At 38.6% G+C, this 288358-nt stretch overlaps 1 protein-coding gene across 9 annotated transcripts; it reads right to left on the bottom strand.

Annotated features, from left to right (window-relative positions):
• Positions 1-89717: 89717 nt before the first annotated feature.
• GULP1 (GULP PTB domain containing engulfment adaptor 1) lies at positions 89718-234703 on the bottom strand. Of its 9 annotated transcripts, none has more exons than XM_036386599.2 (14): positions 234598-234694; positions 215313-215370; positions 166462-166548; positions 153919-153980; positions 130689-130760; positions 121501-121599; positions 119223-119360; positions 117754-117870; positions 117310-117402; positions 107787-108011; positions 104935-105073; positions 98248-98342; positions 96467-96502; positions 89718-91736 (listed from the first exon to the last, which is right to left on the bottom strand). In XM_036386599.2, the coding sequence occupies exons 3-14, from the start codon at positions 166487-166489 to the stop codon at positions 91665-91667; spliced, it is 1176 nt and encodes a 391-aa protein (XP_036242492.1). In that variant the 5' UTR covers positions 166490-166548; positions 215313-215370; positions 234598-234694; the 3' UTR covers positions 89718-91664. The 9 variants fall into 9 exon arrangements, with proteins under 9 accessions (XP_036242492.1, XP_036242496.1, XP_054371386.1 ...); XM_036386603.2 differs by having other exon boundaries at positions 96492-96502; positions 234598-234693; XM_054515411.1 differs by having other exon boundaries at positions 215356-215370; positions 234598-234669.
• Between the last annotated feature and the right edge of the window lie 53655 nt (positions 234704-288358).

The raw sequence follows: 288358 nt of genomic DNA, 5'->3' as shown, positions 1-288358 counted from the left end.
GTCAATTGGCTTTTACTTTGTTGATATTCATTAGTTAAGCTGCTTAATCCTCAGAGAATTCCCTTTCAGAGGATGGGATAAGAAGAGAATGGTAAGTGACAGGCAATAACATGGAGCACTTGTAAAAGGCAATAACAAAGCACTTGGTAAGAACCTCAGCTGCTCAGCTGAGCGTTTGCCCAGAGTTTATGGGTATTCTATAGTAATCTGGGAAGTCTTGCTAAAACCATAAAATTTAGTGGTTTTTACTTCAATTTTGGCAGAAGATGCAGAAAGTTCCCCTTTGAATTCAGCATACTGGACTATTCACAGTCAGAGGTGGGTAGAGGAGTTCATTCAGTTGTGTGTATTTTTTGAATAGATTATCTTTTGAGTGGTTTCTCACTTCTGTGAATGAAAATAAAGGCAGGTGCCAGCTCAGGTCATACCACTCAGTGCTCACTTGCCTGCTAATTCTGGAAGGACATGTGGCTCAACTTGCTCTAGAAGTCATTAAGTTTTGAGTGAGGGTTCAGTTGAATATTCACCCATTCTGGTGGGTTGCTTGTCTTGCAAGAATGCATTCTGCTGGCATTGTTTGGATTATTAATTTCCACTTTTAAAATGTGTCATTTGAAAGTTAGCAAGAATTTCCTGTAGAAAACAGCGATCTCTCTTTATTTCCAGATCATTTAGAATGTGCTGGCATGTGTTATTTGGCAGTGAAAGCAGGCAATATGGGGCAGGAGGGGAAAACAATTTTCATTTTTAGTAAAACTGCTGATTTTGACAGATTTTAATTTCTCCTTTCTTGGGCAGGAAATATTTAATGAAAGCAAGAAAAATCGCACTGAGGCATTTGCTGTCTAGAAATAATATTTTTTGTTCTACCCTATCATCTTTGCTTACTTTGGATTGTTTTTTTTCTCACTGATTGGATTTTGTAAACAAGAAAGTTCCATAAGTAAGATAGGAGATGAGAGAATAACACAACTCCTCCTTCCCTCTGAAACTTTTATTTTATTCAATTTTTCTCTCTCACATCTAGTTTGCTATGATGGGAAACCTTTTTTATTTTTGAAGGGTGGATGCAGGGCAAAAATCAGTATTTGGTTGATAACACAGCTTTTCACACCTAAAGAATTCTGTGTTGTCAAAAGGACAAGGAAACTACCATCCTTCCACAGAATATTGGAAGACATTCAGTTTGAAATTGTATGGGATGATCAGAGATTAAAACCCCAAACTTTGGGACAAGGGAATGGGGAAGGGAGCAGTGTTCCACTGATCACACACCTTGTTTGTTCTAGACTACAGTTACCTTATTCTATTAACGCATTACTGCAGCAACTGAGGGGACACAGACAGCATTAGAAACAGGAACCAATGGAGAAGACTCTGGCACCTAGAAATTACTACTACTGCAAATAGAAAATTTGAAATAAGACCTAACTGCTTATGAAGGTTTTCACAGAACACCTCCAACTGTGTTGCAAGGTAAGGGCAGTTCAGCCACAGAAATACAGATCTTTTGCTATCTATTCATTCATTCATTTTCATTAACTAATTTCCATTTATTCATTGGCCCTGAATAGCAGAATCTGCTGAAGCATGAAGCTCCAAAAAATATTTCATGTTGGTTTTTCCCCCACCCTGGAGAAATGCCATCCTCTTCTCCAGCAAAGCAGACCAAAGTGTGAAAACTGTACTTTTTCCATACCTAAATGCACATGGATATTTTTCCTGCTGTGAAATAGCATCAGAAGAGCAATACAATATTTCATATCCTGCAAATATTCAATATTAAAGAGGATATGAAATGGATTTCTGGATTTGTATGAAGGAGGAAGCATAACTGTGGAACATACCACAGCATCAGTCAGAAAGATTTCTGTCTTCAGGGGATAATAAACTCAGTGAGGTAGTGAAATAATCAAGTACTGGTTAAGTGGGAAATTAATGCACATAGACCTCCTTCCCCCATCATTGCCTTTAGTGAAAAGATGAGACAGTTTAGCTGAAATACATAGAAAATTAACTTCTGGTGGTGCAATGAAGCACATCCATGCCATCCTTATCCTAATACCCAAATATACCTAACAAGATTATGTACAGTTCAATATCTATTAGTAAGCCAGATAAAAATTGATTTCTATGAGCCTGCTAAGAGTACAATAATTACAGGCTTCTCCTACAATGCTCCTTCTCTCTCTTATATACTGTAGAGAGCATTCACACTCTTTCCTGTATGTTCTGTATATTTTGTACTATAGATTCAGTATTGTCTTTTGGTCAGAACATACCCATGGCAACCCTGCTCTTCTGACCATCCCATAAATTTGTTCAGAAATGGTCAAAGCTTTGTCAGGGCAAGAATTTAGTTTTCGGAAAAAGCTCAGTATTAGGCCAGTATTTGTCAAAAAGAAATAAGATTAAAAAAAGAAAAAAATTGGCTTCAGAAAGATGTACTAAGTTTCCTGAGCTGCTGATTCATCTTGGTGGAGCTCCACGCATGTGTTTTGAGCTCCAAAAACATCTTCCCTGTGTATACAAGCCCTGGCCAAAGGCATTACAGAATCCAAATTTCAGCTGACAGCATCCAGAAATGTTTTGCAAGCTTGAAACCCTGCACTGAAGAAACAGCACTGCAAACTTGACACAGACTCTGTGCTGTGCTCACAATGCAAAGAGCAGTCTATGCTGTGAAAACATAGGAAGGACTTTGTCTCGCACAGTTTTGCGCCACTTTGGGGCATCAAGACCCCCTGCTCTAACAAGATTTTCCTGAAGCTGCCTCTGGAAAATTCCTGCAATGTACCAGAGTTATGCCACAACCCCAGGGGCAAAGAAAGGCTTAGTATGGTGTGTTCAGACTGTCTGAAACAACCAGATGGTTTTTGGAGAATGTTCACTGTTATACATGCTAGAGCTAACCCAAAGTTTTATCAATGTATGTGAAAGTAAAAGCAAGACCTCAGCTAGGCCCAGCTCTAGGAACTGGCAGTGACTCCTTAAAGTTTCCTCTCCAATTTTCTCTGGAATAACCAGGTATTTACTGCTGCCAAGATCTCAATCCTAGTACCTCCTTTTCAACTGCTTTTTCAGTTCTGTAGGTTGAGGAGCAACCACACTTAAATACCAAATTGAATGAAACCTGGAGCATAGAAAACCAAAAAACCCTGCAACACTGACAATAAAGAGCACTTATGAAGAAAAAGTTACATACTGGAATTTTTTCACTTAGGGACCTTGCACAGCTTCACCTTACACTGCCTAATGCTACAGTAAGGACAAAAAAATTACATTTGTGTACCCGTGCCTCGGTGATGGAATGAGCAACTTTAGAAATGTCATGTATAGGAAATTACCCATAGCACACCCAGTTATGTATTTGAGAGACAGGTTAGGTCACTGCAGTATTTAATGCTGTAAAAATCTCGGATTAACCCCACATTTTAATGACAACATTAAGATGGAACATTTCTGCAGTAAAGTAGCTTGGCTGTGATTAAAATGAATACTTCCAAACAGCATAGGCCATTATCTATAGGCCTTTTATAAAATGTCACAATTTTCAGTGACTTTTTACTTGGTCAATAGATCTTTTGACTGTAAAAAAGGTTTGCAACTGGAAAACTAGTGTGTCTCATTCTTAGAAGCAAAAATCACTTATTCCATTATCTAGGCTACAGGCTGGGGCCAGACCCAGAAGATGTTTGCATTTGAATGACTGTACACATAAAAAGAGAGTTCCTGACAAGTCTGTCTGCCCAGCTCTCTTCCACAGCTAAGCCATGCATTGAGAACAGAGTTTTATAAGGGAAAACTAGGTACCAGCACTAAAAAGCAGCACAGCAAAAGAATGAAGTAAGGACCTTTTATTCCATTGCTTTCTGAATCATCCCAGCACCAGGCTGTGGATTTGGCATAGAGATGACTAAAGAGATGGAATATAAGAGGGCAGGGGAGGCTGGCTTTAAGAAATTATTCTTAAGAGTCATGGAGAATCAAGAGATACCTACTTATATATGTATATTCATGGCTGATTCAATTGGAATATTAGCATTTAATTATTTGATTAATTTTTAAAATCGTCAGTCTCTCCTCACATTCTACTTTTTCATCTTTTAACTGTACTTTTATTATTCAGAATGATTCAGTCAAATTACTCCCTGTTTCCACAACATCAAACCACATTCATGTGGAGTAGAGAACATTTTCACCTTAAAATTCAAGTGCCATATTCTAGCAGTCTCTCAGTTGAACCAAGGGCAGGGAAAGTTATGTCGGGATAACTACACTGCAGTGGAGAAAAGCTCGACTTTTTCCAGTTTAAAAAAGTGATTCAAAATAAACCCCCAAGCAACCAACTCCCCATTCCCCAAACAATGACAAAAAAGAAATGTGTGTTAAAGTTGTATTTTGTCCCAGTTCTTACATTTTACAAAAAGACCTCAAAGCAGTAAAATCCCTACTCCACACAACACATGGCAAATCCTGGAGATTTACTATTAAAGAGTTCAGTAGTCCCCTGTTTTCCTTCAATCTTTTACCAATCTCTTCCCACACCAGATGCACAAACTACTTTCCTTATATTCTGATGATTTGATATTTCAGGAATAGGACAGCACTACAACACCTTCTTTAGCTTATAGAACAATTCTGACTTTTGTTTGGATATAATTTGACTTTTTTTGCATAGTCTATAACTCTTATTCTCTTCCTCCAGAAATAAGATACGGCATTCCTGTTCACTGTTATCTTGCCTACATGATCAAGTCTAAAGAATTTCTCAGTCTAAAACAACACAGAGAGAGTATAAAGAAAAAAAATGCAATTTTAGTATGCCTTCCAGTTTTATCAGCAAACAAAAAAGTCAAACTTTTCTACTCTACATGTCACCCTTTTAGCAATCGAACTAAAGGGATAACCATATACAAGTAATTTTTGAATCTTACCTTTCAATGATATCAAAACTTCAGACCACTATTTTTGCCACAGATTAGCTGAAGTTTAGAAATCACTTTAGGGATATTAAAACAAAACAGGCATTTTTAGTCAAGTTTTTTCAAGTGATATATGCAATCTATGACTTAGTTTTGGCATTTTCATTTTCATGCAGCTAACTCAGCCAGAACGTTACGTGAACATAGTATTTTAAATTTAATTTCTCCCAGCTAAAGAAACTGCATCTTTTTTTTTTTTTGTACAAGTTCTTTTTTTTTTTTTTTGGCTACATTATTCTCACTATACCTAAGAATACTCCATTAGTTGGATTGCTGACATATAACCTTCTGTCCCTTGGCTATTTTCCTTGTTAGGAAATACCTTGCAAAGACATCTGTGCTCATGGCACTTGCTTTAGACATCTGATCCATAAGAATAAATTCAGATTTTGCAACTTCTTAGCGGATGATGGTAACAGTCTTATCTTTTTTTCTTTATTGCAGTGGACAGAATTATTATTCTTTTAGTGTTGCAACCAACAGACAGAAAAAAAAGCAGCTCCTGAAAGATGTGAATTTAGAGCTGATTTGATTGGAAAATAAGTCAACTTTTCACTCCTCTGCATTTTCTGTTGCTGTATTTCTGCTGTGTGGAGACTGGAAATCTTTCTTTGTACAGCAGAACAGAGTAACACTCCTTAAATTTACTGTGCCAGCAAGACAGTTCTCAGTGTGCTGTTTAACTTGTGCCTAAACATCAACAGATAAAACCAGTTTTTGCAAGAGTTTACCATGAGCTAGATGTAACCTATACCCTAAAGTGAGTTTTTCCCCTGCTGAAGAAACACAGGCAGGATATTGTTACACAGAGCAATTTCTTTAGCTAAAAGAAAATTTCTTTACCTAAAGAAAATCCCAAACCACACTGTATCCCACTCCCATGCTTTAAATTTGTTTTAATGTTTCAGGGAAAGAACAGAAATGCATAGAAAATGCTTTTAATTAATAGTGTTGTAGTTCCTGTTTTTCAAGTGATAGAAGGGTTTCACCAAAACGTGAACAGCAAATGACAGTGCATCTAGGTGTTGTTATGAAATATGACATAAGGAATTATGTAAAACAGACTTGGCATGATACACAAGAAAAAGATGTGTATTCATATATCACTGCTTATTGTATGCAATAAAGAAGAGGGAGATTTTAATTAAAAATAGGCATTACACTACTGCTGTCAAACAATTCACAGAAAATTTAAGTCTTATTAATTTAGTACTTTGCTACAAGAACATTGCAGGAAAATAAGTTAAAAACAAACATCCCAAACTCCTAGAGTATTTAATGCAAGATAATTCATGCAGCTGGACCAGTTCATATATTAATCTTATCTCATTTGGCCTAGAAATTGAATTACCTCACTTCTTGGAGATCCACAGCATACTGGAGGTCAAGGACAGGCAGGGTTTTTGACCTGGCTTGCTGCAAAGTTATGTAAAAGATTGACATTAGGTTTAGACTCCATTGAAAAAGTGTATTTACCAACAAAGTCTTCAAAACAGCCTGCAGCATGGTCATGTTGACAAGGTTGTGACTGGTAAGAGGTTGAGTCAATTATCTCAAAGGTATTTTCCAGCCTAGCTGGATCTGTGATACAGTGAGAAAAGTGGAATTTCCTAGGAATTAATTACCACATAAAGATCCTCCAAACTGCAATACGATTGTGTGACTTGGCAGATTTGCAGAAAGCTTGCTATAGAAGTGTCAGGCCAGAGGATTTGGCTGTGAAACTATATTTGTCTTTTGAACTCCTCATAAAATTTCAGAAGAGTATCTTTGAAAAGATGCTTCCATGGGCCTCTCTTTTTCCTATTAGGTTGGTTTTCTCTGGTATGCATTATATTTAAAACCCAAACAAATAATGTCTGGGAGGGAGCTGCTGCAGCAAAGTGGTTTTTAGCTGAGAGAGCAATAAATACCACTGTGTGGCCAAACACTGCTGTGATGAGGACACAAACAAACCCCTGGATTCAAAGGCTTCTGCAAGTGCATGCAATCTGCAGCATGTCCAGGGTGTGAACAAGGCAGCACTACGGCAGATCTGAGTGGGAAGCATATTCCTCTGACAGGGACCTTGGTGGACACTCCCATGGAAGGCCTGCTGGCAGTCATCTGGTTTTATACAGGAGGTCTTCCTTGGAATCAGAGAGCAGAGGGCCCTGTGCAAAGAGCAAACTGTGTAACAAAGAAAGCAGTGACTCAGATAGGCCAGAACTAAATCATTTATGGTTGACAGATGAAAATTAAATTGAATTCTCATTGCAAATACGGCAGACCATAGCAATCTACTCCCCCAAAGAACTTATGCCCAAATGACTTCTGAAAACGACTCTCATCAAAGATACAAATGGGATTATTTCCAGCACACCACATGATCCCAATGGTTGATGTGAGGAAACAGAAATCCACTAGATAGGAATTTCTAGGAACATCCCATCTGTATCTTCTCTGATTTGTGGGATAATTCTTTTTTAACCCTCTGCTATGCCAGTTTATTCTCTCCAGGGGTTTCCAAAACAAATAATGCATTTGTCTGAATCTGTGCTTCAAAGCATACTGATCAGTTGCCTTAATTTTTAAGTCTGTGTGAACAGAGCAGAAGTAGGTAAGCTCTGGAGAAATACATAAAATCTGGAAAAAAAAATTGCAAAGTCTTGAGGCATAAGTGCTAACATGAACAAAGATGACACAGACGGTATTTCCATGAAAACATGGCTCTAGCAAAGCTCTTCCAGTTTAGGCTCACAGATTAAAAGCAGGGTGTGAACCACTTCATGTTCCTGAATCTCCAAATTCCTTCCCTCCCTTCATAAACCTCCACATTTATCTGGAAGGCAGATATTTTTCAACAGATAGTGTCCCATGAAAAAAAAAGGAATCTGTGGCTGGAGTAAATACATACACTGTAAAGAGATTTTGGCAATCTTCCTCCTGTCTGGGTCTTGTTAAACTCCTACTGACAGTCATACTTGCATTGTACAAAGGAACAGAAAAGGTCAGGTGCATTCTTAAACAAAAGCAATGCCAAGGTTTCTTTCAGATAAATTTATGGTCAACAGTTTACACATATAATTCATTTGCTGAGCTTTTTCTCAGAATTGTTGAAATTAAATGTCACTTATATAATATGCAAAAACATTTTTTGTGTGTATACAGCAGAGGATTCAGACAAATAACGCTCAGTGCCGCAAAGGCATTCCTCAGACTCTGTATGCTGAAGATTTTAAAGGACAAGACTGTCTATATTCTCAACTCTGCTTTTTTAACAGGAGGATCCTACAAAATGCAGGGGTTTTTTAGTGTAAAAATTACCAGGTTTTATGCTTAGACTTCTAATATTCTCACTAGGATACTCCAAGCAGCTTTTAAAGCTTTCTTCCATTTTCCAGATTAAAACGACTTTGATCATACAATCAGAGAATTGTTTAGGTTAGAAAAGACCTCCAGAATCATCGACTCCAATTGATAAGGAAACACTGGTGAATCCATCACTTAACACAGCTGCATGTCTTTTAAATACCTCTACAGATGGTGACCCCACCACTGCCCTTGGTTACAGTGTTTGACAACCTTTTTGGTGAAGGAGTTTCACTTAATATCTACTCTAAACTCAGCCTGGCAAAACCTGAGACGATTTACTCTGGGCCTGTCACTTGTTACATGGGAGGAGAGACCGATCCTCACCTGCCTACATCCTGCTTTCCACAGGTTTTTCTGCCATCTTCACCAAGGGAAAAGCATCCTCTAACCAACAGCTGGCAACTGCAGAGACCTTCTCACAGAATGCTTTGGGTTGGAAAGGAGCTTAAAGACCCAAATCCCTGCCATGGGCACAGACACCTTATACTAAAAGTGGTGGCTCAGAGCCCTGTCCAGTCCTTGAACACTTACAGAGATAGAGCATCCACAGCTTCCCTGGTCAACCTGTGTGCAACCCTCACGGGGAAGAATTTGTTGAGTTCTCCATCTTCAACTTAGTAGCTGAAACAAACCAAGGACGTCGAGCCTCTCCCTTCCCCCCTGAACATCCTGACACATTTCCCTGCGTTAGCTGCACCTTTGTTTTATCTTTAATGTTTTTAAACGGTATTGGGGCACCAGGGTTCTAGGTCATTTTCAAAAGCGCTTCGTACAGCACCACTTTTGCTGCTCGGCCGAGCCCCGGCGGTCACCGCCTCCCTCACGGCGAGGCTGCGGAGCCGTGCCTGAGGCGCCGCAGGGGATGCTGCCGCTGCCGGGGGGAAGCGCAGCCTCCTCCTTCATTCCTTGTTTTTCCCCGGCTTCCCTTAGCTCCCCACGCTCCTCCGGGACAAGGACTGGCCCCTGTTTCCCCGAGAGGAGCCGCGCTCGGCCCGCGGGGTCCCGAACCGGGGCGGTCCCGGGGGGCGCAGGGCCCGGGCAGCGCCTGAGGGGAGACGCGAGCGGCCGCCTCCGCGGCGGGGAAATGGACATGTCGGAAATCTTTTCTGACCGAATTAATTGCGTGAAAAACGCGGCTCCTGAGGCAGGAGCCGCGACGGGACCCCAGCACAGTATCCCACCCCAGCAGGGAGAGGGATGCCTCCACTCTAGGGCTGAAGGTCACCGGGAAAGGAGACAAACATTACTGGAACTACACCTGCCTTCCCTGGATGGGTGTGTCAGGAAGACTGCGACAAGGGGATGATCAACCCATGCACATAAATCCATGGGAATTCATCCCAGGCTAGAGAAAGAGCAGGCCGGCATCATTGTGGACCCCTGTGCATTATTTTCAAAAGTCTTGGGGTTCTGAAGAAGTCCCGGCCGACTGGAAGCTGGCTAAGGTTATCCTGGTTTTCAATAAGGGTAAGAAGGATGTCCCTGTAACTACCAGGCCTGCCAGTCTCACTTCAGTGCCTGGTAAAATTATGGAGAAGGTTATTTTGAGAATGATTGAAAAACACTCGAATGTCATTGATCATAACACAAGTTCATGAGGGATAAGTCCTGTTTAACCAATTTAGTTTCCTTTTATGACAAGTTCACCCATTTAGCTGGCTGAAGGAAACCAGCAGATGTGGTGGGTTTGGGATTTTAGCACAGCTTTTGTTGCTGTCTCACAGCACCCTCTGGTTAACCCTTCCAGATGTCCACGGTGTATTTGCTGAGCACTGGCTGACATGAGGGGTGGAAAGGGGTCACATATTTAATGGGGTTATGTCAGGCTGGTCACTTGTGGGGCTCCATCCCACAGCCAGTGCTTTTTAATGCTTTTGTAAGTGATCTGGATACAGGTATCAAATGTGCATTAAGTACATTTGCTGATGCTACCAAACCAGGAGGAGCTGTGAATGTTCTCAGAGGTAGTGAGGTCTTACAGAGGGACCGGGATAGGCTAGAGAGCTAGGCAGCCAGTGACCACAGGAAATTTAACAAGAGCAAGTGCCAGGTTCTCCACCTGGGACAGATAATTCTGATTATAACTATACACTGGGGACAAGATGCTGGAGAACAGTCCTGTGGAAAGAGATCTAGGTGTTTGGATTAGTAAAAACTGAGCTCTGAATCGTGGCACTGAGGTCTATACATATTGTCTCAGCAGTTTAGTAGCAGCAAAGTATATGTGTGGAATCTTTTTCTCACTTCAATTTAGTGGAAGTTTCATTGCTGAGTTCAAGGAATCCATAGACTGCACCTTTATGCATGTATTCTGTCTAAAAGTCTACATTGGATCACAAACTCCATAAAAGCTTTTGAAATGGTAGGCACTCTGTACCACAAACCCAGCATCCTCTGGGTATTCCAAATCACCAGTGCCTGGCCTCATACAATCAACTCTTTTCTAAAAAGGAACACTTACAAATTTCAGGTGAACTGATAAGTGCTCAAGTTAAACAAGTGTGGCTTAAATCTATGCAGCTCCACTGTGGAGGCAGATCTGAAGTTATGCAGCCTCTAGTCTCTGTTAGCTGAAGGATCATGAGTTAGAGCACATTTAAGTCAGCATGTACTTTTAGTCACGGCCCCACATGTTTAGAAGTAAAGAAAGGCAAAAAGAAGTACTTGCTAAAAAAAAAAAAGAAATCAGACTCTTGGGATATCTGCTTAGCCCTAATTCAGAACAGATTCTTGATTGAACAGATCACCCTGAACAACCTAGCAAGACATTTGTTTCTCAAAAATAAAAATGTCAAATCTATTTCTGTAAAGAACCATATTTGGCTTTTTTTTTCTCCTACCAGAACAGAGGTGATTTAAATCAACTGCTTTAAAAACTAAAATGTGAGCAGAAGAAAAAAAAGGGGTTCTAGAGGAATTGATAGCTCTCCTTTTGCTATGACTAAGATCAAAATAAAATGCCAACTGGGATGGATTACTAAGATTACTAAATTTTGAATTTTAGCTTCTTGGTGGGACATTTCTGAAGTTTTTTTCAAATGATATGATATCTAAAATGATTGTAAATCAAAAATTTTCCTTTATTCTTAAGGTTTTCCTCCATTTGGAAAAACTGTTTTAGGTAGAATTTTGCTGATGTTCTGACTGTAAGGCCTAAAGCAGAAATAAGCAGGATTAAAACTTTTTTTTTGCTTCCCAAACTAATATAAAACTCAAAAAATACTCAAAAGTTTGAGCCAGTTCTTTCTCTGCAAATTGATGCCTCCAATTTCAAGTCTTGGACAGAAGAGGATGTCACAGGGGTGTTTTGGACATCTCCCTTGTGGAAAGCCAAGGCCAGTAAAGGTTTTGAGGACCTAAGTTACAGTAGAGGGATTTCATGTGAGCAAAAAATCTGACAGTCACATTTTGCATCCTGTGTAATAATTTCCAGGAGGTGTTTAAGAACAATGTTCCCTGTTTTGCATGCTTCACTTCTCCAAAGGAGGGAAGCTCACTACAGAGCCTGATGTAATGCTGCTTTGTAGGATATTTGTGTCTCTGATTTTTAATTTCAAGTACAGAGCTTATTCAGAGAAGAGGGGATGGGTGAAAAGGCAGTCTTTTAATGTTCTACAAAACCAGGTACACTTGTTCAAATATCCAGAAATTAAAGGGAATCAGACCTGAAATTTGAGGAGCAACTGTTCTATGTGTTCTCAGAACATTTTGGTGACAATGTTTTGGAGAACGTGAATGGATTGGCATCTTGGGAGATAATAGTCATGAGTTGCAAAGTTCAAAAGGGAAGAGAAAAGCAACAAAATAAATATGAACTCTAAGAGGCCAGCTTCTGTAGGGCCAGAGAACTGATGTGTGAGCACTCAGAAAAAGCAAATGCAAACACAGAAAGAAAGAAAATTGGCATTAATTGCTGGCTAGATAAGAAAAGATGAATTTGAGAAAACGAGAAGGCAAATAAACTGATAAAACACATCAGGAGTCAGCTACAGGCAGACCATATAAGCTTAGCCCAATGTTTCAACTCAACCTTCCATAAAAGGAAGAACATCCAGGTAGCTAAAAATGAATCCTGATGGTATGATGGTCCTATTTTGAGCTAAGCAGGGAATTAACAGCTTAAACAGTACTTAGTTGCAACAGATATTTTTAAAATGGAACTCTCACCTATGTAGAAAATCAGCACTTATCTCAAAGCCATTAACAATTATCTTTGAGAACAGGTAGAAATTAGATAAGACTGGAAAATGGCAAATGTAGTGCTAAACATTTAATATGGAAAATGGCAAATGTAGTGCTAAACATTTAATATTATACATGTGAGAACTCAGTTCCAGGAAAAACAGGGGAGCCTTTTAAGCCTATAAGAACAAAAGGATCTGGGTGAGATCTAGGTTGTATTTGTTGAGAACAAGTGGGGTATAACCACTGCAATATTTTGGGGGGACTGTATTGTAAGCATTGGGGATAATGGAGAAATCTTGATTTTAATAAGGCCTGCCTTTATTTCACATGACAGTCTGAAAACTGGGGAAAAAATCCTTGACAAAACTATTAAAAGCTATGTGGAAAACTCTGAGTTTCTATTATTGACCATCCATCACAATGAAAGCAGGGCTGGGTGTACAGAACACCAGGTTTTTCTGTCTGCTCTGGAGCCAGGCCTGCTCTGTATTCCAGTTAATGACCTAGATGAAAGAACTGAGACCAGATTCTCAGGAGCTCTTCTTGTAGGACAAGATAAGCATTAAAAAGCACTTGGAAAAATTGGAGATAGGGACTGGGAAAGCAGAATCCGATTAAACAGGAAGAAGAGCGTGTACTGCATCTAGGAAGTCACACTTGTTGCAGACGGTCACATGTGAGCTCTGTTTTTTGAAGAGGGCTATTTGGGTGTTATTTTGCATCTCAATCAATATGAGTCACTGGTGTCATACTGCTAAGAAAAGACAAGCATTAACTTGCAGAGAAATAAAAGGCTAGGTTATAAATCACTGTGAAAGAACTATTTCACCTAAGCCCAAGAGCATTTGAATTCTCAGAACTGTATTTCAAGAAATTTGTGGATCATTTGGAAAAAGTCAAAAAGGAGACAGCATAAATTATATGAAATAAATTTTTAATCAATGACTTAAGGGAACAGGACAGGAATTTCATTTCACTTCACACTTCTCATAATTTAGAAAATTAAACTGAAGAAATTGAGAGGTTTAAAGGAGAGATTGATTTAACAGGAAGGACATATAGAAACGGTCTTCAAATACATGAAGATAAGTAAAATATATTCTTAATTCTCTATGAATAGAGCAAGAAATGGTAGACCTGAAGTGGGAAATTGTGAGGGGGGGAAAATGTGGACTAGACAATAGTTCCTAAAAATAAAGTCATGAAACAGATGGCCTTGAAAGATGGTGCAGTGCAGAAATCTTCTCAAAGAGACTAAGGAGAACAAAACCAAAAGCCAGTTCTGTCCAATATTACATAGATGTGCTTTGGCTCAGCTAAATTAGGGGCCTTTCATTTCTTTTCCTGGGATTCTGAGATAGATGTGTTAGGAACTACCTAATTACACTTTATAAATTAGTTAAGTTGGATGAGAAAGTAAAGTTGTAATTAAAAAATAAACACTTCAGAATAAAATTTAAATTTTCCTATTGGATTTATTTAGCTACTAAGGCAAAGCCAACCAAAATATCACAACAATGACCAAATTTCAGTGTACTAAAAGCCAACAAACTTGCAAAGGTTTTCTTTTTCCCCTTTAAATGTGTTAAAATATTTATTGAGTGCTAACAAATTAGGGAGATTCTGAAAGCATAACACTAAATAAGGTACAATAAATTGCATTCACTCAACATACAGATAGACTTCTACCCTAACTCTACTTAGAGCCAGAGTCTTCCAGCCATAAATGGATCAGTCCTGAAGGGAATCAAGAGCTAAATATTTCCTGTAGTCTCTTCAACTCTGTTTGGAACTAGCTCTGTTCTGGAGAAAGGCACTGGAAAAAAATCTGGTTTAGTGAGGACCAGGGAACCTCCTTCCTACTCTTGGCTCTTCTAGCCAGTTTTCCTAAATTGTGCTGAAAGCTAAAAATACCACACTGACAACATTGAATGGCAAAATGAAATGAGGTGGTGAGATTTGGCTGCACTGAGAAAGAATTACCTATCACCAAAGGAGTTTAAGTGGATTCCAGAAGAGCAGAGAAGTCTCATAGCACTCCAGCAAAACAGGCCTTTTTTTAAAGTATTGTTCATCAAAAATACTTCTCTGGGATTAACAAAGGCTACATGCAATTCCATGAGTTTTTAAAAAAGAAGCTAGAACAAAACTCAGGCAGAATTTTAAATTTTGAAGTTGTGAGGCCTTTTGAAAATCATTAAATTATTATTTCTAAACCAGCTGTGGAGACTACTTAGCAATGACCTTTTTCTTTGATACCAGATGAAAGTTTTTTGGTCTATTTTTAGGCTCACTAATATTTATCAGGCTCAGTTCTATTATAAATATGGCAATATGTAATTTTATTATTAATGCCAATGATAAGGAGATAGGATTGCAAAAAACCTGTGTCCAATACCAGCAGGTCTGACCTCAGTTTGGAGGTACAGGTCATAGACCTGCTACACTTGGAAAGGACCTCCAAAATCCTTGAGTGCAATTGTTAACTAACACTGCCATGTTCACTACTAAACTGTGTCCCCAAAGACCACATCTACATAGTTTTTGGACACTTTTAGGCGTGGTGGCCCCTACTAATTCCCTGACCCAGGCCTTGTGGTCAAGGCCTGAGCACTCTTTCAGTGAAGGAATTTTTCCTAATATCCAATTTAAATGTCTCCTGGTGCAATCTGGGGCCATTCCCTCTTGTGCTGTTGCTTGTTACCTGGGAGAAGAGACCAACCCTGACTTGTTACAACCTTGAGCAACACCATATGAGTATCAGCATTGAGCTGCTGTTTTTTTTTCTTGAACAGAGATCTTCTTTGCTCAGGTTCCAGAAGAAAGTAGCAAAAAATTTCACCCCACACACAATTGGAAAAGTCAAAAACATTTTGACCTAAAAATGTGTATTTTTAAAATATAAACAGTGCAAAACATGTAGAAATATTTCATGAAAGCCTATGTCTGACAAAACTAATTATTTGCCTTTCTCTTCCTTCTATTACAGCCTATCAATCATTTGTACCCTGATGACAACGTTAAGAAAGACCCATGAGATTTTTGCAACACAAGTTGCACAAACATCCCAGTGCAGGTGCAATCTAATGGGAGAGAGGTAAGGAAAATCAATACCCCAAGACTGCAACTAATTTAAACCTCTGATGTCTCAAATTGCATTCTGGTGTTTTATCTCCTTGTAGCAGAAAGTACTTAAGCCTGTAATGTTAACCTCCCAGTGCTGCAACTGGTCCAAGTTAAGTGGAGAATCAAATCCTTAACCTGACATCACAGAAAAATAAAAAAAACCTCAATTTATTTTATTGTCAGCATTATGCAATGCTATTCTTTCATTATCCTGGAAGAGCAAAATAGTTGATTTTATATGCACTTCTAACTCCACTATGTGTGCTTTGGCTGCAGGAATAAACAAACTAGAAACATTCTAATTTTTGTTGTCAAAAGTTTCAGAACAAATAATTGATCTAACAGATAATTTAGCAGATTGCCACATCACAACTGTGAGAGTGAAAGAAAATGCTACATTACTCTTGTAGTTGACATACCATGACACAAATGAAACTTTTTCCCCCCCATTTATTTTTCTACTGGTGAATTGTTATGCAGACTATTTTATCTATATCCATATCCCCCTTGGAATCAAGTAAAGAATTTTTGTCTTGGTTCAAATTAAGGAATATTTTCTTTTAGTCATCTGACTGCACAAATGAAGTGTGATTTTCCCCTTTGGGATAATCCCCTTAGGTACACCGTCTGACTTCATTTAGGAATGCCCAGATATGTAACAAGATATATTCCAGATTTGATTAGTTCTGCCCTCCTATTTTGGTGTCTGATCCTCTATTGATAAGCAAATGTCAATTCACGGTTGACTCTGAGTAAGTCCTAATTCACACCAGGATGAATTGATGCCAGCTGCATGACTTGAAGATATATTCTTGCACTTGATAGTTGCTACGAAGTCAACTTCAACATCATCTACAATTTTCACATATTCTCAAATATTTGTGATGAATAAGTCTATGACTCTAGATAAGTCATTAACATCTTCCTTACTGATTAATAAAGCAAATTTCCTTGCTGCCACCCATCCCCATCAGGTTTTGAAACAAGCTGGGTTTGCAGTGTGGACTCAGCCCTCTATTTCCAGTCAAAAGTGTCAATTTGAGTGAGTCTGTCAATCAGACACTACTGAGTGTACAGAAAGAATGGGCTAGGATAAAACCAGAAGATATTTCTTTCATTGACATATGAAGTAATTAGCTTTTAATTGACTGAGAAATCCAATATTTTTTAAAGCCCTTTTACATTTTCTATGCAAGGGTCCTATTCATTATTTTTTTTTCTCATTGCATGAAGGGATCAAAGCTGTTAACAAGTAATACAATAACCATTGTGTTCACGGTTGCTGGCTTAAGGACTTCTCTGACAATATCATGGAAAAAAAAGAATAAACCCACAAAGCTGCTATAGTAAAATAATTCAGAAAACTATTAAAAAATTAATAACCCAAGGGGAAGCGCCATACGTGATTGATGGCAGTGTATTTTTCTGAGGAAACAGAAAGCTTGTTACTTTCCAGAGCTCACAGCCCTAAGTGCAAAGTTCATCAGTTTGCTTTTGATTTCATTCCCTCTACACTGATTCTCACTGATGACTGTCCCAGTGTTATGCTCAACAGATGAATAGTCATCCCAATGCCAAAATATTCCACTGAGATCGCTCTCATGCACACACACTCTCAGAATGTCTCCATCTCACATGCAGTGCTCTGGTTCAAACCACATCCTTCTGAGCATTAGCACAAAACAAAAACCTATAGAGACCACAGAGGTTTTACAGGATTCCTGTATGGCCAGAAGTAGGAAGAATAAATACAATTTTACAGCTACAGTTATGCTTCTTCTAAATCTTGTGTAATGGTTTGTTCATGGGGAAAACTCCCTAATGTAGTTTTTGATGGAAGACTGAGAAAGTTACAGAGTCCAGGCTATGCCAGAAACATCATGCTAAGGATTTGTGCATGCAATTTGTACATTAAAAAATTTTTGGAAGGACTCTGAATTCCACCTCTATCAAGCAGCAGAAGCCTAAAGGGAGAAGTGCCAGAGGAAGAAACGGTTTGTACCTTTTAATTTCTGTGAAAGCTGTGATGCGGAATAGCGTCAGTTCATGGCAAAGGTGAGATAACGTCTCATTTTATCTCACCTGAACATAACCTGTTCCCCAAGGGAAAACCTCTTAATCCAGAATACATGAACAGCAATTACACTGCCATGCATGAACAAACAGATCTTTTTTTTCACATGAGTATATTAAAAATGAAGGAAAATTATAAAAAATTGAATATTCTGTTACAAGAACCTGACTCTTCCAAGAAGACTATAAATTCTACCTTATAATTATCCTGGCAGAGCTAAACTCATTGCAGCTACATTGCTATAAATATTTCTACAAGATTCAAGATAATTGTACCTCCATTTCATTGAACAAAATTACGTCATTTTTTTTCCCTCTCAAGTTATCAAAAATAAAATATTCAATAAAAAATTAGGAATAATACAGATTCTGGAAATAAAGTAAAAAAAAAATTAAAAAAATAGGTGGCTTTGAATTACTTGAGAGGGGAGTAAATTAGATAACAAGAAATTTATTGGTTTTCATTCAGTTATCTTAGTTAAAGAGTATACTTGTACCAGCAACTATTCAATATATTTAAGCAAAGATAAAAGTATTATTACAACTACAAGATGTTTGGAGGCGTTTCTTCAAAAGTAAACTTGCCTCTTAACAAGGTAAAGCACAACAATTTATGAAATACAGCGCTTATCATTTGGGGTTATCCTGCTGTCAAGGTAGATGCCTTCACTAAAAGCACAGCAGAGCTGGATCTTTTGCTCTATAGCACAACTTCTTAATTTTCAGGAGTAAGTTCCTATACCTTGAGCAATGGTGAGTTTCATAAAGCAAATAAAGAAAACTCTTAATTTCAACTGTTCATTAGAGTTATTAATCAGACCTTATTCAGCACTTTCAGCTTGTTGCAGCTGTGAGAGGACCAAGATGAACAATAACACCAACAGCTAGAACCCTACCCAAGTGTAGAAGATCCTGTGCCCTGCTTTCTAGAGATTTGCCTACCTAAAATCCATCAAGTGCCATACACTGAACCCAAAGTTACACCACTGGAGATGACTTATGTTGGTGTCCCACCCATTTTGTAGCTTGCCATAACAAACCCCAGCAAGGCTGCCCTGAATCTGACTGAAAAAAAATGATGACAAAACACAAACCAAACCAAGAACTTCTGCTAGCCAAGCTAAGTTGCAGGCTTGCCTACAAGGGCAGAAAATCACCACTTTTTAGGAGCTTAATGACAGAAGAGTGAAGCTGCAGGATTTTAAACCTACAGAATCCAAAGGAAACCTTTAGCATTTGGGAGCTTATCTTCTCCAAGGGTAAACTGGTGACGTTTCAAACATCTTGCAGTCCAGACAGATATCCTTAAGCCCCAAATTTCAGCTCAGACTGGCCAGCCTCTCACTGACGTAGACCAGCTCTCAGCCTAGCACAAGCCTGCACATCATGCAACCTCATGTGTCTGCACAATGCAGACATTGCTTTGCATCCCAGCTTTTCTTAGCAATTATCATCTCTACTGTCACACAGGTAAATTTGAATCAAGACCACAGCAAAAACATATAGCAAGTTACAAAATTAATTACAAGAGAAACATTACCTCTAAGGGTGAGGAGCCTACTGAAAACCAGGGCCAAAAGCAACAGATTCAGCCTTACTTCATGCTTCCTGACCCCCAGCCCTCTCTTCCTGGGATCAAAGCCCCAGTTCCTTCTCTTCCCTTGGCAGAGGGCCCTGATTGCTTGATAGATCCCAGCTGCTTTGATCTCACCTCTTAACTCCCTCTTCCCCAGTACTCCAGCACTAATGAAGCAGCTGGGGATGGTTGTTACTCACACATATGATAAACCTGCCCCAAGTATCCTTTCAACAAACATAAATAAATAAACGTCATAGCAAAAGAAGGAATGAAAATAAATAAACGTCATAGCAAAAGAAGACATGAAAACTTTCAGAACATTTTTGTGTTCTCTAAGCTCTGAGATGACAACATCTCTGAGAAGCAGTATTTTACATAAATCTGGATAGAGGGTGCACATATTGGCTTAATCCAGCAGCCAGAAGTTTCTAGAGCAGCTATTTTCCCCAGTCCTCAGTTTATTATTAATAGCAGAGATGGCTTGTCTAGCCCTCTATTTACTTCACTGTCCTTCCTCTGGCAGTTGTGGGAGAGACACAGAGAGAGGCAGGAGGCAGGGGGAGGATTTTCTTGTTTCTGTTATCATGGCTTAATGGGTAGTTTGAGATTCATAGCAACATAAACAGGCAGAAAACCAAGAACAAATTACACACGCAAACTAACTTAGGCTCCAGAATTAAGAGTTGCTCAAGATGTGGCATGTGGAGAGGCAGAACACAGTGCAAGTTACCTTCCAGCTGACTGGCAGACACCACTGGATCATCTTTAGGGATGAATAAGTCTAGATCACATTTCCAATTTACTGCAGAACTATATGCTATAGTCTGTTACTGACTACAGTGGGGTTACACAGGGTTGAAAGACAGCAATTTGGGCACAAATGTGGTACTAATTACACCAGCTTTTGGAAGCTCTGGTCCTGCTACTGCCCAAGAAGAATGATTTCCACAAGCCTCACTGTTACATAAATCACTGAGTAGGTGCTTGGGGCTGGACAATCCGTGCAGAAGTACATGCTGGCTTTTCATCTCTCCAATTTTTCCTCTATGATACTTTTTTCCTTTAAAATTTGGAAGAATGGAAACTATTTTTGCAAATTCCTTTCCAAGTTAAAAGATTCAAGCATTCCATCATTTATTTTTTTACCATGAAATTTAATTTTCTTCTTAAAACCTGGATTTAAAGTGACAAGTATACTGAACTCATGAAAATCATACACTGTTGGGGAGATATTAAAAACCATATGTCACATTGCCTCTTAAATCCAGAATTCAAGTCATGGGAACCAGATCCTTCGTAAGACTTGAAATGTACACAACATATGCAGGGCTCAGCAGTAAGAAATATTTCCCATAGTCTGTTATGAGACTGGTATTGCACTTGTATCCTCCTGTGAGCTCTGAAATGGACTATTCAGGACAATGAATTTATCAGACCTGCCAGTGCACAAAAGTTACAACATTTTTTCAAGTTTTCTTCAGTTACTTTGAGAGATCTTGGAATATCATGGGGCTTTTGAAAGGACTAGAGGCCAGCTTAGAAGTACCCATGGGAATGGGTGAAAAGATGCAGTTTGTGAAAATTGAACTCACCTTGAATTTTGTCATCATTTCTGGCACAAGAAACAGTGAATTCCATAAACACTGGTATTACCAGTCTGTACTTGCACAGAAGATCTATCAACAGAACTCTCAGTAGGACCAGAGACAATACAGCAGTACATGCACTCCCATTTATTCCAAGTGTTTCTTTCTGGGGGCAGCTCCAGAGGGGTAATATTTCAGTGTAAATGATAGTTATCAGGAAACAGCAAGATTTTAAAGATGATAAATTTTGACCGTGACATCTCAAAGATCAGGTGCTTAGTAGCATAGTTCTAAAGTTCCCTCAACAGATGACACCTGAGCATTTGCACTTATGAAGAAGGAAGATTGGGTACATCAATTCTGCTCTTTAATATAATAAAATGTAGTTATGGACAGTTACTCTGCAGTAGGATAAGCTTAGAAACTCAATGGCCTCCTATGAAACAGTTAATTTAATTCTCTTGGATTTCTATTGACTTTCAGTACTGGCTTTTTCTCCTTAGAATGTCCTGATGTTGTTATCTACTGTTGTAGAAATTGGACTAGAAATATTTTTTTGCTATCAGAATCTTTCATTCTGATAGCAAGTTATGCAGGCATATGGAATCAAAAGGTCTCATTTCACCCTTACCCAAGGCCAGCAGGGTACCATTTTTTTCCAAATAGGAACTGCAAATACATTGTCTGCCATCTTGGCCCACATACAAGAGAGGCAACCAAGTTTCAGAGTCAGATTTCTTGGGGCAAGCTCTTGCAACATTATATTGTCATGAAATTCTTGTTAGCTTACTGCAGTAAGCCTTGGTGTCAGCTGAAAAGTGATGTCTGGAGGTTTAATTTGAACATAAGGAAATCTGCATGACAAGAAATTTATTTCCTACAGAATGAATTCTCAGAGAAAAAAAAGTTCAGCTATCACTGCAGAGTATAAACAAGTACAAGCAATGGGTGGAAAGAAAGACAGAGAACTTACTATACATGAAGTAATCTAAAATGACTTTCACACCTTACCAGTACAGAAGTCTGCTGGTTACTGGCAGGTCAACTCTTCCCCACCCAAACTTGAGTAATGACTGCTGCAAAAGTCTGTCCTCCCCGCAGCAGAGGGTCCTGCACACCTTGGTATTTGCTCCTCCATTGCACAGTAAGTGTTAAAGAATTCTGAAATACAAACCAAGATTAACTAAGGCTTGTAAGAACAGGACTCACATCAGCATCCTGTCCATGGAGCTACTTAAAATCAGCCACAGGAAGCACTAAATTTTTTAAATCCTACCCTTGTCACAAGTTCCTTCTTTCACTAAAGATTCACAGAGGAGTCCTATTGAGGGTGAGATCTAGTAGGTATTCTGTACAAAATGCTTGGAGAACTAGTCTCTCTCTCAAATTTAATTCTGCTTTTCCTCCTTACTGAATTAAATACAAAGCAAATGACTCATAAGTATATAATGTATTTCAGCAAAGTATGGTACTGGCTGCTGCTGAGTCTTTGGGAGAAAACATTAAAATGGGTGGGGTGTTTTAAGGTCAAATCTGTTCTGTAATTTTTGAAATACCCAAAATTGACTTATATTTGCTTTTATAACTTTAAGATTAACATGAATATGAAATAACATTATAGCAGAGGAAATGTTTAAAACCACTTTAGAATTGCAATTGGATTTTTCATAACAATTATAAGTGAAAATATATAGTCACACTAGGAGGTAATTTATAATTTACCATAAAACCACAAATGACAACTCCCAATGCAGAATATTCAGTCCACTGGATTACAGTTTAAAGCCTAAATAAAGGAAAATTATTAATTAATCAGATATATAAATAAGTATAACCAGTTTTAAATGGACTAATCTGTACATTATTATAAAATTACTGGATATAACTTTGTAAGCCAAATAAAACAATTACAGATAAGTGCAGAAAGTGCAGGGAGATGGCTAATATAGTAACTTCTTTTATATAAGACAATGCAGAATCTATCCAAATATCATGTTACTGGAAAAGTGCATCAGGGCAAACCCTAGAGATGAAGTAATAGGGTAAGTGAGCCAAGGTTTCTCTTTCCTAGCCTGCTGTAAGTGATGTTTTTGTCACAGATGTACCTAATGACACACACTATTGGAGTGAATGTGGAAAAATCTTCACACAAGAAATGTTATACTTTTATTTTCCTTGCCAGGCAGAAATTGATTCCATACAGTGTTATGACAGATCCTGTGAATACTCTGTTCTGTGCAGAAACATACTTTGGTGCCACAGATATTCTGTATTCTAGTTTTGCTAGTTTTATTCAATATTAAAACTACCCTTTGTTGCTTGAACTTTTATTAGAGGCATAAAATTTGTATGACTAAAGATGAACGCTTAGCTTGTACCACTATAAAAGCTTGAGAAAATCACTCAAAAGTAGAAAAGGAAAAATGCAACAAAACAACCAAACTTACTCTCCTTTCAGCAAAGCTCTTGTTCAAAGAAGGATTCAGCATAAGTGCATGTCAATTCTGTTTTAAAACAAAGATATTGAAATCAGGGTCAAAGGCTTAGACCTTGGTTGGTTTGTGTTTGGGTTGGTTTTTGTCACTAAGCTGAGCTAAAAGGCCTCCTTAGCTTTCCTGTGTGCTCAAAGGGCACTGCAAAGCTCTGCTTTTCCCCTTCCCTTTGCCTCCAGGTCCCATATAATTGATTCTGACCAAGTGTTAGCAGTTACATCCAGCTCCCAGAAGTTTTTCCTGAACTACAGTTATTCCTGGTGATTCATATGTCTGAGAATCTTTCTGAAAAATAAACTATTGGAACCTTTAAAATAATTAGCTTGGCTCTTCTAGCACACAGGATCTTTTGAAGAGATTGCAGGGGAGGGAGAAATGTGAAAGAAGTGGAGGGCTGGCCCTTGTGCTTGTGGAATCCTGGCATTGGGAAAGCAGTTGTCCTTATCTGCTTACACTGGGGACAGATGCAGAAAGCCAAGGGCAACTTACCTCCCAGATGCAGTGACTAATGGCATTTAAACATATCAAAGAGGTCTCCTCTTTTCCAATTAAACACAGTCCAACTTCATTTTTATTTCTTGAGAGTGAAGGGGAAATTTAAAATAAAACTAAAGGTACAGAAGGCTTGCACCCTTATCTAAACTGGTCAGTACCTTTCCAATAAATATGTTAAAGGAACTTTCCTTTGCCTCATTCAGTGGGCTCCCCACTGAGTAAGGTGTTAAGCAGGACAATAATCAATAAAAATTCAAAAGACCTGCTATTAAACTTGTTGCTGACTCATTCACAAAGGTTAGCAAGCTGTCTAATCTGTTCCTAGTTCTGTTTATTCACCTGGAAAATTTAGGAACAAGTCATAATTAGTGTTTATAAAGCACTCTGAAAAAACCCAAACATATAATTACTTCCTCATTAAAAGCCTGTAGGATTTGACTCTCTACACCACCAGTACCCTTGTGTGTCCTCCTGACTCAAGGATATCCTTCTAGTCAAATATTATCATTTCAGAAAGACTTACATGGTTTCTTTTCTGATCTCTTTTAGTTCTCTGCTTTTTCTGGGATTTGGTATTCTCCATGCTATATTGTCTGTTGGCCTTGAAAAACTGAAAGTAAAGCTGAGAACCTATTTATTCCCTCAAATGCTTATGTCTAAATATTGGGGTGTTCAGAGGATAAAAAGAGAATTTTCATTTGAGTCATGTGCATAGCAGAAATTTATCAAGCAGAAAAGAAACTTCTACTCCCTGAGGAGGGGCTTGCTTTCCCCAGGAAGGAACTGACAACTGATTTGAAGATTATTAACATGAATCAAGAGTTCTCAAGTTTCAGGAGAAGTCAAGTTTGGGAATAACAGGAAGAATAGAGTTCAGCGAATCCTTTACTGGGAATAACTTTTTCTTATCTCCTGATACAAACTCTGTTCTCTTTCACAAGCTTGTAGGGTTACCACTGGCTGGAATTGTGAGTCTGTTCTGTATAGGAGCCACTCCAACAGCCAAGTGCTTTCTCAATAATAGTTTTCAGCTCCTGCTTTTCCTGTAGCATGCACTAAAGGCAATGAATTCCCTGTTTCTTACAGTCATCAGAATTGTATGCCCTGTCCTAGATTTGCATTATCCAGGCTTGTTCTCCCTGCTCCCTGGAAGTTTGAGAAAATCTGCCCTGAGATCTCAGTATTTATAGGAGTACATATGGATTGAAGACAAAAGGAAATTAGATTAAAAAGTTTTGCCTTTCCTTAGTCAGCTGGAGAATATCTGTGTGCATTCAGATAGACAAATGTATAAAAACAAGACTAGCAACTACTCGTCTGCTCGTTTTGCCTCAATACTCCTGAGCCTTCTTTTGGCTGTGCTTGGGTTCTTGAACTGTTTGTGCATACTCTGAACTGAGATTCCTTCTCTGTCTTTCTGACCGTTTGGGTCAGTGCTCTTCCGCTCTCCTGGCCACTGTGTGCTCTCCCTCTGAGTCTTTATGTCCGAGCAATTAGACATCATGTCTTTGTTTCCCCACCAGGGAAATTCCATTGTTCCAACTCCTGGCGCTAGGGAGGATGGGGAAAGACTATTTCCTCTCTTTTCTTTTTTTTTTCCCTGTTTTATTTCCCCTTCTTTTTGTCTTCGGCACATTTATTCAGTGTTAAGAACTGACTGTTTCAGGGATGTGCCTGTAAATACTCTCCTGCTCTTTAACTCCTGAACACTTCGGGAATCTTCTTTATTATTTCTGTTTTGTTTCCATCTTAACAGACAATTCAATTACAAACAGTAATAACTAAACTAAACCACTTCTCTCGCCCATGCAGTGAGTCACCAGGATTTTCCACAATATTAAGATGAATAAGCACATTTTTTTGGCTTTTAATAGTCAACTGTGTTTCACAGAAAAAGGGAGCTTTGACACTACTTCTGGACCTAGAATCTTCTCCCCCTGCAAGCTTTTTGCCCTGTGGATGATAAAGGGGTTATGCACTTTTCCATCAAACTGGATGTTGTACATCTTGGTCTTATGAGTCAACACAGCTTTTTAACTAAGCTGCCTTGTAAGCAAGATAGCATCTGCAAGATGAAAATGAAAAACAGCTGTAACAGAGGACTAAATAGAACCTTGTTTAGGCACTGTGTGGAAATGCATATAGTTACCCAGGAGTATTCCAAAAACTACACCAGCCTCCTGAAAATTGAAGGCCACTATCATTTTTCATTAATTTTTATGCTGATTTGAAGCAAAATGTGGTACATGATCAAATTGATCCATCCATAGGATAGACACAGCATGCAGTGAAAGCTCACAGTGCTGTAGAAATACAGAAGTTCTCTCCCTCTGGCAGGACTTCACAGGGATTTCAGTGTATATTTAATATCACTGGAAAAAATGACAAGTGGAAATGTAAAGCTTGCTTAAAAAAAGGGTTTCTCTATGTAACTGTAGAACTCAATATATTTCTGCTTTTCATAATATGGTATTTCCCCCAAACTGTGAGATAATTGTACTTTGTACCCCAGTTCAAACACTTTAAACAAATGCAATTTCTGTAACAATCGGAAAAAAGAAATGGAATCCATCAATTTAACCACTTAAACCATATATGAGAAGTTGTTGTTTTATTATTTATACCAACATTCTGTAAATTAACAAGGAACCAGTAAAATTAAAAACCCAATGCAAATACTCTTCACTATCACGAGCAATGAGTGGTGTCATTGAGAGTGCAGCAGTCATGAGGGGAAACCATGTCACTGGGATAGAGAAACTGAAATTTCATATGGATTTGAGCGCCAGGCCTGCTCTCAAACCATTTCAATTTTGAAAACAAGCTCAAAGAATTACCAAAGTCCAGGGGAGGGAGGCAGAGCCCCCAGTAGAACTAATCGATGATGCTGCTGATTTCTAAGGGATGGAATGATTGCAAGACACCCTAGAAATACCTAAAGACTGGTCTTTTCATCAATGTCACCTCAGAATGTGGTAATTTAAAAATGCATGCACCAGTAGGCCACTTCAGGAGATAGCACAAAGTGCCTATCATTTTGTGCTCCTATTCCTATGTTTTACATTTATGGTGGGTTAGTCTGGGGCACACCAAATTTTCTGAGTTAATATCATTCATGCGCCTCATTGTTAAGATGCTGCTTAATTCCAGTTTCAGATAATGCATAAAGTTGTTAATGGAGGCACAATATTAACTGCTTTTGTTTCTGAGTATTCACTCTTAACTGCACATACACATTCTACTTTAGTCCTATTTATTGGTATTCCTCATCCTTGTGATTTTTATTATCCAGACAATTTAGACTGAGAGCAGAATTTTAAGAAGGTACAACATGAAATAGATTGCAAAATAATTTACTCTATAATGTATTCCATAGAGCTGTATTTTGCTTGTAATAAGCATAGATAAATTAAATTTGATGGATCATGCTTAGCACGGAGGTAAGTGGGCATGTAATTAACTCATTTATTTCATGTCTCTTCATCTAGTAATTCTGTAATTATTTTTCTTAGCAATCAAGTTATTACAGCACAATTCAATTTTAACCTAGTATATGATCTACTGTACCAGATCTTGTGATTCTGTGAAGGCAAAGAAATTTCTTCTACCTGCCCACTTCAGTCCCCCCAACATCTGCTCCATTCCAGCAGGTGAAATGAAGCTGCCTGACATGCCACTTTCAAAGACAGACTAAGCAAAGCCCTGGAAACATGCAGATGTATGATTAACCCTTTACTAGTGAGAGCGTGTGGGTGTATGAGTTGATTTAAAAGAGCTGTGCAATACCTTTTGGAACTCTAGCTTTAAACTGAGAAAGCAAAAGAAGCCTAGAACTAACTTTTTTGAGTTTTATCTTAAGTCTTTGCTCCGTACCAAATCTGCTTCTGAGAGTTCAGGTTTTCATCTGACAGGTAGAGTTGGTATTCTCCAAAGACATCTTGGAGATGTGCTGGATATGAAAATGGAACATAAAGCCAAACTACTGAAGCTTGCTACAGTCTCATTGGATGTTTTGGCTGGGTAGTTGTGTGACATATAAAATGACAAGCCTACCTTGAAGACCAGAGAGTCTTCAGAGTCACCTTGGCTGGATGCTTTTCTGTCCCCAAGGAATTTGGCTGATGCAGAAAATCCTGTCACATGTGTTTCTCAACATGTAAATTGAGTGCTTTCCCTTTAGAAATCTAAGCCATTGTGCCTGTGCACTTGGGGCAACTCTACTATGTCCTCAGGAGCATGAAGTTATGTGAAAGGACTCTTCCCTTACTGTGTGGCAGAGACCTTCAATCAAGAGGAACATAGCAGAAGTGTTTGATAGAACAGGACCAGTCAGTATCAATCTCACAAACACTTAAAATGCAAATAGCAAGAACGACTGCGGCTCATTCGCATTGTTTGAGAAAACACATCTTACCCTGCAAATGCTCTCTTTCTGCCTTGCAAACAAATGTCAATGTTATTTCAGTTGCTGCCTGCACAAATCAGTTTATTCTACAAAGCAGCTGAAAAACTGGTGTCAAAACTCGTCTTTGTAATCAAGGATGTCATTTTCTCTTGTGTCTTTGCAAAAACACATGAAAAAAAACCCTAGGACCCCTGTTTTGTTTGTATGTAAAAAGATGCTGGTGATGTTTCCTGTTTCATATCCCATTCCTGTAACAGCTTCTCAAGAATCCTTTCTTTTACTGTAAGAATTATAAAGGCTTCAGAATCCCACTTCAAGAGGTTAGAAAACTTGTAATTCGTGTGGCAGGCAGCAGCCTAGTTTTCATCCTTATATTGCTACGCAAAACTTTGATTCATATGGCACAGCTCACCCCCCACCCTGTGGACTCTTGCATCATTCTGTGTTCTGTGAAACCCATAAGGAAAATGTAATTTGTTTGTTTACACTTGCCTCACCCCTGGCAGCAACTGTATGGAATCAAGTGAATGAGGTATAAGATTACCTACCTCCTGGAAAGAAATAAACCAGAAAGGATGGTGTCAATCATGGCAACACAATTCCATCCTAAAAAATAATAAAAAACCCACTGCCACACAACGTACAGTGTCTGTGGCTGATCCTCTACTTATTCCAGGTGTCCAGTGAGGGCATGAGCACATCAGAGAATCATTTAGTCTGGAAAAGACCTTGAAGATCATCGAGTCCAAAATCAATCTGGAGAACTGCAGGCAAGACGCAGGAGAACTTTTTCATACTTTAAAAAGTGCAAATCTATGCTTTGAAAAATCTCTGCACTACCTGAGACAATGAACTGCTCTGATGTTGCACCATTTGGTTCATTTATGGAAGTCTGGGTAATAATGCTGTATTCTACTGACTTCATGGGAGGCAGTCCACAAATAAATTCATAATTCCGTATTTTAGGCAGCATCTAACAAGACCACAGTAATAAAGGTACAGGTCATCATAGGAAATTCCTTTTTAATGGGCAAGCTCAATCCTCCAAACAGAATGAAATAGTGATCAAATATATGATATTATAATGAAATGTATAAGAAAAAAGAACTAAATTAGAGTTGTAAAGGCAACTTCTTCGCCTCTGATTTAAACTCTTGACTTTGAAACCTTGCAAACACATTCCAACATACTTTTAAAATACAGTGTGATTTTAAAATTACTTTTTTTTCCTATCTGATACATCATTATTCTCTTGTAAAGAACAGGTATAGGTACAAAGTAGATGGCAAAATCCAAATAAACATTGTGATGCTCCTTCATTGTTCAACAAACTAATTGATTTGTTATGAAGTAATTATTGTACTTTTTTCCTTTTAGATGTGATAACCTCCATTTTCAGCTAATTGCACAGGAATGTATATAATAATGCTGCCTATTTGAGCAACACTCACTGTAGATTTAGAGCAGTACAAATTGATTCAGCAAATGAAGTCTTTTCCTGACTAAGATGATTCAGAAATGGGAATCACTGGCAACAGGACTGGAAATTCAGTCACAAGCTGGAAAATAGCTCTTCTCTCACTTTAAATAAAGGTGTGAGCAGCTTAGCTGGCTGCTACATAGAATGTTCCCTCTTTTCAAATGTCATCTTACAGTTACAAATGTGATTTCTTTAAAGTAGGGAAGAAAAACGACAGTGTAGTTGCCCAAAGTGCAACACTAAAAAACACCAGAGTATTTTGCTAGAAAGGTATTGTGAAAGTTTGCTTATCTCTTTAAGTCACATGCTTCCATAGATGAAAGCAGCAGGAAATATAGTCCATTTAGCTGGCCCCTGGGGGTTGTGACTACAGGCACAGTAGTAGAGAGAAAACACAGCATGCTTCATATACCTGCATAAGAGGAGCTGGCATTTTTCAGGCTGACAAAAAGTCCCTGCATGCCAGCCAACAGATGTGGCCAGATTTATGATGGAGAGTGTGCTAAAGTTAAGAGAGGGATGGAATAAATTACTCTGTTGTTCCGGCAACTGAGAAACAGCAAAAAGGTCATGTTTAAGTCACATTTTTCTCCTGGTGCTGCTCCCAAAATGATACGCTCTATAAACACTTCATTATTAAACTGATGAGCCTATCATTAATTCTGTTGCAGCTCATGTTCATGAATATTAACCTTTTCTGTATCCCAGAAAGGTATTTACATATTTTCTATCTTCTATAAAATAGGGGCTCTTTTTATGTCAAGAATATTATTTTTACACCAAAACTGCTCTGGTTCCTCTCCACATCTGCCAGATTACAGATTAAGTTTATCCAGAGGTTTAGTAATGCAAGAGATTTAAACAGGGACTTCCAATAAAAATGAACAAAGTATAGACCCTTTCCTTTTTCTACATCTATCATAAGTTACTGACAATATTTACTACTTGGCATACAGGTTATATTTTCTTTTGAGTGAGATTAACCAATATTTCCTAAAATAACTCAGCCTGGGATACCACATAGAGGTTTTGGCTTTATCAGGCAACAATTAACAGTTAATGAGATCTTTAAGCAGATTCCATCTTCCTTCTTCCTCTTGAGAATATGAAAATCAAAGCATAATCTTTTCCTATGGATACCTTCAACTTCAGATTATTTACTTCTGACATAGCTTCCTGCTTCAAGGGACTATGCGTTTTTGGAAAGGGAAATAAGGTTTTCCTTGATGCCATTGTTTCTAATCTTTGGGGCTGAGTGGACAGGTTTCCAACAAGTAAACACTTCTGTATCTTGTAGTAAAAAAGAAGAAAATGTATTCCTGGTTTCAGGAATTCTGCCCTCACAGTTTCGCAGGAGGGAAGCACATTGCGGTAGAGTGCTCCATCCCACACTGTGTTTCTGGCCTCTGTCACATAAACCCTCTATGCTCAGCACTCACCCATGTTAGAGGTTGGCCAGTTGTTCAAGGATTATACCCATTTTGTTCCAGGGGACAGCACCAGTCATCTTGGTAGGCCGAGTGCAGGTTTCTCAAAAATTCTCTGTGTATCCAGTTAAATGGATGTCACCCTGGGTTTTTTTTTCCTGGGAGGAGAAAACCAGCATTCAGGCATAAAGATTCTCTTCTTCTCTTCTGTAGGATATGACAGGCACAGATAAAGGACAAAGGCCATTTCATTTCTTTAAATATCATGGCATGGTCATTTCTCAGCTTCAAACTTAAATTTGTTACCTAACTTTTTCTCTAAATGAACATTATCTTTTTGCTGGTTCTCTTAAGCTTGAATTCTACTTTGAAATATCCTGTAGGACAGCCTGATTTTTACTTTTTACACCATGTCTGGGTCAAGTCTCAGTTGTCTCACTCTAGGGTAAAAGAGAATGATAAATTCCCAAATGGTTAGTCACAAAATGAGCAGTCCAAAGACTGTTTTTATCTAGTCAAAAATTAAAGTCTTGGCATCAAAAAAAGTGCAACTCTGCTGTCACCTACCTCTTCTACCAAGCTACTTGTCTGAATAAGGGCAACTTTTTGCTTTGGCCACAAGCTTACAACTAAATCTGATCTATACAGCAGATATAATCTGGTCTGATTGTTCTACATGGATCTCTAATTCTATAATAGATCCCTTAATGACTTGTTCATTCAGTATTTTTCCACATTTTGCAAAGCACTTGTAAACCTCTTCAATCTTCATTCTTATCTCATCTGCACATTGCAACTGATTTCACATTTTCTTTGAAATTGGGTAACATTGATGAAATTTCTTTTTTCCTTCAGATGTATGAGTATCATAAAGTTTATGACAATAAACATAAAGCAAATAAAAAAAAATCTCTGAGTTAGATAGCAATCACATGAGGAACACTGATGCCTTACTCAAAGTAAATAAAATATAAAATTCCTTCAGAGCAACTTGCATTGGACAGTCCTTTGCCCTACCTTGATTCTCTGAATTTAAGTTCCACACTGTAGAACTCATAGCCTCCAAACCACCCAAAATGTAAATTCTGTTACACTTGACTTCCCTTTCATCTTGTACCTGATTGTAAGCTATTCAAACTCTAATCCAGATCTGCCCACTCTCCAACTCAATTTAACATAAATTATGCAAAATGCCTGCAAAAAGGATGTACAATTGTTCCAGTTTCCCTGCTTTGAATATGCATTTAAATGAACATATTCTAGTAAAGTGTTACTACTGCTGTCTGTCCAAATATGTGTGACAAACTCTCTATTTTTAAAATTACTTCATGACAGAAAAATCTTTGAATTCTTTCCAGTTAGTTGAAGTCTTTGTCAATGCATGCCAGTTATTTGGCATAAATTAAGTTTTGCCTCATTTTAGGTGAATAAGGCAGACTGTACTTCAGCAGCAGGGAACAAAGCTTTCAAGGACATGCTAAAGAAATGCATGTAATTTGTAAAAAAAGGAGGCCTTTGTGAAAATTACTTTTCAGATACACTTGATAATGCATAAAATCTACAAGTTTTAAGTTGTGTCAGCAATTTTTGACTGACATTTCAGAGCAGATATTTTGACATATTTTGACATATTAACTCAGAACATTCTGATACAGTATGAAAAAAGAACATTTTCATCTGACTCTTTCAGAAAGCCTGAGCAATACGAACAACGAAAAAGTAAACATCACTCTTTTTTTCAGTTGCTGATGAAAAATGATATGTTAAATTAAAACTATCCATTGATGTTCCTTGAAATGTTTACACTTTTACTTTGTGTTCTCAAAAACCTGGCACGCTGAAAAGCTGCCAGTTTAGTTAAATGTAATACAGATTAAATATTTTCCAGGAGAAGTTTAAATCTAGGATTAGATGGATAAATTTCTCTTTTATTAGTGATTATGTATACACCCTGTCTCAAGTATAAAAAAGCAAATAAAGTCTGATTGGTTTATTGTAGACCAATATTATATAGATTCCAGTCATATCTCCTAAACTTAAAGTACCAATTTAAAAACCTGAAAAATATCACCAATTTCCATTCCTTGGGACTTTTTTCATAACTGAGGGCTTTATACTAGCCTAATCATAAAAATGGAGCTTAAAGTAATAAAAATTAGCTGCTAGTAAATTGAATATTAATATGAAGGATTTTATGCCTAATTTGACATCTAGACTTAAATGTGCTGAACAAAGTGCAGTGTGATTTAGGCTACTGAAAATTTAGCGATTGAGATTTCCTTGAAGTCTAGATCTGGGTATTTCTCATATATACCAAAATACAATCCATCCTTGGGGAAAAGTGGGGAAAAGGAACAAACATGGTATTGACCTGAGCACATAACTGTTGTTGCATCAGAAACTGTTCAGGGGAAGAAAGAATAGATACCAGTATTCTGTGGGAAAAGACTTTTTCCCCTTAGACCAAAGACATCAATCACTTGCACTTTGCTTTTGAAAACCACACCTATAAGTCTGTGACACACTCAAGCAGCATCAGAATCATCTCTGGCAACTAATTTTAGTCCAACAGCAGCTTGGATCTCTTTCCAGTTCTCTTTTGTGAGGAGTGCCCACCACACAGACTCCACATGGACCTCACTGAATCAGGGTGTTGGTGGGGGTGGGGAAAGGAGCAATGTTAAAATGTTATCATGTTCACCTGATGATCTCTATGCCACAACTGTAATGTAATTTAGACAGTTCAAAACCTGGGCCACATTCCAGCCCATGCAAGAGGATAATAAGTGCCACTCCAAACATCTGCAGTGGTGCAAAGTTTGAGTTCTCAGCATGTTCCTGCAGCCTTTATCCTTGGCTTCACTCTGTTGGTGGAGCCTAGAAGGGCTTCCCAAGGGAGCAGCCTGCAGCTGTCTTGCAGAGATCCTATGCCAAGGCAATTTTCCTTCAACAGGAAGCAGGCTTTGAGAATACCTTATACATCCTCAGCCCTCTACTCATTAGGAAGACACTGGGACAGACTTGGAAGTGTTTCTCAGCCACTCTAACTGCACTGTTTCCCTTAATACTGTACTAATGAACTGTGCTAACACTTTAGCACTGACTTGGAAAAGCGATTGATATTTATTGAATTGCTATTTCCTCTGCAGCTTTGTCTCTGAATGTCCTTTCCTGTCAGATTTGAAGGGATTATAGTCTTGAGTGTAGAGACTGATTATTATCCTGTATAAATGACTTCCAACATGCAGCACAACTATATATAACCACTAAATTACTGGAAAGTGCATGCTTTTTCTTAATTTCTGCTCTAACAATGGTTGTGTACAGAGTAATCATCAAGAAAGGACACAGTATAAATCACAGATTACTTGAACAACTTCCTTAATATCTATTTCCTTTTCTGAGTTAAGACAAAATACTGTAAAGAAAATCAATGATCAAGGGGCTTAAAAGTGCCAGTGATGGGCCTAGACTAGAGTGTGACGCTATGGGTGTACCTACAGTACTCAATGGAACATTGTATGGAGACCCCTGAACATGGACCACCAAGCTGGATGTGGCATTTCGTTACCTCACTGAAATATTAATGAACTTGCCAAGCAGAATATCTTTACAGGTGCAACTTTTTTTAAAATAGACCAATTATTGTTCTTGGCCCTCCAAAAAAACCTGTGGAATGACTGGCTTGGCCTTATCTTCTCTTGCACAACTTCAATTCCTGTTTTTTCCTGCTGCAGAGCCCAAGATCATTCTCTAGCTTCTTAAACTGCTACAGCTGAATCAAAGATATTATTAAAAAGCATACATCATTAATACATACTTAACTGAATATATTTACTGCTATTTAGGAAACAACAAAAGCAGGGGCACATTTTTATAAAGCAAAAAAAAAAGATATCAAAGCACTTCTTCGTGCTATTAGTGGTGACTAACAGTGACTTACCTATTATGAATTCCTGTGCAAGAAGTATTGGAGGCTGGACTTCAGCCTTTTCACCACATTAATAAATCACCACCTTTTCATTGGTTCTCAAAGACTCCTGTTCTGCTTTACTTCAACTGAGAACAGAATGAAATAGTTCCTCCAAAATCAAGATTCCAGAATGTTTCTCCAGGGCCTTGAACTTCTTTAGAAAATGAGCCATCCACACACTTCGTATCATACAGCAGTGTGAGAACACAGAACAAATGTCCATGTTTCAAGACAGCAGCAATGTACCTGAACATCCCCCAGCCCCACCATGGCCCTGAAGCCAGGTGTTTCCACTTGTATCTGAAGTACATAAAGCAAAGTCCACCAATTAATCTGAAACTAATAGTGCTCTTGTTCCATTTTAATCTAATGCTTATGAAAAACCTGCCCTTGTTCTAGTTTGAGATTAGTTTCAAGGAAAGATAATTTAGTAGCACTTCACTGTCTGAAATGAATACACTTGTGAGGGCTTCTGCATATCCCACTAATGAGGGCTCAGTGGCAGAAGCATTTCAGTGTATATACTTTGGAAGGTAGTTTCGCTCCATGTTGATTATCTGAGCGAAATATCAAAAAAGTTGTTAGGACTGATCTATTTTTTCCCCTCCTTGCCACCATTGTGGGTATTGTTAAAAAAAGTAAAAGCAAAATTCTGCTATGCAGTTTGTCCTGCACCTGCTTCCTATACTGTGTCCTTCCAAGGCAGGGAACATTATGAGTGCATGGCTTTGGCTTTGAGTCCAGCAGGAGATGTCATGATGCAACTTTTCTGGGAATCTGTTTGGGGCAGACTGAACAAGCTGGGCTAAAACCTGTTTGGAAATATGTTTTTCCTGTCTTGAGAAAATGAACCCAGCAGCTTCCTCCCAAATGCTGCATTTGGAGGCTAGAACTGTAAGTATTGAATGGTATTCAGTGTGTGTAAGAATATTTAGGCCTTCAGTGTATTTTTGGATATTGGTCCCTGGTAACAGGCTGGGAGCTCCCATTGATGCTGCAGGTTGCCAAGTTGCACTCTGCAATGGCACTAGGCTGTGATGGGTTTTGCATTACCCTTAAAAGCACTGCTGGAAGACACACCACACTGCTGGCTAGCAGCGTGATTTCTGCAAACACTGATTCAGAAACAGAGCAAGCCTCCAAGCATGCCAGCACTCCCCCTTCCTCCCTGAACTCCTATTCCATCTCCAATAACATGAGTATTGGAGTATACTCCCTTCACATGTCTGAATTTCTGCACTGTTTGTGTGCACCACTCATGGATGCCAAGAGATTCTAGGCACAGGCTCCTTCTACCCATTTTCAGGTCTCTTCCTTGTTTTACTCCATACAAACAAGCAAAAACAAAGTCACACAATTTCAGGAAAGATGGTTCCTGTGCTTTTGATGGAAGGCAATGCAGGTAGAAAAAAATTGGCTATGGCCTTGAGAGGAGTGCAGGAGCCAGTGCTGTGGCTACCTGCGTTCTTCCCTGTACTGCCTTACTTCCTCTTACTCAGGATAGTGAAACTATAAACTCACAAGGAAACAAGAGGATCCTGTTAATCTGTGGGCTGTAAGCAGCCCTTGCACCAGGCAGAAACAATAACAGAGCTGAAATTTAGAGGGTCATGAACAGAAGAACAGAATGCCCAGAGCACTCAAAGGCTTGGAACTGTCACCTCCTTTCAGCAGCAGGGATGCACACCTGGGAAGGCAGCTCACCAGCAGCAGGAACCACACTGCCGCCAGCTGGAGCCATTTCTGCTGTCAAGTCAAGCAGTGTCAATTTTTCAAGGGACTATGGCTTTTTGGAAGGGCAAATAAGGTTTTTCTTGTGGAAAAATGAATGCTGCTATTACTAGTCTTTGGAGTTAAGTGGATAGATTTCCAAACAATTAAAGACTTCTGCATCCAGTGATGAAAAAGGTTCCCTTTCAAAATGTGCTCTCAGTTTCGGGAATACTGAACTCACAGTTTCACAGAAGAAAAGCATAATGTGGTACAGCACAGGGCTTCTTCTCACACAGTGTTTTCAATATTTTCACTGTGTTAGAACTTCCTTTCCTTTATCTGTATGAATTCAGAGACATATATCAATCTCTGTAGTTAACTTTACATGTTTCTCAGCCATGCAGTTCAGCACAGTTGAAATGCTTAAAATCTTTACCTGATAGCTTGTGTGAAAGTTATTCCTTACCTCTGTCTTAATTTCTGAGGAATTTGGGATTCCTTCTCCAATAGTTAGTGACATCAAACGAGGAAGGGAATGAGAAATGAGAGTGAGAAAAATGTGTGTCTTCCAGGAAACATTCAGTATTTGAGATCAACACAGAAAGCTAAAACAAGTTCTGCAGATACTGGCACCAAAGCAGAGGTGTGGAGGAATGCCACAATAAAGAATTTATTACCTTGGGCTTCCACAGTGTATTTTCCTGTACTACAGCAATTTTTTGTGGTGAAGAGGAAGACAAAGAAACAGGGCAGAGCTAAACATAAGACAAGTTTTTATGATATAAAAAAGAGTATAAAAAGTTTCTGTTGACTGAACCTACATCCAAAGCTATCACCCTTTCTCCTTTCTGGAAGCCATGTACTGTCATGTGAAGAACACGTGGAGGGACAGGAAGAAGAGTTATAATGATGTCCAAAGCTTGGCTCAAAGACCACTGCAGTAAACAGAAAGAGGAAGATCCGCTGCCTCAGCAGGTATCTACTCAAAACAGGATCTGCAAATCCTCATTAGCTTAAAGTCAGATCCATGATGTAAATCCAAACAATAAATGCAGCTCAAAATTACATCTTCCAAACAATCACAAGAGCTAGATAGGTTATAAATGGTAGCGAGAAAAGAGAAATTATACAATCAAAAGGAGTGTTAGCATCAATAACGTCTTAGTTTTAGTCTGACTTGGGGGAGCTGCATAGAGTCTAAAACCAAACAACATTTAGTATTTTTTTCTATTCCAGGCTTAATTTAATATTATTTCTTTAAAGGAAGGGCAAAGCAAGTTTCTTTTAATCACTGATCCTCCATACAATAGAAGGGTGCATATTCACTAATAAAGCCTGGCACAATTATAACCCTATTTAGAAGTTTTATTAGGAATAAAAGTTTTAAGAAATTTTCTAACTGGGAATCCAAGAGCTCCTGGTCATACTGAAGTTATGTGGCCCACATTCCTTCAGCGCAGCAAAAGCCTGTCAGCCCATTTTAGAAATGGTATGGCAAATCCACTCTACTGTATTCAGAACAAAGTACACTGCTTTTGCCTTTTTTACTATTTTTTTTTGTTGTTCTACACCGTATGAATGCCAGATATATTGTCAGGAAGATTAATGTAACTGTACTTGGTTCATGTTATTATTCCTTCCTGTCGCTTTTGGACTGTGGCAGACATGAGTAAGCAAATAATTCTGCTTATGGAAAAATTATTTTTATGGTTATTTATAACTTACAGCCTCCAATACAGGGAGTCAAGTATTCAAAATGTGGTAACACAGTCTAACTGATCTGGTGCATGCTGTTCTGGGAGGAGCTCCTCATTTTTCCCTGTCTGTCCTGTCTCCTGTAGTGAAGAAGTCGTTAAGATGGACAGAAAATGACTGAATACATGGGTGGGCTACACTGTGAATTTAGGAATTGAGTCCTGTTGAATTTTTGTCCTTTCTCTTATGAAGTCTTTATTTATAAATGCAAGAACAGCATCAAAAGAAAGAAGAAAGAGTCTCCCAAACCACTCCCGAAACTCAAGGCCTGACACTAAGCCTCCCTACTGGGTAATAAGCAGCATAATTTCAAATCCCCATATTGGGAGGAATGTTTATAAATATGTTCATAAGATAGTTTCAAGATGAGAGAAAACCTTTTAGTTATTCAAACCAGATGAAATTCAAAGAATTTGCTCAACTGTAGCCACATAATTCATGCCAGTTTTTCTTACCCACGCAGACTAGAAAGGAGAAAGTGAATGCCAGTTATTTGTCACGTGTCTTGGATATTATAGAACTTGCTTCCATGTAACTTTAGAGCTGGTCAGGATGCCTGTTTGCCCTGACAAGCACTTGCTCTTTTCTGTCAGCAGAGCTACTAAAAGAATCTTTTTGAATTTACCACCTATGCAAACCTACCACAGATGTAGAACAACAACTGTACAAGAATATTTTTAGTGCTTCATTAGGTCCCCTGAGCCAAAAGGGTGTTCTTGATGTGAAATGGGAGAGTTCAACAAGAAAAGCCCCCTTGGAGGTCAGAAATGTGAATAGGAAAAGAGAATTGATGTGTGGGAGTAGAGCCCAGGTCTGCAGTGCCACACTGCATTTTATTTCAGCAATTGCTGAAAGCTGGGCAACATGGACTGAGGGAATAGCTATGGCATAACTTAATTGACTTCTGAATTCAATGAAAAAAATTTGACTCACATCCATTTACTTGCTTAATTTTGGAATTTTGGGCCAAATCCAGCCGAGATCTTGGCACATCACATCGTGCTGCTGGGATATAATAAATAAAAAGGATGCAAGTCCTGAGGAAAATAATTTCTCATCACGCATACATATCTGCATATGCACAAAAGCAGAACTGGGGGCCAAGCTTATGGCAGAAGTACAACTATCTTTTACTTCCAAACTCCTGCTTCCTTCTTCTCAACTTCAGAGAGCTCTGCTGAACTTTGAAACCTTTCTGTCAGGTTTTCCCTATTTCCTGGGTATTCCGAAGTTTCCTTTCTCCTTTTGCTCAGATTTGCCCCACACAGTACTGTGGGGATGTTCAAAACAAAGCTCAAGAAAGAAGAAATCATGTTATAAGAAGTTCTGGTTTTCAAAGAACTATATAGTTTAAAAGAATTGGAAAGATCCTGAACAGAATGTGACCCTGTGAGTGCATGAAACTAGATCATTTGACACCGATAGCCTGTGACTTTGCAAGTTCTAAGCATAACTCAAGCCATTAAACAGTGGTTAAATGTGGAAGATTGCTGTGAGTAATACAGTATTGCAGAGTATAATATTAAAAATAAAAAATAAAAAAAAAAAAAAAGAAAACCCAAAAAATTTTCCAGACCAAAAAAGGAATAGCATGAAAAATGGCATGTTGTAGACAGTGGGCCATAAAGCTCTCGTAAATATTTGCATAAAGCAAATAGGAATGCAAATACAGTCAAATAGGAATTATTTCCCTTTGTGGAAAGGACAGAGCTATCTAGCCACATATTATTTCATACTGAAAACTCCAGTCAGCTCCAACACTATCCTCACTAGGCAGCAGCAAGCCAGAGGGGCCTATAGAGATCAGCATGGCAAGTTTAGCATGTTAGAAAATACCCCTAGGAACTGTAACACAAACCTGCTAGAAAATCCTTAAAATCATCAGTCACTTTGTTAGGAAAAAAAAAAAAAAGAAAATGAAGTTGTAAAACCTCCTCAGTGACTTGTAGCATGGGGCTTGATAACAAAGTATTGCATTCATGAAAATATACTGGTCTTTAAACTCATGCCACAGATGTATTTCCACATTACACAGCTAAGTATCACCTCTTAATTTTAGGGTAAATAGGCATTTACGAGTTTCCTTTATGGGATTTTGATTGCCTCCACAGCCCATAACAATATTTATTCCTTCCAAACCAAAAACATTTGATTTGCATTGCCCTCAAGGCCCTTGGGTCTTTTCTAGAGGAAACATCACTTTTTGTTTTGGCTCATCTACAGATATTTGTTTTTTATTTTAGGGAAGAGGTTTTATTGGAGACACTGGAGATGGAAAGGACTTAATTAGTCACTTAGGACTGACTTAGTCACAAGCACAGTCTTTCAGTCCAGCCCATTATCAAGTGGCCTTGGTTCTTGCTGTATTTTCCCATATTGCTGTCTCCTGGCACTCCGAACAGGGAAGTTCCCCTGAGATTTACTGAGGAGTCTCCTTTCTCAGCTTTTTCATTCTGTCCTTTGTCATCGACCATTCGTCCCTTACTCTTGTGTGCATGGTTTCATCTCCAAAAACTGGTATTTTATGTATTCAGCTTAATTTCTGCTTAATTTCTGCTTTTTTGGATAGATGTGTTTATAGTGTGTCCCTTTCCTTGTGTGGGCAGATCTCTGGGAAGTAACATCAAACAGCCCTGCCTGAGAGACTCTACAGTGCAGTGAAGATACCTGTGAGGCCCCCTACATTAGGGACTGGGCAAGACTGAGGCTTGCACTACTGTATTTGAGACAAGAGGTTATAGCTGAATTGATTAGCTTTCTCTTCAATGCTCCACTGTTTAAACCAATCCCTGGTTTGTAAAATGTTTAGCATTACAAAGCCCCTTGAGCAAAGAATAAAAATGGTATCCAAACTAAAGACAACAGTTTCCACCTTTCCTTTTATTAGTGACCCTACCTATAATTTGGATCTCAGACTGAATTGAGGGTAGATTGTTTTGTTTTTGTGTTATGGATTACTTCTTTTCCATTAAGTTTTCAAGTATGGTGTGTGTTTAATTTGTTCTTCCCTTCGCATGTATGTTTTAAAAATCCCTACTATATTTTCTTTCCAAATGACATAATTACTTCATGATGTCTTTACTTCTCTCTTGTTATTTTTGCTGGAAACAGTGAAAATGTACTTAAACAGCTCTTTGGCAGACATATATATCATACTGACCCAATTTATAGCATCTGCCTTGCAACTTTGTGTACCATCATTTGCCAAACATTCTGTAACTGCAAAATAATAAGAAAATAATAGTGGAGTGTTCCTACCCTTTCATGCTCTGTTCTGCATCCCACATGTCCCACAGAGCCTACATAATGAAATGCTTGCTAGGTTGTTGGGTCAGCATGGAGGAACAGAGTAAAACCCATTCTGGAAGTACTCACTGACTTGGGCTCATGGCTCCCCAGGCCAAGGTTCCTGCTGTTAAACACACTGTGCTGCATCTGCTACTAAGAACAGCTAGAGAAGAGTGGCCATTAAAGCTTCAAAGTTTAGTGGCAGAACAGAATATCCCTCCACAAAAGTAAAAACTGAAAGGGCAACAGAAAACATTCGTAGAAAAGTGTACATAAACTATTTGGATTATGTTCAGCTTTGGGTTATGCATATGCTGTTTTTCTTTTGAATTTTAACATACTTGAATTAGCCCCGGGGTTTTTTTGGACTTCTAAACTTGTTATTTGTGAACAGCAAGGGTCCAATTCAGTTTAGTGAACTCAGATTACAATATAGGTGGCACTTCTTCTAAAGACTTACTGTGCATTTTGGATTATTAAGATAACAAATAGGAAAAATATTAACTGAACTTTAAAGTTACTTTTTTCTTTTTACCTCCAACTTTGGAAGGCTGCTGTAAAATGAATCAGTGCATTTCTTTCTGACAGCTGTAGATAGAACACTTTCTTTCATTCCTCTTCTACCTTCCCAGAGAGAGGTTGATTTTATACTGAAATATGCAGAAAAGAATTGAAGAATTACACCCCATTGGTTTCTGAGAACTGAATCCACTGAATCCTTCATGTCAGCTGTTAGATTTGTTTTGTGGGGTTTTTTCCTATAATATCTCCTCCTCAATGGTTTCTGTAACTTTTCCAGTACAAAACGTGTTAGCCAGATTCTTAAGAACTTCTTCATTTCCCCAGACATCGCGCAGCACGGCTATTTTTGCTGGGGCATGTTAAAAATAATGGTCTATGTGGCCTCAGACAGGAATGACCTAGTTGAAGCCTCTAATTCTTTGGAGGATATCACTTGTCCTTATTTTGAGTGATACACTCATTGCATAATTTATGAGAACCAGCTATCTGGAAGAAACAGAGAGATGCAAAAATGTGATAGATAGAAAAACTCAATAGCAGAAAACATGTTTTCAGATAGACAAGCCATAGGGTGTGCAAGCCTAATCATACCTTGACTTTCTTGTTTACTATCAATCTGTTTTTCAGAAGGTTGAGTTACAAGAGGCAAACCAAAGTACAGCATAAGCTTGTATAACCACGTAGGCATGAATGTTAGACCTACCATTTTCATTAGGATGTATCAGATTCCTTAGTGCCACAGCACACGTCACAGTCAAGAGGGTATTGTGTATTGTACTGTATCCACAATACACAGAACACCACTACACAATTTCAGAAAGCTTCAACCCAAACAGAGTAACACCTTACCACTTCAGAAGACAGCAAGTAGCTGCTCTTTCTTGTTCTTCAGCCCAAACTTTTATACCCCTCATGTTGATGCACTGCACCTGTGTGCCCTCTGTTCCCTGTGGTGGTTGGTCAGTGCCCCTGGGCACTCCATGGCTCGTTGCTGTCAGTGCTGCTCACAGCTGTAACCAACTGGGGATGAGGCTCAGCCCCACTCCCAACCACCACAAACTGTGTGCCTGCACAAAAGGATTTTATTTAACAGAAACTGTTTTGCTATCCAAACGGTATCAAAGTTTCACAGCACTTGTTTAGCAACTCAAACAGTCATATAGGATGTAAAATACTTGTAAAATTTTAACGGTTTTTATATTCTAAATTAGCTGAGTCATAACAGGTGTGGAGAGCTCAGAGCAGTGGGGCCATTAGATCAAAATGAAATAATCAGGTTTCCCCGAATACATAGAAAAGAAATAGCATTTTAAGTCATGGACCTGGGCCTAAATAAATGTACTTTTCTCTTTCTGCATGACTTGGATCTGTTTGTAACAGAAGCCAAGATAGGGTGGGAGAAGTTGGCATCTTGTAGCTCTCCCACACAGACTCCAAATCATCTCTGTCCCTAAATTGTCCTCTCAGAATAGTCTGGCATTTCCCACAAGCAGGAATTATGAAATGAAAAGGGACATGCATAATCCATTTTATTATCAGCATACTTTTACTCCTCTTCTTCAGATTTTGTTTCCATGCACAGTTGAGTCTGAGACATCCCAGCCCTGCACCAGATCAACTGCTTTCATGGGTGTTGCCTCGTGTCTCCTCAGTTCTTGGAGCACTCTGAGCAGATCAGTCAAGAATGGGTGAGAAGATGTAAAAAAATAAATGTTTCCCACCCACAGATACTTGGTCATGGACATTCAAAGATGCACCATCTGATAACTACTGAAGAAATGGATTTGTCATAGTGTAACAATCAGAATAGGAAAACTGATTTCTGCAGGGCTAAGGTTCTGAACCAGTTTTATTCCATTAAAATAACTGAGCATTTGAATCTATTGCTTAAGTAAAACTACCCTTCAAAAATCCCTGTGTACTAAGAGGAACATCACTGCTTGCTGAAGATGGATAAAATGAGCAGAATGTGTAACAACCCTTTGAAAATGGTTGTTACAAAACCAAACTGTTAAGAAGCAAAATACTGACTTTTTACTTATTCTGAATAACTTTCTAATTTTATCCTGTGAAAATGCTCTGCCCTGACACTAACACTTCTGAAAATGAAGAGAACACACAAATTGACATGAATATATCTTACAGCATATATTAAACTTTATAAAAGAAAAAAACAGTGAAAATTTCTGGGTAAAAGGAGTCACATTCTGCCTTAGTTGTGGTTTGGAATTAATGAGCACCCATAACAATTTGTGCCTTTGCCTTTGGAGCTGGAGACTGCCCACACTCACATTACATTTATTTCTGCTGTAACCTGAGGGCTGGGAGGCTGGAAGGGCCCCTAACACATCTCCATTTGTTCCAGAGTGCACTGCAGTTGCACTTAGAGCTGGTATCAGCCATGGAGCACTTAGACACTGCACAAACAGAAAGCACATTTTTGGATGCTTTTCTGTGAATACCTCACTGAGCTGTGAGAGTTTGTTTACAGAGTTGCTCAGCAGCTTCACTTTCCATTGACTTCAGTTGCTGGCTCCTCAGGTCCTCAGTTTACAAAGGGAGGAGGGATGGAACAGAAAGTATGGACACTGTTACAAGACCTATACTGCTAGATTTTTGTAATATTTAGATTTATTCAGAACAGGTGTTTCAGTTAATTTCTAAATATTTCACTTAAAAAGATTGATCTATTTACTTAGTAAAAGCAAAGAAAGTTTTAAGTCTCCTGGGATTTTCAAAGCAGCAGAGCCAGGTCTGTGTCCATCATCCACTGAAATTTATTAGGATTTGACTGTCTAATTTCCCTCAACTTTACTGAAAATACCAGCTTTGTGGGCAGCTATGGAAAAACGGAATCATTTACTACTAGCTACGCCATCATCTTCAAACACAATTAAAACATAAAAGGCATGCCAAATGCCACAAAATTGCTCAGAAAAGAAGGGAGGTCTGAATGTAGGGAGATTACATGGTTAGGAGTAAGGCAAGAAAAATTATGTCCTATAGAAAAGAGTATTTTAGCATCATCTGAACCTTTTGGCAGCAAAATGAGATATAGAAAATTGTGAACAGTTTGATTTTGAGGGACTAGCTTGTAATGGGACCTATTTTTTGTAATGAACACCTAATTGACTTTTGCAACATTACAGTTAATTATCAGCCACATTAATACTTTATGAACAAAATCTTTTACATTTGAGTATTTCCACTATTGTCAGCATGAGCACTATTCTTACATATGTCTAAAATCTTGTCACTTGCTTCTGCATTTCACTCTAAGTAACTTTTCTTTTTTTACCATAGTGTCATCAAAGTGATAACAATTATCCCTACATGAAACAGAATAAAATTATATTAACTCTGAGGTTACAGACGCTTAGGAGTAGTCTGGACATCCTTAGGGTTAGAAACTTGACAGTAGAAGTGAAGATTTAAGCTGCAGGACAAGTACAAAAACCTGATAATTCCTGTAATTTGGGCATTTTTCAGATAGTTTTTAGGGTGATTTTTAGACTGTGGAGGACTGCCTTGGGCATGTTCTTGTGGGAACCCATTGTATGTTTATTGGTGTGAATTTAACTGAAGAAACAAGATAACTCTGTTTATTGTGAGAAGGGATTATGGTGAGAACTCTTTGGCTGCTGCTTCTAAATTATCTTGTTTCTCGCTATCCCAAGAATAGGAAGAGGACATAAATCCCAACTTCTTCCTCAAAATTGCTTCCTGAACCCATCATTCTTCTTATAGGGAAGCATGAGGGTTGTACCCCATCACACATATGGCACAGTAATTCTAATGCATCCACATAGAGAAACGCAATACCCACACAGAGAACTTTTGTCTCAGGTTTACACTACAGAATGTAAATCTGCCCCTAATGCTCTCACTTAATAGAGTGCATCTACTCTTATAACTCATAAAAAAACGTAATACTAATAGCCATAAATTATTTTCTAATACCACAGAAATTTTCAAGATAATTCACATAAATGTGAAGAAATTTGTTATGTTTGAGTAGTATCTCTGCTTTGGGAAGGGAATATCACATATCCAAACCAGCGATATTTCTAGTGAAAACAAACTTTCTTCTAGATTCACTAAAGAAATTATAAAAGTTGGCTATGTGCATAAAATGGCAATTTTTGCAAGTCCTGTGTGACCCAAATACACTTGGCCCTCTCGGCGCTAGCTCCAAATCTGCATTTTCACTAAGACAACATTAGGCCATTGCCTAACCTTGGCACCCATCCTCCCCTTTACTCCAGATGAGATAGACTCAAGATACCAGAGCATTGTGACTCACAGAAACTCCTTCCTGCATCAAATCCCCAGCCTAGCATACAACATGGATTCAAAAGCCCTTCCAGGCCACGTGCCAGCACTACAGCTAGCCCTGAGCTTAAGATCTCTGCTCAGAGAGGAAAGCCAAGGAGCTATGAGTAAGCCAGTGTTAGGAACATCTTTTTCTATCACCCACGTCTAACCCCATAGCACCAGCCCTTGCTGACCCTGTCAACCCACACCCGTTAGCTCCTGGAAACTACAACATAATAGCTATTAGCTCATATTAGCTACAACACTGTGTTGCTAATTCAAAAGTTAATTCTTAGTTCTGCCAGCAAGTGAAATTGTGACCCCTAGTAGTTGTCCTGTATTTATCCATAAAGCAGTTACTCCGTCACGAGACCCGGCTTTGGCACTCACATCCACCTCCAGAGGCGTCCCAAGTGTTTCTCAATACTGGTTAGGTCCTTGCTGTCTTGAGTCTTTGACCATAGCACTGCAGATAAACTAGAGAGACTGGATTCAGACAAGAGGCCTGATTTATCCGTGTGGACAGCTTTTCCCTTTCATGGACTTCTAGTTCTGCAGCATGTGACTTGTCTGAATTTCTATCCAGCTAATTTCTATCCAGCAATATACTGATTTTCCTCTAATCTGAAATTCTTGGCAACTAAAAGAACCTAATTAGGGTGTTTCTGTTGGCATTTCTTCTTTTTCTGTGAGAGGGAAATATATTTCGGTTTTGTGCAGTTCAGACTCCTTAAACACCGCCAGTTAAAATACAAATTTGAACCTAACTTATCGTCCTCTCTGGGCAATGGAATTAGTTGTAAGTCCAACATTGTGACACAAAACTAGGCAAGCAGCTTCACATGGAGCTGTTCCTTGGCCCTGGACTGCATTGAAGTTAACCCTACTGCTAATCTTAGCCTTAACCTTAATCACGGGCCAGCAACTGCTACCACTACAGACAGAATAAATTCATTGAGTCCTAAATAAAACCTATAATCTCATTCTGGAAAAAAAAAATCTATCTATCATCTATCTATCTATCTATCTATCTATCTATCTATCTATCTATCTATCTATCTATCTATCTATCTATCTATCTATCTATCTATCTATCCTATCTATATCTAGTTTTGAGGCTCCTCTCAGTTCAAGCACTGACCCTGATGTGATCCCTAGCCCTAAGATGAAGCTTTATTTCACTAGCCCTCTACAGGACATAAACTAGAACTAGCCCTACTGTTGCCTGTTTCTAAACCTATATAATTTCCTTAGTTTATAATCTCCTGCCATCTGAATCCAAAACCTCACCAATGGAGGACAACATCCATTGAGCAATGTGTGTTAAACATCTTTACTCTTGGCACCTCATTAAAGCAGCTGAATAAATTGACTCAAATCAAAGAACTATGAATCTGCCTTTCAGACTCAAAATCACAAACAAACTAAGCAGAGGGAATGAAAGAGAACTTCCATTTATCTCACTTGTTTCCACCTCTGACAGAAGCTCACGGGTTGTGCAGCCTGCTGAGACCTCTGCATCCCCAAGCTGACAAGGCTCATTGCTCTGTGGGCTGAGCCAGCACTGGAAACCTCCAGATCTGCCTGGGAGACTTACAAAGAATGAGCCATATCAGCTGGCTGGGGTCAAAGAAGTGACTACTTGGCAACCTGTCTTGCCAAGGTGACTTTCTGGTTTCAGGTAATTTCTCACTGGGATTTTTTCTCTTACTTTTGGCAGCTTGAGTAGTGCTGATCAGACCAGCTGAGAGACACGTGGCTGTAATTTTTTTTAAGATATCAATGCAATTTAGTTCTTTATACAAAGTAAAAATTCAAGTTGAAAAAGGTCAGGTGAATGATCAAACAGATGGACCACAAAATATAATTATTATTCTTACAAACACATATCTTAGTATATCCAGTGCCCTTTTGGATCTTTAACAGGAAGATTTTAGGCATAAAATCTTCTAGTCAGTGACAGTCACTAAAGTAGAATTAACTGCAGAAAAGTATACAAACCCCTTGAAGTGTAAGATCACTTGAGTTCAAGAAGGAAAAAAATAATTTAAATAGTAACAGTCAAGCCAAGCCAATTTGAAATGCAGTGACAGGGAAGCAAAGCTGTACAGACTGGATTGCTGTATCTGGAGTAATGAGAGGCCTGGCAGAAAGTACAACAGTGCTCTTAACTACTCCACTCCCCACTATCCTAAGAGTCCATTCAGACATTGCAAGGTCCAGATGCATTTTGCTCTTTTTTACTCTAGAACATTTCTGGTGATTGACTACCTTGTGAACAGTTGCACTGTAGTGGGAAACCCCAGAGCTGATGGCATTGCAGGCTGCAGGCATGGCAGAACAGAGATGTCTAGACAGGGAAAGGATCAGTATCCTATTTGGTTAATAGATTGTCCTCTAATCTTTTCAGAGGTGGGATTGCTGCTTTCTGCATCTGATGCCCAGCTGTTTTCTGAGGTGTATCAGTTTTACTTTGGTAAACTGGTCATTAGTGCCGTATTTCTTTTGCTGTAGTTACTTTTCCTTCATTTGTAATTATTTCAGCCATTGGCTCACATGATATTAATCATTCCACAGAGAAAATGTTACACACGCCAGGTTCAGACTGTTCTAGTAAACCACAGGGAAATGGTTTATTGTGATAGAAATGCTAAGTTTACTTTGACCTGATGTCATTACTGAGTAATGCACAAGGACAAATTTCAGTACTATTGAAGACTATCCACAGAAAGGTGGTAGGCAGCAAAACCTGAAAGTTAAGACTTGGTGGAGTTTTAGGTCATTATGGACAGCAAATCTATTTAATGGGGAATGTCCTTTTTGGTATGTCTTTCATCTTGGAAACGGGAACACTTCCCATTGAGATCAAAGAGAAAATGTTACTGGCACTCATGATACAAAGCTAACATCATCAGAGCTTCAGGGTTTAATTAAAAGAAGAATTTTGTCCACAAGAAAAGCCAGTAGTCATGCAAACCATGGTGTGTTTCACAACTGGACTCTCTCAACAGATTCCCAGATACTGCTGAGATCAGTAGCCAAAGCCAAGTGCAATGCTTAGATAAATACCAGATGCCAGGTGCTTGGTGTCTTTGGGCTTAATATTCCCTCATACAGGGCTACTTTCCAGTTTGTGGTTTCTGCTGAAGAAGGTCTCATTTTGGCTTGCATTTGGCAATACACACATGCACTGCTCTTAATGAACAAATCCCATCTGGAAAACTGCCATCATAAAGCTCCGCTAAGAAGCCTCTCCCTTCAACTGAAAGCAAAAATTGTAGGGTAGGACAGTACCTATAGGGTGCCTATCAAACCAAACTCCAAGCACTGGATTCCCTCATGCAATAGTCTGTTCACAGCAATTGTTGTGACAGACCCTTTGGACAGGGAGGGTTCATCTCTCAGTTGCAGTGGTGCAATTTACGTGCATTCCAGTTCTAGGAGGCAACAGATATGCAAGGTTGTATTACTTGCTCAAGAATGCACTCAAAACTTTGCACCTTTCCAAAACTCTCTGAGTCACTTCTGACTTATTCCAACATGTTATTAATTACCATTCTGTTAGTGAAGTTCATGAAAGAGATTTTGCACATAATCAATTTTTCAAGAGAGATTATATAAAAGCACCTATAAATTAAGCAGATGGCAGAGCACAAGTCTTTGAGGGAAGAGATAACATGGAAAACAGAAGAAGAAATCATTTACAAAATATTGGAACAAATAGTTTCTAACTTCTTGAATTTCTTTCACCTTTGAAGAAGGAAACCTGGACAAGGAGTTCTGTGAGGAAAAGCAGATATGACAGGCACAGATTAGGAGGAAGATGGAAAAGCAGTTACAGAAGAGCAATCAGGAAGGGAGGAAATCATTTTCCTGGAAGAAAAAAATAGAGAGTGACAATTCACAGGAGTAATAGAAGATAAGAGAAACAGAAAACAGTGAAAGGCAGAAATAAGCAATCCTGACATATCCTAAAAATAAGAAATAACAGAGAGCAAACCAAACTCAAAAAATAAGGATTCAATACAACTCTGCTTATAAGATCCAAAAAGCCCTTTAAACTGTTAATGCTGTTCTTGGCCCCAGAGTTTCTGACTCCTGCTAGTACCAAAAGGAGTGGGAGGAAGAGGCATTTGACTGGCCCTTGGTCTGGAAGCCAGCCAGCAGCGCTGCAGAACTTCTCCTTTTTTTCTTTTTTAATTGTTTTTGCTAGTGATTACAAATATTTCTCATTATGTGCTTTCTAGGAGGAAATTTGGTGTAAATAACTCATTTTTTCTCTGTAAATTCTTCCTCTTACACTCCTTGTGTTTTGGGTTTCCTTCCACTGAATATTCTCAAACTATTCTCACTAATTCTGTCCATCTCTGAGGTACAAATTATTCCATGTCAGTAGACTGGACTTCAGTTGGGAATTTTGTATGTAGCAAACATTTAAAAATATTAATGCACTGTTTAAATCATGGGCTTGTACATTCACTTACCCTTGTCATATGAAGACTAGATTCTTCACTGACTTCTGTGGGTGGTTTTTATCATTTGGTTTATGACAGAAGTCTCCAAGTGGCCAATCTGTTTTTTTAACAATTTCTTTTTTTTTATCAGAGGTAGAATATGTCCTTAATTAGTTAACTTTCAGTCAAATTTTTCCTTCTTCCTGAGCATTTCTAACAAGTTGGTGAACCTCCAAAGTTCCACTAAAAGCTTTATGTGATTTTTATTCTTTTTGAAGCCCTCCCTTTTGAGGCCCAATGTGTAGTGAGAGTAATGAGTTTCATTTTCAAACACATCTTGCCCTGAAACTTTGGGATAATTTTAGTTTTTTCCTATTTCTCATTTGCAACAACAATGGAGCTCAGCAGGTCTGTGGGAAACTGAAATAAACTGGGACAGAGGCTGAGATGGAAATATTTCAGCTGAAAATCTGTTCTCAAAAATGAGAAATCGGTTGCAACCAAGTTGGAGAGAGAACCCTTTGTTAGTTTGGTATGATACCTGATATTATAAAAATCACAGCAAAGCAGATATACATTATCCAAGAGACTAGGTGCTGGGTTTTCTTGTTTCCAAAAGAACCTACCAAGACAGCACAAGGCATGGGGAAATATCAATTTCTTCTGTTTCTGGTAGAAGTTCTTCTGGCTATACCTGCTCCAGTAAATGAACTTGGCCTGAGACTGTTTTTGGGTCTAAATGAACTGGGATGGCCTGTGTCAGTGCTGAACAACTGCTTTCAGTCTCCAAAAGAAGAGGTTCCAGGAAGCCTGCCTGGAGGGAATGGCCACCACAGTCATTTAACAAAAAAGTACCCAGGAATTGTTTGGGTACAGCATTGATTTTGAAAAGATGAACTCGTGCCAGGCAAAGCTCTCTTCACCAGCACAGATGTTCTCAGCCCGGTGCTCAGAAATGTTTCCAGGCATGCTTGGATTTGGTCATACAGACACAGCCTGAAGGTGTAATAGTGTTTCAAGGGGCCCATGTGTTAGAGATGTGTTTTATGACCTTTATGTAATGTAGATCTTCTCTTGCTGGTGTCTTGAAATCTCCATGGGAACAAGTAAAGATATAAAGGTGTTATTCTGTCCTTGTGTAACACAAAGGGAGGGAACAAACAAACATGGGGTGTTGGGGCTTTTTAATAAATCCCTAGTTTGCATGAAGCATGTTCTGACTAAGCCACACAATGGGCAAATTAGAAATCTGCAAATTAAAATATATGTGATTGATAGTGGTCATTAAACAGGTCTTTTCAATCAATCAAGTACTAAGACTGTTCCTGCTCACCTTCAAAGCAGTTGTGAAATTTGTCATCCTAATACATGCAAAAGTTTCCTTCTGTGGATCCAGCAAATACTGCTAAGCCACCCACGCCACACACATGTTCACAGGCTCTATAAATTTTGAGATGGTGCAAGTTCAGATCCATTCCAATTGCCAGAAAAAAAACACTAAAAAAAGATCAGCAAATACAAACCAGAACAGAAACCTAAATAAAATACTTCAGAAGGTTCCCTTATCCCATTGTATTCCAGTAAATTATGTGTACTTTCCTGTGTGTTTTGGCACCAGAAAAAAATACAAATCTGTCTCTTAATTATGCAAACACAAGGAATATGTAAGTCCTTGAAAACAAATCTCTTGAGCTGTGCTATGAAACTTTTTAAGAGATTCATGTCACCCTGACACCCTGTCACTTCAAAGCAAGAACATAATATTTCATCACAGGAAAACTGGTTTGTTGAATTGGGCTTTACAAGTTATAACACAAGCAAAGTGCTGTACAGCATCTTTCAGGATTCACCTTGATTTTTTTTTTAGAAGTAGAAGCACTTCAGAGAAATGCTTTGGCAAAGCCTCCTTGGTGCAATCTGGAAATTTTCTGGAATGAATAAAGACATACATACACACGGTTTGTGCCTGAGTGTGGGACCAACAGGAAATGGCTGAAGAAGAAACAGGACTTACTTAATGGATTGTTAGACTTAAGATCATTAACAATCAAAATTAAATTATTTTCTACCTTCATCCTGGTTGATTTGAATGTTCTGCTAAATGGAATTGTCAGAACAACAGGTTAATTTTTGAAAAACAGGCTGCAATTGGTCTGGCTGCCATTCAAATGTATATAATTGCTTCAGAATGAGCAAAGAGCATGACAAGGCCATGTGAGGCCAGCAAGAGGAGAGAAGGGAAAGTTTGGATTAGAGGCTTCCTGTATGGAAAACAGCTGTACTGGAGCTGGAGAAGCTGCACTTTCACTGGAGCCTGGGTTACAGGGCTGAGGCAGCACCCACTGCTCACCCAACCTGTGCAGGCACATCACTTTGGGTGATCCAGATGCAAGAGCAAGCTCAGAATCTTGTCCCCTTCTCCAAAGGCAGTTACTCTATTTAGTGGTGGTTACTCAAAGCAAACTTTTGAAACAACTGTGTTTTGTCATCATATTAACTTCCCCCTGAAAATAAAATCTTGTAAATGATCCACTTTATATTTCATTCAGGACAGATACTTGAGACCTGAAGGTCTGCATTTACACAAAATATAATTATAAGCTGGAAAAGGAATATTTTTTTGCTACACATTGTAGCCAGTTCTAGTGGTCTGGGGAGAACAGTGTTATTAAATTAATATTTTTAAAAGCTTCTCACTTGTCTCTCACTCAAAGTGGTTAATCAAAAATCAACTCACCTAACTTGAACCAACAGCAATAGAGGCCATAAGAACCAAAGAAAGAGACATACAAATCCAACAGTTTTCCAAATTTCTCTTGAGAAGCTGTTAACTTATTTTGAATTTTCAGATTCCTTATCTTTTCCATTTCATTGACTACATATTTCTTTGCTGGTATAAACACTATTAGATAGTTTCTATCTCTCTATAAAAACAATTCTCACCCAAGTGCTCTCCCCTTTCACCTCAGCACCTCCTCCCCACTCCACACAGTCTATCAAAGTAACAGGAATAGAAGACAACTTTCTCAAAGTTATGTAGCACTTAATTTCTGGAAGACTGTCCCTCAATCCCATAATTAAGTAACAACAGGATAAGCAAGATGGATAAATGCAAAATAAGATCTACTAAGTGGCTTTTAAAACATTGAAAATAACTAAAATAGAATAAAAATTAGTAATATAATCAGCTATAAGAACAGGATTTTTTTTTTTTTTTGCATATGTTCAGGTCTTTGGAGATTTTCCAACAGGACTTGGGATCTCCTAGAGCTGATAAAGATGTAGCAGGAATCATGGACTTGCTACTAAGTGCTACTAAGCTCACTCAGAACAAGTTGCAAGCCAGAATTATCACGTTATTCACTTTTGACCTTATGCATAGGCAGTGAATCCCAAATAGCAAGATGCATTCTGTCCAACAAATGGACCATCTGAATATGAAAGAATGCCACACGTACAAAAGGATAAGGTCACATCCTGAAAAAGAGCATTAAGCAGGAGAGGCACTTCTTGCACTTCCTGCACTTCTCCCTTCCCAAGGCAGGCAGAGATGTGGCCAAGAGCAGGTGCCTATTGTGAGGAGGAATAACCACATGGTGAGGGGAAACTGAAGGAATCTAAACAAATTTCCCCCCAAAGCCACAAGGTCCCAGTGGAAGGAGCAGCTGGTTTCTCATCCCCAGGAAAGGTACCTGAGAGCCTCTCCTCCCTTTTTCCCATTGTGGTCAAGCGAGGCAGAAGCCTGTTCTGAGCCAGCTCCTTGTGGCCTGGAGTGACCCTAGGAGGGGAAGCTGATGAGAAGGAGCCTAGCTAGGCAGAGCTAGCCAGTGGGTGGAGCCACGGAGAAATTCCGTGTCTGACTGAGTCCTTGAGTGGCTGCCAGGGATCCGGCATGCCTGGACACCGCCTCAGACACGTATAGGGCTCAGAGCCTTCGGGTGGGGACAAACAAGATTGATGCAGCAAAGGATGCTATAGCTTTTTGCATCCAACTTGGTTTCAGTCCTCCACATCCAGCTTGATTTGCATAGAACAAATATTCCTCTGAGAACACTGTGAATTCTTTCTAGCTGAGGCAAACTATTTATATAAATTGTATTGTTCTGGAGAAATCCAGCTAATAAAACATATTTTATTCCCTTTATTATATATGACATTAACATACTGCACAACTTCTGATTGGTAACATGAATATAAAACCTAAGATTGATTTCTACTATAAATCTTTATTTCCATTTGCCATGTTAGGATCATCATTCTACAAAACTGATACACATGCTTTTAGGCTGGAAGCATTGTTTTTTAATATGGCATGAATTGTTTTTTTGAATCATAAAATCCTATGAGGAGACCTCAATTTCTGCTATAATTCTTTCCACTTTAAAAACCAGGTCATTGCCAATCACTGTGACTTTGATGAGTGACTTTGTTATTGCCTTGTAGAATGAAATAATACCTTGTGTGTTTGGTACACAAACAATTCAGATTAAAATAGAGGACAGCATCCTATTCCCCAAACACTGGATTACTGGAGACCAAACTGAAATCCCTTGACTTGAATTCTCTTTGCATTTGAATTCAAATTTATGTCCTTAGGAGGACACAGTAACAAAGAATGGAAAAACAGCATTGCATCTAATTTTTACTTAATTAAAAATCAATACACATTAGTCTCTATCTGGGATCTTAAGACCTTTCTTTACGTCTTCTATCACATTACTTCTACAAATTTGAAGATTTTGATTGCTCTTCTTCTGCATAGATTATAACTCTTGTCTTGGAAAAAACCTCAGAAGCAGAAGTAACAGCATTAGAGAGCTGCCTGCTGATTCAGTAAAATTTTTATTTGCTCTACACCTCCTCCACATGCAGCAAGTGTAACCATATGATTAATCTCCTCTTTTGTCAGTCTCAAAAATTGTAACCAAAAAGGAGCAGAAAGTTCTTTGACACCTGTACTCTGCAACATGGAATGTCACTACACAGATTTGATTTGCTCTGACTCTTCTTGACCACATCTGTCCGTCTTTGCTTGGGTGAAAAATATGATCCTGGAGAAAATATATTGCTAAAACTGGAATAGAATATCACATATGATATGTATGTTTCTGAATTTAATCATGGTGGGCTGAGAGCTTTAACTTCAGGACACTTAGAAAAGGCATTGTTTCCTTCATCAGACTGAGGAAGGCTTCAGAAGTTAGAGTGGACAAATTTTCATAAAGGCATAGTCTTTACCTTCACTATAGAGAGATGCAAATATTCTTTGTTCCTCCCTCTGATGAAAGAGGGTGGACAGCTTCTTTTTTGAAGCTTCTTTATTTACTGGCATCTCTTGTTTTCCATGGCAGATGTTTCCCTGTCTATTTTTCATGGAAACACTTATTTTCTGCAGCTTGTTCTGTTTTGAATGGAAGACTGTAGTGGAATTGTCTGTGACAGCAGACAGCAGCAGACCTTTTCTGCTTTCTCATGATCCATCTTGTAAGTCATTACACTTGCAGCCTAGGAGTGGGGAGACTGGAACAGAAGAAAATATGGATTAGGAGTTGAAAGAAAATATTGCACAACTTGGTCTTTAAATTCTTAAAGAAGCAACATCCTTAAAACCAGGGATGATAAAATTTCTGCAGAGATTATTAGGTTTATTCTACAAAATCAGTCATTAAAATGTATTATTATCTTGGTGAACCCTTGCTGCCTGAAGAAAAGGGCAATTTTTAAAATAAGGCAGGCAGAGTTATAAGTAACTGGGTAAGAAATGTAAGGTTTTGCAGTAGAAGTGCTCTAACTATACTGGCAGAGTGTATCAATCACTAGCAAGAACCTTCAGGGCTGGCAATTATTCTACATATGACTACATCACTTGCAGTTGTCCTTAAATAACAGCAGAGAACGAGTACTGGGACACAAAACACACAGGCAGTGCTTCCCACCTAATACTGCTCAGGAAAGTGATCTCAGCCTTCTTACAGTAAAGGTTTCAATGAAGCAAAGCAATTGGCTGCTCCTGTGCTGAGAGCAGACAGAGAACAAAGAAAGGCAAATGCAACAAATCAGCAAGATGTTGAAATAACCTTTCCAACGGGGAAAGAATGTGACACAGAACAAGTTAAAATGAGTAAAAGTATCTGTTGTGTGTTCTTTCTTGGTAGCAGGAGGTTCAAGCTAAAAGGCTAAAAGCATCCTCAACTCAAAAGTAGCTCAGCTTGTCAGCAAGCGATGAAAGTGCAAAAAGCTGCACAGCCCAGAAAAAGTCAAGCCATGAGTCCCACCTGAAGCCCAGCACAAGGCTCAGAGCCTCACAGCCTTAGATCAGCACATCCAACACTATGGCAGGATAACTGCCCCAGCTCAGAGCAGAAGCAGCACAGCTGGATTCCTGCAGGGCTGTGCCCAAGCCCTGCCTTCTGGCTGCCTGAGGACAGAGCTGTTCTTTGTCCTCCTGCACTTTGTTTCCTCGTCTGGAACCCCAATATGGGTCACAGTGCTCTGACTGAAGATGCATCCTAACTCTCTGAAGACCTCTGGAAAATGCTCTCTGTGTAAACACACTGAACATTAAGGGCCAGGATAGGTGACTGTCACAGGACAGTTGTTATGATCGAAGCACTTAGGAATGTTCTTCAGCATTCATTTGGGTTGATGTGGAAGCTTCTAAATCCTGTTATCACAGGAAGGTTTGGGAGGCAGGACACCATTATTACTGCAGGACTATGCTCCTCTTACTCTATTGCCTCACTTTCCTGTTTTGCATGTAGAACAATCCTTACATACCAAAACATATTGTTTTGTTTTGTTTTGGCTTTTTTTAATGTAAAAGAGATAAGAATAAGTATATCCATTAGAGTGTCATCTGTCTTTGTCTGGGTAGCACATCCCAAAAGTGAAAGAAGAATATTTACACTGTGTGTTTCACTATTTTTAGAAAAGGGACTATTGGAATTCACATCCTCTGTAGACTGTTGCAGGGAAAGATACCATGAAGTCCAAAACAAAGTACTATTCATGGTAAAAAGGGCTATTTTGCTTGTGCTCAGCACTTTTTTGTGTTTCTAGGGATGGCTGGATCACATTAGTTACTTAATAATATAAAGCTGAATTGGAATTTAACATGTCTGGAGGGATTTCTGGTTTCCTTGAAGTGCCAAGCATATTCACTCTTTAAAATTGAAAAAAAGAAGAATGACATTCATGATCCTATTGGGATCTGCCTTATTCAACACAATTTTTCTGATGGCAATCCACCTCTTAAGCTTGAGTTACTCTGTTGTCTGTAGTGATGCCTCATGCTCACTTGTCACTTCAAAGAGTCTGAACCATGTTTTAAGGCTGGGGAGAAGACAGGTGTAGTGCTCTTCTTTGGGAAGCGTGCCAGAGTGCAGGAGGTAACCCTGTGGGCTGGCACAGCAGCTGCTGGATCTGCTGAACATCATAATGGGATCTCTCTGCACTATGAGAGGCACATTATGGCTGTCCATCCATCCATCCATCCATCCATCCATCCATCCATCCATCCATCCATCCATCCATCCATCCATCCGTCCGTCCATCCATCCGTCCGTCCCAATACTTCTGCTGGGTGAGTGGATGGATGCAAGGCTTTTCCTGTGACCCAGCCACCCCATGGTTGTCACCTCTGCAGCAACATTAGAAGATTCTGTCTGTACTCTGTGACCATCCTCCATTGATTTGCTAATGTTAAACACGGAAAAGCTGTCCCTACCACACATAAAAAAATTAAGCCCACTTTCACTAAATTACAAGTAAATGTATAATCAGACCAGGGGAGACCCAAAAGCACAGCACAGACCCAAATGATGGGCCACTTAATGACTATCAGCTCTGTGACTGTTTCATTGATGGTTTCCAATAAATGCCTTTTTTCTTACTGAGTGAGCTCTCCCATTAATTAGGAAAAGGCTAATGAAATTGGTATCATGATTGAATGTCTCTCAAAATAGCATGTGCTTGATCAGTCACACATTGTTTCAACAAATTAAAAAAGATAATAAAGTCTACAACAGTTTCTCCATAAGCTACATTACATTGTTTTAATGCTCTCTTTAAAGACCATAAATTAATCTGGAAATGGTGGTACACATGTAGGGTGCCACAGTTTTTCATTCACAGCCCAGATGAGATAGCATTAGAGAAAACAGGATAACAGAGTACAGTTTTATGAATATGTACCAGTTGCTCATTCCCCACACTTTTGTATTTTTATTTTGTTAGCCTGATGTTTTGTCCCCTGGGAAATCTGTTTTATTATATTAATCGGGGAATGGTTGTCTTGGTCAAACAGAGAGGTGTGGAATGACTCTCTCCCATTTCTTTTTCAGTGGGGAGGAAAGGAAGCAAGCACACCCAAGTATGAAGTTTGTTTTCATTTCTTCTGACCCTTTTTCTGCTAGCTAACAGGTTTTGTTTTTATGTATGCATAAGGCAAGAGATAAGAAAGTCAAAGTCCTGAACTTTTCAGCCCTTGACTACAGAGAATTGGTGGAAAATATATTAAAGAAAAAGGAGCTTGGAGTTGCAGTATAACTCAAATCCTGTATGAGATATTTTTAGAATAGGGAAATAAATGAAGTACTAAGGAAAAAAAGACACACTTGATAAGAAAACACAAATATTTAAATTTATGATCTTTCAATGCAGCATTCAAAAACTCTTTACCAGGAATGACAAAATCTGTGCCACATCATTCAAAGTATGACCAGAGTTAGTAATTAATTCACCTAAGAAAAAAGTATTCTTTGACTTTACTTTTAAAGGGTGCTGGGAACTGCACTTCAGACATGGACCATTTTACTGGTTTAAATTAATTTATGAAATATGTCTTCAAAGATAATTTTTTTCTTAATACATAACAGGAAATGATTTATTACATATTTATGTATTATTATGGCAAGGTTCAAGCAAGGATTTTTGCAGACAGAGAATTTTACCTTATTGTGCTTTAGTGAAGGCAGGCTATTTAATGTACAGAGAGAGACATTCTCAGTAAAGCTGAGACAAGAGGGGAGCAGCAAATGTCCAAACCAGAAGGATATTTTATGTGCTATATCTATTATTGCAGTTCAAATGATAACTTCTTAACTTGGCAATTACTTCTTTTTGAACTCATGTTAAAAGCCTGTTTTACCCTTATTGATCCAGTTTTGCTCTTTAATCTTTCACCTTCCCATTCTATTATGCTAAAATGCACAGCTAAGGATACTCTTCCATGCTTTTTCTTCATCACTGACATATATACTTAGAAATTCTTGGGATTCACCCTGCTCAAAAGCAGATACTGTAAAATCTCTTTTATCACCACCTCAGCAAACTCTGCACCTGACTTCCCAAACAGGTTATCTGCACTGGACCCATGTAAATGTGGGTTCTCACCTCTACCAGTCAAAGCTGACACCTCTGAGGTTGTTGGGGCTTAAGTAGCTGAGTCTCTGAGGAGTTCTTTGCTTGCTAAAAGCAATCCAGACTAAAAAGTACTTTCTTCCTTGTTTGCATGACTAGAACTGCCTTGTGAATTGGAAGCTCCTGTGAAGGTACTTATAGATATATATTTTTATATATATATATATATATTTTTTTTTATATCTTTATATCTCCTGTGAAAGTATTTAAACCATATGCATGCTCTTCTACCAAAAAAACCACCCCAACCAACCAACCAACCAACCAACCAACTAACCAACCCCAAAAAACTCTCAAATCTTATCTTGTTACTACAGATATCCTCTTGGAAAGTCATGATAGATTGTAGAACATAGTACTACTGTTTTGGTTTATCAGGATTAATTATTCATCTCACAAAGTTGTGAGATAGATAAAATTGTTATTAAAAGGTTAAAATGGAGACTAGCTTTAACTCAGATGAGAGAATAGGAAGAGAAGGCAAGATGTAATCTAAGTGCCTGGAATTCTCTTTAGGTACCATAATTGCTTCAAATAGTTAACAAGAGGATTGAAAAGAAATCAGTAGGATAATTTGTTGTATGGGCATTATTGATCTCTGATCTCTAAGATCTCTGTTCATTTTGGGAGGATATTATAGACGGGATAACCCAAATATCTACTTTATGAAACGATTTTCTGCTGTGGTAGCAGAACAAATGACAGAGTGTTCCCTGATGTGTGGAAAGGTCACAGTGGGCAAAGAGGTCTCATCACCTACAGCCCCTACACTGAAGTGCGTTATTCTTTAAAGAGTCTTCAGTTTGCAGATTTAACACTTATAACTGTCAGCAAATCATATCTCTGACACTATTAGCTAATGAATTTTACTCTTAAAAAATGCTGCAAAACTTAGGAAAAAATCGTGTTTTAATCAAATTAGGACTCACCAGCAACAGGGGGATGGCTAGAGAAATTAAAATTGCAAATAAAGTACCATTTAGAGAAAAGCCTGTGAGAGTGATCTAACCAGCTGCACATAAAAATGTAAGATTTGGCCCTCCAAATGTTCTGGAAATAGGCAGCTATGTTCTGTGCTGATTACAGCGTTAGAGTTTACAGCATGATACTGATAAAACTATCAAAGATTTACACCAGAAGTGGAATGAAGCAATCCTGCCCATTTAATTAGGCAAGCAAATTGCAATGAGTACTTGGGAAATGTCTGTTGGTGGCTGTGATGGATGTTCCTGCTGTGTGATGATAATATTCCTGGGACAAGGAGCTCGCCGGCAGAAGTCACCCTGTGTTTTACCCCTAGCACTGCTGAGAGGGGGCTGCGTGAGAGGCATGGGCCAGCAACAGCACATTTCTGTCCCAAAATCCAAGAACAGCAACTGGTACAACAGCCATTATCTGCTACATCTTTTTAGTGCTCTGCAGAGGGCAGAGACCATTCCCATCCTAAACACTCTTTGCCATGTCTCCATAGCTCCTACCTGTGTGTCCGGTGGATAACTTCCCCATTTCTCTTGGCAGTCTGGCACAGAGCTCTTTGCCAGGTGCTTTCACACCTGTGGGAGGCTTCAAGTCAATAAATTCAGGGTGATGAAACTGCCTTCCATGTGGTCATCTTGTTTTAAGGAAAGCAAGGAACTCCCAGCTTCAGGACCTATTCAGTCATACAAGGCAACAGCGTGTGCTGATCCACGCTCATCTCTTTGGCTGCCAGGCACCTGGATAGAAACACAACTGCTGTGAAAAACTCCAGGATCATGCCAAATGTAGCTGTCCTGTGCATGTCTTTGAGCAAGATGCTACCCAAATGAATAATGGATCACCTTTTCAGTTAGCAGCCCTGTTGTGCAGGATGCTGAAGAGCTCGGATGAAGCACTGTTTTACCGAGGAGGCTCTTAAACCAGATTTGAAACAGTCTAATGTTGCTACATGTAGTAACTTAGAATTCAGTGGCTGAAATGGAAAAGCAGGACACAGAACAAGCTCAGGATCAGTGCAGTGATCAGTCCACCCCATGAGATGGCCAAGAAGACACATGAGGTTAAACTGGGCACTTTAAAACACCATCTCAAGCAGAAAATCATGCACAGGTTTCATAGGTGAGAGCAGGACAGCTGACTGCTAAACAGGGGATCTGCAAACACAAGCAACTCCAGTGTGACTCAGACTGGCAGGCACAGTGCTGCAAGCCAGAAAACTCAAGTGCCCCATGGAGTGAGCAGGTGAATAACCCACACTATGGTCTGTGGGCACCAGGAACAGATTCCCAGCCCTGGGGCACTGACAGGTCTGCGAGTCCAGGCTCCATCTCTCACACTGGCCAAAGCTGCCATCTGCATGACCTGCATGTGCTTCCAGCCTTTAAGGGATGTGTTCTTTCAAGCCTCAGTTTATAGCTCAGAAATATAAAATCTCTGTCACACACAACCGAGTCAGAAGTAGCAATAAGCCAAATTTCCTATAAACATGCCAGCTATTGTTCTTATACTATTGTTCATTAGGGTTGGCAAAGATTATCTGGGGAACTGGATGACTTTATCACACATTATTTATCCCACACCCAGCACTCAGCAACATGTTCACTGATATGGTCAGTGAATCCATATTCACCAATTCCCAGAAAGAAAACTCCCTCAGGTCAGCTTGTGATTCTCCCTGTAAAAAAATTGCCCATCAAGGTCCCCTCCTCTCTTTAAAGCTTTTGACCAACTATAAGCCATGTATTATTCCATAGTCATACCAAGCTGTGTCAACAGATCCATCTTTCCTAATATCTTTTTCTGTCTTATTTTTGGATTTTGCTGCTGCATGTCACCAGTCTGTGACAGGATTTAGTCTGAAATGGGGAAGGAAAAAATGCCCTGTTCTCTCACCGTAGCGTTTGAGCAGGTCCTACAAGTGCCCTCAATGGTCCAGCTGTCACTTGCTGTGTGTGATGCCTCTTCATCTCTTCTTGAATGGAACAGTCTGGGGAGCCCAGTAACTGTGTTTGCACATACCAGTGTTTTGCAGTTTGTTTTAAACACAAGTAATGCACAGAATTTAAGAAATGTTATTTTTCATACCAAAGGCAAACAAATCCCAGTGTCCTGCTCTACCACCGGTGGCTTGATTATCCATTTTACATCTTTGCAGCTTGTCATTCATATGTCTTCGCACTCTGAGCAAAACAACAATGTGAAGGTATACATGTGGACTTTGCCATGAATGGAACATGAATTTGTAGTTTTTTATCCCTACTGAAATCCCCTACACATAAAAGAAAACAGCTAAAGAGGATCCTGATTAAGAGTTTTTAGTTATTAGCCAAGACTTCTCTCAGCTCTAAGACAAGGTTTAAACAAAAGAAGTATCTAATTGGCTTTTACTGCACTAAACTTCTTAAGTTGTATAAACAATAATAATCATCCCAGATGGTGGGTTTGGTGTTTTAGTTTTTGGGGTTCTTTTAGGTTTGGGGTTTTTTTTTTGGTTTTTCTTTTGTTTGTTTCAAATTAAAGAATAAAGCTGAAGTATACAGTTTGTTAGTAAAATTGTTAATAGAGTGTATTTTTATATTGATCGTTTTCAAAGCAATAACTATAAATGCAAATTAAATAAAGCACAAAAATGAGCGTAGATGAAAAAAGATTGAATTCACTGTTTCAAGATGTTTTGTAAAATGGATCTGTACATATCCTGAGCTTTCAATATGAGTATTTTCTAGGAGGTAGTCTGGGGTGAATTGTGTCCCTTAAAGCAATTTTAGTGGAACTTGCAATATATACAGGATTCTGATGCAGATGAGGAGGATTTTCTGCTTATCAGATGTCTGAGTTGGTCTCAGGAATCCAAGCTGACACAAAGTACCTCATCTTTCCCATTGCTGGGTCTGGCCTCCTACACAATCAGGACAATTATGGGGTTTGTTGGTTCAAATTCTTGCCCATTTTCCATAGGGTCTGACCCTCTTCTATGAGACTGAGATGTTTAGGGAGAAACTCCAAAAGAAACTTGCATGTTTATGCATATCTACTCATAAAAAGCTTTAGTGGCCAGAAGAGTGTTTTATATTTACTCCATTTGCCAGTTTTCTATAAAAGCCAAAAGGATCTGAAATTAAATGATCTGCCTTCAATACAAGCCAATAATGTATCCAAGCACTGTTGGATGTTGAAGCACAAAATAACAGCTTTGCTTGGTAATGATGTCTTTCAAAAAACAGACACCATATTTTACTTAGCTGTGGTTGACAGAAATAATTGCTATTGTGGATATATGCAACCTCTCACAAGTACATTTCTTTATGCTTTTATCATACTTTGAGCAAAAGATTTTCCTGATCAATAATGCTTATAGCTATAAGTCCTCATGTAGCTTAAACTGAAGTTAATTGAAGGTTTTAAGACAGTTCAGTTGAATCTACAGACTTAAGACCATGGAGTAACTATATTTAGCACGAGGATAAAATCCACAGTTCCCTTTTGTCACATAAAACCAATCTACAAAGGAGAAGTAGACCTTTTAAGATCCTTTACTCACGTGAGTAGCATGCATGCAAATGAACAGAGCTTTTGTTTATTTTAATCTGCAATGGAAACCACTGAAAACTTAACAATGTGCTTCCAAACTGACCCCTAGCCAAACCCATTTGCCTCAGTCCCATTTGCTGTTTTTTTCCTAGCAAACAGTGCTGGAGTGAGGTGAGTCAGTAATAAAGAACTGAGCAGGAGAAAAAGCTGTAAGTGGCTGCAGGTCACAACATGGGACACTACAGCTGAAGACAATAAACACTAACCTATTTTAAAAATCAGAACATGTCAATTCAGAAACCTTCTAGTTTTGTTAACAAAGGAACTAATTAAGCAGAAGGATTACTTCGGTTTACAGATTAGCAAAATAAAATACAGAAAAGGAAACCAGAGTTCAAACAAAACACACCTCAAGACAATAAACACGAGCCTATTTTACAAATAGGAACATGTAAATTAAAAAACCTTGTAATTTTGTCAGAAGGATTACTTCGGTTTACAGACTAGCAAACAAAAAACACAGGAAAGGAAACCAGGGTTCAAACAAAACACACCTCAAGGATGTGATGCCACATCAGGTTATAAAGCACAAAGAGATTTTTGAATTACCCTCTCTGAGTGATACATGTGACTTTTCAAAGTATGTACACCAGGTCTATCAACTTGCAAGAATGCATGTGTTTGAGATGGCCATGAGAGCTAAGGCTAAACAAAAGCACTCAGAACATACATCTCATGAATATTTTCCAGAATGTACAGCTGAGAGGAAAATCAAATAGATAAATAAATAAATAAACAGCCCAAATGAAATCCGACTGAGAAATAAAATGGAACAGGTTTATTACACATACTTCTTGATTTTTTTTCCTTAAACAATTTTCTACAGGCCAACAAATTATAAACATGCAAATTCTCATACTATCAGTGTATTTCTTTATAAACAATAGCCTAAATACCACTAAAATGACTGTGTACATTTATAGATAGCATTCTTTGGCCACATCAGCAATTGTCTACAGACAATTTTGACATCTGCACTTGTGTCCAAAGCAGAGCCAAGGCCCTGTATGGGTTTCCCATCTGCAAGCATAGAAATAGTGCAATGAGCAATCTTCAGTACAAACACTCTGACAAGCTGATTACTACAAATTTGGCTCAAACGTTTTTCTCTCCATTTTTGACAAACTAGAGCTGGTGACCATCTCCTCAAAGATGCCCAATCCCCACTTGAAATGCAACCACAAACTGAGCCAATTAGCGTTTAACTTTGTAAGTTGAAGATAAGGATGTTTTATTTCTGGTGTGGAAGTATAAAAATAAGACAGCATAAAAATATGGCAAGTTTTAAGAGCTTTACTCCTCATTACTCCTCCCTGGCCTTGGGACCACCTGCTGAGACATTTACCCTTTGGTTACCATGTGTAGTAAGACTCATTCCCCCCTTCCCCATTATGGTTCAGGCAGTGTTTAGTGTTCCCCTGACTGCAAGTCATGACTTTTCTGTCTCATTCCTTGGCTTTGCATCTCCTAGAAGAGTCTGGCTCTCTTCTCCCTGTAACATTCACCCCCAGGGAGCTGAAGGAAGCAAAGAGATGCTCTCTGCCTTCTGCTCTCTGTGCTGAGCAAGCCCATCCCTCTCAGCCCCTCTGTACATGAACATGGTCCCATCAAAACCATCTGGATGGAGCTCTGCTGGATCCCCACCACTTGTCAGCATCCTTCCTGTCCTGGCATGCCCCAAATGGGACACAATACTTATGATGTGACTCCACAAGTGCCACATGGAAAGGAGTAATGACTTCCCTCAACCATCTGGATATGTCTAGACTCCAAATAGTGTCTGTTTTAGACTCCTTGAGGATGTGGGACTCAGCCTGGGCTACAGTCCAGCCTCTGTGTTCTCAACTTTTCTTTCACTGTGTCTTCCAGCATTTTGTAAAAAAAGAGAAGCTTCTCCTTATCTGCCTCCTGCCTTGGGGTTCCTGTATTTCTTTTCTTCCTCCAGCCTGACCTCTAGCCTATCCCTTCTGGAGTCACTCCCCAATGACACTAATTTTCAGCTTTCATCTATCTGTTAGAGTCCCAGCCTCATCATATACTTTGTAGTCATGCTGTGTAGCCCAGAGATTGCAAATGACTGACATTCTTGCTTTATGGCCACGTCACATCTTTTCATGCTAAAGCATGGAAGAACTTTGTTCAAAACCCAGACATAATACAGGGGTTCCCGGTACAAAAAACATGTTTGTCAACAGTTTCCACACAGTCCCCTTGCATTAGAAACAGGAAATTTTGTGGTATCTCAACTATTGCCATATGGAAGACTTTTCTAAACTCTTAATTTTTAGTAGTCTTGGGTATTTACCAAGTTGCTATATTCATCTTGGCTCCAAACCACAGTAAATTCCTTTGTCTGATATGTGTGTTTTTGTATCAATATGGAGGACCTTAGGAAAGAGTCAGGGGAAAGAGGTACTGTGCTCATCTGTGGTGATATTGCTTCAGAAAACTCTTGCGACAGAAATGGATGAAAAGTATTCATGCATTACTTTGCACAAAATACATCTCTGTGGCTCAGTAACTGCAGAAAAATGCCGTCCTTTTGCAATGCATCCTTCCTATTGATACTGAGATCTGAACAAAATCTGTCCCTGCTTCACCAGCAAGTTTTTTCTTTACAAGCTATAACACACCTCTCCTAGATGCAGAAACAGAGCTGCGCAGGATAATTGTAGTTTTCTTGTTAACGTTAATGTGGCAAAAGCAATGCCCATACACTCAGTCCTGGGCTGTGGACAGAAGGGCCCAATAACTGGCAGAGCCTCATTTTGTTCTGCATGGGATGAACGTGCTTACAATTATGCTTATATAAACCTTGCACCCGATTTTGCAGGTTTCTTGGTACAGTGCTGGCACTGTAAAGTGCTGCTGATGTTACCTTAAGCCACCAGAGTTTTCACTTATTTAGAAAACAGACATGATTATTTATAATGCCTTTGGGGTAAATTCTAGTGCAGCCACGCTGGCCTCCTCCACAAGGTTTGCCATATTAAAGCTACCTTTGCCTATCTGTGATACCTGTGCTCTGCTTTGAACACTGTGAACATCCCCTTTGTACTGCCTGCTTTCCTGCTGTGCAGAAACAGAGATGTTCCCTCTTTTCCAGTGTTTCCTGTTCACAGCCATAAGTGGGCCATCACTTGGGCCCATGCAAATTGGAGCCATGCGTTTGGAGCAGAGGCCGCTCGTTCCTACGCGGGCGTTTGAGAAGCGCCTCTCTGCTCCACGCTCCTCCTGTTGTTTTGTAAAAGCAGCTGGCCAGGGAGAGGACCCAGGCACTTTGCTTCTCAGTAATGAAGCCCCAAGAGGTTCCATGACTCACGGCCTCCGTGTTCCTGCAGATGCTTTCCATCAGCAGCCATCAGGCTGGGATGTGCCTCCAGGAAGGCTCCCAAGCAGATGCTCCGCACAGGCTGTTTCTGCTGCTCCAGCACGTCCTTGCCTAGGAGGCTGCTTTGGGCTACACATGCCTGGAGGGGGAAGAAGGGCAGGGAGAGGCAGCTAGAACTCACCAAAGTCCCAAAAAACGTCTGTAAATCAACAGGCTGCAGATCTCACAGGCAAGGCAGAGGAAATCACAGGATGGCTCGGAGGGATTATTGGGCTGCTGGTTAGAATCAGACTTCCAGGGACTTGAGGACTGTCATGAGAAAACTGCAGAATAGTGAAAGATTTCTTCATTGCATTAGTCAGAGTCAGAATGCCTGTTCTGCAAATTTTATTGTCCTTAATTCCAAATCTGATTTTGGCTCAGTCAGAAACAATCTTCACTTGCTACATATTTGAGGCATGAATACACACACACATATACATACATATACATATATATACATATATACATACATATATATATATGTATATACATATATGTCAAAAAGTTTTTACAATATTTTTGTTTGAACTTGCTGCAAAATGAAGCTATAAAACATCAAAACTGCACCTCAAGCTGAATGTCTTGGAACAACCTAAACAACACACAAGCACAGATTAATGCAAGCTACAGTTCCTCCTAAGACAGTTTATATTTCTATTTTTTAAAGCTTGCCTGCTTGCTTAAGTTTAAATTTCCAAAATTGAAGTTTTTTTAGCAGTTTCATAACATGAATATGATGCTTAAGTAGTAGGAAAAATAATCACTTTGCATTTGTTTACTCTTTTTACCATTACACTTTAGGCTACTCTTGCTAATTAAGTTTCAATAGCAGCTGCACTTTTAAAAAAGATGATACATGATTTAAATACCAGTTGAAAGGAAATAAAAGTGTCAATATTACATTAGTTTTTATCCTTCCTTCTATGCATATTAATTTGCCTCCTGTTTTAACTAAGATTTACAACTTAAGTGATACAACAGCAAATATTTACCAACGCAAGTTTTTCCAGTAAGCAAGAACACTTCACTCAGTTTTCCCCAATGAGTTTACTAGATGATGCTTTTATGTTAGAATTGATAGCTCTAGCTTTAACCATCAGAAGGCAAAATCTGCTGCGTCTAAATATGAGTGCAAACAGTCAATTGACAAAATCTCATTGGTACTGAATGATGTAGGATCAGCCTCATTCCCACCTTCCTGTAGACATTTGACAGCCTTAAATGTCACAATATTGAGTAAGAATAGTTTCAAGATTTGTTTCCTTATGTGCTTTTTCCCCCCACAGGGACTCAAGAACTGATTTAAGCCTGAACAATTTGAAGGTTCCTACTTGCTGCATTTGATTTTGTCTGCAGTTTCCCTCTCTGCCTCATAAAATAAATTAGAAACCTTCTCATGTCCAACAAATTTATGGAAGGCCAGCTTACAGAAAGTTGCTATCTGCATGACACCACTGTCATAATCTGGTTTATTTGGCAGTGTTGCTCTGGACAAGCCCTGGATGAACTTGCCCTTTTTATGTAAAGCAACCTCTTTCTTCTAAGAGTTAAAGTTGAAAGACAGGTCAGTGTGGTCCAGACAACCTCTGTGTTATCACATGTCATTACTTATGCTTCATCCTTTATCTCCTGAGTGATACATTCATTAGGCCGAAGCATGCATTGCTTAATGAGACATTTTGACTTTATTATTCTTTCCCAACTGTTCAGGGAAATTTATATTTGTAAGTTTAAAGCACAGCCAAATTGACAGTGATAGACAGTTTGGCATTAGGCACTTTTTTCCAAGATTTAGTCCAACACTGTCTTATTGGATACAGCTGCAGAACTCAGATCTTACAGATGGTCACCACAAGTCTCAGAGACTAGAAAGCCAAGACATTGGTGCCAGCTTATGTAATGACCCTTAAAATACTGACATGTACAAGAAAATCCACGTGTCTTTACTGTGCCTTTTTCCCTAAGCAGGCATGGTTGAAAGGGGGACTTTAACTGTGCGATGTTCTCTGAAAGGCTGGTGTAACCCAGGATGGATGGGAGGGTCTCACTCTGGTCCTGTGCCTGGGAAGGAACAAAGCCAGACTGCTAATGACAGCTTCCCCATGGTGGTGGGAAAGAGGGACAGCAGACAGTCATTGCTGGATTTCTTTCCAGGTCGCATTGACCTTCTCATGGCAAATAATGGTAATTTTTTTGCAGCTGAACACATAAACACTGTTTTCATTTTCTGTGGGCTGTTCTGCAGGGAAAGAAAAAAAAAAAAAACAACTCCAAAAAAATCAAGTTGCAGTCAGTAAACTGTTTTTTTATTCCCCTCCTCTTTCTGCATGCATGGCTCCTTAGGGCTCGCCCATATTTTCATGGAAGACCCAAACATAGGCAGTAATCATTTGTGAAGACAAGAGGGGCAGCTCTTCCAAGGTTTCTCATTTTCCTTCCCTGCAGCTTGGAATCCATCTTCCAGTCCTAGTGGTCCTACTCCTCACCCAGCCACTGAGACCTTAATGTGCAGCTGATCACTGAGTTTGATGTCACAAAGGGACAAGAGTGACATTGAAAATAAAAATTGGAAAGGCACAAACTTACAGTAAAATAAGCAGATCCTATTTTTATACAAAAATAAGGGTTGCTGAACTTCCCCCTGACAAAATATAATGATCTAATTTTGCCTGATGCTTCTTTGAGGCATCAGCACCTCCCTGAGAAGGAGGAGGAAACTGCACAGTATTTTGGATGCAGATGATCCAGCAGGCAGTCTCCTAAAACCCCCATGTAATACTTTCTCTAGATTTTCACTAAGCAAATTAGTATGAGCAAAGATTTTATATCAATATGATAAAACAATATTCCTCTGTTTGCCCAGTTGCAAAGATCTTATTAAAAAATTCTGAGAACTGGATTTCCTGATGTGCTTTACATTAATTAGTTGTATGTGGTTTAAATATGATTGTGAAATAATATTTGGATTATTATTAAAATTCAATATTCTATTTTAATGACATTTTTGTTCTATCATCAAAAAATGATAGAATTAAAAATGACATGGTCTCACCTTATTCTAATTTGGTCTATTAACTGGAAAATATAGAATTATATCTCTATATATTTTTTTGCGAATAATGTTTTGAGAGCAGAAACAGGATGGAGAGCTAGATGCATAGCTAGATTTTGTTCAAAACTCAGCTGAATACAATCAAACCATGCCAATTTAAATCAGCTGCAAATCTGGCTTCTGACTATGTTGTTTCCCATTTGGACAGAGGGATGTGCAATGCATCAACCGGTCATATTAAAAATGATCCAAGGTTATTCAGCCAGAGAAATCATTAAGCTGTTTGATTTTGCACTGTGGGTGATCATACAATTTTTATTCCCAGACAGAAAATAAGAAAATTGGTCTAAATGCTACATCCTTCTTGTCTGCCCTATTTAAAAGAGGACAGCAGCATTAAAAAGTCACCCTTGAACTAAAAGTCGCTACCATGGTGCAAGGCTGAAGGCTTTGCAGAAATCACCAGAGCCTGGAGAGGTGGAGAAGGTTTGGAAGGTGAGGGAGGAAGGGGATATGACCATTTGGGACAAGAAGAGCCCAGGCAAGGGCAGAGGAGTTGGAAAGCTCTAAAAGAAATGAAGGAAGAAATTTGGATGCAGGGACAACACACCTTGTAGGTAACTAAAAATTAGACCTTAAAAGAATGTGCATTCAAGAAGTTTTCCAGAAGAATGTGCATTCAAGAAGCTTGCTTTCTGTCCTCATTGCCCTTCCCCTCAGCACCACTGAGCTCTCTGCACCTGCAGAGGTGAAACATCCACTTACCCTGCAGCCCCTTACCAGAGAGGCCTCCACCTGCTCCTTCCCAGTGCCATCCCAAAGGCCCAGATCCCAGCCAGCTGAGCTGCTTCTTGCCAAACATCACAGCAATATCTGGGTCACCAAAGTGTCACAGTTAGCACAGCCAGCAACCTAAATGCTCTCACACAGACTGCTCCTTATGAATGCCCTGCAGCATGAAACACTTGTGGATGCATCTCCACACCAGTGCTGGCAGACACAGATGAGGCACACGCTGTGGCCCCAGCACCCCACAGCTCCCTGTGCCTCTGGCTTCGCTCCAAACAGCCCCTCCAAAGGACACCTTTGTGTCCCAGCCCCAGGAGACCTTTGGAGTGGTGGCACCCTCACACCCTGAGCCCTCACACCCTGCTTCCCACCAGGCTGCCACAGATACAACTTTCATCAAATAGAAGCTCCTGGACCCCAGCCTCTTGTGTTTTCCTCTGCTGGATCTGTCTCTCTGCTGCACTCCCCAGGGATTGTGCAGAATATTTTAATTGTTCTGACACCATGGCTCAGTGCTGACCAAAATATTCAAGTTGCCTTGTTGCCTTTTTTTGGATTTTGGTAAGTAATTATTTGAACATCTTTTTCTTACCAACCTGCTAGATTGAAGGTAAAAATACTTAGAGTTTACCCCATGCTACACAGAAAACTGTCAAGTTGTTCACTAAACTGCTGCCATCTGCCAGACACTCATTTAAATACACTGCATATAGCAAAAGTGGATTTGATTAAACAAGGTCTTGAAAGTATATTCTTACTGTCTGAGATTAAGCCAAATACCTCTTTTTTTTTCCCCACCCCCAAGCCTAAGCTTTTCTGTACTTATTCCAAGGAATTGTACTGACATGGTCTCCTTAGAGATTTTTTTATAATCTTTGGCACAAGCAAAAACCTTAATAATTTCCTTGACGTTTGCTGTTTATTTAGGGCCAATGTAAGCCATCTATTATATATCCCAATCCTTAAATGACCCCTAAATGGCAATTTAATCACATTTTTCTCAGAATCAATAGTGTTGTTGGAAAAAAATCCATCTAGGACTGCTAAGGAATAATATTGTAGTCTAATGACTATGACTACTCTCATAAATTCAATCCATTTTACTGTCTTGTCCTTCACAGGGGTTCCAGAAATTGCAGTTTGGAGTCTAGACTAGACAGTCTATAGTTTTTGCATAAACTTGAGACATGTAGTTTCTCACTCCTCAAGTCAGTACATTTTTGCCACACACAAGGAAGAGCTTCAGCTATCAGATATCTCACATCCTTGTATTCAACTTGCAATTTCCACAACTGGGGCTAAAAAGCAATCTTTTTATGAGGTATTTTTTTTCTTTGCCAGATGCCCAGAGGTCACTTAGAGCCCCCAGTCCTTCTGTTCCAGTGTTCCAACCCCCCCTGGATCTGATGACTTTCTGATTCTTGTTCTCTTAATTTCATTGTCCCCAGCATCACCGACATCACTAAGGGTTGCAAACCTCTGTTCTGTTTAAAATCAAGAAACTTTCCATTTTCTACTGGAATAATATTTGCACCATGCTCTGGAGCTTGTGTCCATGGAGCCTTGCAGATGTCCTGGTCCCTCCAGAGGTGTGGAGCTGTGTGCATCCTGCTGGGCACCACAGAGAACCTTGGAGCGTGGGCTGAACAGAGGGTCAGCCCACAGCTGGGACAGGGCAGCAGGCAGGACACTGAGCCATGGCAAGGCCTCAGTGGGGACATCAAGAAGGTTTTTCTGCAAGGGAACTCTGTAAACAATCTCTTGCAATAGAAAGTTTCTTAACTGAGAGCAGGGAAAAGGCACACATGCTCTCTTCAAGGTCAAAGAAGGCTGGCAAAGGGTCTGTGTTCAGATCCTTTTATTTTTATCTCTGTCTTTTGAATTTCCTCTGTTTCATATGTGACCTTGTTCCAGATATTATACAAACAAATCTGATTTTCTGTTTTTGTCTGTTTGCTTTGAACAAGGGTGCAGACAGATCTCAAAATCTTGGCCAGCTTGGGTTCCTGTCACCCTTCCTAAACTACAAGTGCTCCTGTCACATGACTGCCAATGCACTGATCTCTCTCCTGGCCCTTCCAAACCACCATGTGCTTCCTCCAGAGGGTGACTGCTCTCCTGGTTTGTGTATGCTGTGACAAACATGACATGTGATATGCTCTGTGTTATGGCCTCAAATTTCTGCAACTGGACTGTTTTGGATTCTCTATCATCTCCTGGAGGTGAGAAGTTAATCTGCTTTCTACACATTCATCCTGAACTGCACCAACTGGCCAAACTCTAATTATTTTATCAGGGTTTTGTTCTGGTCCTGCAGTAGTATCCAACAAAACTTTGTCCTAGATCCCAGTTCCTGTCTTTTATTAGAATTTCAGCACCCTCTTTCCACATGGCCTTTAGAGATCTCTGCATTTTATAACTTTCTTCTTCTCCTTTCCCTCCCCTGATTGACATTACTTATTTGAACAACACACAGAAAACTGTTACTCAAAAAGAAAAATGGGCTTTGTTTATTTGTTTAGTAAGAAATTTTCTGGAAGAAGATAATTGTTTCATAAGAAATTAGCTTGATGACTTTCATGAAAAAAATTTAAGAGGCAAGAGAAAACTGGAAAGAAAACTATTTACATTGAACCATGAGATGAAAAAAAGAGAAACCATGACCCAGAAACTGCAGATTTTCTGCATAGCTGTCTAAAACTTCTCCAAGTATTCCATCTCTAAATGGAGATCTGGATGAAGATGAAAGGTTGTATAGGATGGCTATTATTATCTGTGGCAATCTCTGCAATGCTGTGGAGTTTTTCTACAACTGACTGTCTCTGGGAACTTTCTGTGGTTTTATTAAAAGAATAATAAGGTTCAACAGAAATGTATAAGAATCTAAAAAATTTAATTTAGATAATCCTAGAGGATTTAATTCTTGCATATTTTTACTGACATATTTGAATACACAATTATGCAGAGTTCCTGTTTTAGTTACAAGATACCTCAGAAAATAGATACAGCATAAGAAATACAGACTAGCTTTCTATTAAGCATGGAAATGTAAATGTTCTTATGTTCTTATGACTATATTTATTATCCCACTTGTGATTTTATATACTTACTGCACTTATTTACAGTGCTTAATTTGAAGCAGATGCAACTGTAAGACTGCAATCATTATATTTGCTTACCTTATTTTACATTATCTAGTTTTTGGTACTCTCTGGATGTTACTCATCACTGCACATGCTTTCTGCTGGGGTTTCTCCCAGTATTTGTTCTCTGGCTCACAGAGTCACTCACATGCAATATTACAGTGACAGCAACCTGAAAATGGATTAATGGGACAGTTCAGGTGAAGTATTCTGATTCAAACTGAGTGGGAAATGAGAGATGGAAAATAATGAAAGAACCTGAGCAAAATTATTATTAAATGGCTCTGTCAGGTACTAGCAGAACCATGGATGTCAGTGATATATTGATACCAAACAGTAGGACAGGTTCATTAAGACAAGGGTTTATACTGTGAGATTCACAATATATAGGGAAGACAGAATTCCTTGAAGCCTCTGATAATGATTACTTGAGAAAAGAAATTAGAAATTATTATGGGGGAGTTTTCTTCTACAGATCTCAAAATCAAGAAAACCCTGGTGAAGTATCTCTAAGCATAATTGTTTTATGTTGTGGACAGTCACAGCGGCAGTTTTATGATTACATTTTTAATTTTCAACTCCATGAGCTGTTGCCATTATTATTATTTTTTTTTAATTTCTTGTTTAATAGCAAGGTGGTCTTAATTATCTTCTTTACAGTTCTAGTGAGAGCTATAGGTGAATGGCATTGCTCATTTTTCAATTACACTTCAGTAATTTGATTTGTGGCATAATACTCCCTCTCTGCCTCACAACAGTGAAGAAATCCACTATGTACCAAAATAGATGGAAGAAGACACTTTCCTCAGCAGGGATTAAAAGCAAATAAATAAGTAACTAATACATCATTTGGTACTATCAGGAAAACCCAAAACTTGGCACCATGACACCCAGCAAGGCTGGGTTTTAGAAGACTCCTTACTGCAGATGCCTTGTTTTCTGAAGCTTTCCCTCAAAATCAAAAATCAGTGTCCAGTGTGCAGCTCTACCGACTTCCAACTGTATTCTTTACACAGGAACTCTTTATTTTTGTTTCCCTGTAGGAAAAGCATGATCAGATACAGAAGAGTTGACATCACCTCCAGCAGGTTTAGGGGAACCTACAAATCCTGAATCTTGAAAGCAACCCTGAAAGCTTTTTAAAGATCAAAGAATGCTGTTCAGGCATCAATTCCCTCTGTCCAGGAGTGGAAGAAGGTGGCCCAAACACCTCATTCTCCACTGCCCCACCTAAACTTAAGATACAATCTGGTATTTTCCACTGAATTTCTGTGGAATTTGTATACTGAATTCCCACTGAGTCCTGAGAAAACCACTGGAAGAACATAGTTAAAAAAAATCAATTTACACAGTAAGGATATCTGAGTGGGGTCACACCTTAAAGGGGTATCTTTTTATGCAGTATTGATGATGGTAAATTTTCAGAAGTCTCAGGTTTGTAACACAAGGACTCTTCCAGACAGAAAATTTTCAGTGAACCACATAATGGCACATTTAAAGAATAAAAACAGGAAGTTGCACTTTCTCTTAACAGATGGAAACAGCAGATGTGCCCAGATAATTTAATAATCTGTGACAATATTAGTTTTAGATCCAAAGCAGTCTGAGAAAAAACACATCAGATTTTCCCCAAGGACATCAATAAAAGAAAAATCAACTAACAGCCAAATAGAAGAGGCTAATCAGCACATCACTACATTTTTTGATGTGGTAGTTTGGTGCAGTGTCACCTTGACACAGAGTGCTGCTGCAGCAAAGGAAACCACACAACAAGGGACATCTGCATGAGATGGAACTCAAACTGACTGCCCCGTGGTTAGCATTTCACCAGGCAATTCTTTAGAAAGATTAGGCTGGGGGTCTGTAAATGTAATTGTTTAAGACTGTTTAAGATGTGCTTTACTGCAGAGATGTACAACAGTGGGATGAAATGGGCAATCCATCCAGAGAAACAGAAACAACCGGACTGAAGACCTTGGGTCAGTTTAGGATTTTAGCAAGCAGAACTGGTAACTGCTCCTTTCTCTGCTGTTCACAGCTGTGCAGCCTCTCACTGAGCCTGCAAGAGTGTTTCAGTGTCAAAATAAGCTGCACTCTGCTTACACATTACAGGGATTTTAAGGTAGTAGGACAAAGTGACCTACAGATATTTCAGTGCCTTGAAAGAACCAGAATTGCATATTGGACTCTTCTCATAGGAGTACTTCTAACTAAGTCCTGTTCAATCTGCAATAAAATAATGACAGGAAGCACAAGTATTTTAAACCAGCATAAAATCATAAGATATCTTATTAGGACATCTTTTTCTTTCATTTTTTTTTCCTAACTGTTGTCTTTAAAAGGGTTTTTTCTAAGTGCTGTTTTTAAAAGGCTGTTGTCTTTAAAAAGTTTAAATTTCCTCATTTAATAGCAAGTGGTTTGAATTATTTTGTTTACAGCTCTAGTGAGATCTGTAGATTAGAGGCAATGCTGTTTTTCTCAAAACTCTTCCTAGCTGTCTTCTCCAACTCTCATCTTTCTTCCTAGCTGTCCTTCCTTCCTGTAAGGGAAACATTTCTGCCCAGCTCTCCTCCCTTCAGACTGCTTCACTCCTAATCCCATGGGAAGTTCCTTTCCTTATCTGTTAAAACAAGAAAACCTTTCCCAAATGCCAAATCAACCCAGAAAAGAACCCCATCATTGCAGCTTTAGCACACCTGGATGAGAAGGGACATTGCTGCTTCCCTGAGGCACTCAGCTCAGTCCTGCTGAGCCACAGGATGTCACTGTCACTGCCCAGGGGACACACTCCATGCTGCCCTGCAAAGGTCAGGAGCCAGAAAAGCTGACATCTTTCCTCACCCCCCTGTGCCTCCCCTAAATTCCCCTGTGCCTTTGGGCACTGCTGCTGAGCTCTCCACTAGAACAAACACCCAGGTTTTGTGTCTTTGCCATGGCCAGGTCCTGCAGGGCCCCCCAGCCTGTCTCAGCCTGGCAGTGCCACAGGGAGGTGGGTGAGACAAGATTATTTCTGTTTGCAGCTATTGGAGGGCAGAGTCTGTGGCACCTGTGTGGTTTGGAAGGGTTTCTGTGGCTCTGCTTTCACATGGAGGTATCTCAGCCCTTTTCAGCCTCCTGCTGTGTGCTTAGATAGGATGGGACATCCCAAAAAAATAACAAATCACTGCTGTGGTGCCATGGCTGTAGAGTGAGTGATGACCAGTTCAGTATGAGCTTCTCTTTGTGCCAAAAGCTGCTAAAAGAGTGTAGAAACAGGACAGGCCTGATTTGACTCCCCTGGTGTGCCAAAAGCTTGGGCAGTGACTAAAATAATCTAGGATTTTGGTAAGTAAAATGAAGCAGATGCTTGTCAAGGTTATCCTAGCAGAGCAGCCTGAGATTTGCAAACTGCATGTTCTGACTTAGATCAAAACCACAGAGCATGTTGGAGTTTAGCTTGGATTTGAGTTTTCCCAGAAACAACGGAAACTTGGTATCACTTCAGATCACAGATGAAACAAAGAAGTAAAATCTTCATTGCAGAGTTCAGTCTGTGGTCATGTCATGTGAAAGGAGGTCAGATTACCAGTGACCACACTGAAAGCTTTACTCAGAGCTGGGTTCAGATATCATGAGAAGTAAAAAAGCACTCCAATATGTGACTAAAAAAACATTGCAGCCTAGATGCATTAATGAAATTAACTTAGGTTAAAGTTTGCTAAATAGATACCTAAAGACAGCTAAAACATCAACTCAGAGCAAAGTAATTCAGCTCAACAGAAAAAACCACCAAGGAATGCTTCCATTGCTTTTGATGGTTTAGGCTTTTTTGCCTTGAAAACACTGGCTGCAAATGACCTACATATTTTTGTGGCTGGATTAAATGTATAGTTAAAGGATAACATTAAAATTATGTTCATGCCATTAGATTATAAAAAAGCCTTCTGAGCATTTTTTAACTCTATTCTGGGTATATTTGAAGAAAGAATAACATCTTAATCATGTTATTTTCCTATTTCCCTAAAACACCCCTTCCCCCCTTTTCTTTGCTCCATTACTCTGCCCTTTCAGTGGCAGCCCTGTGTGAAGGAGAAAGAACAACCTTAGCTAAGAAGGTCTAGGGCTTACAGCACATTACATTTAGAAGCTGCTTCTGGAAAATTTACCAGTCAGTCACGCTGAGGAGAGTCCTCACTTCTCTGTGGCACACCCTGCTCAACCACAACACAGGCTCTTTGGAACACAAGACTCTTGGGATGATTTGAGTGAGAAAATTGGCAAATAACTCTTTCTAATGCTCACAATTTGTCTAATAAAACCTAAGTTCTAGGATGTACATATCTGAAACCAGATACAGGGAACAGAGAACATATCCTGCACATAGTTAGAGCTAGCTTTGCTGCTTGTAATGCACTGACTTGCCTTCCAACAAAACCTTTTGAAAATATGGTGTTTATTTTCACACAATTGCCCTTTCACTGTAACTCCCTGATGTGTAATATTTTTTTTTTATTTCTATGTAAGGCTGCATTAGCCAGTTCAGAATAACAGCATATGCCACACATCTTTCCCAACACGTCTCAACCGGTAGCAAGAACTTTGCATCCTTGATCCCATTCTCTCAAATTCCCCTTTTGTCTTCACTGAAAATGCTAGAGTAAATAAAAATATTTCAATTTTCTCCTACTCTGACCATATTCACAAAGCAAAGTTGGCATAAACTATATATCAAATGTATATAAGAAATGCATATAAGTGTCTATGTATACAAATCAAGTCATTAGGGTTTCTAAGCTGGTAGATTGCAGCATCACTCATGTGGCAGCAAGGAAGGCCACAGCTCTTACATCTATTTCATGTGGCTACCCACTCTGCTATTGTGGCCTTTTCCAAAACATTTCTGTGGGGTTTTTTGTTTGAAGGTACATACATAGACCTGTATATAAGCATCTCCATTTAAACAAATGCATATATAAATATTTGCATGATTAAAGGCAAGAGCTGGAGTCTACTGTGTTGATTAGCCAGTCTTGCCATATTAGAAAGGGAAAAGATTCTTTTTCTTTGGTTGATTTCACATAGGCAGAGATAATGATATAATTATGAAATGTATACTTATATTTTCTTTCTTTCAGAAAGGGAAAACAGGAACCAGCTAAATTTCCTGGAGATGGGATCAGAAACATGTTTTGCTAATTATTCCAGGGAGGAGCTGGCTGCCAAGCCTGGAGGAGCTAAGTTTCTACATTATCTGTCAAGTATCTAAGGGTACCTATGGGACAATCACAGGGAGAACCACTGTCACACTGAAATTTATTATACCCTGTCAATAAAGGTTAGTGTGAAACAATACCAATTAAATTAAATGCATAACAATCCATGAAAGGGTCACATAAAAACATACTGCCAATCATCACCATAAATCTGTGCCCCTCTGAGCAAGGGGTTCCTTGCAGATAAAATTGCCACGATTTGGATGCACAGAGTAAGTGGAGAAGGAATGCTTTCCCCACGCATTGCCCTTGCTCTAAACACATCAATCACTGGATATGAAATCAGGCAGCAAGAATTGGGAAGGCAGAGAGGATGGATGCCCCAGTGCCACAGAAGTCCAACATCCCTGTGCTGTGCACATATAACCTCACACAGAATGTGCTTCATTGCTCCTCTGGCAGCTGCTGAAAATGCTGACACAAGATGGAAAGTGATTGAACAACGGAATTGCACGGCTTTCCCTCCTGCCTTTCCCTGCTCTGTCCTCAGCTGCAAGTCTTTCCTGTGCCTCTCCCTTTTAATGACACTAACAGGCTGCTAACGTGAGAGCTTGTCATTTTTGTCCCCACCCCAACCTCCTCTCCACCTCTCTGTGCTTACACTGCCCAGCCACAGTGTCCAGACACCAGCTCCAGCCACAACTTCCTAGGGGAGCTGACAAAGCTGCTGGGAACTGACCTGGCCCAGCCCAAGGCCTGGCAGTCTGTGCATGGACAGGTGGCATCCCTGTGGCACACACTGCCCTCTTCTCCACAGAGACACCTCTGGCTTTACCCTCAGCAGAGGTCAGGAGAGCCCCTGGCCACAATGGCAAAGACTCAGAAGAAAAACTACTTATACCTAATGCAGCTGGAGAGGGAAGAAGATTGTGCAAAGGCCTGGACCACAAAAAACTTCTAAGAACTACTTGCATTGGATCCTGAGTGTCCTGGAGTTACCAGGAATTGAGACTGCTATGAAGGGGCAGCTGCCCATGAGGAAATTAATTCATCAATCAGTACTGGAGACAGAACTGGAAGCATCCAGGGCTTGGATGGGTGGCCTTACCCTGAGTTAAGACATAAATTTAGAGGTGGTACGGCTGTTGGTCTTTTTTCTGGAATTCCTAGGACATGGCACAGGGGCCTTCAGCAATCCACAAGAGGATCAAAGTATTAACAGGAATATTGGTCATGGAGAATTGTGTGGGTGGCAGAGTTGGGATGGTTAAGGCAGCCAAGTCTGTGGGGCAGTAATTCACTTTTCCATGTGCATTCCATCTGCCATAGCCACAGACTGGTCCTGAGACAGCCCTGTGGAAAGCAGGAGTACATTTGGCTTGGCCTCAAGCAGCATCTCCTCAGCAAATAAACTGCTGAGGACCACGATGGCAGCCACACAAAGAAAGTCCTTCCAGACAGATTTTAATGGGAAGCTGGGACTGATTCATCAGAAGTATCTAGTCTGCCTTTCATGAGGTTTAAATGTTCATGCTTCAAACAAGTCCTACAGCAGTGCTGCTTGGAAGCCTGGTTTCTCTCTCAGCAAACGCTCCACAGGAACCAATTTAAGCTTGAGGGGAAAAAAAAGCCCTACTAAGGCCTATCAAGTGAGATTCAGAACAGGATTTCTCTTCTGGAGCAGAACAGCAAGTCCTGTGTAAACTGTTCAGATTAATGAATGGCTGTGGCTATGTAAACATGATTCTGGTGTGGGCACAGAGACTGCTGGGGGAGGAAGAGGAGAGCTGAAAGAGAAGAGAGGAATCCAGGCTTGGTTAAGTTCAGAGTGGGGTTCAGACACCTCACCAGTTTATGCAAGGCACTGTAGCACATAAAGGTGTCAAGAGTCCTTGAACAAGGCTGGAATTTCTGGGCTTCCTCCTCTTCTTTCCCAGAGCTGGACACCCATGTGCTGAGCACCAGAGGGTCACCTGAACAGACAAATCCAGAGGCCATAGCTGCCCTCGAGGTGTGCACTGGGGTTCCAAAGCCCAGAGTGAGCCCCCTTGATGCTGGAACCTGCTGGAATTTGTCTCCACAGCAGAGGGCTTGGAATGCTCTAATCCTGTACTTCTGGCAGTTCAAAGGAACAACAATCACTGCAGTGGAACAATATAAAAAGATACAATTTATACATAAATCTTATTTGTGTCTAAATCTCAATATGAAGATAAAGGAATGGCCTGACATCCAGTGACACCAAGAGACTGAAAAAGATAATGGAAGCATTTTTCTGTATCTATCTCACCAAACCTACAGTGGTAAAAATACTGGGAAACATCCAAGATAGCAGTGCAACTGAAAGGTAAATTGTTTCCCCTAACAAAACAGCTTTGAAAAGGCAGTTTGTAGAAGGCAGTCCCAAAGCAGCACACAAGAATTCTGGTAAGAACTTATTTTTATAAAATAAAGCTATGGCACTGTTTATCTGCTTTCTAAATTTGGCAAGGTTTTTCTACCATATACTTATTCTGCACTGATGGGACAAAACCTGTAACACCAGAATAAAAACAATAGTCATTAGCTGGTTGGATAAAAAAAGTAGACTACAAGATTGTACCAACATTACCCTTAAAAAAGAGTTTGAGGCATTACCACATCTTGAATTTTCCCTGCCTTTGGTCAGGTCTCAGGATGCACAGAACTTGCTTCCCTTAGTGCCCACAGGAACGAACTCCCCACAAACTCCAGCTGTGTTCTCCTGGGAGTGTCCTCAAGTGCTGCTTTCCAGGAGTGTAACCTTAGACCAGCTCTAGGCAGAGCTCAAGTCGTGTGATGCTGTTGCATAAGGTGTGGGGAGGAAAAGCACAGCTCTAAGGAAACAGTGAGTTGTAGATCACAACTAACCCAGCATTCCTGGAAAACAGCAGGCTTCATGGGGCCAACCACAGGAGGTTTTTTCCAACTTTTCTTGGAGCACCAACATGCTTTGAAAACACCAACATGCAATCTGTGATTCCCAGGAAGAAGGCTGGATGTTAGGTTTTAAGAAAAAACAGCCTTGCCACTGTTTCTAAGCAGAAATGTCAGAATGTTGAGATATGCACCTACTACATATTTCACAGCCTTCCAGATAACTCTATAGGAAGACTGAAATTGTGGGAAAATGAAAATTAATTCATAAAACCAAAGCAGTAATGAGAAAAATAAGTAGTATTCAAACAAATAGAAGCTAGAATACTCTAGGGGCTTGCAAATTAGGGCTTGCATTTATAAAACACAGGGATGATACATTTTTTATATGTTTCATAATCTCTCTCCTGCTTATTGTTTTGCTGCTTTTTAATCAAATTTTGGGACTCAGAATGTGTCCCTATTTAATCTAAATTCTGCCAGAATGTACTTGAAGGTCCCTTTTCTCATGGGTTTCCCCTCAGGCTGAGAAAAGGCAAGTTTTAAATGTTCTCTGTTTTATAACAGCTGAGAGAGCGGCCACTGTCTGGAGCACCTTCAATGTCTGTCTGCCCCTATTTGCCTTGTGCTTGAACTCCTGATGGAGACTGACTTGACATTTCCACAAACCCTGTCAGCTCTGGTAATCTGTATTCCTGTTCAGCAGCTGCAGGGCTGGAGCACCTCCCCACTGAGCCCCCCCAAGCTGCCCCTCCTGACTCCAGAGGTACCTCTGAAGCATCAGCCTCTGAAGGAAAGCTTGCAGCACCCCTGTTTTGTATGTGTGCAGCATTCCCATTCCAGTGTGGACAGATCAATGAGCAATTATCATTTCAAATATTGTAAACAGTTTGTCCACAGGTTTTTCTGAAAAATTGAAAGCCATCTGCAACACAGTAGTTTTAGACTCTTGATAGATGCTGCTCAGTAGCATTTAGCTATACATTCACAGATACTCTGAATGTCTTCTCAGAGCAGTTAAGCACCATGTGAGTGTTTTCTGTGGGCTGTGGGGTCATGCAAACTCAGGATTTTCCTGCTTATAACCTAACACTAACTTTCTCATTTTATATCAGCTTTCTCACTGCTTCCCTGCATCTTTTCCCACAATAACAGTTTGCTTATGAGCACACACCAAGATTCAGGATGACCCCTGCACCAGAATAAAATATTGCTTAGAATATTGTGTGGGATTTTTTCCCTTTGGCATTCAACCTCCTAGCCAGGGAGGTCTGTGAGAGACTGAATCAGTGGTCCTGAGAAAACAAATTGCTGTTTTCCTAAGTTTCAAGTAAATTCATTGTGGCTCTATGACTCATGTGGCTTTAATGGCCTTACTGGTTTATTTATTAGAATGCCAAGAGGCAATTTATCTTGTTTACTTAGCTCTCCAGTCACATGCTTCAGACTTAAATAAGATTCCACTATTTTAAAATACCTACTTTGAAAAGGGCTATTAAATAGTGGAATCCTTTATGAGATTGTATTACTCCAAATTTCATCCATCAAGCCTTTGGCACGTTACCACAATGTGCAACTATGATGATACAGATCACAGCCTTGCTCAGTCTTTTTACATCAGATATTACACAATCCACAGGTTCTGTCAAAATACACACAGTGAGTGCTAAAAATCCTTAACACCCTCAGGGACAGCTTTGAGTGCAGACTCACTAAAAACTTTGAGATGTGAAAACAGATAAGCAACTTGTAAAGTCAATATTATCACTTTTCATCAGGAGACAATCTGACTCAAAATCTGGAAACAGCATCAAGGATTTAAATGTTTTTGTTAATTTTTTTTTCCTTTCAGCAGCAGTACAGCAGATCATCAGCTAAGCTACATAAATACAGCCTGACTCATGAGTGCAGCACAGCTGAGCCCAGTCACACAAGGAATACCACAGAGCATTTCATGCTCCTGTACAATTTCTCACTCATTTACCTTGAAAACTCTTACCTTTATTGCCAAGTGTAGTTGCTTATTTTGCATCCCAGGTTTATCAACCAGAGATGATATGTGATCGTGTCACTATTTTACAGGGTTGAGGTGTTTAAAAAACTTAGATTTATTCTGTCTTTTTCATAGTTTCCCTGTTACAAAACCAGGGGAACCCCATTTCTGCATTGCTTGCACTGTAGGTGACTTTGATCTGCCATTGTGGGGGCTCTCTTCCATCACAAAAACAATAGCAAAGTATGTACAGGAGTGATAATGTTCTAACATACTGTAAACATTAATGAAGAGGAGAAAAAAAATCTCAGATTTCTAATCTAGCCAGGCTCTTCAAATAAATTTTGTTGCTTTTTGCCCCCCCAATCAACCATATTATCTTTAGTCTTATTGCAGTGCACAAAAAGATTTTCTGTCTTTTCAGTGTCAAGGATTGCTTTATTTGAAAACAATGAAGTTCCTTTAAAAAAAACCCCAAAATACAAGAACACCAAAATATTTAAACTGCACAATAATTTTCCAAAGCCAACCAGTTCAGATCCCTAGAGAACTCATTCAGTTATTTTCAGTGAAACATGCTCAATATATTCAAATTCTAATATGGTGCAGAAGCTTCAAAAAGCATCTTGTTTTTACTGAATAAAATGCTTACGCAATACAATCATAAAAGAAGTAAAACTTGCCACAATTTAAATGTCACACATGGTAAAACCAGAGGTAGCTTTTAGAAGTACTCACGTTGAACAGAATTTCTGAGTTTCTTTTTGGTCAGAGAAGTTTTCGTGTAGCATGAATCTGCAAAGGAAACTGAACCAATGAGAATTTCAAAGGGTCTATCCTAAGACTCCTCTTTTGGGAAAATTCTTATAAGGAGATTAATTTTTATAAAGATTTTATCAACAGGCATTTAGAAAATATGGATGACTGTCATCTCTTCCAATCAGTATTAGAATAAAGGCAATTAGCTAAAGAACTTTTGTGATGGCTTAGTAGAGCTTCCTTCTGGAAGCCTTTGTCAGATATGCAACTTAGCCAGGTTTTTAATATGGTAAAACTACCTACAAGAAATTAGGATAAATGCACAGAAACTGGAGCTTGCAGCAAGCAGCATCATGGACAAGGCTCACTGTGGTTACCTACTCTGTGTGAGGCAATATTCCTTGCTTCTGGCACAGTCCAACAGCTCCAAGAGCAGTTCTTGGGGGCTGCAGACAAGGCAAATCTGCTTCTTGGCAGCCCTTGTGCAACCCTGAGATAGCACAAAAAGTGATGGGGCAGAACAAGAGAAGTTCTCGCATCAGTGAAGTCTCACAAAAAAATGCAGTGTGACTGAACTGCTTAATGTTGGCACAAGATGATAATTTGTTCCCTTTTGATTTTCTTCTATACTTCCTTCCTAATCTGTTTCTGTTCCTCCTTAATCTTTATTGCAAGCCATAAGCTCTGCTGAAATAAACAGTGGAAAATGTGAGGGAAAAAAAAAACAAGAAAAAAAGAGTCTAAAGGCTGAAATCTGCTGACTTTGGTTACTGTCATTCATATGAGACTTAAAATAAGTTCAGTCCATTCCAGAGTCCACTTTAGGAGACTTAACCTCAAGGCTTATTATCCCCAACTATATAGAAATTAGATTCTTGGGAAATTTCTTAAACACTAAAGTTAAATTACAAATTCATATGTTTGGAAAGCTTTACCCCATCACACACATGAACTACATATGCACTCCATTAATCCCACTGTGTCTTGTACTTCCAGAAAGTGCTTTGGTCTGATGAATAAATAAATAAATGTGCAGTTTCTTTAATCTATGCACCACCACTGGGTGCATGCTGAAGCGTTCCAGGAAGGCAGCACGTATTACAAAGGTCAGGCTTTCCCTCAGACAAAGCACTGCCTTGCCCTTCTGAAATAACAAACCCAGAGAGTTGAAATCCGGGTCTCTATTTCATTTATGACAACTGCTCACCAGCTTTTCACCAGCTCACAGTGCCTCAGTCTCTCATTAAGAATTTGTCTAAAAAGAAAAGGGGGAAAAGCAGGCTAATGAAGTACCAAGGCTCAATTGCTGCCTTTTGGCTGAAGCTCACCAAACACCTACCAGCAGGCATTTTCTGTTGCATCTTAAAACATATGGCCAGTTATTCTGAGGGGTTTTTTTTACATGTGACTTCTGCATCCTCTAATTTTAAAAAGTAACAACAAAACTCCAAAGTGTGAAAATAAGGAAACTGAGAGCTTGCCTGCAATTCTTCCCACATCTCCTCTCTTTAGAGGGTGTCCAAAAGGTGACAATCTCTAGTGACAAATGAGATACAGTGCAGACAGGGGCTCTGTGTGTTTAAGCAGAGTTTTCTCAGGCACTGACAGTCTCCTCCTTTGCAGAAGAGACTCTTTTTGTGAAGCAGAGTTGCTCAGTGAGAATGAGACCATGCTTAGTTCCACAAATTGAAAATTAATCATCGTAATGAAGTCTCAGAGCCAGCCCCACTCCTTGGCACATTCAATCACCTCTGGGATTACACGACCACACTTCTGCAAGTGTGAGAATTTCTCCTTTTTTTCCTTTTCATCTGTGAAGCCAGAATGGAATATAATTCCTTTCACCACATGAAAGATTTGGTCTTTACCAATTTGAGCCATTTGATCAATTTTATGTTTAGCACAAATCCCATCTATCACATGGAAGGGCAAGAGCCACTTGCAGACCCTTCGGAAGTAAAGATGAGTTAGGCCAAGAACATCCTGCACTGATGCTCAGTGATTTATCAAACGTTAGAAAAGAAAACACCAACTCACCATATTTCAGCTATTTGACTTCACAATTCTAACATAAGCAGCTCATTTACTCAGGTATACCGTGATAGCCAGGTAGGAAGAAAAAATTAGTTTTTTATCATAGAAAAACAAGGAAAGTAAAGAACCCTGCTTCTAGACGTTAATATAGCTTGGGATGACAGGCCAGGAGAGTTGCTGGACATTTGAGTGGAACCAAAATCTACTGTTCCAAGTCCAGAAGTGATACAGCCACAGTTAGCATGGTCAGCAGAGTGATCACAGTTTATAGAAGAAAAAAAAATAGAAATGGAAAGAAAAGGCATCAAAAGAAAGAAAAAAGTGTCAGCAAAACGGGCAGCATGAAGCTGAATAAAATACATGAAGTATTTTATTTTTGTTGCAATTTAAAAGTAAAAAAAAGTCTTGTTCCTGACTCATTAGCACTAATAGATGGTGTGTATGTCTCCCTCTGCAGCAAGACAACTTCCACAACCCACAGTGTGCTGTGAGCAGCAGCAGCATCCCTGCAGCATCCCCCTCCCTCTGGCCAGAGCAAGAGCAGTGGCCTGGGCTCCTCTGGCTGCCCCCAGCCAGGTATTTCAAAGCAGCAGTGAAAATGTGGCACAAGGTGCTGCTGCTCTGCCTGGGAGAGAACACTGACAGCAGCAGGGAGGGACAGCTCGTGCTCATAGCTCACAGGAGATGATGATGATGTGTGCTCCTTACCCGCCAGCACCCATTCCCATGGGTGTTCAAGCCCCATTCCCACAAACCCAAGGTGCTTAGATGGGTTTTGAGCATTAGCTTGAAGGGAAGTTTTACAAGGGAACAAGTTACCAGATGGTTTCAGATGACTTCTCTCAAAAGCACTGACACCATCTGCAGCAGCCTGTGCCATTAACACACCTGGATTATAGAGATTGTTTTGTAAAGCTCAGGAAAACTTCAATTATTATCCTTCCCTCCTTTAATAGTCAGCAGCCAAGTATATTGAGCAGAGCAGTATGGGGGAAGAAAAGGACAAAATGAAAAGTCAATTAAATCCAGGAAGCACTGCAGAGTTACTCCCTAATTGTCAGTATTATACAGCTGCATTTAGAACAAGATTTTTCTCTGCTGATTGCAGATTAGCCCAAATTCAGTAATAAAGTCATTCTGCCCTGAGATCAGATCCTTTCCAAAGGTGACTTTTAACCCACTCCAGCACTAAATCTTCTTTTGAGGCAGAGCCAGCCCAATATTTAAGCACCACCCCATCCTACCTTCCAGCTGGGCAGTTTAGTGAATGAACACTGTGTTCTAGGAGGCAATTTATTTAAAAACATTTATTTTAGGCAAAATTAAACAGACATTTGAGATTACATAGAAATACAGTTTCCAATTGGATCACATAAAAATTAAAAATGCACTGTTGTGTTGATTTAAGTATTTTTGTATGTATCGACCAGGTATATAAGATTTAACCATGCCATTTGCAGTCAACTATCATAAAAATCAGTAACGAAAAAGGTTTCTTAAAATGTGCAAATATTATCTTAGTGTTACCATTGATAATAAATGACCACTAAATAGATGCTTATTATGTAAAGCTTTTTAAAGTACAATAAAAATACAAATTCTATTTGTTAAAAAAGGCCATTGCTATGGCTACTAAACATCCTCATTATACAAATTCGAAAATACTATATGACAAACAAAATTATAAAGACTTTTCTTTATGAAACATATACTATTCTATTTGTTAGTGATTTCATATATTTTTCATATATATTTCTCTATAATACTCTATATGAATGATGAGCTCAGAATGAGAGAGAGGAAGACAAATGTAATGTAAGATGTTAAGGCCCCAATTCAGCAAGGTACCTGAGGATGTGTCAAACCCAGCAAAGGAATAATCCCATTCTTTTAGAGGACTCCAAAGGCACATGCACAAGTACTTTGTTGAACAAGGCAGAAAAATACTCGTGATGAAATTGAAAAATGTAGTTTTGGTGTAAACCGTGACTCTTAAGGACAAAACTGTAAGTGTCAGCAAAAAGCCTCTCATAAAAAAAAAATCTGAAAATTTTGGGGTAGGGGGGTTTCCATATTTGTACGTTTTGAGGGAAAATACTAGAGGTTGGAAAGTTTTTGAATTGAACTCATGATAATAATTTTCTGAGATAGATTTAAGATGGTGTTTTATTGCTTATGAGAAAGATTAATGAAGAGTATGCATAGACATGTCAGCATTCATCTCACCAGCAGCTGAGAATTTTGGTGTGCAGGTATTTCTGTAACATGAACACCCTGTGGGTACAAAGGACTTACTTATAGTTGTTTCTCTGCAGAAATTAAAGACATGGAACACTAAAGAAGAGAGTAAAAAAATTATACTCAACAGAGCCTAGCTGTAAACACTCAGGTGTTGAAAGTAATTACAGAACTGAGCCCAGTGCCTGCTTATACACAAAATTACACAAGGTCCTAATAAATGCAGGGCCATAATCTTCCTTTTAAGTTATGGCTAGCATGTAATGGATTCCGAGGTACATACTTTACACTTCAGCTATAAAATATCAAAACAAAGGGCAGTTGCTTTGCCATTCTGCAATTTAGCAGTTCTTCTAGGCTCATTAAGCACTAATTAGCAGACCAGCAACTTGTTAGTTTCTAAAACATGAATGAAGGACCTAAAATCTGGATTGTTTAAACCAATGACAACAGATATATAGGGCAGTAACCACACACGGTGAAGGAAATCAATCACACTGCATCCAGATTTACTTTTGAAGCATATAGTAATGGTTAGTATTTTATGCATTTTTCACTGCAAATTGAAATTTTTGTAGCAGATATTAATAATTTTACCGCTTGAATATTAAATAATACCTTAAAAGCATAATTTCAAAATGCTGCCAGGTAAAGTATTATGTAGAATTCATGCCTGCACATTTGCAGAAAGAGAGAGGTATGAGTGACCTTTCTGAAGAACTTCTCCAAGCTAATAGTCATAAAGCATAGTAAACTCGGGCCAAAATGTGACAGAAAGAAACACAACAGCGTAATTTCATCCATAATTCATAAACAAATACAACTTTTTACATTTGTACAGGGAAAGACTGGAAATAAGTTGAATTTTTACAGAAGCAAGCCTCACAAGAGTTTACATGTTGAAAAAAGCAATTTTTGGCACATGGACAGTATCTGTGAGTACGTGTTCAGAAATAAAAAAAAACCCACGGTGGAGGAAATTCACATTGACTTTCTTGGCATCAGCACCTGCTGTCTAGTGGGTCAAGACAAAATACTGTGCCTTCAAGAGTTAATCCCATTTTGAACCCCTCCTGCAATGAAACAAGACATCATTAGTAAAGAGCCAAGTGAGTTCTGGAAGATTACATTCTCATTGTAAAAACATTTAAATCCAAGCATATCTTTAGGCAGACAAACTGCAACGATACTTCAGCCTGAATTCACAAATATTTACATTATTTGGTCAGCCACTTTTTAGTAAGTCTTAGTGGTTAACTCATAAAACATGCACACCATACAACAGCATAGCTACAGTATGTACATAAAGTGAAGAAAATACTATAGAATAACAATATTGAATATTCTTGTAGATAGGTTGACAGAAAACCAAACAAGTTTGACTTGCACCATGTTGTTCCTGAGTAAAATTAAAGATTTATATTGAAAAATAGAGGTATGACATGGACATTGTAACTGATACAAGGTGTCTCCTATGTTCTGTGGTGCTGTAAGAGCAGCCCAACAAAAAGTGCTGACTACCCCACCTCAGAGGGCTGCTCTGAATTGCTCCCAGTGCAGTTAAATTGACATTTACTGCCAACTGCCATCTGAGCTTCATGAAAAAGGCAGATAAAACCATACTTGCTCATCTGCAAATGAAAAACTGTGCATTTTAAAGGCATGTAACTCAGTAAAACAAAACACAGTAGTATTCTGAAAATGCAGTGAGCTGCTTTAAAAGTTCAGACCAAAATTCCTAAGTTTGCTCATGTTCATTTTATTAATAGAAACACAAAAAAGATTATAAGCTGGATGCTACCAACTCCTCTATGGAAAAGAAATTCATTCTACAAATACTTTTTTTTTTTGGTGCTTTCATAGATGCTTGGCTTGCTAAAGATACTTCGTTCACACCAGTCCTAAAGTAACAACTGCACTTTTTAATACAGGAAAACCACTCTTATTTTCATTTCTCTTTTTGCATTAAAAGCTGAATAATTGTGGCTTGACCCTCAAAAGTCACCTTGGAGTCAATAAAATTTCAGTCTGTTGGGTGAAAGTGCTTTGAAGGTTTAAGCAATTGGAAACGGGGCTGTGACTAGAAACGCCATGAAAGCATCAAGTCCAGTGGCAGCTGTAGCAGTGCTCTGTTCAGTGAGAGTGCTGATTGTGTGCTATGAAATCAATAACAGCTCCTTTCATCAAGGAAATATCTTGTAAACAAGATAAATCTTTTTGTAAAACCATCTGTGTGGGGATCAGGCACAAACTCAAGTCTTTCCCTCACATGCACAGCAGTACCTCAAGACCATACCTTTGGGCTTAGAAGATAAATCCCAAGTCAAACTAGCTTAATTTCAAACAAATTCAAATCACAGCTAACACCTGAAAAGTGTATGAATATCTAATAACCCTGCCAGCTACTGCTATCAGGAGAATAATGTGGAAAAACAGAACAAACCTCCTGGCAATAGTTACTAAATGGTCTGAGAATTTCCAAGTAAAAGCTGCATTTTCCTAAAGGCAGATCCATACCATGAGATGCTGAGTAGGTAGCAGCACTGTGGTGTTAACATTCCTCAACTGTGCTACCCAGTTTTCTCTACCTGGGTGACACAGTGCTGCCAAGCCTCACTAGCGCATTTAAGATTTTTTTTTTTCCTCTGCATTTTCCAAAGGATTAAAAGGAAGAACATTCAATGCAGAAGATATTACAAGCGAACAGTAGGTGAAATTCCAAGTGAAACACATCCTGTTACAAACAGTCAGTGTTCATTTCCCCAAAGGGTAAATTCATTGATGTAACTGCAGTCAAAGGAGGACTGCTTACCCAGAAGGAGAATTCAGAGAATTAGCCCTAGGGTCTAATCTGCTACATTTTAAACCCTGCAGTTACAGTGTGCCTAGGATGCTCAACTTCTGAAGTATCTGAAGGCTGCTTCCAGTTTTGAGTTTGTAAAGAGAGCAACAAGGGACTGTTGGTGCTTCAACCTGAGGTTGCTTGATGTGCTCCAACAGCAGAAATCACCAACAACTGGTTTGACAAGGATAGAGACCTTCATCCTGAGCCAGCCAGAGCCTTCACTAAACATCCATCCCATTCCTGTCCTGCCCACTCTTATTTTTATCTTATTTTTACTCTTAAGCACAGTTTGCTGGTGTCTTAAGTGGCTTCACTCCAGTGTCCTCTTTCCAGCAAGCAAAGAGCAAATCAGACGATGCATTTTGGAAGTACACTCATCTCACTGCTCTTATGTTGAGCATGTCAAGTTTTTTCCACACAAACTGATATTTTGTCACTTAGCACTTTGCTTGTGTTTGCTATGACTTGACCTTGAACTATTGCCACTTTCTTGAAGAACTGTGGCCCCCTTGGCCTTTCCTTCTACAGCTTCACTCCAACCACTTCCTCCTACTCCTGTTTAGTCCTTCTCAAGCTGTGATATTTTGCATTTAAAACAATTACATTTCCACATATTTGCAATGTGATCAATGCTAATCTGTTCAGAGATTGCTGCTCTTTATAGATCATAATGAGTAAAAAAAGCTTTTTAACATTATTACCAAAATGAACTGTCTGTCCTGAAAGAAAGTAGTGCTGTGGTTGCCACGTGCTGTTCCTGAGAACAATGGCTCATGCACCTTCCTGTCTGTAACAGGGACATGGCATTTCCATGGTCACTTCTGAGCCACACCAAACCCATGACCATCAAGTCAGATTCTGCACTTCCAAGCAGCCTCAAACTTCCATGACAACCACAAGGCCAAAAAGCCCAACAGCATAGAGAGGACATCAAAGCAATCCAGGTGGCTAGCTGGGCATTCCTTTCATTAAAGGAATGTAAAATCTAGATTTTTTTTTTTTCTCTTGGCATTTAAGTGGAAGACATGAAGTGAATTTTCAGGGAATGCTGAAAAAGGCCACCCTGTGGCGCTGGCCAGGAGAGGGAACAAGAAGGGCTATGAAGTGTGCATCTATATTGTTCCTTGTTTTGCTGTGTTCATGTCCTCCTCAAGGAGCTTTTTTAATTTAGAGGCATTTTAACACAAGGACTGAGCAGTTTAGCTACCTACTAAGTAATGGTATTGTACTAAGGGATGTGATTGATGCCCTAAAGAGAGGAGCAAAGCTGGTTTCTACTCCAAACAGCTCAGAAACAATCCCTCTTCCAAAAGCAGCCTTTTTTCTGGAGTCGAGGATAAAAAGACGTGAGCTACTCTGGTTAAAACAAGTAAGCAGTACAAACCAAAGAACTTGCACTTTATCAGAAGATAAATTTGCCAGAATCAGCCTTATGGCTCAGAAGTTCACTCACTTATCACTTCACAGTGACTTCTCTCAATGAGCTTAAGTCAGCACAAACCCAATGAAGCAATGACAAATTTACATATCTCTGAGAAGAGCATTTAGAGGGCTAAGCATAACTTATTTAAGATGGAAAGATGTCAAGTCTACTGACTGCTTCAGGGCATGCAGGGAGAATGGCTTGCAGCTCCTGGAAGCTTTCTGATATTAACTACCTTGAGATTTTAATAAATTATAGCAGCTGCTGCTGGTGTGATTCATGATCCAGGCAAACTTCTCCTCACTGCAAGATTTCTGGGAAAGTAGACATTCATTTTATTAATGTCTGGACACAGTCAAAATAAAGATGAAAATATGTTTCAGCATAAGGGTGCAGGGAAACAGGAGGTTGGACAGCCATCAGAGAGAGGCCTGAGCTATAAAAGTCACATCTCAGCAAATGTTTGAATTTTAAGCTCTCCAAAAAGATCAGAGATTGGACTTAGAAATGGAATAGAAAGCTTAACTGTGAAATTTGGATCGTCACTGAAGTTCAAAAATAAGTGTTTCCCTAGAGGCCAGGGAACTTTATCTGATCTCATTGAGTTCAGAATGCAGGAGGCAAAGGAAAAGCACCCCCTATTCAAGAGTTGATTCGCCAGTGCCTCTTCTGTGCTGGGCTCTCCTGTCCCACTTTGTTCCCAAAAGCAGAAGGCCAGATCAGGGCAGCTTTTCTGCACACAGTGTGTATGTGCTGAGGCACCTCACACAATTCTCACAAGAAACAGGCTACGAGTGTCTGGACTGGGCTGCTCCAATCAGGCTGGCACATCCTCACTGCAGACTGAGCTGCATTCAACACCATGGTGCAGGAAGTTCATACCTGGAGCTATTTGCTAGGTGCCTGTAAAACACTTACCTTCACAGATCTAAGAATCCACAATTACTGAAACCCAGGCTGTGCTTCCATAATGCAAAGATGACAGATTCATTCACTTTGCATTTCAGACAATAAGAGAGGCCCACACTTCTCTTCCACATTTCTCATTGCTGGATTTCCAGAGCATGCTACATGTTCTGTGCTCTCACGTTCCTCAAAGGCTGTGTCTAACAGCTGTTGAGACTTAGCACAGCTGCTTCTGCTCCTTGAAAAGTTTTAAATCACTATGTCCAAACAAAGACGTGCTCTCAAACATGATTGTACTAACACAATCTCTGTACTAAAGGTTTTGCTTAAACCATTTCAGTAGTGACAATCTGATAATGACAACTGGAGATTTCACAAGTACACATGGAAAACAAACAGCAGTGAAAACAAAGGCTTAGTATTAGCACCTGGCAAGACAGAGTAAAGAAAACAACCATCAGCTGTGCCTAACTTAGAGATTGTAGGCCCCAAAAAATGAAAATGGCTCTGACTCAAGAGGTTTATACACAAAACATAAATATTGAAATTTTTCCACATAAACAAATATACATAAAAATAGAAACATAAGACAGACACGTGCACATTTCAATTGTAAATGCTTTAAATACCATTATTAAAATATGATATACCAACCATCGCTGACGCTGTGCGCCCAGGAAAGCACAAGAAGATAAAAGAGACATTAGGAAAAACATGTTTTGATCTGTATTTTGCACTAAACACACAGTAAAATAACTGTACACAGTCTTTGCTTTGGCTTAAGCTAGAATATGGGGGTTTTTCACACCCTTTCAGCCATACACTTCTTCTCAGCTGGATCATAAGTGTCAAGTTTTGTGCCTACATAAAGCCCACTAATTAATTCTTAGCGAATAGCTGATATGCTGGGGGGAGTGCCTTTCTTCACAACAGGACACAGTTACACCCTCATGCTTAGGGGTTTTGCTATTGATTAGTTGTCTCCTTTTTTTAGATCAAGAGAGTACAAACAATGATGGGAGATTTTAATTTCATGATTTCAAGCATCGTTGGTAAATACATTTACTATTCCATTCCCTGATGTTTTATGAGGTGACAGCACTCTGTAGTGTTATAGGCAAACAATTCCAAATATTGACAAAATATTACCTGTATAGGAACTCTTAATATGAGACATTTAAATATTGACATACCATTATTAGTGGTAACCACAGTTGCTACAATTTATTTTTCCCTAAAACAATGGAGATGTTGGTAATATATCAATGGGAGGTGCTGTAAGATTTGGAGTTTGTGTTCAAGGGCTTAGTAACATTATGGCATTCACAAAACACCAGCATGTTGTTGGAATTATGAAGAAGACAGCTTTGGCTTTTAGCTTCTCTTTGAAATTATACAGGGGACTAAGAAGCTAAATTTCTTGCTTCATTGTGAGTAGAATTTGTCAGCAGAACCATCCTGAACTGACAAAGAAAAGAAAATGTACTCAGGAAAATGAAATGGTATTTCAATCTTATTTAAGTCACTTTAAAAAGCCTCTGCTGCTCTTTAGGCAGGAGACAGGAACAGAAGGAGCCTGAAAGCAAATTCTCTTGGATTTTGTGGGCTCCTAAGAGACAAGAGGGCTGGAAACCCTGGGAACATGTTCTGCTGAGGAGCCAGGATCCTAGAAATTCGAATTTCCATTATTTCCAGCCTTGTCTTCTGCTGGCAGGCTGCTTAAAAAATACTAGAGATAAGCTGGCAAGGAACTAGAAGTTTTGAAAGTCTGACTGCAGAGCATCATTTGTTCCAAAACTCGAGGACTTTCTCCTAGAATTGTTTCACAATTGGGTCAATAACTGAATGGACAATGTTGAGTGTTTCAGAATCAACAAACATTTTCTGATAAAAACACAACAGTTCAGAATTCTTGAATCAATTCTCAGGAGTTTAATTGCTCCAGGGTGCCACAGAGCTGCTTTTAAAGGCAGCAAAAAATTGCCATGGCCTCAGAAGCACCTAAGTCTGCCCAATGCTGAGAGAAAACAAAGTGATGCTAACTGAGGGAAAAAGGAAGCTACACTGGGATGAGGGAGATTGCTGCAGTGAAGATCAAGGGATCTGGGGGGCTCAGCTCTCTTTTTCAGCTCTCTCAGTCCCCTTCCTAGGTAACAGTTCCCAAACCATTTTGGTTACACTGCTGAGAAACCCCTCATTAGTGTAGCTGACTCTATTGCTACCAGGTGGGGCTCTTGAGGCAAACCCAAACTCCAGCTCAAAGATCAGGAGATAAACTTACAGAAGGAATGGTCAGAAACAGGGGTTTGTCTGTGCATTGGTGTGTGCTTTGTGGAACACATTTTCAGAATAAGGTAAGCATGTATTTCAAGAATAGGCACCATCAAAACCCACATAAGACAGTAGTTACCTGCATCTCATCTAGTTTGGACTGAATGTCTGGAGGGAAATCTCCTGCTCCACAGCTAAAAGGGTCAAAAGGTTCTGCTCCAAAAAGGTCTCTCTCTGCAAAGACAGAAAAGTGAGTCACTGGGAGAACAGGTATGGGCTACAACAACAGTGCTCTGAAAAAGCCACCTTACATCTCCTCCTGAGCTGAGCAACAGCACCACCAGATATGCCACTCATTAACCACAACTTTTAACATCCCAGTGTGCAAGCCAGCTCTTGGGCAGTTTCCCAAACCTTAATACTCAAATATTTTTCCAAGAACACCACTGGACTTCTGTTAAAGCCTCTCTTTATCTTCCTTTAATGCTTGTGCCTTCTAGAGATCGGGTGAGAAGTTGCTGCTCCTGGAAGAGGGCACCAGGTACTGACATGTGCTCTGGAGTCTGTGTAGGAGTTTCAAAAATGAAGAGGAAACAACTGGACATTAGTTGCCAAATTTCATTTCTGCATTATGTCCACAGCAAATCACTAACCAATTAATCTTTGTGTCCCCTGTCTGCCACTCCTCAGGTTAAGGACGTTTTTGTGAGACAAGCAAATATTCTTCATTTGATACAGTTCCTCAGTGAACAATTAGCAGTAATTAAAACTAAAAATCATCAGAGTTTTAAAATCTTAGATCAGATCACATCAAGATAGAAAAAGTAATTTAAAAAAAAACCCAAAACCACAACAGGACCATGAATTGTCATGCTAAAATTCCACTAAATTTGGGTGCATAAATAGAATGATTGCAAATTTTCACTTTCTCAATAACAAAAGCTCCTCACTTTTTCTTAACTGCAGTTTGCATTCTATTGGTCAAAGGGAGGGTGTGTTTCTTATTTTTGTCTGGTTAAGAAGAAACACCTCCAATACAATTGTTCTTTTCTCATATTAGACTAGAATAGTTCTTTATATCTGCCTGCTCAAATATTTTTTTTGTTTTTCAGGTTTTGGGTGTTTTTTCCTCCTTCTTAGTAATGGATTTTTCTTTCCTACAGTTAAAGGCTCCATCTCTAGACACTTTTCACATCTCACATCGGATTAAACTACAGCAGTTAAAAAAAAAAACCAACTTGCTAACCAAACCCCACTGATTGCAGAATTTACGGAACCAAGTTCCTACAGCCTTGTCACTGGTGGAGAGAAAACCAGAACCATGAGGAGATATCTTCTCTCCAAACTTTCATGGCTGCCTAGCAAGAAACCTGGCAAGCCCTCTACCTGCCTCAATTTTAGTTTTAGAGTGTGACAGTAAAGGGGGCAATAGTAACCCTGAAGTGAATGGACAATTAAGCCGAAAATTCACCCTGATCTGGGTGACAATTAACTGCTGAACCCACTCCCCCCATTGCAGAATTCCCAGTCCTGCTATCAGTGGTGCAGCACCTGCCTACAGCTGCACAGCTGGTTTGGTTTTGGCATCCTTTCAGGCAGAATTTCACACCTGTGTTCTCTGGGCTCTTCAACAGTTATTGTGCATATCAGTCTGTCAGGGCTTTGCCCTTATCAATTAGGTGTTATCAGGCTGCACAGCAGGCATTTTAAATTACTGGCAACTACCATAATTTGCTCCCACAATAAAGTACAGAAATTCCCAGAATAAAGTACAGAAATTTGAGCAGAACTTGATTGATTACATATTTAAAAAACTGTGGCTAAGCAGCTACAAACTGTCACACGGGACCAGGAGATGGCCCAGATAAGAGAGCCTTATTCCAAGAGTCCACAAGAGCCAAGAAGAAATCCAGTCTTTCCTGGCAAAGGCAGACCACCTGCATGCAAGAGAGACTTGAACTCGGATAATCTAATGTAAAAATTAGGTTCTCCCTCATCCTTTGCCTCTTTCACAGCCAAAATGGGTCTGCTCCAGTATATCCAGTGTCCTGAAATGCTCTGATGCTCCCAGCAAATAACCTTCAGATGTGTAGCAGCTTTGAGTTGCAATCTAACCTCTACTGGGCAAAAAAGTGATTCTACTTTATAACCCTCAACAGTCTATGGTTCATTGTGTAGGTCCATTTTCTTTATTTTTACCTTTAAAAGGAGCTGACAGCTTTCTCTGTGGTCAGACAATTGAAAGCAGACAGTTCCAACACCAGGGCTTAGCAAACATTCTATTGAATGTATTTAGGAAAAAACGGTGAAGGACAAAACTCCTGCATGTAATTTGTACGGAATCATGACTTCTGACTATGTTTAAAAGTAAGTATTTTGTACACTATTATGGCTATTATCTCATTCATGCCTTATTATTGGGCTTTTATTAATGAAAGCCCTTTTGAGCTCATTAGCAGAACAGCAGAAGCTTTAACTCCTTTAATGTCACTCCTTCCTTAAATGTGAAAGATTTCTGAATTTATACAGTATACAAGGCAGAATTTAAAACCAACCAGAGTGCGACTTATTCCAAGTGAATAAGTCACGCTCTAGTAAACCTAGAGTAAATCTAGAGCCTAGTTAAACCTGCACAGAATCAAATTCAAAATAAAGAAGAATTACCTAGCTGGATTTCTGAGGAAAGCTATTACTTGGGGAATTATCTCTATCATAACTTGCTATCCATTCCAGCTAAAGAAGTTCACAGAACCTTTGCTGCATTTAGAGTGTTATAAGAGAGGCTGCACTGCTAAGAGTCAGGGAGGCACAAAGTTCCATGGAATATTTTCAGTAGCACTGTCATTATTTGCCTTGAGAGCAAAAGCTGAAGAACACGTGTAAAATGGAGAAATGTGAAGATTTCATCCCTGCAGGGCTGGGATATTCCTTGGGATATCCATAAGCTCATCCACCAGTGCTCATTCCACTCATGATGGAGGGGGGGCTCCTTTTTGGGATAAATTGGTAACTTTTCATTTCAGGCCAGAGTATTTGCATGAAAATTAGCTATAGCAAGAATATCTTGCCTGGCACACTCCCCAAAATTACTGTAGCATAGACAGGCATTTCTTTCTCCAATAAACAGCAACCAGGAAGCCTTTGAAAATTATCCTTTCAAACAGTACAAATAATTTCCTTTCCTTTTCTCATTCCTCTCTGGATGGAAATAAATTCACAGGCTGCAAAATTGACCCACAAATTCAAAAGCCATGAAATGTTGATGTTTTAGATGCTCAGCTCAAACCACAGGACAACATGAACAAGTGATAAATTCTGGGACCTGACATTCAGGAGAACAAACAAATACTGGAGAATAGCAACCTGCACTCTATGGTAAATTCGAAATTGGCAATTACTAAGGAAAATTGCAAATATTTGGTTTTTCTGCTGCACTTGACATCCCAATCTCTATCTCAGCTCTCATCCAGGCACACAGCTATGCTGATATATGCTTTGCCCAGATGGAGCAGCTGTGATGACAAAAATGAATCACATTTAGAGACAAGCACCCAAAGAAATATTTGGAATAAACTGAGACAGAGAAATGAAGAAAGCCTTTTTATTTAGCTGCAGGCTACTCCATATTTTTTTCTTTGGAAATTATTACAGCCATTATTCTGACAAAATGCTCTTAAATATCTGCAGAAAAAGAGCACCTCAGAGCAGATTTCTGCATCTGCCAGTTTTGACCTTGGATTGTTCATGATGCATTTGTGTGAAATAAATATTGAACAACTCAATAGAGAATAATCCTCTACAGTTGTTTTCTGAGATATGAAAATAATGCTGTGCCAACTGCCAACAAGAAACATAAGCTAATTCCTCCTTTAATGAAATAAAATTAATAAACTAATTCTGACCATTCAGATAACTTACAAGAACATTTTCAACCCCTTACTCCATGAGGAAGAAGCAGCATGCAATCTCTAGCATTGCATTTTTGGTTGCATTTCACTATGTTGCAAATATTACCTAAAGAGTCAGTGTGCATTTGACCAATCTGCAACCTCCTGTACAAAAATTATGCCACTTTCTCTTTTAAATAGGTAAACCCCATTTGTTTGCTATTGCTGATACAGCCAGTGGTGAGCAGTCATTTACTGAGTAGTCCTGTTGGAACACTGCTGAATATGAACTCAAAAATCTCAAGATTCAATTAATTTTTTTAAGCCTAAATGCTTTGGAAATAGCTGTCTTAAAAAAAAAAATAAACTTCACTTTTGCTCTAGTATTAAAAGGTGGGGTATCTTGAACTACATGCTGTGAGCTCAGCAAAGCCAGAGGTACCATTTATCACCCCACAATTTTTTTTTTTTTTTTCCTGTGAGATCACCAAGGGAAGAACTGGTAAGCAAAATTCTAACTCTGGGCATGTGTTGTTATGGGAAGCTGAACTGTCATCCTGGTGCCCGAAATCACCTATGGAACCATTCCTTGGAGGAATGCCAAGTGCTTGGTGTTTTTGCAGGTTTCCTACCAGTGCCCAGGCCTTTCCGGGGCACTGTTATTTTTGGCTGGTTTCTCAAAGTGGCCAGTGGATGAGTAAGATGAATTTTGGCTTTTAAAAGCACATTTTGCTTGAGCAGCACAAGTGCCCTCCCTGGGTAACAGGCTCCACTTAGGCAAAAGGAATAAAATGAGGTGATACTAACAAATAGATGGCAAACCCTCATCTTTCTCCTTCCTTACTACTGAATGGGAGAAAGGTGAAAGTTACAAAATTATAAAATCCAACAAAATCACCCTGTATTTTCACCAAATCAACTCTGCTTGAGAGCAGTGGCAAAGAAAATAGAGATAGGAAGAGGAAAAGATGATCTCAGAAAATGGAGACTCCAAACTTTGGCTCCTCTTGGTCGCCAGCCCTCTGACTTGTACTGGAGAAAGAAATGCCAGCTGGCTGGTTCTGGCAGCAGTGACACCACAAAGCAGAGCATTACTGCACATTGCTACAGTAAGGGGACATTGCACAGCCTGAACGAGCTCATGGGAGCTGAACTTTCTCATCTGGGACAGTAGAGCCCTTGTTTGATGATAAAATATTCCTCTCATGTTTCAATGATGCTCTGAAACATGCCAAAAAGCATTAACAGCTGATGAACACAGTAATTTTCAACACAGAAAGTATCGTGACACAGACTGAAAGTGCAGGGATCAAAAACATAAAGACCATGATGGGCTTTGTAACCTCTCTGTGAAGTGGCACCTCTGAACTGCATCATCTCAGCTGAAGGCAAATCAGTGAAGCACAGAAGCAGCAACTACTTTAAACAATAGATACCACTGTTAATAAGCAACTTTTTTTTTCCCCTTGTATTACAAATTCTATATAGCTGGAATTTTCAAGATCCCTCAAGATCCTTCAAGATCTGACTGCAGACTTCCACAAGATTTCTATGGAACTGAGCCACAATTTCAATGAAACTGAGGTAAGACAATAGGTAAAAAAATAAAATCTTGATCTATAATTCAATTCAAGTTAAGTTGCTATTCTTGAAGCTGTATATGCACATTTAGATCTATTTTATGGCATTGACAATAGTTTCAGAGAAGCAATCTTTCAATTATTTATTGTAAAGGCATGAAATTCTCTCAATAGAGCTGTTCTATTCTATTATTCTATTAGAATATTCCAATGTTCTTTTAAATTATATGAAAATAGTTAATACTGACTATACTTGATAGACATAAAACTCTGTTAGCATACCTTTTGGAGATCCCACAGAAGTTCATTAATTATATTAAATTGGTCTCTTTAAAAAAAACAAGGCTCTTTATTGAACTAAAAGTCTGAACATTTACTTTCTCTTTAGAAGGTGGCAGACATTCTGAGCAATGGAACCAAACAGTGCATTACATACGGGAGGGAAGACATTCACTGACTAAAGTTATAAAATGCATTTTTGTTTTTGTGCACAGCTCCCATTCACAGCTGAAAATTCTACATCCTAGAGGCATGCCCCAAAACAGCACAATCTCCTCAAACGTGTTCCATATGGTGGCTGGCAGTAACATTATTGTCCCTTATTCACTCTAAAATAGGCATCAGGAACAGAAGAACAAACACAGACCCATATTTCCACAGCCTCTAACATCACTTGTGCATGCCCCAATCTCCTCTCCCTCAAGGGATTTCCAAAGCTTTTAAAAAGACTTTCTGGACTCCAAAAATATTCCCAGTCAATTCAAGAACCTTACCCTAGATGCTTTCAAGCCTTTGCAAAATAAAATTGCTGTTGTTAATAACCTTCTGAAGACCTTTTAAGAGTGGTTGGAGATCTGGAGGGGTTGATCAACTACAGCTAAACAAAGCTGTGCATGACATGAAAAGCAGTGTTGAAAACAACATTCCAAGTCTCCTTGAGGGGTTTCTTCCACTCTCCCTTGAACATCACCATCACCATACTTACTCCACCTGCTGCCTTCCCCAGAAATGCAGGCTCTAGGTGCTAGAACCGCAGCTTGACAAGGAAAGAACTAACAGGAAGTTAAAATATTCCTTGAAGTACAGAAAAGAGACTGCAAAAGAAAAGCCAAGTTAAAATCCCCAACCCAACTCCTTCCAAGTGTATATGTCACAGTTTCACAGCAAGTTTGTTTATAAAGCAACTTGGCAGCAACATCAAGGACTTTGGGAAGATGGTATAAAGATGAAACGGCATTAGTGAACGTGATTTACAAAAACTGCATTTGGCTTTTCAGGCAAAACGTACGTAAACTTTAAAGATGCTTTATTAAAAAAAATAATGTAAGCAAAAAGTAGGTCAGTTGTTACAGAACTTACTGATCTCTGTAGATCTACTGGGCACTGGAGGAGGCTGTGTGCCATTGCGAGTAGGTGTTGATGACTGAGGGGATATGGGAGAAAAGGGAACCATATCAAAGATGTCAGTGGAGGGTGATTTAGGTGTCACACTGCCTGCCTACAATAAGGACAATAAATATTAGGGCAATGTTTCACATGAAAAAGATCACAATACTGAATTCTTCAGCATGCAGATAAGAGTCACATTTTGAAAAGTTAAAAACAACCATCAGCATGCAAACCCCAGCTCCTGACACCAAGCAAATGGCATTTGCAGTACAGACTCTGACACATGCTAACACTCCCCAGTACAAAAGCAGCATTGCAATTTTTCCATTTTCAGTTGAAAATGTATCCCAGTTACACCTGACAAAGCTGTGACAAGCAGCTCTCTTGCAGACACACGAGCACAGACACCTTCACGAGACCCAGCCGAGGTAATACGGCAACAACAATGTGCTCTGCTCTGGAGAGCACAGAACCAAGTTCAAAGATACAATCTCAGTATTTTTGGTTTACTAATTATTCTTTACATGATCTCTTGTTTGGCAGCTTAGAGAAACTGGTATGATCAAAACTTGAAATGTCTTTTTCCATAAGTAATAATCTAAACGTGATATACTGAATATTAATATCCAAAATAAACCTTTTGTCCTCGAAGGTAAAACTGAAGAGATTTCATTCAAAAGGCACAGGAATTTGAAAGGGTTCAAAAAAAAAAAAATACTGGGCAAGAAAGAAACCCCAAACCCACCAATTCTTATAGTTCTACAGCCATATTTGGTTTTGAATGGTTCATTCCTCCTGCCACCAGTCCACTACTTCAGGGCACAAGTGAGGCACAGTCAAGTTAAAATGTACTGAACACTGAAGACAGAGGATGAAATAGATTAAAACTGAGACTGACAAGCTGAAGGCAAAACTAGTTTGCATGTTTATGTTATTGCTGAGACGATACAGAAACCCCCTCACCCTGTGTATTAGAAAGGCCAGCCAGGCACAGCAGAAGCCTGCAGCTTTGAAACAAGATTCAGTTTGCACAAACTATCCACACAGAAATTTTGAAGCACAAGTTAAATTAGTCACATGGATCCTTTTATTCAGAATACACAAATATGATAACCTGGCAAGCAGGCATTCCTTAGCACTGCTTGTCCATGAGAGTCCCATGGAAAAACCCATATTTTGGAATGCTGCTTTCCTCAGTGCCTGTGCTGCAGACCTGCAGCTGCCCTGGGACAGCTCACATCACAGATCCCTAAGCCAAGTCTAGAGGTAGTTCTGAACCACACCTATATCTCTCTGGAGGTTCTCTGCACTGGCTGCTACAAAGCAATATTGATCCACAGCCTTCCTCTGAATGCACTGTTAAAAGAGGAAAAAACCACAGGGCTCTCAAGTCCTACATTTCCTATTTCTTCTTCCTATTTCTGTGATTCTTAGAAGTTTTGAATTCATATTTTAAATTTGGATTAATATTTTAAATTTGGATTAAGAGAGATTTATAACTGTTCAATATCCAAAAGAACCTGTGGTATTTCTTCACAGATATACAGAAACATAGCAAGAAAAAAATCTACATTGAACATGTAGCTTTTATATTTTTGCCTTTTTCAAAAAAAATTCTCTCAGTCATTGCTATTCCCAATCATGACCATAGGTGAGTCAACTTCATAAAAGAAGCAGTTTTCAAGATTTTAGCACATCCAGAACTTTTACTGTCCTCAACTTGAATTATTATTGGAATTTCAAAGATCATACGTTATGAAAAGATTTCAGTGCAGAGTTTAGACACCACAGGCTCCTGTTAGTGCCCCATGGACCTTGCACTAACCCTGCAGAGAACCGGGATAATCCAAGTCTGGCAGATGGCTGGATGTCATCTGCTCCCACTCAGTTTTAGGGCATAAATAAATGCATACATCAACCTCCATTTCCATCAACACCCATGGGCAAACCTAGAATGCTCTTGGTGATCATATGTACTAATGGAGAACCTTATTATTTGCTAAATGCTTATGGCTATCTAGAAGACAGATAAACAGCATTTACATTTAGTTATAAAATGTGCCTTTTAGGCAAAAAAAAAACCAACCAAACTTTAGACTCATTTCCCTTTTACATTCAATGTTGTTGAAGTCACTTACTGGTCATTTTGATTCTACTGATATGGTTTAATTAAAACAGTAATTGAATTAAGAAATGTGTATTTTGAATACATATGAGGACAAGAAGCATTTTTATTTAGTGAACACATGCAGAAAGCCAGGATGGTCGCTAAATAAAGCCAAATATTATTTGCAAATGGAAGAAAAGTTGAGAGTATAAGCACATGAATATGAAAAAGGAGGCAATATGCCCATTTCATATTTGAAAATAATTTTCAACCTTCATTTTGCACAGTTTTATAAAGTATTCTAAAAGTTATTTAATGGCTCATTGCTTTTCTATGCATTCCTGGGGGGAAGAAGCCCTTGCAGTTGGACCTTTAGAATTGTTTTAAATTGCTATTCTTCATATAAAAAAAAAATTAACAAAAGATTGACAAATAACAGAGGTCATTAAATAATGGACTAATTTAAACATGTTGGAAAAGTAAGAATTTATGTTTTGGGGATGGGAAAGAAAAAGCTCTGTAGAAATAAGAGTAATTCTTCACAAATTCCATATTTTAAGAATACCCCTACAGAACCTAAGATTCATCCTCCCTACTCTTTAGCCACTGTACAAAATGCACATTTTTAATACAAGTTAATACACAACAGAGAACAAAATAAAGCCAAAAAAAAAAACCAACTAAAACTGAAAAAGCTTTTGCACAGCAAGATTACACGAGGTCTTGGGCAGCTGTATTCACTGGCAGGCTTTGGAAGACCACTTTTTGAAGGTGGTGGTATTAACAATCCAGGTGGTAGTCTAGAGTCAGGAGAACTCCTAGGAGTAAGCGTAATGGAAGAGATATCTAAACAAGGAGGTGAATCCTCATTGTTACACCAGAAAAAAGTAGAGGGTCTTTGAAACATATGTTCATCATTATCACACTTTATGTGCAGCAGCTGAAAAGGAATCACAGAAAGAGAAAAAACACTCTGAGGAACAGAACATGGTAACGTCAGGGAAAGAAGAAAAAAAAAAGAAACACATTTCATATTTCAAAAAAGCTTGAGAGCGACTTGCTGTTCAGTGCTATACCTACAAGATACAGAACTTGAAAATATTTCAACAAAATATAAGGATATGCCACATTAGGAGGTAACCCAGTACCAACTGGAACAAAGACAGCTTGATCCTTGATCATGACACCAAATAAAAGGAATCAGGCACCTGTCCAATAGTGTGTGTGTGAGAGATGCTAAGAAATGTCTAAATCCAACAAGGTATCAGCAACCTCTCACATCTGCACCTGTAAATCAGCATTAGGCACAAGTCTGGGGAGAAGAGTTACTGTGCTGGTTAATGCACAGGTCAGACTTTTCTCTCACTGATTGAGGAAAGATCTACCATTTATATCCCACCAGTGTTGAAAGAGCAGCTCATTATTGAGCTAAAATCTTCAGAGGACAGATTAATCTCTGGATCTTAACAGGAGGGATTGCACACTTGTGCAGAAAGTTCTTCTAGGCCACAGCCAAGAGTTCCACACGGAGAAGGCAGGAATGGCACCTGGGCTGGAGGTGTCCTAAACCCTAAAACTTAAACCCTAAGTTGGGTATTTTAGGGTGTCTTAAAACCTGAACCCAGTCCTGCTTAAACTCCTATGACTGGCTCAGGCTGAGGCAGTGGCAGGTGAGTGCAGCAAGAATTCTGAAGCTTGCTTTTGCTCCCCTTGTAGTGTTACACAATGGATATGTCATGATTATTTCATCAGAAGTTTGCATAACTCAGTAGAGCAGGATTCAATTATTTTAAACTATTTTTTTTCAGTGTTATGTAGAAAACAAAACATTTCACATCCTTTTAAAATGAGTCTCAGCTTCTTTACAGATTAACCTGGCTAAGGGTACAGGTGACTAAATGTAGTAACAAATGCCATACTTGAGAATATCAAAACAACCCACAAAATTCCCTACTCAAAAGTTGCAATTTAGCATTAAAGAATAAAAAAAAATCTTTTGATCCCAAAACTTCAAAACTTTCCATACTGGAGTTGTGAAATGGAGGGTTTGGAATGGTAATCAATAAAAAGAAATTAAAAAAAACCTAAAGGAGAGAATTTTGATTATTATTTCAAGAGTATCACCAGACTACAGGTAGAAGAGTTGCAGTGCTACTGTGCATTACTGCCATGGAATCCTTGCTGTCATACATAACTATGGAAAAAAAACCAAAAAACCAACCAGCCCTCAGAATAATAATAACAATGCTTTAAAAGACTTAAAAACACAGTGTAATTAAGAAAGCCAAGTACTCTCCTGAAATGCAAAACAGCAAAGGATTTTTCAGAAGAAGGCATGGATGTCACATGAAAAATCACACAGAAAGCAGCAAAATGCACAAAGGACACCAAGCAGCAAAGCCATGAGGACGATGAACATATATCAAATCCAGGCAATGGAAAAATTCAATAGAAAACCAGAATATACAGCCCTGGTGTCATCTGAGCCCTGAACTGGAGCAGGCACAGCTCTCATCGTGACACTTAGGACACCCCATGCCCCATGGGGTGGCCAGCTTCCAACAGCAGTTTTGGAAATGCACCTGCTCAGAAAATGGATTTTCCCTGGGAATTGTTCATTTGCAGAGCAGCACAGATCCCATCAGGTGCTGGGAGTGCTGCTCTGTGGCTCATCCCAGAAGGATCTGCAAGGCTGATGGGCTTTCTGCTCACAGCCCTCTGGAGCCAAGCAGCCCACAGACACCACAGGGGCAGCAGGGAAGTGTTTTTGACTATGGAAAACAGGGAATGTCACCAGATGCACAAAGTGCAGCAGGAGAAAGGCAGAGACCCTTATTCTAAAGAATTCAACCTGAAAAGGGTGTAGCTCATGAAAATTAATACTCTTACACCAAATTATAAAGGAAGAAAATATAGTAAAAATAATTAAATTGTCATTTTATACAGCAACTGTGTTTTATCTGAGGTTTCCACTCAGACCTGCAGTAATGGGTGGCATTGATACAATGTGTTCCAATTTGGGCCTTGTTCCATTAACATAAGAAAACAACAAGAAATTTTACTTCATGATATAATCATACTAGTTCAGTGGACTCGGTCTCTTTTATGGTTAGATGTAACTATGTGCCAGCAAAGGATTCATTTCTGACTCATTCTGCTGAGAAGGGTGCTGAAGATGAGCTCTTGTGCTGCATCATACTAGAAAAAGTAACATGACTGAGGTTTTATTCATTAGGAAATCACTTCAAAATTGTTTCTTTTTACAAGGTGTCTCTAGACACTGATTGCAATCTCTGTGTCACAGCCACATAGCAATCACTTAAGTGTGAATTAGAATAAAATTAGGATATGGTTTTGCTCCTTAGGACATTGAAATTGGTAATACAGAACCACTACAGCAGGAAACTGCAGCTATATTCCAGGGAATGGTGAGCAAGCTTGAATTGAAAATTATGCATTTAGTCAAGAACCTGCTCATTTCCTGAGATTCAGGACTACTAAGAACACTCACTAATCTATAACTTACTTATTCATAAAATACTGTGTAAGCATTAGCAGTTCCATTAATTGACTGCTACACCTTCAATTCATTTAGTACTTTTTCAGTGACATGAAATATGCCACAGGAAATTTCAAATCCATTTTCTTTAACATTATAAATGCAACAAAATTTTATATTCTCACGAAGAACTGCTCAAACATCTGAACACAGAGTATTATAAATCTAAACAAGCTGAAGAAAGGAAAAAAAAAAACCATGTGCATTTTCCCACTTGGCAATCTTGGTGGAAACAGGAATCAAGTGATATGCATAAACACATTCCAAAATGGTTTTTGAAATCTGCATACAGTTCCAATGTCTATCTTGGGGTTTTCCCGTGAGTGTGGTAAAGCTTTCCAATGAGGGTCACAACAAAACCTTGGAGCAAAGGGTTAATCAATCAGTGTCTTTAATGCTCTGCTTAAAACTGGAGGGGTTTTGCACCACCTCCATGTAGGAGATGAAGGAGTATAAATTCCATACTGCTTCTTTAGTAGAATTTATGGTGCATGGAAGAACACGCATCCTTCTGGGGCTGCTTCTCCCAACAGTCTCCTCCTTCCTGCTGCCCTCCAGCTCTGCTTCTCCCACATTTCAGTGCTCTCAGGGAGCCCTGGCAGCTTTGGGCAGCACTGGCAGTGGGACCAGCAGCAAGTAAGACATGATGTGAGCCCACTGTGCCAGGGCGGTGCTGAGATCTGGAGGCTGCAGTTACATAGCAGCAGCATCCAAGGCCTCCTGGGGACACAAACTGCAGCAGTGTCCCCACTGGCAAACAACAGGATGAGAATCCAATGGTCCTCACATAATCAAGACCAAATGCAAAAAAGATCAGTGATTAAAGCATTGCCAAGTCACTGAAACAGATGAGAAGTAAACAACAGATACACAAGTCACAGAAACTTGAGCAGTGCGTGCAAAGGAGACAAAAGAAATGTTCCATGCCAGCATTTCCCATGGCACATGGAAGCACAGCTCCAGAGGCAAACTAAGGAAACTCTTAGTTTGGGATTGCATGTCCTCGACAGAGCCACTCAGGACACCAAAAAAAAAGTGATAGTTCCTGTTGCATAACACTTCTGTATTGGCAAACACACTCATCCATCTGAGGGACTAACTCCTCAAAGTTCGAGGAGGACTGCTCAAAACCATCGACCCAAATGCAGAAAACATGATCACTAAGCATTTTATTATTTACTGAATGTGCTGAGCAAATGTACATCTAATTAGCTACAATATCCTGAGAGAAAAAGCGTGAAGATTGATAATTTGATGTTCAACTTTCACAGTGTATTTTATGCAAAAGTATTTCATTATACAATCCAGTTTTCTCTCTTTCATTTCCAGCTATGATCTCATTGCCTTAATGGACTTTTTTATAGGTTCAGAAAGAAATTTTATTTTTCCCATAGAGTTTATGAACTGACAGAAAAAACACCTAAATTAGATTGATGTTGATTTGGCCATATGGCTAGATTTAGAGCAGCTACAGAAAAATTTTCCTAGTGGTACTAATAAGCAAGCAAGGAGAGAATCCTGATGGCAATTGTATCCCTGAAAAGCAGAACTCGATTGCTGTCAGTGCTTTTCACCCATTTACACAATGCAAAAATGCAAATGCATAATGAATTGCATTATTCATATTTTGCACCCATTTCACTCTGTCAGTATTATTTTAAAATATGTCCTCAAATAAACCTGTAGTTGGCTTGCAAAAAACTGCAATACATGCAAGAATCAACAGTAAGGGAGTTTTAGACTGAATTTCCATGTACATCCAAATCAAGTCTTTAACTTGCACTGCTTATAAACTGGACAGAAAAAAGTCATCCCTAAATTTTTTAATTATTACTACTTTCAATTTTTATTATGCAAGTGGGATTTTTTTTTAAATTTTTTTTTAACAGAGCAACTGAGGACTCACAATAAACTCCCTAATACTCCAATTCTATAATTACTTAAAATATAATTTAATTAAAACAATTAGTAACATATATTTCAGCTGGAAAGATGTTCTCTCTTATGAAATTATCAACTCAAAATATTTTTGATTCTGTGCTTAAAATGAAGAATGAAGCTTTAAGCTTACAATTCACTGCTTGCATTTTCTTCTCTTAGATCATGGATGGATTTTTGGATAGGTCATTAATTTGTACACATTTTGATGTGAAAGATCAGCAAATAAAGCTGTTTTAGTATTATGCTTTGCAAAGAAAGTGTTCAACACTATTACCCAAGAATTCAATATGTAAGCACAGGGCAAACTCCTTTTAGAGAAGTAAATCTGTCAACAAAGCCACACATTGCAGTCTAGCCTGGCATATCACATTTTGTCATAGTTTGTGAAACTACAGACAAATTGTTTTAGAAACATTTTGGAAGTAAAAGAGGATCTGAATTTTAAGTCTGCATAGGTTACATTTGATCCTGAGCAAATGGTTTTATTTTGTATTTAGCTACAAACCTATTTTCAGTGACAACAGGAAGTTAGAAAAGTTTATATCAAATGACAGCCTGGATGTATCTGTTTAGAACTGAAGCATGTTGAAACAATTTTTTTTTTAAATGTGCAGTGAACCAGATGCTTAAAACCATACATGTATTAAGTTATCCATCCACAGTTTAAAGGTGCTCTTACATTCTATTTTTTTTGATACTGAAGTGAAAACAGGAAATGTAATCTGGTCCTGCTCGTGGGAAAATGATCTGTGAATCAGAAGACTGAGGTGTCAAAGAGAGCAGAATTGGCTTGCTTTTTTAAAAAAGAAACAAACAAAAAAAAAAAACCCAAGCCACATAAATCAGTGATATAATACAAAAATAAAACACCTGCTGTACTTCAAATTTCCTGAAGTGTTTTCTCCCTCCTTCATTTCATTAAAAACTAACAGGAAGACTAATGTGTCCAGAATGATTAATCAGTGCACCTCAGAAGCAGGAATAAAGAAATTATAGACTGGCACTGCATGTAAACAGTACCATGGCTTCCCAGTGACTGCCAGGTGGGACAGGCACCCTGTCCTGGATCAGCACCTCACCAGAGAAAGCATGGCAGTGACATCATGTGCTGGCTGTCACAGCAGTGAGTGACACTACAGGCACAATAAACTCTAAAAACTCCTAAGTCTCCTCTCCTGGGGATGGAAATCACCCTCCTGATCATTGCCAGCCTGACCCTGTGCCTGTTTAGTCCCTCTGGCTTCACTGGGATGGGCTCTGGGGGAGCAGAGGACACAGCCCAGAGCGATGTCCATGTTTCTGTTGCCCTGTTTGTGCCCTGCCAGCATGGGCCTCTGCAGCACCTCCTGCTCTGGGAAGGGGATCCTTGTTTAATCCCAGTGTTTGTGGGGCTGCTGTGGCCAGGCACTGACCAGCAAGGGCTCAGCCACCAACCTGTGGGACAGGGGAGCCACTGGAGCACAGCTGCAAACGTTGGGAGAGCACAAACAGCATGCAGACAACCAGATACAACAAGGAAAGCACAAGCTGTGAAAATCCAAGGTACTGTTTAAGCACAAACAGAAGCAACTTTTAACCATCTCTATCTGCCTTCTGAAACTGAGGGTTCCTTTACAAACTGCTGTGATGCCACTTAAAGGCATGTGCTCTTTTATCACATAAGGTATCAAGGATCAAGGCTGAAATTTTCCTTTGACCACTGAACAATCCCTTCCCTAGACCTCAGCATGCAGAAGAGCTGGACTGCCAGATAAGGAGCTCCAGCCATAAAAGATTAAAAAAAAAGAAATAAATCAAAATGCTTATTTATGGCTAAGAAAAGCTTCAGAAAGCTGTTGTATGGCACTGGCATCCCTGCATGATTCAACAGTGTGATATGAAACATGCAAGAAAACTTAAAACTTATAGTTTTATAAATCTGTTCTAAATCACAAGGACAATTATCTTACTTTCACAGCATGTAATAGCAACATTATCTTCATGGAAGGAAGTTTTCCCCATCCACCCAAAAGTGCTCAGAAAGGGGCTCAAACAAGGTATTATTCTCCACATTGGATATTCAGCTTCAGCATATTCAGCTTCATTTAAGCTATTTTATTTCAGAAAATACTATCAGCAGATCTGAAAAGCTTACTCTGATAAAATAATCACAATATAGATCTGTTACTTGAATTTTGAAGACAGAGCAGCAGCAGTACAGATATTTTTAGTTTAAATTCAGAAAAAATCTGCAATTATTTAGTTTAAAACTAAAGTGACCTTTGTTCATTACAGAAATCATGTGGAAATAGGGTGAAAGAAATTGTTGCAACATTTCTTTTTTCTGATAGGAATTGAGACGTTGCAGAATCATACTTGCAATTATAGTTGATTTGAATGAGAAGTGAAAAACAATAATTGTAAACTATAACAGGAAATCAATTGTCTTATGAATTGTTTGTAATTTTGTTCCTTCATACATATTTGTTGCTCAGGTAGTAAAAAAGGAGATAAGTGTCATCACATTCACTGCTATTCCAGGCACATTGGCTGATAATCCTTTTAATGGACTCAAAATCTCCTAAAATATTATATATTTATATAAAATATAATTATTTAATCTTTAATAAATAATATATAACAAAATATATTAATTGCATTTATTAATTTGTATAAATGTAACATTTTTATCTTTTTCTCTGCACTGAAGTCAGTTGACAACCTCACCATCCCATTCCTTCATTCATTCTCAGCCTAACAGTTGCACTGCCATGGAGTTCCTCCGACACCAGCGCACTGAGAGCTCTGATTCACCATCTCCACAAGACCTGGTTTAAAAGGACCTGCTGAAAGCTGCCTCTTGTGAGTGCCAAAGTCTATAGGGCCTGGTGGGAACAGCTGTGGGCCTGGAGTTGAGAAAAACCTTTTCCTAAAAATGAGCTTGGTTTTGGTTGGTTGGTTTTATTTCATTTTAATTTTTGGCTGCACAACTGATGGAAGACTCCTGCTTGAAGCAGGATCCAATTTGCTGAGGCTGTTGAGGACCATGCTCAGGTCCAGCATCTCCATGATTACAGAGAGCTCCAACCTCCTGGGCATTCTGGTCCAATACTCATCCATTTATAGAAATATTTCATGTCAGAATGGATGCAGATGTTGAACAGGCTCTTAGGTGGCTCTTACTGCAATTTTAAACATTTGTGACATTAAATGTTTGGGGCTTTCATTTTCAAGATAAAGGAGTAAATAAAACAGTAAAATAAAAGCAAAAATTAATAGCCAACAGTGATTATTGAAATGAATTAATTAATATCAATCATTATCTATAGTTTTGTTGCAGCACAAGTGCTATTTAAGCAATATGCCTATTCACTGTACCAATAATAATTAACAATAAAACACCCTCTAGGGAGAGAGTTTACAAGTGGCTATCAAAGTAACAAGTTTAGATCTTAACTCTTTAATATGTAATGCAACACCATCGTCTTAAAAGACACCAAAAATCGCAAACTACTGCATATTTTTGGGGCATTATTTTTACTTTTCTTTCAATTTTTTGCTTAATGAAATGACCAAGTTCTTTAATTCAAATGAAAGAGAATAATTACTTGCAATGCATTTAAGAGCCTGTTTATTTGCATTCAAATATACATTTAGTTATTATATTCATAAATAAAAACAAACTGCCATCCCAATTGAGGAAAATAAAAGATGAAAGAATTGACTAACTTGATATTAAATTTAGCATTAAAATTGATTACCTATCACTGAATGCTTCATAAGTGAGAAGATATTAATAATTTAAAATGTTCACTGTGGTGGTTACACAGTATTTATAATTTATGGTGCTTTCTCCTCTAAGTAGATTTCAGTAAAATGAAATGTCAGTCCCTCATGGGAACCAGCATCTCATCAACATAAAGAGTGTACAGACACTGCTGAGAAACTGTCAGCACCACTGCAAGAATGTTTTTACACTGCCCACGTTTTTGAACATCCATTTAAGGGGAAATGGTGAAGATTCAAGGCAGGAACAAGGCAGTCCAAAATGCACAGCTGAAAAGCAGTTCCTCTTGTAAGATTTTGTCACACATACATTAAGAAATTGGATTTATTTTGCTAGCTGCCTAAAGCTGTACAGATGGAACACTCTTGTGAGAAGAGGGGAGCCATTAGGAGCAGTCTGCAGTGCAACCTGCATTGTTGGAGGCCCTGCCTAGGTGTCAGGAAGTGCCAGTCAGCAATTTTAACAAGCTTCTGTCCTGATCACCTACAGGAACTGCAGAGCTGTTGGGATTTCCAGCGAGGAACCCACCCTTGTGCTCCTCTTTCCCAACCACCCAGCATTAGCTCCCAAGACCCAAGGACCTCTTGGCAGGCAGGTTGTCAGCCACAGGTGACCATGTGCTTGTGACAAAGGTGTGAGGAACTCTCAGGCAGCATTTGGGCACCGGATCCTTTCAGTGCAGAACAGTTTTCACCCTCAGCTGGCACATTCAGCTCTCTACTCGAGTGAGCATTTATTGTCCTCAGGCAGCAACAAATAGGTATGGAAGAGCCACAGCTGGAGACACTGCAATTGCACTTCTGCTGGCTCGTCCCTCTGTCACTGTTAGTGACACTGCCCTTCAGCAGATGTGCTCTTTGATCACTGCATGCTAATGGCAATCTCTGGGAGCAGCAGGGATGCTCAGAATGATCATCAAGTGATTATAAATACAGAGTGACCCCAGACACAAGAGTTATGTCAGGTACTTACTGGAGATGCGTGAACTTGTGTTATTCTTAACTGGTTTTCCAGATCTTGAACTTTATTTTTCAGTTCTGCATTTTCAGTTTCTAATTCTTGAATCTACAAAGCAAGTGGTTATTCAACAGCTATTGGGATAGTCATGGATTTCAACAACAGCATCAACTGAACATAAGTTTCATCAGAGATCTGGTGATTTAGAATCAAGCTTTAACTCTTTATCTGACTATAGAACATTTTCAGTATCCTCTGTAATTCAAACTTTCTTTTTTGTGTCCTTAGAGGACAGCAAAACATGAAATTTTTTTAACAGATTTTTTTTCAGTCTTTTTTTTTTTACACGAGCAATCTGAGAATCATGCTGGAAATTATGCTTCCATAAAAGGCAGATAATACAAATACAGCAGCACGTACTTTTATCTCTTAGAAAGAACAAAATAGTTCAGAACTTACTCTTTTCTGTAAACCTGCAATTTGTTTCCTTGTTTCAACATCTTTTCCTCCGGATTCCAGAAATTTCCTGTAAGCTAAGTCAAATGCTTGACCAATTGTTAAAGTTATCTCTTCTGCCTTTACATAAAACATAAGACTGAAATTAGTAAATCAGGAAGATTTGCTGGAGATCCTTTCATTTCACAATATCACAAAATTTATACTGTGTATCAAATGCAAAGGCTTTGCCCCGTCCACCATGAAGCCAACGCTACAAAGGAGCATCACAAGCACCCTTCAGCAAAATACCTTGGCAAAATGCTATGAAAGCATTTTGACTGTAAAAATGTGTAAAATGAATGTAAAACTACTTTGGATAAGAAAGGAGACTGAACAGTATAAATTATGTCTTCAATTTCCATAAAAACGGACACCATACTGCACAATGGCTTTTCCTGATCATTTCTGAAGCATAACAGCCTGTACAATCATGAAATTAAGTCTTTTAGATTTAATGAAATAATGTTTTCATGCCAATGGATATTTTGACCCCTATTGATTTTACATCTGGATTTCAACACTTATTTTTGTGAGTACTATAAAAGCTCACTCAGGATACTGCAGACAAGTATTTAACTGCCCAATTATTTCCAACTACATATATCCAGAAAAAAAATCCACAGACATTGCATTTGTATGTGCAAAGTATAATAATTTACTAGTTCTATGCTGATTAATATCCTTTGTTATGATGTGTTTATACAGTCAGTGCAGAATATCTTTGTCAAAAATGATGGGGGTAAAATAAGCCTACAGGAAGCTGCTGAAGGACACCAAGGTTCAGAAGCAAGTGATTCCAAAGCAGGACCAATAAAAGGTGAACATATGGATACCCCATTTGCTTAGGACTTGAGCACAGAAAGTAAATAGACTCTCAGACACCAGAGAATGTCTGTTCTTAGTGCAGTGACTTGTCTGGGAGTGCTTTGTGGTATTAAACTTGAGAGATGTGGCAGGGAAAGGGGTGGACAAAGAAGGGAGAACCTTGCTGTGATAAAAATAATAAAAAATCCCAAAAAACAAACAACACACAAAAACCCCAACATTAAACCAGAGACTGACACATCAGCAGAAAAGCCTGCAAGGGTATCTCAGCCCCAGAGCTGCAGTAATCTTTGCAAACAGCTGTGCAAACATCTCAAGCCTGGTGGGATGGAGCCTGTTCTCCGAGAGCATTGCAGATGCTTCCGCCAGGATGGGGGAATGCTGGGCAGTCAGAGAAATTATCCTAGAAAACCAGCTCAGATCACTGAAGAAAGGGATTCTTGCTTAATTTAACGCATCTAAGTTGCAAGACACCATAGTGGCATGAAAAGCTGTGTCCCAGTTAAAAGGCAGGCTGTCTCCTGTTAACCATTACCCCTCACTCCAAGGCAGAGCCATGAGCAGCTCAGTGCCCTCCAGCCCCGCAGAGCCTCCCGTGTACTTACACACTTTTCACTGTCAAACACATAGCACAGGTGCTTATTGGATTCTGAGTCTTTGCAGATGAAAGTAAATATTCTCTTGTCAGTTTTGTCATCAGCACAAAAGGATATCCTGTGGAGCTGACAGTTGTGCTGGACCTCCTGCAAACAGACAGAATGGTAATTTTAAAGAAATTCCAGCACTCGATTAGGACCAAGATGCACAAAGGAAAGCTCTGGATTTCCTCATAAGAGCAGGCAAGCAGCAATAATGTTTTTGAATGCCTCTTATTGCACATGAGAGCACCCAAAAATGGACTTAATGCATAACAGAAGTTAGCAAACTCATCTAAAAACTGCTCCTGTTTTTACTGAATGTAAACAGGAAGTTTATTTGGACAGCATTTATTTGCAAGTGTTTATTTGGACAGTAATTTCTGTTCTAGAAAATTGAGTTTACTGTTGCTTTGCATCCCTCTGCAATTTATTTAGGGCCTGATTATGTAAAATAATCTGTTCTTTTTCCAGGTGCATAGGATCTTTAAATTTTATCATCTACCAAGATTTGTTAAAATGGATTAACTGAAATGAGGCCTTACTTTGCTACATTAAATACAGAAAGCAGAAATAAAATGACTTTGCTAACCAAGTAAAGAGAAAAAAATCTGACACACAAATATTTGTTTACTTGAGGTGCCATGTAAGCAGCTTTTAAGCATTATTATTGGTATATTTTTGCTACAGTATTTAATTTTCCATTAAAAAGCAATTTCCAGCCATTTAAAAACTTGCAATGGCACTGCTCTTCAGTTGCAAGAGCTTGATAAGACTGAAATAAATGATCTGAGCTAGTTTTTTTTTGTTGTTTTTGTTCAACAAGTCTCTTCTTGGTATTTTATTTTATTTGGCTTATTACATGGGAAAGCAGTATTTGCTTTAAAGGAAAATATGTCTTTCAGATGTGAACTATTGTCTATTAAAAAATGTGCAGCACTGGGGTTCCAGCTTGCTGTAGGCCCATAAACAAGGCTGTGCCCTCTTTGCAGACAGCCACATAGCCAAAAAATGCACCCTATGGGCATTTTCCCCTTGCCCCAAGTGAGTTCATTTTCCCAGCCTTTACAGCTGATCTGAGTATTCAATTTCTGCCATGTCCCAAATCCCTGTCCTGAGGTAGCTCTTTAACACACAGAAATAATAACCTGTGCTTTCCCCAGCACTATGAGGTTTACAGATCCATATAATTATTTTATATCATTGAAGGACAGAATCACTTTTCTATAATCCTTTTTTCGAGTGCTAAGTATAGAATCAGGTCCTGATATATGAGCTGGCCTCCTGTTCCTACTGCCATTAATAGTCACTATCTGACTAAAACCCAATATTCCTACTGAAGTGCTTTGTTTGAAAAACACACTGCAAAAAAGACTTTAGTTAGTGCTGATAACATGAAATTGAATTTCCTAAAGCATTTATAAACTGTGCAAAAGAAGAAAAACTCAATTGAAATTTACATGGAGCTACAAGAAACGAAGTGGGGGAGATAAAAAGACTGCTCACAGTTGATTACTACTTGAGTTGTAATAACAACATTGCTAAGAGATCAGAATGTTCCTACTCCCCCAGGAACATATATCCCACAGATTTCTGCTAATCTCTGCAGGAGGGCTAAGATCTTTTGGCATTTCAAACTGTTATTTTAGAACAGTTTTTGCCAGGATTTGGGGTTTTTCATTATGCCCTACTGCATAAGGAAGACAAAAAAACCTCAAATTAAACCTGACATGGATATTTCTTGTCCCCTCTGCTTATGGGTGAGCTGTTGAGTTCTGGTTGTGTGAAGAGTCTGAAGCAAAAATGGGTTGCAAGCTTTGAACTACAGCTACCATTTGAGAAAAGGCATTGCCACTGCCTGCATGCAGCAATTACTCCACAATAAAGAAGCAGGAACAAAACAATCTTCCAAATTCAATATTCAACATATATAGGGCAAGATTTTTATCATATGCAGTGTCAACATTTATTTAGCTCATTGTTTTCATCTTCCTCAAAGTTTAGAAGTCCTGCTGTAAAAGGATTAAAAAAATTGAATGCTACATTAGCTGCAGTTTGCCTTCATGTACCTTCCTGGGAAGATGTCACCCAGGTGTTGTAACAAAACATGGTGTTTTAGAAAATTTTTTCCATCAACAGAATGGCTTTTGTTATAATACTTTAAAAAATAAAAAACAATGAAAACCTTAAAACCAGTGAAACAAATATTTACTAGTTTAGCATGAAAATACCCATGTAAGTTTCTTACCTTTGTTTTTGGATCTAGAATTTTTACACCATAGATTGAGATTTGTAACTCAACTTTGGGCGTCTTTTGGCCTTCAGATTTCTTGATATGCCTTGCAAACTGAAACACAAAAAGCACAACAGCAATCACATTAATAGAAAGTTTATTTGTTTTTATTAATTCTCATTTTCTCTCAACTCCCTCCACCTGAAGTTGCCTCCTTCCTTCTTCAATAAGCTTCCCATAAACAACACCAACTATTCCAATACTCTCAGCTGGGCACAGAGCAGCATTTCTAACTGCACGCTACAGAATGCTCCTAAAATTCAGGGAGAATTATTTTAAAATTACTTAGCATGTTCACCTGAAACTTTTATCTGCTTTTTATACACTTAAATCAAGATTTTGCATCCTTCAAATACTCATCCCTCCCATACTTGTGCATAAAGGAGTATCTGGAAGTACCCTACAAGATATTCCATCAGTTGTTTTAAACAGGGTCAGTTTGAAAGCACTACAGCTGCCAACGCCTAAGAAGTACTTGATCTGTTTTATTCTCAGAATTTATCTGCCTGCAGCCCACTAGATGGTAGTTAGACAGCACTTTATATGACTGGGCTGGATAATAATTCCTATCCAATACACTTTCCATCCTTTTCCATCTTTACCTTCTCTTCTCTCATGAAAACTGCCTATAAAATCAGCACAGTATCTCAAATTTGCTCCTGCATGACAATTAAGAAGTGCCCTAAATTTGGGTATCTTTCTTAGCAAATATAAGTGATTGCTCCCTATTTTTCTCTGTTACCAGAGCAAAATGTTGCCCTTTTACTCCCAAGTCTTTGACAGCCTGGAATGGCATTTTCAAATGCATAAATAAGGGTGATGATCCACTAAAGGCCAGAAGTTGGAATCTCTGCTTCAGAGCTCTATGTTTATCCTCAACGTTCCCATTCCAGAATAAACTGGGTGTGTAATCCCCACCAGTACAAATGCTCTGTGTCAGAAGCCAGTGTGGACAATGGCTTTCAGTGCCATCAAGAATCCAGGGTGTCACCAAGGGTGCTGCCCCATCAGACTGGAAGACACAAACCTGAATTGCCTTGTGATTGTGAAGTGCTTGGCTGTAGCCAACTGACACCTCTCCCATAAATCCTTAAAAATTCTGATTATAATCATTCATTTAAATGATAGTTCAGGATTTCAGCTCTGATCCTTTTCCAACCAGTACTTGGAAAATTTTCCCATAAGACAACTGCTTTATACAACATGACTGTCAATCTCTCATTTCATTTTGCTTACAGGCAGCTTCATTCATGGCAAATTATTAACTAGTTTGCAGAACCACCCTAAAAGCACAAAACGAACCTGGTTTTCCCTCCTTCACAATTTTATTCCTCATTTCGAAGGCATACTTATTGAACTTTTGATAGCTAAACATTAATTTATAATTGATCCTATTAACTTCACACAGTAACAGGACTTACCCAGACAATTCATTACTGATTCATGCACCCCAGTAGCTGATAAGTATCACACACTTGGTAAAACAAACACCCTCCCACCTCAAAAACCCCAAACAACCATCCCCCATCTAAACCACTCTGTGCCATTCTCAAAGCCAACTCTTAAATATAAATACCTATTTTGTATTTTAACATCTAGAAATGCTACAGTCACTGGCCAAGTATTTTTTAAAATATAAGTATTCTATATTTCATACAGGATGACTTTTGAAAACCAATTAGTTGAGAGTCAATCAAATATAAGTTCTAGCTCTTGATGAATAAAAGTTTAATATAAGTTCTAGTTCATGATGCCTCTTCAGCATCGTGTATATGCCTCTTGCAACACATCCTTTTCCAATCAATTTAACTTCAAGCCCATGTGTTGCTACATACACTTTTAATACACATTAATCCCTGTATCTTCATTAAGGGGTACCATTCCATATGCATATTTTAATTTTTTAAAAATTAATTTTACAGAAAACAAAATTAAAAATTGTAACTGCTGGTTTACAGCATTTTGTTCAATGACATCTGTTGACTTTAAAGAACAAGTAAAATTCACTACAGAGAAAAAATATTTTTTATTTAATAAAAATCACTCATTAAACCACACAAAATCTGTCCTAAATTTTATATTGCAAATTTAGCCTTTACTCTGTGCTTAAAGAGGAAAAAGATAGGGCAACTATTGCTTTATTAGTATAGTTTTTTTTTCCCAAGATTAATACAAAACTTAAAGTGTCTTTAGATAATTTTCAGATCATTTATTCATTAGCTGCATCCACCAGATTTCCTCTCTGATTTGTAGTTTCCTGATGTCCCTTCAGTGGGTGGGACTTGGACATGAGTGATCCCTTTTCTCAGTACTCTGCAATTTGCCAGGTTAAATGGAATGACTACAAAAATCCAAAGATGACCCAGACAGTTTGGACACTTCAATTTCCAATGTACTCAATGGTGCCCAGGAAGACACCCATGGAACAGATAACCCTGGGGCACAACTCATCCTGAAACAGCCTGGAACTCGAGCAAATCCTGACCTTTTGGAAACGTCCCTTTGCAAACAAGTCATGCACAAGAATTTCTGGGCAGCAGTGAAGAAAAAGCACAAATACTGTTTGATTTTACTGTGTTAAACTCATGGTATATATTGAGAATGATGATGGAATGCTTGATTTTCCAACAGCAATCATCTCAGAGTCTCAAACAACAGCTACAACATGAAAAAGCTGTAGTTTTTAAAGTAATGCAGCTTTGAAGAAAAGGGTTTTAAAGTGATGTGAATAGCATGCACAAGTTTTAGAACAGCTGGCCAAAGCTTGCTCCAAGTAGTCAAGAAGACTTACAACACTGAGGAAGTTCCAGAAGGCAGTTCTGCGCCAATTCCAAAAAAAAGGGTGAACAAACTGACCCTACCACGCCTCCACTCTCAAAAAGCAGAAATCCAGCTCAAAAACTAGATAATTCAAGTGAGATTAAATTAGTGATGATCAATATTTTACAAAAAATGCAAGTAGACAAAGCATCTGCATTTTGTATTCCACTTATATTTAAGAAAGTGAAGCAACAGAAAGAAAGTATGAGTTAAGTTAGTTACATTAGTCTCCAGATGTAGTTATAAACAGGAAATTGTCATTGGGAAGATATGTTTCTAATGTATTCCAGCAGGGTTTATTTCTTAAGCATGACATTATTGAACAATGACCAGGAGAAAAAAAAATACTGATAAAATCTGCAAGCAGGAAAAATGAGAGGGGAAAGAAAGGGGAGAAAATGAACTAATGATCTGAAATCTAAAATTGCTGCAGAGGAAGCTTGCAGACCACAAAGGCTGATGAAGGGGCGAATAACAGAGAGAAGCCTCATCAAGCAGAAAGCACAGGCTGGTATCCCAACAGAGCCCCTTGTTTTCCTACAAGCAATCCTGCAAATCCATGGCAACAAACTCTGGTTCTTGGGACACTATCCTGTGAGGATGAAGAATGAAGTCTGATAACACGGTAGGACTTCCACTAACTGAGGACCTTCTCATGAAACCAAAACTGGGAAGGTGTTTCAAAGAGATCCTTAAGATGACAACAATGGCTGCACTGCATCAGCTGCTTGTGAGAAAACACTCAGATGTTATCTGCTGAGGGTTTCAAATGCAGAAGGATGCTGACAAAATGGAGGAAAAATTCACAGGATATTTAGCAAAGTTAGCAGAGGGCTGGAAAATCCACTTTAAGACACTCCATAAAATCAAAACCAGACCAATAGTGAAAGAAACCAAGCACAAGAGAATCCCCCCAAACAGACATCCAGACAAATGAGCTTTTTAATCAAAGGTTTACTGGGTGCAGTGAACACACAGAGATTAATTCAGAAAATGTGTGGCCGTTCCTTTCTTAGCATTTCCCTGCCCACTGTCCTGTGCAATAACAGACAGCACACAGATACAAATCAGCAATTTCTTTTATAGCTGACATTCTCCAGAATGCCACATTCAGCCACCTCCCAAACTTGTGAGGGGTTTGACCAGCACATCCCATCATTGAGTCAGGTATCAGGAATTTTTTCTTCTATTTATTTCTAGTCATTCCTTCTACCTAAGGAGGACCCCAAGGGACCTCTGGACCTGGGAGATGTACAACCATTATATTTTCCTATCAGCACACATTTGAAACCAAATAATATTTGTATCTTACACAGTAACAAGATTATTTAAGAGGGTAAAAATCTGCAGCCTCCCATTGGCATAAAAATGGAAAATTATATAAAATTATAATGAATCACAGCATGGCTTGGGAAGAGACACGATGGGCCAAATTCTTAAACTGTTAGTTTATACATATAATGCTCTCAGGCATGAACTCCAGTTTTGGTCCAGCTCAGTGGGATGGGCTAGCTTGTGTTCAACTGCTTCAGAATTAACATTATATTTTCATGGCATTTTAAGGGAATGCAACAGATACAAATGAACCTATTTTCTACAATTTAACTTAGCTTTAAAATAAAAGAAATTTTAAACCATTCATATATTTTGTAGTTTATCACAGCAGCACGGGAAAATGCATACTCTAAGAGTGTTATTAAAATTAAATTTGATGTGTTTAGGTATCAAGTCTAATCCAAGCTTAACCAACAAAAATGCCATGAGAAAAAAAAAATAATCATGTTCTCAAGACAGGCAGGAACTGGAGCTAAAGAATTAATTGTTAAGACTAATTACCTCTATAGATCTATAAATCAATTTAAGCCATGCAATCAAAACGATGTGCTTTGCTTTAATATTTACACCTCCCTGCACAACTCAAGACTTAATTAAAAAGAGTTGACACACCAACAGGGAGATGTTCCTGTGATTTGGGTGCTAATATTCATTCCAGGAAAGAGAGGTTCAACTCCTTCATTTAATGCAGGTGACCAGTGACAAATCAGACATTGCACTTCACACCTAAAAAGAGCCCTGGCTTAGGGCAGGATCTCTGGATAAAATGTGAAACAGCTTTATAACCTGTCTTGGAGAAAATGCTTTTCCTCCTTTTTATCATTACAATATTCATTATAAGGAAACATGTCTGAAAGAAACCCAAGAGGCCCCGTTTTTTTTTTTTTTTCCAGTGCCTTCATGTCATCTAATTGGTCATGTAATGGTCCAAACTCTCTTGGGCATTTGATGTGGGCATAGCGAAATTATAGCCTCTGAAAAATACCTGTCAAGAGGAGGAAAAGGGTGAAAAATGCAAAATTCAATCTCTCAATAATCATCTTTGCAGAGAAAAAGCCATCCAGAAGTGTATGTCTATGGAATAGGTTGTATTTTATTTTCCAGACACACACTGGACTGAGAGGAAGGCTATCCATCTATTATCCACAGTGTAGAAGACAGTACAGAGCAGTCTTTTTTCCATCTCTCACTCCCTGACAGATTTTTTGTGTTTTGTTTTATTTGGGGGTGGGCTGCTTTGTTGTTGCTGTTTTGAGATATTTTGGATATTTTGTTTGGTGGCTGTGGAGTTCTGGGGGGTTGTTGGGGTTTTTTTGTGGTAGTTTTTGATTTTTTTTTTTCCTGTTTGGTTTGTTGGCTTTGGTTGATTTTTTTTTTTTTACGGGGTGGGGGGGCAGGGCTTAATTTTAGTTTTTTTGAGAGGCAGGGTAAACAGGTATTTTCTTATTCAGCTTTTCTTGTCTGGCTTGCTTTGGTCTTCAGGATGTCCTTGACTGGTCCTGAACCAGAAATTGTGCTTTCTGCAGTACTTCAAAGGGAGCAGTCATGGCTGGAAGGCTTGGCTGCAAATCTCTTTATCCCAATATTAAAAGCTTCTCTGTACTCCACCCTCCTCCTCTGTCCTTTAAACAACAAATTAAATTGAGCTTTAAAATGGGAGGGAGCTCAGAACAATATCCACAGATGGTCCTTTAAGGGCAGCAGCAGGACAGCATCTCTGCATGGGTGGAAGTGTGTGAACCAGCACTCTTCACTCTGTGTATCCTCGGAGGTCAGGGACATGATGAAAAATATTTCAAGTGGTTTCAAAGTGATTCACTCTATTTGCATTTTGTCTGGTCATCTCCACTTACAGAAGAAAAGTGAAAAAAAAGCATAATGAATTGAAAGCTGGGTAAGCAAACAGCCTTAAGTTTGGCCCTCACAAAACATCCCTTGGAAGACTGTAGGAAGAAACAGCCCAAAACTCAGGTGTTTATTCTGGTTTCTCTTTAACACCCCTCCATGCAGCTTTCTTACCACTGCTCTGCTTATGCTGCTCCTTCCATCTGTCCTGCTGCTCTTTCTAGCTGTTTCCATTTCTGGCAACCCTTCCAACACTTTATAAGAAGGATCAAATTCATTCTTACAGTCTGATAGAGAAGTTACAAACTTCATTAATCAAGGAAAGTAATAATTTCATTTAATAAAATAAAGTGTGATTTTACTACACGTAGACTTTTGAGTACCATAGGCACGTTTAGATACAGCATCTGGGTGCCACATGCCTTAGCTTTTGTTTCATTCTAGAAACGAGTTTTGACTAGAAAACTTAAAGGAAAACATGTTTTGTAATAAGTTGTGATAATAGTTCACTCTATCTTACAAATAAATAAACACACACATTGTAAAACATTAGTGTTCAAGTTTCTTCTCTCTCCTGCAGTACAGCTCCAAGCACTTGGAAAACATGAAGGGAAATCCCACCTAGATAAAGCCACTGGAGAATCCTCTAGAAAAAATAAATATGGTTGCTTGAAAAAAAACAATCTTCTAATTGTTAACTGTCCCAGAAAAATTGTCAAGAAAATATAAAAGCTGTATTTGGGATAAAAGTACAATGAAGAATCAAGAAAAAGTTTGTCCAAGATACTTTATGTTTCTGTAGAACATCAGCTCCATCTGCTGGGAAAAATCAGTTTGTGGCATGGCAGCTGCAGTTTCTGTGCTGGGCAACCCAAGTTTTTGTGCTGAGTTAAGGGCTTTTAGCTGATTTAGAGAAGTACACAGTTGTATATCAAATCTTGACTCTGACAGTTTGGTGACATGAGGGCTTAAGAAAAATGCTTTCTGGTGGCTGGGTTTCATGGTCTGTATATCACTGGAGCATGTGACTTCAAAAGCTTATTAGAGTGATGCATGTCACTTGTAAAAATAGCTCTAAACATTAAGAAAGTGCCAGGTTTTTTTCTGCCAGCTATTCATTTTCATTAGAAACAAATTATGATTAATAACACTGCAATTAAAAGCAAATCCAGATAATTTCAGAATATAAATATGGCATCAGAAGCTACATGTCTTCTAAAAACTCTCCTACCCCCAAACCCCTTTATATTTCTTCAACATTTCTTCTAATATGACATTAGTTTTTCAAGTTGTTTTAATTGCTTAAAAATTTTTAATTAGCATTTTATAAAAACAAACTAGAGATATGTGCTTAATAAAGAAATTCACTACCTCTAGGCTTCTCTTCAAAAACTACAAATGCACAACATCATTCTTCAAATGAGTATTCAATTAATTGGGGATTGTTTCAAACAAAAAAGTGTTTTCATTGCTCTCTGAATTCTGTTCCAAGATTTTTCGAGTCCTTCCTAAAGTCATGTTTATTTACTTTGGAAGGTCTCTAACAAACTTATGATTATGTAAGATCACATGCAATACTAGATATCTAAACTACACAATTCCAAACTTGAAGAAGAAGAAAATAATGTAACTCTGGCTGCAGCTATTCAGACTTCCATCTCCAAGGTGGTTTATTTAGGGAATGTGTGTAGCAAATGAGAGTAGGTATCTGTACACTCCAGTGACACCATAAATGCACACACCACATTTCTGGCTTTGCCCACACGTCTGAGAGCAGTTATTTGAAATCCTTTTAGGACTCTCTCTCAGAGGAAACAATCTCCACGTGAGAAATCAGAGAATTGAACCCACCCAAAGCCTCCGGTGATCAGTGAGAGCCGAGGCCAGGCTGGGGTTCCACCAGTTGGACAGAGACACTCAGCATTTGGTTATTCAGGGGTCCAATAAAACACCTTTATAACACAAGCAAAGCTGCTCCATAGCAAGGTATCACTGTGACAGATTTCTGCACAGAACTGATTTTTCTGGGGGTATTGGAGTTTATAAAGATAAACTACACAAGGTGCACACAAATCCACTTTGTTTCCACTGATAGAATGCTGCAATGCTTAAAGGGTCAAACTTAGCCTAAAACACTTGAAAACAACTGGGTAATAATGACTCTATCTGCAGTACAAAAAAGTCTTTTTTGAATAAAACACTCCAAGAATAAGCTAAATGAATCTTTAAAGGCAGCTGTACTATCTTGGTAGAGTGAAAACAACAGCAAAGAATGTGTTCCAATACCTTAATAAGATTACTGATCCATCTTGTAAAGATGGCTTTCTCAAGGGAAAACTCAGCCTTAAAAGCTGAGCTACATGAGTAATCTCTTGTTTCCTTTCTGCATTTCTTTAGTATGGTAACAACACAATCAATTTTTTCAATATTGACTCCCCACGTTTCCTACCCATTTCCACGGAACCTGTTTAAATGAACAATGAAAAGCCTGCAAGAAAGTTATGAAAAATGCAGTAGTAGGGAGAAAGATTTTTTTACATCTAAGTAAACTGGAGGGCCAATAGCTCAGAGCAGCTAGGCATGAAGCAATTCCACAGAAACAAGGCAGTGGATTGGACTGGAACAATCAGCATTCCCTGCCCTAGCTCACAGTGCCTGCAGAGCTCTGAGCAGCCAAGGCAAAGCCATGTTCACTGAAAACAAACCTCAGCAAGTCATTGCACTCGGATATTTTTAGTTGTCCATCAAGTCCCTTGGTGCCCAAGCACACGTAGCCAAGAGGAAATTGCAAAAGCCTGATTTTCTCAGCCATAGGTGGGGATGGCAGCTAAAACAAATTCTTGCTACCTCAATTTGTATTAATGAAGCCCTAAACAAGCCTGAAGAAGAAGCATTAGCCATTGAAATACATTTACTTGATAAATATTTCTGAATTATTGTAAAATCTGTAGGACAACTAAATATTGTAGACAGCAGAACACCACACCATATAGACATAATAAGGAAGAACCTACACACTAAAGAGATTAGTAAAAGCAACTACTTCTAGAGCCAGTGAATTCACCTAGAAAACCTACACAGTGTCTTAGTTGTAAAAAGAGGTTAAGAGTACATTCCATTTATGTTTCATTAAAAATTCTTACCTTTAATTTTCTAACAGCATCTCTTACAACTTCTGTGCCTTTGGGCTGCTCCACTTCTGTACTGCCTAGAAACTGAAAAAATTGTAATTTGTGAGCAGTAAGTTATGCATTTGAAGGCATAATCAACTTGAGTAATCTTATTTTCCAATTATTTTTGAGCAGCATTTTGGAAAGGCAATTGTTTCAGTAGTTGATAAATAAAAAACCTTCACACAGCTATTTCTAATCAAGAAAATAACAAGAATTACATTCTATACTAATATTAGCATTATCAAAATTGACTTTAAAAAACATCCTAGACAAATCTCTAAATTAGAAGTTCAAGTACCTTTTTCCACAGGGAAATTACCACTTTGGTAATAACTCATCTAGAAAATAAAAAATGCATGCAAAATACAGATGGAAGATTCTTCCCATGAAAAAAACACGAGCCAATCCTTTGGATTCTGTCACTAAAACATTCACACAAGATGTAAGATAAATTAAAAGAACTGATTTTCCTCTCAAAGCTGCTTGGTATAGTAACATAGACTTACAGGAACTAGGCTCCAGCTTATGTAAAACAAGAGACATTTTCAAGTAGTTTTTCTATATCAATTCATATTTTTACCAAGTAAGTCTTTAATGAAAACCAAACACATGTGTTTTCATATAGAAAGCACAATACTGCAAAAGGACCTTATTTCTTTGTACACTGAAATGCTTTAGTTTTCTGTACAGTCACATTCACCTTCTACTGTGCTGTTACAAAATGTATGATAATCCTGCCTGAAAACCATCTGTGTGATACACTAATTGATTTTCTGTTGCCAAATTTTCACATTGAACTACAGTTAAGTCACATCATGTATGTGTATATGCTAAATTAACTCTAGGAAAAAAACCCCTCCCTTTTTTCCCAAAGTACAGGCTTCTGTGTACCGTGACACACACAGACATGTACAATTTTTAAGTCCTAGCCATTATGAAAGGGATTTAAATTTGCCAAGATACAGACAACTTAAACAGAGTAACTCTGGAGTTTTTAGTTCTATTAAACCTTCCAAACATGTTTAGTATGCTCCTGCAGGTACTCCTGCAAAGAAACTGTGCAGCTCCACCAACAGTGAAGCCTCATTAGATATTTGCTACTGACTCAGAAATATGACATGCCACCTTGAAAACAACAGTGTAAATCAAAACACCACACACATCTGCTGCCAATATTCTTTATGATTACTTCTCCAGCCAGGAGACCAAGGCTTTGGAAGAACAGAGCAGAAGGCTCTGCTATTGATTTGATGTCCTTCACACAACATCTCTGATGACTTTAGACCAAGGGGGTGATCTTGCCTGGAAAAGCGATGGCTGCACAAAATGCATGTAGAGAAGAAAGAATGATTCTTAGACATGATGGATACTGCACACAGCAGAGACAGAAAGGGAAAGATGAGTGAATATATGTGAGCAAAAAAAACCCCAAACCAGCAGGTAAGATCAGATGAGAGTCTAAGAAGAAGGCTGAAACACCAACAGTACCAGATACCTGCAGACAAGCAAACTTATATGCCACCACACCTGGCAGAACACAAAAGGCAGAAGTTTAATTGCTGTAAGTTTGTGAGCACACAAGGTATGCGATACACAGAGCAGGAATCCTGCAGAAACACAGGAAACAAGAGCTGCAGGTGTGGACAAGGCTCTGTGAGCACTGAGCTGCCCATGGAGCAGCTGAGACAGATGCTTCATCCCCAGCTGTTTCCTAATCCTTGTGCTGTTTCCAGACTGGCAGCAACAGTACCAGTGTAAGCAGCCCAGTAGTTCCCAGTGCAGATTCAGGGCCAGGCCTCTGGTGGAACTGGGTCATGCACACACAGAGATGCTCCAGGTTATGCTGCCTTGCCTGCAGCTGCTTCTCCAGAAGGGCACAGGGCTGCCCTACATTTCTTATTTACTTACTTCCATCCAGATGAGCAAGCTCTGATAAAGCTAAGAAAGAATCAGTCATTTCCCCAGGACTCTCCTCTGCTTCATCTGTCCAAGAAGGATGAAGGTATCTTTGCTGTATTCAGTAAATCCCAGCAGCAGACCAATCTTTCCACAAACAGTACCTTCCACAAATACAGTTTTCGCAGAAGCTTGTACCTCATGATAATTCACACTACTGCCTCAGAAAATCAAATTCCCCAGCCATAGCTGGGGAATCTGTTAAATGTCACTGAATTTTAAAGCTTATAGTAATGTTCCCCAAACCAGAAATTACCATTTATAACCATGGAGAGGAGGGACAAGTAGATTTCTAAGCAGAAAGAAAAACTGCTGAAAGCACTTTAAAAGACTGATAAAACCAGAAGAAAAACTCATTGTGTTTGCTCAGTAAGTTACAAAAGAAATAAACAACCAAGACTCAGAGAATACAGAAACACCATGAACCTTAGATCAGCATTTACAGAACATAACCCACTAGAATTCCATAAATCATTCACTCTCTTCCAGATGAGTGTTGGTTTTGACATTAAGCATCACCACTAAAATTTCAATTGCTCTCAGCAGTTTTGAGCTGGATGTGGAATTCAAGCTCATGCATAATAAACTATTAAGCATAGGAAAATAATTAAGACACATTTACTCCATATAGACAAAGAAGAATTTTAGCTTAAGTGTTAAGACCAAGAAAAATTACAAGGCTATACTATGATTGCACTGTTTGTAACTATTTCTAATTCTTTCAATTGCAATTGTACTAATTTGTTAATTCAGGTTGTTAAAATTGCTGACACATTTAATGCTTGACTTCCCTTCTTAATTTCTTGGTAAGAGTAATAAAAGGAAAACCAGCAATTAAGGGGAGATATTCTGAATATTTGTATTAATTGGACTGTTCTGTTTGGGGGAAAAATACAGACAGAATTTCAGACCAAGACAGGTTTGTAACAAAAGAATGACTATGCAGTAAAGCCTTAACAAACAGCCAACAGTTTTAATGGGAAGCTTTTTATTGCTTGCTTTTTTTCTATGCTCTGTGCCTTTCCATCTCATCTATCATAATTTTCTGTTTAATATGAGGTACCAATTACTGTGGTATTACTGATGATGGTGAAGCTAAGCAAACAGATGTATTTGCAAAGCTGGGGCTTCAGCTGCCAAGGTCACTGTGCAGTTTGTACAACCCCTGGCACAGCAGACACGCTGCCACCAGGTCTCTGGGGGAAGCCACCAACAACTAACTCACCACTCCCATGAAATGGGAAGGTGGCCATTTCATCATGGTCCTTTCAGCAGATTTTTCTCACCAAATCTCACAAAAGCACAGAAAACAAATATTTGTTCTATCAGGAAGTTCATCCAGCTGTGGCACAAATAATACAATTATTCAGCATGGAAGAGTTTCTGCAAGAAAAATTTTGGAGCCAAAGGGGTAAATGTGAAACCTCCCTTTCCATGCCCAGGCCCCTTTAGGGAGCAGTACTGATCCAGAGCTTTAGATGGGAACTTGGCAAGTCAGTGTTTATTTTCAGCATTTGAGGTTCCCTTCTGCAATTTGACTCATGCAGAACAACCAGCATATGAAACCTAAGTGGTTCCTGAGAGTCAAGCTAACACAGCTCCTACACTTCACTGCAGAAGAGGGAAACAGAAAATAACAGTTTCTCTTTAGATCATTAGCTATTAATCCTAAATGCAAACTAATAAGCACAAAGTACTTAAGTGTTCTTTACATAAGTAATGTGTTCAAATACATAATACAGCTGAAAAATGTTTACATAGGACTGCTACATCCATTTACTGTCTGCAGCTAGCAAAAAGATTATTCTTGAGGTTGGTGTACTCCATGCATAATATGCCTACTACAGACACAATACATAATTCAGGCATGCCCCAAGACTCAAATATTTATGTGTTGTTTACTGTTAAGTTGATCATGATCATACTGAATTTTTGTTGCATACTTAAAAAAGTTGGAAGAAGATGACATTTAGTATTTTGTATAACATAAAGCAAGCTAAAGCAATTTTCTTTACCACACATTCTTCACAGCAGTCTGCCATTCTTCCAAACATATTCCATTCCTTTTAAAGCTGACGAGCAGTTATTTTCCTAATATATTACTCATTTCACTTGCAGCTGTCTGCAATCAGAAATAACTCTTATGAGGCCAACAGATCCTATCAGTCAGGAGCATTTAAGTGTTCCTTTAATGTACAGTGATGTTTGCCATGAAGAAAGTGAGCTGTTGGCCAGCCACATACAAGACAAACTCCTCAGATCAAACTGTTTCTAATCTAATACTAGCAGACAACCAGATGTATTCACTCCACATGCAAAGATTTGCAAGATAATGCAGCTGCAAAGAATTAACAGACACTATTTCAACAGATTAAATCAACAGAGGTTTTATCACTGACAGCAACTGAGAGAAATGTAATGACCAGGAGGGCTGTCTTACACAACAAGCTATCAGCCAGACCCTTTGTGAGGCATATTTGTCAGAATGTAGGTGACAGTTCCCTATGCATTAACATGAACAAGACATTTTCTGGTCCAATTCCATTGTAAAATTATTAAAACTGCTTTTAGAATTATACTTTGACTGGAGAAACTATTAAAATAAAGTGCAAATAATCTTTTACTTTGCTGGCTCAATTAAAAGTCATTTCAAATGTAAGACAACTTCAGGCATCCAGAATCCCTGACATTTCTGACAAGCCTGCTGCTGTTCTGATGTGCCCAGCAGGTCTTAGTAAGGCCAGGTGAATTGCTAAGGTTAGCAGTGCACTTTCTTTCCTTGACATCAGCAGGAAACTCTCCAGTAGTTCTTCCCCTGGCAGTTTAGATTTTGACCGTCAACATTTTATTGGCTTTACATGCAAAGAACAACCAGGTGCTTTTCTTCAAAGCTTAGGGGGGAAAAACTCTATACATGCTTAGGAAAAGTTAGTTTTACCATTAAAAATATTAATAAACTTGACTCTTGATCAAGAAATAGCTTTAGGTGCACTTCTGAATATTTAATGTAGACTTCCACTCTTCCAGTAGAGAGCAGTGTAGGATATTTTAATAATAAAACATCTGTTTTCCTTTGTCATCACATTTCAATCTTAAAAAAACCCCAGTCTTTCACAGTGCCACATTTCCTTTTTACTCTGAAATTCCTGATCATTAATGGTTCTCTTTTATGCAGACTTAAATGCAATTATATGAAAACAGTACTTACCAAAATCATACAATAAAGAAAGGGAAAAAAAACAATGCAAAATGACTGGATACCTGCTGGCAGCTTTTGACAAATTAGCTCCTTCTACCTCCTCAGTTCTACAGGGATGCTGATTTACTGATGAAAGGAAGACAAATGTATCCACATTGTGAGAACACCACAACAACAGAGTATAAAACAAGAATGAGAGAGAAGTGGGACCAGCTCTGAACAAATGTCTGAGCTGTTAACCACTCCACAAGCCCAGGCAGACGTTTTGCTCAGCCTTGCAATCGTGATTCTCCATCACTCAAACAGCAGAAGGACAACAGGGACCATAAAACAAACAAAACTTTGTAATTTGGGTTCCTTCTCTCTCCCCACCCCACAGTCCAACTCCTCACCTGCAGCAGCTTCCTTGGCTCTCTACAAAGACACGTTTTTGCCAGAGCATGTAAATGTTTGGATTTTCCCCCTTTGGAGAGCACTTCCTCGTGCTGAAAAACAACCTTAAAAACAACTCCTGGGCATGACTGCCACTCAAATGAGAGCAGAAATCCAACTCACCACATGGGAGTATGAGGCAAAGTGGCATCAGACACACATCAGCACATTCCCTGAATATCCCCTGCTTGTCTGACACCTAATGCTCTGCATAACTGGTGGCCCTCACACAGGAAAGAAATTCTGAGGTATTTTTTGAGGGAGTGTTCAAGTACTACTGGCAAAAAAGAAAGATGAATGCACAATTAAAAACATTTAATAAAAAAGGAAATTATCTAATGGAAATCAAATATTACCAGGTATTTAATCCATCAATAGAAAATATTTATAGTAATTAAGATATGATGAAAGAAAAATTTATTTAATAAGTTATTGAATTATTTGGGGGAAAAAAAGAGAGTGTTACAGAAAGGATCATAAAATAATTAGGTTCAAAAAGTCCCACTGGCTTAATTTGTACCTTCTCATATTCTCTACAACTGCACTAATTAAGAGCTCTCCACCTTCAAATGTACAAGCAATCATTTCAGTCTTTCATTCTGGATCTATTAACCACTAATAAAGAACATAATTTGATAACTAAAGCTCAACATATCTTTGAACAGCTGACAGAGACAACAGACATTTCCCTGGAGTAGTGCACCTCACCTGGATGTGGCTCCTGCCCAAATGTCTGGAAACAGGAATTCCTAGAAATATTCTGTCAAAGCTACCTGAGAAACTGAGGGCACATGGCAGCCCTAATCCTGCCTACACCTGTCTCCTAACTCACGTTCATATATGCGAAAAAGAGAATTATTGAGCTGCTGACTGCAAGAAATCAAGTCAGCTGATTCCAGCTTGGTGTAACCCTAAAGGCCAAAGAATGGGATAATTATACAAGGTCACATTCCTCCTCAAGTCCCACTGCAGCCAGAAGGGAAAGTGGCACTCTAAAAGAAAAATACCATAGGAATATATGTTTGTATTACCAAAACCAGCTTGTTTCTAAGAACTAAGTTTGTAAGAACTTCAGAAGACCTTAGGACACACTTGGTAAATGAGTAAAACTTAAATCTTCTCTAGTGTGATCACATACCAAGTGGGCTATCAACAAGGATAAAATAAAAAAGCTGTGCTCTGTATTAATTCTAAAGCCAAATGGTGCTAATACAGTTAGGACCCACACAAGGGAGATAAGAGCAGGCTGGAATACAGAGAGTAAAGTTAACACATGTATGTTGTGAAGACTGGCACTATAGAAAACACCAGTTGTACAAGAGAAACCAGCCAGCATTTCTTCAGTCCATCAATCCCCCAGCACTTCAGAGGCCCAGCTCAAGCTGAACCATGCCCTGAAGAGCTGTCAGACTGCACCTGAAGATCAGACAGGCACAGGGGTGGTGTACCCTGTTCTCCCATTGCACACACCTCCAGCAGACCCCCGAAGCTACCCAGACTAAAGGCAGAGGGTGAGAGCAGCACAGCTGCCCCAGCCTGACTCCCACCTCAGGCACTGAGAGCAGAAAACATTTCCCTGGCTCTGCTCCACACACTCCTCAGCTGGAGCTGACTGTTCACTCCAGCCCTGAGTGAGGAGGCAGAAGCAGGTAATAGGGATATGTCTTAGGGATAGTCCAGCTTGGAGCAAAAAAAGGACAGCAAACTCAAGCCACTTTTAGAAAATTCTTTTAAAACTTTGATGTATGGGAAAAGGGCTTAAAAAGGGAACACTTTGCCAGTGCACAAATGGCAGTGATGCTAATACTGGTAGTATATCATGCTGAAGGCCTGTTTTCCTTTTAATCCCAGATGCACTTCCCATGGCTGATAAATAAAACCAAGGATAACATTTGGCATGTAATAAACAAGGGCAGGAGAAAATGGCAGTGAGAGCAAGTCCATCACTGGAGAACATAATTTCTCATCATATATTCCCTGGCTGTGACTGGGTCACACAGGTTCTTTTGATGGCATTCTTTCCCCATGTGTGTGGCAATGTTCTTCAGCCTTCACATGCAAGAATACTGTGCTCAGAGGCTGGAAAAAATGAAGGAGTAAATTAAAGAATGACACATGTCTTCATTTGGACATACTCTGTGTTTCCAGTTTTGGCTTTTTACAAATGTGAAAGGATTTTTTTTTTTTTTTGGGGGGGGGGAGGAGAAACTGTCAGATCCTTTTGCTACAGCAGGAGATGTCTGTGAGTAACCCAAAGGCACCATCCTCAAATTATTACAGCTCTTTTACTCCAATCCACACACTATTGACACACCAAACAATGGCATCAAATCTTCTGCTCCTCTGCCACTACTCATGAACTCTGCAGAGCCTCCTGTTGCACAGCTGGATACTGCCTCAAAGTTTAAGGGTAACTACCAGGAGAAAACCCATCCAATAAGCATAGTATTGACAAATGTGATCTAGCTTGACCCCTACACATGGCCTGAATCGCTTTTGACTCGTGTAGGAAATGACTGGGATGTCCAACCACAGATGCTCAATAACATCCTTGCCAGCTCCTGCAACCCTCTGTTGTTACCCTCATATTATTTTAGATTCCATTTAGTTTGTGCCTTCCAAGAATTAAGAACTGGCAGCTCTGACTGGTCAGTCCTAAAGTGCAGCACATCCTTGGTTCTGCAAGAATTTTCATTGCTGAACCAATGCTCAGTGAAGGTGTGCACGAGAACCATTCTGTATCAAGATAGGACAAGCAGACTCAATTATCAAACCTGACACTTCCTTTAGAAAGGATGTTCAAACATGAAAAGTCTCTGATACTCACTGAAGACACATCACACTACTTGAATACTTCAATTTAGAAAATTTATATTCCTGACTGGATTGTTTCCAGTAAAAAAAAAAAATTACCTTCACTGAAGAAAGCCACCTAAAAATAATGCATATTCACTATTTTATACATCAAATTTTTGAACTTCAGAAGTAAACAATAACAGAGTGGACAGATATTTCAGCTTTACACATTCATAATTAGACAGACTTAGTTCTGCACCACTGCAACTTGATTTAACTCAAGCATAACTTCTTCATGAAAATTGTAAAGTCACAGGCCCTTGACTTGGTAGGCCCTTGAATGTACTAAAACATAGTTTTTCACTAAGTCCTAGATATTTCCAAATATCTTAATGTAACAATACCATTTGCTGCTTTTTTTGTTTCCAAGAAACAGATGCCAACGCAGTGATTTAATTTACCTTAAACATAAAACTGAAAAATTGCAACAACTCCTAAATTCTTTGTACAGATGTGAAATGCAGTGTTAGAAATTTCAGAACACAGAGGCCACTTTGCTTCACTTCCCCCTTCACCTCTGCAGATGCCAGCCAGAACCCTGGCCATTCAGCAGGAACTTCACTGCACAGCTGTAGCAGAAAACATTTAATTGTTACTACCTGTGTAAACCACTACCCTACCCAAGCTGAGGTTAAAGATCATCTTTTTCAGCACTCCCAAATGGAAAGGACAGATTCCTACATCCACTGGCCCCTCAAAAAACACACACCTCTCCACTAAAATGCTACAATTAAAAGGTACATGATGAACATGAAGATCCCAAGTTGCATCACAGCAATTTGAACACCCAGCATAAGTCATCCAAAGCTGCTGCCCTGGTTTCACAATTTGGTCCTGCTGAATTAACACCCTGGTTTTCATAACCCCACTGCTCCTCTGAATGCAGCACCTACTGGTTGGCTCTGTATTTACATCCTGAAACCATCTCTATCTTTTTACAAAACACAGCAAGCTGAAGCTTGTACTCTGTTAAGCTCCATCTGTCCTGCTGACTTTTTTTCCTGTTACAAATACTAGGTCTATCTCCCCAAAACAGAGTGGAAACTGAACAGAGAAAAAAGCCCTCATGAAGAACCAAGATACGCTGTCAATTATTTGATAACAAAAACTGTCTTAATCCAGAAAACTGACAGAACCACTCTGCTCTACCAATAAGGTGAAGCTTTCTAAACCCAGGAGGTATTTGATGCAGAAGTTTTGGGGTGCACCTCTGAATCAGGGGAGCAAACGGGCCATGGCACCACTGAGAGCAGCTGCTCCTTCCAAGAGATGTTTCCCAGATGAGTTCATTGTTAGGAAGGGCTCTGAGCACAGCCTTCAGATTCTTTCTTTCATAACAACACATACCAGACCAGCCAGGAGTTCCATGTGCCAGTTCAAGGTGGGATTGTGCAATTCTGAGCATTCAGCTTGTAGCAACTGAAGCTGGACACAGAATTCTTACACAGCCTTCCTCTGCTCAATGTAAATAAATTCTACAATTTCAGGAAGAAATTGTGATGGATTTATATAAATATATATGGCATATATATGTTAATAAATACAAATCAAAGACTATGGGAGTTATTCTTTTGCACCAGAAAACACTAACAATATCTTACAAAAGCAGAGATGAAATTCCACAGACGTTTCCCATTTTGTGGTTAAAGTTTATTTTGATCTAATTTCTACCTCCCTTGTCCTTGACTAACATAATACTGAACTCGTACTATCATGGCAATACAACTTTTGCCATGGCAACATGCAATGACATTATAAACACAGAAACAGGAATTCCCTGTGGGAGAAAAAACAGAAGTCACAGTTAGGAACAAAATCCTCATTCCAACACAAATAGCCTCAGTAATAGGAACAAATAACTATTGTCCCTGACTCACAGTTTATTAAAGACCTTTTCCAGTTTAATGTGAAACAAGAAATGGCCTATTTTAAGGACACTGCATTGCTTCTGAATCAGGACTTTTAATACTGCAAGGCTTTCTGCACCATAATTAGAATAAATGACTCCTGATTTAATTCTTGATTCAGGGAATCGATGTGCTGTCAAACAGGACAAGCAGCACACCAGAAAAGAGCTATTCTGAAGAAAGAGCTGTGAATGTGTGCAGTTAATGCTTTAGCAGCTTGGAAATATAATATAAATTTTGGTAGGCTTCTCAAGGAACCCAAAATTTTGGACAGAGTCTCAATTTCTTTTTTTTTTAAGTTATCATTACCAGAGAAGATCACCTTTAAAATCTAGTATCATAACTTTGAGTGCAGTAAATAATTTATACATACATTCTGTGGGCAAGATAATAGACACCATGGGGCAGATACAGGTGCTGAGGAGTATTAAAGGACAGGAACATGAAGTGTGAAACTTGGTTGCTTTTTCATAGGTTGGTTGATTCTTTTTTCCCTAAACTGTAGATTTCCTATACTGAGAACCACTTAATTTGTGAAAAAAGAATAAGCCTAATGTTTTATTAGTAATGTAACTTCAGTGGGAAAATATGTTGAGTCAGTATGCAAAGTGTAATTCACAATCACGTGGCTAATCTACATGAATATGCTAAATTAAATACTATATTCACAGAAATTAATATCAGCATTTTGATAAAAGTGGACAAGAATATGCCTGTGTTCAATAAAAAGAAGTTTTTTTTCTTGGTTCCTAGAAACTGCTTCCTAAGCTCCATTTACTTTAAATATGTTGGTAATTTTATACGAATGACACATATAGATGTCTTTTTTACATGCTATATTCACAGAACACTCAGAAATTTTCAGAGAGTATTTGACTGGGATAGCCAAGTCAAAATCAAATTAGTTACCTGTGGAAGGAACTAATTCTGCAGGTAGAGGTGGTCCATGCAGCAGATAAATACACAGGGAACAAAGCAGATGCCCTTCAAACTGCAACACGATTGAAATTCTGACAAAATATCTTTAAGCGGGTATTTTGGAATAAAAGAAAAAGGACAGGACAACCTGCACTGGTTCTGAGTGCTTTGATTATTTGGACTGAAAAGGGGCAATAGCAACAAGACAGCACAGCTGGAGGCAAATGGGAAAAGCCAATGAAGAGCAGGGGTTGGAGAGGAAGTGGCTCTGCAACCACAGCAGCTCAACAGGGTTCTCATCTACTATGGGCTCATGACTAGCACAAGGTAAGCTGGTCAAGGATTCTTGGGAATTGCATTCAAAATTTTTATGGGAAAACACAAACATGTTGGAAATCTTCCTTTCCAAGGCTGGGAATGTACCCTTAACATACCTCTGCCTCATTGTCTGTGGAAGTGCTGCTGCACAGAACATAAACCCTACTCCAAATCCCTCTTCTTCAACTCCAGCAGAGATTCTGGAAACAAGACAACTCAGGCAATGGGCCTCAACAAGAAAAGGACTTCTTACATGGGTTTAGCTGTACTGGATCTTCCACTTCTCCTCCAGGGAATTGGAAGTGTCTTCTCTGTGATGATTTCTGTTTTATGAGCCTCTCTATATTGTCTCTCATTAATCTGTTTTTCAGAAGAAACTCTCTTCTTTACACATAATCTCTCACAAAAGACAGCTATAAAACAGATGTGATCACCATAATTCAACACCTGGCCTTCAGGCACTTGAAGAATATCCATAACAGAGGTTTTTTTTTTTTAATCTGGATAGGATGAGAGTATTTTAAAAATTAAGAGAAATAACTGTCTCTATGTTATCATTTAACAAATGTGCAGAGAACTACTGAAACACAGGAGATATTCTTCCCCCCGAACAGTACAAAATATAAAGCTGAATTTTCTTATTAGACTGATTATTTTAGCAAAATGCAAAAATATCTCAACTTGGCAACATCAGATATGAAATGAAACCACCATTATCATGACCTTAGATCCACCAGCAGATGAGATGAACATCTTGGATGAACTTTTTAGGAGAACATAACTGAGATTGAAAGTAATCTGTAAATTATTTTACAATGGCAATTAATCCAGCAAAATATTGGCTTTCACTTCTTACTTCATAAATATGTTATGTTTTCCAATAAAAGACCTCAATCTGGTGCTGAAGTGGTAAAATTAATCTAGACTAGATAATTAAAATGATACTCATATCATTAGGTGAACACAGAATCAGAAAGTCTGATTCTGTATTTAAAAATCCTTCACATAAGGACTTGGAGTCTTCCCTAAATAGCAACCTAATCCTTTTCACTAGGAGAGCAGGTATTGCGAAGACATTTAATCTTGAGCTCAAGGCATGAAAGCAGAGTTCAAAATTTGGGGTCGGATTTGAGAACAGAGATTTGGGGCAGATATGTGGAAAATCTTCAGTATTACCTCTGTTGCTTATCTTTAAGCTGAGGATAATAAGTCGCCAATTTCTTATCTGCATTATCATTTAATTATCCCAGCTGAGAAGAAAGCTCATGAGAGAAGTCCAAGGTCTTCTGTTGCCTACTTATTCTGAGCTTTGATCTACGACTACTTGCATCAGGGTAGCACCTACAGCTTCCCTCTCATTATTCTAGAGGCTGCACAAACATCAAAAAGATAGCCCTTAGCTTCAAAGAATTTATGATCTAATGAACTGTGATAAATTGCAGTAACCCCTTGGAAATGCACAGCACATTTTCAGTGCAGTTTCAGTTAGTACCTCTGAGTGTTACTGATGAAAATCAATATAAAACATCGACCCTATTCTTCCTCATACACATCAAACAGCCAACACTAACACAAATAAAAGCTATAACCAGCACAAAATTAACAAAGTGTTCTGTCACACAGCACACACTCAGAGTGCTTCAGCAGATTTCAAAGATAAAAAAAACATGTGAAGATGTCCCACCTTCCCACCTGTCTCTCTTCAGAGCCCAAAATTTAACCCCTAAACCCACACCTAAAGATTTAAGATTATTCTGAACATTAGGTACGCACATGGAATTTTGGGGAATGCTTTTTCATTTTGAGAATGCGTTTGCCTTTAAGAGTTTCAGGTCCTCAATGGGTCATAAAGTGAGGATATGGCCTCTAAACTCTGACTTAAGAAGACCTATAAATTCCTGTTTTGAATCGATTTTTCCATAATAAACCTGTATTCATGAGTAAACAAGATTTGCCTCCCACCTAATCTTTTAGCTCTAATTAACATCATTTGTTGAGTTACTTATCTGTCCTTGTAGTTTCCTTCTACTCAGAAGCATTGGGAGCTACAGCAATAGTACAAGAGAGGGTTTAAGGACCTTTCTAGTTCATGCTTCAAGTTATCTTTCCCTTCAAATGCAGCCCTTGGTTCTACACGTTTCAAAGATTTAATGGACATCCTTGTTTCTACATTTTCCCTATTTTCAGTAATGCTACAGCAGCATGCTGAAAAACAACTTGTAAAACAACAGGACATACCTGCCCCATTTCAATTTTCCTTAAAGATTCAGAATGAAGAGAATATTAGTTATGAAAATACTGAAGGAAAAAAAAGGAAGGTTTAGACCAATGTAACCCATCATTCCCCTTTTAGTGGCACATAATAATTCCTAGTGAAAATACAAAACACTTCAACAAAGCTTTACAAATAACTTAATGCAAATATTTATCCTCTGCTACATTCCAAACCAGAAAAAATATTAGTTCTTCTATTAAGTTACACCTAACATTCTCATATTCAAAGTTCAAAATGCTTTTTAAAACAGGCCAAGATTGGTTTTACCCTTTCTGAACCAGAGTAATCAGAAGGAGGCATTTCTGAGGGAAATATTTATTGCAGTCCAGGATCTGCAGTCGACTAGTGTACATTACTATTTTATTAAAGTTAATAAAGTCAGGGACTGCAGCTGGTTGTTTGTCTGACGGTTTATAGAGGAAGAATCCTCATGGAGATCAGCATATGTGAAACTTTTCCTGAACAGTGAACTGTTGGACTGACTCCTGTAGTCTTGGGTCTGTTTTCAAAATTGTATCTCCTTGTAGAACTTTCTGTTAAAAATATTGTGCCATTCTCTTATTTTCTATAAAACAACTCTGTTTCTAGTTTATAGAAAGGCTGAATTAAATATTAGAAATAAGAAAGAGTAATTCACCTGCAGGCCTGATTTAATTTAAAGCAAACCAATCTAGAAACAGCTGTGGGTCACCCAGCCCACAAGGACAATAATCCAGATGCTTGAACCCTACTGATTCCAGTGTCAGACATGCAACTGACTTGATACTTGACAGTGCAGAGGCTGAAAGGGCTTCTTCCAGAAAGCTCACATTCCCACAGCTGCCAGCTCTCATGGAAACAGAGCTGCAGAGGGAACCCCAGAGGAGATGCTAATGAGCCTAATTGGCAGGTTCCAAGCAGAGTTAGGGAGAGGCAAGGGAATAAATATGAGCAACAGAGATGGAACAGAGAGGGATGTGGAGGGCTGAGTAAATCTTTGTTGACCCTAAGGTCTTTGCACACTTTCTAGCTCTCTTAATTCTGACTGGACAAGCCTCTGAGCTTTATTCATTTGTTTTGAACAGGCAGATCACTCACTGCTCCTTCATCAGTGAGTGCCTGCTCTTATCCAGGGCTGAGGAACTCATGACTCTGAATAACACAGACTTTAGAAGATTAATACTCAAATACTGACTTAGTCTTCCTCTGAAGAATAGGAAAATGACATTGTAAAAGCTGCTATGAAGCTTCTAATGATTTTGTGACTTTTGTCTCAACAATCTCATTGCTCACCTCTTTTGAGACAATACCAGGGAAGGCCAGAGATGCAACTGTTGAAAACATACTTTTAAACTCATAGTTAACATGGTATCTTTAGAAATATGCTTCAGATGCTGCATTCAGTACTAAACCATAGAATCAGTTAGTTTGTAAAGGGCCTCTATGATCATTGCATGCAACCCAGCACTACCACGTTCACTGCTAACTGTGTCCTAAGTGCTACATCCACATGGTTTTTGAACAATTTCAGGGCTGGTGATTCCACCACTTCCCTGGACAGCCTGCTCCATGCCTGACCACCCTTTCAGAGAAGAAAGTTTCCCTAATATCCAACCTAAACCTCTCCTGGCACAACTGGAGGCCAATTCCCCTTGTCCTGTGACTTGTTACCTTAGAGAAGACACCAATCCCCACTTGTCTACAACTTCTTTTCAGGTACATATAGCAAGCAGTAAGGTTTTCCTTCAACCTCATTGTGTCCATGGGGAAAAAATCTGGGGAGCATCTGGTGCTCCCTCAGCAGCTCCTCATAGGACTTATGCTCTAAATGCAATATTATGAAGAATTGCTGTTGAGAGCTGCTATTACTACTACAGAAAAACCTCCAAGTGCCTTTTCTATAAAAACAAATATATTCTACTTTCAGAACTTTTTGGATTAACACTTAAACACATGGTTGTTCATTCCAACAAACAGTGCTTCTACACCAAGAATCACAATTTAGAAGAATAATCTAATAATCATAAAGAATAAGAAATTATACAACAAAAATAACATAAAGAATAATAAATTATACAACAAAAATAACTTAAAGAGTGTACCTAGTATAGGTCAGGTCTCAGGTGCTATGTTGTTCACCAATATGCTCTGTTAATCCCACCATCCACATAAGTCTTCCATGCCGGAGAAATCAACACCACAGAATGCCCTGATGTGGATTTCCAACTCAACCAAAAAAATATACATAGGAAACCAAAACTTGCAGTAAAAGGTTACAAAAAGCTTTGAGCCAGAAAGAAGTTTACCATACATGTATAAACTATGTGCCACACAATCCAGAAGTTACATAAATTCCAGGGGTTTCACGTTCCAACCCTTCTGCAACTGATTCTAAGACAAAATAGAACAACAATAACCCATTCTTCAAGTAAAATAAAACACAAGGCTTAAAATTAAACCTAGATCAAATTCTTCCCCATATCTAAGCAGAGTGAGAAGCCTGGCAATACTTATGCTCCAGAAACTTTGCAATCCTAGCTCCCAATGCTGAGCACAGCCCTCTGCCACCAAGAGACCTGCTCTGCATGAGCAGCAACATCCAGCAATTCCCTCTAGGGGTACCTCAACAGGGAAACTCTTCAGGCCCTGCAGGGTAAATAAGGACTGCAGTTTCATTATTGCCCTTAAGTTGCATTCACACTTGGAAGCTTAACCTAAGCCTGACTTCCATGTGAAAGGTTGCTAGACCAACTGCTATGGTAATTGAAGCCTCTTGTTAAGATACAAACATCACCTTTCCTCTTAAAGCCACGGGCCAGGCAGCAATCAGTTAGCCTGCATAATCCCCAAAAGCCTTCCTGCATCCCTGAACAGCTGCCTGAGCATCCAGCTACAGCTGGCAGAGCTACCGAGGGGAGGGCGTGGAAGGGGGACGTGGCACAGGCAACATAGGAGTAATAAAGATAGCTTTTCCAGGCATGCAGGGATGAATTTAGAAAAGCAAAACCTCAGCTGGGGTTGACATCAGTGAGGAATGTGACAGAGAGGGTGATGGTCAGGAAAAGTGGAGCTGCACTTGTTGAGCCTGAAGGGGGTGAGCCTGGTGTACACACATCGATGTGAATGCATGGCTGAGAGTCACAAGCTGCATAAAATAACAACTAGAAATAAGGCAAAAGAAGTCAGAATGGTAGGGAATTATGTCCTGGAACTGGCTGCCAAGAGGCTCTGAATCTCTGCCCTTAATGGCATTTAAAGCTCAATTGCATAAGGCTCTGTTTTGTACTCTGGCTTTGAAATAATTTCTCATAAATAATAAATAAAATAATAATGGGAATCAGCTGGATCATCTCCAGAGGTCCTTCCAACCTCTATTACGCTAGATTCTTCCACTTGAATTCCCAAAGCAAATCCTAATCCAAATGCAGGACAGCCAAGGGACAGCTCCAACATCCAAGGATATATAGGACATTCCCCCTTCCTAAAATTGAGAGTGTTTCAAAATCCAACAATGAGCTAAATCTTTTGTAGGTTTGTATTTTCAATCCAAATTATAGTTCTTAGAAATCATATCAATGTCTGAAATAACTGATTTTAGATCAGTTAGAACTGATTCTGCAAAAAAAAAAAAAAAGTATCTCAAGCTCTTAAACTGTTTAAAAATATTTTTTCTCTGATGGGAGAGGTGCAAATTAGACTATTTAAATCAGAGATGATGAAAAAGTGTAATTAAGCAGCCAGGGTGCTAAATAAATGGATGTGATGGCAATTTATGTGAGAGAAGCAAACTGCTTGCATACAAAGGAAACCTAAAACTTGCTCAGGATAGGAAATACTTTAGGGCTGTGGTGGATCACACATCAGCTTGAATGTAGACAAGGGGCTCTGTCTCCATCCTGTTTTATGACATTTTATGACATCTTACTAAATTACTGAGAGAGGACTCCAATGGCTTCTCAGATCCTAGGCTGAATGCCATTAATTGGTATGAAAGATGAGTGATTCCTGCCAAGAAAGTCCAGCCCCCATAACTTGTGCTGCAAATGTTTCGTAGTTGTAACTGAGGTTATGTCATGCAGGACTCAGAATTTTTAAGGGAAGTGGAGCTTATGAAAAGCCCAAAGGATGACAAGCAGAACCTTAAAGAAGGTGACAGCCACGGAGAACAGATCAAGAGCTACTGGTTTGTCCTTCAGTTGGAGTTTATTAAGTATTGATAAACATGATCACTCTTTTTTATCTTGCTTTGCCAGTTAAATTAACTGATAATTTTTTTTGTTTCCAACTGGAACCTACCCCACAAATATTTCACCCAAACACATAGGCCCTATTTTTTTCCTTTTCCAGAAAAAAGAAAGAAATGGAACATCATCCATTACACTGGACTGCCTTGCATTACTATACACAAATGGACTTTAAGGAAGAAACACTGGAATTGCTCATAAATTTGATTCTTTTCTTGAAGGAGACCTTCTTCTGGAGAGTAAGAGCAATCAAACCAAGTCTGTTGAGAGTACCTGTTGTAGACTTTACATATTTTATGTTTCAGTTGCATGTTTATTCATCTTTAGTATAATGAGCCCTAATTTAATGACTGTAAGGTATCAGAAATAACTAAGAAGTTCAAATTTGCATTGCCTTGTAAAATTACAATTTTTTGCTTTCCTATCTCATTTGGGTATTTTCACAAAACTAATTTTTCTTGTGCTTAAACACTAAATTAATTATGATTACACGCAAGACATTTTGGAACTCTAATAAAAGTTAATTGGTATTAAGTCATTAATTCTAATAAATTTAAAGTAGGAAAACTCATTATTTCTCATAATTTCTCTTCTACTGCAGTAGTTTCTAATTTTCAACATTTTTGTGCTCTTTTTGAAATATCTTGCTGTATCTAGCTTCACCACATATCTTGAATATATATTGTAATAGTGTGCCTTGTAACTCTGCTAACTTGGGACAGCTGCATACAATTTGCCACTTGACATTTTTTCATTACTTTTAATGATACAGTCATGATCATTCTGCTGAAATGCTGACTGGATAGAAGAAGAGAATTTCTATAGCAATAGCAAAAAAAAGTAGTAAGAAGTGCAGTTTATGCCACAAAAATGTGGCTTTGATAATACTGTACACTAGTGAGAACAAAATGCAGATATTCAAAAGACAGAACTGCACCTAAAGCCCTGCAACCATATTGACATCATTTGACCAAAATGCCTGCTCCACAAGAGTATTATTTGCCACTGAATGATGATTAAAAATACACAGAGGAAGAAATGGCATATAGTTGAGAATCTAAATAAACTGTTTATTGTCCTACAGTGAAGACTAAGAGCTTTAGGTACTGCCAAGGGAGGTCTTTTATTACAGACTCACACAATCATTTGGGCTGGAAAAGACCTTCCAGATCATAAAGTGTGACCATTACTAAATTCCTTTTTCCATTGTTCATTTAACTCTAAGCTTTCAAATTGAATCTACTACATCAAGAATCAAATCCGCAGCTGACAATCTAAAAACTCTGAAAGTGAGTGTGAAGCAAGCATTAGGCCAGCGAGCACTGGGGAGCTGTGACATCTCTTGGTGAAACATCCTCCCAAGGGTTTAATGTGCCATCACTTGCCATGGAAAAGGGCAGCCTTTCTGCCTCATGCAAGGTCAGAGCCACTGTCCCCTGCCTTGCCAGCTGCCAACATAAACACCAGGCTGGCGAAAGCACAACCTCTCTCTGCAAAACGGAAAGCTGTGCGTTGGAAGGTTGATATAGGCCAAAAAATAAGCAAGTGACTGAAGGGGATTACAGACACAATTACTACAGAGAGGCATAGTACACGTGGTTGGTTGGGGCAGCTTTTGACTGGCAGAAAGGTAGCACTCAGGGGATGACAACCACCAGCCCTTTTTTAAAGGCTGCAGTATTATTCCATTAGAAAGTCACACTTTGATCACTTTTGTTTTGCAGAAAGGAAGCTGGCCTCAAATCAAAAGAATTGCCTTAAGGGCAAAAGAGAGCTTTTTCTTTACAACATAGAAAATAACACAAATATCCCTTCTTAATTAAGGACCATTACAGAAAAAGTTAACACAGAGAAGTTTGGGGTTGCCTTAGAATTTTATATGCAGGTGACATTAAAACTGTCATGCCACCACATCAAAATGAGTCTATATTTGGTACTGTATTATAAAAATTCTAAATTATTTTTCTGAGGGGAAAAAAAAAGTTTGACCAATATGCTTTCATTTGTAGTGACATATTTAAAAACATATAGGGCCACAAGCTGATGTCAAAATTCTGGCTTCACTAAACAAAGGTCACATATCCAGAGCATGCTGAAGTGTGAAGAATCTTATCATCAGTGCCTTCTGGTAGACCAAGATATCAGTAAGATAAGGAAAAAAAAAAGGACCCAAGAAAAACCACTAAACACAAAAAAATTACAGTAACAGAACAAAAGCAAACAAAACTGAAGAGGGAAAATAAACACCCCTGCCCCACCCTTCCCACCCCCCACAAATAAAAAACCCCAAAGCCCTATTGGTTTACACTGTGCAAAACCATGCCAAAATCAGCTAATTTCAAAACAGCAAAGTAGGAGTGGGTGTGTTGGAAAACAGAGAGAGAAATTCAAGACATTTTTATATTTCAGGGCTTCCTTAGGAGACTCATGTTTCCTGGATTTTACTTGCAGAAGAAAAAACTCAGCTCATGTTTTCTTGCAAAGAGGATTATGGCCATAAATCATCCTGAGGGTGCATGTTCTAGGAGATAACATGACATTACTAATTCTCTGTTAAAAAGCTCCTTTCCAATTGGTAGAGAAAAAAGGCCAGTTGTCAATATTGCAGGGTTCTTATGATTTCCAGTTAACTTTCCTAGGATTTTTTTTTTTTAACTAACAGTCAACTCGTGAAAGTTCAGAGTCAACTTATGAACTGTGTTTTATCAACGAGCTGTCTTAGGAGTCAACAAAACCTCATCTTTCCCAGGTAAGGTCTGCCCATGTTCTGATCATCTCAGATTAGTGTCAGAGAAGCTATTTTTGTGTCTTATAAAGAACAGAAACCACTTTTCCATCCACACTGATCTTCATCCAAAAAACTGTGGAGTAGAATACAGCTCACTTGCTCATGGACAAATAACATCTCTGGTATTACTTTCCATCAAACTAATTTGATTTTCTGAACATGTCATTCTTTACTCACATATAAATAAATATAAATCAGATCAAGTGCTGTCTTGTCTTCCCAACAAACATTGAAGATACATGAACTGAATGTTAGAGAATTGGAACAATTTGGGAAAAAAATCCATGAGTCTTGTTAAATTCTTGTATTATGAAGGTTTTCTGAAGCTTTTAATCATTATTTCACAACATAGTTACAAGTTATCGAATCAATGAGATGTTTCACTTAAAACCCAAAATTCTGCAAACCCCAAATAAGGTATTGATAGATCCATACTTTCCTCAAGTGAAAAATACTGCAAAATTTAATGAGAATAATACTTGAGAACTCAGGTGGAAATATCATCTAGATTTATTATGGTTATGCCTGCATATGCCAGCTGAGTTCATAAAAGCTGTATGAATTTATTCCAGGTGTCAATAAATAAACAGGGTAGGGAATCCCAGACCCTTTACACTCCAGTTACAGAGCAGAGCAATTTTTTGCTTGCTTTGAATCAAATGACTGATTCAAAATAAGTACTAAGTAAGAAATTTCTACTGTAATCCAAATGAAAAAAAATGGTTTTAACTTTCTTAAAAAATAAATAAATAAAAACCCAAACCCCAACACATGTGATATTAAAATTTCAGTTTCCTGCAAGTGTTCTGGTAGACCTTAGAGGCCTCCACAAAGGTGGAGAGGCTCTGGAATAAACAACAAACAGGAGCAGAAGTGGAGAGGACACTTAGGCACATATATCAGCCTAAATAAGTGGAAAGACATTTTGGACCAAGAGTCTTCCTTTAGATTGGAATTCTCCACTCTTTTCTTCTGCTCCAGAAGTTGCTGATACTGTTGTTTCTACAGTTACCACCATCTTAGCATCATCCTCTTTATTCTAATTCTTCTTCTGCACAGCTGCACTGACACCTACTCCCCAGATCTGCTCTTAGGCAAGACAATGAAACGTGAAAGATGAGGGAGGTTTCTTTTCTTTTCTCTCAAAGACCAGAAATGAACAGACATTGTTCAGTGCTTTGAAAAAACTCATGGCTTCAGCTTGCTCTTAAAACACATGGCACAGTCACCACAGCAAGTAATCCTCCCTCTGAAGAAATGTAATAAAAAGTCAAGGTGTCTGGCAAGGCTATTCAGTGAAATGGTAATTCATCCTTTGGACAAAAATTCAGTTGGGGAACACACAGAATAAAAACACATCCAAAACCTGGCAACTGTGAGAAAGAGACTCTACTTCCCATTACAAACTCTGTGGCAATGCTAAACAAAAGAAAATTGCAAATACAAAAGCAGGGAACACTCGTGTAGAAACCTGAGCCCTAGCCTGTGAAACAAATATTTACATATATAAATATACAAATTTTAATACTAGGAATTTTCACAGAGATTTTATTGACTATTTTAAGAAAGGTTTTTATATTAAGAAATACCAATCATAAGAGAACATCATCCAGAACAGCCCACAATAGAATTTTACTGAATTATACTCTCAGTTTGAGCAAATAATTGCAGATTCCTCAGTTTAGTCTGAGTTATGCTGATGGCTGCATATTCTCTCCTCCTTTTAACAAACTATCTTCTAAGCTGGTATTTAAGTAGTTTAGGAACCTTTATATTCTAAGGTATTTAGGTAAGATGCATTTCCTGTCAAGGGATATCATTAGACAAATTGAACCATTACTTATATAAACTTATCTCACTGTAATTGGGATAAGAAAATTAAAGCAAGGCTTCTGGCTTTACTGTGCAAAAATGTCATTATTGTTCTACCACATTTCCTGAGTATTTGACATTTCAATATATCCAGCAGAAAGGGTTGTTACTGTTGCCTTTGATATTGTTCAAGAGAAGTTTGTGCCATTAATTTTAATAATATTGTAAGCATGCAGCCTGATGTTAAATTGCTTTGCACTCAAAACCTCCATCCATTTACAAAACCATCATCAAGCAGAGAAGAAACACTAATTTGCCTTCTAGTAAAACATAGCTCAGAACAGGAATCAACTGACCATTAAAAACAGAACATTTTCACCTGCAAAACAGACATTTCCTAAGCTTGGCTTCATTATTTCATCTGGCAAATCTGTCTCTGCAATCTTCAAGTCAAAACAAGATAGAATGTGCTGCATTCTAAAGGTATGAGGAGAAAATAACTTCATCTTTTCTTACCTTTGCATTATAGGGAATATAATGCTTTGATAAGGCTTCAGGAGTGTGCATCCATGTTTTGTCTACAGAAAAGCAAAATAAAAGAAGCATTGAATAGGTTATTCAATTGTTAACTTAGGTATAACAGTATCTCTGTGGAAAAGTTCAACAATCATCCTCTTACTCAAAAAACAGCTGTCTGAAGTAGTTAGAGGGGCTGGAGGGAAATATCTCACACCTTCTCAAACACTTAGAAGAAAGAACCTGCTTCTTTCTGTTGGGCACATGTCCTATTTTAACCAGCTTGGGTTTTTCCACAAGAACTGCACCTCCTCCCCCCAGATGCATTAGTTTGTCTGAGGCTGTTTGCTGGTTCTGTCTCAGATCAGCATTTTCTGCATCCTGCTGTTTAAAGCACTGACTGCATCTTGTGCATCTAATGATGCTTTTTTGATGAATTATCTGCTTTTTCTGATTAATAATCAAGACATTAAAGGGACAAACAAAAAATTATCCAAGTTGCAACTGACAGAAGAAAGTCCTAATCCTTATAAAAGAAAAATGATGAACATCAGATTCATAAGTTTTAGATCTTATTTATAAGTTCAGATCATCTGTAATTTTTCCATACCTATGCTAAACAAATTTGCATACTTACCCTTTAACTTTCCCATTACACTACTGTGTTATTTTCTTACTTTTCCTGCTGCATGGACCTAATTCTGTAATTATTTGTCAAATACATCTTCTCCTCTTACTTTAATAGCCTTTTTGAATGTTCTACACAATTTAAGATGGATTCCCAAACATTAAGGAAAAGCTTCTTTTTATTACAAATCTTAGAAACAAATTTTCAAAGTTTTCTCATTTGAGAGCATTTAAGAAAACAAAATCATTCAAAAATACTAGTTTTCATTGCCACACATTTGGGAGAATCTGTAACTCCCATTAGTGTTTTATATGACACATATTGAACATTTAATAGTATTTTCTAACTTGAGACTATCCTGGTTTAAATGAGCATGAATTAAAGTCACAAATTTGGAACTTTATTAAGTAACAGAATAACAGCTTAAAGCAAAAGTCTACCTTTGGATAGTCCCAATTCCATTTGCCTTTATGGGGAGTTGCAGTTACACTAATTAGCAACTTTTTTGTTAGTTACACTTAAGGACAATAAAATTCAGTTCACTTCAAACTGTTGAAGAGCGAATGCTGTGACACTGATTGACACTAAACCAATAATTAAATATTTCAGATTATGCAGGAGCAAGAAAATGGTTAACCAAGTTATTCACCAGTCACCACAGTAACAGGATCAGAACTACAAAGCTGAGAAATTCTTTTTTCCCTTAGCAAATTTCATTCTAAATGGCAGCAATGTTCAGCTCCATTACTGAAGAGTGATATTATCACTTCTTAATTAAGGAAGAATGATTTGCCCATTCAGCAGCACCCAGGAGGATGATTAAAGTGGCTCTTCCTTTTAACTGGGGCTTGTGATTGGACTGCCAGAACCAAGAAACCACTTCCCAGAATATTTTAACACGCGAAACCTGATCTCGTCTTTAGCATAATATCAAAGGCTGATGTTATCTGAAAGTGCAAAATAACCATCCAAGGGAATTGGTGCGTTAGGCCAGGTAGAATTAAGCCTGTCAGGCCAGGAGAGAAGCTGAAGCCCAGCCCAGCAGCTGGTCACTGGGCCTGGGGAGCTGGCACTCAGGACAGGACTGCTCACTGCCTGCTCTGAGAGCACCTGCACAGGGCCAACTTCAACTCCTCCAGGTGCAGCCACATTGCTAATACCAAGGGTTAATTTACCTAGCTCCTTCACACTACTGTTTACTAGCTTCAGTAGGGATACAGTCACATTTATACATTTAAAAGGGAAAACCTAATAAAAATAGAGTACTGAACCTCTTAAGGAAATTGCAATAGTTCTCCACTCATTTTATGCCTAGCACCAGCACAAACAAGTGACAAAGCTGTAGCTTCTAAAGCAATTTTACAAGCAGACAAGTGGCTAGACAGGTGCCATCAAAACTATTCCTTGCAAATGTTTACTCCCTTCACTCCATCAGGGCAATTAAAAATCTGAAAAAAATGTTATGTAGTTTGGGAGTCAAGTGTGAAGTGCTGGTCTTAATTCAGTATCAGGTAATCTTTCTAATTTTATTATCATTTACAGAGCTTTACTTAAAATGTTTATGTGAAATCATCAAGTTGCCTACCAGTCTCCAATAGTAGTAATGTGACAGAGATTCCAGCAAGGAACAATATTGCTGGGCAATAACTGTTGGTGCCCCTAACTGGGAGGAAGATCAGGATATATAGACAGGTGCTCCCAGCTCAAAATGAAATCAGTAACTTAGTGAGGTACCAAAGGACACCTGGTTCCAGGAGCCTTGTGCTATTGGCTAAAATAATCCAACATTCAGATGGAGATCCACAGACACTGTGACACAGCTACTGAAGATTTCCTCTGACAATGGAAGTCCATTTCTTAGAGGCAAGTAATAATTACAGAGTGGTGATGGTTTGGAAAGAGCTCTCAGTGCTAAATTAAATCAATCCAAGGCAAAACTCAGGCTGATAGCAAAGATGTGCAAAAAATCATACAAGCTATTACGGGGTAGTTTTTTTACCAGCATCTCCTTCTGAATTGTAAGGTCTGAGTATGGACTTATACTACCCTCAGCAGCTGTTTGAAATACTGCTTGGAATTAGCTTGATTTCACAGCAGTTGAGAAAGACCACATTTCAGACATTTTGCATGCAATAAACCAGAAAAACATGAAAAAACCAAACAATAAAAGAAGCATTGGTCAAATATCTGATGTAGATATGGCTTGTGGTTTGCATGATCCCTCACCAAACTTAATTTTTTAAGAGTTTTCACAGCTTAAAACTTAATTATTCATTCTGAAGCAACAAGCAAAATATGAAACCCTACAATGAGAATCACAGTTCATGTTATTATTTTAGTAGTTACATAGACACTTCTCTGCTAAATAAAACAAGAGGTCCTAAAGAAAGGTCTGAAAGCCCAGATGAAACCAAACCTGACAACCTGCATCTAATGTTAACATTAATAGAAAGTGAAAGGACTCATGCTGTTACAGTGGGTGAAAACCACAGTTATTTTAGATCTTGTCTGAAGTTCTTAATCCAGGCTGCCTTAGAGTTTACATTAAAGTTTTAAAAAGTGCTCAGTTGTTTTTTGAGAATTATGAGGTTTTGAGAATTATGAGTTTGAGCCATTCAGAGTCCAATAGAACCTATGCTTAACTGAGGTATGAGAAATTCTGAGCAAGTGGTGGTTTTGCCACATTCACTGGCACTGTGTGGAACAAGAGGTGTAAAAAAGGGTCTCCACTGTGACTTCAAGGGCATGGGGTAAACCCCAGCCCTGATTAAGCAGGACTGGAAATCCTGTGTGGAGCCTCTCCTCAACACATCAGCATGTGCACAGTGTGCTCAGTGTGTGCACAGGCACAGAGAGCCCCCAGAGCAGCAGCACTGTCCAGTTTTTAAAGGAATTTGACTTGGGTGAGAGCTTCTCAGGTTCTTTTCCCTGCCAGCACACACCAGCCTGCTAAGAGAAAACTGCATCAAGCTAGCACTGGGAGACCCAAGGGTCTCTGACAGACTGAATTGCAAGGGTGCAGGTTGGAGCTGGGCACTTCCATGGGCAGAGGAGTAATGCTGCTCAGAATTGAGCCTTCTCTCTTTTCTCACCCCCCTGAACCATGCCAGCCCCTTACCCTCAAAAAGGGGAGGTTGCTTTCCAGAGTGCATTTCACACCTGCTGGGTCCGCGTGAGAGCCAGGGCAGAGGGACAAACGTGTGTTGACAAATCACACACTGAAGGCAATTGACTCTGGGACTTCACCAAGGGCCCTGAACTGCTGTGCTGCACTCAGGGGAGGATGGCAGCAGGTTAGATAACAGCACAGTGACCATTTATCTACCAAAAAGGAAACACCAGCTGTGTTCTCCCTTTGAGATTAATTTCTCTGCATGTTACTGCCCTAAGAGATTGTAGATGTTCAACTTTTCACAGTGCAGCTTTAGTTAACTGCCTCCCTAAAGCCCACTGTCATTATTAATTAATTAAAATTAAGTAACATTTATTAATTAATGTTTCTAAAGTGTTTATCAAATCATATTAGACCTAATGGCCATTAATTTAATACAATGAACAGAGAAAGAACTCTAATTTTAACTTTTTCTTTTTTAGTGCCACAGTGAAAACACAGTCATTTCTAAAAGGTAGAAAATAAAGCCTTTATTCTTTACTGGATTAATATCTTTTCACATTGATGGATGTTTTTATTGCTAACAGAAGAAATCGTGGAACTGTCTTTTCTTCCTGTTTTACAGAACTTGGTTTGACAAAAACAATTTTTTGTGACAAGCAGCATAATAAGAGTCTCCTGAAGAAGATATCCTAAGAGATCCATAATACATCTAGGTATTACTGCCTCAGGAACAAACAGCTTACTTGCTTCAGTGTATGTACACAAGTGCTCTCTGTTTCATTATTCCTAGATTATCTATTCTTCTGTAAAGAAAGAAAACCTTCAGAACATGACATGAAAGAACTGTCACCCTGTTAAATAATTTCCTTTATTTTGACTGCAGTAGAAACAGGCAGGTGCTCACAAAGCCTCCTTATGCTGGTCAGACAGCAAGGTAGAATCTGACTTCTTGGCCACTGCAGATAACACATGAAAGGACAGACTGAGGCCTGAGACAATGCTTGGCACCAGAGTTTTCATCAGAATGTAACACTAAAATATTACTAACAAACCAATCTACCCATACTATTGCATTGTTCAACCGCAGAATTTTGTTCCAGCCACCTTCTAGAGCAATCACTGAGTAAAGTCTGGGTGTCTGATATCAGTAATTTATTAAAGTTATTAACAAGTTACTATGACTAGGAAATGAAATTATGAGTCAGAACCTTCCCTAGAAACATATAGATAAAAATGCCCATCAATACACATAGCTCAAAAATACTTTTGGTTTTTTTTTTTCCTTTTTTTCCCAAACAGAAGATATGCTTTGGATGCATATTTACTCTTTGCCAAGAAAAGAGCCATATCTCCCTAGAACAGAGTGAGCTTGGCAGAATGCTTTGCCTGTGTTCTTCTCCCCTAATATTTAGGACCTTGTAAATGGTTTTAAACAGCTGATTGCTATCATTTCAGAATGGTATCTCAGAATGCTGGGTTGGCATAGTTACAAAATGAAACCAAGCCTGGTATTTGACTCTCCTTTAACAGTAACATCCACTGCATGGCCTACACATTTTATACTGTATGTTTTTGAGATATGGATGCTGATATATAAGTTTTGACAAAAAAGGAAAATAGAATGAAAGTGTTAGTGCAACTGACCAGTGATTAGCAAATCTTAGCTTTTGCACTTTTGATTTGTTGACGTTAAGACCTTGTAACAAGTTCATATTTCTAAACCAAAGGGGAAAAAAACAAGAAAAAAAAAATCTGAACTATTTAGCCCATACCTTGTATGTCTTCTAGTTACAACAAGAGCTCCACTGTCATTGATAAAAGCTTCTATTTGAAGTCAAAAAGACAAAACTGGCATAACATAATTTAAGTGATCACATTTTGCAAGTTTTCACTAAGATATATGTAGAGATCAAACCTCCAACTCCATATTTCCCTTTTTGTAGTCTTGTAGAAAAAGAGTTCAGTGAACTATTCCAGAACTGCTATAAATAAATTTGGAGGAGTATCAATTAAACTTGTAAAAAATGTTTAAAAAGCAAGCTTTTGAAGAATTTCTGGCAGTTAAAGAACATTATGTAAATAGGTCAAAACAAAGGAAAAGAAGCATAAAGGACAATCTCAATATACAATTAAAATAGAATTTTAATTTTCTGATTCAGGAACACTGAAATAATGTGATATAAAAGTTTAAATGGAGCTTTCTTTAAAATTCAAACTGGAAGGAGAAGAAAGGAGTTTGAACAACCAATGGGAGCAACTAAAATATGCATATCTATGGCTTCCTCTTGCTTATGTACCTAAGGTACATCCTTTTATGTCCCAGAAAGGATTTGATTTCACAAAACAGTGTTTTCCTGAGTGATCTATTTTGGATGTTCTCTGCAATTTTCCAACTGCTTTATAGGACAAATTCTTATGAAATCCAGTAGCCTTGTGATTCCTATCAAGGTCTGGTTGTTGCAGCTCTAATTTATTTCACACAGGGTAAGATATTTCACCTTTAACTACATACCTATCAAGTAATCTCACAGTGTACCTCTGTAACTCAAGTGTTTAGGCTGTGTAAATTTTAATAGGGTAGAAGCCAAAAAACTTCAGAGTCCCAGTATTTGTGCCTATGGCTCAGCAGCACATATGCCTTCTGGAAAGGAGCTCCTGAGCTTTGGGAGAAGTAACAAAAGTTATTGCTGTAAATGTCACTGTTAACCTGCCTAGAATATTCCTTACAGCAGGCAAGAAATAAGATCAGCTCTGCAACACCTTTCTGAAGATAACACAGATAAAATAAACAACAGGAAATTATCCTCCTATTCTTATGGGACCAGAGAGAAAAGGAAAATCAGGCTCAGCTGCACAGAATCCTTCCAAGATTCCTTCAGAGAAGGTTTCCAGAGCACCCTCCTCATCTGCATGCCTCCTCTGAAGACATACTGTAACCTTTTTTTTTTCCCCTAAACAATTAGAGCTGAACCTTCTGCTTTCAGAATGTGAATATACTACCATAAATATGTGTCCAGCTGCATACAGATGTTTACAAATACACACAAAGTGTCAGACTGAGCACAGCCCTGTCCCATCAAGAGAAGACCTCTGGTCATTGCCAAGTGAAGGTGGAAACTCTGAGGTCTCCTTGCTGCTGTGCTTGAGTGGATGCTGCCACAGCCAAAGGAGAGCAGTAGTACAAACAATACTTCAAAAAACAGAGTCAAAAATCAATACAAAAAAGGGACTTGGCCACTGAATATTGGTTTTCTACATGACCCCACGTTTAGAAAGACAAGGAACAGTAATTGGAACACATATGACTTCTTTGTGGAGGTGTTATAAAACTATTCAATGATTTTTGTGTCAAGACCAGCTGAATACAGAAATATTTATTATACCAAAAAAATGCACCCTCTTTTCCTCCCACCCTTCACTCCTGAAAAACATTTTGTTCAAGAAAATCCTAAAAACATCAAGAAGCAGCTTTTTTGCAGTAGGAGCAGAAGAGGAGATTTAGACCTAGGTTCTGTTTGTTGAATTGTTGGTTTTTGGGGGTTTTTTTGCCCTCTCCCCTGTAAGGTGAATGCTTTCAAGAAAGGACAAAGGGCAACCACAAGAATATCTGAAGATCACAGTGGGGGAGCCTGTGGCTGCTTATATTCCTTTAAAACTAGGTGAATATATCCTCTTTATGCTTTTTATCATTACTCTTAATGTGGTAGTCCAGCATACAATAGGCCATTTGTTTAAATCCCCGATGTAAAATAGATTCTGACAGAAGGAGGTATTTACTTTAAGACTACACTTATCCCCATCATTCTTTTGGCCCCTCACCTATTATCCTCTCATTAAGAAATAAAATATAAACCAAAATATTTTTCATCTCTGGAATGCAGCATATGTTTATGATAAAAATAAAGATCGTACTATAGCCAGTGCATACACATAAAAAGATCATCCTATAACTTTTGAATGCAGTTTTTTTGTCAGCCCCTGCCCATTAAATGCACCTGTCTACACTTTCATAAATAAGACTCATAAAAAGCCATTTCACAGAAACATCATTGCTGAAACTTATGATTTTAAAACAGATCATTACTTCAATATATTCTATTTAGCATTATAAAGACCATCTACATCTCAGGAGCTGGTAACAGGCAGCAATTATCCACGTTAACTGCCATCATATGGAAAAAAACCCTAGAAAATTTAGATTCCCACATATATTGAACTTCATGTGATAAGAGAGGGAAGGCTGACATTCTTTATGGGATGAAGAAAGACCATAAAGGGGCACGATAAAGAAAAAAAAAAACCCTAAATTCAACTGCTACATCCTGCACAACCTCACCCATTTCAGCCATTGTAATTCAGTGGGCATGTATATCTACATTTTTACCACCAGTTTGTGTCACTCAAAATGTTTAAATCTTTTGCTCGCAGAGGGTTTGGATTACAGTCATTCCTTATTTAGATGTGTCTCTCTCTGGAAGGAACAGGAGTTTTCTCTCACATTTCTGATGAGGCAAAAGCTAGGAAACACTAGTTATTTTTTCCTTACTTATATGCACCAGTTCCTACACTAGCATCTTTTAATAGAAGGATGCAGGATCAGTAAAATGTACCAAATTCATTTATGTGAGGCAACTCCATTCACTAAAATAAGTAAAACAAAATCCCCATAGTTAATGTTTTCTATTTTGCTCATGCAAATAAATCTCATGACAAAATCAAGTCTAAATTAAGAAAAATAAGTAATTTGGTTTAGATACAAATATACTAAGAATGACAAAAATTTACATAACCATGTAGCATTTAGAGATCTCTGTTACAGAATTACATTAATATCCCTAAGCTACTTAAAAGAGTGATTGAATTTAGAAAAACGCAAACATATCAAATTGAACAGACTTCCATCTGTACTACAGGCTTTTTGCACCACAGCATTTCAGAGTGAGAATGATACCATGTGATTTTAAAGGAAAAACTGAAAATGAAAAGTAAAGAGGACTCAAAACCCCTTCCCCAAAACTGGATCACATAAAAAAACAAGCTTCCAATAATGTGATAGATACACAAACGTTTTCACAAGCTTTGTCATAACAAGAAAACAAGGACATGCATATTGTTCATCAATTAGTTTTTGTGGGAGAAGGAAAGAGATCCTTAAAGAAAAGATAATTATCATTTTACTGCAATTTATTGCATTCATTCATCAATGAATGGAAAACAGAATGCTAGCTTTTGTGCAGTTTGTGGAGTTATATAGTATTTCTGCAACTGAGAATTTTCTCCATAACACACCTATTTGTTAGCCCAACCAAACTCTACTGAAGCCATGAGAGGCTATGTTGCTTTGAATTTTTTTTTAATCCATATTTAAACATGCAACTTAGACCAGCAAGTCCTGGTATCAACTTTAAACCTGAAATTAACCTTTTTTCCATATTAGTGCCTACAGTTTGTTTCTCTGTTTTACAAGCTCATGGGTAACATAAGAGACCAGATATCACAACCTGGACTGCTGAAATATTTCATTTGTTAATCATTACCAGTGTAAGTACTTTCTGGAGAAAGCTGAATTTGCTTAAACTTCACATTTTCTTATATTTTTCATTGCCACTATTAGGATGAGAGATGAACAGCTTGATTTTTTTCAATTTGAGATTTAAGCATATCAATCAAGCCGTCAACCCAAATGACTATCAGACAAGTAAAGATAATTCCAGCTGAAAGGCAAGCAAACTCACCAGTTCTGGTTCGTGTTAAATCTTGGGGAATCAGGAATGGCTCTACCACTTTTTTAAGGCCAGAGCACTCAGCACACCTTGTCAGCTGAAGTGGCTATTTCATGTCCAAACCATGCCCCTCAATAATCAACTTACACTGGTTATTGACTGCAGATATGATGCCTGTAGTAAAAAATTGTGCTTCAAAATGAAGACCTGGTAATGCTGAAAGTGGAGATGTGTGCTCTCAAGAGAATTGCTCTGATTTATGAAAAGCTGCTGTTCCCATAACAGATTCTCTCCATAAACACTCATGCCACGCATCTTAGGAAACTTTTGCCTGTAAAGGATCAGAATTAATTTTAAAAAGAGCTCACTTTCTGTCTTAGCAACTCACATTTCATGGCAATTTTTTTGTGAAAGCACAGGTTGCTATCCAGCCTCCAACAGAAGAAAAAGGGGGGAAAAAAGTAAAGAAAGCTTGCTTTTAGTGCTTCTTTTCTTGCCTTGTCTACCAATGTCTGCAAATTAAATAATTTCCTGAACATGTAGAAGAAAAATGCTGTTGCTGGGATCAGGTGATGGCATGAGAACAGAGCTCATCAGCAGGAACAGCACAGTCCCAGCTACTGTGGCACCCAGTTTGCCCAGTTCAGAAAGTGGGAGCCATGGCATGAGCAACTACCTTCTCTATGTGCTTCCTGATCATCACTAAGAACATTAGGGAACATTTATTCTCTACATCTGCCCAATTCAGATGCAATCTCTGGTTATTATCCAAGAATCACCCCCATCTGTTTAAATTTCCCTCACAATCCTATGGATTTAAGGCTATTGTTTTTGTAGCTTCAAGGTAGCAGAGCACTGCAAACTCGGAATTCACACAAACTCTGCCAGCACAGCCAGCTGGAAACTGGTTTGGGTTCAGCAAGAAGTGCTTGGGAAGCCACAGCAGTAACACTGTTAATGCCTCAAACTATCCACACACTTGTGGACAGAAGAAACCCACAAATAACCCATCAAGAAATGGAAATAACTGTATCTATGAGATCTGGGGTGAAAAACCAAATACTATAAAGGAAGTTCAGCAACTGAAACTGTTTTTAAATGCAGTTATTATGCATGAACACTGATTGAGCCTAGTTCTTCTGAGCTTCAATTTGCATTAAAAAGATGTAATTTGAAATACGCAATTTTCACTTATTCTTGACAATTACTTAACTGAAACTTGTTTTTTTTTTCCTAGGGTATGAGAATGGAAATGTCAAGAGTGTTACTATGAGTAAAATAAATGGATGACAGCATTGAATTCCTCTGTCTCCTCATGTTCTGAATCATTATTAGGAATCCACACTAATTGCATTCCATTGTGCCTGACAGCTTTTATATGATACTTGTTTCTTGTTGGGGCAAGAAAATAACACAAGAAATTAACTGAACAACAGAGCAAATGTCTTTGAATACAATGAAATTCCAAAAATATAGGTAAGGAATTAGTGAGAAATTAATAAGAATTTTCCTATGAAGAAATGAAAACAGAGAGAAGTTAATTGACACTCCTCACATGATCCCAGGAAACTGAGGATACAACTTCACACCTGATTGTAAAGGTCAGATGCAGAAACTGCCAAGGGCAATATGAAATAGTGAAATAGTCTGAACTCTGAGAAAATATCCAATAAAACACAACTGGTCTGTTCCTAAAACATGACAGGCTGAGCTTCAAGCATTACCAGAAGTCATTAGGAAAAAAAAGAGGAAAATAATTACATAGTCTCCTAGACAAAACAATCTACAATCCCCTAGTTTCTTTCTCACTTGTGATAAATCAATCCCCAATTAAAGAATAATGAAATGGTTTCTCAAATGATCTGCAAGAAGCTTGGCAACACCATCAAGCCCCTGAAAAGTGCTATCTGTTGATAGCAATGTTACAATTACAAGAGAAAATACTCAGTGCTTAAGGAGAGCACAGACTATGGGTTTAATCTTATTTCCTCCTGCTGTCAGGGTATTAAAAGATCTTTTATCCTATTTTGCAGCCTTTATAAGTGTATCTTCCTTTTGAGGTCACGTGCTGATATTCTGGACTGCTTCTCTTACCTTGATTCACCTGGCTTTAACAAACAAGTGCACTGGACACACAAGGATGCAGTGATGTTGGCATTCCATGTTGGCCTAAGTACAGAGACTCCTTTTATTTCCAGCTTTAATACTGACACCAAAGCAGAAACTCTTGCTATATAAACAAAATATTTACACTCAGTCCAGCTGAGGTTACACCTACTCATTCATGCTAGGGCTTCACCTCAGTGTGTGCCACACTTAGAGACCTTTAGAAGAAAACATGGAAAATAAATAAATGAGACCTACTGAGTATTTTCTACCTTACAAACAAATGGGGTAAATATCAACAAAGCTGTCAGTAAAAAAAGCTTCACCCCTAATGCTCCTTCTAAAGACTTATGTTTAATCATAAGCAGTTCATGAAAGAGACTAAGCAAGACAGAGGAGCAACAGATATAACTCTGAATATTTAGTGCTTTGATATCCTTTTGGAAAGCATGCATTTCAGATTGCTACAATCCAGAATAGCTTCTTACAGCTAAAAATATCCTGCTGCATGAGATATTTCAAGTATATTAAACACAGTTTGAAAAAAAAATAGCTTCTCCAAGAATAAGAATCCAATAAATATATATATATATATATATTTATATATATATATATCTTTAAGAAAAGTCACTGATTCTTAGAAGTTCTAAAACCCTCCGGCACCTCCTTTGGTGTGTGCAGGCAAAAAAAGAAAACAGAATTTGTATTTTATGTTTATGTATTGATATTTGTGTGTGTAAACACATCCTGCAATAAAAAATATATGAAATTCAACTTCAGCCTTGGAATGCAGAAAGCTCTGTAAGTACCAATCAAGAATGCTTTGCTCCATACATCTTCTAGAAGGGCTGCTCATTTTTATCTGGATAATTCAATGCAATGATTACATTTTTCTTTGTATAATTCTTAATATTCCAAATAGGTTTTACAGGGCATTTATGTCTCCATGAAATATAATCTAAATTACCTACCTTTCTTCCTGCTAAAAGCCCGATTCATGTTGAAAAATTTATCCAGTCAATGCTTCCTGTGTTTGGTTTTTTCCTCCCCACTTCAACCTGCAGAACAACACACATAAGAAAACAGAAAATTCCATTATTCTAGTTGAAGTTCTATTTATTGTCATATTAAAGACACTGCAAATGACCTTAAGAATTCTGAAATCATGCTGAGAAAGCGGGGATGTGCTTTGCTGAGGAAGAAATTTCAGCATTGAGAAGATCTATGTTCAAAACACCCAGAGGTACTTCATACAGAAAGACATTTTAAGGTTCCCTTAAGCTGTTCTCCCAAAGATTTCAGAGGCACAGAGCAGGTGGCCTTATACATATACATGAAGACAAATACCACACACAAATAGGTTGGAAAGAAAGCTTTAAAATGAAAGCTGGCTCCATAAAAACATTCAGTACACATTTGCACTGCCCTGTTTTGTGTCATTTAGGCTGCCAGATTATTTCAAGCTAGGCTTTCTTCTTCACATGGGCTTGACACCAAGGAAAAAAAAAATAAAATCACAATATATAGACTCTTGTTCACTCAGGGACTCAATACTGATAAAATTGCATTCTATCAGTGTTACTACATCCTTGCTCCCTCTTCCTCAGATTGAACAGTAATATCGGAATTTTCTTCCCTTAAAAACACAGATCCACTCTTAATTATTATTTAATTTTTGATTCACAATACTATTTTTGAATTTTATTATTTACCAACATAAAAAATAAAATCCACTACATCCAAAGCTATTCAACACCATCCCATTCTGCACTACAGAGCTTTTACTTCTACTAACACATGTAAAGATATTCCCATTACTACTTTTCATTCTGTTCAGATCTTCCAAGCAAAAGTTTTACCAGTTCACTTTTTATCCCCAAAAGTTTCTCTTTCTCTGCTCTCCAAGCAGTTCAAAGGAAAAGAAAAAAAAAAAAGGGATCGTAAAAAAAGAAAATCAAGATATTTTGTTACCAGATGATTTTTTAATCAACCAGAGCAGTACTTTTGCTTTGAATAAAAACAAAACTTAGGCCAGTGTTTCAAATGTCAGCATTAAAATGACAAATTCATTTAAGATACTTCAAGCAGCTCATGAATACTTCTTGTAGTGCTCATCCCCCTTTTTCAAGTAAGTGCAATACCAATTAATGCAATTATATCCCAATTTCAATGTAAATATTTGACAATTTTCAGATTGGAATACATGGGAGAGGACAGCTAGGAAAAAAAAAAAAACAAACAAACAAAAACTAACAAACCAAAATATCAAAAGCTCCATTTTATTTTCCACTAATCACTGACGCAGCAGGACTACTCCACACAGTCCTGTGAGAATGAAGGGGCAATTCCTCTTTAACTAAACTCACACAGCACCCTGGACATAAAAACCAACCATTTGTTCCTTAAAGCACAGGTACCAGACCACTGTAGTACAGATTTTACTGAGCATTTAAGAAGGGAGGGCATGACAATCAGCACAGGCAGGAGTTACCCATGCAGTTTCCATGCCAAGATTTTGATGCCAAGCCCTGACTGCATTTGGTGCCCAGCAGTTCAAAGAGCAGGGCTGGGGAAGCCTCACCCACCCCAGAGCCATCCCCTGCCCTCACTGTCATCAGCACCACACAACAGCTGGGGGACCCCAGCAACTAAAAACACCCATGAGGGTGTCCTAGGAATGGTTGTAGCAGCATGCCTAGAAAGGGCAATGGCATTAATGGGGGAATTCCAACACACATCAGGGTCCCCAAAATCTGAGAACGCATGAGTAGCTCTCCTGGCAGGGCAGGCAGCGTGGGGCTTTCACCAGTGTGAAGTGAGGACAATAAACTCAGTTGACATAGAACTTTCTACTGTTCTTTCTTATTACTCTATGTCAGAGATAAACTTTTTGTATGTTATTTATATATATATATATGTTTTGTTGGAATTGAAATTATGAAAATAGTTTCAGCAATGCTGGCCATTTTCAACTAAGTAGTCAATAAATTTTGGCTTTTATTAGTATAGGTTACTTCAATGGTAATAGCTTTTTTAGCAACTACAAGTGTGTTTGGCTTACAGGTTTAACACAGGAACCCTATTAGATATGCTTAGGATATATAAGCAGTAGCACAACTTTGTTCAGGGTGTTCACCCTTGTGAGTTACCACAGTTAATTTTGAGTAAAGAAAATTCCTTTCCCCTCTAAGATACCTCTGGCAGTTGTTTTGCACAGCATTAGACCAAACACTTTAGTTCTCCTCCATGATGGGATCGTAACATGCCCTTTTTCAGAAAGCCTTTTTTTGGTGTATTCCTGTCTCGTCCAAGAGACTGTTAAGGAACATATTTGAGATGGTTACTGCATAGAGCAGCTCCTAATTAGAAACTCTGCAGGCACATCACAGGGCAGCTGGCTGGCCACATTTCTAAAGCTCACCATTCAAGTATTTTGTTTAAAACACAGTGTAACTAAGTGTATGTTTTTTCCTCATGAGCGAGGATATATTACCATTAAAGTAACCTATGCTAATAAAAGCCAAAATTTATTGACTACTTATCTAAAAATGGCCAGTATTGCCAAAACTATGTTCATTATTTCAATTCCAACAAAACATCAGTAGAACAAAACACAGATGTGGTTTAGGCACCAAACAGTATCAAAACACTTAATCAGTGTACTTCCACTTCACACAGAAAACGTTATTAAATAGGGAACCAGAATTAGCTACATGTAACTGCTTTTACAATTCCCTCAAACTCTGATATGAACATCATCACTAACCTCTCAGATGCTGTAAAAAGCAGATGATTAAATGCTCCATAAAACTTTGCTATTAACAGAAGACCAAGCCAAACACCACCAGGTTCATTTCAATCTCCTCAGTGGGGCTTGGGGCACAAGGGTGGTTATCAGACAGTGATACACAGCACTGGGAAGTTTTCAATCAGAAAAGCAAAGTTATGTTTAGACATATCCTGCAATATCTTTGTCCATGATATTCCAATGACAAAGAATAAAACTCTTAGGAGCAAGCAAGCTGTTCTCTGGTAATGGAAGATAGGTTTTTTGGCAGAAAACAATTGAGTTTCTGACAAATCTCAGCACACCAAACCACTGGAACAGACCATTCTGTTAAAAGCCTTTAAGGAGCCAAAAGGAGGGCAAGTCAAAGAACCCCATTCTGGTGCAGGGAGCCCTGTGAACAAGGGGAGAGTCCTGCCTATAAACCACTTGACTTGCAAGGGTAAAGCAGTTGTAACAATCAGAGGCATTAGGGAATAGGCATGTGGACCAAGCCATTCCATTACTCATCACTCAGGAAGACACACCTAGGTAAAGAGCGTTTCTCCACCTTACTCCAAAGGGTTTTCTTCAGCTTTGTCCAGAATCCAAACCCTCCTGGGAAATAGAAAACCTGCACAGGATTCCACAGAGTGGTTAACCGAAAAATTGCGAAGAGTTCTGACAGGTACAAACTAGGGAAAATCAGGGTAATAACAGAGATAAAAGAAACAAAAAGAAAAAAAGAAAGAAAAGGCTTAGAAAATAATTTTATTACGGTAAAATATTCCAATGACAGACAAAGACCCTGAGCAGGAGACATTGACACCCACGGTCTGAACACCAACATGGGCATATGTCCTGGGCAGGTGGGTGTTTAAGCTGTCATATCCAACTTATAAGCAGTCACAGAGAAAGCAAACACCATCTCCTTTTTTCTTCACTCTCATTAACCCCTTGGTTTTCACCAAGGGGGGTCTTGTCACAGCAAGGAAGAAACTGCAGAATGGCGAGGGGAAACAAGTGGCCTTGGTGTTGGCAGATATTTGGACCGGGGAGTGCAAGGGTGGCAAGATCTGAAGCTGAGATTACTGAGTAATTACTTTCTAACACTGACAGTCACGTTGGTGGCTGTCTCCTCTGCCTAATGCAGCAAAGGCAGTGAACAATGAAGTGGAGTGGCAGCCTTCCAGCTGCCAGCACAAGGGCTGCAGCCCTCCCTGCCTGCTGAAACAACACAACAACTTCCACACAGGCGCCTCCACACGCCTGCGGGCTCCTTCAGAGGGCTGGGGTTTGATGTCTTTTCTAAATTTAGAGCTGTCTCAGACAAGCCAAGAGAACACACTTAAGAAGGGGAAAAAACAAGCAGTGAATGTAATTCATCTCCTTTGTCTCTTATTTCCTCTTAGAAATATTCCTGAGCACTTATTTGGGGTTTCCTCCCAGTCAGTCCCTTGGAATGGCATGGGCTATAACAATTACCTGGTCTTAGTCTTTGATTTTATGTTTCTTTTTCCTTCCAGAAATAATTACAACAAAACCTCCCTAAAAAGTCCAACTTGTACCCATCCACTCCCTGTAATAAAAAATAGAATCCAATCTGTCCCTTCCCTCACACACACACACAGAGCTCCCCTACAAAGGCGAATTTAGCTTCAGAAGACATGAAGATTCAGACTCTTCCCCCTCCCAGATCCCAGCCTTTAAAGCACACTGGGTAACATTCCTTAAAGAATGAAGCACAAAATGTCTTAAAAGCCTGTTTTGTAAGGGCTGCAGCACACAGGAATGTGTGATTCATTAACTTGAAATGAAACTTAGGCTTATAAAGTTATTTCTGAAGGAAAGATGAGAAACTGGAATACAATACCAGCTTTGTTAGTATTTTTCTGATTTAGACCAAAATTCCATGAAAATATTACTCTAATATAATGTGGGGCATAACAGAAAAAAAATTTCCATAATACAAGACTGCATTGAGTAATACACAAACCAAAGTAAACATCTAAATATCAGGAGGCACTTTCCCTTCCTTTTGTATGAAGGTAACTAAAACATAAACTTGCCACAACCCTGTTTCCTCTGAAGCAGTAAAATCATCAAGAAATGGCACATCAATGAACATATTTTGGTGCAGACCCAAACTTGCACTCTCATGCTAAGAGAGCAGCAAGCACTTTCCATCATGGTTATGAAAACACATATGCCCTTTATGTTTATAAACAATAACAGAACAGTCTGTAGGGCTGTAAACTACAAGAGAATTTAAACAAATTTAGAACTACAAAAACTTGCAGGAAAAATAACTTAAAACCAACACAGCTCTATGGGCTTCACCAAGATTGAAAATCTTTCCTTCAAATGAAGTTCTTGCCATACACTTGTGCTTTACAATTCATAAAAGCACAAATGGAGTATAAAGGAAAGCATTCAGTCACTAGAAAACTTTACTTTCAAAGTTTTACTCATAACCACATTTTCAAAGACATTCATTAGCCAGAGCCAAGTGGCAGCCAAACACTGCTCCAAAAGGTGAATCTGCAGAAATACAAAATTACTTATTGCAGTTCTTCAACTTGGCAGAGGATGAGGCTGGGCAGACTGGGAAAGAGCCGGTCTTCTATCTAAAATTCCCATCTTCCGATCACCAAAGCAGACACTGCTGTTGAGATGGCAGAATTGCCAAGGGAACAGAGCCCAGACAGCTCTGCTGGCCCTTGAGCCTGCAGGGTGTGAGTGAAGTGCCCAGAGGCGTCACTGGGGCTCACCCAGTGTGAGTAAAGAGAAGACAGAAATGATGCGGGCAAACACCACAACAGCTGGAAGCCACAGCCTAGGAAAGAGCCCACCTTCCAACACTGCTTCTCCTTCTGTGAGTGGAATGGGCAGGAACACCCCAGTCTGAAGGCTGAAGACCCTCCTGTGGTGTGACTGAGATCACCCTGCTCTCCCCAAGCTCCTGAAACCACCAGGAAGGCACAAGAGGCACGCATATTCCCTATATTTTTCTTCCCCTCTCTCAAGCAGTACAAGCCTAGTACTGCTGTGGCAAGTGCATTCCAGCCCACAGCAAGGAGTCTTTCAGACTACAGGTAAAGCATTTCTCATACAGTAGATCTGCCAAAAAGTATTTGCAGAAACCAAGGACAAGGAGACAGTAGTGTTTTGCTATAAATATCAATATCAAAGAGAGGCCAGGAAGCAGAAAATCTATATGAAACTCATGCAGTTTTCACAAAACTTTTCTAGGTGATTTTTTACTCTTCCACTTCTTAAAATAATCTGCTCCTTTCAATGGGAAAAAAATGAAAATAAAGATGAGTAAACAGGTGACAAGGGGATATCACTCAGACAGTTGACAGCAAAAACAATTCCTTAGGCAAGGTGATCACTAACTTTTGTTTTACAGCAAGAAGAAATATCAACATCAATAAGCATAGCAAGAATAAACTTCAGTATTGAAACAGAACTACGAAGAAAATGCGTTTATAATTGTTGTGAGCACCAATAAATCCTCAGACAAGCTGATAATGGAATGACCTTTAAAAACCCCAGACAAATAGAAAATGTATTTGTTCCACAAAAATAGCTCTCTGGATATCTTTTAAAACATTAGGAACAACGTAATTTTAGAAAATATTGCACTTCTCAGGCATATTTACTGGTAAACAATAATTTTTTTATTATGCTTAATTATGCTGATACATATTAGTGGATTATATGACTCATTGAACAAACTGACGTTTATACTGTCCAAGCAAAAAGAGTCATTGCAAACACAAGAGCATCCTCTTCTGCAGAAACCAGTTCTATTATTTCTATTTTCTCTTATTTGGTTCATTGTGACTAAATAACCATAACAAGATACAAGAGAGGAGCTTTCTTTTTCCTGCACTCCACAAGCACCAGTGAGTCAAATGTGAAGGATTTCACATTCTTACTCCACTGTAGAAGAACTTACAAATGTCAGATGCTCAGAGCCAGCAGAAGGGCTTTATGTGGTTTTTTTTCTCTCCCAAAGAGCTCAGACACCTTCATCTGCTCCCAAAGGACAGACAGATGGCAAACATCTTGCAGACAAGAGTATTCTGTATTTCACATCCCATTAGCCATTTGATCAGCTAGATGGAATCAGAACAAGATTTCTGCCTGTCCCACTACTTTCAGATGGATGACTGAGCACCTGGGGAGCTTTGCGAGTGCTCTGTTGTTAACAGCAACAGAGTTCATCACTGGGGTCTACCACAGACAGGTAAACACAGAACAGCTCTTAAAAATAAACCAGTTCTGGTGGAAGGGATTACTGGGCACCTGAGATTTTGACTCACAGGAGGAGTAATTTTTCACAATTTCACACACAGTTCTGGCTTGAATAAATAGATACAGTCAAATAAAGGTATTCCCTGACACAAAGTATGGTTACTTCCATGCTAGCATCAGTTTCTCCTCTATAAGAGCTGATTGCTCTAGAGCAATCTAGATAACCTATTTATTTAATTACTCGCAGATGATTTTCAAACCCTTCCTTTTATTTTTTTTAAGGGGGAGGGAATTTATTTGAAACTTTCAGGTCTCAAAACAGCAGCAAATTTTGTTAACCTTCTGAATTTTTTCCATTTACTGGAAAAAAATGACATTTTTTACATTTACTGAATTCATTGCATTTTCGTAATCACATTGTAAAAAGAGCTGCTGACAGAAAAGGCAGAGACCAAAAGGCTCATTAGGTATTCTGAAGGTAAATCTCCAAACAAAGCACACCAATTTCAGAAATAGGTTTAGATCCACTTAGAGTAAAAACTCATCCTATTTAGCAGATCTGTTATAGAGGCACAAGATTTTAACAAAAGACATCATTTTTCTCCTCTACCAAAGTATACTTGGCCAATCCTGGAAAGTGCATCAGACATTCCATTGTGCACATATGCTCAACAGGTCCCAGAAGACCACTTCATGTGCTTCCCTCAGTGTGCATTAACCTTAATTGAAGTTCAAAAGCTGATTACTGATGTTCCAAAGATGATTAAGATGAAGAGAAAGCCCCAGATGTCTGTTTAGGCAAAAGTAACCAAAAAAATTCTGGGTAGGTACCAGGGAACAACCTGCAAGAGAAGAATGAGAAGCGATGTGCCTTCATCTCTCCACACATGCTCCTGTATTTTTGTTACTCCTGTACAGCACACACTAGATATTTTCTTTGCTACAGTCCTCTCAATAGGCTCATTCCTATTTATAAATGAAAAATGTAATCACCTTTTCTTCAAGGGATCTGAACTATGACATTCCAAATGGTGTCCTAAGTCTCTGAAATCAGTTTGGGTTTTCTCTTCCAATTGTAAAAAGTTTTGGGCCTTTGTTTTTATTCAGGTATGTTTTTTTAATATAAAAGATACAAAATTAGCAGGGATCATCCTCTAACAGAATGAGGCATACTGTATGTTGTCATTATTAAATCTAATTTATCTGCAGGACTTAAAGTCCATACTTCTGTAACTTAATTTGGGGTCCCTTGTCCCACAGCTGTCCCTCAAAGGAGAACCAGAACCCCGTATAATCTCTAAGCATGCAGACTTCTATGCATGCTATATAATCTGTCCTTCTTGTTCCCTACAGCCCGAATCCTACCAGCACTCAGCTCCAGTTCTAAAGGTTACATGACAAAAAATATCACTATCATAAAAATTTCTAATAATTTAGTTTCTCATAATCAATTTATGAACATATTACATACTTCTGAAACAATGGCATTTGCTTAACAAGAGTTTAAGAAGTGTCATTCACTTCACAAAGACTTAAAATCCGTGATACTGAACACAATCCCTTACTATTAAAATCAATAGATTTCTCATTGATATTAATGCATTCAGATTCCTTGCTTTAACTTGTTAGCCTCAAGGACAGTATTAAGTTTTATTTATACAGATCAGAAGGGCTTTATTAAGTCATTTCAACATTTTTCAAAATTGAGAAAAGTTAGCAATATCCACTTTCTCACTTGTACTAAATGAATCTCAGAGGGAGTATCTTGAAAAACAAGATTATTATATTGGTTTTTAGGATTTATCACATTACATTCCTTTAGGTTACCTGAATATAGTCTGAAGAATCCAACCATTTTGGTAAGGTGGTGGTATGAAGTTAAAAGCAAAGATATGCACGTGACAAAAAAGCATGGGAACCAAAATGATATTTATGACAAATTAATCTCCTCACCTCTGTCTTTCATATCCAGTGTATATTCAAATAGTTCATCACAGTGTCTGTTCAGGAGAAACATTCAGGTTTTGCACACTATTACAGTCATTACTAATCTTATTTCAAGATTTTGGCAAGTGATCCATCCTAGAGTAATTTGGTGGAAAGTACTGAAATCCAGACTAATACATAACAGAGTTTCTAAGCCAGCAAGTGCTAGCTGCATCTTCTATTACAGCTGGGACAAGGAGAACATGTAAGTTGTTAAAAACATGAGAGACCATGAGGTTTTGACTGCAACACTAACCACATCACACACAGAATGGTACTGGCTGCTGGGCAAGTGGGACAGTTCCAGTCCCTGCTCCAGTTAACATCCATGAGGTTGAAACGTGCTGCAAGTCATGTTCACAGATTGTTTAGCTTGAAAACCCTCAGTGAGGCAACTTCAATATTTGGTAATGAAAGACTGCCCTGTCCCACCCTTCACAAGCATATTAAACCATAACACACAGCAGCTCTGTCCCCAGGCAGGCACCAGTCTGGGCTGAACCTCCAGAACCAGAGGGGAGAAAGAAATAATCATCCTCCTGAGTGTTGGGAGGTGATTTAGGCACCTGCTAACATCACATTCTGTGGCAGATTCCATAACTTCATGACTGACTGTAAAAGAAGAGGGATATGAAAAGTAGGTACTAACACCTGTTATGTTTTCAAAGAAAGAAATTTTTAAGTTACCCTCTTGAAACCTGGGGGAAGTGGGAGCCCAGGTAGAAAAGGGAAAAAACAAAACAAAACAAAACAACACAAAACAAAATCAGAAAACACCAAACCTCAAAGTTTGGAAGTACAATGTTTAAAAAAATGGAAATGGACCCTTACCAGAGTTTCATACTGAATACCTTAAATCCAGTGCCAGGCATTTCATTTCCCTTTTTTTTTTTACAGCTCTGAGATACCAAGTCTGGTCTGTGGCTCTGGGTACAGTGACTAGATTTGCAAACACTGAAGCAAAACTTTGCAGCACCTCAGTCCTCTAATAAACTTGTGCTTCATTACCAAGGCTTCAAGAACTCAGTGTATGAATTCACAGTGAATCAATGCCTTTTGAGTGAGATTCCCAAATCTGTTTGTGCAGGTGAAGACTGCAGGCTAATTGAACTTAAACTCTGTTCATAGATATTTAACATCTGTCCCTACCAGCTGGCACAAGGCACCTGAGCACCCAGAGCTGCCTGATTTCCTTGGGAAGCACAGCTCAGGGCTAACAGCTGTGCTCCTGAATTTACAGCACAGCTCCATGACTCCTTCGTGATAACACACAGCCAGACAGAATCTTCTCCTACACAGTTACCAACTCTCTCTTTGAGGGGGAAACCACATAACACAAAGTGCCCTCATGCTCTTGAGAAAATGCTTTTCTCAAAAGCCTAGCCTAGGAATCAGTTGATGAAACAAAAGCATCATTGTGAAACTTCAGCCTGTATCACACAATTACACCAAACCACAGGCTCATCTCCCCTACTCCTTCCCCAGCAACATACATTGGCATTGCCGATTTTATGAATCACCAGTAACTGTTCAGATTACTTAAGTTACTTCCAGGACAATCACATGCAAGTACTACTAGTAGTCACCAAAGAAAATTCAATTACTTGATGTTTTGGATTCGTATACAAACACAACTTCACAGACATTGTGTCAATACTGCTTTTACAAAAGCCTCTAATGTTGTTTTACAGTCAAATAATGACAATTCAAGAGAGCAAGCTGTGCATTTCTACTGGTATTTATGTATTTCACAGTTCATTTCAAAAGAAATAGCTAGGAGTACTGAAAAAAACTAAGCTTGTGTGAAATTACCATCCTAAACAGTCTTGCTCCTACTGCAGTTGCAATTTTTTTTTGGTAAACAATGAACACAAAGATAATAATGAGAAATGCAGAAACATATGAGGATTTCTTAAACAGGGAATAGTCATTGCAGGCCAGTGTTATAAATATCCTGCTCAAATAGATCAAATCTTGAGCTATAGTTTCCCACACTTGTCTAAAACCCATTCTGTTTTAATAGAAAATGTATGCAAGAAAACTCAAGCAAAGCTCCTTCTTCTTTGGAAACTGCTTTACTACATAAGCACATACAAAGATGTGCACTCTCCTCTATCTCCTGCAGGTGGACAAAAAGGACTGCTACTGAATTCCTACATCTTGGACCCTGCTTTTAAAAGGGACACAGCCAAAGAACAGCAGCATTGAGATCACCTGAGAAAAACCTTCTTTCTCGAAGATAGAAACCTCAGTGTAAATACCAATGTAAACTGCAACACAAATTTCTATATATAAAGAAAAAAAAATCAAGAAATATGGGGGGAAGGGAAGAGAATAAAGTAAAAGTGACTAATTATCAGTTTCCTTGCAAACTGATAATAAGCAGAAAGCATTATTTAAGCTAGAGAAAATTACGTGTGAAAATCCATGCCTTGACAAACAGAAAAGAATCTGAAGAGGGAGCAATGTTGGAAGCTGGGAGTACAGAGCCACGAGGTACTACACTGTATTTGTGGATGGAAATTCCCCATGTCTCTGCCAAACCTCCAGTCCTTTCACTTCACTTTGTTTACGACTGTGACATGCTATGCCTTCCTTGACAGAAATAGGTATTCCATCTTTCAAATGGTCTTAGCTGACCATCCAAGCTGAAATTAATCTGCTTGATATTGAGGGCAGCTCATATTCCCTGCTGTTGCTCTATGAACAGGGGATAGGTCACTCACGCAAGGTCCTGGACAAATAATACTCTTATTTTTCATCTAAGAAATTTAAAACCAAGAGCTTTTCCTCCAAATGCCTGAAATAAAAGGAGGAGCAATTCACCACCATACCTTTCAATCTGCTCAACTATCTGTTTTAGGAAACAAGCATACATTTACTAATTCCACTTTCTTCACCTATTTATGGCTGTTGTGCAACTTTGGATTAATTGTGGTTTTATCACTATTTTATGATATTAAGTCACTACCTTGAAAGCCAGTGAATTATTTAAAATATTAGCAAGATAAAGACCTTGCAGACTGGTCTGAATACATGATACAAGTAGAGGCTTGCCCTGTTACAAAGCTCCCTGGCAAAAGGATGGCACCTTTGAAAGTTTTTTTTTCTGCTTTTTTTGGCGAAGGCAAAAGGGAGCAAACACATGGAAAATCTAGTGCAAGTTAGCTGGGTATCCTCTCTTAGGTTACTCTTCATGAGATACACATTTCTGCCCTGAATTCTCATCTACGTATCACCTTCAACTCTCACAGCTCACATTGAATAGGGGGTTTTGGAGTCTCTTTTTGTACACAGCTGTATTCCAGCACTATGTCTAAGGCTTCCAGCATTGAATATTCATTCACATGAAAACAAATCTTTGCTTTGCTCAGGGTCATGAGCAACTCACTTGTGACATTTACATCTATTGATCTGCCTGTTTCGTGAGTACTCCTTACAATATGCTGATCAAAATCATCAATTAATATTTCATTGCATTAGATCTGCACTTCTCATCTCTGAGTCAAAATGATTTTTTTTCAACTCATACAAAGAATCACCACATGATACTTGTGTTTATTTCTCTGTATTGTGATAGTTTCAAATTGGTACATTTTCAAGGCTCAAAAAGTCAGTAACCAAGTCCTATGGAATTTTCTTAGTGATAAATGCAAAGTTGCTGGCAGACACTGCTACCTTCCCTTGTCAGAAAAGCTAATTTTGAGAAGTATCTTTATTCAATAGACTGCTAGCCAGAGATCTGTGCACCTTCATCAGCAAGAGTTAATGAGGTGCATTTCTGCTGGTAAAAAGATATCTACCCAGCAGCATCTAAATTTGAGCACAAAGGATGACCATGAGTGCAGTCCAAGGTGTATAACAAAACAGTCTGGTGTTATTGGCAAATAAAAAGTCAGTCTTATCATGTTATCAGTCAGGGATATTATTACAAGCAAAGGATATCCTATCTCCATAGCAAAGAAATAAAAATTATAGACTTGCCTTTAAATATGTAACTAATTGCCACTTTGACTCAAGGTTAAAATTCCACGTTTTATCTTGTACTTGTCAGTAAGCCATTATCACTGCAATTAAGATGGTTTATCTGATTAACAGAAATTCTCTAAACTGCAGTAAATCATTTCTGTAAGGTGAACAGCAATTGACTTACTAGAAAATCACCTGGCTTAGCTATGAGTTCTTAAATATCCATAGAGCTGCCATTATCACAGTATTCGACACCTTCTTTAATCACATAATAAAGACTTGCCACCTTCATAGCTCACTTTCATTTTAGAGATGAGAGGGCAGAGACACAGACTGATGTTCAGGAGAAGACATTTCTGACACCGTTTAGCACTCAAGGATAAAGCACTGGAGAGACCAGATTTACCAGCATGTGTAAAAATGCAGAATCAGGTGCTGGGAAGCCAACAGCTGGAAACACTCTGTGCTTTGAGTGAACACCCACAAAGAACAATCAAGAGGTGCAGAAGAATATTCAGAGGCATGTTTTAATTTTTAACTCCTCAGAGGAAGGGAGGAATAAATGGAGTTTTAGGACTGGCAGTTTTAGATGAACACTTGCTCAGGGATCTGTTGGAATGCTGTGTGAATGGCAATTCAAACACACAGTGCCTTAGTGAGGGAAAATTGCAAAAGCATCGAGGCATGGCAGTTATTTAAAGGTGGCAGAGAACTCTGTCACAGAACAGCCACCCCTCGGGCTGTCACCTCACCCCAGCTGCTGACACTGCTGCCAGAGCTGCAGGAGCACTCTGCCACAAACGCTTTTCAAAGGCTCTTGCATATTAATGTCCACCATGGCAGAGCAAGCACACGATTATGGACATGCCAGAGAGTTACTGTCAGAGCAGTAAGTCTGCAAAAAGCATTAAATTCACCCAGGAAACTAAAACCTGCTCAAAATGCAAGGGATGCAGGCAGAATGAGAAAGAGAGCCTGTGACAGAATCCCTACTTGCCACCACAAAGCCATGAACCTCACAGCAGAAGCTAAAAATTTAATTTTAAATACTGTTAAGTCTTCAAGCTCCTGCTTTTTGAATTTTTTTTTCCTCAAAATGCTCTTATTATATAGGTGTGACAAACTTCAGAGAGACACTTCAATATTTTTTCCAGAAAATGTCCTAGTGTAAAAAAAAAAAGTAACACAGCAAGCCTTTATTTTCTGTTATTCTGTATCACTGAAACATGACTTGTGTATTCAGGTCTAATATCCTTTAATTTAGAGGTTTTTTTTTTAACAGACCAAAATTTTAATGTTCCTGTCATTTCCCTATAAGTGAAAATAACAAGTGGCAACAGGTTGCACTTGAAAGTTGAGAATTAATTTCTCAATTTCACGTATCATTTAACCAGTATCAGACAAAAAACAATTACCTTATAAATAATACCTGCAGTGCACAGCCACTGAGCTGCTGACCACAGGTGGATTGGCTTGGCCACGACTCAGAAACATGGAAGAGACTTGCAGTTAAAAACCAGATTGAAGGTTAGGTAGAGGGCAGCTGTGTAACTCCTCTGTCTACACCTCTACTACAAAGAGTAACCCACACTACAGAGCTGTCTCACAAACCTGTTTGAGGTGGCCTCTGATACTTGGGTTCATCTGTTTACTCCTGAAGAAAGTACAGCCCTCTAAATGCAGGAAGTGCAAGCCATTGTGTATTTCTAATGAGCAAAGAAGAAAACAAGTGGTTTTGAGGAGCAGTACCAACAGCAGAATGGAATTAACCCAAGCAAGCACTGAACAGGCACATGGTGGGATTCCTTCCAAACACCCTTCCAACAATATTTGTGGTTTGGGGAGGGCAACTGGGAAGAAAGACAAACACAGGAACAAAATCCGTCAGATTTTTGTTTGTTTGCTTTTTTAGTCAGTGATTACCTGTATTCAGGCTATTGACAACCTTTTTTGGCAACCACTTCAGACACACTTATCTCCACCTGGAAATGGACATGGCTGGGACATCATTTCATTCCTTGTGACCTGCACAACATCAACTGGGCTATTCTGCTTGATGACAGCAAATTGCAAAGATGCAGCAGGGCATCCAAAAGCTTTATCAACTGCAGCACAGAGATTCCCTGGCTGCTGAAACTTCTGAATGACAGAGCATATCTAGATATTCATGAAGCCCTTTCTTCCATAGGAGTGGCCTCTGCTCTTATGGTTATTTAAGTTAAAAGGGATAAAGCAGCTAGAATTGCATCTCAAATGTACCTTAAACTAAAGCGTATACTTATATTCTGACCTTACATATTATGCCAAAAGGCACTACAATGCACACATTTGTTTTAATAATACATCAAAACATTGGAGATAAAAATGTTTTAAAATGATATAACTGCTCAACTTTAAGAGATGCTAAAGCCTAATGCTGAACAGAAAATAAGCATACTGCAGCCTAGATGCAGGTTTAAAAAAAAGATAATTGCCTATAAAGAAGAAATTAATTAGAGATGTGGCAGAATCTTCACCCCCTGCAAACTTTCAGAAGTTTAATGGCCCTGTGAAAAGGAGTGACTCTCCCAAATGGCAGGATGCCTGTAGGAAAGGTGACTGCAAGAAGCTCAAGGTAAAGCACTGAAGCAGACCTGGAAGACATTTTACATTCTGAGTCATTTGGCTGCAGCCTTGCCTGGCTCCCTGCCCACACCACACAGGCAATAAAGGAACCAAGACAAAGCAGTGCTAAAACCAGTCGGGCAGTTGGGGAGGAAGAGATCCAGCAGCAGACAGACAGCAGGGATGGGGACAGCTCAGCACACACAGTAAAGCAGAGACACAGAGCTTTACACAAGCACATCATGGTGAACAGGATGGAGCACACAGATCTTCATGGGTGCGCTGGAACTTCTGTTCCCTATCAGCAGAATCCATTTTGAATCAAGAAAATCAAGCGCACACGACAAGAACAGAAAACCAAAATCCAGTCATGCAAACACCTTGCAGTTAAGACTGGATTTCACTACTGTTTTTGTAGGCTTAAACATCTAAAGAAAAGATTTTCTGCATGCAGACTGTGTAAATAACTCTGCCCACCTACCTGAACATCATCTTCACATACCTTGCTCAGACTTAGAACACCATTGACATTCCCTACACAAATTTTTTAAGTCCTTATGGGAAAAATATCTTTTGAATGTATATACTTACTAGTTTTATATGCTTAATATTGCCTACTAAAACATACTACTTCATGTTTTTCCTGAGTTGGAAGAGACCTACAGGGATCATTTAGTCCAACTTCTGGCCCTGTATGGAACAGCCCCAAGAATTTCACTGTGTGTCTGAGGTAATTGTCCAAAACCACTTGAACTCAGGCTTGGTGCTATTCCCTGTTAAGCCTGTTCCAGTTCCCAGCCACGCTCTGGGGGAAAACCATATTCAACCATGACCCAACATTTTCATTATCACCCTATGAGAGAGAAGGTTTTGTACAGTTTTGACTCAATCACATTGAAGTTCAGCTACTTTAAAAAACTCAACAATCTAGATGGTAGCTTCTGTTTCTTAAAAAGCTTTGCTAACGCACTTAAGTTAGTCACCCCCTCAGAGGCTAAAAAGCATTTTGCAGCAACGCAGCCATTCAAACACTGCAGTTCTGATGTTACTCTATCATTAGTCACAAGAATAGTTTTGCATTTGATTTATCACACTCTTGGAGCAGTTGTGCTCCTTGCTGCCTTCTGTCCAAACATTTGCTCCTACTCATACTGCCCCTTCTGCACTGGCACAAATAGTTCCTGTAAGGAAAATGTGTAGGAAAAAAAGCAAAAAGCCCTGGAAAAACTGTACTCAAGTTTTCTCTAATCACACACCATAAAAAGTAAGGTCTGACAATAAACAGTGGAAAGTAGAAGAGCAGCAGGACTGTCTCTGCCACCTTCCACCCTGCCGTGTGCTGTGGTACTGAACTGGAAATCCCAGCCTCTGTGTACATCAGAAATCTTTCAGTAAATAACGATCTCTTCTTAGGTGTAGTGGCAGTCACACTTCAGCCACAGACAGGTTGTGCCAAAATAGTCAGAAAAGACACGAATTCAACTCATTTATGCTCAATTTGCTGCCTCTAGAGGCATTGTGAGACATCAGCTCTGCTTGACAAACCCATTTAGATGCTGTAGCAGAGACAAGTTCCCTGTACCTTAAAAATTGTTTAAGGTAACTGAAGGCAGCTCTGCACTGAACTTCTACAAAATGTAGAACACCAGTATGTGCAAAATTCAGAGTTCATTAGCTTAATCTAACCACTTGAAGACATTTTTATTCTGCCCATTATTATTGGAATAGGCATTAAAACAAATCCAAATACAGAATCCAGGCAAACAAATATTATGGCAACTCTGATGAAATAAAGCTTTCCCAATGAAACATTAAATGGCAGTTTTGCTCTAAGTGAAACTGCTTTCTTGATCTTCCTTGAGATTTTTAACTTCACTTATCTGCTGAAAAAGGAACACAAGGGGCATTCCATGTCCCACTGGCCTCTCCTGCAGGTCTCTAAAGAGTGCTTAACACAAACAGTAATTTATGGTATTACACTCTTGGACTACAAGTACCTCCAATTCCACTTCAGGGTATTAGGCCAACTGCTGTTTAAATTATGTGTAAACTAGCTGAATCATGACCCTCCACTGGAAAAGTCTGCCTTATAGATCATGTCCTTAGGGAGTTGAATGCTGTAATGACAACTTACCACTGAGCTAATCAAGGATCAGAAAACAAAGTTACAATTAACTAAAGCAGAGGCACTGCAAAAACAAATCAATAGTGCTACCCAGCTGAACCAGGTCATGCATGCCAGAGCCTCCTACTATTTGCTACTGCAGTATATGACTGCTAGAGTAAAAATAAACTCTAACCCTCTGCAAAATCACTGAGTTACTGAAAGATGTCTTTTTACTCTAATACAGTGAAATCAGAACTTGTTTGGTATTTGGAATTTTCAGATCCTGTCACTGGTCAGCACCTGATTTTGAAAATATCAGTGATGAACCCTGGCCCTAAATGTTTCTGTAGTGTTGGTCTGTGCATTTTTATGCAATTTCTGCTCTAAGTTTACAATTATACATTCTTCATTCACTCAATAAATTATGGACACCAGAAGTACATAGACCTTTAAAAGCCCAAGGACCAATTTTTTTTAAAATAAAGCCTTTTTTAATAACACCAGATTTGTCTTTAAAATCCAGAATTCCATACACTAGATAAGCCTGCTGCAAATAAGCAAAAGAATTGGTATCTAAGAATATTACACAAATCTGTTTCAAATAGGTCTACATTTACAAAATGATTCTGTGCTGTGGACTGGAAATGAGTCTTATCAACAACAGTTTCTGTAAATGGGTCTGGCTTGGCCTCTCACTGTGGAAAGACAGACCCATCTGGAAGCCTTGAGTGCAGAGCTAGAAGGTGAATCCAGAACATCCATGGGAGAGGCTTGGAGTTGCTGTTGTCAGAATGAACAACGAAGTCATAAACATACACACTGACTTCCTGAAAACCAGCAGTTTATTCAAGTCATTCTACAAGATAATGCCACAGCAGTAATCCAAAATCCAAGGAACTTTTACTTGAAATACAGCATTTCCATACCCCCTTAGATCATGGTGCTGCAAGGAGCTGCACCTGAGTGATGTGTTTGGAGAAGCAGGGAAGTGCTGTGCAGAGGCTGTGATATCCCTGCCAGAGCCATCCTGGGGTCCTGTCAAACACAACCTTTGGGAAAACCAGCAGCCTCAGCCAACTTTAGCGCTGTGCTTTGAGAGGTACTTGAATGGATTTGGGGATTTATAATCAAATGAATCACTTGCTCTAGAGCACATTGCAGCAACTGAAATAAGCCAGCCAAGAGAAAGTTTTTGTTAACTGTTAATCTGTTGCCAAACAGATGCTTTTGCTTATCCTTGCTGAAGATCAATAAAAGTTTGATGCATTGTTTTAGCTTACCTTCCTTTCAGAAACTAAACAAGCATTCAGTTTGCCAGAGGCTCCTAGTTCTCTACCCACACTTAAAAATAATTTAAAGCATTTAATGTTTTTCACAAGTATATTACAACCACTTTTATAAATAAACTCTTATATACCATAGTGCTGCAGAACCCCAAATTTTGCCCTTTATTTCCTTAGTAAATGAATGGAAACTCACAGCTGCTGCCTTTCCTTTATCTAGGCAAGCCTTTGTCTGTAGACTACAGAGAAAAGAAGCAGAGAGACTGCAGCTCCAGTGGGCTGTAGCAGTGTCTGCAGTCTAAGCCCTGAGTTATCAGCTCTGGACAAGGGAGGGATATAAAAAAGGGAAAAAAAGAGGAAAAGCCAGTTTGTAAGTGTCATGGCTGCAAGCATTATTCTCTCATTCAGCAGCAGGGCTACTGAAACACACATGCTTGGACTGGGAGAGCTTTGGGTCAAAAGCTCATTTCTGATAGACACTCAGTAGGGCCTTGTGGCAGGGGTGCTGTTTAATAGGAGAATCAAATGAGCATCTCTCTAACCCCTAAAGTTTATCAACCTTTGACTTTCTTACAGGCATTTTATATGGAAAAGAAAGCAAAAAATCCAACTGGAGCCATTACTCCAATATCAGAAATCTTCCTGTACTCAACCACAACACAAAAAAAAATTTACTTAATCCTTTTCTGCAAAACACTGCACAGCAACAATTTCACCAGCTTACCATTCTACATTCCAATTTCTTGCCAAGGTACAGAGCAGACACTAATTCTCATGTGGAGTAGATCACTCATGTGCCAACATTTTGAACCTTTGCTACTGCTGCTTTATAGTTTCTAATGTAGCAGAATAAAAAGAACAAATGACAGATATAAGTTCTGAACTAGAGTATTATCAAAGCACAGTAATTGTTATCTCATTTGAAGAAATGCAATGCCAAGAGCTCTATGGAAATATATTTCATGTAATTTAATACAGTTCTGCTGGAGAAGTGTAAATCAAACTAAAATGCTGTGAGCAACAGAACTGTATTTTCAAATAGGAATTATGATATATATATTTCAACATAATGCCCTCATCCACATCTGCCCTACACCAACAAAATAACCACTTAACACCCAGAGCAGTAGCTTGACCACTTTTTAAATTAATTCCACTAAATATGAATGCATGAGACATGTAGAATTAGACAAGAACTCCTGGTCCTTTAAGGAAAAACTGATTGGCAGTTTCATAACTATTAAAAGTGAAAAATAAAAAAGAATCCTGCACTCCCACAGCTTGTAGGAAATGTGTCTGTAGAAATAGTACCATATCTTGTTTCAGCATATGAAAGTTCAATCCCCTCTAGTGCAGCACTGAGGATTTGAAAACATGCCCTTTACAGAATGTTTGAATAAGCCATCCTACTTTGAATCTTGATATTTTTGTTGATTCAGTCTGAGCTATTTAGTTATACTATTTCCTTCAATCCTCTTGGATCTCCTAGCTTTCAAGTATCAAGACATCAAGACCTAGAACTTTACCTAATCATCAAGGGAATATTATTTCCCTGATCCATTAAAGGAATAAATTACTTTACATCCTCTATATACTCCTTTCATTGATTTATCTTTTGCTGCCTTAGTGTAAAAACTATCTTTGTGTGGAATATGAATTCCTGCTATTTCTTTTCCTTCATTTCTTGTTTCTCTATTTCATCCCACTTCCTCTGACATGGCTGTGTTTCTTTCCCCATTCATCTTAAGGAAAACACCAAGAAATTACATTATGCAGTCCTTCATCACCCTGTACCATTTTCTCTATTAATTGCCACAGGGATTTTTTTATTAGTTCTCAGCTGAGTTTCACCAAAATCAATCCAATTAATTATGTTTTCCCTTTTTCCTAGATCATTAGTCAAGATGGCAAGTAAAGCCAGGTGACACCAAAGCCTCTAGCACATTATTTAACAATTTCCTACAGTTTGAGATACCTTTATTTCTTTTTTTTTTAGTCAGTTATTACCAAGAAGATGAAGTTTTTGCATTCAAGGAATTCAAAATAATTTTTTAACCACAAAGTGGAGAAGCACAAATATGCAAGGTTTTTCAGCTACAGCATAGAACCTACCAATAATAATTACAACCTGATACCTACTCAGTACAATGAATGAACAGGTGATAAAATCTGCAAGTACCCAATTCCTTATCAAACATGCAATTCTTACCATTAGATCACCTTTTCATCTTCATAGAAACACAAGAAGAAACATTAAAAAAACAAATTACAGACTTGATATTACATCATAGTAAATTTCATAGTGAAGTAAAATAGTATAAAATTCAGAGTGAATTTTATTTTTTGTCATCGTTAAGACTTGATAATCACACATGCACTTGACATCAATGAAAAGGGAATTCTGTTTTTCATTGTGGTCTCAATTCAGTAGGAAAGTAAAGAACCTAATGAACTTCAACCTCTGAAGCCCCATGATCAAATATTACTCAAATCTAGACCTATATTCTCACCTAAAGTTTACCTGAGGCAAAGGCACTTTTTGTTGATTCAAGAAGCAGAAGAACATTGGAGGCAAAAAGGCTTCAGGACATTGCACCAGGTGCTTAATTATTCTGCTTATGCTACCAGACAAAAAAAGTCAGCGGTACCAAACACAATTTACTACCTTTGAATCCTAATATCCCAAATGATTTCACCTAGCAAGTTGCTGATAGCCTCAGTTATCCAGGCACTTGCCTCACCAACCCAGAGGTCAAGACCCAAATGTATAACTAATGATACAGCTTGCTATTAGAACAGAAACCAAGTGCTGAAACATCAGAAAGCTTTCCTAGCAGGCTGCACACTGCCCCACAAGGCTGTAATTTCACTGCCTTGTTACTCTGCCAAACAAAACGTGTCAGTTTTAGTAATTATCCAACGCATCATGCTCGCCTGTTTCACTTGCTTCCATCATGGCTTCATTGGGATACCAAGATCATACATGCTGAAGGGCATTGGCCTAAGAGAATGTGTTCTGGAGCTACAAGATGCATTTTCCCTTGATCTGGTGTGAGATATATCCTGTACCATTTCAACATCATCACAGTACGCACACCAATGCTGCACTCACACTCCGATACTCAACCACTCAATTTTTTCTACTAAAAAAGTGCCAAAGGCAAAGGAGTGGTAATTTCAGCTTTTTCAAGAATGTATTTTTGTTTCTAAGCTACAACTGTGCTTTTTAAGAGTTTTTTATTTCAGGCAGAAGATAAAACCATTAACTATTCCACACATAATGATTTTGTGACCCCACTTGAGACTGTACAGCTGAGCATCTACTGTTCCCCTGAAGACAGCAGAAGCTCCAAATTCTCAGCCTCCCCCTCTGCAAATTTAGGTTTTAAAGACAGCATCCACTCTAACATTTTCTTGTCAACTAGCACAGGATCTGACCTAGAAGACAAGACTGAAACACAAGTGTAATTCACACCTAGATTGACACCTCACTCATGATATTTAAACACTGTTTAATAAAAAAAAGTGTAACCACTTTTACATGGTTCTCCCAGGGTTTTTTGTAACTGTATGGTATCAGCATCCCAACTGTGCTTTTCATATTAAAGCAGAACAAGAGAAAAGGTCACAGAACACTCTGAAAGGCAACACTCATTAATGCAGTGTTCAAGGTTAGATCAAAGGGAGCAGTGGAACTGGGATTACGCTGACTGAAATGGCTCTACTCCTTTTTTTGCTTATTTGCTGTTCACCCCATAGTGCCTGAAGCTGTTGGCACAGCTGCCTGCCAGCAAAATTTATTTAGAAACCCCTTCATATTGTACTGCTCACAGTCACTGTAACCAATACTTCAGGAATTATATTTACAGAGCAGCTGTCAGTAAAAGGACTTGGATGTGCAGCAGAAAGTTACAGCAATTCACTCTTTATATTCAAGGCACAGACATTGCAGAAACCACACACAGAGAGATTCTTCAACTGAATTATCAGAGAAAGACATGGGAGCACCTTGGCTGTGCTTGTTCTCAAACAGTTGCCAAAAATCTGTCGTTATCAAAACCAGTACTTTCTCACTTATACACATCCAAAGCAATCCTGCACAGGTTCAGTGATACCCACAATCATAAAATAGCATGTAAGAAACTCAGCTTTCAGAACACATTTCAAACTGTACAAGTCCCAGGATGCAGTACAACTTCTTCCAAAATACTCAATTTTTCCTCTTCCTTGAAGAGAGGGAGGATGCTTCTTTATAATTATAGCTTAGTAGAAGTTATGCCAGTTTTACAAGACAACAAACAGCATTTACTGAAGGCTATAAAATCTGTGAGGTACAGTATGCTTGACATCATCTCAGAGCAAAATCTTCCAAACCATTTCAACCTGTCTTTTTGAAAACTCCAGATAAACAACCACACTTGTCCTGGTGGACTTATACAGCACATCTGGGGCATTTATACTTACCTTGGATTATGCCATTTAAAAAAATTAATTCCAAACCTTAAATCCACAGGAAAGTTTCCACAGTCCCCCACAGCCAGAGCTAAGCCAGCAGTCTTCCCTAAACTCCCCTTTCCAAATTTGTTTACCCCATCTCTATCTTCTTCAGTTCATAGATGAATTCCCTATTGAAATCTTACAGAATTTCAATGTGATTAATAATCTCCTCTTTGTTCTGCAAAGTATTTAACCTTCTTCTTTTGCAAGGTCATAAAAATAATTGTTATAAATACCCTGGTTCAATAGACCTGAGAGATCCTGCTTTTCTACAGATGAGAATAAAAGTTTTGTATGTCTCAGGAATGCGATATCTATGTATTTCACATTACAAATGGATTTACTTACATACCCACAGAGTAATGCTGACAAAACAGTTTGAAAAAATAGCAATTTTATCTGTGGTCTTATGTGAAATAATACTGGAAAATTGATAAAGCTAATATGTAAAGGTCTAAAGAAAATTCTACAGTGGGTGATACAAGAGAGAAAGCAAAGCTGTACTCAAAGGAATTAAACCACCCTGCAATATAAATGTTAGCAGTACCATAAAACAATGAGCTCTAGCAGATTATGGAAGGAAGCAGCCAGACCATGAGTTAGATATCAGAAACTGCATCCAAGTTGAAAAGAAATCTCATGACAAGTCTGAGGGTTGTCTAAACCACCTGTTGCCCACACAGGCTTTAAATACTGTATACAATGTGGTGGTAAGAGCTTGCAATGAAATAAAAGGGACTAAGCCAACTGGTAAAAAAAAAAAAAAATCAAAATCCACTAAGCCAAACTATTTTCTCAAAGTCAATTCAGGGAGCAGGAAGTTAAGAGTGTTTCTCAAGGGAAACCAGATATGACTTTTTGCAGCTCAAAACCACATTGTCCTCTATAAAAAGAAAAGACTAAAGGAGAAAGAAAATAAAGTTCCCAAATTAGACATAGTAATTTCTCACACTTTAGGTAATAAAGTATCTGCAAAGCTGAGAATAAAGATGCAGTCACTCTCGCAGGAAATAAACATCCAAGTACAATATTACTTAATTCTTCTGCATGAGAGACATTTCTGCCAGGGACATTCTGAAGGTCTCTAGGACTAGAGAAACAAGCAATATGCCAGGATGCTACCACTCCATTTTATTCCTACAGTTGCACACATTTTGGCTTGTCTCCCCAGGTATTCAGGCAGTGCATCACCACTGGCAAGTCAGCAGCTGAGGGACTCCAGAGATCATTCCTTTGTACTCCCCTACTGATCCTGGGAAGGAGCACAGGGCACTGTAGTCAGCTTGCAGAAGTCACTGGCTAATGTGAATTATTCTGCTCAGCACAGGCCAGCTCTGTGTGACTCACTGATGAGCCTCCACTGGTGAGACCAGAGTTGAATTAACTGCCACAATGAACAAAACACTCAGTGAACCCATCTTATTTTCAGACAATACATTTTGTATCTTGTTTTTCTTGGTTATTTTTTTTTTCTGCTCGTTCCACTCTTATTCTCACTCAAAAACAACCACGTAGACAAATTACATGCTGCAAGAATGCTGGACAACAGAATTTTTCATAAAAACATGAAAGAAAAACAAAGCATAAAATGCAGATTTCAGAGTTAAGATAAAGTACTACACTTCTTATTTGACCATTACATGTCATCTGTGCCTGAGACACGAAGAATGGAGAAGGTATGAGCATATCAAGCTTCATAAATAAGCAAAGAACTCCTGGAAATATTGGAAAGAGACTCAAAGGAGTTTTCAGCTAATGGTGGCTGGTATTTAATTCAGAGCACAAATTACATAGGGAAACTGACAGCAGCTGGATTATGTTCAGCTGTATGATATACAAGTACTATGTACAAATACAAATCTTTCATTACTATACCTCATTTATTAATTTTCTCAAAAAATGTTTACAAGGAATTGAATCAAACCAGTTATCAAACAAGAACTCCACAGAGTTCTGCCAGGACAGCCAACACACAGCTCCTGGCCTTACAATGGACAGCAAGCCTGGAGCTCATTATCTAAGAAATGATCACACAAGTTCTCCCTCCACAGCCAGTCTCTGCACACTTACAGAGCCCTCATTCTCATGTAAGCCAATCTGCAGATATACATCTACTGGAGATAGCTGTTTACAAACAAAGGCAAAAGCTTGTCTCAGTGCATTTTAATGGGTATTAAAAAAGATGCCACAAAACCAAGAAAAATTCCCTAACCAATTAATATTTATATGCTGCTGGACAACAGCAAGATGAGAAATTTTAAAACGTCTATGGTATCAGTAAAACAAAACAAAACAAAACCTTTGATTGCTGGAACATTTTAATCCATGAGGAGGTTTTAAAAAAGCTTTTTTGATCTATGCCCACCCACGTGCCAGCTCCAAAACATCTATGAGATGAAATAATTTCAAGCATATCATGACAGCCTTGTGAGACTGAAAGAACAGTGATAAATCTGCACCAATATATCACTCTAAAAAAATGCATAAGGCAGTGAATTACTTTCCCTTATGTCTTTAGGGATGGAGTATGCATGTGCAAACACACATTCCCTGTGTGTGTATATATGCAGAGTGCACCAATACACAATTTCTGTGTTGTGTACTTCAGTCTGGGTCTTAGCAGTACTGTATCCAGGAGAGCCACAAAAGCAGGCAAGAAATTTTTCCCTCAGCTAGTCTATTTCCTGACTCCAAGCTGGAGTGGGACTGAGACAGGGGAACAATGCAAGGCTCAGAAACAGTTTTTATGCAGTCAAGAAACACAAACTTCTCAATTTAGAAGTTGGGATTCAGAACTCCTTCCTCTGTACAATTTATAATGTAATTATAGTATTGCTTGCAGCTCCAAATGACTCATGCAGGACCATTTTGGAAAAATACCTCAGTCACCCAGAGCAGCTTTTCCCTCTAAAACTGTTGTGCACTGTGCTGAATTTATTCTCACAGTGCACCTCCTCACTGTAAGAAAAGGTTTATGTTGTGACCCTGGGCACTGCAGGATTTACCATTTGGCAAGGATGGTTTCCTCCTACAGCTGCTGTAGCCTGGCAAGCTCCTAGCACTGCCTGCATTCCCCTGAAATGCTCCTCATGCACATGGACTGCAGAATTGATGCAGGCAGCTGAAGTCAGCCCAGAATGTGCCACACTCCTGGTGCAAACAGCAGTCCTGCTGCAGGGAACACCAGTGGTGCCATGAGGACACGCTGCAAATCCATCCCTCTGACCAGGAAATGTGGTGTAGGGATAGCAAAGTCACATAAGTGTCAAACCAGGAATCAAGCATTTCAGAGAAGCTGTTACACATTTAATGGGAACTGTCATGAAACACCACTAACAAATTTCATTTGGAGATGAAAATCACAAAAGAGCCCCAAACAACACTCTAGTTGTACTGAGAGATTGCTGTGTGTACTCCAGACATTATTTGCCACATCAGTAAGTAAAGAAGACAGTGATTATAAACATTGTCTGAAGACACATGTAGAGCTGAAAACGTAGCTAGTGGAGACAGGGAAGGTGAAGGATAGACACAAAGAATGCAGGCACTGTGTGGGGAGAGAACCTCATGTACATGACTTTAGTAAATTGATTCCCTCATAGCCCAGCATTGGGAAACATGATTTCACATTTCAAAAAGGATAATTTTATGCTTGGTATCTTAACTAAACAAAGCTGAAAGCTAAGTGAGGAACGTCCAAAAATTACCAGCTTGCCAAACTGACATGCAAATAGAAATACAATGCTGTGGTTAGGTTAAACTACTCAACTCACACTAATAATTCACTCCTCCATGGTTTTCAGGCTTTACTGAAGCCCAAATCACTATAAATAAGTTAAGGTTGTTTTCAAATAGCCAACATAAGCCTCATCATGTATACTAACTTCTTTTTGATTGGACTTCCAAACATCTGCATGTTGGAAGCAATCCTATGTCCAGCCTCACAGCCCTCCTGCCTAAAAACATATTTCAAGGCATCACACAGACTAAGCCCAAACATTTCAGGAAGCAAAAACTTTGTTCCATGGCTTACAACAGTTTCATTATTTAAAACCTTTAAAAAGCTAGGGGAATGACTGACCCCTGTTCCTCACCCCCAGAGGAACAGCCACATGACTATATTTAGGCAGCTGGACACACCAATTTCTCAGTGCAGGTTCTCTAAATGTAGAAGTCCATGAAACCAAAACTGAAATTCAAGCCTCTCTTTGTAAGCCTGCCACCTGCTTGCCTTGAGTTGATTTAATGAAGCACAGCCTTTTTTCCTCCTGTTTAGATGGCAATTTTGATTGAAACATTCTGACAGGTTAGTAATATGGGGCCAGTTTTAAAGAAAAGCATTGTTTTTATCTGGTGAAAAAAGTTTGATTATGTTTGTGATTTATAAGGAATTACTTTAAGAAGGCCAGGTTGCAGATGACAGTCTGCCTACATCCTACAGCCCACAGCTGCATAAAACAGAGTAATTTCAGCATCACAGCCTTTGAAACATGATTAATGGTAGTTTCATCTTCCCTCAGATGGGTATAGAAAAAAAAACCAGAACATTATGCCTGGAAAATAAATTTGCCAACAAAAATACTGTAGCCTAAGTCATTTTCCAAATGGACACATTACTTCCCAGTAATAAAATACACTTGCTCTATATCCAGACAGAAAGTAGTAAGAAAATGCATTTAACATCAAAATATAATTTTGTTTAACTCTTCAGTCCTGGGTTTACTTAGGAAAAGAACTCAAACAATTTGAACTTTCCAACCAGTAAATAATAGATTAAGATCTCTAAATTGTACATAACTCAACCCCAGCTAAGTGATATCTCTTATCACAACATTGATACTGAACACATTGATACAGAGTTGCATTTGGAGCAGCTGACAGTGCTATCACCTCATATGAGAAAATGCACACAGTACAGAAACCATGCCAAGGATGAAATTTATCTCTAATGATGCATTAGATGCTGCTACTTTAATTGGTGCTGCTATCAAAACTCATGAATAAAAGTGATGTCAACACTCAGTAATAGTCATGATTATTGATCAAAAATGCCTTATTAAAACCAGAGAATTCTGCACATTGACACTCAACCAAGTGCAAAGGATTGGCAGGGCTCAGAGATGAGCCCCTGCCATCTGCACATGAATATGTATCAAGGGTTCATTCGATTAGTAACAAACAACTTACAATCATTACAACAACCATGAAGAGCACCATGTAAAGAAGAACTAGGGGAGTTATTTCAGTCAACAAGATGCCTCTATGAGATACAGTGATACCTTCAGACACTCCAGCAGCGCATCACTTCTAATCAAGCCTTGGAACAAATAAAAATCAAATCAGGATGGACAGGCTGAGGCAAGCTGTTGCCAACTAAGAAAGACTAACAACAGTGCATGTCTGAAGGTTAAAAAAAAATACATCCAAAGTTGTAATCTGATCTACTGTCTTTCCCTAAAATCTGAATTTACATGATTCAAAGTGCAGAATGATTCTTTCTTAGTAATTTGAGATGATATAGTGAACACTGGTGCCACATACTTCTCATGGAAAGCCTTCACCTGAGATTTCAGACTGTCTCACATTAAAGTTCTTCCCATGGCCAAGTCTCTGCTGGGCTGTAACACTGCATCCCTTGACATTTTTCTGAAACACCAGGTTTATTGGTACTTCACTATACTTGAAAACACTGTTGGTTATATTACTTTTGCCATTCTGTAAAGGTCTAAAGCACACCTCTGCCCCACTCTTCAGTCACAGCCTAAATTTCCCTAATACTTTAGAGCACCTCAGTTGAGACTGGAATCACACAGGACCCCTGTCTCCCAGCTCTGAACTGCTCCTGTGGATCAAGGCACAGTGGACAGCATCTAAATTCTCAACCTCTATTAAACTGTTCCATGTTATGATCATGTAATAATACAAAATTGATAGGTAAGAGAAGGAAAAAGATATTCCACAAGTAACTAAGTGGAATCACAAAGAAAATGAAACTCAAGTAAACAGGGACCAAAAGCATCAGGTGACAAAAATAAATTACTCTGGAAAAACAATGGTATTTTCTCTACAATGATCATGGCTTTTTAAAGACTCAGTCTCTGCTTTTAAAGACTCCTCTCTTGACTCTACTTCATCCATAGGACACAAGGGTATGATATATCCTTGGTTCTATCCTCACTGCCCTTAATTACAGGCATGGTGCACCCAACCAAGAGCAGGACATGAACCACAACTGCCCTTGCAGATGGAAGCAATCCAAGGAATGAGGGTCATGGGCTTCACTTCAAATTTCAGAGTTTTGCCAATACCACAAAAGCATCACATAGAGAACTTGATCCCCACCTTAAGGAAGATTTCCTTGGTCAAGCATGACTCTGTAAGACTTTAGAAGCACCACCCAGCCTCATTCTGGGTAATTCATCCTGCTTTTCAGGAATTACCCAGGAAAGAAAAGAAGAAAAGTGCAAAACTAAAAGTTTCATAACACATGGAACACTGGAGCTGCAACATTTCCGGCAGCCATGGCAACTTCTCAAATTGCCCTGGCCATAGAGACATTATCTTTTAAGAAAAACTCTAATTGCCATTAGGTGGTGAATAACAGTTACCTGACAAACAAGGCAACCCTACTTGGAAACAGCATTCATTTGTATGAGGTAATATAGTAGAGAGGGTTATCTATAGAAATTGAAATTTCTATCTTGAGATATGTTTTAAATGTCAACAAGTACTGAGGAAGAGGCAAGAGAGGCAATACAAAAAACAAGACTGCCAAAACAAGACTACAAACCTACAATTAATGATCAATCACCAAAATGTACTATATGGAAATAATGTGTGCTTCACTGCATATGTTAAACTAAAATTGAGCTATTTCATAGATACTAACAGAATGGAAAAACCCTTTTACAAAGAATGTGGAACAATTATCTTTTTACAAGTATTTTGGATGGGTTTCTCAACCATATCATCAGATAGAGATTTTTAACAAGCATAATATATTTAAGGTTGATAAGTTCAATTTTCTTCTGAATTTTTAAAAGCTCTCTTGGATTTTTATTTGTCAAATACATTCCACCACAAGAGCTGTAATCAGTGACCTAAAAGCCAGATATTCTCCAACTTTGTTTTGCAAATCACATTACATAAAGCAAAGATAAGCCTAAGTCATAGTGAGAAAATATATTAGATGGATAAAAATTTTTAGATAAGAGGCTCAAAACTTATCCCTGAACCAAATCTATTAATAGGAATAAATTTAAACATCTCCCACAAACAAAAGTTTCAAGCAAAGCCAAGTCTAGATGCTCACACAGGAAGTTCTGTATAACATTTTTTTCAACACTGCACACATTTAATAAAGATGCCTTGAGCAACCTGAGTGCAGATACTCAGCCATGCAGACTAAAGGACAGTTTCACTAGATGCCATACATCACTCTTCCCCAAGGACTCCAAGCAACTTCCCCAAGCAACCCCATGAGTCCTGTCCTGGTGAAGGAAGAGGCATCCTGTAGTGTTTATTTCTATCTGGGAGGCTGTTTTCAGATTGCACAGTTAGAAGATTACATAGAGTACATAAAAATGCTTCTCTCCTCCTCTTGAACTCCACTGCAGCAATGACCTCTAAGAAAGCAGCACAGCTCTCCTGCTGCCACAGCTGCATTTCACATGGGCATTCTCTGGTTTTGAGTAACCCACTCACACCAAAGTGAGCCATCCTCAATCTTTATCTTACTTTATCCCCACACTTTATCCCCATATCTTACTCCAGTTCAAATGAATACCTAATGTATCCTGCTGAAACTCAGTATTTGGCTTTGTCACAATTTAGATCCAGTGACCCCTGCACTGGCTGAACAGGCCAAGGTCATTCAGCACCGTAAATGCATTCAGTCTCACCTGTCCTAGAAGCAGCACACTAAGTTAATTAGGAGAGAAAAAGTACACATTAAGCATCTTCCTTCAACACTAAAGCTTGTTTTGATCTTTTAAAATGGATGAAAATTATCTTCACAGAAATTAAGAGTTCTTACTGTTTATATTCTTCAGTAAATTTAACTTCCTGAAATATCACCCTGATTCTAGAGCTCATTTTGCAGCCAGTAACTGATCTACTCTCTTCCTAGTCAAAGCCATTTATTTTTACTTTTTATTCACCTTTTACTTTTCCCTCCTTTGTTTTCTTGGTTAAAATCTCTGTCTGTTGAGATAGCAGCAATCAGCTTGTACTGACTCATGATGGGAAATCAACACACACAACAATTCACAATTTCTAGAGGGGACCTTGCATTACCTGCTTTTCACCAGACTGCCATTGCTGCCTTTGGAGAACATATTATTCCAGTTAAACACGGCTATGGTGGAGCTCTGGTGAGGTCATGCTTGGCAAACACTTAACTAAATTAGGGAATATTACTTCTAAATACTGTCCAAACACAATTCTGTTATAAAAAAGGTCCAAATGTCGTACTGGCTGTATAGAGAGACAAAAAGATTCAAAACCTGCATTGCCACTCCATAGCCTTCTGTGAAGTAATGTTAATTATAGCTTCAGCTCATCAACAACTTCTTGCCAGGTTAGGGTTTGAATCAATCCCTCCTTGCCCAATGAGAGGAAAGGTTGATCAGATCTTCTTTTATTCGGTAAATTTTCTGGTTAAACGTTTTCCACCTAGCAAAAAGAGTCAAAGGACACCCCTTTTCATGTGCATGCTACAGGAGTCTCTACTTCAAACACAGGTTCAACCCTGTAACCATTCACTTCCCCATAAGTATTACAGAGCAGCAAAAACCTGCTGGACTCATTTGGACAGTTCTATTTTGCTTTTCTTAAGTCTGTTGCTAGATATTGTGCCATATTCCTTAAGATGTGCATTGCTTTTTCATGCCCAGAGGCAAAAAGTATTACCATACACCAGAAAAAAAAATGGTATGACAATAACTCAAGTTGTATTACAGAACTGCAGCCTTGCTAACATATCCTAAATTTTAGCTAGACAAAATATTGAATTCAGTTTCATCAGGACTGGTATTTCTTTGTAACAATGGACAATCCTCTTGCACACACATAATGAGCAAAAGCACAACTGCCAAGTGGGAAAATCCCATCTTGAGTTCTGAAGCTTCTCAAAAGAACGTGTACACCAAGAAATATACTCCAAACCAGGAGCAGATGGAGCTGCTCCACTATTCAGACGTTAGTTTGAGTCCCCAAGATCCAGATGTTCCAACCCTACCACTCCAAGAGTTCCCACAGGGAGGGCTGGAGAGGCCATGGTCATACAGGCACTGCAACCAAACAGTGAAGCCCCACACAAGCCCAGCTCCAAGGGGTTTGTTTCCAAGGAAACAAACTCCAGACCCAACACAAACTCCCTCTAATATGCCTGCAAAATTTCCACCTGATCTCTGTTTTATCTTTTCTGGCTGTAAGCAGTTCTGCAGGAGATGACCACATTAAAAAAAAAAAAAAAACAAAACAAAAAAAAAAAAACCAAAAAAAACCAAAAACAAAAAAAAAACCAAAAAAAACCCAAACAAACAAAAAAAAAACCAAAAACAAACAAAAACCCCCACCAAATCTCTGTATCTTTCCACTTGAGAAAGTGGAAGAGAAGTAACCTAAACCTGCAGTTGACAGAGCAAACCTTTACCTGTTCAAGACAGCCAGGAATAAAACCATAATTCATTCTGGTCATAGAGAGGAAAAACACAGATAGCATTTTTAAATGTTTTGAGGTAACTGCATGTACTCACATAGTCTGACAGCAAACAGATGTTTCTCCACAGAAGCCTGACTGTAAGTGTATGAAAAACCAAAAAATGCTGAAAGAATGCAGCTGACCTTCTCTTCGGGCACAGTAATGACCATACAGTCACAGCCAAGAGAAATGTAGCCCAACTGCAAAAACATTAAGATATGTACACTTGGGGAAAAACCAGCATACGAGACACTTAGTAAAGACTAGCAAAATATGCAATCAGCATTTCATAACAGTGAAGGCTTTGATGAAGAAAACTTCAGTGTCCCATAGTACATTTTTCACTTGTTTTACTTGCTTTAGTGGCTATTAAGTCACACTTCCCACAGTAGGGGAGAGCATAGGCCAGCAGAGACAGAACTGCAAAATCTACAAAAGCCATACCTAAACTTTCATGAGACCAATATGGGATCCTAAATAAAGCTCCCCTGCCCTCATTTCACCAGGCTACATTCTATAGTAAAACACTAATGTAGCTTTTAAAATTTAAAAGCAGAAACACCCACACCCAAGCCTGTTACAACCAAGATAACATCCTACAGAGCCGCTAACACAGAGCCAGCCCTAAGCAAGGCTGTTGGGTGAACACAGGACAGGCTCTGATGTGCCACAGCAAGGTGGAACGAGACATGAAAACCTCTCACCAGCTCATCAAAGCCTCTGCAGGTTATCAGCTTCCCTAAGTGAGAAATGCCCTGGATGTCATCTGAAATCATTAAAAACCATGGGTTTTAAGCTCCCCTGACAGGGAACTGAGGCATGGGAGGAAGATGATAGAAGCCCTTCCCTCTAGCCAATTATAATCTGAATCCTGCCTCTGATGCACTGCAGCCCAAGAGATAATTTTTTTCCAATTCACAAATCTCAAAGTGATTGACATGTACATGTCGATAATCATTAAAAAGTTACCTTAATTTGGAAAACACTTTTCATTTGGTATATCTATAGGATGAAATTATCACAGCTTTACCAATTAGTGGCCACATGTCAAAATGGGCTTTCTCTAACCAGACTTGTAAACAGAACAGAATCCCAAGGACACCCTTGTGTATCAAATCTATACCACTACCACAAATGATCACAATAAAATAGGCTATTTGTTGTGCATGAAAACATAAACAAAACTAAACAGATTTACAGCAAGAAACATTGACTTTGAGATCCAATGAAAACACAAGGAGATGTGAGAACTGTTACTGTGAACATTCAATTTCCATAAGTGATACCAGTCAGATCAAGCACTTTACTTGCATTGTGCTGGAAAAGCTGGAATTACAGCATAAAGCGGTTCTGCATGGCAAGCTTCTGAAGGCAATAATCTTCCTGTATTATACATGAAGTTCTCTTTCAGTACAGCCATTCTGAGCAGGGTTTTGAAGATCAAGGGGGTTTTTAGTTAGCTCCTTTCTCCTACAGCCAGTGTGATCCAGCTGCTGCTCCCTTCCCGTGGCTGCTACAGCAACTGTGAAAAAAAGATGTGGCAATAACACAAACTCCCTAAATATTTTTTTTTGCTTTCTGTCTCGACAACTGCCAGGAGTGCTACATCTAATCTTGGCATTTACAATAAATTCTTTTCCAAGCTTCCCTTTTTGGTAAGGTATTTGCTATCTAAGGCTGCTAGATATCCCTGCTCACATATCAAAAAACTTCTAAAACTGCTGCAAGCCTATTTCTCTCCTCTCTCATTTCTGCAAAAATCTCCCTGTACAAACCAGAAAAACCCAAGTTTTGGAGTTTTTCCTGGAGCACACATACTTAATCTTTTTAGAGTGATATAATTTCTGGAGCCTCATTTGAAGGATAATTGAATTGACTGAAAATGACAAGCCAAGTACTAAATAAATCAAATAAATTCCAATACTCCAAAAGTTAAGTCAGGTATGACCCTCTCCATTTTGTGTCAGCACATCCTCTAAATTCAGACAGGTCCAGTTCAAACTTACACTTACATAAAATACGGGACACTGAGAGGTATCAAAACGATTTCTAGCAACCATTTGTTTCCAAAATCCCACAAAAATACTAAGTCAGTTCTAAGATGTTGCATGCTTCCCCCCGCATTCTCCTAAAAAGAAATTGTATGGATTTTACAAATCAAGTACGAACTGTTCATTTTTCATGGTGCATAGAAATAGAAAAAATATATGACTGCTTTGATTTTTAATTGAAAGCTGAACAGCCATTAGAATACCTCTGTTCTCTCACAATTCAGCTATTCACTAGATCTCCTACCCAATGGAATTGCATTCAATTTACATTATTGTGCTTAATTTCCTTTAGGAAAGTTCCTACCTTGCCTGTCATTCCTCTGGAAGCAACACACCATTTAACTATGTATCTAACTAGCAAAACTTCAGGGCTGCTTCCCCTGTTCTACATCAATGATTTAACAGGAACAAAAAAGAGTCATATTATGCCTTGGAACAAACAAGAATTTCTTTTTTCCCCAAAGTTAGCACTAGACAACATACAGCTAGGGCCAGCTATTAACCAATTATTTCAATTGGTGTGCTGGAATGTTGAACAGATGTCCACTAACCCCTTCAGCAGTCAATTAAAATCCACATGCCAAATCAAACAGGACTGATGTTTGGAAACTGTATCAATATCATTACAATAACAAATTCCCTCTATGTATTCAATATGTATGCACACAGACTTTCTAACTTGGACACTGATAAAAGTTCATGGTTTTGCATGTTCCAAATTTACAAGCATTCAAAAAGTGTCTGAACAAACCTGAGGGGTAAAATATCCATCCAGTTCCCTTAAGCACAAAATAAATCATCTTTGATCCAAGTTGTCCTTAGCTTACACATCACTAAGAAAGTAACTGTGTGCTATTTCATTCTTACCTTCTCAATAAAGAATAAAGGAGAAAATGAGTCCACATACAGGACAGCACAAAGAGTATTAATCTGATTCCAAACAATTATTAAAATTGTTAACTCTTGACACAGGGTACATTCCACAGCAACTACAGACTTTGCTGTCCAAGTCCTCCAGCACTTGAGTCCACTGCTCCTATTTAACTGCTGTGTGATGCTCTCCTAGAATGCCAAACTGGCCTGGGCTAGAGCTGAATTTGTCCTACAACAAGTACCAAAAACAATCCAGCGGTTGCTAAACCCAAAAATCTAAATTTCATCAAAGCATGTGTTATTATAAGTCAGCTGAGAAAAGAGAATCCACTGTGAGTGATACAAAAAATGGCAGAGCCTTTTTCCTGCCCACTGGTTCCCTGCCAGTGAATCCTTTTGGGCTCAGCAGGTTTGTCACTCTGTAGATTAATTTAGCTGCTTCTTTTGCTTACGGAGTTTCTAGGGGTTTTCTCTTCACTGCTCCTTCCATTAACACTTCATGGGAGTTGTGCCTTTCTACAGCCCTTGCCAGGAGTCCTGCTGTCTCTGGGAACTCCTCTCAAAAGGAAAATTCCTGTGGCCCAAGGAAAGGAGCTGCTGCCCATCTCCCACTTAGCACCTGTGATCCACGCTCTCCTGACAGGGATTGCAGGCATGCAACAAAGTGAAATGGGAAGAAAGCAGTCTGTCAAGTCACAGCCACCATGCCAGCCTGCTCAGTTCTGCTGTTAAATCTCAACTATAGGAATTTAAATGCTACCTCTGATACTATATCAAAATCCACACAGTGGGGAATGAAATGAACCGCTGCACAAAAAACGGGTAAGATTTCTATCCCCTCAATCTCCTAGGTCCTTTTTAAAGATCACAGCTGAGCTGCCAACCTTACAATAAATGAGAAGAGTCCACAATATGAAGAATTCAATGCTACAGAGAATTGTACTAGGAGTCCAACTCAATGCATTGGTGAAGGCACCAAAATATTTCTGAGTACAGCCTGAAACCATAAATAATAAATAGCTAAACTATCAGTAAGTTAAAGGCCAAACCTTGTTTCTAATATGGCTTATTACAACAAGAAAAAGGACAAACTGCATCCACACCTGTCACAAGCCTAAGAAATGGTTCTTGTCTAAAACACTACCATAGGAAGTTACTGAGTTTTGAGCAATGTGAAAAAAAACAGGAAGCACAAATAAAAGAGAAGCTGCCTATTAAAGACATTTCCTAAGAAGGAAGAAGTTTCTGCAATGCCAATAAGTGACCAGTTAAAGTGTTCTGAGGGCTTATCTCTTCGACCCTTAGATCAACATCACACTTGAGAAAAAAAGCACTAAGTGAAAGATACTGCTCCAGATGGAACAGGCAACAACGCATCAGAATGCTAAGCTAGGAAGGCAGAGCATTTCTAAATTTCATGACCAAAATTACCTGCTGCACCTGTCACAGGCCATTAAATTTCATCTAGGCAGGATTTCCACCTTTGAAAAGCTATAGCGAAAATTTACATTTTCAATTTCAACATCTCGATGGATGGCTACAATGTTTTCCCAAATGGTAGCTTGTCCAAAAGATGAATCATCTTCATTGTCAAAAACATATGCCTCACCTCCAAAGCCAGTTATAAAGCATCTGTTTTAGTGACTGATACTTGTTATGTGTCTCCCTGCAAATGAACACAAGCATCACTACCTGCTGTTTTCCTATATAGTAAAGGCATTTATAATTGCTCTTTCTGAAAAACATTAAGTCTCTAATTGTCAATCTTCTGCACATTTCTATGGCTCTTTTCTACAGTCATACAACAGTAAGTTCTCAAGAACTTTGTAAGCAGGCATCATGGTCATGGCTGTATTTCAAAATCCAACTTCATTAAGATAGAGACAAAGCAGAAATCACCTACTTGATTTCCATTTCACCTCATTTTCTCTCCCATCCTTCCCCATCTCTCACTAACATAGAACAATGATGCACCTCCAGGTGAGAGTCACAGCTGTCACAGAGGGCAGTCTCCTTACAGATCCATTATTTCAGACAGTGACTGACAAGACCTCAAAACTGTAATTCACAGAGCCACCAGCATACACAGACACAGAGTATCTCACATCCATTTACATGGGCCTGAAAAAGCCCCAGATCTTCTGGAGGACAGTAAACAACACAACTGCTCACAAGCACAGGTTAAGAAAGAGCTGGCCTGAGACATCTGGGACAGGAACAGGTATCTTCTGCATGCCATCACAGTCAGGGGTACCATCTCCTGGAACTCACCTGTTTCATTTAACTCCTCTTATGTAAGGTTGACAGAAACAGAAACTGTATTTTGAGAGAAACAAGCTGTGCATTAAATGTAAGTCAAATTCCTTGGCTTCCAACATTGTCAAATATGCCATAATATACTGTCAGACACAGTGGCTGTAGCATATTTCTACTTAGCAGAAAATCTTCATTCCTTTATATCAGAAAACCACTTCCACTTCTCTGGTTCAAAAACAAGAGGAACATTTTGGAATACATACTTCCTTTTTTATTTTTGTTTTGGCAGGACACAAAGATCCTGCAACTAAACAGCATGAAACATGCTACCTAGGAGGCTACACATAAAACTTTTTTAAAGGAAGCAGCTGCCAAGATTCATCCACCTGGATGATGCTGGACCCTATTAAACTTCATTCAAGCGAGTCACAGGAGATCAGGTATCTTTTATCAAAACAAAACCACACATACTGTGACTGCAGCCTTCAGGCTGCTAGTTGCTTTGAACAGCAGGGATAGTGCTAATCCTAGTGAGCCATGCAAGTGCACTCCTGTAAGCAGCACTGCTTGGCTTCTCCTCTCCTTCCACTATTCCCAGTTCTTTCTCAGAACATCTTGAAAGAGATAAAAGCTCCTAGGTTTGGAAGCATAATGTTTCTAAGAATGTAGAAGTCTCAGAAGAGTATTTCCATAGCTGTTATTAAAGCCTTAGTGTACATCAAGAGGAAGAGCAACTGATGAGCCTGAAGAATTGTGATACAGGGCTCTTAAAATAAACTTTGTGTCACATGGAGCTGTTCCACTTTGTACTGACACCCTGAAGATTTTCAGCTCCAACCTGGCCTCTAGCAACTCTAACCACACAAGAAAACATTTTGACTAAACCTCTAACCAGTAAAGAAATTCAAGAAGAGACAAACTGGATTAGCAGCCTATTTTTATTTTTTTTTATTACCAGCTCTGGAATTTCGTGTTTTATAACACATGGAGTTTTTATGATGCTAAGTACACATCCTTGAAAAAGAAAGGAACTGTTTTACATGTGTCCTCTTAATTGCCTCTAACAGGATTATTTCCCAATACAGCAGCATGGGGTTCCTAAGTGCATGTTGGGCAAGCCCTTTTTGTACACTTAAGTTCCTGACAAGCCATGCCTAAAAAATTTGTATAATAAGGTACTCCTGAAATTTTAATTCTGCCTTCTCTTTACCATAATAAAAAGAAAAAGCTCATCCTTTATTTCCCTAAGTTTGATTATCTCCAGCAGCTCTGAAAGGGAAGACAAGAAGTTTGGGAGACTCAGATGCCAAATTTAAAGGACTTTAACTACTGCAGTTACAGCAACACTTATTAAGCAATTACTCTGATAAGAGAGGATCAGTAAAATAAACAGATTTGTTCATGTTCCTATCATTCCTACTACTGCATGAGGAGAGATCTGTGATAAGGAGCAGAAACAAAACACAAAGTGGCGTCTCCTCCAGGTGTGGCCACACCCCAGGAAACACATCAGCAACACAATATAGATACCAATTTAGCATGGTTATTTGGAAGCTATGTATTTTTTTCAGCTTCTCCTGAGTATTCTTTATTCACTTGGAAGGAAAACCAAACAAGCTATCTTTTTAAATGCCATCCTTACCAAAACTGTTTGAGGCATCACTGTGGGTGGGTGATGAGGGTCCATGTTGTGCAGCAGCAGTCTCTCATTACCTTGTCTTGCCCAAATTTACACCTTTGCTACCCAGGATACATTTGAACCCAGTCAGAGATGAATTTTTTCCCATAGAAATAGAAAGAAAGGGGTGTTCCTGTTAAGAAAAATACTGGACAAAGCACTATTGCCCTTTTCTGTTACATGTCAGTATGTTTTTGTCAGACTTACTGCACAGCAGGACAAGTGTCCCTCTTGCACAAGAGGCAAGGGACAACCAATCATTCACTCTTTGTAAACAAGGCAATTTTTTAAAGTTTCAGAAAAGAAATTTGTTAAAAGCCATCCTATTCTTTCCTCATAACTGTCCAGGAAGATTCACAATGAAGACTGTTTAGAAAAATTGGCACTTTACCATGAAAAAAACCTCATAGATCTTGCAGGAAAAGCAGCTTGGGGCTGTCATATTCTGAATGCAGACACACAGTCATAGCCAGGAAAAATGCCAGCCATACCAAGACACCACAGAAAATGACTAAGGAGTACTTCCAAACAATATTCATTGCAATTTCCAAACAATTCATGCTTCTTACTTGAGTCAGATGTAATATCAGAAACAACAGAAACATCTGCAGAAAGCATCAGGTACAAATAAAGGCAAAATGAAACAGTTATTTTCATAATCCTTAGCTAATTTTTGGCTAAGTCACTACTTGGCAGATAGCAGTAGCCAGCATTCCCTCAGTTTATAAAACCAGGGAAGTATGGTAAACCAAAGCGCACTAAACAATGGCATGGCAATGCCACGTGCACTAGAAAACTGCATGCCTTATGCCACTCCATTGCTTCATTGGGTAATAAAATGTTGTGTTAACTGCTGGATCAAAAGATGTATCACAATATTAGCACAAAGTCAAAGTCTGGAGCATCAATCTACCAAAAGGTATAGTTATGAAAATGCAGTAGGAACGTTCCATATTCCTCTTTCCATGCACTGGGTTTCTTACCTCTTCAAAAATCAGAGAAATTCTAAAGAGTCTTATAAACTTAAATAAAGCAGAAATTGCATATTCCATCATCCACCTGTTGCTCTAGCTTTTGCTTAAGGTGTAATAGTGCAACTATGTCTTTCTTTCACACACAGAAAGATTTTGCCAAAGGTCACCCTAAACTGGATGGATAACTTTTAGCTAAAGCATCACCCTGAACATTTTAGATTTCTATTTTTTAAATTTTAAGAGACAACACAATATTTGCATATAAAACACTAATATATTCATTATTTCTACATGGATCTGACATCCATGTTGCAAGCAACCTACTGTTTGTTCCAGTTTATTTCCCATAAATCAAAAGTTGAGAGTTGATAACCTCCTACCACAGGCATAAAACTTATTTCATACCCACATTCTCTTTTTGATCTACCCAAAAAGATTGCTCATTTAGTTACTTCACAGCTATTTGAGAAGGGAGAAATGCCTTCTGTATGTAAACAGCCTAGTCTTACACAGGATTTTATCAGACCACAATTGCAAGAGGATACAAACACCTTGCAACAGGGTTTTAGCTGCTCTCATAGCATCGAGATATAGAGCAACAAAAGAAGCAGGAATGCATTTGCAAATTCAGAATAGGATGTAAACAATCCCTGCATCCTAGGGCCATAGAAGTATTGAACTCCTAAACTCTACAATTAACTTTATAAAATAGAAAAAGCAATTTGAAGCAGATTGCCACCCTGTACTGAACTAATGTACAAGTTAACAAGTTAAAGAACCTTATTCAGTTCCATTGAATTGAAACTGTGAGGGAAGTTCATGCTACAATTCACCTTTCTGGCTGCTCTGGAAGTCTAAATGAGGGTCCTACTTCACCTGAATACTTGATTAAGCCACTACTAAGCTGAAACATTCTTGAGAAAACTGCACAGAGAGCACATGCGGATCAAGATATGAATATATCTGTTGTGGAAAACATTTATTTCAAATACTGAATAATAAAACTTTTATTACAATAAAGATGAAAACTTTGCATTTATAATTACTGTGTCAATACATTCCTGTAAAATAGAACTCCAGCTTTGTGATTAACAAATCAATTCAAGATGATAATTGGTAAACACAAGGAGTTTCAGACACACTAAAAGTACTTATTGTCAAGATGCTGCTGCTTAACGAACACAATCTCACAAAACCTATTCGTGAAATCCGTGTTTTGAATAATGCACTATTTGGTTGTAGAGAAAACAGTTCTTGAAACTTAACCCTTTAAACAGAAGTAAGTACAGCACTTTATAAGCAGTTCAAAGTTTAGAACTGCCTGTACTCACAGAGCAACACATTCTGAGTCTCACAGGCCTATCTCCTAGGAGAGAAATCCCCATTTCACAATGGTTTTGGACTTTGTTGCAAATGTAGATACTTCATGACTATTGGAGTTTCCACATGAACATTCTATCATTCATGTTCTCGAAATACAGCATCAGACAAACACAGCTGTTCCAAGTTCAGATCTCTTCAAGAAACAGCGCTGAAACCTGCAGGGGTAAACGCAGCATTTGGGTATTTCCCAGGAAGCCTTTCCTCCAGCAGTACTCCAGACAGCATTCTTCTTTTACCCAATCAGCAGTAAATATGACAACTTAAGCTCTCCAGGAGCTATGAATGTTGCATGTCAAATTAGACAAGTGTCTTTTCCAACTGTTATGCTCTATCAATCTACCTTCACTCCACTATGGATTTTCCTCTCAAATCTCCCCTTCACAACTCCCTGACCGTTTATTTGGGAGCAACACATGATTCTCTGTCCCAGGTAGCTGTCAATTCGCTCCACAGTGAGGGTCCAATACTTTAACAACTGCTGGGCTAAAATGTATTTTTTATCCTACATTCTTAACCTGATGCATGTGCAGCAGTTAAATAGAAATAATTTTTTAGATATTAATGTACTGTATTTGTGTATGAAAATGTATTTCCTTATTAACTGTGATTTCTTTAAGATATTTCTGAACTTAAAAGAGATGATCATCTAATATTAGAAAAATGTTAGAATTACTAAATGATACAAGCCACAAAAAAAAACCTACTAAACCCCACACACTAAAGAACTAAAAGCAAATCACTTGCTGCTTGTCAGGCATAACCTGCCAAGCTATTAGCTCTCATTTTGAAGGCTTGCATTTGCTCAATGGCTGACCTGCACATTGCAGAGCCTTAGCATGAGAAATGGCTTTTAGGCTCAGCTGCTTTCTAAGTGCCATCCATCATCAGGGAAAAGAGATTATTCCCTTTACAGTCGGCTACTTTGCCAAATTCTTCTGGCTCTGATCCATCAGTCACACCCACAGCACCCTGGGGAAAAGCAAACCCTAGCTGTGTTATCACTCTGCTCCTGCTCAAGTGCAGAATGAACAGCAATTATAATTTGATGCCATTTCTGAGGAAAGTGAGGTGAGAAGACAGCTCTATCCTTTACCAGTCCCACTCCCTGCACCAGCCAGCAGCTCACAGGGGCACAGAGAGGCAGGCTGGGAACTTTAACTGGAGGGGGGCAGAGCTGGAATATCCCATGGTTTGCATGACAGAACCATAAACAAACCCACACACAGCAAGGGGCCCTTTGGAAGCCCTTCTAAAAACACATGTACACACACACTGTCACTGATGCAAAACACCAGGAGGGTTATTGCTTGCTGAACCAGAAGATGGTCCAGGAAGGCTCTTTTGCTTTCCAGTAAGGCTTCCTCCCCACAATTTGTTTATACTGAAGAATTATAAACAAGATTCCCTTTCAAATCAAAACATCCGCTCTTTCATTCACAGCACAATGAACACACTGCAGAACAGATTTATCTGCAATGGCAAAACAAACCCCAAATGTCTCCAAAGGTGGCCTTTGCCTGCCTGTTATGCCCTAAAGACTCTGCAGAAGGGTGTGCCAGGTTAAGCCTTGACCCACGGTGTCCTGTGAGCACACCTCACCACAGGGCTACAAAACCACCAACACAGCGGGTTTGTGCAGTCAACAGGCATTAAAACAGATGGATCCCAAGGGTTCTAGTTCCTTCCCCTCCAAGGAAAGGGAGAACAAGAAAGAGGTCAGGACTAACAGCCCTGACCAAATCCAGGCCAGAAAATTGAACTTTTAGAACAGCCGTTGCCTTTCCTGACTGGACATGTAAGAGGCTAAGGAGGAAGATTATAGTAATCACTTCTTTGTTCATGGTCTGTGTACAAAAAAGTGCAGTCACCCTCTGAGGAAAGGCACAGCCAGCTGAGCTCAGTTCTTCTCTCCTTCCCTTTAAATCCCAACTTCACTCATGTAGCCACCAGCATGCAACTAGTTTCACAGTAAGTTAAGGATGACCAGATCTCTTTGGGTCTCTCTGCACTTTCACTGCAATCTGTCTGAGTAACACACACCATTAACCTGCTTAGTGAAAACCCAGCAGGAGAAACTTGAAAATATTATCCATAAACTGAGCAATCTTTTAAAAACGGTCTATCACTGGAACACAAATCTGAACTTGTGTTCCTCCTTTGAAAAATATATGCACAAACCACATTCCAAAGACATTTCCAACTTAAAATGTTACTACTCTTTACTGCCACATTTAAACCTACTGTGCCAGCAGAAAACAGAAGTTAGAAGTTTAAAAGATTCTTGAGACCCCGACACATCATGCTTTCAAACTAAAACTGCCACTAAAAATACAATGTCCTTTACTTCACAGTCAAATTGCAAAAAAACAACTAAAGCAGCACTGTGGGTTTGGGTTCCTTGGAGGAGGAAGGGATGGCACTTAATCCCCCCTAATACCCAAAGGAAGGTGTTTTCAGCACCAAATTTCTTATCTGAAAGTCAGGCAGTGGACAAGAAATCAGCTTGAAAAATCAGAAGTCATACATCCTAGCATGGCACATCAGCCTCCCCTGCTCACTGACAAACGAGAGGGATTCCCCATGCTCCACCAGCCCTACACCAGCTGCAGCAGCAGCCCCTGCCAAGGCTGGGCTTGTACTTGCAGGAGGAGCCCAAGGCACCAAAGGACTCCTGTGCAGCTGCTCTGAGTGAACCTTGCTCCAAGCAGCAGGTGCAATCAGCATCAAAAACCTGCAGCCAGGGCAAACAGGCAGCATTGCACTGGCTCTTTCTCCCAAGAGTGTCCAGATTTGACCCCAAACCTTCACCTTGTCTACAACTAGGGCCACTTTGTGACCAACAATGTCCTCTCCTCCACTGCACAGAGGATGGTAGCAGCAGACCACTAAATGCTGGATTCCTTCATTCCTATCCTTTCTTCAAATGAAAAGTTCAGCAGCTCCCACACAAAGTGGACTTTTCTTGCCTAGTGCCTTCCTGAAACCTGTGTGGCTCCACCAGCAGTGCCTTTGTGTCTTTCCTCCTTTAACCATGGTGAAAAATTGATCAGGACACCACAAAGAGCTTGCCCCTCCCCACAACAGGTGGGTGCCCTGTGCATCTTATGAATCTTGACAGAATTCAGAGGAAAAATGACTCAACCTCTTCCTCAATCCCAGACAAACTGCTTCCATGGTAACTGTGGCAATTTCCAGGTAGTTAAGAGGAAGTAAACAAGCTGAGGGAAGCAAAAGGCTGGAAATCTCAAATGTAATAAAGGAGGGGGTGTTGTCTGCCTGGTTGTTGCTAACTAGGAACCAAAGTTCAACCCAGCCAGTTCTGACATTTTTTTCCTACCAAGAAGACCTATTTCATTTAGAGAAAACTAGTTGCCTTTGAATTGATGACAAACTGCAAAAAGAAAGTTATGTTGAATTAACAAGTTATAGCACAGAGACTGCATTAACATTTAGACAAAAATCCCTAAACTCAAGCCCTTCCCCCCAAGCTGAGCAGACTCCATGTTAATTTAATTGCTTTCAAGTAAATAAGTTCCACATTAAGTGGGGCTAATCTACGCTGTTTCAGCCTAATTACTATCTCATTTCCAAAAGTTGGTGGCTTTTTTTCCCCAAAAGAGATTAAAATGGAATTTATTCTTTAACATTTTAAGTCTCCAGTTGTCTGTGAGGTCTACTGAATAAAGCCTTGTATCACAGTTATACGGACACAGCAGAAAATTCAAGGCTAAGTCAGTCTTGCTCTTCCTGCATTTATTCTGCATTTTGTTTGTTATGCTAATTGAGGCTGTTAGCTAATGACTTCAGTACACTGTTAGTAATTTGTGGTTTTCCTTTGTGAGAACTAAACTAAATTGCCTCTAAATCGAAAGGAAAGGCATCCATATGTGACATTGAAAGGAACATTTTGGTTCTAAACACAGGTTTATCAACACTCATCCTCCTTGTGTCAAGAAATATTGCCTACTCCAAACTTTGGCAGCTCCTGATGATTTTTGAGTTGTACTATTCTTGAAGCTAGTCAGAGTTTGATAACTTGTCCTTAAAGATGCTTCAGCATACCTAGGCATCCCAAAGGATGAACATAACTCATGCAAAACTACATCTGTTACAGTGAAAGCTTATCTTATGGTGAGAACATCTGGATGTGTAGAAGGGACTGGAAACTTCCTTTTTCATTCCATATAGGCTCCACTGTTTTTTCTCTCACCTTAGACAAAAGCACCACTTTATAAAAGGAAAAAATAAAAATCACAGCGCTTGCCTTTTTATTAACTTAAGTAACAGATTTTTTTTTTTCCTTTCCAATCTCAACCTAATAAGCATCCAGTATTACTGTGCAAATTAATAGTAAAGAGAGATGGGAAGTGGGGAAGACAACAAAGCCTTGCATTAATCCCACAGGTGGAGTTAAAGATACCAAGACAGAGCTGGAGCTCTGATTAATGCCACTTAGAGTATATTTGCTTACCCCTATGGAACCATAAGAGTACACCAGGCTTTGTTCAAGAAATAAATAAATAAACCAACAATTCACAAGGCAGTTTTTCATTAGATCTTTGGCATGCTAGTAAGAGTAATCAGGGAATATAGATATAAACAACAGCTTTCTATTCATTCTGTCCCAATAAATAAGACCCTGGAAGAGTGCTCACTGTAACTAAATGTATCTAACAATTTTCACAGTGCAAGTACTAAAATTTGAGGCTTTATTCTTAAGCAGAGAGGCAAAAGCCAGAAAATAAGGCAAGTAAGTGACGCTCACACAGACTCTTACACAAAGAGTGACTGTCCCATGTGACAAGCACCAGCAGAAAGAGCCCATTTATATTTCTCTGTCTCCAACAATCACAGCTGAAATCTATCTTAAGGAGCCTGATCTGAAGTTCAGAAGTCTTAGTATACTGCTGATTCTGCAGAACTCATATTTCTGAGTTATCATGTCTCCCTATTTATGCCATAGACCAACATAATCTGGTGCCTGGGAACACCAGGGCAAGGGCTGGAGAGAAAAAACTCTGCCTTGAAACACCACCTCTTTATAGACAAGGTTCATCTATGTTAAAAACAAGCCCCAAAAAAGGAAAAAAAAAAACCACTAAAGCCCCAAATAAATCCAAAACAACTTGAAAAACACCAGCAATCCCTTTCCGTAAGATTTTCATTGAGCTAAGAGCCCAAAGCTCATATTTAGAATATCAGACCATCTAGCTATTTCTGATTTATTTCTCAGAAATATTTTAATCAAGAAACTTCATCTGTGATGCTTTACAGGTGCCAGAACATCATCACTTGTTACAGAGTGTAACTCCCCACTCTGAGAGCACAGCCCACGCTGTTTACTTCTGCTCATGACAGAGTATTGGAGTACATTGTCCTCTCACCCCACACTCCTTTATTTCATCACATGCCTTGGATCAAAAATGCAATTATGTTCTTCTAACATACACCATGCAGATTTAAATTCTGCTTCATCTTGAGAGAGAGTAATTTAAAAGGTTTGTAAGGAAGTCAGGTAATAAAAATATCACAGTGTTATGGTAAGTCATGCTACGACTTCATCAGGAACAAATCCCTACCCTAGCTACTTGTGTAACTTCAGCACTTTGCTTGTCAAGTGAATTTGCTTGTGAAGTTCTAGAAGGGATTCTCCCTTCCCAGCTCCCCAGAACAGAGCCTGCAATTTATGCCAGTCACCAAAATCCTACAGCAAATCCTAACCATGGTCCTATTAATTTCAAAATCCATCTGACCTAGCCAGTGACACTGGTTCCTTGTACCAGAATGCAACAACTTGAATGGAAATGAAATCAACTGAAGAAATTCAACAGAAGGTCACAAGTGTCATTTTTAATTACTACACTTCCCCAAGAAACTGACCTAGTAAAAAAGCAGATTTGTGTTCTCTCAAAGCAGTGATGACAACCTTACTCTGAAGTCACATCACCCAAAGCACTGACAACTACATCTGCACGCTCTGTGATCTAACCCAGTCTGGCACTGAAATAAAAATAAAGCAACAGACAAAATAATCAGCCTGTGAAAGTGAGATAAATAATGGTCAAGAAAAGGCACATCAAGGAACCATGAATTAGTAATAAAAGTTGACATAGATATGTGCTGGAAAGAAAGATTTTAACTGCACTCATCCAGGATAAGGATTAGCTTTCATCATTCCACAATTATTATGGTTTTATGTGCCCTGCAGTGACAACAGAAGCATTCAGATAGCAAAAGGACCATGGGTGTTTACAGATTTTCCCTTGTGTAAACAGCACACTAAAACCTCCTGTAATATTTCTGTTCCAACAACAAATAGAAATTAACTTGATTTACATCAGATCAATGTAGGGGATTAGCTGTTTGTGTAAGCACATTTATATGATCAGATGTAGATATATAGTAAATCAGAAAAGGTTATTACTGAACCTGATCTAGTGGTTCCCTCCTCTCCACATGTCTTGCATCTCACCTTGAAGGTATCTGTCTGAAAGTTCAGAAATCACAACCATTAGAATAAACTCTCAGTAACTCATAAAATGACTTTTAAATCTTCAGTCCATACTTGCATATATTGCTAATACTTTGGACATTAAGTTTATCTGGCCTAGTAATTTGTCAAACATGAACCAAGAGATTATTTGAGGTATAACTGAACCTTTTTAAACACACAGAAGAAAAATTTGCCAGTGCAAAGAACTAATTAGCTCTCAAGGGTTGAACAAATGTAAGAATTTTGGGGACGTGTTCTCTGGGACACACATCCACGACAACTGTCCCAAGAACTTCCAAGGCTTCTATGAGGTCTTATGAGAAATCACTTAAGTGCCTTCTTTGGGCAATTTTACCATGTCTAGTACAGAGGCTTTGTGTATACAAACAGCACAAAGTGTTGAATACTCTCATCAAATGCACTTTTTCCTAAATATTACACATTAAAATTGAAGTTTCCATAAGCAGATATATTTCCTCTGAAGTTATCAAATGTAGAGAAATAAAACAGAAAAGAAAATTTTCAGTGGCCTGAAGCGGTCCATGTTAAAAAAAAAACAGTGTCAACATTCCCAGAGAAACTAAAAGCTTTCCAGTGCAAAAAGTGACATGTTCACCACAGCACTGTGGGCACAGAAAAGCTCAGCAGTCCTTGCTCTATGGGTTTATGTGCCTGGGATAAGGTCCACAGGTCATTTTTCACACTTGTCACAAGAATTTGTTCTCTGCCACCGGAACTCAACATCCAAGAGAAGCCCTTGATCTTTTTCACCACTAGGAAAAGTCAGTATTTCTGGGATTCAGCCAGTGAAGTCATGCAAAGGCATAACAGTGACAGTTAATTACTTGCTAATCATGCTTTGGTTTCAGGATGAATGCCACCAGAAATACTTCATTTATTCTTTTCATTGATATTAGACATTCATTCTTACAATTACAAAAATTTAATGTCAACAATTCCAGAGGACTGTCTCTAACTGACAAATACTTGGAAAAAAGCTCATTTTTGTGTCTGCAGCTTGAAGAGATCATTCCACAAACACCATGCTGTTCAGAACTGATGTGCAACTGAGAAAGAAGTACAGAATTTCAGAGAAGCCATATAGCAAAAGTTAAATATTTTGGTGTCAAAATACCCATCACAACTGAATTCAAACTTATCACATCTTTCACACTTTTGAGATATGAGATCCAAAGACTGGTCAGAAGTGTGCAATTTTCTTACCAATTTTTATGGACAACGGTCAATGAATTATTTTTTCTTGAAAGGAGTGTGACATTTCAAAGTTTGCTTTCACCACAGAGCTCTCTGTAGTTTCAGAGCAGACAAAGAGACTGCATTTTTCCTTTATACACATAGTTAGGCAATCAAAAAACATTCCAAATAATTTCAGAATTAGTAAGACAAGCTTTATGTAAGCATCAGCATAATTTTATTTCCAGACTCACTTATGCCTAAAGAGTTCTAAAACTTGAATACACTCAATATGAAATGTTAAACATTTACATCCCAGCTGACAATGACCTTGTGTTAAATTATTAGGGAACAACAGAATAGTTGATGTTTCCACAAGCATGGGTTAGAACTGGATATGCTAGCAAACACAAGTAGATGGACCATTACAGAGCCATAATTAATAACCACTGCCATACACTGGGTGTCCAAATACTGCCTGTCATCAATATCTATTAGCAGAAGGCTGCAATATAAACATTTATAAAGCAGACACAATACACCAGCTAAACCACTAATGCATGTAATTGCTAATACAGAGCCATATGCTGAAAATTCATCTCTCTTTACATTTAACTTTTACAACCTAGGCAAATCAGACAACTGTCTAGCCCACAGTCTTCCAAAATTGCTTATTGAATAGAAAACTGCAATCAGCTGCCAGTTCAATTGTTTTCACAGCATTCTACATAAAACAAATGAGGTCTGTTGCCCTGACTTGTGAAAAAGCTTCAGTAAATGCCAACTATAAGAGCAATTAGGGGATCAAATCTGACATCACAGGTTTCTCTCTAAGATATTAGCTCAATGACTTTTTTATAAGCTAATTAGCCATGGACCCTGAACAAGAAACAGATGATCCAAAAACAATGATTCGGCAAAAGTGTGTGTTGTCAAACCCCATGAGGGCAATAACTCCAACTTTCCAATAGGAATTATATCTGTGACTGTCAAGTCCTTCAACTATATTAACAATAACAATCTAAAATATGAACAAGAACATATATATTGGAAATATTCCAAGCATGATCAGCTTCTGTAAAGTTCCTAAAAAAAATCCTGGATTTACCAATACTTCCTTTGTCAGAAGCCATGCTACTAATCAAATATGAGATAAATCTGCAGGGATTGCACAAGAGGAAGAAAGAAGGAATTCCTCCATAATATAGTGAACTTGCCTCTTCCTAAAGGAAAAGAGGACACAGCAAGAAGTGAGTGCTTCAGTTGAAAATTCTGTCACAAAGAGGCAAGCCTGGCTACCAGCACAATCCAGGAGAAAAGTAGTTTGATTTTCTGCAAAATGAAGTCTTCGGCTGCGAAATGTTGTCTATATGATCATAACTGGGATTTCCTTATGCATAGCCATAATGACAATATGTGATTATGCAATGACGCTTTTTCTGTAGGCTATTGCCTTCTTCAGCGTACCAAACAGAGGCAGGTCACCAAATGAGCATCTTGTCTGATGGAACTTTGCAAAGCCTGGTGCATTATTTGCCACAAACCCCTCAAAGTGCAGCCTGAAGCCAGAGGACACCCACAAGAGACAATTGTCTGGCAGCTCTCACCAGAGCACTCGATGGTCCACAAACTTGAGTGTGTTTCAAAAACAGCGTTGTCTTATTTTAAATTCTGCCAGTGTGGCAATTCAACATAAGAGAATTGGGGTTCCCAATCTGAAATGAGCATCAAGCATTTTGCTGTCTCCTCTACTGAGAGGCTTAAACTCAGCTACACAAACTGATTTGCTGCAGGTGCAGTAAAACCTGGCAGAAACTACAGAAACAACCTGCCAAGGAAACATGTGCAAGCCCTCAGGTGTTATTTCCTAAAGAGCTATAAAATGTGGAGTATTTTATGATCAAGGCAGGCTGCCCTTGATTTCAGGTATGAGAGTCAGCACTTGTTCAAATCACAGCCAAGAGCTAGGGGTAGGTATTCCTTGCATCAGCAAAAAGCTTCCTACAGCACCTCGACCACTATTAATTAGGAAAACCAGGGTGGGGTTGGGAATTACATTCCCCAGAATTATATTTGACTGGTTAAGTTTCATTTCAGGGTCTGGAGAGGGCAATAAGCTTTCAAGGAAGAAATTCTGTCTTTCTACCCTATACAAGGACAGAAAGACAGAATTTGTGTTTGTATGTGGGAGAACACTGACTTATACATGTACACACTTTTTTGGAAAACAAATGCCACCCCACAGAGAAGCCACATCAAATCTTTAGGCTAATCCTCACATAAGGGCAACCCAGAGCAAACCAGGCAACGCAGACAGAAGTTTTATATCAAGCCACAGCTTTCCTCAGCCAAACATACAGGCATAACCCTTTTTCCTCATTAAAATTACAACCTAGCTGATATGAAAATTAACCTAAAGGCCTCTGAACACGCTTCTCCAAATAACTTCTAAGTTACTCCAGATATCTTACAACACATCAAATATGCTATGACACAAGTGCTAGAAAACCTAATAAAACTCTAGCAGTAACAACTGTCAAGAAGCCGCAAAAAGATTCTGACCACGTTCATGTACTAACAACAGATGTAGAGACAGCCAGACATGGCTCCAAGAAATGCAGAAATAACATGGAATAAGCAGAGAGGCAGCAGTGTATGGGCACAGCATGGAAACTGGATACTTCCATGGGTTGCCTTTCAACACCCCATTTGGGACTGATGCCATGAGACCCACATGACCTCTGAAACCTCACACTGGTTACAGCCATGTCTCCAACACGCTCACACTCCTGAATTGCCTTAGGGGTGAAGCATGCTGACATGGCTCTGGAGGTAAATCCACAGCATTCCTGGAGTGGAGCTGCTCCTGCTTTGCTTAAACCACAAGCTGATGTGTTCAGTTCTGTCTGCACCCTGGAGTGCAAGTTCATAACCACAGGTATGGGACTGGACATTTTTTCTCCATTTAGGAGACTCTTCACAGAGTCACAAAAGTTGTCATTATATATTTATTTATAATGTCATTATATACATATTTATTTTTCCCTACCTCTTTATTCCTGTTAAGGAGTGTGCTGGTAACCATATGATACTGCTGCCTTGAGTGTCAGGGTTCGACAAACAGAACTAAACATAAGCACATAAAAAAAAGCATCACACACGCTACTGAAAAATCTTACACTGACTTACATACTAATTTCACTAGAAGACTTTTGTAGAGTGTAACTATGTATTCTCCTACAACCAATTCAATAAACAATACAAAAATTGAAATTACATTGGCTTTACTACTTTACAAATCAAAATCTTCATTAGACACACCCCATGCACAGCCATCCTCACTTACAAAACTACCAACTACTCAGATTTATCTTAACAAAATCAGCTCCTCTAAATGAATCACAATCACCTCAAGAACTGTTAGTCTACTAATTGAGACTGGACATAGTGACATACTTGCTAGGCAGTATGGAATGATATTTCTATTACACCTGGATTATATAGAATAGGACTGCAAATTCTGGATTTATAAAAACCAAGGCTTCTTTTTGGGGACTGAATGTGTGTTACTGAAGTTGACAAATGCAACAAGTAAAACAGACTACTTATTAGAACTAAGAAATATTTTAAGTAACCAGGATCTCGGTGATGAAGTATTCAGAAAATATCAAGTAGAAATATTGAAATGTAAGTAAGAATAGACATTTTACATAAATTTTTGACTGTAATAGACAATTCAGCTAGGCACACTGATAAAAATTATCTAGAGCCCAAACACTAATTTGTGTGTTCATGTAGGATGTAATACGCAGAGAGACTTAAGAATATCTTCTATTTTCAAGCAATAAATATAAATTCAAGCTGTGTCAACAATATAACCAATGGACTAAACAGATGTAGGTGCATGAAGCTTAAAGGAAAAACCTTTACTTCTCTGCCACAGATATCCCACTTTGTATCATAAAAACATTTAATTTGTTCACTTGTGCAGTTTGAGCCAGGAGCTGTCTTTTAATCCTTGTTTCACCACAAAGAAAACTTCCATCATATGCTTTGAATTTTAGAGTTCTGTACAATCCCATATATTCTCCTTTCACAGATATCACCACATTCAATGTGCATTTTTGGACTGGAAAAGAAGCAGGACACTGATGACACTTATTTCAAAGTCCAGGATATCAGGGTTAACGTATTCCATTCACTCATATTGCAAATAAAACAAACAGTTTTACAACTAAAAACCTCCCCCACAACTATAACTACTGCTATGACAGATGTGACAGATTTTTTTTTTTGTTAGATGGTGGTTTTCTCTTACTTGAAAAATAGAGGAAAACATATTTAAAGCATATTGTCCCTAATAGTTACCATAAATCTCCAAAAAGACTCGCTGAAACTTGAGATATTCTCACTTCACATCTTAGTGTCCTGCTTGGTCTTTAGATCAGCAGTATGTTTCAGCTAAAATTATACACAGTGTTGTCTTCAGGACATTTGTATTTCTCATCACAGAAGAGAACAATAATAGGAAAAGCCTCCTTTGTAAAACATATTAAGCATAAAAAATTCACAAATGACATCATTGCAATGCAGCAGATGAAAGGAAAACCATTTTGCACAGGACTCATCTTTTCATCCAGAACACCAGCTCATATTTAAACTCAGGAGGTCTTGGTACAACTTTATCACCTATTACATACATCAGAAATGGAAACTGGAGTTTGCGAAGAACCACAGTGGTCAGAGGAAAAGAGTGTTTGTGAAACACTGTAGAGATGGAAATTGCATCCTCATTGTTTAAGTCACACCTATTCCTTGTTTTCTCCTGAGCAATTCCAGATGGGGATCAGGCACAAAGAACAAATGTGGAACTATTCTTTCAGACTCCCAATTCTTGCTTTCATCAATTAGGCTATCACTAACTTCTGTGAATGAACCAGGACATGCAGATGGACGCGCACATTCAGTTATAAAAATGTGGTGGAGAATTAGAGGTATAAAAGGAATAATGAAGAATATAAAGAAAAAAAAAAGGCAGCTAAAACAACTGAAAAACACATGAAAGCAAAATTTAGTTTTAAATTTAAGATTTTATCCAATTAAAATGAATCGGAAAATGAAAAAAAATCCTGCAAGCATGGAAAAAATTAACAAAAATCAAACAAAAAGTAGCAGAATTACTGTACAGAAAAGGTACCAATCAAACAAGCACAGCTGATGAAGCAACCCAGTGAACAACAAGATCCTAAAATTCTTTCATGTAATGAGAGTAACCTTCAAGGCCTCAAGATGGACATTACTAATAGCTGCTTGCAAGGGGAAAGCAGAGGCATCACAAAAGATTTCCTTCTTTAGTTTTTGGTTTCATTTGAAAGCACCAAACCATGCCAAGCCATAAAACCCCCCAAAAATAAATACAAAAAACCCTGGCAAGTCTGAATCTTGTGCAGATAGAGGAAGAGGTCATTTAGAACATTGCTGAACCAAGAATATTGAAATGACACCTGAACACAACCAAAATATGCAGCTTTAAAGCTGTCCAGATTTCTGAAGGAATATTTGTAGGAAGAAAAATTGGCTGCAGATCCTGGGAGCATATGGAATGCATAGAGGCCACCTACAGCAAACTGAGAATTCCATAGAAAAACAGGTAAGCTATTTGATTGATAGCCCACTGCCAAAAAATCTGGAAGACTGAAGAGACATGGGAAAACCAAGGAAATTTATGTATACTGTACATATATTGGCTGTGACACGCCAATTCTGCTGAAGCACAACTGAGTAAAGGACTGTCTACTGAAAAACCAGACTGAAGAGGGCTAAAACAAAAGTTTCAAGAAAACAGAATGTGCTAAAATGTGATAAAAATAGAAGATAAAAGAGATGACTGAACTGCATGAGTATGATAAAGAATTCACAATAAAATTCACAATGTTGTGCACCAGGCCACCATAAGGCCACTCCAAAACAAAGTGCTGGGAAGGTTGCATCCATTATGATGGAGCTTAATGGATTAATTTTCATGACCAAGAAAAAAACCCCAGCCTTTTATCAGAGACTTTATTACAGGCAACTGCCACTAAAACTCAGCACATTTGAGTGATGAGTAAGAATTCACTGTTTCAACCACATTGTAATCCAGTCAGCTGCATGTCTCCTACAGGGACAGTGACATCAATCTCTCTTTTCTAACAATTCATCAGAGCTTGTGAAATGCATGAAAATTTTATTGGAGGACTCCAACAAGTTCCAAAATCATTGCCAGGGAGAGAGGCAAAAGGAAAAATGGGACTACTCTGCTGCAGCCCAATTGCACTAGAGACTAGCTCAAAAAAGCCCAATTTAAAAGGTCTGCCTTCTTTTTCAAGACCAGTCCCTTGAACACCTGAATCCCTCCTCTCTTCCAGCACCAGCAACACCATTAACTGAAAAAAGATCTGCCAAAAGGCAATTAAATTCTGGCAGGTTGTTCCACACTATGATAAACCTTACAAAAGTGGAGATTCAAAGGCAAAATTCTATCTTTAGCAACAGCATATTTTAAATGGGAGTGAGCAGGGGACAACAGCCACTGGACAAGACAGAGCCACCACAGTTGCTGCAACTTCTGCTTTTTTTCTGTTATTGGTTAAAAGAAAAACTGAGCTCTGGTGCATTCAAAAGTCAATACATCCCTCATTTTTGAAGAGAGGTGAGAACCAAGAAAAAGGCTTTTTTGTTTGTTTTGTTCTGATAGAGCTCAGCAGGAAAACAAAAGACACCTTCCTAATACACACACAGAGGAACCTGAATTCATAACAAAGGTAAATAAACTGGATATAGTAACAACAAGGTTTCTGCTTTTCTGCACTACAGCACTGTTCATCCTCACTTATTAAAGTGGGGTGCCTTGAAGAGCACAAAAGTGAAGTAAAGGCCAGATAGAGACAACGTCCATGTGGATAAATCTGTTCTGGTTGTGTCAGCAAAGAACTGCACTGCAAGCACTGAGGAAACCAGTGTATGACAAACCAGTGCCTGGGGTTTATGTCTGTTCAGAAAAACATCTGGATTGCATTTTACTCTGTTGCTCCACAGTTAGACTGAACCTGTCTAAATTAACTTACTCCTCCCACTTCCACTTCTTGGTCATACTTGATCCAGTTCCCATACCAAAAACACCTGAGCTGGTACCCACAGAATGGTGCACTAAACAGGAGAAAGATGGCAGCATATGGGGAAGTGCTTCAACCACTATCTCAGGAGCATCATTTCACTGTAAACGACTTCCACAACTGCAGGGTGAACATCTTGACACCCTGAGAAGTCACACAGACACGAGCAGGATTCCTGCATGCACACAAAACAGAACTAATGACCATAAAATTACCATCATTCACAAAGCAATTTCTCACATTTCAGCTCTCACAGTTCTTTGCCATGTATACCAGTTTTCCTAATATCCGCATGCCAGGGCAGAGTCAAATAATTGACACTTTTCCAGATAAGTGACAAGATAGGAGTGAGCAGAAAACCCTCTCCCCACCCACCCTTCACACTTCCAGGGTGTCAGAAGCTCAGAGTACAGTTAATAAGTTGCTTTCTCCAGACATGCTACAAATTTATCTGAGCTGCAACATCTCTCTGAAGATCTTACCTCGTAAAAGGTTCCCAAATATATTGTGAAACACAAATTTCAGAAGTCTGTCAAGATATGTCAAGATTCTACCAAGCTTGTCAGCTAAGAAGAAATACACTTGATTCTACCTTAGACAAACACAATTCTACCTTAGACAAACACTGCCCAGGACTTATATTTGTGTCACGTTTTCCAAATAGCAGCTGAAATAATACACAATTGAATACTGCTGTCTGGGGGGAAAAGAGGTATTTAGACCATAAACAAACAGGATCAAATTAGCCAGAAGTACACATGCCTTGCAGCAAGCACAAGAACCACAACAGCAAATAACACACATAAATATTCTTCAAAAGCATCTGGCAAAATCCACCATAATGAATTCAAAATATTCAAGGAATTATTTCCAGCCAACCACTTATTTCCTTCAGAACTGAGATCCTCAGCATTTTATTATTTTCTTTACTGTCAAGGCATATTTCCTCAGTAGTTTGAATTTATTTTTTTCCCTGCCATTTGGCTAAGCAACTAAGTAATTTACTCAGTAACTTCCAGACGACCTAGCAAATGAAATTTATTTGGATTAAACAGCAACAGATTATTTCAGTGGTTAGGCAGTCACGGGTATGCCAGCAACATAACACATCTCAAATATATTCCAATAATCCTATCAAGTATGCTTTTACTTATCTTTCACTAAACATCTATTTTATAGTCCATTGCTTCATACCTTCTAATCATGGCTCATTTCAATGTCAAAAAACCTGAAATCCCAAACTGAAAAGCACACAGAATCCCAACAAAGATAATTTTCTGACTAAGAGGTACATAAGAGACTGCTGTGGAATTACTAGTGTTTACAACTATAAGCATATTTACTGCTTTCCATCCTTTACAGGACTGATTTGTTACAGTTGAAAGCTTTCCCTTCAGGACCTTTTAGAGAAGCACATATATCCCACAGATATGGCATAACCCATAAAGTCATCTCAGTAAGGCACAACACAACTGTTCTCCTGGGGTTTTCTCAGAGTACAAGGGCAAGAGGAGGAATGGGACATGGAAAAAGGAAGGAAAAGGTGTGCATGCAGGAGAGGGAAACTATACCTTTAATTTAGAGCTGAAAGGACTTAAGCTCATCTAAACCAGAAGTCTTTTCCATTCCCCACCTTTTGCTTGTCAGATTTTGTTTATTTTTCTGACTCATTACTCAAAAATTTCCTAGATCCTAATCAAGTTAACAATGCTTCAGAGGAAACACAACTCCAAAATGGGAAGGGGGAGAAAGTCTTATTTAGGAATTCTTCATAAGCCATTAAGTTATAAAAACTCAGGATATCCTCCAGGAATGGTAAGAAAAGTGCTACATAATAAAGTACAATATCCTTAAGTCATCAAAACATGCCTTGGCTCTGAATTCTGGATGTCAAGAGCTTAGATGGTGACTGTTCATTCTTATATTGTACTTCTATTTGAAGTACCCCAGATTCTTCCAGGACTGGAGTTCGAAATAAATTTAAGACTCAAGCCAAAAGTATCACAGATGAGGAAATCCTGAAACATATCAGTGGATCAGTGGTCAGCAAAGATATCTGGACACACAAAATATATGAATCACAGATTCCCCAAAAGGCCTCTGTTGTTAGAGAGCCTCGAGAAGAAGCAGCTTTCTACTCCATTTTAAATGATCACCTTGGCTGACACAGGCTACACAAGATGCACTTCATCAAAAGCCTCATCCATGAGCACTTGAAAATGATTCACTTTACCCACACAATACCACCTCTCATTTTTATTAGCTCTATATAATTTTCTCACTGGCTTCAAATAAAATAGACAAGCAAATGATGTTGCATATATTTTTATAGTGATTACATTTCTTTCCATCTATGGAGATTTAAAAATAAAGACTAAGTTGTTGTTTTATTTATGAAATTTGAGAATTTAAAAGACAAAACAGACTAATATGAGAATAAAATTCAGATAAAGATATTTTGTAAATGCATTTTAGTTCAACAAAATAACATTTGCTGCTAAGAGATCCTTTATCCTCTTAGATTCAACCTTGGGAAAACAAGTCTAAGGCTGCAAACTTTTCACTAAAGCATGTCAGTCTTTTATGAATCTGAAGCTGGGTTTAGAATTCATGGTGCAAGTTGTACATTTTGAAAACAGAGAAGACCGAAAGCTATCAGTTTTACAGGAAACAAGTATGTGTATTAACTGTACATGCTAGGCTTGCCATCTAATACTAAATGTCATGCAGAATAATCTTATTTCTTAATAATCTATTTATTAGATAGCTACATGAAACAGGGCGCCATGACACCATATTACTGCTAAGTAGTCACACCCTCTCCTTCGCCTCCTCAGAAAACCCAACAACAGAAGCCAAAATCTAAGCAGAGTGACAACTTTACATCTACTGTTGTGGATAATAACCAGCATTTCCATTTTTGTGCAAGGCTGGAGAAATAAACACCATACAGAACACCGGGCATTAAGGCAGTTCCTCAGAAGTACAGCATACTATCCTTGCCTGCCGTGACACAAATCCTCCTTCCTCACAGCAGCACTGTCACTTGTGCAGTTAAATCATTTTTGCCTTGCCAATCAGTACCAAAGCCAAGCAAACACCTGCTTGTTTCTAAGAGAAATAATCAACGGTGCTGTCAACTGCACTTCAGTCTCCTGACAGATCACTGCAACGCCCATGTAGGCTCTGCTTGCTCTGAGCTTTCCACACTGGCAGATTTGCAGTGGCCACCAGCTGTCTCATGCCACCCCAGTCAAAACCAGTAAAAAAAGAGCCACATAGCTGTACTGATAGCTGGGGCTATCACCCATGCAAGCACATCAGTCAGTGTGGCACGGCTGAAAGGCCAGAGAAGGATTTGGATTCAGGAATTACTCTGCGTATCAGAGAAAATTACTAATACAAAACCAGTCTAACAGCTTAATAGCTGCATTCAATATCCTCAGCCATAAAGCAAGGGGATTGGAACCAAGACCTCTGGGAAATGTACTTAATTTTGAAAGAGAAAACAATAAACAGCTCATATGCTCTTCTAGATTATCACATTTGCTGTTAATGGCAGAGTGCTTGTGACAAACACATGGGATTGCCAGTCAGTATGGCCAGGTTAAAGCACAACTTGCAGATTCTACTTTCAGGGCAGAAGCAGTAGGCCTTGAGAGAACTCAGCCTGGGAACAGCAGACTGGCTGCTTTCTTAGGTACAATTTCAAACCCATGGGGACTAAACCAGAAACAGAGCTCCCCTCACAGAATGGGATGGGAGGGATGATGGAGAATCATTTTTACAGGCTGGAATGCTTCTAGGTGAGGTATTTTGGCCTCCGAAGAAATCTAATATGCTTTTAAAAGAATAAAAAGTAGAATTAGCAGTGGAGAGTCCCACTGAAGTAGAAGGACAACAAGCAATTTAACAAGAATTTTAACCACTAGCAGTTGAACAGTTCCAAATGGCTGTGTAAAAAAATGTTACCTTACATGTCCCTTTCCCAGCCACTGGCATTGGCCCCTCTCTTATCTTACCACCCTGCAAAGACAAAACCAACCCCTCACCAAGAAAAACCAGCTACAAACTCTGATTTACAAGAAAAAGTACGAAGCACTGCATTGGTAGCTACACATGAGCCATTTCATCCAGTCAGGTGAAACCTGGAAATTCTCTCTTTTAGGAATGTTAGCCTTACACACACTGACGTACCTGCTCAGCAGTGTTGACATACTGCATTTCCCACCATAAAACACAGCAAAAGCAAACAATTAAGTGCAATTACTATATGGCACACAAAGATTAGGGAATTAGTAACAGCTCCAGCTGCACAATTTGTTGGAAAAGTATTTCTTCCATCCTAAACCCATTTGCACAACATGATAAATTGAATATTAATGTAACATGTAACTTACAGAATTAGTAATACAATTTTTAGGCTGCTTGAATCAAGAAAAAGACTGTCCTTATCTCAGACATTAAAGACCTTTGTGTTTACAAATCCACAGTGGGCTCTGCTTTAGAGCTTACACATGTGAAACAGATTAAGAGGCACCACAGCGGGGGTTAATGTCTCAAACTTTCTGCTGGCTACATCGACAGCCTCCTGCTGCTATTTGCTATCCCAAGTAAAGATTGAGCATCATTTACCATATACACTTCACCTCTCACTTTTCCTTTGACAAGGCTCCACACATTAATCCTAACTACAGTTACTCTAAAGCAGGCATGACTTCGGGCATACGATACCCTGCAACATGAAATCACCCTTTAGCTTTGATTCCCAAGTGTCCACTGCTTTGGAAATGATGGTTCTGCCACTTTATCAATTAGGAAGCAGAAAAAAAGAGAAAAGCTATCAGCTGCAATTTTCAGCAGTGGGGCAAGCCTCACAAGAGACTTTTTCTTGGAGACCCAAGTCCTAAAATTTGGAGTTTGTGTGAAAAATAAATTGTTTTCAATACAAAATAAAGTTCAGGTCTACATACCTGTGCAAAGAAAAAGCTTTAAAGAAGGAAAACAATACCAAATGTTCACAAGGAGCCTGTAGTATTTTAAATCTCATTATTTTTAAGATTTTGTTTTTTTAGGGAACCTGACTCACAATCTTTGAATGCACTCAGCTGCCAACACAGCATGTACGAAGAAGGCATTAGAGACTGCACATATCTGCACAGCAAGGCATTTGGAAAGATGGCCTTGACAAAAATTAAAAAAATAGGTTTGAGGACATGAGAAACTTTCTTAAACAACTCCTAATGTAACTGGCATGCAAAGATGATTGCTGTTCCAAACAACATTTTGAGATGTGACTGCAGGAAAAATAATCTATTTTACTGGGAACACAGTCCTTTATCTAGGCTCATTACCTCACTTCAGTGATATGTTCCAGAAGATTTCACAACAGATTAAGAAAAAAAGTGCTGCTGTTTCAAGAGACACCTTCTTTAAAAGATGTGCAAACACAGACACACACCCTGAAATAAAAGCCCCCAATCTGACAAAAGAGAAAATATATTCATTAATATCAGTAGTACCTTTGTGTGCAGGAAAGCCAATAATTACACTGGGTGGCAGATATAAATTGCCAGCACTAGCACAGAAGAGACTTGCCAAAGCTGAGCAGACCCAGCCTGCAGCTGGGGAGAAAACAGCTCTCCCCAGGGACCCCTGCCACAAGGAGAGCTGCAAGACCCAGGGGAGAATGATGTTTGGAAGGGAGGTGGTTGCCCTTTCTCCACAGTAGGAGCAACCTCATCCCAGCCTTTTGCCTAGTGGAAAACAATTTTGATTTTGCTTAGACTGCTGAGATCTCTGAAAAAGCCTTTAAGGGCTACAGAGATTTAGAGTAGATCACCTGGAGAGTTTAAGCACAATGTTTAAGTGCCTAATGTCCCATTCTGCCTAGAAGGAACTGAAGATGGACATCTGCATGTAAAAGAAGAAAAATGGAAACAGAATAGAATATTAAATGCCACAACATTTAGGTTGTACTAGGTCAGGATCCTGATTTGCACATTGTGGCACTGCTGCATTGCACATTTGGTCAGAATTTTCCCCATTAAAACTAAGGGGATGGAAAGAGCAGAGGAAGAATTGAAAAAAAGAAATCACATTAAAGATCTTAAAATATTCCAGAGAACTCAACAGTCCTCAAAAAGCTATTTCATTCTATCTGAAAAGAATGAGGAGGAATTTGCATGCAGTTTTACAGCTTTCATGTTATTTTGGGAATTATGAGAAGATTGAAGAGATAAGGCTTCTGTATGCATATCTATTCCCAAATACTGGAGTATCCACATACCCTTCTCCACAAGGCTCTAAAGAAAGCTAGAAACAGCCATCACACACTTTTGAGTGGCAAAAGATGTGCCTTAGAGTTCCCAAATTTTTCAACATAGAAATGTTATTTACTTGCATTGCTCAGGATATCTCTGCAGCACAGGAATAAACAGAATTTCCAGAGATTATAGTTCTAATTTCTGGTGACTCAAAAAAAAAAAAACCCAAAAGCCACCTTAACTCTGTCAACAGAGCCAGCTGCAGTCTCCAACCAGCACATTATTAAGAGAATTGTTTACCAATTTACACTTGTGCACACCATTGCAAGGCAAGGGTGTTGATCAGGTATTGCTGACAGAATACACAGGAAAAACATTTGGCTGCACAGATGTTGCTGATTCTTTATAACTCCAAGTGATATAGTAAATGGAGAAAACACAGCTCAGTTCTCAGAATAAAACCAGAATATGCAAGCTTAGGGTGCAATATAAAATAAATGCAGTACTAACCAAATGATTATATACTAATAAGATGAGTATGTCAGACTCTGGAATTAAAATGACAGAATTTTTAATGGCTGCCCTTGAAAACAGAAAAAAATATTGCAGAAGTTAAAGAACTGGATCCCATCCAGTGCCTTAATCTAAGAGGCTTTCCAGTACTTTTTGACAAATTATCAAGCAGCCTGTGTGAAACTGTAGGTGTTACAGCCTGAGTTCTACTTCTTGCTTCAGTAAAAACTACATAGATGGCTGTCAGAACCCAGGTGTTGTCTGTTCTACAAACATGTTTGTTTCTTTCAGCTACAAAATTCTACATTATTTCTGTCTTTGCTGCTATGTAATTACACGTCAGAAAGGTAAGTCACTTCAGCCTGATAAAACAATCATAATTTCAATTTGGAGCACCCTCTTAGCCTGGTGATAAGAACATCTGCTTAAACTGGCAGAGGAGAGGAGGAATGAAAGTGGAAACGCTTTCCTGGGAATTCATGATGTGTTTTCAGCTGGATAAATTCTCTGTTGGGATCCTGGATGAAATCCGTGGTCACATCACTTTGGACTCTCGATGTTCAGTTTAGTGTAACAAATGTTCTCTGAAACCACACAGCAAGGGGGTCCTTAAGGGAGGACTGTCTGTTTGTTACCTGCAGTGGACCTGAAGCCTAGGTTAAAAATACATTTTAAGTGCATGAAAATGCTTAAGAAAAAATGTTTTTAAAAATTAAGAGCTACTACTGACCATCCCCAGAGTCTTTGCAGTGCCCCTGAGCAAACAGAGTGGCACAGACAAGGTGCACAGCCACATATGTGAGACTGAAAGGGCGGGCAGTGATGACACTACTGTCCTCAGGAGATAGACCACAAAATAAAGATAATTGAGTAAGTCTACCTTCTCCTTCCTCCCAGCCCTAACCAGCACAGGCTGTGACTGTAAACCCAGATCAAGGCTACACATTCAGTGGTAGTAGTTGGCCATCCCACAACAGCGAAGCCACAGAACAGCTTGATCAAGCATTTAAGTCACAGGGAATGTTCAGGGGAGTGCTGGCAGTGAGGTAGCAAAGCTATCTGCATGAACAAAGCCAACATTCTGATCTCTGGGATTCGGGAGATACTAGGAAGGAAATTACTTCCAAAGATATTGACAGATACTCCTGCATGCACAGTTACACTCTGCAGGTAAGAGAACCAAAGAGAACATTGTTAGGTAGCTATGCAGAGGCACTGTGTGTTGTAACAGGGGCAGTATTGTTTGCTCTTTTCTGGATTACAACCTGAGTCTCTAAAGGAGATTATCCCTTCAAAAATCAGATTACAGTAACGCAAAAAAGGCGACGGGGAAAATGTTTACTTCTGCCCAATTAGCATATTCTTGTGCAACAACTCTATGAAGCCATGAACTAATGATTTTTTTGCCCTGTCTCAGAAGCTGATGTACTTGGAACACAGACTCAACTTCTGCCATGCACTCCATCATTGATAATAACTAAAAAGTCTAAGAGACCTGCAGGTTTTTTTGAACAGAACCTGGTGGACTTTTCAGCTCACAGTGTTCTACTTATTCTCTTGAAAAAAAAAAATTACAGAACCAGAATCCTGACACAAGCCATACTAGGTATGACCAAAATGTAGTGATATGGTAGTTTCCCCCTCTGTTCTCTTTCAAGCCCCAGTTCAAGCTGAAGCTGCCCTTTAATTAATTCAGCTGGTAGTTCTAATTATGTTCTTATGACATGTTCAAGGAGTACACTCTTGAGGGATTATCTCAAGAGGAAAAACTAATTCTATAATTATAATACAAATACCAGTTTATTGTATTAGACCTCTCAAGTGCTTCATGCAAATCTTCTGACTATGACTTTTAGAGCATCCAGCAATGTTTACAAACACTGTATATTACAAACAATGTTTACAAACTGCTACTGAACCACGAAATTTAACTTTAATTTGCTAGTCTATTGCATATAGACAAAGCGAGCTTGTAAAGGAAATTCTGAAATGACACATCAGGTGAGTGCTTCGCAGAACAAGAGACGCACGATCTTTGAACTCTGAAAAACTCTCAAAAAGGTTACAAAGTTACCTCCAAAGACTAAGGAGGCAATACAAACCAGTAGCTTGTATAACATCCCCCCTTGTTTTCCACTTCTGCAAACTACATCTTCCTCCTTGCTGGTCCTCCAGTAGTAGGAGATTTCCTATGAGATTTCCTATGAGATTTAAAATGCTTTATACAGAACATTGTATCACAGTTCACTGTTGCAATGATTTTAATTTCTTTACTCATCACTCACAAGGCACACCCAATCACGTCATCCTAATTTCTCATGCAACCAGAGTTGTATTTGCTTCTGCTTATTTCCAGCCCCCTTTTGTTGATATTCTGTAGCTCTGCGGAAAGTATAAACCAAAGTTCTCCCTTGCATCCTTCAGCACCATACCATAACCCCAGGCTTTTAATCCCTAAATAACTCTCTTTATCCAAGCCATTCAAGTAAACATATGCTTTTAATAAGATCTATAATCACTAACATGTTCATACAGTTAAAACGCATCCCAGAAAAGTGTACGTGTGGCTAATAATCATGAAATTATTTTCCCCCTCTTCTGTTATTCCTTTCTCCAAGTTCAAGTGGATAATCTCCAAATATCTGAAGTTGTACCTGACATACTACTGCATGACAAACCAAGTAAATCTACAACTGAGGCAAAACTTACTGTTCATTCTGAAATGACCATAAAAATAGAAACTTGACCTTGAAAAAATATATTATTTTCCTTTCTGATGGTTCTGCCTTATTTTGATTAACACCTTAAGTAGCTCTGAAATACTGCTTATCCCTACAACAACTCAAAGGTACCACTCATGTTACATGATCATCTAACGTACAGGGGAAGAAAATAATGGAAAATAACTTCTAAAAGGAGAAATATTCAGATAACACACAAATACAGATGCTTATTTGTATTTATACTGAATAAACTAAATATATTGCTTTAATATTTTATGTGAATTTCTCCACATTCAAAACACCTTCATAATCACCTTCATGTATACCTTTTTTCCAGTTTATTGGGGGGTTTTAACACTTTTTTTAGTTGTGATAACTTACTCTTTCCATAAAGATGACGTTTTAAGAACTTGTAACTGCAATTGACTGTAGGAACTGAAAAGTTTAAAAGTTGCATGCTATTTAAATTAGAAATCTAATAAGTGTCTCAAGTTCAAAAAAAGACCCCAGAAATCTATTTCTTCGGAAGGGAGCCAATTCCTTTGTATGAAGAATACAATTAACCTTTACGTGCCTTTGATTGACTCTCGGTGCCCCCTAATAAATGACGAGGGCAGTGAAATTAAATGAACAACATACTTTTACACGTTCCTCTAATTGTCATACAACTTTCAGACCCTCTCAAACTGAGAATTTCTCCCTGAATCTCCCTCCCGACTCCAAGGCAGAGCTGCAGTCCTTGCTCAGACTTCTCTCTACTCGCATGATGATCGAGCAAACTCCTCCAGCACTCCACCCTCCCGACACACGCGGAGTTAAAATTATCTCGGTGGTTTGGGTTTGGTTACGAGCCGAAGATCCTCCCTTGTACAACAACTGAGCGCTCCGCAGCCCCAGCGGCGAGCTCGGCTGCCACGGCGGAGCCTCCCGAGGAAAACAAAACCTCCTCTCGGATAAAGGCTTTACTGTACTTACAACGGGGAAAAAAACCCAACCCCGAATGAAAAGCAGCTCATTATTCGCCAGCTACTTGAAATTCACCAAGCCCTGCCCGTGCGTCCGAGAGCCCCGGGTCCGTGCGAGCGTCGGGCTGGGAGCAGCCGCTGCGGGCGGCCCCGGAGCGGGGAGCGCGGACCCCGCGGCAGCGCCACGGCCACGCAGGTGAGGCGGGACCCGCGGGGCAGACGAGCTGCCCCGGCACCCGCCCCTGCCAAGTTCCGCGCCGACGGCAGAGCGGGGCGGCGGAGCCCGGGGCAGCGCTCAGCCGCGGCGATCAACAGGCGCTCAGACCCCCGTGCCCCCCTCCGTGCCCCGGTGTTCGCCCCCCGGCACCGCGGGGCAGCGGCTGCCCCGGCGCGGGGCCCCGCGTACCTGCCGGGGATGGAGCAGCCGGGGATGGAGCCGCCCGTCCCGCCGCCTCTCCGCGCCGCTCCCGGCGCCCGCTCCGGCCACGGCCGCCCCGAAAGTTTCCTGACGTCAGCGCGGGCGGGCGGGCACGGACCCCGCCTGCTGCCGGGCCGGGCCGGGCCGCCGCCGCTGCTCCCGGGCTCCCCCTGCCTCCCGCCGGCCCCGCCGGCCCCGGGCAGCGCGGCAACAGCGAGAGGAGGCGTGAGGAGTAGGCGGCAGTCGAGAAAGTGAGGAACGCGATTTGGTAACTCTACACTCCTCAAGGAGGCATCTCCTAAAGAAAAGATATAGACACACTCGCACTGGTCTCGGTTAAAGCTGCAATGAATCCTGTTGGATACAGATCACATGTACCCAACAGCATCACACGTTGGAGAACATCTGCGGCACGCACTCCCCATTAAAATGTGCTTCAGAAACACCAGAACGGTGTAACACCATATATTTTTATGACAGTCATGGTATGCGCAAGTTAAGGACAAAGCATTTCCTGTTGAAAGGCAAGGAATTCATGTCTGCCATATTTTTTTTTTATTCCTGGTGGGCTTCCACCAATAATAGGGCATGTAGTGTCTGTGGAAAGGCAGGAAACTCATCTATTATTCCTCCCTGATTGTTTTTTCTTAACAGCACGTGAAAGATGCCTTTCATTTTGCATTAATCACTAGACAAACCCCCAGAATGGCCATTTAGAGAGCAGAACAAAACATGTCACTGAAATCAAAGCAAAGGCGTCTTGTCTGCAGCAGGTGTATTCTTGTTTTAAAGACAAGATTGAAAACAGTTCAGGGTTGCAATTTATGGTCCAGAGTGGAAAGTTTCATGACAGAAAAAAAACCTGTGAAGAGTAGAAGTCAGGAGCAGGCAGCTTTTTAAATTAGTAAGCTCTAGATAATTACATGCAAAAATATGAAATATGCAAAAATTAATTAGTGTTGCTGACTTTTCCATTCATTACTAAAATAAAAACCAAAACCAATCAAATTCCAAAATAAGTACACTAAACCCAGGTAAATTAGTAGTTTTTCTGCTCTAGACATAAGAAAATGACTGAAATTTTCCATCAGTTTAGTCTCTCAAGTAAAGGAAACAAATAGGAACTTTTCACATTGTTTCAGAGTTATTTGTAAATTTTACCAGGGAGCTAACAAGCTAAATTCCAAAACATAAATATAAAATTAATTCTGAGAAAGAAGGAAAATGGAAAACACTTGGGGAAATTGTATGAACTTCAAATTCTAAATAACATCAAATCCAGGAATTGTTTTCAGCTACTGCTTTCATACTCTAAACCTTAAATAGGTTTAGGTGGAGAAAAAAAACCCAAACAAGAAGACTACTAAACCTGTCTACGGCAACATTAAGACAGTTGAAGGAGAACCTGAGCAAAACACATTTCATTCACAGATAACGCATGAGCCACCATCAGAAATAAACTTTTTTTGAGTGTTGTTGTTACTGACAGCTATTCCCTTACACCTTTCTGCAGCATCTGGTCGGAGCTGACAACTGCATTGCATGCATCTCCTCAGCCACTTGTCCCTGTCAAAAACAGTGGCAGGGAGGATGGGAAGAGAGATAATCTAGGAATTGTATGAAATCATTGAAGAAAAGTAAAAGTCAGTTGCTATCCAGAACCTTATTTTTTTTTTAGAGTTTCTCAAAGATACAGACACAAACTCACCTAGTATAACCTAGTATTTCAAACTTTGTAATAAAACAATTTAGGCTTCAATTGCTTGTTTTTCATGTTTGTGTGGTTGGTTTTTAAAGCAACAAGGCAGTTTATGCAGTGCTTCCTTAGGCAAAACTGCAGTTCATCTCAGTGTCAGGAAGCATCTTTATCTATTTGGCATTCCACAACACACATCCAAAGTTGCTCTTTGGTTCGGATCATAAACAAGTGCTCAGCCTTGTTCAGAAAGTGTACCAATTTCAGTTTGATTAGACAAGCTCAGCTGTCATCTGCAAAGCAGAGCACACTCTAGACCAAGAGAAAACATTTTGGCTATTGAAATACATGCTATGAATTTTTCAAAGGTGATGCAGAAAGCAAGTAAAATTAGGGGCACATTATAGTTTTTTTCTGGTACCATAGCACATTTTACACCAGAGGAAGCTAAAAAGTTATTTTGCAGAGTGCATTTTTTTACTTGCTAGGGTTTTTTTTACATATTCTGAAGTAAAATATGCTTGATGAAATCAGGGGTTTTTTTTTAAATCAAGTCATACCATTTTAAATGCAATAAAATTACATGTATAGAATATATTAGTCAGGAAAGGACATTTTTCAAAATCCCTTCTGCATGCAAAATCTTTCTTACAGAAAGTGAGACATTTTATAACACAAGAGAAAAATACTCAGGACATAGGGAGCTTTCTAGCTCTTCTGTGATATATTTTTGACATAATCTGTACTGAAATGCCTAAATAAAAGGAATGTAGAGCAAACCTACTTTCAACTTAAATTTGCTGCATAGTATTTGAAGGAAAAAGAAGAAAATGTGACATCTTTCTTCTATGATTGGTTTTTTTCCTATCAACAGTGGTAACCTCGGGGTGGAATAAGGACATGATTTGAGAGGAAAAGTAGAGGAAAAATATTTGAACTCTCTCGTTAATACCTGTTTCCTCTTAGTTTTTTAATTGGTGTGGTCCATAAAGCAAAAGACTGAGAGCAAAAAGAACCAAATCTGCTTTGCTCAGCAGTCTAGATTCCCCCCCCCCCCAATCCAAAAGGGAAAATTCAGGTCATTACCAAGACTATCACACTTGTCGTAGAGAAGATAAGCAAGGAACTGGGCACACAAGAAATCAAAAGAGGATAGTCAGAGGAAAAAAAAATCTTTCAGAAACGCATAGAACAGCTTGGGTTGGAAAGGACCCTAAAGATCATCCATCCCTAAAGTTCCTATCCCCTGCCATGAGCAGAAACCTTTCACTAGGCTAGGGTGCCCAAAGCCCCATCCAGACCAGCCTTGAGCACTTCCAGGGCTGCAGCACCCACAGTTCTCTGGGCAACCTATTCCAGTGTCTCAGAAGCCTCAGAATTTCCTCCTAGTATCTAATCAACACCTGCCCCTTTCAGCTGGGAGCCATACCCCTTTGTCCTATCACTACATGCCCCTATGAAATGTCCATGTCCATTTCAGGCTTGCACCCTGGCTCCTACCTGAATGGTCTGGTGTTGTTATTCTGCTGAGACTGTAAACATCAGTCATGTAAACAGATGGTGATGACTGGGTGGAGATGATAGAGGATGAGCAAAAGCAAAATACAATCAGAAGCCTTTTAGAGCTGTAGCTATGCCAATATCAAAGGAAAAACACCAATCTCTTGCCACAGCACATGCTGCAGTTGAGACAGCTACAAAACACAGAGAATCACCACACAATTTCAGAAAGCTTCAACACAAACAAAGTAACACCTTACCACATCAGAAGGCTGCAAGCATCTGCCCTTCTTTTTCTTTAGCCCAACCTTTTATCCCCTCCTGTTGATGCACTGCACCTGTGTGCCCTCTGTTCCCTGTGGTGGTTGCTCAGTGCCCCTGGGCACTCCATGGCTCATTGCTGTCAATGCTGCTCACCTGCTTTGCGCAGCTGTAACCACTGGGTATGAGGTTGGGCCACAGCCCCACTCCCAATCATTACAAACAGTGTGCCTCTAACCACTTGGAGTGCTTTGCCAGAAAATAGTTACTAGAGAAAACAGATTAAAGAATTGCTCTAATTACAGAACCTGAGAAGTTTCTGTACCCTTCTGGGTGCTGTCTCACCTCTCATAGACCAAAACCTACATAACATTACTCTGCAAGGACACAAAACAAAAAACTAAACCAACTCCTGTTCAGTCCTTCTTATGAAGAAACAATACCAGAGAAGCTATTACCCATTTTCTATTTAACTTCTAGCTCCTTTAATGTTATGGTAGTGCAATGCATGTCCCCATTTAAAATTTTCCTCGCCTTGCCAAAAGAACTGTAAATTGCCACACTGTAAACAGCTATCACAACATTCATCTTAATGACCTTAGACTAGAACAACAAGAGCAGGAAGCCTCTATTTCAGCAAAGAGAAGGACATCATTAGCAGTATGATCATTTTAGGCATCACAGATGGCAAAGGCCAGAAGGACCCGAGTAGCCTGCCAATTATTTGCCTTATCTATAGACTTAACCAAGCACATAACAAGGCTACTGTTGGTCAGCTCATCAGAGCAGATGCTCATCTCTTCAAGGCAGCTGTCTAGCATCATATTACCTGAACTTTCACTTGGATTTGGCAAAATAAAAACCTCATTTGAGAGAGGATTTATGACATTATTCTAATATAAATTAGAAGGTATGATATGGAGACAGCTAGGAAAAAGGGAAAACATGACTAGATGTCTGCTCAACCTTTATTAACTGGGAATGTAATCATGTTTCAAAGATGTGAAGAGTCATTCACTCAAAACCACATTTGAGTTGTGTATTCCTCTTATGTTCCCATTTATGTTCCCATATTAAAAGATTCTTGCCAGCTATTGATAGTTTTCTGCTTGTTATGCTGTTACTCTTTTTTCCCATTTTGTAAAACTTTAAGAGCAGAAAGAACTATTACATTATTTTGATTTGGTAGGCGCCATAGGCTATACAATTTTAACCAGATGTCTTAAGTATTGAGTTGTTAGAGCCCATTCAGGGCCTGAGGAAACCAGTAGTAAATGGATGAGAAAAACAAGCTACTGACAATGCTCAAGTGCAGGTGGTGGTGACTGATTTACTGTTGCTCATTGCAAACCTGAGCTGGTTATCACTTGTAGTAACAAGATATATAAAGAAGGTCATTTATGTCACAGCTGCTAGAGTTTTCATCCCAAAGGCTGTCAGACTCTGTATCCCTGAAGCTTTTTCTGGGAGTATGTGACATTAAAACTATTATAGTCACCCTTACAAGATATATCTAAAATAGAAAAGCAATATTCTATGTAGAACTTCTCACAGACTAATGCTGGTTATAAACCTCCCATCAAAAAGCCAAGAGAAACAAAGGGGCACTTCATTCTAAAGTTTTGAGAAAAGGAAGAAATAGAGAATTAAAAACTAAAGGATAACCTATACTACTCCTTGCACAGAACAAAAGTAGGAAATGCTTATTTTGTTTGTTTTTTTTTTTCCTGAGCCAGTCATCCTTTGAACTGTGGTAGAACATCTACTTCTGAAAACATCTGAATGGTCTAAATTGCTTAGTCTATGACAAAAACCTAGAACACTACGGCCTAAAATACTAACTGTGCCACTAGCTTATGACAGAAAGGATCAAAGAAACCATTACTTGTCTCTACACTGCACATGAACCTAAATTTTTTAAAATATTTATGGTATTCGAAAAAAATTGCAGCAAAAATTTACTCAGTGATGTGTAAACCAAAGAAAAAATTGAAGTTAGCTCCCAAAACTCACAAGGATTTTTCCTGTGTAATTCAAAGAAAGCAATATATTAATAAAATATTTGTACAAGAGCAGAACCTTGAAATAGAAAGCCTTTGCTTTCAGGCCTTCTAATTGTCAGAATGTTGGAAGGAGATCTGGAAGAATTTCTAAGCTCTTGACATAAACATTACAGCATCTTTCAACAGATCAATTGGAAAGAGAAATCTTCAAGGTTTAGTAAAATAGCCTAGGCAAGGCCTCACAAAACATAAGCATTATTTCAGGCTTTTAATCAAGACCAAATGAATATTTTATATAGCTGTGTCATAATCCAAACTTCATTTTCTTTCCTTGTGTATTACTTCATTTACTGAATACTTCTTTACTGAAGACTGGATGTAGAGGCATATGAAGTTAAGGCTGAATTTACACATCCACATTAGGTACAACCACAACCTTGGTGATGGACAATAAAAGTGCTGCATGCATTTGATATGCACATAAAAAACCCTTGGGTTACCTTTCATGTACAACTGAAAAGTTACAAGAAAATAAATTTGGTAATACTTTTAAAAGGCATGGGGAAGTATATGAAAGCTGAAGACAGCATGGGATTAATACTGCAACAAAGAACCTAACTGCAAAAAGCAATAAAGCCCTGATACACACCACATTTTGTGATCTGTAGGAAAAAGAATAAACATCCAATTAGAACGACCTTGTAAGCTGAAAGTTTGGAGTGTAATGAATTATCAGCATTATTTGTGCTGCAGAAATGAACCTGCTTCCTTTGTAGTCAGCTGTACCATCATTTTTTAGCCCACTGCTCTCATCATTGGTTATAAATACTAGCCAAAATCATGACATTTCTTGCTTACTTATTTTTCACAGAAATAATGTTATTCACAGAATTTTAGCACTGTAAATATTTTTAAGTATGCTCTCTGTTTGGAATATACCTGTCTAGAGAGTGCCATTAGTCTCTTCCAATGGTGGTGCCATCTAAGAAACCTCAGTAAATTTCAGACCATCAATTTGTATTTTTAGGTAGAACAACATAAGGAAGCATCACTTTGGAGTTTGGGATTGCTACCTGCAGATTTTGGGATAGACTTCCCAGCATAAACAGGTGCCTTCAAGCAAGGAGAATAGAACATCAAACCTTTTAGAGGAAAGCAAGCCCCTGAGCTAGCATCTGCCAATAGAGACTTGGAACAGGCTTGCTCAGGTAGTAGAATCAACCTCCATATTTCCCTCTAGGCTTCTTAGCTATTCTTCTTGAGTTACAGGAGTGAGAAATGAACAATAGAATTATTCCTTTGTTTGTAACTGATACATGTGATTTATGAACACATTCATAAGTCTTCATTGCTTTCACCAGGCACAAATTCACACATTTCCATAGCTATCAGACCATGAAAGCTTTGTGTTATTCTTTGCCACCCATTTCAGACCCATACATTCTTTCCATTTTCTTGGTAAGTATCTCACATCATTTTTCCTGGGTTTGTCCTTTAATAGTAATCCTTCTTTTTTATGCTTTAAATGAAAAGCAGCTGAGCCTGTTGGCAGATTATAAATGAACTTTTTATGTTGCAAAATTCAGCTCTTGTCTAAAGGTAATAGTGCATTCTATAAAACAGAGTAACAGGTGTGAAGAACTTGTGCAATCCAGAGAACACTACAACATACCTGCAAATCCATCCCTGATGGTACTGAGCTGAACTCTGTGTTGTTGGTGCTGGAATTGTTACTCTTGCAGAGCTGCATTATGGTCTCTCATACCCCTGCCGTCAGGAACAGACAAGGCAATCCCTTGTCAGTACCATCCACATGCCACAAGTGGAGGTTAAAAACTGCCTTCCCTTCAGCAGGTGCAGTTAGCATTTTAGTTCAAGGTTTGCTGATGATAATGATCTTCAGATGCTTTTCATTAAAAAAAAAAGATAAGTTAAAGGAGTAAACATTTCCCAGAATTTGGGCCATATGTGAGACTATATTTGAAAGAGCTATTGCTTAAAACTAATCTGAAACTGCTCAGGCAAAAAGCCCAGCTGAGCTTTCAAAAGAAATGCCAAGGAGCATGTATTTAAGTTTATATTACAGGAAGTGCAATATTTTCAGGTAAAGTTCAAAAATTGCTCTTGATGAAGCAATCACACTTTAATGCAGCAATAAAAACTCATTCAAGATGAACCCAACTTCCATCCAGAATACCTACATCCCCCTAGTGACTATTTAACATTCAGCACACCTCAGAGTGGAGTCTAAGCATCCCTTTGAAAGCAATAACTGTTCTAATTTGTAAAGGTTTATGTTATTATTGTATTACTTTCAAAAAAGTCATGGGTGCTTATCTGTTGAATAAAGAGCAAACAGGTCACAGAACTAGGGCAGTACCTGTGGCTGGGCAAAACAGAGTTGTCTATTTTAACCATCCAAAAGGAAAGAGGTGTGTGCTGTTCTGGGTGCTGCACCTTTTAGCCTCCTTTCACCTAAGGACACGAAGGGAAAAATCCTGTCTTTGATTTTATAATGACATCAGTAATCAGTCATTAGCCTTCTGCAATGACAAGGTATTTTTCCAGCCACCCAGTTCTTGCTAGGTGAAGCATAGGGAATAAATTAATTTTCGCCCGCTAATGGTTCCTGCTATCAGCTCAGCAATTGATCCTTAGAGCTGGGTAACAAACATGTGCTTTCACACTCCCACACAGGTGGGTGGAATGGCTCTCTGCTGTTCACTGCTCATTTCAATACCTGCCTCTGGGTAGGCAGTCCCTCCCATGTCAATAAGCAAGTAAACAACATATTTGTTCACCAAGCAAAAAATAGCCTCAGTAAGAAAACTAAGAATAATGTTCCTAAAGAAAACATCAAAACAGTAAAATATCCATCAATCTCCTCTCCTCTCTTTCACTCAACTTTTCTTAATAATGTCTTTGCTGTAGAAACAAAGCAGACAATTCAGCACAATATCTTCTCTTTCTTTGATCTCTTTTTGTAGTCTTTCAACTTTTGATATTCAAGGAAAAAACTAATGTTCCCATATGGCAAGTAATTTTAGATTAGTATATGGCAAATATTAGCAACACAAAGCAACAGTACCCCTGAAAAACCTCCTACCATCCCACTACAATCTCTTCTCTACCTTAACAAAGCTAAAGGATGTCTGCTAGGACAATGCAATCCTGTTCACCAATGCCATCACACAAAATAAGCTCCCCTGAAATTGTCTTTGCTCCTAGCTTCCTCTAATCATTTGTCTTTCTGCTTCTGCCTCTAACTTAAAATAATTCCAAATAATTCCTGTTGTGTCAATGCCTCTAAGTTGTTTTTCAGTTTATTTTCTTTTCATATCCTAGCTTTGGTTATTGTTCAGCTGAAACCAGTGCTGGCTATTTCTGCTTCAGTTTGTTTCCCAGTCACAAGTTGTTTTTCTCTTATCCATTTTCTTTTTATTCTTCTATTAGAAATCATTAAATACTGGCCTTTTGTTAGTGCTTTCTGATATCTTGTTTGCTCGGGAATCCCCTCTGTCTTGTGTTCACACAGCACAACACAAACCAACTTCTCAGCTCCTGACACTGACTAGACCTGAGCTCTGAGAGGGGATCTCTGCATGGTCAGATGACAATAAGTAATCAGACCAATTGCTGACTGTTCCTCAGAACCTCTTGATTCCAAGTCGTGACACATGCACCTGCTTCTCTGTTTGCTCGAGAAGCTTAAAACATGCTCAACATCATTTAAGTGTCAACAAGAAGAGCACAACTTGTTCTGAAGTTAAACTTTGCAGCTCACTCCTGCTGTTTTAGACAGAACCAAATTCCTGCTGAGTTTCAGCCTCAAGCAGTTTCTGGCTATCAGACCTCCTTGTGTTCTCTGCGAAATGCACGAAACACTGATCAGTTTTACTTTTCTACGTGTCTGAAGGGCACAAGATTCCAGGGGAGTTTTAGATTGAATATTAGTAAAATGTTCTTTACCCAGAAGGTGGCTGGGCACTAAGCAGGTTTCCCAGGGAAGTGGTCACAGCACCATGCCTGAGAGAGTTCCAGAAACTTTTGGGCAATGCTCGCAGGTAAATGGTGGCATTCTTGGGGTGTCCTGTGCAGGGACAGAAGCTGGACTTGGGTGATCCTTGTGTGCCTGTTTGAACTCAGGATATTCTCTGATTCTGCAATTCCAAGATGGAGGCCTTTTGTAAAATTTAAACCACAACAGACGAGAACTGCAACCACTGGCAACCAACATACCAAGAAGTAAACATACAGCACAGATTAAATGTTGCTATGAGATAAATGCCAAATTCATGGTTTCAGCAAACATCTGCCTTTAATCTATATTGCTCATTAGCTGGAAGTATTGCATGCTTGGGATTAGTTATTGTAAATAATACTGAAACACATTCAACATGGATACATTTCCTCTGTATTAATGCGAGAACTGCAAGGAAACAAAACCAGAAAAATTCCCCATTAAAAGCTGCTTGGCTGAAATTTAAGATATGCACAAAGGATTGAAGAAAATGATGAAATTCCTAGAATAATACCTGATTGCAAAAAGCATTTTATAGGATAGCTGTTACTCACCCTTAAAAACTTGCTTTCTCACCTTTTGTTCTGCTGAGCTGTTTGTGCGGCCTCTTTACAAGTTTAGATACACATTTTGTATGCTAAAAGGAGCACCTTAGAAGTACAAGGGTTCATTTTTTCTTTTTCCACTTGCCTATTTGCTAGCAGGGTCTTAAAAATGACTGATTAGGACAGCTAGAGAGAGCAAACTGTAACTGGGAGAGACAAGAAACAGATTAAGATTTCAGGAGCTGTTTAAATCAGCTGTAGGTTGACAGAAGTCATATGTTGCAATGACACTGTACGGTGGGATATTTATTTACTTACCTCTTCCACGTAAAGCAAATTACTCCAGTTTTAGCTTCGCCCTTGATCTGATATCACCCTTTGTTTAAACAGATGCCTAAGGAATGCAGGGTTGGCTTCTCTACACGAAATGCAAATGAACAAATTTCTTGGTATTAGCTGCAAAGTCAATGATAAAAGTTATCTATTCGAATGAGTGGGACAAGGTTTTTAAAGTTATTATTTTTAGGTTTGAAACCATAAATTCAGCTATGAACAGCTCACTTTCTACCACTTTCTGCCTTTGTTCTTTTCAAACAAAAATCTTTTCTAATGATAAATGTGACATTTTGGAGGATTTAATTAGTTCTTTTCTTCTTAGAAATACTGTTTCTCAGTGTACACCCACATCAGTCATACTTATGTTAGAGAACTCATAGCATATAAATTATATATTTAAAGCAAATTTTAACATTCTTTATTATCTTATTTGAAATCTAGCAAGCATTACACTCACTTCAAAAGAATGATTCAGCATCTCCAATGAGATAAAGTTCCAAAAAAATTTTGGGACTTGAATAATAAATCTCTTTTTCATATTAAATGCAGATTAACATAAGAACTGATAGCATTTTTTGCATGTAACTTCACAGTTCTGCAGAAGTACAGCAAGAGTTAACTAGCCAGAATAATCCAAGAGTTAACTCATGTAGGTATTTGGGATTTTTAAACTCAAACAAACAGCAGAAATGCATCCAGAACTGAGGAAGCAATAAGCAAAAAAGCAACACAAATCAAAATCCTTGCTTTTGCTGAAATTGGAGCAGAAATCTCCTTTTCTTTCAGCCACTTGTTGCCATGTCTGGCTGCGCTCTTGCTGCCTGAAATCTGGTTATGCCGTATGCCAGCAAATGGGGTAAAGGAAGCCTCTTGCACAGCTGACAGCAAAAGACTAAAATAACACTGCCAGCAATAAATGCAGTCTAGCAAACACTCATATCCACAAGCTTAGGGTGGATAGAAAGGAATTTGATGAAAGTACATATATAAAAATAGAGAGTAGAGGGGACTTTGAAAAGAGTTAGGAAAAGAAGAGGAAACAAGGACAAAGGATGTAACAGATGACCCAAAGGGAAGAGACAATAAAACAAGTTGATTTACAAGGACACACTTTACCTGTGGTTTATGCACTGACTGTTTGCTATCAGAGATTGCTAGAGGAAAGATCTCAACTTCAGCAGCAAAATAAGTTGATGTTCCCCTCCCTGACAATTGTTAATCCATCTCATTTAAAAGAGCAGTGTATGTGAGATAAGGATATCAGCCTACCTTTATGAGTCTCCTTGTACTGATCTTGTCTTTTATGCCATACCCAGCCCAGTCCTAAGCCAAGTTGTGGAATTAAATAGTCAAGACTACTTAACATCTACCTTGCAATTTCATTATTGTTCTGCACTCCTATTTCTCATACATTATGTAGTACGAGTTTTTGAAATTACTACCCTAAAATATTATAAAGGAAAACAAGAGAAGAAACATTGTAGCTTACTGGGATTTTAATAAAAAAATCATAGCATTGTTTGTGAACCTGAATTTAGGCGCTAAGATCACATATCCCTGCATCTGTCTCTTCATCATGGATCTTGCATACTACACAATGCCAAAAAAGATGCAATTGTTCAAAGATTACGCATTTAAAATGCACATTCATAAAGGCACAGCTATTTTTGCCATCTTATTGCAGTTTTATTGTTTTGGGGACATCTTCAGTGTCAACAACTGGGAGGGTTCTTGTACCATTTTATTAAAGAGGATGGTTGATGAGTGTCCCCTTTTTGAAATCAACACCAGCTGGACTTCATGTCCTACTTGCAATGCGTAAAGACTGTATGTGTTCAGCATTTGACTAGAAGAACACAGAGGTTCTGTTGTCTATTTATTTTTCTTATGTGGCAAAGAGAAAAAAGCATTATAAAAACAATAATAGGGGGAAAAGGGAACATGAGAAACAGAACAGCTTTAAAGTTTCAAGTTTAACAAAGTAACATCAATAGCAGTCAAAAATACTGCTTAAATCTGTGTATTCATTTCCAAAAAAAACTTTTCACATTTCACTCAAGTAGAGTAAAACAGATAGAAAGTGTTCAGAATCCCAAGTTTAAACAGCTGTTTTCAGAAAGAGGAGATATACTTTGCTGCAAAATAGTTTTGTTCGAGAAAAGGAAAACTTCCAGAATAAAAAAGACCACAGTTGCAAGTCAGCAGTTTAAGTTACAATTACTTTGATGCCCTTGGTAAGGAAACATTAATAAAAATATTTAGAAGGAAATAAGTAGCTTGTATTGATACCCATGGATGGATAAGACCTTTCCAAACTATCTTGTTCTATCAAAACAGAGCCAATCTTTCAGCCAGCTCTATTGAAGGAATATAGAGGAACAAAACCAGGACCATTCTGCTTTAAAAAGCCCCAAAATCTCAGATTTGTGTTAGAAACAGGAGCCTGAAAGAAAAAAAAAAAACCACTATTCCAGCCCCAAATTGCAAAGTGTACATTTAGGACGGTAAAAAAGATCAATATCTCTAAATTATTTTTTGAAAATAAATCTTCATTGTTTTATTTTTCCCTTTGTATCTTGGCTTGAAATAAACCAACAAAGTTAGCAATGTGTTATCTACTATGCAAAGATACTCCTGAGCAGGAAAAAACTTCCAGTAGCATTATTTTCTCCTTTAATTCATAGTACATACACAATCATAGGAATGGGAGTAAGAGACACTTTATGGAAGAAAAAAATCCCCAGCTTTCATATAATTAACATTATTTGATGTGTTTGTAAGGTGATAGGCTCAGCTGCATTGGGTTTTTAACTGAACTTGCTGTTCAACACTAATTTCTTCTAAGAGCTGGGAGAGTTTAGTGCTATAGAAAGCTGACCTTTCAGACCAAATCTGACTTAAGAGTACAGGTTGCAGTAAATTGACTAATATTATTCTATCATGTTACATTAGAAATTTGTTATTAGCTAAGACAAAGTGTACTCCTGGGTGTGTATTTTCACCACAACTCTGAGTTTGATTTTGTGTTCTGCAACAAATTTTAGATGAGACTCTCATCCAGAGCAAGGTCCAATTGTGGGGCAGAGCAAGCAGGAGAAAAATCCTCAGAAAAATAAAATGTGAGCACACTGAGGAGTAAATTTCTTTGGATCTTCAGTTTTACATACTGAAAGCACTACAGAATAGATAAGGGCAAGCTAAAACATCTGGCAATTCTTTCTGAATACATGTGTGATTGTCTGAGGGAAAATTGCTCTGTAAATTTTTTGCATTTCATTTAAGACTACAGCTAAAAGAGTCCAGTGACATTTTGAATACAGTAAAAAACCCAGACGCATTGGTGGAATAAAATGATCCATTTTACTTTTAATAGAATCTAGTGATCAATACATGCTTTATGCCAAAAGGTGTTTTTGGCATTTAAAAAACCATCAGAAAACAGCATTCAAAAATTGCATAAATTTTCAGTTCAAATACTGCAAAATTATGTTAATTCATAAGAACTTTGGCCCTGCCCTTGATTTTGTTGGCAGCAGCACTGAATACTAAAATTAATATTTTAAAGATACGGATTGGACTCCATTCCTCATTCTAGATGTGTCTGCAGACTGAAAACAAAACATCCCTGCTCTCCCCAGTCCTACAAAAGCTAAGGAATATAAACAACACTATTTAAAATAAATTTAAGACTAAAAATAAACTCAAGAAAACACTGTAGACTGTTTACAGAGAGATTCAACCATTTCCTAGTGAAGCAATTTTTTGTAAAAAGAAAAAATCTCATAATAAAGAAATATTAATACAGTATTTGCACAACACAGCTGATCATTTTGTGATATTTTATTCCTAAAGGTTCCTTAAACTGCACTTTTCCCTTGACATGATTGTATTTGAGTGGCTTGACTGTTAAACCAGATAAATTATGTTACAAAATGGAAATCAGGCAAAAACGTGCTTTAAGGCTGGTCTTGGGCAAAACATGTCCTCAGAAAAAGGGCTCTGTCTCTTGGGAACAGGAGCAAATCAGTGCCTTTACTCATCGTGCAAAATGCCTTAAAATACATCAAAAGCCCAAAGCACAGATGAGGCTGTGACCCTTTTCATTACTTGATTGCAGAACAGACTGGATATTCCTTGCAAGCCAATTGCACCATGTATAAACTCTAATTTGAATTACACTTCCACCACTGTGAAACTGATTAAAGTCACATGAAACTTGAACAGAGCTGTGTGCTGTGATTTTACACACAAACTGCATTTGCTAGCAGGAATTCCTTAGATGTCTTCCAATGTTCCCCAAATTCTATGCAAGTAAATTCTCTGCATTAATTTTAGATCATTGTTGCACTGGCTGCAAAACATGTCTTAATATTTTATCATTTGAATTATTCACTTCCTAGTGTCCTAGTCTTAAAATAGATTACTTCTTTCCTATGCTTTGAATTACATTCACCAGTCACAGTATTTGCACAGCTTTCAAACATCAAGAAATGGGGAATGAGAGGCAAAGTTTGCACCTTCCAATATTGAGCAAAAAAAGATTGAGTATTTTGAGAAATGCATAATTACACACTACTTTTACCATGGAAAAATGTGTCCCACATTAATCTTGGTGTGATGATGCCCAACAAGTCTGATAATTTCTAAACATTTCTTGGTCAACATCTGTCAACCAAATGAAGTCCAAAAAGTCAAAGTCCTACTGCACGTCACTTCCCAAACATAGAGAGAAAACGCTATCAGGAGTTAAAATACTGACTCCTCTCTTATCTGAACCCTTTCCAAGCCCATGTAGCATATTTTGAAGCCAGGGGCAGTTGTTACAGCACTTCCACTACAGGAAATCGTCAGAGAAAATCAAGTACAGTGAGGTTCAGATGAACTCCAGCAGGATGATGGGGTGGTACAACACCAGCAGAAAATAAGCAAACTGCATTATGTGCTCAGTGAACCTGCCTGTAGATACAATCCACAGCCTCCCTGAGCTGTTTGATGAGCCTTCGGCAGGCAAAGCTCAGATTCTCTTTTGTGCTGGCAATCTCCCTCTGCCTGCAGGATAATAGCTGCTCTGGATAACCACTTGCTTCAATGAAACACAAATTCACACGTTTGTTTGAGGAGCAGCTGATCACCTACTAATCAATTAAAAGTTGCTTACCTGTCTCTGGGAGTTGGCACAGTACTTCCATTACAAAGTCACAGGTTTTTTTTAAAGTAATTGCTAAGTTACCTTTGTACCTGGCTGTGCATTAACCTCATTATCCTCTTAGGGGTAGTTTCAGGCACAAGGCACCACAACAAGAGAGTTCCCTGCCTCTTTAATTTATCTCCCCTCATCTCTAATCTGATGATAGTAAAATAACCCCCATCAATCAGGCATGATACAGCAGTAAGTAACTGGTCGTCTGGCTAATGTGATTTTTCTACATCACAAAGTCCTAAATGGGGAGAAAAATCTTCTGCCAGCCCACAAGTGGAGAAAACAGAATATGGTAGTTTAACATGGACTGATTCTACACATTTTAAAACAATTTATCAGTTGATGTATGTTGTGCTGCCAGGGATTAATCTAAATTATCTTTGTTATTCATGGTTGGAACTGTCACTTATGATAATGCATACTGTTGTTGCAAACAAGATTTGGAGCCAGGGAAATTATTTTTCCCCCTCAAATATTGTGGGCTTGTCCCCTTCGAAAGACATTTTAGACTTGTTCAAATCTCTGTATCCCAGTAAAGGAGAGAGCCAATATCCAACAACAAAGGAAAAGAAAGCAAACAATAAATGTCTCCTTTGAAGAAGATTGCTGGGAAAAGCAGCACAATTTATTGATTTCTGTTAATAAGTTCCAAGAAAATATTCATGCCCTGTAGCATTCCCTGATATATCAAAATGTGGTTTGATTTCTTCCCCCTGCTTTGTTTGGCATATTTTACCATATTGGACTCCAAAAAGTAGAGGTTGCTAGAGAGCAGAGGTGGAACAGCTCTGCTTCAGTGCAAAAGCAAACTAAGTACAGACAACTCTTTCTGGGTATGGGCAAGAGCCCTGCTCAGATTTCTGAAATTAATTCTTTATAACTTGAAAAAAATAGACATGGGATTAATTATTTTTAGGTTTTTAAATGAGTTATGTGACATATCTATGAAGATTTAATTTTCTTAAAACTTGCAACAAACCAACCCCAAACTCTTCTCTGCTCTCCAGGTTATTTTCTTGACAGCTATAATCAAGAGAATCAAGAGACTAGGGGAAAGCACTAACAGAATTGGAAAAGATTGGTCACAAACTGCCATTGTGTTGGGCTTCTGACAGAATCCTGTGATTTTTCAGAGTATCAAAATACATCAAAATATCATGTAAAAAACATGCAGGATAATAAGAACCTAATGGACTGGGGGAAGAAAAAAATACAGCAAATAACAGAGGAACAAAAGTATATTCCCTAAGGCAGATTTTTCTTACAGAAAAAAAAAACCACTTTTCCTTCTGTTTCTTGAAAAAATTGATACATATGACATGAATAAAGGAAACATGTCTTTGATAATTCTTTGGTGGAAGGAAATGACAGAATCTCAAAAAGAGAAAAGATGTGTTACCAGCATCATAATGGATTCAGAAATTTCTAAATTGACTTTAGCCCAAATTTTTCAGGCCATTAAATATGATAGTTATTCCAGTAAAAATAGACAGCTGAGTTGCAGAGTCCCTCTAGGACAGTTTATTACATGGGTTTCTTTTACAGGACAAAAGTGCGGGAGATTTTGGCAATTGGTGTTGTCCTTCCTGAAGCAAAATGTCTCCCCAAAGAGCTTATTCCTTCTCCTTTAGAATCCAGATGATAAAAATCACTCATGTTTGCCCTTCTGACTATTACCTATCATCCACTCCTCGCTATCACTGGCAAAGGTCTCAAAAACTTTTTAAAAATGGTTTCCATTTAGTCTGGGCATGCAAACACTTTAAAGCAGCATCTCTAGAAACCTGCAGAATGTAGCCCTATAGAAATTATTTCTAGTGCAGTAATTTAATAATGTACATCATAAAGCATTAATATTTTACAGTGATAAGAATCCATTCAGGATGTAAGGTAAAGCCTTGAGAAGATTGACCAAACTACTATGTAAAAATTGTAACATTGTGCCAGTATGTGGGACTGAGATTTATATTTAGACAGGGAGCAAAGTCACATCCATTCCTCCTTGCCAAATAAATACCTTGCAAATACTTCATATTGATTTCAGTATATTAGCACCAGGAGGAATTTTACAAGCCAAACATTTTGGCCTAATTTGTCAGGCTGCACTTGCAATTTGTATGTGCCATGGGCCAGTAGTTTTATTGTTTTAGAAAACTGAAAAATCAAATACGAAGCTAAATTCTGTTGCATATATCCTATACTAGGAAAAAAAGAGAAGCAACCAAAAATTAAACCATCAAATCATGGGGGGGGGGGGGGCTTGTTTTTTATGCTAGTCTTACTCTGAAAATGAAAATGTTACAGGAGTTTTATTTCTAGAGTATCACATCCTTACCAAATGTCTCAGATGAGAAGAAACTGCTGGAGAAACATGAAATACAAATCAATAAATACCTGCTGTCCTGTTTAGCGTGGATGGCAATCCTTTGTCATAGACTGTTCAGCTAAAGATTCCACCTGATGCCAAGGAAAAAGTGAAGCATCTTTTTCCTCCACAACACACCCTAATTATACTAGGCTATAGATGTTAGAGGATAACTGCATTAAACTTGTTTCTTGCCAATTCCAAATGCATTAGAAGAATTATTCATCGTTAACAATCAGGAGGCAAATATTACAAAATTGAGTAAGTTGAAATGAAAAACTTCAGTCCTAAGGGTCAATGGACCTTGCATTCAGTCAGTAGGGCAATGTACAACAAATAGGTATAAACATTTATGGATTAAAACAATTTGCAAGCTACTTGGACTTCCTTTAGACCTATAGCAGAATCTGCAATAATTGTTTTGGTTTTTTTCATCTGAAGTTCAATTAATGATCATAATAGCTGGAATAGCAACTAGCACTGTTGAGAGGAAGACAAAGCATGAGAAATAAAGAGCAGTGTCTTTCCACAAAGCAATAAGAAAAGTTTTTCAAAACCTCAAGTCCATCCAATTCTCAAACATCTAACTACAATGTCCTCTATTCCACTATTTTTCCCTGTATGTGGAGCCCTTACATGGAAGTAAGAACACAAAACTCTTTCCTACATTTGTTTTGTTCCTACAGAAGTGAAAATCCTTTTTCCTTCTTAAAATGTTATCATATTATGTTTCAGGGTAAATGTATAAATTTTCATCTTCCTTATTAAAAGAACAGAGAATTCACCCCAAACTGGAAAAAAAACCACTAAAACCAAACAAACCCTCATAACCTTCTTTAATGCTTCCATAAAATATATAAATCCACACGATTTTAAATGTAAAATATTATCTGCATGAAAGCTTCTCTAGATTTCAGTTTTCAATTAGTTTTTTTCACTGGCTTGCTACAAAGTTGCACAACAAGTCCATTACAAAAGTAAAATCCTTTTCCACTTCAATCTTCTTTGTTGACTGCTACAGATCATAGCAAAGAAGCCAAGGAATGCACAGCAATTAAGTTGTTCAATTTTTCTATTTAAATTAGCTTAGGAAAACAGCTTTGGATATAATTACCTTATTATTTTACCTTCAGTTCTAAGGTATAAAATGCTAGCCTTGGAAAGCAGATAAAGCCTTGTAAACAAAAGTGCTCAAATAGCATTCTGAATGCTGTATCACCAAGTCAAGGAAATTCAAATGGAAAGCCTCAGATTCTTGAGCTATGAACATCCAATACAAACACTTCAGCAGACTTTATACAAGGACAGTAACCCTCCCAAAGACCCCCCAAACTACAGGGTAGACTTGCTAAATGCAAAATATTCCACTCTGCAGAGATATCTAATCCTGAGTGAGCAATTTCTTGCTCTTGCGAGTTCAGTATAACATTCACAGCGCTTTGTTTCATTCCTTTTGTTCATGTCAGATGAAGTAGCCATCAGAACGACAGATATCCATAACACAAAACTATTAACTATATTTATAACTACCCTAGACTAACTGAGGTAACATTCCTTACACACCACAGCCTCAGACACTGTGAGGGCCAGGGCTCCTGCTCTTTGAGTATCTGAAAGGCTGGACTGTATTTCTATACAGTCAAGAATAATTAAATTGCCAGGTAGAAAGGCCTTTCACAATCTATGGAAGAGAGTTAGAGACAAGTATTAACAAACCCCCCCCTTCTCAGCCATTGTCTTTCCAGTGTAGCTCTATGCTTCCAGCTTTTTATTTTTTTTTTGAGCTGCAGCAAACACCAGCTAAATGCTCACAGGTTGATGCTGCTTTTTAGAGCCCTCCCCAGCAGTTGATCCTGTGCCTGAGCTGCAGCTCACCAGTCCAACCCTGCTTTCACTTTTCAACCCCAATAGTGCTCAGGGCCTCTCCCCTAACACACTTGACACCCCTCCTGCCCCAGGGACTCACCTGGTACCTCTCTGAGAGCACACACAGCTATTTTCATCTATCACAGCACTGTAAAAACAGCTGTTGGAGATGGTTTTGGGGGGATATGGGTGCTACAGGAAGAGTACTGTTACTACTGTCAGTGCTACAAAAGTTATCAAGCACTGTAACATCTTGCTGATTAAGCTTTGAAAAGTAAATATGTGAGGTGTCATTTGGCAAAGAACAAGCATGGAAATCTCAATCAACTTCCATATTATTATGCCTGAAAAACTGAAAATAGGGTAACAGAATCCAGGTAGGCTTTCCTGACAGACACAATTCCTGAACTCCCTGCTGCACAGTTTGAAGGGGAATTGGACATGTACTGCAGGCTCAAGGTAGAAAGACACAGAACTTTCAGAAAGAGCCACCCGCAAGAAAGTCACATCATCAAACCAGATTTTATCATTAAATACTGTATCAAAATACTTCGCTTGTCACAGTTCCTTTAACCAGGCCTTACAACAGCCCTTTATTTATTGCATTTCTGAAAGAGAAGGTCCTTAAAATTAAGGAAAAAAGGTAAAACCAATTTTCCTAGCTCAAAAAAAAAATCTGAAAGCAAAACAAAAAGCCCTATATAAAAACAAGACATGAATGCTGTTTATGCTGTTTTCTTTTAACAAACCCTTTGAAAAAATACAATTTCCTGTAACCTGCTAATTTTCATATGAAATCAATATTTGAAGGCAGAGCTATGACCAATAATGCATCAGCTATTATCTATTTATAAGTATTTGATAAAAACTACCCATTTAGTATATTCCTAGCCTAAAAGGCTTCCTTCACGTACCAGCAAAAGCATTTTTAACACGAAGCTTAGATTCCACAGTAAATAATCAACAGCTTGTTATGGTTTCCCTGCTCCACCTGAGAGGTTGGATAGGCATTAACAAACAGAATTATCAAAGAACTAGTCTGATTTCTAATGTCAGATGTACACAGGAGTACCTCAGAATGCAAAGTTCTAGCCAAAATACCCACAGGTCCCCTCCTGCTATCATTTAGCATTCAAAAGAGTACTTGAAGTTAACACAGTTCTGAACTTTTCGAAGAGAAGTTGACTTGCTCAAGTAGATGTGGAAAAGAAGACAATAACCATGCATTTGAGGTCCAAGCTGGGACAGCAAAGTAAGTTGTCAGTTTTTCCTTCTTTTCCTATAGAGGCAATTAGATAAGAACTACATATATCAAAGTTCTTTATTGCAACCTATCCTGAAATAAATATAAGCTCTGGTATGCATCAGATAAAGCTATTTTAATATGCTTTACATAGCATAAGAGCACCTTCCAATATCTTGCAAAGGAAATATAAGCAGCACTGAATCCCCATGTCCCTCACCAGCCTAGAAAAGTGTTTTGTTTAGTCCTTAGAAGGAAGGTATAGACTGCTTGGCCAGTCTTCTCAAAGACACATTCCCTCATGTCTAATAACCCATAACAAAAACTGTAAAACTTATCCTTTATAAATTACACTTAACTTTGCTACAACTATTACTGTCTTTTCTGATGCATACTAAATTATTTTTCCACCCCCTCCAGGAGATATCAAAAGCCTTACATTTTGCAGGCTAGATTTCCCAATGGAAAGCTACCATAACCTCTGGTGCTACCTGTAGAGTTGACATAGGGGAAACAACCTGCTAGTGAAAGGCAGTAATTGCTTTTTCCACATGGCTTGTAGATCCTTTAGATACTGGGTCAAAACAAGCTGCTCCCTACATGTATTTAGTTAGAAAAACCAAGATGAAACATTGTTTATACATAAGTGGGCAGTAAGAGCAGGATTGTTCCCTCAGGAAGAGCAAGGTAACCTCTGAGGGCAGCTAAGCACAGGTACCCACCTCACCCACCATAGTGGGTAACCCAGAAAAGCAGACCTTACCTGCTATCAGGGACCCCCAGGGCCACAACACAGTGCCAAGGCCACCAACCAGCCAGGACCATCACAAAGACCACAGCCCACTGCCACAGGAGCAAAGCAGCTATGTTCCCAGCCCGGGTTTAAATGGAGCCCGCCTGCCGAAGGCCTCAGGTGAGGCTGCGGAAGGCCCCAGGTGCGGCCTCTCAGGGCCCTCAAGGCACTCAGGCCTTTGGAATTCTTTCCCAAGGTGCTGTTCCCAATTCCCAGGTGCTGTGTGTTTTTTCTGTTGTTTTGATGATGTGACCTTCTTGTGGGTGACTCCATCTGAGAGTGCTGTGTTTTTCTACCTGGAGCCTGCAGTACCGGTCCAATTTCCCTCAGACTGTGCAGCAAGGAATTGAGGAATTGTGTCTGTCAGGCAAGCCCTACCTGGATTCTGTTACCCCATTTTCAGTTTGGTCAGTATCACAACATGAAAGTAGATTAAGATTTCAATGTATTTCTCTGCCCAATGACACCACACTTGTGCCTGTGAGTACTTTGCTTAAGGGTGAGGGTGCTGCTGCACCCCTTTGGTGTGGGGGCAGTCGAGTCTTGCAGAGCCAGGTGGCTTTAGGATGGGGTGGATTTTTTTCTACAAGCTGCTTTATTATTGTGGGCACACAGTTTGTGGTGATTGGGAGTGGGGCTATGGGGCAGGCACACAGTTTGGGGTGGTTGGGAGTGGGACTATGGTGCAGGCACACAATTTGGGGTGATTGGGAGTGGGGCTGTGGTGCGGGCACAGTTTGGGGTGATTGGGAGTGGGGCTGTGGTGTGGGCACATTTTGGGGTGATTGGGGCTCATCCCCAATGGCTGCAGCTGTGCAGGACAGGTGAATGCTATTGAAGGGAACGAGCCATGGAGTGCCCAGGGACACTGACCAACCAGGAAAGGGAACAGAGGGCACACAGGTGCAGTGCATCAACAAGAGGGGAAAAAAGGCTGGGCTGGAGAACAGGAAAGAGCAGATGCCTGGAGCCTTCTGAAGAGGTAAGGTGTTGCTCTCTGTGGTTGAATGCTTAAAGCTTTCTGAAATTGTTTTGTGATACTTTGCCTATTATGGCTATCTCAACTGTAACAAATGCTATGACACGTTAGCTTCTCTTTCTTTAGATGTGTTTTTGCTATGAGTTTTACCATTATGACAGTGTTCTCAGTATATTAATCCATAGTTCTATAGCTGCATAAAAATTACTTGCTGAAGTATAATTTTGAATTTGTTTTTGTAGCATCTTAAGTGTCTGTGATTGCTTCCTCATGAGGTGCTAGCTTGGCTTGCCTGAAAAAGGTGAGTTTCCTGGTACTAAACACATTTTGTTGTAAGTGAAATATGCTAGCTTTGTAGGTTTTCTACATTTTGAAAAACTTAAGGTTGATATTTGCAATTTGAGTTCATTTTCAGTAAAAGTTATGTTTTTCTGACATCAAAGGGAGATTTTTTGGGTTTTGTTTTGCCTCATTGTTCTTTGATTATTTTTTTTTTGTGTTGTTGGTTTGTTTGCTTGTCAGGTGTTTTGTTTCTGGGTTTATCTTAAATTCTTCCTTATATTATTTCTCTAGACAATTTTGGTCATTAGAATGTATTGTTTTGTTTCTGATGAGGTTACTGTTATCGTTAGGAAGTTGATAGTTGATTATAATAAAAACAAACAAAAAAAGCCGTTCTGTAGTTCATAAAATAGTCATAAAAATTCACCAGCAGATGATATGTAATGCTACATACGTGGTCTTTGAAGTAAGATACCTATCTTACCTTTGTAGGTAGAAATCTCAGTAAAGCCTATTTCTGCTGGAGTCATCTACTCTATTAAATAAGTAGTATGTTCTTTTTTTTTAATGGCTTTTAAAACTGAATTATTACAAGTGTTGAAGAAGCAATGACAAAGACTGATGCTTTTGTGCCTCTAGGAGTAAAGTCACATGGAGATAGCAGGCTTAATTCCTGATTAAGGTTCTGAGGCAGATTGGATACATGCAAAAAGGCTCTGAACAGGACTCAGAGGCAAGCACATGTTTTTTAGGCTATAGCCAACTAAGAACACAACAGTATGGTTTAGCTCTGGCATTTTTGTGCTGACTGTTGGGAGCTATAACCACACCAGTGATCACAGAGTTTGAGCTGGATTAGCAGCTAAAATACTTACCAGGTAATTCACTGTATCTGCTGCAGTTGATGCTTGATTCTTTCAGCAATATCTAGGAGTTTATTGCTGTTTGAATATTAGTGTAAAAGTGCTGTAGTTACACTTCATTTGCAGTTGTATCTCTTTAGGGGGGCATGCTCCCCTCAGACCAGAGGGAAAGGCAGATGTTCCTGTTGTGGTGATCAGAGATAGAGCATTGTTACAAACGTGCCTGACATGGTTTTGTGTTTTGATTTTGTCAAATCAGCCTTGAGTTAAAAGCTTCACTAACAGAGTCCTATTGGGAAAGGATGGGGCATGTGCAAGCATATTCCAAAGCTCCCTGTCAAAAGTCCTGCAGCCTTGTACTTCAGGTGATTTGCACAAGCCTAAACCTAATCTTGTTCTGAACAGGCACAAAGACAGCTTGGTTCCTCTCAAACTCTCAGCTTAAGCTACATAGTGTTTGCTTTGAGCAGTTCTCTGACTTTTCTGACTAAACCTGGATTTATCAAATCCAGTGGGAAATATCAGTGCAGAAGGTATAAATTATGCCACCAGCTCTGACACATGACTCCCAGTTTTTCCACTGAGGAGTTTGTGTCAAATCCCTTGGAGAAAGCCTTTCAATGTACAATGTTTCAATGTACTTATATTCTTGCCAGCCAGAGAAAATGTGGTGATAGCAACAGTAGAAGTAATTAGTGCCTTCAGGTAAGGCATAATCTAGCTGTGCCAAAATGTGCAGGTTAGCTAATTATTCTCAGCTGCAAGGCATCACATCAACTTCAACTAAGAGGGATGGAGGGTGTGGTGGTGGTTGGAGGTCTTGGATACAGCAATAATGAAATGCTAGAATAGTTTATGAATGGTTGAGGTGATGCTGTTAAAACCATGAGAAATACTGGTGAAAAGGAGGTGGAATTTGTACTTTATGCAAATAGTGAATATCTTCTTCTGCCTGTTATGTTACTAATGGGAAGGCTGCTGATTATACTGCTATCATTTCTTTTTGTCTTTGACAAGGAAGACAATGAAATGTTTTTTATAATTAAAGATTTAGCTCAGGAAACCAAACGTTCCTTGTTGTTATATGACCTAAGCAAATAATTGAGAATGAAGTTGCAATTGTGAACAGCTCCTTTCTAAGGAGGCAAAAGGTGCAGGAAAATATGTGACTTTAATAGTATTAAATTAATGACTAGATTTATGACAGACTTCTAGACTTTTTAAGACTCACTGTGCTACCTACGTAATTGTTTTGCTGTCTAAATATACTACAAGTTTATGGTGCAGGAAGGGTTCTACCTAGGATAGTGATTCTGCAACTTAATTAGCCTTGCCCAAACACAAGTAGAATATTCATTAGTCTTTTCATGTCTTTTAGTATGAACTGCACTGTCTTTTCCATCAAAATCCCCTACATACCCACATGAAGTGTTATTACTTATTAAAAAGTTAAGCTAGACTTATAGAGTGCACATTTTTATTCATTATTACAGTAGAATTAAAGATTTGGTCAGGAACTCATGCGAACAAAAAAGTCTGCCTGCTCTTAAGTATCTAAAATGTCAGAAACTAGATGTGGTAGAATTGTGTTGTCTTTTAAGATGTGTGCAGATGAGGACCCAGTGAGCAGATTGATGTGTTGATGTGCTTCATTAAGGAGTTTTAAAACCAATTGATGATTCTCCAGCCTTACCATGTAAAAGCTTGTTGGTATATCTTGGTTATTCATTTCTGAACTAAGATTGCTGAAGCTTTACTGCTCTGGGATTATAAATGAGCATACTTGAAATCTTAGAAGTTCATGAGTGTTACATTAAATAATTTCGGTTGACTCCTTTTTAGGTTAAACTGCTAGCCTTGTAGCTAAAGAAAAGTAAAATAATTAGAAAATAAAAAACCCCAGCCATACTTGTTTTCCATGCTGACAGTTAAAATTCCCAGTGGGAAATCTCATTTCCTTGCTGTTACACGTTTCAAAGGAAACAGACTACACTAGTGCCCTTTGCCAATCTTTCTTAGTCTGCTCTTTCTTATTGCAAGGTCTTGCCTCAAGAATTTGTGATTGGAAAATTGGTCTCTTTCCATTATTACTGTTCTCTGAGCTGCTACTAATGCTGCTGACCAAACACATAATTTGAACTTCTACGTTATCTATAATAATCCTTCCTTTTATAACTTATGAGTAATACATTATGGTTTTAGCTGTTGGTTTTCTCTGTTTGTGTCTTTGAACTTTCTCTTCCCAAGAAATTCTGCTTGTTCATTATTTATATGTACATATAACTTTCATAAAGTAGCTGTGGAGTGCTGAGTTATCAGCGTTGATGGGGACAGAGCTGGTGCTCTGAGGATGTCTGCAGGGAAGAGGAGGGTTTGAGTGATTAGCTGTCCTCTTTGGCTTCCTATGAAGCAGCTGTGAATTTTCAAATTTCTGTGGACCATGCTGTGGTAGATGCTGATTTGTGCCTTAAGGACAAACATTTAAGGTAGGGAAAGAAAGGATGGTCTTAGCCTAGAAATCACAAAAAATCCACTATAAGCTTTCTTCTTTTAACTTTGCTTTTAGACTTAGCTTTGAGTCCCACTTCTCCTATCCACCTCATTTAAAAATACTATATAAACAAAAATTAGTGGGAGAGTTGAATACTGTTAGTACTCTACTTATAGTTTTGCTTATAAGTATCCTGCAGCAAACTGAACTGCAAAAGAACTAAATGATACAAGAAGAAAAGCATAATTTTTATTAATTCTGAATCATTTGGGTGATGTGTGGTGTTTCCATTTCTGCTTCATTTTACAATGGAGTCATTAGTGAAGGCTGCCCTGGCTGAAGAAAAGCAGTCAAAAAAGGGCATGAATGCCAAGACAGTAGTGTAAAGCACTTTTTTCATGCAAAAACCAGCAATACAGAGTAATATAAAGAGTAAAGCTTGCATTGGTCTATCTCTCTCAATTATTTTGTATTATATTTTCATATTGCTTTCAGAGGTAATTGTTTCTGGTTTATGTACATCTGAATTGAACTTGAGAGGTAAAGTGTTGTAACCTAGGCATGTGTATAGATATTTCTAGGATCTAGGCCTGGATTTTTGACAGGAAGGTAGCATTGAAATTAATAAAGGAAGGAAGTCCAGCTATGAAATGTGAAAAATAAATATTTGCAGACAAGTTTTTTTTAAGGATTATACAACGTATTAATGAAAGATGTCTGTGTTGGGGAGTCTTGGATCTTGAATGACCCATTTATCCCCATCTTAATGAATTATGCAAATTAGAAGAAGAGATTCAGTAATATATTTCAATTGGGAAGACTGAGCAAAATCAGATCTCTGGCACTTACCCAGGGTTTGGTAGTTAAGAATCAGCATTAAAGAAAATAATCACAACTCTGAGACAAAGGGGATTGATGGAAGACCCAATGTAACTGTGCTGAACCATAGCCAGGGGTTTTATACAGTATCCTATGACAGACTCATCTGTGGGGTTAATCAGCACTGCATACAATGAATAAAGTATTAATGAGAACACCGAAGACAAATGATACTTGTGTGAAGCATAAACAATTTGAGAGGGATATTAAACTTGTGATAATTCTAATAATGGTACTGCTGATGAAAACATCTATAATGATATCTTAACACACTGATTGCTTAGGGGTTTGTCATTGGAATTGTACTATCAACAGCACTTATCTGTGGGGTAATTATTTTTTTTAAATTAATAGTCTTGCACATGAATATGTTTGATAATGGGGAAGGGATTATCATTCCTGTTTAATTTTGGTTTAGGACAGAAGAGTACAGCTGTATCATATTTCTGCTCATGGTGAACATGCTTTTTGTGGCTCTAGAAGAAATCTTTAAATAATTATGTAGGAAAATATCTTGTAGTTTGGGTAAAGATTTGTTTATATGTTTTTGGTACTACTTGAATGTGAAAAATCTATATTTTTTTCAACATGTAAATTCCTTCAGTGAGGGTTAAACTGGGGAGAAAGATGTGCAGAAATGCAACTTAACTGGAGTGTAATAAGTAGTCACTATTGCTTATTGATGTGTTAAAATTAAGGGAAAAATAATCAGTTGAGAAAATATCTTTTCAGATATTCATGGTTGTGTGCTTTTTTACAATATTTTCTAGCTCAGTCCAATAAGGAGAATGAGGTATTTTCCAGTAAAAATTCAGGCTCCTTTTGAGGTGAGACTCTCAGGCTGTGTTTGGATGTTACTGGGTGCTGTGTGTTTTGCAGGGAAATGTAACCTCAACACAAGTTAGAAACACCTTTTGGTGTCCCTTTTGGTGAGCAGTTCATGTGTGCTGCGAGTCCACAGGCAGAATCACCAGCATGTAAGGGCTTGGAGATGGTTTAAAGGCTCTATTTTTCCGAAAGGAAGTCAAAATGAATTATGATGAGCCTCTGGTCTGATGTCTGCATTTCATGCAGATAATGTTTTCATCTGAGGGAACACAATGAAAATTATGACTGAGTACTTGGTAAAGAAGAATTTGGAAGATTGAAGGCTGCATGTCTAGATCTAAAAAAGGTCTAAAAAAAGGCCTTAGCAATGGAAAAGCTACAATTGTGGGAGGTGTAGATGCTGCAGCTGTGTTATGGAACACTAAATAACATCTGGAAGCAAAGCAGAACTAAATTTTGTTCAAGTTAAATTTACATGTTCATAATGTTTGTCTTAGACAAAGTCTGTTTTGTTATGGCTAGAAAAAAATCTAAGGCTCTTTCTAGAGTGGTATGGATAGCAAGTAGGAATATACTAAAGGATTAGCTCTGTATCTTGCTGAATAATCGGAGCTGGTTCAAAAGAGGGTGTGATCAGCAGCAGAGACAGAATTTCTGACAAATTTGTGGAGGACAGGTAAGGGAATGCTGGTGGCTGGATAACAAAATTAGAGCCAGGGACTATTATGTATATGGTTTATATGAAGAAAATAGTTCATCAATAACCCTGTTATACAGCAACCCAAACACTCCTTTCTTTGCTTCTTGTGGTTTCTCTTGCTTCCCTGAAATTGCTTTGCTCAAAGGTGTGTCTAATTAGGTGCAATTGCTTTTGTACTGAATGATTACTGAAGGATAAAGGTTTTGGGGCATGAACCTGAGAAGGGGGTGTGAATATGGCCACTAATAATCCATGTTGGTGAGGGAGCACAGGTGGGGAAGTAGGTGCAAGCAGAAGAGCTTGGTCCTTGCTTCAGTAGAATTACTGAATTATTTATTTTAAATTTATTTAAATTATTTAATTTAAATAATTAATATCCTGGAAGACTATGTAGTGTCTTGCTAGTAATTTGTCCACAAAGGAAACGGAATTTGCAGCTAGAGCTTTGTTTAAATGGCCCCAGATTCTGTGTTTGTTGACAGTAATTTCCATGTGGCTGAAGCAAGATGTCTCTTTTTAGTTGTGCTCGCTGGCGACAGCTGAGTTCATTGTCATGTAAAGGCTGAGTGACACACCAGCACTGCAGGGACAGCTGGTCTGCCTTTCTTACCTGTCATGTGCAGCAGGGTCTGTAATGGCAAGAGTGGAGCCTCTCAAACTTAGGAGCTGAGCACACTGCAAGTGAACCAAGTTGGTTCATTAGAGCCTCAGGACAGGCAGGTGGGGAGCAGGGGTTTGGTCTCTTACAGAGCAAGAGGAAGTGCTGATAATGGGAAATAAAATACTATGAGGGTGAAAGCCGTTGGGTAAAAACTTGCAATCTGAACAGTCTTGAACAGAAGACCCTTCTTTTGTGGACAGAGGGTGGAAAAATTAAGCTGTAAAAATATTTCAGCTTTAAAGCTGGTGACAGAACAGTCCTTGCACATTGAGTTACAGAAATAGCATGGAAGGGCTTACAAGCTGTTAGAGAAGCTGTTAGAGTAGCTCTGTGTTGGTGTTATGCTGAGCTTTAAAAACAAATCTGCTTAATGCTTGTTTTGCTTCAACTGAAATTGGAGGAAAGACCTGTGGAGCAGGGTCTGCGTGACTCATGGAGCTTTCAGCTGGAAATTTAGTCACAATAAATTAATTACACAATTAAGTGTGGTGTTGACTACTGTAACTCGTGCTAGCTGGCAACAAAGGTTCAGTGCTTTCAAGAAAGCCAAGGATTATTATGCAAGGTGAAAGCTCTGAGTCTGGAAGAAAGCTACTAGTAAGGTCTGTCTGAAAGCTTAATCACCAGATTTAATATATAGCCACATGCTTCAAAATTTAAGTGAACTGCCTGGTCAGTTTTGAAGAAATATCTTCTTGTAGAACTGCATATTAAGGGATGTCTTAATCTTTTAGTCAAATTATGAGTAGAGCAGATGAGCACAAGTGTTCTTTTGAACTTTTGCATTAATTATTGTGCTGAATGATAGAGAATATATTCACTAGAGGATGTAGACTCCTGCCAGTTCCAGGTTTGTGTAAATGGAAACTTAATGACAGAGAATTGGGTTTTAAGTACTATGCATTAAGGTCATTAACTTCTCTGGGCACACACAAAAATGTAATCAGACACATCCTTGCCTCCAAATTCCAGGCTGCAAGCCTAGAAGCTATTTATCCCTCTATTCTGCCCCAAAATGTAGAAACAAGCTTACATTTTGTGCGCTGTTAATGCAAAAATGAGATGAAATGGAGCTGTTTGTCCAGTTAGATGATGCTGGTTTAAGACTGATAGGAGTAGTGCCACTGAAATACTGATTATGTGGGACTGTGGTACACAAACACTTAGGCCCAGCAATCATTCCTCTGGGCATGATTAACTGCATAGAGGATCTGAGTGCTTCATAAGTGTCATAATTCTACTCAAAAGGGTGCAGACAAGAATTACTTGTTATCTGGCTTTTAAAAGTAAGTTTGTACTTACTGGGCTGTACTCTGCAGACACAGGCATGGCAGACAGAACCAAGAATAGGGAAAAAATGAAATGTGGTGCTGGGAACTGTTAAATGAGCTCTGAAGTGAAGGCTGCTAACAGGCTCTGTTATTTTGAGAGACTAAACAAATTAAGTAGACACTAACATCAGACATGATTCTATTGTAAATGTATATGTTAAGCTTTAAGAATTCTCAGAAATCAGTTTAATCTGAAACTAATTTCATGTCTTCCAAAGTCTTTCTGTCCAATTTCCATGGTTTTTTTCCAGCAGAAGAGTCGAATATAAACTAGATATGTATTCTTGTTATTTCAGTACACTTTGAGGCTTTTTTTTTCCCTTTTTATACTCACTGCTTTGTACAAGAAATTGGGTCTTGATAGCAGAGTAAAATGAAATCTAAAAATAAAGTTTAATTTTATATGGACTGCTACCGTGTTTCTAAGTTCAGAAATGTCTCCAAGATTTCAGTGAGTCCTGAGTTTACCTGCTTGATAGTTCTAAGGTTAGTATTGGGATAAATTCCTTTTCCAAGGCTTTGTTTCTTTGTTTTCGACATTAAAACCTTTCTTTCGTCTTACATTTGGTCTGTGAGTCAGAGTAATGTGGTTTTGTCTGCTCCTTGCCTCTGGGCTTGCTGGATAGAGCAGTCCAGCTCAGGGTGAATTGCACCCTGGAGTTGGTCCATCAAGAGTTAAGAGCTCTCTGGGATCTTCAGGATAGGAGTATGCATAAACAATCTGTCTCTTTTGGCCCTCCAAGGAAGGGGGAGGGAAACTTTCTGGCATCCAGGTTTTCTCTCTGCACCAGACTTGGCACATCATTTATTTTCCCTCAGTTGATGTTTGAAGGGTTTCCTTTGCAGAATGGGTCTGGAAGGCTTTCTTCCCCTCAAAGCTTAGACTTTGTAAATGCTAATGACTCTTATGTGAGAGAAGGGGTTGCTGTGTCCTGCTCCTTCTCCTTCCTGATGTGCCAGGGAGAAACTAAGCAACTTAGTTTTCTTTGAGTTTGCTTCCTGAAGATTTGCTTGATAAGGATTTTGCAATCTTAACTCATTTGATTAGCTGCAGTAAGTTCAGCTCCTCATTCTTTTCCTTTCCTGGAGCAGTCACAAAGGAATACAAGCTGTGTGTTGTGGGAAAAGTACACTTTTTCTTTCAAAAAGCCCAACACAACAAAGCTACCTTGTAATGTGATTAGAGAAACTCACTCTTAGCTCATTTATGGCACCAATTGACATGAATGGTTCACAAAAGATCTGTGCATGGGTCAAGATTAATATTATGAACTTAGTGCTTGAAAATGTGCAGAAGAACCAAAGGTCTGCAGGGATCCTGAAAATTCAGGAAAAAATAGCTTTTGGCATTAAATAGATCTGAAAAATATTCTATTGGAATGATACTGTTGGGATGGTTTATTACCTAGCTGTAGTTGATAGCGTACATTTTTAGAGTTCAGACAGTACTTTTGCTAAAGGAAAAAATTGATTTAATTCTTTTTATTTTAGGTCTAATGTAAAAAGTTAGAGGCTTCCAGACTATTGCATAGGATATGATAAAACAGATCTGAAATCCTTACTTTCTCAAAAAAAACCCCACAGGCTAAAACTAGAAATTATTGCAAATGTTTTGAAGCTGATGCTCAGTGCTTTGCTTTGAAAGATGTAAGAAACAATACCATGGAAGAATATTGAAAGTAATGGGTGAAAATTAATAAAAAGTGTCCAATTAAAGAATTTGGTTGAATGAATTTGTGCCTGTAAGTGGCCTTTGATCAGTCCCACATGGCCTGGGTGCCAGGTGAGCATCTGACACGGTGAGAGCCTTGGGGCACTTCCAAAGAAATGCTCTGGCTGTGGGTTGGGCATGGGGAGGCTCTGCTGGGGGGTTTGGAGAAGGGGATTTCAAACCCTCTGAGTGTGTATTTAATCTTGTACTTTTTAACAGAAACCAAATTGATGCAGAAGAGCCGTATGTAGGCCAGTATTAATTCCAGGCCAGCCCTCTGGAATTGGTATTTTAGTTATCAGGTTAAAAAGTGTGCAATGGGAGCCAACATTTAGCATCTTGGAAAGTGAGACAACACCTTAAGCCATGGATGTTTCCTCCCCCTTAGAAGGGGCTGAGAGCAATAAAGCAAGGTTTCCCAATAGAGCGTATTTCCCATAGAGATAAAAAAATCTATAGTAAACACAGAGGTAGAGGTTTAGTGAAACTTAATGGGATCTGGAGTTGGCTCAGTTTGTTTGATTTCATGTTTCCTCAAACTGATTTATGAGCTAATGGCACAGGGTGTACTAGGATTTTGTTTTACTGGATTGGTATCTCCATTGCACTGTTGGTAAAATGCAAAATGATTATGCAGAGTCCTCTATTTTCAATTCCACACACAGAGCCAGAACTCAATGTAGTAATTTTTTCACTGGAAAATGAAAGGGTGTTTTTATGGTCCAGTGCAAACACCTAGTATAATTTAATTTTACCTTCTTGTTCATTTACTTCTTTAAAGAAAGCTTTGACTCATGTTTTGGACAACCAGTCCTGCCAGCAGAATTGTTTGCTAATATATTTAAGAAAATTATGTCAAGAGCTGTGAGAAATTCATGCCACACTTACACAAGATGTGTTAGCATAAGTGATGTAGAATTTGTTAGTAATAAATAGCTTGAATAAAAAGCTATTTGCAGTATGTTTATCAACTTCTTTCACATTATTTTCTCTTCCAAGAAGTGGAATATTAACTCAATTAAACCTTACCAGAAATAAATGATATAAATTCAAAACAGACAAAGCACCAAATTTGTGGTGAAGCTTATTGTTATATATTCAAAATAAGCTTTCTGCAATAGTGAAGTAAATCAGTGAACACGTGCCGGTTCCTGCCTGTCTGAAAATTGGAAAGCAAAAATCTCACAATGGGGAGCAATTTTTATTAATATTGAAATGTTACAGAATCTCTAGAACTAAGTTTTGCAAAAGTAGCAGCAGCTATGTGTGAGCACTCAAAGCAAGTGTCAATGTTAGACCTGGAATGTGGGGCTGATGCTGAGTTCCGAGAGCTTTGTTCTATTCTTAATTCTTTATCTACAGGAGATTTAAAGAATAAGTATAAATTATAAGATACCTTTTGTGTAAGGGGGAGTGGATTGGGGTGTTTTTGTTGTGTGTTTTTTTTTTTTAAATTCTGCAGTGGTAAATGGAAGAACAGGTGTGTGAATTTTTTTTCTTTTCTGATCTAGAAAATATTCTGTCTAAGCCCTTGTTATTTGCTCAATTTCCTAATTTCATCTCATGCCATCTTCCCAGGTTCCTGCTCATAAAAGTAGGAAAACCATATTTCATCTGCAGAACAGGGAACAGAGCATGATAAGCAAAAATAGTCTATTGTCTGTCTCAGTCAATAGTCTCATTGACTGAGATTAGCTTTTGATTGCTTAAGGTGTGATTTATTTCTTTATTTTGTAGTTCAGAAGGTAATGGAATGTTGTTGTTATAGCAGTGAAAATATGAGCTCTTCTGTATTGTGATATTTCTGACAACTTGAACTTCTCAAAGGTACTTGTTTTAGAAGACTTCCAGTTAATTTTCTTTTCTCAAAATCAAGAGAACAGTTTAACATAAAAATTGAACCCTTTCAGCAGTAGCTTTTTTATCTTTACTTTCAATGTTCATAATCAGGTCTGACTATTGGGTAACTGCCCAAGTGAATGAATTTGGGCTGGGTTTAGATTTAATAAACAGTTTTGCTTCTGCAGAAAGATCCATTACTGTCTGAATCCAGGTGTGGATTGCCTTGTTATTTCAAGCTGTGTTTTAGCAATCTCCTAGACTGCTTTGAAAGGAATGCCAGTCTTGAGGCAGAGATTGCTTTGGAGGAAGGCTTGTCTCTTGTGTCAATTCCAATAGGTAGCTAAGCTTCTCTGATCCTGATTCCTGCCTGCGCAGAGATGATAATTCTTCCTTTCCTCCCTGCCTACAGTCAGCTCTTTGAAGAAAAGAACAAGAGAGCATTATCTGAAGGGAATAGTGTGGAAGATAAGAGTGTTTATAGTACAGATGCTACACAAATTTAGCTTGTGGTGTACTTGTACATAGTAATAAATTGTGATAAGTTGATGTGCAAAAGAGGAAGCCTTGCAAAATGAAAGAAATGCAATACTATGCATTCTTAGTCCCAAACTCATTTTATAGCTGTGCTCTGGAGGCTTACCTTATAAAGAGCACATTTTGCAACAGGTTAATTATTTAAATATTATGTAGAAAATTATTATCTAAGACTTAAGGCTCTACAATAAAGCACTGTGCGTTGCTTAAAAATCAGTCAAATCTTCAATTGGGATTTATAGCTTCTTAAATAACTTGTTCAAATCTCATTAAGATGAACAAGCAGTACAAAGAAGCACTCTTGGGGAAAAAATAAGACATGATTTTAAGGGAATGTGTTGAGTGAAAATTGCCTTCTAGCTTTAAACCTAGAGGCTAGAGAGTCTGAAATTGCTTTTCAGTGTAAATAACTCTCGTAAATTCAACTAAAATTGTTATTAGAATTGATGCAATGGTCATCCTGGTGAAAACAGGATTACGCTTATGCTATAAACAAGAAAGAAACTTTACAGTCTGTATGGGGAAAAATGTTTTAATTTTCAGAAGCTGTCTTTGGGCATCAGATGCTGGCCCACATTTATGGCAGTAACGAAGAGTTTTAGATGTTTCATGATTCTGTATGTCACGTTGCCTACTCACTCCTCAGCTACTGTGGTTGTATCAAAATTTCAGCTCAGTATTTTTTCATTTGTTTGTGGGTTTGTTATACAGGAATGTTTGAAAACTCAGAATCTGTTTTTTTTATATAAGAAATGTACTGTCCTTACAAATTCCATATATCTCTTTCAAAAATTGAGCTAAAAATAAACCTTTTCTTTTTTCTAGATTGCTTCTGAGTAGATGTTATCAAACACTGTTCATGTTGAGCTTGTTGCTGCCTAAGTTATCACGATGACTTGGAATACATTGTGATGTTTATAAAGAATTCTCTGTGATGTAATTTCTGTTTAATTGTAGATTCTTTGCAATCATGATTGGTTTAGATTGCCTTACTGGAATGAGAAGGACAATGAATTTGACCCCCAATTTCCTGTTTGGTTGGCATCATGCTGTTCAAGAAGAAAATGCTTATCATTTAATCAGAGTGGTTTCATAAACTTAGCAGTTTAGTGATATTGCAAAAATTGTCTTAAATGGTGTTACAAATTCCCCCTCAGACATGCTCTCTGCAGATTCAATAATTAAAATGTAAATCATGTGCCTTTATTGAACAGAAAGCTGCTGCCTTCTCTAATGACGATTTTCTGTGTTATGGAATCACACCTTTAACAAAAGATCATCTCAGTCTTACGGCAGATCAGAAGTAACCTTGTAATCAAGAATTCTCAGAAGATGCAATTCAGTCATTAAATCTGTGCTCTGTGGCAGGTCACCAGAGTGGGTAGTGTCCCCTAGCTTAATGAAATATTAAATCACTAGCTGAACATTTGACTCACCTATGAAATTAAGTATACTAAAAACATTTTACAGTGAACTTCTGGTGTAGGCATGATGCTTGTTTTCTTTCTACAACAGCCACAATGTTGGGGGGGTTATTTTCTTTTTTGTTCAGTGGAGTGCATGTCAGTTCAAATTATATTTCTTCAGAAACATAATTTGTAATATGGGCTGGATGCTGAGTGACAATGGAGTGACCAGCACTCTAAAAGCCTCTTAATGTTTTAGATGAAAAATTGCATAATGCTCCCTGTACTGACCAACAGACTATTTCTAGGTCCCTCCTTATTGGTAAGTCCAAACTAATGGTGAGGGAAAGGAAATTTCTGAAAATCTTGTTGATCCCTCCCAGCTCAGGATAGTAAAAATAAAAAATAAACCCCCAATATTAGGGTTATAATTGTATCGCTTTTCCAGGCTACTAAGATTTGAAGTTATGTTGTGCACATTGGTAGAATAGGCTCAAAATACTATTACAGCAGCCTTTCAGTGGGTTTTTTTTTGTTTACTTCAAAACTTCAAAATTGGTTTCCAGAGAACCCTTTGGAAATGAAATTGCTTTCTCGCTTCATACTGTGTATCCTGCTGTGGTGCTGATAGTTGCAGTCAAGCACTGTGATTTTAAATATCATGGATCATTGAAACATAACTTTTTCTCATTTGAATTATATATAATAAACATATTATATTGATGAAAGCCCACTTCTTAGGTTGGCTATGATATTTTTTCATAGGACAGGAGCAGTAAAGGCTGCTTTGTTGGTCACAAGTAATACACTTTGTCATGCAACAGCTCTGCTTTCAGCAACTGAATACCAATCTTCCTAGAGGACTTGCTAGTGTAATTAAAAATTGGGGGGGAAGTGTCAAAACTAATTTTTGAGTTTAGCTTTGTTTATTTAGTGTTAATGTGATATTGATGCATTTCATTTGGTCTTGGTGCACGTGCATCTTGGATACTGGAGGCAAACTTAGGAAAAGAATTCTCATTAGACTTTTTTTGATGTACAATTTTCAATATTTATAAGGAAGAATAGGAAATCTTAGCATTCAGTGTTTGGTTTCAGTTGAAACACACTTTGAAGGTACTAGTTTGTATTCACAAAGGAAATTTTTTATTGTGTGCATCACGGAGAAAGTTTATTTTAGTCTGCCCTTGACAAATTAATGTTTGTTTTAAAGGAAAGATTGTTGCTGGAAGTGAGTGGCCCTACAAATAATGAGTCTGGAAACAAATGAAACGTCTCTAGACTTGAGGCCTTATTGGTTTTTTACTGACTCAAAAGGGTGGGGGGGAAATGTCTAGGAAACATGACCTTTCCTTGGCTTTGAAGAGGCTAAATAACCATCTAGCAATATGTGTAACTCAAAAGCTGTTCAGTAGTTTTATATTACATTTTAAACATAGCTTGATGTTAGGAGTTTCAAAAACTACATGAATCATTGTTGCTTTAATTTTTTTTACAGAAGTTTTAAACACTGAATTTTAGTTAATTATTTAGTAATATAAATTTTTGGATTTAATGAAACTTCTAACTTCATCCCTGGGTAATCTAGTGGTCAGAAAAGGATCTTTGGTTATGCCTAATTTAGGACTTCGTTTGATGTATGCGGAGCTTAAAATGTAAAAATTTAAGAAAACTGTTTCTTTCAAGTATAATAATGATATTTTTGGCTGGTTTTAGGGACTTATTCTTCCTCCTACTACAGCTTTGATACATCATAGGCATGAAATATCTATATATATAACCTCTTGTGTATGTTATATATACTTAGTTTACTTTAGGACTTACACAGCTTTTATGTCCATTGCATTATTTGTATATCTGGTTTCCAGTAATTTAATCTGTATCAGAATTTCTTCATGACTTTCCGAAGTTTACTTATTCACTACACGATATTCTGGATATAGTGATGGCAAAACATGATCAATTATGCATTTTTATCCTGATGTGGGTAGGAAATGTATGAAATCAACAGATGTTCAGTAAAAGCACTTTTGAAAGGAACAAAGGAAATATGATCTGTCTAAATCTGGTGAGGTTTTTTTCTATGTTTTGGTGGATTTGGTTTTTTTTTCCTGCTTGTTCTTTGTCCCTTTTCTTTAAAAATGTCCCATTTGGACAGCAGTTACTTTTTCAAGTTGTGTTCAAAGTCTTGTATGCAAGTCTGTGCCTTTGGGGTAATGAGCAAGGCATGACTAATTTCCAGCAATTTGGTCTCTGGACCATGTCCTGGAGGGCCAAAATAGTCAGATGAAAATGTTGATTTTAATCAGCCTCTCCATTGCCTGATGTTTCAATTACAGCAAGTCTCAGCTTAGCACTCTGACTCCTGTCAAACTTCATCTGTATTATATCTGTAAGCCTGCCAACAATTTCCAATTCTGCTCAGTCTTAAAAACTTCAACCCACAAAAGCACAGCCCCAAACACAAACCTCTGCAAGCCTTGCTGCAAAGCCAGCAAAGAACTAATTACAGCTGACTCTGTTCATTGATGTTCAGTGTGATTGGGCATGAAAATAGCCTCTGTGGGCATCACTGAGGTCTGTACATGTGGGCATGCTGAAATTGGGTGACTTCTGTCACTCTGCATGTATCACATGTTGTACTCCTTCCTCAAATTAAATTCAGACTCTGTGGAGCAGAAGTATGAAACTAGCTTAATTTGGGTTTTGGTTTTTAGTCTATTTTTTTACTTTAATACCCATTTAAACTCTGTTACACTGAATTTTAAAGGACATTACCTACAGAGAGTTGGAAACTCTGTTGTGGACAGTTTCCTGCAATTTGCTGGATTGAAAGCCCTTGAGTGTTAGACTTGGCCTGAAATACATCTTGTCAAGGGGAAGGATTACGCTGTGGTTTGAACTGTGAAGTGATTTCCAGATGATTTAGCTAGAAGCTCTGGGCTTTTCAGCTCCATGTAGGAGGTCTGTGTGCAGAGGAAAGGAAAAACATTGTCATTTTTGATAAGGTTTGACAAAGCTATTCTGAAGCATTAGTTCAGAGCTTGATGCCATATACATCCAAATCTGTCCCCAAGTGTGTCCTCTGAAATAGCACCAACATGATGGGTGGGGCTGTCCAACATGCAGTTTTAAAGAAACCACTTGTAAAGTGTAAGTGGGTTAACACTGGTGTATGAAAGCTGTTAAAGGTATGTGAGAAACCAAGGTAAAATAGCATCATAGAAATACCAATGGTGCAGCAAACAGATCATGCCACTTCACTGAGTGAGCTCAGTCTGATATTGTTAGTTATTTACTGATATTTTTTTATTTACGATCACTCCAGTTGCTATTATGCCTGAAGGAACAGTTTGGAAAGAGCATCTCTTAGGTGGGAATAGTGGCAGAACTTCTAGAAGAGGGATAAAACCTTTTAAGTAATGGAGACTCAGACTGTTTCCTGTCTGTGTATGTGATAGTAAGCTACAGCTCATTGCTCAGCATTTTTTTGTTCCAGCTTAAAGTATTCTAAATCATTGCACATTGTTTTTCCTCTTAAATATTTTCTTGTATTTCTATACATATAGATGAACACAGATAATAATTGTATTCTTTTTAAATCTTGGTATCTTGTCTGTCTATTAACAAGGTAATCTTCAGTTGTCCTTACTTTAATGTAGTCTGACTTGTTTGGCTCTGTTCCTTCAGAAGTGCATTGCCTGATGTTGCATTCAAATGTGAGACTGATGGGTGATTTTGGTGCCAGGCAGCTTGTTCGCTCTGGTCAGCAATCTCCTGTTTACTTGTACCCCTTTCTGGGTAGTCAGGATACAGGGTGACAATGACCAAGTGAAGTGGCCAGGGTGAGATGACAGTAGTGTGACTAGAGGGACCCCGTGCTGTGATATCTCTTGGTACTGATAGCTGGATGAAAATATTGTAACTGTTTGTCATTTCTGCAGTCTGTCCTATGGTGATTGCTTTAATTTATAACTTTATCAGAGTTCTCCTGTCCTTAAGTATATGTTTAAACTAATTTTCTAGCTCCAGCTTGTATTTATGTGCTCTGAGTTTAGATTTAGAGGTTTTAAGTATCTGTAATGATTTGATTTCCAATGTCAGGCCTGTAGCGTGTCTATGATTATTTGTTTTTATAGTTATTCTATAACCCCCAAACATATATTTAGAGTGTACTTCAGAGAACACTGACATTTTTATCTCTGCATTTAACCTAAACAGATGCTTTCCTTGTTAGTACTTGAGGCTGTAAAGAAAATGCAAGTTCACAAATAGTAGAGCTTATTCTTTTGCACTGTCAAAGTCTGCCTGCAGCCCTAGGGATGCTACATGGACCAGAAGATGGGGACTTAGTGAGGTGCTTCTGAGATTGCTCCCTGGTTATGCATGTGTGGAAGGACTCCCACCCACCTGTTCATGATATTTAACATCTCCAGATGTACCCTTCATGGTTGTTGTGATGCAGGGAGCAATCTTATGGAGGGAAATACAGAAATCAAAGTTTTGGGGGCATGTGGTGCATCTCCCTGTGCAACTTTTTTTCATGTGTTCTTTGCTGTCCCTTTGGTTTTTGCCATTTTTCTCTCACTTTCTCCCAATATTTTAACCTCCTCACCAAATATAGGAATGGAAGCTTTATCATTCTCAGAGGAGACGGTGAACTAATTAAGAAAGAAATGTGCTTCTTGCCAGACTTCAGGTGCAGTTATTTCCCACAGATGGCTCTCAAAGTAAATTGTTCTTAATGCTGGCAGACAGATTTCTTTCTCAATCATCCAAAAGAAATCTTATATCTGGAATTATTTTTTCTGCTTCCTAGGTCTTTATTCTCTCATCCCTTGCCAGTGAAAACATTTGGGATAATGATTATTGTGATAATGTCATACAGACCTTAGTAGGCCTATGCTCTCATTTTGTCCTTTCAGGATGGAGAAGGAAAAGCCAAAGAAATGAGCTTTTCCCTTGGTGAGTTCCCTTTTGGGTTACTGTTTTGTATATCAGCTGTACTTGATACCTCATTCTAGTATCAAATTGTGTCTCATGTCAGTGTGGTGGTGTACAGTCTGCCAGTTCAAATAATTGATCCAGGTCTGTCAAGGAGCATTCTCTTCCAACACTTTAAGTGCTATGCTGACAGAATAAACTTCTCTTGGCTTTGGAGAATTTAGCAGCAGTCTTCAAGTTGGAAGTCACTATGTGGGTTACTGTTTTTGTGGAGCAGAGTATTTAGAAAATGGATTTTCTACCACATACCATACTGCTGTTCATATGTGTAAATTTATTTCTGCTAGAACTATTTTTTTTTCCCCTCAAAAACTGATGAAAGATTGTGTTAAGTGGTTTTCAAGATGCTCATCCCATGAATAAAGCTTGACTTGGTCAAAGTTCCACCAGAAGCTAAAACCTTGCAAAAGATGTATGAGGGAAGAGTGTGGTCTGAGTACCAAGTGTTCTTGGTAAAAGAAGAGCTGTTCAGGGTAGTGGGAGGTTGGTACACAGTTATTTAATGAGTTCTGTTTTGATGTCCTCATTGCTATGGTAGAATAGCTAACACTTCTCTCTCTGACGCTTTTATAATTTTACATAGAATCAGTGGATGCATACTTTTATTATGACTCCAATTTAGTATTGCAAAAAATCAAAAGAAATGTGATAAAATGTGGCCCAAGTTTTTAGCAGGATAGCTAAAACTGTTGTGTCTCAATTTAGGAAAAAACCCACAAAACACTGTGGCTTAGCCTTTTTGTCTCTGCACTTGCCACCTGCAACAGATTATTTCCAGTCTTGCCTGAAACACTTGAGATTGCTTTATTTGTTAAAAACTGGCAATGTGCTAAAGCAGTCCTTTCTGTTAAGTGTGCCGTTAATTACTACCTTACATTAATTAAAGTAAATGCAATCATGAGGGCATGCTGGCAGTGTTAAAGTTAATGACCTAAGACATTATTACTTAGCAAAATTCGAAGTTCATTCAAGCGATTTGAAACTCTAGGAATTAGATTGAGCTATGTGGTCATAAAACTTGAAAACCCATGATTTTACCCTTTGTGTGTGAAACTCATGGATTTCATGTTAGCTTGAATAAATTGAGGGCAGAGAGAATTGCCCGATACTGGTGTTTTTGCAAAAACTTGAATTTGAAAGCATGTACCTGCTCAGACTTTACCTGAATGTGCCAAGTCTGTGTGCTGTTAAAGGCAAAAGCCCAAAATGCACTGAAGTACCCATTGTGTTAAGTGCTGCTTCACCTTTAGGAAGCCACTGTCCTCACCTGAGATGTCAGCAGCAAACTTAATATACGACAAAATATGTGAGCTAATATCAAAAGAGGAGAGAGACGTAATAAAGCTGTGGTTGTGGATGGTGTAGGCCTGAATTAAAGCTTAGTTGAAATAATGTGTTCTAAATCTTCATTTACTTCAGGCATTGGAACTCCACTGAGTTTTACCAGTCTGAGCTCCGCTTTGAATCACATTTGAATTCCCATTTTCTAGTTTGTTTGGCAATTTCTTGCAGATGACTTGAGATTATTAGAACACAACTCTTTGAAACAGTGGAGCGATGCAATGGACACTGCAGACTCTCTGGTTCATTTGTGATCATGTTTTGTGATTCAAATGGCTATGCACTGATAGCCTATTCAGGTAGGGGTTTTTTTGGGCTACTTAGAAGGATTTAGGTCTTTAACATTGATACAATTGCATTAATGATAGTTAAGGTGTAATTATAAGGAGACCTATTAAAAGGTCTGTTTAACAGCCTCTTCTGAACTTCTGTTTGTTTTGGGCACAATGGCTCTTAAATTTGAAATTAACAGCATAAACAAGACAATACTTAATGAAGCCATAGGAGCAAGAAATTCTAACAAATTAATCACTTATAGAGTTATGCAAACAAAATACAGATGGTGTGACTAGAACAGGTTGGTTAAATCAGGATGTCTGTTGGTGTTCCTCTAGCTGTGGGTGAATACAGTCAGTGTCCTGAGCTGGTGAGTGAGGTCCTGCTCACTTTGGTGTCTCAGCTCACTTTCCTCAGTGAAAAGCACAGAATCTGATCTTGGTTAGTAATCCTGAAAAGCACTCCTGAAAAAAATCTATACTTAATTTTTTAATGACGTAATTGGGGGAGGTAAAAAGGCTTATGCTGACAGAGGTATGTCAGGATTAACTTCCATTGCTCTAATGTTTTACATATTCTCCTTTTATTAAAGAGAAAGAAAGTAATTGGGACCATTTATTTATCAAGGGAGGAAAGGGGAATTGAACTAATAGATGGTAAGAATTCCTATGCTTATGCTAACATGCAATATAATCGTACTTTCGAGAGTTTAAATCTTGGCTCGAAACTCTGAGTCTGATTTCCTTTGTCTTTAATAAATTATTAAGAATTAAACCAACAACATGACTATCTTGTGAAAAGGAAGTGAGCAGAACTTCATATCTGATGTTTTTACAACCAGCCATTGCTGTCCTAATGCTAAAAAATATTGGCACTACACCCTTTCCTGTAAGAGCAGCACACTTACACCCATAATCTCCCCTGTGTTGGAGGAACATGACAGCACCTGTGGTGAGAATAATTATAATGGAATCTTCTGTGGTAGTTGGTACTGGAAAACAACTTTAGAGGGGGACAAAATTGCCCTTTTCTACAAAATTACTGCTAGATATCTCTTTCATGATTATTCAGGCTATGTTTACAGTGTTGCCACAAGATTTGCCTGGGCTTTTATTGTGTCTTCTGTAGGCTGCAGTTCTTTTTCAAGGCTGCTCTCCTCCAAGGATCTATTACTTTGAAACTGTCGATCTTGGCTTAAACATTTTTTTTAAGGTTCAAATATCTATCAGAGAGCAGAATAACTCAATGTGACACATTTGCCCAAAGCACTCCGCAAGAAATCCTGTGAATGATTATACATGTCTTGCAACTTCTTCAGGAAGCAATGAGGGAAATAAGTGAATCCTTGCTGAGGACACATTGCTCAGACTTCCTGCCAGCAAATGAAAAATCTGACGTATGCAGCACATAAAGCAATACTGAAATGACAGCCACCTGATGAGCTGCAGTGTGGTAAATAGCTACCCTATTAGAGATGCTGGAGGGAGAAGGCACCAAGAATACAGAAATATAGTTATTTACAGCAAGAGTGGGCAGTGGAGGGAGATAATTGGCGGCAAGAAATGAGGCTGTGTTGTCGGAGCATGAACTGGACAAAACTTTGGTGGTCCTTGGACTGTATTTCTATGCAGCTGCAGCTCTGCAGTAAAACACTTGTGCAGTTCAGGGGTCTAAATATAGACATGTTCATGGTGAGATTGATTTCACAGGGCACTGCAGATGTCTAAACGAAGCATCTGGGAGACTGAAGCCATTCTAAAGGGGTTTGTTCTTTTTCTGGTAAATGCACAAAGCAAGGAATGTGAAAAACCAGAACATTGTTCTGATAAATGTGCCAATAAAGAAAGGATTTTCACTGCTGCTTGGTGGATCAAAAGACATTTTCTTAAAGTTCAGAAATTTCTGTCATGCTTTGGGAAGAGATGAATGCCAAGGAGTGTTCTTACATTTCTATTTTCCCTGATACGTTTCTCAGAAAATAGAATAATGTGACTAATACAGTCTTTGTATCTGAGTCAAAAAAACCAAAGCACCAAACCAAAAACTCAAATGCACAAAATACTATGTAATAGCTCAAATATAATGATGTATTAGTGTAATAGTCCCATTTGGTGTTGATACTTGGTAGTCTTACAGACACAAAATGTATTTTTTCCAGCACATAATAATGGGCCTCTGTTTTTGGGTGGAATTGTCTCCTCAGAAGCAATGCTGATGATCTAGTATGATGAGTGTTGAAATCTGTACCTGTTATATATAGTTTTGTGCTGAAGCTTCACTGGTTAATACTGGACAACATCTTAGAAATTCAATAGAATTTTAGAAATACCACCTCTATTTACTGTGCTTATTTGAGCGCAGTGGTAATCTTGGTGCAGCTGTGTTTGTAGCACAAACTGCTCCAATGAGAAACAGAAGTCTGATGGGTTTATTTCTGCTTCACATGTTCCAGCCATAGCTCCATAGCTGCTCACTCTACATGGCTGAAGGAGCCACTTTGTTGCTGTAAATACAGCCTGCAAGAATTAGGGAGTTGTAAGTTTGGGATTTGTTTTTTTTTTGTCTTAATCTTGTCATTTGTTTATGGAAATAGATGGCTATTATCCAAAAAGGAAGGTGTCAAACACCTGGCTTTGTATTTAAGTTATCTGAGGCATGTCACCTTTTACTTTTGTTTATGGCGTTCCCATCATAGAAATTACAGAGCTAGCAGGTTTTATGAAAACTTTGTGCAATTTGTCCCAAGCAATGTGATTTATTGAAATGTCTGGGCCCATCAAACAATTATGTGGAAGAACTGGTGAAAGTTCTTAGTAATGTGTGTGAGTGAAGAAGTTTAGTTCTACTTTTTCAGTAACTTTCTAATTTCCTCCTTTCTACACTGTGGACCCTGTTTCTCTTTCCTTGTTCCTTGAAATTGTTCAAGGCAAATTTCTCACATTTCTTCTGGACAGGAATGTTGATAAAACAGTGTAAAAAAAAACCAAACCAAACTAAAAAAACCAAAAAAAGCCCCCAACCAAATACCCCAGAAATCAAAGTAATAGACCACTCACAACCTACCTGTGTCAAGAAACCTTAGGGAAGACAATAATATTTTGGTGGTGCTTTAAGAGGAAGAAAAAAAAAAAAGAAACACAACACCAAACTAAAAGAAAACAAACAAAACAAAATCTGCCAAAACCCCAAAAAACCCAATGGAAGATGTTGGAATACTTAATTTCTCTGTTAGACATTACACTGTTACTTTACCATGTTACTTTACAATGTTTAATGAATTTAAACCTGATTTACATTGTTATATTTGCAAACTTTTCAATGAAGAATTCAGAACTTCTTTTTCCCATTGTTTGAGGGATAATGGTATCAGTAAATTGCCAGTTTTAAAAGCTAACTGTCCTGGCCTCTGGCATTTAAGCAGGTGTTTTAGAGATACTGTCACAGTTCAGAATGTAATGGCAGTAATGATGCTGGTTGAAGATACACAGCTAATTTGCATTGAAGTTCAGGACCATCTTGATGCCCCAATCTGCATCTATTCAGATGAATCCCCTACAGACTGAAATACTATGGTAGCATAGCAGGAAATTACTTTGTGCATAAATATTTTAACTTGAACATTTTAACAGCTTTGTTCTTATGACCATATTACTCATGACTTTTACACTAACAGAACAGTAGGAAGACTTATGCTGCAAGTTAAGACTGTATATATAATGTGGAATTTGTGTTGTGTGTATTTGCTAAGAAAGAAAAGTTCTGCACTTCTTTGCTTCCCCTATGAACTAATATGTATTAAATATATGATAATGCTGGGGTCTTCTATGTGTGCAGAGAGCACCATAATCCTCATGCAAAACAGCAGTTTAATGTGTATTTCAAGGTTTAATAGGAGTGCCAGAGCTCTAAAGATAATTAACCAAGTATTTGGGAGTTATAGACCTCTTAGGTCTTAATATAGAAAGGTATATAATTCAAATAATTGACTAGTCAATTTTTAAAGGAGGCAAACACTACTGACTAGAGTTTGGAATGATGTGTCTTGTAAATTGTTGAGGCCTTCCTTAGCCAAGTAAAAGAATAAATTATCTTAATTGTTCATCTGCTGATTTCTTAAATTGAAAAACAGGGAAATTCATTATTGTTCCAATTAACTTTGGCCTTTTTTAATGTGATAACTAGGATGACATCACATAGGAGACCTAGGTCTCGTTGATAATAACACTATTAATTCTTGGTCCTAATTTTCATAAACTTCTCATCACTTGCTATGTTTCCTGATCCTTTCGGAGTATGGGAGCATTCCTTTTCAAATTGATGAGTAAGTTTGTGCTCTGTCACAAAGATTCTGACAGTAAATTAGGAGACAGTCCTTGTTATTGGGACATGTATTCAAGTAATGGCTGAGTTAGTTTTGTTAGTAATGAAGCTGTGTAAACTCTACCTGTACACCTCCAAGTTCAGGTATTAGTTTTGTATTCAGAGAAGGAAAGATAACCAAGACTGACCCTATTTAATCAGTATTTTCAGTGCTATGTGTGAATAAACCTCATTTTTGATTCTCTAGAGTTTTGTCAAGAACCTTTCTGGGGAATTAACTGTAACTCCACCAGTAGGTTGCCCCCTGTCTTTTTAAAGACTGCAGGTGGGCTTAAACTGACAGCTCTTGTCTTCACATCTTAACATATATTTGAAGATGAAAGAGTTGACTTGTGAAATCCTTGTTGCAAATTTAGAAAGGTGTTGAGAATTAAATGGATTATGATATTGTATTAATATTTATAAGCAGTTTTAGAAGTTGAATCTTCAGTTGTGTAGGAGGCTTTTCTACAACATGGTATGTCATGTTTAAGTATATAGATTTTCATATCAAGAAACCTGTTCTTTTTTTTATCCTCACTGTGGTTTGATCTGCTTTAACAGATCAGAGCAAGGCTAGTAGCTTTATGGGCTTTGATATCAGCTCAATTATCAGATTTTAGTATGCAATCTACTCCTTTAAGTAGCTCAGCATACAGAAAAGTTTGAGCTCTGTTTTGTGTTCTGCTGCCCTGAAAAATGGGTTGTAGTAGTTGGCTGGGGGAGGTAGGTTTTCTGCTCCTTTTCAAAGAAGTTGGCTGGAGAAGCCAAATTAGCTCTTTGAGAAATCTACTTGAATGGCCTTATTCTTGTAAGGCATGCAGTATTTCCAGTTTAAGCACAGATGAAAGTCTGCTGAATTATGCTGCCCTTGCTCCGTGTAGCCCTATATTATGATTTCTAAGGGAGTGCTAAGGTAATTTATGAAGAACTTAGGAACTGAGCTGAATCACTCCCTGTGTGCTTTTATTGAATAGCCTATAGCATTCTTTTTACTGCAATTCAACAGAATAATTTCCAATGCTTTTTCAACTCTTCAAATTTTCTTATTTTCTGTTCCTTGGGCTATTAATGTCCTCTAATTGACTCTCAAAAAATCACAACTTCTTTCCTATTTTGAAGCACTTTTATCTGTAACTCTTTAGCTTATCTATGTGTTCATAATCTTCAGAGGAAAGAGTTCCTGAATTACTTCTCATGGAATGACTTAGTCAAAATTTATAATTAAATTCTTAATTCACTTGACAATAATGTCAAGAAAAGATGAGTTGCTGTGTCTTCAGGTCGAGTGAGCACTCCAAACTCTATGTAACTTCACTTTATTTCATTACTGCAGCTATACACTACAGATATCTGTGCAGGAGAAGAAAACCCTCTCTGGGAGGAGTTGATAGCTTTAGTCTGACACATACTGTCCTTTCTCTCTCAAGTGCTGCTTGAAGGTCACTGTGAGGTAGTCAATAATTAATAACAGCAGTGTGCCAGGCAACTAGCCCTGATTACCCTTGATGTACCTTCCACATCAAAGTTCCTGGTTCCCAGGATATGCTCCCAGGTGGATCTTGGAGAGGAAGGGGGAGAGAAGGAAGGAGCTATTCTCTGACTACTTTTTACTCTTTTTTTTTTTTTTGTGTATTTCTAGAATCTAGCACTGGCAGCCTTGTATTGAAATTATGCTGCTTGTGACCAGAAAGGAAGCAATCAAAGCCTCCACCTCGGATTTTGGACTACTGCTTTGTCTCAGTCTCTCTCCAAACATTTTTGTCAATCCTATACAGCCACCTAAAGATTAACTTCCATGAAACTAGAAATTAAACTCTTAGTCCCAAAATTTTCAGTATTTCTGGAGATATCCACTAAGAACAAACACCAAGATTTGAAGTACTTCAAATAAAAGTGTGTGGGGGAAACTACAAAGGACTGTCCAACAGGTGTAGCACAGTTTGTCTTTACACATTATTTCATTAAACAAGAAAATTAATTGAGGAGTGAGTTAGATTTTATACAGACTATAAGTAATTCTTCAGACTATAAGTAATTCTTGAAGTAAAACTTCAATTCTAAAACATTTCTAGTAACCTTTCCCTGCTAATTCACAACTGTATATTCTCATTTTAGCTCACAACCTTTGCACTCAATTCTTGCCTTACTTGGAAATAAAACAAACCACCTCCTAAGAATGTTTGAAAGAAAACAATTGGATTTCTCACAAATTTGAAGTTTCTATCAATATTGCTGCTGCATGCACTTGAGAATTTTCAGATTACCTTGCAAAATGTAGCAAGTGACAGACAAGCAGGAAGTTCCGATGTATCCATGCTGTGCCATGAGCTCTTCATACTTGATCTGCATGGTTTTTTATATTAAATATGTGACTTTAAAAAGTTAATAGGTATTGTGTGTAAAAGCTAATCAGTCTAATAAATGTGGACTACAAATGGGTCTAAATATTCTGCACTTGGATTCTTGGACAATTGCCACTAATTTCCTTTGATAGAGAATATGTCACTCACAGTTCTGTCATTTCTACTCCCACTCACAAACACATTTTCATTCTCTAGAGTTGAGAACAATATGAATGAGTACAAAAGAAAACACTGAAAAACATCTTCTAATGCTTTTCTGGTTACGTTGTATTTTTGTACTTCCAAGCTCTTTAATTCAGCAGGGGGGTGGGGGATTCAAAGCATGTTTTTTATGTCATCCCTAGCTTTTATACTTTGTGTGACTATTGGAGTCTGAATTAAGATTTTTCACTTGCAATATGGGAACAGAAAATTTCTGAGTCAAATATTTATAAGTTTATCTCTCAGTACTCCAGAGCCTACATCTGAATACAATGCTACATAAATTTCAGAATCCTGGCCTGGGTGCTTGAAAGATGGAAGAATATTGGGAAAATTTAATAATTAATTTCTCAGAATGTTTTGTTGTTTTTTTTTAGCATCCTGGAGGCTGCCAAATACCCATGTTTCTCTTACTTTCTGGTTGTGTACCTGCATTAGTAGACACCAGTGCAAGATCCATTGCCCAGCATTAGCTTATGTTGCTAAGCTTCCTCTCTCTGTTCCAAGGTGTCCTAGGCTGACATGAGTCTACTTCACTGACACCTCCTGAAGTGAGCACCTAACTTCTGAAATTGTAAGCAGCCTTCTGGAATGCTTCTGAGTACTGGGTGCACAGATGTTTGATCTTGAGTTCAAATTTGAACCACCTCTATAATTCAGGCTGCAGGAGTGCCACTCCTCAGCTGTAGCTGTACCCATACCTCTGAGTCTGGCTTCTCCCTACTCTGAGATTTGCTAGAAAAAATACTGAAGATTTTGCTTGTTTAAGTTTCTGGAATGTTTATAATTATTGCATGTTAGAGAAAAGCACAATGAGAAAGTCTCTCATTGTGAGATTTCTGGTGTGATATTCAGCCTTCCTGGCCTGAATGTTGCATGCCTGCCCAACGTTAGCGCTGCCTTGAAAGTGGCTGTGTGAATCAGTAGAGAGCTGAGTGATTATTTTCCCTCCTGAAGTGTCACATTTAGTGTTACTGTTCAGCAGCATGCTTTACCTTACTGCAGGTTTATACATTTAAAGAGAAACTTGTCAAGATGATCTATGTCCCCTTGGTGTGTAGGCATCACAGCAAGGACAGGTGGCTGCTGTATGAGAAGCATTGCCCACTCTAATTCAGCAAGCCAGCAGTAGCCAAAATACTTTCTGGATTGAATGCTGTGTTCTGCCAATTTATTTTTCCTCAATCCTAAAGTGACTAAATTCATAAAATAGTAACAAATTGAATTTAGGGACTAATATATTTGTGTAAAATCTAAGTCAAGAAACTATTTTTCTGAAGCTCAAATAAAAAGCAGTGCACTTCTTTGAGGCAGAAGCCTCTCATTTTCAGGTAAACCAAACTTTTCCTCTTGGATTTTCTGCTGTTATTTACGATCTGCGTTTGGAAAGTGACTATTTTAAAAATTTTAATCATAGGAATTGTTCTGACATGGGACTCTCATTTTGTTTCTTTCCTTCCCTCCCATGTTCAATATGTTTTTGATTCTGACCAAGAATAACTTTTTCTGAGTGGAGATGAAAAATCTGAAGCAAAACTTAAATTTCCAGAAAAGTAAACTACATGCCAGGTCTTCTCAAATATGGTTTTGATTCATAATTTATATCTGCACACAAAACTGGAACACACTGTCTGTTGCCCACTTCTAAAGTTGTTAAATTAGTTCTTGGTGTCCTGAAAAATATCAGCTGCAGCTCTAAAAAAGAAGGCATTTGTAGGAGAGGGTACTTAAAAAAGGAAAATGTGATACTTGGTTCATATTCAGTATTAGAAGTTGAGGTTTTTTGTACTTTCCACCATGTTATTTAATTTTTTCACCAAGTTATTTTTTTATTTTCTCCCTGACTTTTATATTTTATATTATTTATTGTTAACCTTTCCTCCAAGAAATTCACAAAGTCTGATATCTGTGATCTTTCCTGTTATCCCTCTGTGCTACACTTTGTTCAATACACTGCAGTGTCTCTCCAAAAGTATGGAATACACTTTGGAGCTGGAATACATGCTTGAAGAATTTATTTGCTGTTAAATGCTTTCTGAAAGCTTTTAAAATAGTGCTTTAGTGAGAATCAGTGTGATGCAGCAATATAAGCATCCTCAGTTAAAGAAAATTCAAGTGTTATTTCCACAGCCTAATTCTTTTACAGAGTTCTGTATTATGGCACCCTCATAAAGCAATGAACATGTAACCCCATGTGTCTCTATTGAACACTGAAGGTTTTCTGATGAGTCACTTTAAATACCAGCTATTCACAAATACAGGATATTGCTTGGCAATGTGTTCAAAGCAGTATAGAGTCATTAATTTATCAATCTAAAATAGATCCTTCTGCTGTGAATTAACTTAAAAATGCTTGGATTCTTCTTAATGTTCAGGGATTATAGATCAGGCAGAAGGAAAAACTCATTCCTTCTCCTACAGGCAATAGATGCTAAACACCTCACAAATAACAAAGTTTACTTAAGGCACTGAAGAACTCGTGGCATTAACCTTAAACTCCCTCGTTTGATGTATATCATAACATAGTCTTCCAATAACTGTTAGTATTCTATGAATTACTTCAACATCTTATCTCTTACTGCTGGTTACACACTGTCAGTCTGTCTCCCAAACTGTTATTCCTGCCATTGTAATGTTATTTTTGTGTAATTCAAACCACCAGCTTGCTTCATATAGGAAAAACAGTAATTCACAACTGGGGAGGCTTTAACAGAACAGGCAATTTTTGTGCCACTGGGGGCTTGGTACCTTGGGTATTTTGCCAATTAGAATGGGAAAATATAATGGAAAACGAGTTTGAAAATGTGTTGTAACTGCTTTGTCTGTTCTGCTTAAGCTTTCTCTGGGAAGCATTAAATTGAGTTACAAGGCTGCCTGTACAGTCACATTGCACTAATGTGGCTCTTGCATGCAATCTCTCCACTTCATTAATAGCTCCCTACCAATTTTGCAGCCTGTGAGCCATGAGCAGCTGTATACTGCTGATGTTCAACAAACTCAATGTATGAATACTTTAAACTAATTTGGCACACTTGTGAACAATTTAAATAAGTGCTATTAAATAAACTACCAGAATGCCTCTGTTTAGGGTTTAACAATACCTTTCTTACTGTAGTGCAGTGACATTTTTGGAATACTAGAACAATTTCTCTACAGCATGTTATTTTTTTAGCTTAATATTTGTCATGTAAAGCATACACAGACTGAGTTGTTCACATCAAAAACCTCCTTTGAGGCTGACTTTAGCATTTATTAAATCAAATAAATAAAACCGTGTGTGTAATAAAAGTAAATTTAGAAAAAGAACTGTCAGCTTCCTGCTTTAAGATGTGTCTCCTCTTGCCAAAATTTTCCAGACTCAGGTAATTTTTATCTGCATTGCTCTGATTCCTGTTTAACTTCAGGGCTGGCACACCAGACCAACACACTTGGAGAACTGAGATCCAGCACTGCTTTCTAAAGCTGCCTATTGCTCAACCTCCTGCATAGTGAGTCCTTCAGTAAGAACACTTTTAAAATGTGTTTGTACTGAAGAATGTCCTCACAGGATTGGGAATTGCCTGTCTGTCCAGCTGGAAGCTTTGCCAGCAGCCAATATCTTAAAAATATGAAAACTTATAAAATATTACTGAAATTTGCTGAAAGGATCTTACTCATCCATTAGGTATGTTAAGGAAAATAATGGATTTCATTTTTCAAGCACACAAATTATAGCAAAGTAATGCTGGTGCTGAGACCTGCACTAATTGAAGCAACTGGTTTGTCTTGGTGCCTTCATGACCTTGATGGTGCAAGGTAATTCAAGGGTCTTTAGAAGGTTTTTAGGAGAAAAGGGTACATTGGTGTTGGTGGCTGGCAGGAGGTAT

This window comes from Molothrus ater, chromosome 7 (assembly GCF_012460135.2).
Source record: "Molothrus ater isolate BHLD 08-10-18 breed brown headed cowbird chromosome 7, BPBGC_Mater_1.1, whole genome shotgun sequence".
Classification (NCBI taxonomy): Eukaryota; Metazoa; Chordata; class Aves; order Passeriformes; family Icteridae; genus Molothrus; species Molothrus ater.
Note: the sequence above shows the minus strand (reverse complement) of the source record. Positions and strands in the feature narration are given on the sequence as shown.

What these genes read in the sequence shown, in the direction of transcription:
- GULP1 (XM_036386600.2), bottom strand. Translation starts at nt 166,489, where the DNA reads ATGAATCGGGCTTTTAGCAGGAAGAAAG. An exon ending in ATGCTGTTAGAAAATTAAAG is followed by an intron (nt 121,600 to 130,688) that starts GTAAGAATTTTT and finishes TTTGTGTTTCAG; the next exon opens with TTTGCAAGGCATATCAAGAA. An exon ending in TATATCATATTTTAATAATG is followed by an intron (nt 91,737 to 96,466) that starts GTATTTAAAGCA and finishes GTTTCATTGCAG; the next exon opens with GAGGGGTTCAAAATGGGATT.